Genomic DNA, 257,029 nt, shown 5'->3' with positions numbered 1-257,029 from the left:
ATTGACGAGGATGCACTTCAAGGCTCCTGGCTTACTCTCAGCATCTACCTGAATGCTCAGACTATCTCTGCCTTGCCTTAACATTTTGCATTTGTGGAAAGAAAATGTAATTGCTGATGCCTTTTTCTAAATGTAAACAGTTGTAAATTGAAGAATGTGACCCAGAAAGTTAAATCATGGATAAGAATTCAGTGAGAGGAAGAATGAAAGTTTACAAATGAATAATTTAGAGTAGTCATTTATTGTCATTTGTATTTTTTACAAAAACCCCAGTGACAAGTGTTTAGGTTGCCATGCCACAGTGCCTATATTAATGACAGAAGACACAAGAAAAAGGTTTAAAAATTAAGACAAGCTTCACCTTAGCTTAATTCCCAACTCCTAGGTTTGGAAAAATGCAGTACTGCTGCAAGACTGCCATGTCAGGTCGCTGGAATACCTGGGCTCCAGCCAATGCCAAAGCTGCCTCAAGGACTAATCTTCTCACCGATCCTGGGAAAGAAGATGTCACAAAAGCTTTCCAAAAAAATCACAGGCTGAAATCACCTCAATGCCGAAGGGACCGCTGATTTCCGCCATGTAGCAGCCAATACTAGGTCTGAATGCTCAACCCTCCACCAGCTGCCTCACCACTGCCCGCCATGTCCTACTCTGAGCTCACCACCACCTCACTGTCATCTGTTTGTGAATTTTGTTTTGTTTGTTGTCTAAGTGTTACTAATCTTGTCATGAAACTCACTTTCCATAAAAATGGCACTTTTTAGGGTGGAGGCATGAGAGGACCCTTAATGATTTTCATTCGTTTTATTTTATTGTTTTGAATTATGAACTGGAAATGAGTGGTAGACTTTGGGTCAGCTTGGGTTAAAATGAAAATAACAGACCAAACAAGCTTTGCTTGTGAGAGCAGGCCTGGAGGCTAATTGCAGGCTGAACTTTGGTTATAAGATTCTAATAGATGCCACACCCCTAGGGAAGAGCATTGTCTTTAACAGATAAAAGAAGTTGGCTACTAATGAGGGAATTGATTCCGGCAAGTCTGAGAGAGACCCTGGCAGTTTGTTAAATATTGATTGAGGTCTTGGGAGGAGCTGTTCAGTCTATCATGGAAGAAATACAGTTAAACTTTTTTTGAAGTATATTTTCTGAGAGATAGTTCTGGGCTGTTGCTGAAACAACATGAAGATTTGAAAGATCCCTGCCCCAACTGATACAGCAGGATCCGGAAGTCCAAAGAGTAGAAAGCTGAGTTAAAGTTATTGCTGCCTTTGCTTGAATGAACTGAAAAGTTGACCCTGATCAATGTTTCAGGAAAAACAGCCAGGGATTCCACATTTTTGCCTGTGAACCGATGCGTTATGAAGGACTTTAAAATAATTCACCAAGGAAATGGATGATGGTAAGATTAATGAGGGGTATTTTGATATTCAATGGCATGTTGATGTTCAGAAGGTTGAGGTGTTGGGTGGTCCTGAACAACATTATAAGGTAAATAAGCCCCCAGGCCTGATGGGATCTATTCCAGGATAATGAAGAGGCAAGGGAGGAAATTACTGGGACTTTGACAGAGATCTTTGTATCCTCTTTATCCACAAGTGAGGTCCTAGAAGACTGGAAAACAGACAATGTTGTTCCTTTGTTTAAAAAGGGCAATGGGGGTAATCCAGGAAATTATAGGCAGGTGATCCTTACTTCATCAGTAGGGAAATTATTGGAGAAGATCGTTAGGGACAGAATTTACACTTCAATTGGAAATGAATGGACTTATTATGAGAGTCAGCATGGATTTTGTGGGGGAGGTCTTGCCTCGTGAATTTGATTGAGTTTTTTGAGGAAGTGATCAAGATGATTGATGATGTTAGGGCAGTGGATGTTGTCTACACAATTTCACTAAGGTATTTGACAAAGTACCTCATGGTAGGCTGCACAAGAACATTAAGTCACATGGGATCCATTGTGAGATGGTAAGTTGGATACAAAATAGGCTTGGTCATAGAATACAGCGGGTAGTTGAGGAGGTGTGTTTTTCTGACCAGTGGTATTCCCCAAACATCTGAGATGGGACCACTGTTGTTTGTAATATATATAAATGATTTTGATGAAAATGTAGGTAATCTGAATGGTAAGTTTGCAGATGACACAAAATTTGGTGGAGTTATGGGGAAGGTTGTCAAAGGATAGAGGAGAAGGTGGATCATTTGGAATGTTGGGTGGAGAAATGGCAGACGGAGCTTAATACAGACAAATGTGAAGAGATGCATTTTGGGGGATCAAATGCAAACAGAAAGTATGCAGTAAATCGCAGAACCCTTAGGAACATTGATGTACAGAGGTATCCTGGGATGCAAGTCCATAGTTCCCTGAAAGTGGCAACACAAGTGGATAAGGTGGTAAAGAAGATCTATGGCATGCTTGCCTTCATTAGTTGGGCAACTGAGTATAAAATTTGTTGAGCATGTTGCAGCTGAATAAGACTTTAGTTGGGCCACATTTGGAGTATTGTGTGCAGCTCTGGTCACTACAACCATAGGAAGGATATGGAGGCTTTGGAGAGGGTGTAACAGGGGTTAATAGGATGTTGCCTGGATTGGTGTATATTCGCTATGAGAAGAGGTTGGATTGGTTTTACAAGAGTGTCGGAGGTTGAGGGGGCAACCTAATAGAAGTATATAAAATTATGAGAGGCATGGATAGGGTGGACATTTGGAGTCTTTTCCCTCAAACATTATGTGGTGTAGGTTCAAGGTGAGAGGAGGAAAGTTTAAAGGAGATGTGTGAAGGTTGTAGATGCCTAGAACAAGGCAGTCAGGAAAGGTGGTTGTTGCTGATATGTTAACAACATTAAAGAAGTGTTTACGGGAAGGGAATAGAGGGACATGAACCATAGCACATAGAAAAGTACAGCACAAAATATGCCCTTTGGCCCACAATGTCGTGCCGAGGTTTAATCCTAATGTAAAATATAATAACACACGCACCCCTCAACTCACTGCTATCCATGTGCATGTCCAGCAGTCGCTTTAATGTCCCTAATGACTCTGCTTCCAGCACCACAGCTCCATGCATTCACAACTCTCTGCGTAAAGAACCTATCTCTGACATCTCTTTTATACCTCCCTCCTAATATCTTCAAACTATGACTCTCGTACCAGTCAATCCTGCCCTGGGGAAACATCTCTGGCTACTGATTCTATCTAAACCACTCATTATTTTGTACACCTCGATCAGTTCTCCTCTCTTCCTCCTTCTCTCCAGAGAGAAAAGTCCAAGCTTATTCAACCTTTCTTCAAAAGGCAAGCCCTCCAGTCCAGGCAGCATCCTGGTAAACCTTCTTTGCACCCTCTCCAAAGCCTCTGTATCTTTCCTATAGTAGGGCGACCAGAACGGTACACAATATTGCAGGGACTTGTAGAGCTGTAGCAAAACCTCGTGGCTCTTAAACTCGATCCCACTCTTAATGAAAGCCAAAACACCATATGCTTTCTTAACAATCCTATCCACTTGGGTGGCAACTTTGAGGGATCTATGTACTTGCAAATTCAGATCCCTCTGTTCTTCCACACTGCCAAGAATCCTGACTTTAATCCTATATTCAGCATTCGAGTTCGACCTTTCAAAATGATCACGTCGCATTTATCCAGGTTGAACTCCATCTGCCATTTCTCAGCCCAGCTTTGCATCCTGTCTATGTTGCACTGCAGCTTGCAATAGCCCTCGATACTATCGATGATACCTCCAACCTTTGTATCATCTGCAAATATGCTAACCCATCCCTCAACCTCCTCATCCAAGTCATTTATAAAAACTACAAAGAGCAGAGGCCAAAGAACAGAGCCCAGTGGGACCCCACTCGACACTGACCTCCAGGCATATGCAAGCAGATGGGATTAGTTTAGAGTGGCATCATGGATGACATGGTTATGGTAGGCCGAAAGACCTGTTCCCATGCTGTACTGTTTTATGTTCTAATCTGGCCAATTTTGTTTTCTTTTTTCTTTTAAATCCCTTAACATGTTTTTTTTTGTCTTTTTTGAGAATGGAGGCTGAAAATGAACATTTCAAATTTAAAGCACAGATGTTAGTCAGTTTACCATGCTATTTAATTTTCTCTCTGCTAATGTTATTTTGTATTTCATAAATTGTTATGTTGCTCACTCAAGGTACAAAACCAGGTTTTGGAAATTAACTGTTTACAACGGCTGGGATTTGCTTAATCAAAAGTCTGGTTAGGAACCATTGAAGTGACTGTTTAGGTAGAGGTAGAAAGGCTGGTTTGGTTCAGCTGTCTGTCTCCATCTTCTAACGGGAGGTACGGTCAGTCAGGTCCTGGTTGACTGAACGTTGCCTGGTGCCTGGTTGGGTGCTAATTGTAATGCCAGCTCACAAAAGCCCAGGAACTTGGCATTGCTGAGTGTTTTCACGATTGCTGAGCAGATGATAACACGAGCAGGTACAAAGAGGCGTGCTGCCTCATAGCTAATGAGGCAAACAACAGGGAATAACATGGGAAAACTCACTTGGGCTCACAAAAAGCAACCCTCTGAGAAATCTCTGGTAAAATTCAGCCATGTTTATGCCCGAAACGTCGATTCTCCTGTTCCTTGGATGCTGCCTGACCTGCTGCGCTTTTCCAGCAACACATTTTCAGCTCTGCTCTCCAGCATCTGCAGTCCTCACTTTCTCCTCAGTGTGATGAATGAAAAGTTAGAAGCATAATAGGTTTATGAGCAAGAAATGGGTGGGGCAAAAGAAGGTCTGTGATCGGAACGAAGAAAGAAGAGAAAGATTGAATGACAGCAAAGTTCATCTTGTGGGGCAAAAAGGAATGCTGATGAGGAAAGAAAACCAAAAGGTGTCTGAAGCAGATATGTGGTACTCTGAAGATGAAAATAAGAGGAAAACTGTAACCAGCAAAGAAAAAGAATTAAAATAGGGGACAAGTTTATGGTCTGAAATTGATGAACTCAGTGAGTCTGGCAGGCTGTCATGTGCCATTCCTAACATCATTAATATGTTACCTTTGGGATGAAAGAGGAATAGTTCAGCAACCTGTCTGTTGATTCAACTCTTTGAATGTGAGTAAATTCACCCTGAATTCCACAGTGCAAATGAACACATTATCCAGTTTATGGTTTCTAGGGGAGGTTCTATTCTGCTTACCAATGTAATGTTTGCTGCAAAAAATCAAAAGTAACTTGGCTTCAAAGAAAATTCATTGGCTATGGAATACGTTGCAATGTCCTGAGAACAGAATGAATGCAATATAGTTGGAAGTCTTTGGGTCTTAGTAATATTTATATGTTTGTCCACAGGATGTGCATGAATTAATTGCCTTTTTCTTTTGTAAATGTACCCCACCTTTAAGAAGATCACATTTGAGGGCTTCATGTGCTGTGTATATACAATATTGTGACTCTGCCTGACAGTTACTCTGCAGTGAGTCTGCAGCTGGACATACGCACAAGTCAGTTACTTGATGTAGTTACAGCCACAGAATTACTAAATATATGATTGAGTGATTATTAGAAAAATCATCATTAACAAGACTTTGGCTAGTTTCTCGCAAAGGTGTTATTGAGCCTTTTCCTTGCAAGTCTGTAACCTTTGATGTGTTTGTGCATTCACGTTGGTTTGCTAAGGAATTTGAGAACTTTGACTAAACACCAATGAAGGAACAGCAGTATATGTCTGGATTAGAACTATGTATGACTCAGTGGTGAGTTTTGGGGATAAAAGGTTTCCATAATATTATTCGTATTGTCTTTCTTGTTAGTAGAGATCACTGGACAGGTAGTGGTTCTTGAAGTAAATTCACTTTGATCCAATGCACATTGTAGTTATAATGTAAATGACAGCTAGAGTGCACTGATAGTAGAATCCAGTGGTAAGGGCATTGAGCAAGTGGATTGTTCTTAAACAATATCATGTTTCTTGAGTTTTGTTGCAGATGCAGCCATCTGGGTAAGTGGTGAATATGTTATCACATATTTAACTTGAGCCTTATACATGGCTTCAATAAATGATGAGGCCAGCAACTCATTCCTAGACAAAGAGATGGTGATGGTGGTGCTATTGAAAGTTGGAGAGAAAGTGAGGACTGCAGATACTGGAGAGTCAGAGTTGAAAAGTGTGGCGCTGGAAAAGCACGGCAGGTCAGGCAGCATCTGAGGAGCAAGAGACTCGTCGTTTTGGACATAAGCCCTTCATTCCTGATAAAGGGTGGATGCCTGAAAGGTCGACTCTCCTCCTCAGATGCTGACTGACCTGCTATGCTTTTCCAGCCCCATACTTTTCGACTATTGAAAGTTGGGCTTGATTTTCACTATAATGGAGTGTCTATGTCATGCCAGTAGAAGTTGGGAATCCAAAGTTCCAGTCCAGAACCTGGCATTTCTCACATCCACAGGAGCAGAAATGCAGCTGAGCCATAGTTCACACAAGCACATGGTTCCTAGAGGCAGCTGGCCATTCAAATGATTAAATGCCACCATTGAATTTGATTCTGTTCCTGGAACTAACAGCATGGATGTAAGACAAGGTAAGATTAGATCTGTTCTGAGTGCGTTTCTTTTGGGTAGACAGGGTAACCCTTTGGAAAGCTGAGGTACTGCAGTGGATGTCTTGGCAGCTTGGGGTCAGGGATGCTTTGAGTGTTGCTTCACTTGCCCTTTGGTACCATTAAGTACAGAGAAGATTCTGCACTGGAGCTGTGTTTAGAACAGTCCGACTTGTCAAAATCTAGCCGGAACTGTCAAGAAATTTCAGCAAGTATTTATTTGTCAAGAACTGACAACTTGTCAATGAATGTCAAGAATACCAATGTGTCACGATGTGTCAAATTTATTAATGGGTGCTTTTCTCAGTAGAATAAAGAACTTTTAAGTAACAGAACTATTTTTTTCTCATAATTGTGGATACTTAATGTGTTGGCATGGTGACTTAAGGGGGAAAGACTGATTGATGAAGGAAAGCACTAAGTTGGTCGAGAGAAATGAGAGGCCAGGGGAAATGGGTATAACCCATGAGGTTGCATGTGTTAACATGAGGCGGGGCATGGGATGTGAGGGGTGAGAGCTGAAAGAATGTTTTGTATTTGCACCCTTGGGTGGGGTAATGTACCCCTTTGTTTTGAGTTCAGGGACATTTTTGGTGAGCATAAAGCATCCATTGGAATTGGGAAATGTATGTTTGTCCATGAAAAAAATGCAAAAACTCATTGAGACTAGCAATGTTTTCAAAGAATGATCCAAGAAAAATGTGTGGACTTAAATGAACAAATACTAGGTATTTTGAGGTGCCTATCCACATAAACCCACGACAGGCTTTATAGGAATGAAAGTCAGGGCCTTGGGCTTTCAGATGGAGATGATTATTACTTGATACTTGTGTAGCGTGCTTTTTTTCAGTCGAAGTATGTATGTGATCCCAGTCCAGCGGTAAGCTGGCGTGTTATTTATCATAGTCATAATGTTATGGTAATGAGATTTTGCCAATTGAATTGGATATTATAATATTTATGGGAAATTCTCTTTAGATGGATACATGCCAGTAGATAGATGCACACCCGTTTTAATTTGTTAAAAATGATACACTCAAGAAATGTTTTATTTACAGATCTTAACTGCCCTGTTGGTGATTATCAATTTTTTTCTGCATGAAGTCATACTTATTCAAGTATTTGTTTCAAGGAAATAAGTTTGTTTTGGAATTTTCCTTTAATCAATATTACAGGGAAATTATTCAGAGGAAATAATTCCTTACTCATGTTAGCACTGACTACTTGTTGGGTGTTAGTTATTACAAATAGTGTTCAGGATAAAAGCTAATTAGGTACGTCTGAAGTATGTTTCGGCATGTCAGGAATGGATGATTATCACTTCCCTATCTGAATTAATATGTTGACATTTTCGATTATAAGCCATAGAAATTAATGCTTCGAAGTTATCATTTTGGTTTGTGGTTTCTCTTTCTGCTCATGCACTGATACCTCTGATGTTCCTCCAGAATCTATCCATACCTTCCTATTTCTCACTTAAAAGGCTTCCGCCACAGGGAATCAAGAAGCCCATCTTATTCCTATCTAGGGGGTTATGCCATGGTCAGGCACCAGGTTCTGTCAGAATCTGGGGATCTATGTCCTTGCAGTCCAGGGTTTGGGTTGCGGTCAGATGCTTCCAGTTGGGGATTACAGATAGGTCAGTTTGAGTGTTGTTGAGACATCAATCTGGAGTGTGGGTCAAGATAAGTTCAGAGCTGTCTGAACAAATGAGTCTGTGGTGTGGGCTTTTGTCAGTCCTGTGGGTTTGGTCAATAATAAGGGGCCAGTCCATGGAGTCTTGGAGAAATAGGCAGCTCAGGTGTAGGGATAGGCATTATTATGCCAGATCCCTGAGGTAATAGTACAGTGATAGGGGGCAATTGAAGATAATAGAGAGAGACCAATTAGTAAGCAGAAAAAGACTGGGAGCTCCACATGGAAGGTTTCAAACATGACATGGTAAGTCCTGCATCTTTGCGGGGAGGACAATGAGGACATGGGAATGAAAAAAGTCATGGGCACTGGGGTTAATTAATGGTTATAAAAAAGGCTTAACAGAAAGGCGGGGGGGGGGGGAAGGAGATAGAAAGGTAATGGTGGTCAGTGGGAACATCAATGCAAAAAAGAATATAAGAATGGGAGGGGCATTTGCATCACAGACAGAGCCTGCAAGTATGAAACTAAGTTGGAACCTTGCCATGTTGGATTTAAAATCAGTTGTGCAATAACGACACAAAATGGCTGGCACGGCCTGCAAAACTGAGCAGAGCTCCTAATTTATCTTTAGGGTTTGGATAAGCCGGCATTACCTCAGAGCTCCTTGTGGAGACACAACACCTCCTTGGGAAGACTCCATGCTGCACAATGGGAGGTTTGGGAGAAACATCCGTGCTGGACTGTAGAAGTGATGTGGATAAGGGGTGGATAAGGTCAGAAGTCACATTACACCAGGTTGTAGTCCAACAAGTTTATTTGAAATCACAAGCTTTCGAAGCACTGCTCCTTCATCAGATGGAGTGAACAGAAGCATACAGGTACAGACAGAGACACCAAAAGATCGTACAAATGGTGTGAGTAGAGTGTCGACAGGCTGAATAATAAGCCTCTGCAGGTGATCAAAAGTGTCAGACGGTGTGAGTAAAGCAGTAACCGCTGAATAGCAAGTGAAGGAATGACCTATAATCAATTAATTCTGACAGAGATAATTACAAGAAACTAAAAATAAGGTGGTGCTGGAAACAAACTAAATAGCTGGAATAACATGATTTGATAGCTTTGTTGATCATCTTGCATAGATACATCATTTTTCTGATATACTTCAATTACAATGGTGAGCCAGGTAAAGGAAACAGTCAAGGCGAAGTTCATAATGTTCAATGGCTCTTGAACTGGGTGATCAGCCATGATCATAATGCAGGCTTGAAGGGCTGAATGGTCTACTGCTGCTCCTATTTCTTATGTTTCTATGTACTTATTAAATTGTGTGCAGAGTCCAATCTATAAAGATTTCACTCTGAGGTGACAGTCTCTGAGCTGGTGGAGGGTGCAGGCGAAAGACAAGGAAGTTTACTGGTTTGGTTGAACATTAAGATCATCCCATCGCCACGTGACTAGTCGGGGTCTTCTCCAGCTTGGTCAAAGATTTTCTCTTCTCAAGGAGTGAGAGGACTAATGTCCACCTGTCCTGGACCTCTCAGTCAGTTATTGGTTCCTGAGAGTCGTATCCATTAGCCTTGGTGAGACGTGTGTAGAGTGGAGAGTATGAGCAGTGCAAAGGTGGTAGAATTTACCCTGTGGTATGCAGATGAACATTGACCTTCTTCCTACACTGCTGAACATCCAGCTCCACTTGGGACAAGCACTGACTGGGTGCAATTTGATTCCAGACTGGCTTGGTCTCATGGTGAAGTGGTCAGCTGGGGAGAGGAGGCTTAACCAGTGCCTTCAGGTTCCGGATTAGTGGTGCTGGAAGAGCACAGCAGTTCAGGAAGCATCCGAAGAGCAGTAAAATCGACGTTTCGGGCAAAAGCCCTTCATCAGGAATAAAGGCAGAGAGCCTGAAGCGTGGAGAGATAAGCTAGAGGAGGGTGGGGGTGGGGAGAAAGTAGCATAGACTACAATAGGTGAGTGGGGGAGGGGATGGAGGTGATAGGTCAGGGAGGAGGGTGGAGTGGATAGGTGGAAAAGAAGATTGGCAGGTAGGGCAAGTCATGGGGACAGTGCTGAGCTGGAAGTTTGGAACTAGGGTGAGGTGGGAGAAGGGGAAATGAGGAAACTGTTGAAGTCCACATTGATGCCCTGGGGTTGAAGTGTTCCGAGGCGGAAGATGAGGTGTTCTTCCTCCAAGCGTCTGGTGGTGAAGGAGCGGCGGTGAAGGAGGCCCAGGGCCTCCATGTTCTCGGCAGAGTGGGAGGGGGAGTTGAAACGTTGGGCCACAGGGCGGTGTGGTTGATTGGTGCGGGTGTCCGGAGATGTTCCCTAAAGCGCTCTGCTAGGAGGCGCCCAGTCTCCCCAATGTAGAGGAAACTGTATCGGGAGCAACGGATACAATAAATGATATTAGTGGATGTGCAGGTAAAACTTTCATGGATGTGGAAGGCTCCTTTAGGGCCTTGGATGGAGATAAGAGAGGAGGTGTGGGCGCAGGTTTTGCAATTCCTGCAGTGGCAGGAGGGAGCGGTCTTTGCGGAAGGCGGAAAGGGGCGGGGAGGGAAATATATCCCTGGTGGTGGGGTTTTTTTGGAGGTGGCAGAAATGTCGGCGGATGATTTGGTTTATGTGAAGATTGGTAGGGTGGAAGGTGAGCACCAGGGGTGTTCTGTCCTTGTTATGGTTGTAGGGGTGGGGTCTGAGGGCAGAGGTGCGGGATGTGGGTGAGATGCGTTGGAGGGCATCTTTAACCACGTGGGAAGGGAAATTGTGGCCTCTAAAGAAGGAGGCCATCTGGTGTGTTCTGTGGTGGAACTGGTCCTCCTGGGAGCAGATCCGGCGGAGGCGGAGGAATTGGGAATACGGGATGGCATTTTTGCAAGAGGTAGGGTGGGAAGAAGTGTAATCCAGGTAGCTGTGGGAGTGGGTGGGTGTGTAAAAAATGTCAGTGTCATCATTAATGGAGATGGAGAGGTCCAGGAAGGGGAGGGAGGTGTCAGAGATGGTCCAAGTAAATTTAAGGTCAGGGTGGAATGTGTTGGTGAAGTTGATGAATTGCTCAACCTCCTCGCGGGAGCACGAGGTGGCGCCAATGCAGTCATCAATATAGCGGAGGAAGAGGTGGGGAGTGGTGCCGGTGTAATTATGGAAAATCGACTGTTGCCCATGAAGCACAGAGCGAGCTCTGCTTTGAAAATTGGAGCATTAATTAGATTTCACCTTCCTTCTTGGTCGGCGTGGCACACATGTAAGTATTCTGCCAACATGCAAATATTTTAGGATTTCTCGAACTCCTCAGCACGACTTGTATATACAAACTGATCTGCTTGTGTGGTCCTTGCTGATGTCACAATGGATGATACTGTCACATTGTTTTGCCAAGAAAGGTTTGGCAAACAACACAAAGCTTTGGCAGAAGTACTTAAATATATCTGTTACGATTCTCTTGCCTATCATCTCCGAGCATGAGGACAGGCCCACACAGGCAGAACCATGGATTACATTTGTCACTTAACAGCATTCATTTCATTTTTTTTACACGAATGCCTAATTCATTCAAAGAGTGCAATTTTAGGGATTATTTGTAAATTGAGGGACTTAAAGCAACTAATTGATATAGTTTTAATTTTTAATGTATTGACTGATCATGCAAAGGTGCTCATTATAGTTATTGTGAAATTGTAAAGTGAACAGAATAAGGTTATTCGGTCCATCATGCCTCCGCCTGGATTATCCAATTACTCCTCTGTTCCATCTTATATTTACTGTAACATAAGACTTTTATGATTTTGAACATCTTTAGTAAATCTCCCCTTACGGTACGGTGGCACAGTGGTTAGCACTGCTGCCTCACACCACCGGAGACCCGGGTTCAAATCCCGCCTCAGGCAACTGTCTGTGTGGAGTTTGCACATTCTCGCTGTGTCTGTGTGGGTTTCCTCCGGGTGCTCCAGTTTCATCCCACAGTCCAAAAATGTGCAGGTTAGGTGAATTGGCCATGCTAAATTGCCCGTAGTGTTAGGTGAAAGGGTAAATGTACAGGAATGGGTCTGGGTGGGTTGCTCTTCGGAAGGTCAGTGTGGACTTGTTGGGCTGAAGGGCCTGTTTCCATACTGTAAGTAATCTAATCTAATCTTCTCTTCTGCCCTCTGGGTTCTCCAGCATCTTCAATCACTCAAATCCTGCAACCTTGGACTCATCAAAATGTTTTTTTCTTAGGTTAGATTCTTAGCAAATTGCTTCACTTATGTTTCAAATGTTGCATTTATCAAGAAAGTGAATCTTGTAATGTAGACAGCAATTCTAGATGAATCCTATCCAGAGATTTAAAACCGACGTCCAGGCTTGGTACTGTGGAAAGATCTAAGGTAATGGAACATTATGATGTTTGCCTTAAGTGTTTCTTTTACCTGGCTCATGATTATAACTAAAGTATATCAGAAAACTGGGATAGTTATGCAAGGTCATCAACAAAATTTACTGGGAATTTGCCAAAATTGGAAAATCTCAGTTATGGGGAAAGTGTGATCTCGGGCTTGTTTCTTTATCATGCAAATGCAGCAGGAGATTTTGAACTCAATAGTTTTACTGAAACCTGTTTCCCATCCTCCAATTTCACTCAAGAAATGCAGCATGTCACAGATGAACAAGTTCTGAGTGACTTACAGTTCAATGTGAGAGGAAAGCATCATGCCTTGGTGCAGCCTATGAGTTATCAGAATGTGTTTGTGTCCTATCCATTGTAGCTGATAGTTTAAAGGTCACCTGCGATCATTGCTGTTTCACAGAGGTTACTGGATTAATTTGTCATAGTCAATGCTATGGTCAGGATTGCTTGTGGCGAGGACTTCTAATCAGCATTGTTGGAGAATGCACGAAATGCGCATGCACAGTAATGTACTGGCAGATGGGAGTAATTTCAGATCTATGAGTTCCTGATGAACGTAATTATCCTTTGAAGGGTCATATAGGACACGTAAATGGACTCCATCCCATAGACAATCCAAACTAAACTTACTCTGGATATGTTGGCAACCATTTTTTATTAACGAGGTAAAAACAATGACTGCAGATGCTGGAAACCAGATTCTGGATTAGTAGTGCTGGAAGAGCACAGCAGTTCAGGCAGCATCCAAGTAGCTTCGAAAGCTTCATCAGGAGGGCTTTTGCCCTAAATGTCGATTTCGAAGCTACTTGGATGTTGCCTGAACTGCTGTGCTCTTCCAGCACCACTAATCCAGAACCATTTTTTATTGTTATTGTGTAGTTGAGATTCGATAGAAGATGTAAAGTTTTCCAGGTTGTGTCAAAGAAAACTTGAGAACAGTTATACGAGGTGCCTACCAACCTTTGCCCATTTTGCATTGCAAAATATTTGTCTCCCATTTCCCACCCAACCCTTTTATTTAGCTATTTATATATCCAATTTTCTGTCTGGATCCCAGATCTACCACCTAGCCAGGCACAATATTGTTATTCACTGCACTGCCCTCCCCTCCCATCAAAGTGGCAACTGTGGAAGACATGCACTCCTACAGTACCCCATGTGCTCATGTGCAATATCAGCTTTCTTCCTTGTATTGAGAATGATTGTTCACTCTGCTCCCAGCATAGTTACTCCAATCCTTGCACTTGACTTCCCCACTTTCCCTAACACAAAACAGTCCCTTTACAACACCCCTCACTGTTTACTGCCCAAGCTCCCAGGCTGACTGTGGCCAACATCTGGACTGAGGGAGACAGACCCAATAAAGATGGATCAATCCTTGACTGATTTCTGTGCTGCTTCCCAACTGACTTAGTAGTGATCCCTGGACTGGTTGGATTTAACCTGCAGGACTGACTGTATCCCAATCCCAGCACTGGATGGACATGAATTCTGGTTAACTCTGATTACACCAAGCACCCGGGTGACTGTGGCCAACCCTGGATTAAGATTGGACCATGATCTTGATTAATTTCTGCAGCAGACTTTGACTGACCATAGTCGCCATTTGGTGGATTAAAGACTACTTGCATTAGACTTTGAAACAAGGCCTTTTACTTGAGGTATGTGTAGTGTATTTGCTACGTATTTGCTGTAAGTGTCACTATTCATGGACCACATGGTGTTGGGGAACGATGACCAAGGTAAAGGTCTAGAGAAGACGCTAATGAGCTGCTGCTAAAGGTAGCCACTCTTTCAACTTGCAAATTGAAACTGTCTAAGTTTCTCACAGTTGCCCAGGAGTAACAATCAGAACGTAACTGAGAGGCGAGATACTAATGCATGCAAATACAGTCCTCTCCATTTACTAGGAATATTATCAGTCAACTACTGAAATGTTAAGGGAAAAATTGGAATTTCCTTTTCATTGAGTATCTCATTCTTTCACACGCGCTGTATTTTCCCAACTTTCTTGCCACGTTGTTCAGATGTTGGGAAAATTCAACCCGATGGACCAAACAGCCTTCTCTCAGGTTGTAAATTTCTGTGCTTCTATGAAGAACAAATGATAGCTTCCTATTTTAATATGATTCTTTGTGGTCATACTTTGAAATTCAAAATTGAGAAACTTTGGTGCTAGGAAATTGAACCCGGGACCCAGGTTCAATTCCAGCCTCAGGTGACTGTGTGGAGTTTGTAAGTTCTCCCACTGTCTGCATGGGTTTCCTCAAGGTTCTCCAGATTCGCAACCACCAACTGCTTCCCCCCGCACCCCCCCTCCACCCCACCACCCCCCAAACCCCATTCCAAAGATGTGCAGGTTAGGTGGTTTGGACATGCTAAAAATTGCTCATAGTGTCCAGGGATATATAGGCTAGGTGGATTCACTATAGTAAATGCAGAGTTATGGGGTTAGGGTGGGCGTCTGGGTCTGGGAGGGATACTCTTAGGAGGGCCAGTGTGAACTCAACGGGCCAAATGGGCTCTTTCCATACTGTAGAGATTCTATGAATAATTAGATTTCAGATGACAGGGCTTTATTTTAAATTTTGGCCCCGTTTTGAAAGGGAGTGTAACAATTGTGAACTAGAACCTCACCTGATCCAGAAAAGATGGGCTAGTGTATTTTCATTCAGCAAGGTATTCCATGCTAAAACCATGTATTTCCATATGCCCCCAAGTGTGAGGCTTCTTTGGGGCATTGGTTAGGGTCGGTTTTGTGCTGCACCCTTAAGGAATGGCCCGAGAATACTCAAGCTCATTTCACACAAGACCCTTACAAAAGCCGATCAATGTTTTCCATCCCATTTGGTTCGATCGGAGTTTGAGGTAGGCAGAAGAATGTTGTAATAAGTCATTGCATTACACAGATATTCATCAGTTTTAATTAAAAGCCTTTGATTTTCACAATGGGTTAGAATTAACATGACTATATAATCCACCACATGCAAGTAAAGTCTTGTTAAATTGTTCTAATAATCCTGTTTGTTACGCATCTATATTATTATGATTATATTCTGATTGAATGTTCTTGTTTGAAGTGACTAAAATAATCCATTTCTGACATGTGGTTTCTGAGTATTCTCCTCAAGCAGGCTCAACAATTTACTATCATGTGTATAATCAGTATATAAAATGCCCACAGATCCTAAGTCACAGAGCCAAAAAAACTCTGAAAACTAAGCATTTCTTTGAAGAATCTTCAGATGTCATCATTGTTACTACCCAACCAATATAATGTGTCACCACAAGAGGGTGTTCTGTATTCAACAATTTGCTGTTGTTACCTATTTTGAACCATTTCTGGCATCAGACAGAAGTGACTATAACGATGTTTCATTACTAAACTTTATTGAAATGATAGGAAGATTCAGACCCATCAGCACTAAAGGCTTCAATAGTTGGGTTTTAATTTTAAAAAAACTTGCATTAATAAAAGAAAGCGGGTTGCTCTGGGGGATAGATTGCCTAAAGTTACAGGTAATATCCCAAACTTTGCTGTACTTCTTCTGGAGCAACAGAGAACGCTGTGGCAGTTCCTGTTTTTGCCAGAAACTTGGAGATCTATGTCCAATACCAGCAAATCTTATGGTACTGCTCCAGTCATAATATTGCAGAAAACTGACAGCCTGGTCACATCTATGTGGGGGTTAGACTTGGCAGGGAGGAGATCAAATTCGACTGTCAAATGCTGAAACAACTTTAAATTGTATCGGTTCCAAACACAACAGATGTGTTTCCTCTTCAGCCTGTCAAAAGCTTCACACACTTGAATTATTGGGCATTTGTCATTTTACTGCTGCGAAAATTAATGGTAAGTTTAATTTGAGGAATATGTGTCTAACTTTAAAGTTGAGTACTCCAGTAAATGAAGTCTGGAAAAGGTTTATGCGTAATCTCTTCTCATGTGACCTTCATAAATGTTAGTTTAATGGATTCAAGCCTGTGCCTAAGGTAAGCGATTTGAATTTAAATGGTGGTCTGGATTTTGCAATGACAATGAAACTGTCATTGTTAACTATCCCTAATCTGCTAAAAATGGCACAAAGCCTGGAGTTCCCTTATGATTGTGGAAGAGTTTCCATGTCAGGGTTCCTATGCTTCTGCAGATGGTACACTGTTGAGCCACCCACAAACCATCTTCCCCACAACTCCCACCACTAGCAATCCCGATTTCCTAGATTTAATTACTAGAAGTAATTGAATTCATGAGAATTTCTACTCGTGTGTTGTCAGCCCCGTTGCAAAACAAAACTTGGAAAAAATGACACCTTATTGAGGAATGTGCTTTTCTTAAAGCCATACCAACTTTATAATTACCACTAACCACCCTCTTTGGCACAGGGAAGATAATGTTATATTTGCAGAATGTTAATTTCCTCACCTTGATAAAAATATCTACAGTGAATTCACAATGAGTCAAAATCAGATAATCTTAAACTCTGCGGGTTATGTCAAAGCTGTCAGCCATTCCTGTTGGTGGAAAAGGAAATCCAATGAAAGGATGGCTGTGGTAAATTGAAGTTAAGACTGGAAAATCCGGGTTAGCCGAATCCTCACCAGTTCACGTGAGCACGCCAAACCAATCGAAGCAGGATTAGGCTACACTACAACGTGAAATCATGAGCGAGTCATCATTTGACATTGAAGACTTTCAGTGAAATTATACTGGGGGACGGTGGTGACACTGAAGAGTCTCATGAAAGCTCACTCACTTAGCCAGCTGTCTTCCTAGCTGAAGTTGCAAAGACTGTACAGATTCTCTCGGATTTTGCATGACAACATGAAATCATGGAAAAGGTGTTTAACTGCATTGATGACCGGGTGGGCTGTATCATACTCTTCTGAAGACAGCACACTATCTGTAAGATACAGAGATTTTCCAAGGCTAACTCTCAACACTTTACTGTACAAGATCAAAGTATTGTAGGCTGTGAATAAATTGAAAAATAAATACATATTTCACATACTTACTGCATCACTTTTTCGCTTGTTTTGTTTGACAGATTGCAATTACAGGTAAAGCCAAGTGCATAGAGGTCTCCTCAACTAACTCAAAGCTCCACGTAATACAAATTTGTGTGTGTGGGGTCCCTTATTATGATTATAGCATCGGTTTTAAAATTCTGCTCATTTTTATTTTAGTTTCTATCCACATCAAATCATAATGAATTTGACTACCTGAAAATGTATACAGGTCGTTCTGCTATAACGCGAGTTGTGTTCCTCTGTGACCCTGCGCTATAGAAACCCGCACTGTAGAAGATCACGAATAGAAAATCGCTATATCTGTTCAGTAGAAAGTTCACATTACTCCAAACAACACAATTCGACAATCGCGTTATAGCCAATGACCAGTATTTGAAAACGAATGCCTTTCAGTGCTTTAAACTTCCTGGTTTGCTGGGTAAAGATGATTGGTTTGTACTTGTTACCATCACTGCTGCTGCACACGATGTCCTATCCATTAACTAACTCCAGTGGTAAATCTCCACTGGGAAGAGGAAATGCATGCCACAGAGATTTCAGGATTTTTGTGGGTATCTTTCTTCGAGGTCAGCGATGATGACTTTCTAGAATCATCCACAAAATCCAGGCCACTATCACAGTTGGTTAACTTATATCCAACACATTTTAGACTATAGTTCCTTCCTTTGTGCCTATTCATATGAGCATAGTGAAGGTGATATCTTTACACTGTACAAATCCAACATTCCTTATGTATTCACTGCTTCTTCATAAATTGTTAAACTTCGGAGAATCATAGAATCCCAATAGTTTGGAAGCAGGCCATTCAGTCCATCAAGTCCACAATGACACTTCAAAGAACATTCCACCCAGACCTATCCAAGCCTATCCCAGTAACCCTGCATTACTAGTGGCTAATCCACCTAGCCTGCACATTACTAGACACTACAGATAATTTAGTATGGTCACTTCACCTAATCTGCACATCTTTGGATTGTGGGAGGAACCAGAGCACCCAGAGGAAACCCATGCAGACACGTGGAGACTGTGCAAACTCCACACAGATAATAGCTTGAGTCTGGAATCGAACTTAGGTCCCTGGCACTGTGAGGCAGCAGTGCTAACCACTGAGCCAATTTGTCCAACTTGTCCCTATCTCTATATTTGTTTCTTGACGTGTAAACCCAAAAAAATTCCCAAGACTGTAATCATCAATCCAGATTTTCTGGCTAATTTCTAATCAAGAGATTTACCAACAGCAGAACCTTTGGGAAACTGTTAATCAAACATGAAAGCAGGGCACCTACTCTATCCATCATCATTAACCACATTCTCAAGTAGATTTGAATTTCCCATTATTTGGCTTTAAAAGTGTGTTTTCGTTTACTGTGTTACAAAATTATGACATGTTCATCTGAACCCTATCTCTGCCACCTTAGTAGAAATGTTAATTTGTTTGAAATGTTAAATGTCTCATCTCAAATAGCTTACAAAGGAATTCATATGTTATTATCCCACAGCTTAATTTCAAGGTCTTCATGTAGCACCTCTTCTCTGTGGTCTACCTCCTATTTAGTGTGACCTGTGCCAACAAGTTGGAAAGGTTTAGAGGGATATGGGCCAAATGCAGGCAAATGGGACTAGTTCAGTTTAGAATACCTGGTTGGGATGGACAAGTTGGGCTGAAGGGTCTGTTTTCATGCTGCATTACTCTGTGACTCGAAGATCTGAGGCATGTAACTATAGAAAACACTGCAGATTACAGAAAAATGAAACAGCCCCAATGATAATGCTCAGCGACTGGCAGGGAATTTCTCTTTCAGTTAAAATATTATTTGAGGAAAACCTTGCATGTATGAAAAATGATTAAATAGTGGAGATACTGGCAGCATTGAGAATGTTGCAACACTGAATGATAAACACACGTGCTAATGAAGCAGCCTCTGAAAGTAGAGGGGAGCTTACACTGTGAGGAAGTGTAGAATTTATCAAATGTCTTGTTACTACTGCCCCGGCAGTTCTCCATGTTAATTGTAATTCAGCAGTAAGAAGGTTTACATGAGAAACAGGAGAAACAGTAATGGAAGAGCAAACAAGTGCTGGAATGCATCTGCTTCTAATTGCAAGCTCAAAACTTACCAAATAGCATTCCATTTTCCAAGTGAATCTGGGACTTCCCATAATCAAATGTCTATTGCTTGTAAATTTACCATATAATGGAATTTGGAACCAAGCTAAATCTAAACTCCTAATGCACTGCTCGAGGGTAGCTGCTCTCATGTTTTTGATCTATTTTCTTGAAAGGTTTTAAAAACAACTTGCCTTTAATTATTTTAAGCATTGTGCATTCTTGCAAGCTTAAAAATTATGGTTGATGAAAAGTCATCAATCTGTTAAATGGAAGATGTTTTTAGAGATTAAACAGTGAACAATTTGAGTTTGTGGTCAGAGAACACCACACATTGGGAGGATTTTCTACCTTTTGAGATCTATTTCTTTACTGAAGAAAGGCAAACGCTAACTTAAAATCAGGAGACATTGATGTGAGAGATACGACAATCACCCACTGAAATATACGTTCAGTTCACTTGTCACGTTTTCCAGAAGGACCTGGAATGAGGCAAGCCCAAAGAAGGGTCACTGGACATGAAATGTTAACTCTGCTTTCTCTCCACAGATGCTATCAGACCTGATGAGTTTTTCCACCAATTTCTATTTTTGTTATTGCAATGGGATGCTAGCCAACTTATCGTCCTGCACACTCTGTAAACTTCTGTTCATTCAAAACTCGTCTTATACCTTGCACCAACTTGCATTTGTTCATCAACCATTGCCCTATATTGGCACTGAATTTTGCACTTTGATTTTTAAATTTTCATATTTGCATTCAAATATCTCCTAGGCATCATCTCTCCCTAGTTCAGTGATATTTCCCAAATTCAGCACCCTCTAGGTGATATATGCTCTTTCTTTTATTCATTCTTGAATTTAATCTCAGCAGCACTAGTGGCTGTACTGTAGTTACCTTACTCATCAGCACTGGATTTCTCTCTAAACCTCCCAAGCTATTAACATTTCATTTTCCTCCTTCAAAGAAAATTCCTCAAAGCCTATTGCTTTGACCAAAATTTGATCTACAGTAGTATTGCTCTATGTATTTCAATGTCAAGATGCATTTCATTTCTGCTCCTATGATAAGACATTATACAAATTCAACACATATCTCCGCAAATACATAAATTCAATAAATCTATTAAAGATAAAATAACAAAGGTGAACACACCTCTCTATGAAGTAATATTTATATGTGTAGAGCTATAATATTTTCCATGCCTAACAAAGCTCAATGGCAATTTAAACTGTCAGGAAACATTACTTCTTAAACAAAATCTTAATGCAATAACTGTAGAGTTGAGCTTGAACGAGTTCCAGTAAATAAATAGAGTAGGTAAAGAAACATTATGCAAATGAAAAAGTGTACTCATTGCATCATTCATCTAGTATTGTCAAATATTGATCTATATTGAATGAATGTGAAACATTATTTACTGAATCAGATACACCAACAGCAGAGTTAGAATATGGGGAAAATATTATTTATTTCAAGAAGTTTGGTATAACTAATTCTTATTTTATACTTCTGTTACTGGTATATAACAAATGTGGTTTCATAACTGTTCACATGTAAGTATATGTATTTACAACAATGCAAAGAGGGAATAAAGAAATCACAATTTTTTTTAAGGAAACCACGTCATCAGGGATTTCTGGATTGCATGCCAGAAATTTCTGATTATAAACGGAATTAATATGAGACTGAGTTGCTGGGAATACAGCCAGCTGGGTAGTATCAAAGATGACAAGAGATTAACAGAAGCTTTTGTGATTATATTTTTACATAGTTTTGTTCAATTGGGGTGTTTGTGTTTTTTTTTGTGGAACTCTTTGCTTTCGTAAAAAGAAAATTTCTCATCTACACCCAATTTAGATGCCACAAGCCAGGACCAAAGTATTTTGTTTGATCGATGACAGACAATTATTGTCTCTGTCACTAACTTCAATGCTACTCTTGTTGTCAGCCACTTAATGAGAGGGGTTTCCACAGGCAGGACCAGTCTGACCTCTCAATGATGGGCTTCTCTGTTCCTGTGGAGAGCTGTATCAGGCGGTCTAGTAGGAACAGGAAGACTCAGCTATTATACGCAGGCACTCTGGAATGTCAACGCAGATGGAAATTAAAACCTGAGCTTGATCTTTAAGTTATCTTTACCACTCTAAATTAATTATATTATTCAGAAACAGAACGGAGGGCTTGTTGCCATCTTTTATATTACTCAACCGTTTCCTTTCTCATAGCATCATCATCTAATAGACTTTAATAAAGAGGAATTTTAACTTGCATGCCAGATATTCCTTACATCATTGGACTTGTAAGCACCAAAGGAAAATCAGGCATTTGTTGCACTGAATGACTTAAGACAGTATTTATTGGTTAAACATTAAACTTTGCTAGAAGTCATACCAACAGTTTTCTTAAGCATAGAATATTCAATGATGAAATGAAGAACCTCCAAGACTTCAGATGCTTTGTAGCAATGGCCCATGATGTTAGTGTGTGAGTTCCTGTTGATGACTGGGGCAGTAGAAGTTTTCATATATGAAAAAGTGTGCCAAGTAGTAGTGGCTTTCTATATCTGCCTCCCAAGAATAGATGAAGAAAAGTATCTTTCAGTTCCAAAGGCTACAGTTCTTAATTTTAATGTCCAAATCATTCAAAATATTTTCTAGCTGGTAGCTTTCTTCTCCCATTCCTGAACAAAAACAAATTAGTAACAGTTAGAAATTGTAGTGATTGAATCATTTGAAACCTTGAGATCTTCAGTGTGTTTTAATTACTTGGATTCATACCTTTGCTTTTTGTAACACAGTCCCCTTTCCAGACTGCACAATAGATAATGGTCTATTCTTTAAGGCTGCCGCAGAGTTCACAGGTGAGCTCTCAGGACTGTTACTAAGATTAGAAGGCTTATTCTAAAGAAAACAACAAGATTTATGATTACATTTTATGAAGAGACCTGCATTTTATGACTTTGTTACATTTTGCTCTCACTCACTGAAAACAAAATTACATTTCTCGGGTAGTTGAAACTGGTAAAGTTCACTGCATTCACTGCTTCTTCTGTGTGTGAAATATTTGTATTCTTACATTCCTTTCCTCTTGGATTTTACAATTGAGAAACACAATCTGCTAAAGATCCACAAAAGCTGAGCGTCAGTTTCTTGAAAAAGGTTCTCACCTACTACAATGCTTCCTCAATCCCAGTTCCCAATCCCACTCTCTCCTCAATTCAAATTTGGCATATTGATCACCATCCCATCCTCAAATCGAATTGCTTTCCTGCCCTGTTTCCCCTCAATTTAGCGTTGCACTTTCTTTCTCTAACCCATGACCTGCAGCCACTCCCCTCACCTTTCCCAGTTCCTAAAGATAGAAGGCATTAGATGACACTGCAATCTCTGGGTTGAATTACTGATCTTGCAAGAACCCGCATAGTGCAGCAACATTCAGTCCTTTGAAGCAGCGCCAGGGCTTGGATCCTGGAGAGACGCTGAGCATTGTTTGAAAATGCTGACTGCCTTGGTGAAGCTGCAAGTACAGAAACAGCAGCTGCTCTTAAATATCACCGGCCTGAAATTTTGTTTCAAACTGCAGTACAATGGTTGACAAATAACCTCCTAAAATGGTGAAAGTATAGATAACTGTACAAGAATAGAAGTTGCATGCCACAGTGTAGCAACAACTTATTATAATTAATTAGCTCTAATGGAAAAGAAACTGTCAATACCAATAGGTTGTTATTAACAGGTTGATTACATTTGTGCTTAAATTGTCGAAATGACTGGCATCCACAGTTGTTCCCAGTGTCACTGGCCCCAACTCAGCTTTCTTCAGGTTCTCCTTCACTGTTACCAGTTTGAGCTCCAGGTCGACCCTGTTATTTTCCTTTGATTTCCATTCTTCCTCAATCTGTCGCAGCCTTTCCTCCTGACTGCAAAGTACTTGCTTATCTGGAGAATTTACCAAAACAAAATTATTAGTCTGCTTAAGTTGCGTAAAGCTTGCAGTTAAACAGTGCATTTTGTGGCCTTGAGCTACCTAAGTTTTTTACAGCCAGTGAATTACTTCTGAACTAGTCATCCCTGTCACACATAAAATGTAGCAGTCGACGTGAACTCAGCAACTTAGGCAGTAACATCCAGATAATGTGATGCTTGGAGAAAGTTAGTTGAGGGATGGTACAGGACAATGGTAGAACTACCGTGTTCTTGAAAAGCAGTTCAACTTCTCATTGCACAGTGGCATGGTATCAATATAATATTTTCAGTTAGAACCTTGAAAAACATCATTCATTACCAATGGATAAGACTATATTATAGTGCAATGTAGTACAATACATCATCTTTATTATTGAGAAGCGTGCAATACTTGGCATACAAACACCTATAGGACAGGACAAAACAAAGTTATTAAGATGAAGATAGGAGATAAGATTTTGAAGAATTTATCTTACACAATGAATTGTTATGATACAGAATGACTCATGTGAAAGGGTGGAGGGAGAATTCAATGGTTACTTGTTAAAAGGGAGTTTGATATATAATTGAAAAGGAGACAGTTTGCTGGGCTTTGGGTAAAGAGTTGGGGAGCTGCAATGGGGAGCCCTATCAAAGGGTTGGACACAGACAAGATGGACCCAATGATCTTGAGAACAATTCTCAGATGTGGTCAATCAAGTAAGTTGCAGAAAAAAAGGTAAACTTTGGCCACAGGAGCGTTTTCCTGATGGTGGAAAAATATACATAATAAAGTTTATTGACAACAGTGTCTTTTCTTTCTGTCTCGCAATATATAAAATATATACATTACCACAGGTAATTTGGAAAAAAATAAATAAATGGCACTATTTGGCCATAGAATTAAAACAATGTACTTTCAGGCCAAAAAAAAAGGAAAGCAGACTCATGGTCCTCTTGTAGCACAGTGATAGTTTCTCTACTCCTGGACTTAGAAGCCCAGGTTCAAGTCCCACCTGCTCCAAACAAAAAGCAAACCGGTAAATGAAAGGTCTCTTGTGTCCCAGTGGTAGCATCCACACCCCTGGACTGGGAGGTCTGGTTCAAGTCTCACTTGCTCCAGGGCTGTGCAGGTGATTGGAAAAGTAGGTTAAAAAAAAAGGTAAACCGCAAAACAGAAATTCCCAATCCCAAAGTCATGGCAAACAATCTGAAACTGTTGAAAAGAGGAAAATTGAAGAGGTAATTTGGAATTGAAGGAAAAAAGCAACAAAAATCATAGAACTGAACCAGAATCGAACACCACTGTGATGGAATGTTTGAATCTGGGCGGAAGGAGAGATGGAACAAAAAAAGACAAAATAATGGCAGGATCTACCCTTTTCTATTCAAAAGCATATTCTGCTCAGCAGTCAGTCAGGGTCAAAGGAGAGACTGAACTGTGTCCCTGTAAGATAATCCCCAATTTCAATTATTTTCCTTTAGTTATTACAGTTATTAGCCATTTAGTGGCATATAATGGGGTTAATAGCTATTATGCTCATTATTACTGCCACATGTGTCTAAAATGAAAGCTTCTGAAGTCCTAAAGCAATCCACCTAAAGCAAGCTGGTGCAAAAAAAAATCGACGTTTAATAGTTTATAATGGCATAGTTTCCAGCTCTTTTCTATCAATGACTTGCAGACCCCAGTCAGAGTATTCATGCATTTAACAGTGTCAGAATTAAAGTGAGCAGATTAATTGTTTAATTGAAGTTGCATACAAAGGAAAGTCACATGAACTTACCTGATTGTTTCAGAACCATCACTTTGCTTTTGGAAGAACTGTCCCATGGACTCATCAAGCAACAGTCTAACATAACCCTACTCAGAGGGTCATACCTTACAGCCAAAGTAGACATCACCATCACATCCCCATTCATGGGTATGTCCTGTTCTAGTGGCAGGACAGATCCAGAAGAGGGGGCAGTACATTGGTATACAGTTGGGAGGGAGAATACCTGAAAGTCCCCAATATTAATTCTGGACCTCTAAAAGTTTCATGGCATAAGGTCAAACACAGGCAAGGAAACGTCCTGCTGATTACCACCTCCTGTGATGAAGACCATGTGCCAAGGGTGACAATGACACAGAATGTACTCTTGTTGGGGCATTTCAATGTCCATCACCAAGAGTAGCTCAGTAACACTCATACTGATAAGTCTAAAGGACAGAACTGGTAGTCTGGGTCTTCAGCAGGTGATGAGGAAACCAACAACAGGGAAAATGAAACGGTCACTTCATTCTCATGCCACAGATGCATTTGTCCATGACAAAATCGGTAGGAGTGACCACTTTTGGGAGGTCAAGTCCTATTTTCACATGGAGGATATTCTCCATAGTGTTGTGTGACACTACCATCATTCTAAATGGAATAGATTTCAATCAGACCTAGCAGATCAAAACTCAGCATCTATGAGATGCTGTGGGCCATCGGCAGCAGTAGTCGATCACAATCTGCAAGCTCCTGAACTGGCATTACCCCACCCTACCATTACCATCAAGCTGGGTTCAAACTTGATTCAATTAAGAGTGCAGTAGGGCATGCCAGGAGCAGTGCTGGTCTGCCTGAAAATGAGGTGTCAGTCTGGTATAACACAAGGCTACCTGAATGCCTAACATTAAGTGCAGCAGGGCTAAGCTCTGAAGTCCTGCCGTGAAGCATGGTGAGCAATTAAACAAATAACAGGAGGAAGAGGTTCCACAAATATTCCCATCCTCAATGATGGAGAAGACGGGCACATCAGTGCAAAAGACTAGACTGAAGTTCCTTCATCCATTTTCAACCAGAAGTGCTGAGTGGATGATCCACTCAGCCTCCTCCCACCATTACAGATGTCAGTCTTCAGCAATTCAGTTCACTCCATGTAATATCAAAAAACAGCTGCAGGCATTGGATACTTCAAGGTTATAACATTCCAGCAACAGGACTGAAGACTTGTGCTCCAGAACTTGCTGCTCCCCGAGCCAAGCTCTTCTGAGTACAGTTACAACACTGGCCTGTACTTGCCAACGTGGGAAGCCAAAAATTATGGATAGATACCAGTCTTCAAAAAGAGCAACACAAATCCAACCCAGCCAATCAACCTCCTCTCATTCATCAGCAAGGGATGGTCGACTGTGTTATCAATTGGTACTTGCTCAGCAATAACCTGCTCACTGACACACTGTTTGGGTTTAGCCAGGACTTCTCAGTTCCTAATCTTATTATAGCTTTGTCTAAAACAGGCAAAAGAACTAACTTCCAGATGTGAAGTGAGAATGACCATCCTTGACACCAAGGCTGCATTTGGCCAAGTGTGCTATCAAGGAGCAAAAGCAAAAATTGAGTCAATGGGAATCTGGGGGAATACTCTCCACCAGTTAGAGACATACCTGACACAAAGGAAAATATTTTGGATTGTCAGAGGTCATGTCATTCCTTGGAAATCCCTGCAAGAGTTCCTCAGGGTGGCGTCCTAGGCCCAAACACCATTGGCTACTTTATCAATGATCTTCCCGTCATCTTAAGATGGAGATACTTGCTAATGATTGCACAATGCTCAACACCGTTCACAATTGCACCGATACTGAAGAAGCCCAGTGTCCATATACAGCAAAACCTGGACAAAAATCAAGGCTTGAGCTGCTAAGTGGCAAATAAAATTCACGCCACAATGGTACCAGGCAATTATCAACTCCAATCAGCGAAAATCCAACCACCATCACTCGATAGTCAAAAGGATTACCATGACAGGATCACCTACTAATGACATTCGGTAGGTTACTACTGACCATAAACTGAAATGGACCATAGAAGCATTGTGGCTACAAAAACAAGACAAGGGGCTATGAATCCTGCAGGAAGTAACTCACCACCTGTCTCCTCAAAGGCTGCACAATCATTCCCAAGGTACAAAGTCAGAGTCTAATGGAATATTCTCCACTTGCCTGGCAAACTACAGCTCCAAAAACATTCAAGTTGTGCCACATCAATTCAGGATAAAGCAGCCTGCTCGATTGGCACTACATTCACCATCTTCAAAATTCAGTATAGAGGAATAAGAAAATGGTCAAAGAAAGAGTAGGGCCGATCAGGGATAGCATAGGGAACTTGTGTATGGAGCCTGAGGAGGTAGGGGAAGCCCTAAATGAGTATTTTGCTTCTGTCTTCACGAAAGAAATGAACTTGAATGAAACCTTTGAAGAGCAGGTGTACATGCTGGAATGGATAGAGAGAGAGGAAACTGATGTGCTGAAAATTTTGTCAAACATTAAGATTGACAAGTCGCCAGGCCCGGACCAGATTTGTCCTCGGCTGCTTTGGGAAACGAGAAATGCAATTGCTTTGCCACTTGCGAAGATCTTTGCATCCTCGCTCTCCACTGGAGTCGTACCTGAGAACTGGAGAGAGGCAAATGTAATTCCTCTCTTCACGAAAGGAAATAGGGAAATCCCCGGCAATTACAGATCAGTAAGTCTCACATCTGTCATCTGCAAGGTGTTAGAAAGGATTCTGAGGGATAGGATTTATGACCATCTGGAAGAGAATGGCTTGATTAAATGCAGTCAACATGGCTTTGTGAGGGGCAGGTCATGCCTTACAAACCTTATCGAGTTCTTTGAGGATGTGACTAGAAAAGTTGATGAGGGTCGAGCTGTGGATGTGGTGTATATGGACTTCAGCAAGGCATTTGATAAGGTTCCCCATGGTAGGCTCATTCAGAAGGTAAGGAAGAATGGGATACAGGGGAACTTAGCTGTCTAGATACAGAATTAGCTGAAAATGTGTTGCTGGAAAAGCGCAGCAGGTCAGGCAGCATCCAAGGAGCAGGAGAATCGACGTTTCGGGCATGAGCCCTTCCCGTAATTTTTATTAATGAGTTGGATGAGGGGATTGAAGGATGGGTCAGCAAGTTTGCAGACGACACAAAGGTTGGCGGTGTCATTGACAATATAGAGGACTGTTGTAGGCTGCAGTGGGACATTGACAGGATGCAGAGATGGGCTGAGAGGTGGCAGATGGAGCTCAACCTGGATAAATGCGAGGTGATGCATTTTGGAAGGTCGAATTTGAAAGCTGAGTACAGGATTAAGGATAGGATTCTTGGCAGTGTGGAGGAACAGAGGGATCTTGGTGTGCAGGTATATAGATCCCTTAAAATGGCCACCCAAGTGTATAGGGTTGTTAAGAAAGCATATGGTGTTTTGGCTTTCATTAACAGGGGGATTGAGTTTAAAAGTCGTGAGATCTTGTTGCAGCTCTATAAAACTTTGGTTTGACCACACTTGGAATACTGCGTCCAGTTCTGGTCGCCCTATTATAGGAAAGATGTGGATGCTTTGGAGAGGGTTCAGAGGAGGTTTACCAGGATGTTGCCTGGATTGGAGGGCTTATCTTATGAAGACAGGTTGACGGAGCTTGGACTTTTTTCATTGGAGAAAAGGAGGAGGAGAGGGGACCTCACTGAGGTACACAGGATAATGAGAGGCATAGATAGAGTCGATAGCCAAAGACTATTTCCCAGGGCAGAAATGGCTAACATGAGGGGTCATAGTTTTAAGCTGGTTGGAGGAAAGTATAGAGGGGATGTCAGAGGAGGGTTCTTTACACAGAGAGTTGTGAGAGCATGAAATGCGTTGCCAGCAGCAATTGTGGAAGTAAGGTCATTGGGGACATTTAAGAGACTACTGGACATGCATATGGTCACAGAAATTTGAGGGTGTATACATGAGGATCAATGGTCAGCACAACATTGTGGGCTGAAGGGCCTGTTCTGTGCTGTACTGTTCTATGTTCTATGTTCACTACTGACGTACAATGGCAACAGTGTGTACCATCTACAAGTTTCACTGAAACATCTCACCAAGGCTCCTTCAACAGAAACTTCCTAACCTGTGACTGTTACCACTTAAGGGTGCCCCTCCAAACCTCACACCTTCTTGACTTGGAACTTTATCCTTAAGTTGCATAAAAATCCTGGTACTCCCTCCCTGACAGTGCAAGCCCTTAGCATAGTGGTCCAAGAAGGTAGTTCATCATCTTCCCCAAGGCAATCAGGGATGGGCAATACATGCTGTGCAAAAGTGAGGATTGCAGATGCTGGAAACCAGAGTCTAGATTAGAGTGGTGCTGGAAAAGCACAGCAGGTCAGTCTGCAACCGAGGAGCAGAAAAATCAACGTTTCGGGCAAAAGCCCTTCATCAGGAATAACTGCTGACCCAGCCAGCAAGGTCCACATCCAATGAACAAGCAGATCAAAAACAGTCATCTATAGGCTTTAGCCTTTAAGGAAGAGACTAAAATAGTTTAACATCAGAATTAGCATTGATCTTGTGGGCACAGTAAATGGATAATCTCTTGATAAACATACTGCTTCAGATAAGGTTCATTGTAATTGAAGTTGCCTGCTGTTAAAAAGCAAAATGTGTGTCTTTACAGCAGCTGGAATTAATTTATAGATTTGCGCACTCTTTCTGATTCAGAAAATCATAACTCATGTGCCATGGTCCTTAATCTCATCCTTTGCTAATATTTACTTTAAACAAATGTGTCTCCATAAATTCTACATTAAAAAAAAGTTCCTGAAACTCCTCTGTAAAGAAAATAGCCTGAAGCTCAGGGTAATTGCTGTTTTCTTTTGCAGTCTAGCTTCAGAAAACTACCACAGCCAGAACTCTATAAATATCATCCCTTCTTTTCAAGCATTGGACTCCTTTTATATTTGTTGGCATGCATAATAAACTGCAGCTCAGAAGCAAAAAGTCATTTGTCTCCATGTGACTCTCAGCTCTCCTAGTTTAATTTAGAGCAATGTACCGCTGTACAGCCAACTCACTCTGATATCCAAGTTGGCCACTTGGTTGGGAATAATATGTATTAATTGATTATGTTTCTGTATCATGATAGTTTTACTCCTTTGGAAGAACATACTGTTTCGGGGAATGTTTAGTGATTCATCAGGATGATAGCTGGGATGAAGGAACATGACTTACAATTGGGTGTACCTGAGTTACAATCGCCAGTGTTGAAGGGGCTACAGTGGTTTGATTGAGATGCCTGGCATAATGCAAAGTGAACTGACACTATAGCCAAGGGAACGCAGGACAAGTAGATTTGGCATTAGTCATTGAAAGGGCATGATATTCTACTCCTTTCGGGTGGTGATGAAGGGAAACTATCTGGGCAGGTTGATCCTAGAAGAACACTAGCACCTTCCTGCTCCCTCAGCAATGAAGTTCTGGGTGAGATGTTCCATGGATGACCTTTGCAACTTGCCACCTGTTAAGGCCCTTAAAGTGGTCAATTCATGGTCACCTCAGGGCCTCAACGTGCCACTGGCTCATGGACCTGTTATCTTGGCTGCTGTAAAAAGTGACTGCATTCCCAACAGGAAAACATATGCAACCAGCCGTGTTAGGGCATGAACTCCATTCACTGCAATGTGGGTGCAATGTGGGGGAAGGGGATATGGTCATCGACAGACCCCATTTCTACCCTTGTCTCTGAAGTCCATAATGCCAGTGGCCTCCAACTCCAATTCCTCCCCACAAAACTGACACCGACACACCAGTGCAGCTCCTCATGGTTACACAGTGTGGGCCTTCAGTGGCAGGCCCTGGGTTTCTGGCTTCTGATTGGCCAACAGTCTCAGGAAGATTTGACTTAAGTGGCGGGGTTCAAATTGGACATGACGTTTGTCAGACAGCACTCAATGACCTAAACGGTACTTAATTGGGTGGCCTTTTTTGATGTGGGGAGGGAGAGCAGAGGTTAATCACCCCTTAAGTTACCCGCTCCACATTTACTACACAGAGCACCAAATCCTGGCCAAAGGTTCTGAGAATATGGAATGTAATGGCCCAGAAGTTCAAACATGGAGAACTAATTCAGACATTTCAAACAGATCAAAACATGATGCCAGCATGTTTGTGTGCTGGAGCTCTCTGCCTAACTGCCTTACTTTCCTCTTTTAAGGTATTCCTTCAAATTTACATATTTTGATCATTTCTCTTCGTATCTCCTCTTGTGGCTTAGTACTATATTGGGTTTTATAATGCCCTTGTAAAGTGTCTTGGCATATTTTGTTACACCAATGGTGCTGCCGTGTGGGAGGCATGGTATTGACAAAGCCATGGCAAAAAAGCAGTCTTTGGGATTAAAATATTGAAAGGTATCATGGTGAACAAATCATACAACACAGTCCTGTTCCCATGCTGCTAAGAACCGTAGGGTCAATGATGGAAAGACAATATTACTTTAAGCTTAAAGACTTCATAGTAGTTTCTTGGCAATGAAAGGCTGTATGTTTTGGAACTACTGGCAATTAAGGTTTTTTATATCACCCCAAAGGATAGATTAGATTGCCTCAACTAAACCTCCTTGTGATATGTTTCTATATCTAAAGTATTCAATAAAAATGTTTTTTAAAAGGTAATTTTGAGAATAGAGACATGTCTTAACTATGTTGTCCAAGTTGGGCAATGGACTTTTCCATCTCACTGCATTGATAATCTCATCCCTGCTACTATAGAAAAACATCAAATGGAATCCTCGTTGATTCCTATGACCTCACAGGGGAACTGGCAGCAAAGTCGGCACTTGGCTGTATTTGTGCAGCTCTTATTTGCTGGCAACTGTGATACCCAGAATGATTTAAGGACATAAACAAAAATAAAGAGAAGGTTTGATCTCAAATATTAAAAGCACCCCTTATTTCCTTGAGAAATTGAAGACTTAAGGCCTATACAGAAGACACCCAATTTATTGATGGGCAATTGAAATAAATAAGCAAGTGTCAAGCACAAAGGAAATCCATTCAGTAAATCTACTACTACCATTATTCCTCCAAGAATAGAATCATTATGGTACAGAAGGAGGCCATTCAGTGCAATGAATGCTTACCAGCCCTCAGTTGAACAGTCAAGCAGTCCCATTCTCAGCTCTATTTCACAAGCTCTGCATTTACATTTTGATAAAGTGGACATTTAATTTCCTTTTAAAAGCATAGTTGTTCTGTTTCCATCGTTAAAAAAAATGGCCAATTTGGCCATTATTTCAGCATATTAATTTGTCCAATTTAGCTAACTAGTCCATTATGAATTTGACCGTAGTCTTATACTGTGATGAACCGAAATAATTCACATGGATATTATGTTATCTTGATAAATTTGCATAGACATACACTGTGCATGCACTTATTTCCACATTCCTTTTGTCCATATCGTCACATCTACCTTTACAAGCTGCCATTGCATCCTTCACCTCCCTCTTCTGTTTCTTTAGCTGCATCAGCTCATTTCGAAGCTGCTCCTTTTCTTTCTCCAGTTTCTCTTTCTCTTCAATGAATTTTTTTAGATCGGCCTCAGTTCGATTCTTCCCAAATTTGGTTTCAATTGATACTGGGATAGATTTAAGAGCAAAATCTTAGCATTAAGCTTACTGCAGATTATCAGAAAGAACTCATCAATGCAAGTCGAGCCAGCTGTCGGAACTGTTCGAGCTGGAGATCAGAAAGTTCCAGAGCAAGACGTGGCATTATTACATTCTGACATGAATGAAGTGCAAAAATAAGGTTGGGAATCTTCTATTGGAACAGTTTTTAATGGCATCACAGGTAATTGTCACAGACCACTGTCGACAGATTAATGTGAGAATCCCAGTAAGAAATGCTTGCAGCTAGATTGCAATGAAGCACACATGACAAATAAACACATTTTAAGACTGTTCAGATACCTTTGAAGAGAGCTACCTGTTGCAACTCACATTAACCCCATTGCAAGTGTAAATCTCCTCTATCAATCCCCTTGCCATTTTGGGTAATGAACAGGCACAGTTTGCAATATTCCTGGCACCTTTAGGTGCCCAGCATCAAGTCAGCAAGACTTCAAGGGATCAATGGAGACCCCCATCTAAAAACTAAGTTTGAAGCTTTTTTACTTTAATTTCCATGGAACTGGGAGCAGTAGTGCTCATCCAGGCTGCACATTTATATTCTGGGTTGCTGCTTATCCGAACCTGGCACCGCTCTCCTCCGAATGTCTTGGAGTCAAACCCTGCTGGCACTCTGTGACCTGGGGAGGCGTCTTGGTGGAACTGAATGCTAGCCTTTGCTTGCCAATACTGTCATAAAGAGGTTGGTCATTTTGCTACCGTAGGGATATGCAGGAAACACTCTACTGTGATCCTGCCTCATTAGTGGGTGATTGAATTTTCAGGTAACAGTGCATAAGCAGATTGGATAAGAGAAAAAAATAGCAGCTGGGTTATATTGAACCTACTCTACCATTCAGTTAATCCATGGCTTATCTTATACCTCAACAGCACTTTGCCAGCTGCTCTCCACATGCCTGGATTCCCTTAAAAAGTCTATTGGTCTATCAACTTCCATTTTGAGTATACTCAATGCCTGATTATGTATAGCTCTTTGGGATACAGAGTTTCAAAATTAACAAATTTAAATCCTAAGTGAAGAAATAGCTTTTTAGCTCAGTCCTACATAAATTCTGGTGCGATCAGTTCCGATCTGGACTGCTGTGGAGTGATGGAAGTATATGGAAATGGTTTTCTACATTGTGGATGTTAAGAACAAACAGATTCAAATGGGAATTTCTTTAAGACATCGGTTTCGCTGTAAGAGTGAGATCCATGGTTCACCTGTTGCACTCAGCTTCTGCTTTTCAATGCACTCCGTCACTGTCTTCACTTGTGGATTACTTGCTGGTGTGCCATTCTTATTCTGATCAGCCCAAGGCATCACCACTTTCTGACTATTTGAAGGCTTGCTGCCAGCCTTTGAGGACTTTTCTTCAAACTCTGCTTTCACTTGGGATATCTGAGTGCCAGAAAACAAGTAAAGTTCAGCTTATTATCACCTAAGTTGTTGGAGGGGATTCTGAGAGACAGGACCTGCATGCATTTGGAGAGGCAAGGACTGATTAGGGATAGTGAGCATGGTTTTGTGCGTGGGAAATCCTGGCTCACAAACTTGATTGAGTGCTTTTTGAGGACGTGACCAAGCAGACAAATGAGGGCAGAGCAGTAGTCATGGTCCACATGGACTTTTGCAAGGCCTTCAACAAGTTCCACACAGTAGACTGCTAAATAAGGTTAGATCACATTGGATCCAGGCAGAGCTAGCCAATTGAATATAAAATTGACTTGATGGTAGGAGACAGAGAATGGTGGTAGAGAGTTGTTGGTTAGACTGGAAGCCTGTGACCAGCAGTATTCTACAAGGATCGGTGCTGGGTCTACTGTTGTACTTCATTTAAATAAACAAATTGGATGAGAATATAGGAGGCATAGTTAGTAAGGCTGTGGATGACACCAAAATTGGTGGTAGAGCAGGCAGCGAAGAAGGTTATCTAAGATGACAATAGGATTCTGATCAGCTGGGTTAATGGGTCAAGGAGTGGCAGATGGAGTTGAATTTAGATAAATGAAAGATGTTGCATTTTGGTAAAACACACCAGGACAGAACTGGGACAGTTAAGGTAGGGAGTGTTGTCAAACAGAGAGACCTGGGGGTTCAGGTATATAGTTCCTTGAAAGTGGTGCCACAGGTAGACAAAGTGATGAAGAAGGCATTTGGCATGCTTGCCTTCATTGGTCAGAGCACTGAGTATAGGAGTTAGGACATCATGTTGTAGCTGTACAGAACACTGGTGAGGCCACTTTTGGAGTTTTGCATATAGTTTTGGTCATCCTGCTATCGGAAGAATGTTATTAAACTGGAAAGGTTGTAGAAGAGATTCACAAGGATATTACCAGGACAGGAGGATTCAAATTATAAGGAGAGACTGGGACATTTGACCTGAAGCGTCAGAGGTTGAGGGGTACCTCATAGAGGTTTATAAGATCATGGCAGGCATATATAAGAGGAATAGGCAGGGTATTCTTTTGGGTAGGGGAGTCCAAAACTAGAGGGCATAGATTTAAGGTGAGAGGGGAAAGATGAAAAAGGGACCTGAAAGGCAACTTTTACAAACAGAGGGTGGTGCATATATGGAGTGAACTGCCTGAGGAAGTGGCAGAGGTGGGTACAATTACAACATTTAAAAATCATTTGGACAGGTACATGAATAGGAAAGGTTTAGAGGGATATGGGCCAAATGCAGGCAAATGGGACTAGTTCAGTTTGGGAAACCTGGTTGGCATTAACCAGTAGGACTGAAGGATCTGTTTCTATGCTGTATGACGCTATGATGTATCCCACATATGGAATCCTCTACAAAATGCTGAATATGCAAAATACTTGCTATTAACTAAAATAAACAATGTACTTAGAATTACAGAATCCATACAGTGCAGAAGGTGACCATTCAGCCCACACTGACCCTCCGAAGAGCATCCCACCCAGACCCAACCCGCTACTCTATCCCTGTAACCTTGCATTTCCCATCACTAATCTACCTAGCCAGCACACTATGGGCAATATAACATGGCTAGTCTACTTCACCTGCACATCTTTCGATCGTTGAGGAAACCCACCCAAAACATGCAAACACCACCACAGACCTGAAGGTGGAATTGAACCTGAGTTCCTGGCGCTGTGAGGCAGCAGTGCTAACCACCGTGCTGTCCAACTTTTACACCTTGTAGAAGAGATTGCTGTGTAACATTTCTCTGGAAATTCTGTGTTCTTCAAGTTGAGGGAAATTGATGTTGGGAATAAAATAATTGCAGACACCCAATGTGGGAATGCATGATGTCGACCTCTAGTATAATACAATTCATTCTGCTTGCCACAATCCCACAGTCTGAACAAGAGCCTGGCTAGTATTTCTGCTGTACCACCCTCATCATCCTGTGGCATTGCTGAGTAAAACTGCCAAATAATTGCCAATTAGAGGCAGTTCTGTGATGTGGACTCAAGTTTACTGGCAATTAAAAAGAAACTAAGTTCACTGCAGACCATTACAGCCCCAGGCTAATACGATACTCTGGTCATGAGGTGGAAATAATGGACTTAGTCTCCTAGGTTGTGAAATTTAATATTTTTATCAATCTCTTGTGATGCTCCTCATGATGAAGCAATTTTTATTTTGTAAAAAACTGAATCGATATGCAAAGTGATTGGCTGTAAGGATTTGCTGCAGCATAAGTTAAATAGAATGACACTGTCGTTACAAGATTTATATTGTGAGGACAAATTATGTAAACTAGGCTTGTACTACCTTCAGTACAGAAGATCTTATAGTGCGGTGCATAATATCTCTGCACTAAATTGAAGTTTTGAGTTCCCGTAGCCCCTCTCTAGGACAGTAACCTTTTGCTCCTGATGGAGGCAGGAGGCATTTAATAAGCAGAGTGATGGCTTTCTGCATTATGAATGGTAGTACTGAGTTGTGAAAGATGACTAAAGGTTACAAGACAGCTGGACTTGTTGTGTCCTCTTAACATCAGTGGTGTGAATGATTTAGCAGCTGCCAAGAATGTGTTTCAGTGGTTTAAAAGGGGTTCCCCACCCCCTTCCCCAGTAGTGGCCCAGGCAGCGGAACGTCTGCTTAAGAATGATAATCATCTGCTCCATGGGTTTCGTGTAACACCATGGATGACAATGCCTACCTTCTATTGTTTTTCAATTGGTCAGGTAGCGGAGACAGATTATCAGCTCTTTTCAGACAGAGTATCCCATTTCTCTGAGTAGGCACATTCCGATTTTTGGTGATGACCAAAGATGGCCAGAAAGGTTTTGAATGATACATGATCCCATACAGCAATTTACTGGACACTGCATGTTAAAGAGTTTACCTTGATACCAGACTCCAAAGGCCTTGCAGTGATCCCAGAATCAGAATCACTGGCTGTGTCTTTGTCATTCATTTGTATAAGATTTGAAGGTTCTCTTCCATTCTCAGAGTTTGATGCATTTGGTTGTACATTAGAAGCCAATTTGTTGTTACTAGAGTGAAGGAATGATTTTACTGGAGTTAGGTCCAAGTAAACCCTTGTTTGATCTTCCCCATAGCACTGTTCCTCATTAGTTTTATCATCCTGTATAAAAACAGAACACATGGTCAAATTTACCAAAAAGGAATAATTAACAATAGGTATTTCAAACACAGCCTTTGGGCAGTGATTATCTGGCTCCTGTTTTTCAATTCTATCCCAACCCAATTTTCAAGTGCATTCAGATATGATTCGAATCTAGTCCTAAATTCTGTTGAGAATGTGAATCCAGAGTAATGAGCCTGGATTTGCAGAGAGGAGTGAGGCTGCTTGCTGCTGACCTCCAAGAAAGATTTGCACAAGCAGTGAATGATCTCTGTGACATGGATTTCACCACTTTTGACATTAATTTCATAGGGCCCGTTAAAGAGGACGTCTAGCAGCCAGCAACAATGATGTAACTAAGCATGCTAATCAGCCAAAGACATTGCAGAATTCTCACATCTGGCAAACCAGGAAGTAACAAGAACAGAAAGAGCTGGAGAAACTCAGCAAGTCTGGCAGCATCTGTGGAAAGAGAAACAGTGCTGTTATTAACAAAAACTTCCCTCACTCCCTTCAAACACGGAGTCATTGGACTTGAAATATTAATTCTGTTTCTTGTTCCACAAATGCACTTTCTATTTTATGTCAGATCCCCAGCATGTACAGGGCTTTGATGTTAAACCAGGAAGTAAAATACAGTGACTATCCTTCGACTTTTAAGCCATTCGGATTGTATCAAAGCACTGAAACATAATAAACAATCATTTACAAAAATGAATTAATTTAATAATGGTAAAACATATAGGATTTTAATTGTGAAGTGATTTCTACAAATATAAAATTAGTTTCTCCAGTGTCAGAGAGGTTTTCAGGAGTAATTATGACCCAGTATGACATAAAAAATCCAGTTCCACCTCATTCAAGAAAGATATAAGTTACATTCAATGCTTTAGGGTCAGAGACACGAGCAGGTATCTTGTGAAAAACAAATTGAATGTTTTCTTTCCAGTTAACTGAACAAAAACACAGGACTAGAAAGACCTTGATTCATTGCAAGCGTTTAAAGACCACTGGACATCTCAAAGCACTTTACAGCCAATGGGATGTTTTTAAAGTTCTGTCATTGTTGCAATTGCAATTCAATCCCCCGAGATTGAAATGTTTAATTTTTTAGTTAATTCAAGTGACTTCTAAAGCTCTCTATCTGGGAATTTTAAACAGGTCCTTTAGAGGAACAGACACATTTTTATGCATTTAATCATGCACATGTATGAAATAACTCCACAAGTCACCCTTTGTTACATATGTAGAGTACATGGTAAATCTCCCTCAGAGCCAGCTCTCAGGGTGAGCAGAACCTCTGACACTCCTGTTTATATCTGACAGCAAGGGCTCCCTGTTTTGACCAGAATAATAGCCCCAATCAGAGACTCATATTCTATGAGGTCCACCTGGCTGAACTCATCACAATCACCACTGTTCAAAGACTAGTAACCTCTGCCAGTTTCATCAGGGCAATCCCAAAATTGAGTCCATTATTCTGCTGGCCCTTACAAGTATAACTGTTTGAGTTTGGAAACCACTTAATGGGGGGGGGGGGGGGGGGGAGGGGGGAGAGAGGAGGTGAAGAAATGAATTGTAGTTGTGGGCTATCTGGTCCAGTCAACTATATTGAACCATCAGGCCACTCAGTGTTTTCACATTAATAAACCTACTCATAATGCAAAGATCAAACGAATGGATGTTATCCTTTTCTAGAATAAATTATTCTGCATGTAACATTTCTCTGCATGATCACCATATAGTATCGCAAAAAGATTGCACCGTTCAATATAAACCTTATTTTAAACAATGCTGTGTGGGTTTTAGTTTATCTGCCTTTTGTTCCAGCATAATTCTTCCAATTGTCCCAGAATTGACAGAAAAGACTGTGGGATTTTAAGAGCAAATTGCACAGAGTCCAACTTGAATTTTCAGGATATTTTTCAGTAGCCTTACGAACATCTTGTTGGAACTCCACACAGTTGGTCACATCCTTGGGGTAAATGAATCACCATGGGGAGTTCTTGCTAATTGTGTTCCTTTCCAGTACTTCAAGGAGGCTCTGAAAGTTACATTCAATGCTTTAGGCTCAGAGACACTAGAAGGTATCTTGTGAAAAACAAATTGAATGTTTTGTTTCCAGTTTACTGAACAAAAACACAGGACTGGAAAGACCTTGATTCATCGCAAGTGTTTAAAGACCATTGGACATCTCAAAGCACTTTACAGCCAATGGGATGTTTTTAACGTTCAGTCATTGTTGCAATTGCAATTCATGCAACCACCTAAAACCAACAATGTGATGATAGTCAGATAATCTGTGTTTTGTGATTGAGGGGTTATATATTGGTCAGGACACTGGGGATAATGACTGTTGCTCTTTTCCCTAATAAGGTACCATGGGGATCCTGGTTTCTCTACCTCCATTGCAACTACTCTAATGATGCTACCATCTACAGTCAGTGGTGATTCCAACAGGTCTTCCTTTCTCCTCAAGCAAACATTCTACCCTCCAGCATGGCTGACTTGGCCCTCAGCCATGTCCAACCCATTTGGCATAGTTCTTCTCCCATTTCTTCCCCTCTTTCCCATCAATAGGGCTCCCCTTATGTTCACTTTCCACCCAACCAGCCTCCGTATTCAAAGGATCAACCTCCATTATTTCAGCCACCTCTAACAGGATGTCAATACCAAGCATATCTTCCTCTTCCCTTCCTTGCCAGCATTCTGCAGGGGCCATTCCTTCCGCCACACACTGGCCCAGTCTTACATCACTCCCAACACTTCATCCCACGCAACTGCAGAAGGTGAAAAAGTCACCCCTTTACCTCCTCCCTGTTCATTGTCCAAGGTCCCAACCACACCTTCCAGATGAAGCAAAGTCTTTCAATCTAGTCTACTGCATCTACTCCTCACCATACAGTCTCCTTTACATTTGCAGCACCAAATGCAGACTGTGTGACTGCTTTGCCGGTCTTTGACAAAGTTAAACACAGGAGGCTGCCAAATAAAAGCCCACGCTGTTGAGGACAAGCTACTCATGGATAGAGGATTGGCTGACTAACAGAAGGCAGGGATTGGGATAAAGGGGTCTTATTCAGGACGGCACCTGGTGACTAGTAAAGTTCCGCAGGGGGTCAGTGTTAGGACCACAACTATTCAAGTTATACATTAATGAACTGGATAAAAGAACTGAGGGCATTGTATCATCTACAAACTTAGCAACAAAGATAGGTGGAGGAACAGGTAGTGTTGAGGAAGTGGGGAGGCTGCAGAAGGACTTGGACAAGCTAAAAGAGTTGCAAAAAAGTGGCAGATGGAACACAATGTGGCAAAGTATGAGGTTATGAACTTTAGAGTGAAGAACAAAGATACAGACTATTTTCTAACCAGGAAAAGCTTAGGAAATCTGAAGCACAAAGTGACTTGGGGAAGTCCTACTTCAGGTTATAGTTAAGGCTAACTTGCAGGCATAGCTGGCAGTTAGGGACACAAATGCAATGCTTGCAAACATTTCAAGAGGGCTCGAACGCAAGAGCAGAGATGTACTCCTGAGACTGAATAAGGCTTTGGTCAGACCACTGTTTGGAATATTGTGAGCAGTTTTGGGCCCTGTTTCTAGGGAAGGATGTGGTGGCATTGGAGTGGCTCCAGAAGAGATTTACAAGAATGATCCCAAGCATGAAGGGCTTGACATATGAGGAGGAGTTGAGATCTCTGGGTCGATACTCAATGGTGTTTAGAAAGATGCGGAGGAATTCATTGAAACTTACAGAATGCCTACAGGCCTGTATAGAGTGGATGTGGAGAGGAAGTTTCCACTAGTCGAAGAAACTGGGATCTGAAGGCAGAGCCTCAGAGTGAAGGGATGGTCCTTTAGAACTGAGATGAGGAGGAATTTCTTCAGAAGGCAGTGAATCTGTGGAATTCATTGCCACAAAGGTCTTTGGAGGCCAAGACATTGAATGTATTTGAGATGTGGATAGATAGGTCACTGATTGGTGAGGAGATCAAGGTTACAGGAAGAAGGCAGAAAAATGGTGTTGAGAACCATATCTGCCATGATTGAATACTGGAACTATGGGACAAATAGCCTAGTTCTGCTCCTACATTTTATGGTCTTATGTCCACAAAAATGATCTGGATCTTCTGGTCGCATGCCATTTAAATGCACAATCTCAATTCCATGCTGATATTTCTGACCCTGGTCTGCTGCAGCATTCCAGAAAAGCCCAATGCAACCCTGAAGAAATGCCATGCATCTGATTTTCTGTTTTGACAGTTTACACACTTCAGGACTCAACACTGAGTTCAACAACTTCAGAACATGAACTCTGAAGTCCACTTTGATTTCTCCCCTTCTTCCCCAATCCAGCATCTGTTTTACAAGGTCTTGCACACAGTAGAGCGGGTCTATTTATTGCTATTGCCCACTAACACTTTTTGTTGACACCTATTTTTCATCTTTACCTCTTCTCTGGAACCATTTGCACTGCCTTTGCCTCTTAAACCCATGAAACAGGACATATCATTGGAATGTGGAGATGATACACAAGTTGCCAATGGAGTAAAGAGGGAAAGTGAAGGAACAAAGCCTCCCATTTCTCTGTGTGATATTGCACAGACTATGTCTTACTGACTCACTCACTGAACCTGTCCAATCCCCTTCCCAGCCTTTCTGAGTCCTCCTTGCATCTTACTGTCCCACATCACTTTGTGTTATCAGCAAACAGAACACAGGATCCCATCATGTGTTTGAGATTATACTGAAGATATGGAATGTGTTTTATAAATGTCCATCCCTCAGTTACTTTGTGGGGTCAGGCACATCTTCAATATCTGCTCCACTTGCTCCACTCCCTTTCTCCAGCATAAAGTCCACTACCTCCAGTCACTTTCGGATCCACCGAAGAGTCAAATTCAATTTGAAATGTTCATTCTGTTTCTCTCTCCACAGATGCTTCCAGACCTGCTGTGCTTCTCCAGCATTTCCTGCTCTTATTTCACACATGGGCCATGCAGGGTAAAGACAGCAGATTCTACAGTATTGAGCTGTCATATCAGATAGGCCTGGCTGAACAAATAGTTCCAAAAATAGCATCTTAGCGTAAGACTATATCAGCCTTGCATTTTGCCCTCAAACTCTAGAATAAGACTCGAAACTGGAATATTGTGACTCAGAGGCAAAACAGTTACCCATTGAGTTGTGTCTGACCCATCATCTAGTTAGAAAATACCTTTGTATTGAACAAATACAGAAATTTCTGGGGAAACTCAGCAGCTTTGGCAGAATCTGTGAAGAGAAAATTGCTATCAAATCTTTGAGTCCAATGATCCTCCAGCAGATCTGATAGCAGCTCAGAAAATATGGCATATAGGCTGATGATGGGAAGGAGAAACAGGAGTAAGATGGGGTGGAGCTCATAGAGAGTGAGAGAGAAGGAAAATACAACAGAGAGCGAACAAAGCAATTTTTGATAGTAAGCCAGGGAAGAAGAGAAGCTAGATAGGTGAAAATGGGTTGGCTTTACTGAAAGGAGTTGAGATGGAGGGATGCAAAGACATGGAAGGGGGGTGGTGATGCTCTAAAATAGTTAAACTTGATATTGAATCCTGAAGGCTGTAGAAGACAAGCTGTTGTTCTGCTGTCTAGTTCTGGACTCCCCCACCCCAGAGAAAAGGTTGTGTCTTTACCCTATCCATGCCCCTTATGATTTTACAAAAGGTCACCCCTCAGCCTCCAACACTCCAGGGAAAACAGCCCCCATCTATTCAGCCTCTCCCTGTAGCTCAAACCCTCCAACCCTGCCAACATCTTTGTAAATCTTTTCCGAACCCTTTCAAGTTTCACAACATCCTTTCGATAAGAGGGCTGTTAAGATGCATTATGCCCTTTGCTTTTGATGGACATATATCAAAATTTATGTTTATACCTCTGCTGTGGAAACTTTGATTAAAAATGTACTCTTCTGCATTTTTCTCTCAAATTGTAAAAATAACAAAAAAAATGTTCCTACCACAGATTCAGGTACATCCACATCATCATAGAGGTCATCAGTCTGGTTCTGCACCACAGGTAAATCATCGATGTATGTGTTTGGCTCTGAGTATCTACGCTGCAGTAAGCTAAAAGGCAAGAAAAATGCTAATTAAGCAAATAATCTATTCACTAAAATACATATAGATAGTAGTTCATTTCCAACTTTATGTATGAATATAGTTGGGGCTGGTTTACTCAGTCAACTAAATGATTATTGTGTGCTTCAGGATGTGCCAAACATGTAGGTTTGATTTCTGTTTTGGCTGAGAGGAACTTGCAAACTGCCTCACCACAAAATGCAAAGAGTAAAAGCTCAGAATGGAGCATCAACAGACAATTAGCCAAGGGTCTGCCTTTGGACATAGCACACATGAAACAGCATAAGCATATACTCAGAAAGACAGACTTACCATGAAGTCTGAATGGCTTTAAAACATTGCTCCTTTATGCTTAGGAATGGGTTTCAAACAATTGTTATAGTTTTTTCTTTTAAGGAGGTATAATTCCTGATTAAGTTGACCGCCACTCAGTAGAATGAGGGTTTTTAATTCCATCAATACTTGTATTTATTCTAAGTTTAAATACTTGTGCATTTTCATTTCTCTTCCTCTGTCTAAAATAGCAATAAAGTATTGCTTTTGAAGCTTTCTCAGGCACAAGTTCCTCATTGAAAATCCCATAATTTTAGATAATCTTCAGAAAAAACCAAATGCCAAACTCACAGCCTTAAAGCTGAAAATAACTGGACACCCAATTCTGCAGGAGATACTTTACTTTTACTTCACCCTATAAACCATGCATGTGTTACTGAAAAATGTGTTTCTAAATAGAAAATGTGACTCACTATAAAGAATGTTTGGCTGCATGCACTATACAAGACACTCGGTCAGCATCAACATAGTCATAAGTGAACTCTTCAGGGTCTGTCTTAGATCCTGATTCAGCCAGCAGAAGACCAAGCCAGTAACCCATTTCTTCTGAAGACTTAGCCTGCAAAAGACAAGTAGAATATTTTTATGAAATATGCCAACATAAATGTGTACAAAAAAGGCATAAGACCAATAAGAGTGAAAGAAATAGCAACAAAACTTATATTGAAGTAATGCCTTCATTGTAGATTACGCACTAAGGAATTTCACGGAATCCAAATAAAGCATAAATAAATGGTCCTGTTGGCAGAGTTAAGGGAAATGCTTAAAATGATGGCTGAGACATTGGCTCTTATCATGTCACTCGAAAGATATAAGTGGGGACTGCAGATGCTGGAGTTCGAGAGTTGAAAAATGTCATGCTGGGAAAACACAGCAGGCCAGGCAGCATCCGAGGAGCAGGAGAATCGACGTTTTGGGCATAAGCCCTTCTTCAGGATTCCTGAAGAAGGGCTTATGCCCGAAACGTCAATTCTCCTGCTCCTCGGATGCTGCCTGGCCTGCTGTGTTTTTCCAGCATGACATTTTTCAACTCTGGAACTCCAGCATCTGCAGTCCTCACTTTCTCCTAGTTGATCTTAACCTACTGCGAATCCTCTTGCAAAGATGCCTACCTTGAAGAAGCTCTCCTCCTCCCTCTACAAGGATCTCAGTGAGTCCCTCTCTCACTGCACCCCCCCAGGTCATCTCCTCTGTCCTGAAGCTCTTCAGCCACGTCCTGAAACAAACTCGCAACTACAGCCACTCGAAAGGTATGCCGATTTCCTCAGGGGATTAAGGATCATGGACCCATGTGTTTATAGCTCGTCTAAACTTTCCTCATTGAATTGTGCGGTGGGAAATTCACCTAATCTGTCCAATATGTTTTTATTGCTATTTTAGACAGAGGAAGAGAAATGGAAATGCACAAGTATTTAAACTTAGATTAAATATAAGCATTTATCACTTGTATAATGTGAGAGATATTACCTCATGATTCTTGATAGTGTTGTGGAGAGGGCAAGGTTTGTTGGTGTTTTTACCTATTATAGATCAGGTATTTTAATGGACAGTCGTATAATGGTTATGTTCAATATAGCTGGGCAAAAGTTGACAAGACCAAATTACTGCACATCTAAACTATGATCTTGTAAAATTGGTGAACATATTGCATAACAATATTATAGGTTCAGTCAAAAATGTCAGTGTGATAGAGTTTAGGTAACGTGCAAAAGAAGAAAACAATTTGTTCATAACGGCAAGTGGTTTGTGTCTGGAAAGCACTTCCTGGAAATGTGGTGGAGATAGGCAGCATTGAGACACTCAAGAGGACAGGAGATGGCTACTTGAATAGAAGCAATGGATAATGGCATGAAGAAAAGGCTTGTGATTGGCACAAAGTCATAATGTTAATTCGGCAAGCCTAGGTAGACATGATGGGCAGAATGGTATCTCACTGTACCATAACAATATTGTCATTCTGCAACATAGGCACAGCTATAAATCAAAATTTTAAATTAAACAAACCTTCACATACTGCACTTATTATGATTAAGACAGAGAACATCAATGCCTGTGCAGTGTTCATATTACCTCTAAAGAAGCTACCTCCTCGCCATCGTGCAAAATGCGGAAGGAATATAAATGTTCTGGACTAGAGTCAGGAATAACCTCACAGCCTTCTAGACTTAGAGGATTTTGAACAGCTTTGTTTTTGCTCTTGTCCTGATAGAAGTGGATAAGTCCATTTTTAACTTGACACCAACGGGTACGCCACTGGCTGTTCATAAACACATTCAAATACCCTGTCAAAAGAAGAATGTAAGTCTGCTTAAATCATTCACACCGCACGGAATTATATCCACATGCAACAGCTTTCCAGAAGAACTAATTTGCAGAGTTGATATTGAGACTGGTCGTTTAATGCTAAAGGCATGAACTATCATCTGCGCTTTCCGGTGGGCACTCTTGCTGAAGCAGCAACACTGTGCTCATGTGATCATTCAGCATGAACATTTCCACTTGGATTCTAACTGTGGGTATTTAAGGTGGTGCTCACAATTTCTTTTTCTTTTTTGATGCATTGTCTTTAGCAGTTCAGGATTTTAGCATCCTGCACTTCTCACATCAGGAGCCTTGACTATGAAATATCAAGAGGCCTGTAAGTATCCATTGAGCCAGAATTTTCTCCTTTGCTTGCCTGCCAGAAACATTTCCCATTTCAAGCAACAAGTCTTTTTCTCTATCTCACGTTGCACTGAAACTGTGGAGTAGACTTTGAAGATAAGCAATTAGTGCTGAGGAAGAGGGCTGGGTCAAATATCTGTTTGAAATAGGTTTAGGTTTGAAAGTTCTGTGGATAGGCACAGAGGAGGTTAATCAATGACATGTAATTACATCTGTATCTGTGTATCCCTATTACCTTCAGTTCCTACCCTGGCCAGGTAGCCATCCATGCTGGGACCATGAAAACATCACATGTGATTGCAACCTATGAGGTGAACTAATTAAGATTACCAAATTAGATATACTTGGATGTTATTGATTTAAGTCAGTTGCAGTTGACAATGACGTTGAAAGTCCATAGAGTCTGGAAAGAGTTGAATCACAGAATCTCTATGGTGCAGATAAAGGGCATTTGACCCATTGAGTCTGCACTGACCCCACCCCTGTCAAAAAGCATCCCATTCCCCCGCCAAAACTCACCCTCACCTAACCATATCCTCATAGCCCTACATTTCTCATGACTAATCCACCTAGCTGACATAACTTGAACACTATGGGCCAATCAAACAAACCTACACATCTTTGGAATGTCGGAGGAAACTGGACACCCAGATGAAACCTACACAGACCTAGGGAGAATGTGCAAACTCTACAAAGTAGCCAAGTCTGGAATCATACATTGATCCATTGCACAGTGAGGCAATAGTAGAATCACTGAGCCACTGTGCCATCTCAAGTCCTTTCCTTATTCTATGTTTTCTTATATTCTTACTCTTATATGATGCCCCAAGATGACAATTCATACGTAAAATGTAAAACATTGACTTGGAAGCAATTTTGGTCCAGTCACCTTGACTATCCTGTCTCTAAAGTTATCAAATGAACAGTCAATAATGAAAAGAAAAGAAAATGCTGGAAATGCCCAGGTCAGGCTGTAGCTAAAAAGTAAGCTGACATTTAAGATTTTGATAAAGTGCTCTCTCTGAAGCATTCATCTAACTTTCTTCTTCAGGTGTCAGTTGCTGATGTCCTGATTTTGCTTCAACCATAATCGTAGGCAGTTATTCAGCTCATAATACAGCCAATAAACTGATCAACTCCAGAACCTAAGTATTAAAAACCACAAAGTCTGTTATCTGCTTGTCACTGATGTCCTGCAAATCCAATCTATAACAACACAGCACATTTATAATCAATAATACAATAACAGTTTGAAGTCATACCTGATTTTCTCCTTATATTTAATGACACAAAGTGCCACATGGTGGCAGTAACTTTACATTTTACAGAACATCTACTTGACATGTCAACCACAATTAACTCACCTGATGCTTCAACATTCTTCTTATTGTTAATGGGAATCTCCACAGATATAGGCTTCTTTTTCCCAAGATTCATAAAACTACTCAGCTTCAGACCTGCAGTTTTAAGGTCGCCAATACTGGATTTCTTTTTCACTGGACAGAAAATTAAAGGTCAAAGATAATTTAATCATATAAATGTTCCAAATTCTTGTTATCATTTCCTTTTCAACTGCATTTCCCAAATTTCCATGCACATTGGAACCAGAGAAATAGATGTTAATTAATGCTCTATTCCAGGAAAAACCCAAATGTGCATAAATTTAAAACCATGACAATACAAAAGCAAAATTTTGCAGATTGTGGAGGACTGAAGTATAAACAGAAAATTCTAGAAACACTGAACAGCAACATTCCCTCTAATGTTTATCATCCATACACAAAGTTAATTTAATAACATACGATGATAATGTTTGGATGTGTACCACCATTAGAAACAAAAGTATCTCAAATATATTTTCAAATGTGCCATACATATCAAAAAGAAAGAAAGAATAAACCGGCAGCCACTGACATTGCAACACGTCAGTTCAAGAATCACTGAGTTACATTTTAAATATGGCATGGTGGCATTTGAACTCCGATGTTTTAATGTCAGTAATAACTACAGCACTACCATACATGATACTTTTAGTTTTATATTGCACTTCTCTAATTTTAGGGAGCTGGACGAGAAAGTTGAAGGATGAGGCTAATGCGCAAGTGACATGGGTCTAAATCTCACTGTGGCAGTTGGTGAAGTTGAATTCAATAAAAGACAGAAAATTCTGGAAACACTCAGCAGCACTGTTGCCGCTAATTTTTCAATTCAAGAAAAATCTGCAAAATATAACTAGTTTCAGTCACACTGATAACTGGAATCAATTGCTGTAAAAATGGATCTGGATCACAAATGTCTCTTAGGTAAGGGAAATCTACTGTCACTATCTGGTTTGGCCTATATGTGACTTCAGACCTACAGCAATGAGGTTGACTCTTTAACTGCTCTATAAAGTTGCCACTCAGTTCAAGGATAATTAGGGATGGGCAGCCAGTGCTGGTCTTGCCAGTGATGCCCATATCCCATTAACGAATAAAGAAAAAGAAATGTAGTTATTTGATGAAAGAAAAACTAAATTGGAGCTGAACAAGGATAATTTCCAATCTGATGAACACAAAAATAAGTTACAAAGGAGGCTGCCCGACCGAATTGATAGAAAATGTGGAAAAGGTAACTTGTATTTCTTTTCCAGCTTTTACTTAAAATTGCTGAGAATAGTGAGGAAACTGGCTCAATAATTTCTTCATCTAAACAAACATAATTAGTCACAGGCAAAATGTCTCTTGGAAATAAGCTCTCATGAACTGGAGGTTAAGGGTCAGCAAGGTAAAAGGGTTAGATTTTTGTAACTGAGCTGATCAGTTTGAATTGGGAACTTTCTCAAGTTGCCAAATCCACCTTGCTGGAAAGGCCATCCAATGACACAGTTTTCATTCGGGAATGGGAATGTTGGGCGAATTCAGAATGCTAACCCTGGAACTGAACGTAAGTGGCTACAGTAGCAGCAGAATACTGAGGCAGGCTGATCAGAAAGCCAGCCTCAATCCTCAGGACTCCATCCAGTTGATTGTATTGATTGCTGTTAGGGGAATCTGACATTCCCTCATACCTCACCCATTCACCATGCCAACTCATACCATCTGTCAAACCCCGATGCTTCTAGTCCCCATATCAGCTCATATCAATTTAAGGCCCTTCCATATACCCAATATACACTATAAGCAGAGCCAATGAACCACACAGTAGCAATGGCATGCTAACAACTGCTCAGAAAAAAAAACTAGTCTCCAATTTTCAGTTGAGGTAAAATAAGTTGCTGTTCCTCCACCTTTCGAGAAGTCTTAATGAGATAAATTATTAGAACATCAATAATAAAGGTTTCAAATATTTCACACATTTCAATTTTGTGGAAGTACACGTTGAGATATTGATAACAGAGATCACAGACAGAATTCTTTATTCTAACCATTTAAAGATGTCAATCAGCAATGTCAATAGTTCTCTACAATTGTCAAGACAGAAACACCTGCTAACATCATCCTTTGCTCCATCAGTTCTAACTACAGAGCTCTTATGTCTGTCCTCATTATATGTTCCTGGCTGCTTCATATGGTTAAAGAACAGATGTTATTCTCAAAACATGATTATTGAAAAGATGCATCTTTTCTGAGTATTTTTATACAGGATATCTAAATGATTTATTGGTTCTTTACATACCGCATCCTGGTTAAATGGGCATAGAGGACAATGAGTAGGGAGTGATTTGGTATGAATAGTATGAGGGGCAATGAGTTGGTGGTGGGGGGGGGGGGGGGTAATGACTGGCACTAAGTTGGAGATGGAGGCAGATTGGGGGCCATTTTAGTGGCATGGGGTCTTAAATAAGACATTTTAAGTCTACCCTTAAAAAGATTTGAAATCCTGATTATGGTTCACAAATCCTCTGAGGGGCTGTGAGCGAAGAGTAAACAGAAAGCTTGCCTGGCTCCTTGTAGGTTGCGGAGGTCTAGGAGACGCCTGTACCAGACATCGAGTCAGCAAAATCAGACACTCACGTTGCAAGCTTTCTACCCACTGTTTTACCTTGGGTCAGCAAAAATAAGGGGTTGTGGGAATGGGGAACCAGAATTGGGTGCCACCTTCCATTCTTGAATGGCACCACATGACTCCATCAAAATCTGGGCTGTTGTTTCACCTGACTAGGAAATCTGACTAGGGCACCATTTCAGGATTTTGAGCCAATTATTTCATAATCTATGACTGAGGCAAGAAGAAATGCCTTCACTCAAAAGATTGTGAATATTTGGAAACTTTGGTTGTGGATGCTCCATTATTGAATATCTTGAAGGCTGAAGTGAATGGATTTTTGGTTTCTGAAGGAAACAAGGGATATGGGGAGTGGATGTAAAGTGGAAGTGTAAGATCGGCCAGGATCATACCGCATGTTGGAGGAGATTCAATGAGGCTGTACGGTTTACTGCTGCTCCTGCATCTTGTGTTCTTATACGTAACTCTTTGGTCTTTTTAAACCAAGATTGGAAACAAAAAGTCTTAGTAGAATCTAAAATGAGCATTAGTGAGCAAGTTATCGGGTGAATGGTTGAGAGAGTGCTGCTTTATACAGCTGTTGATGACTTATTCCATTGTTTTGTAGAAAGGGCTTATATTGGCCAGAGTGGATTTGTCCTGCTTTCTCTGGACAACATTCGCAGAGGTCATTTTCCACAAAGTTGGATAGATGTCAGTATTGTAAGTGTAATAGAACAGCATATAATTATGTTCTAAAAAGATTAAACTCTAAATAATTTAGAGTTTAAGCAAAAATGTAGAGTAATGTTTATAGAAAGATTAATTAACAATACCACGCAATGATTCCACTTGAGTCTGCTTTACTTCAGAATTTATAAACAATGTTGAAATACAGATAACGATTAAAAGGAACAATTGGAATCAGTGGCCATAAGAGTTTCTTTCATGCTTTTCTTTGTTCTATAATTTCCTGTAACTCTGAAGTAAGGCAATTGTTTGAAAATAGCACAATATTAGTGTTTAAACCAGACTATGTACTCACATTGGGTGGGAGAAAAAATTAACATGTAAGAGAAATGACACAAGGTAACACTATCTCAGTAAAAACTGTGAACCACCTACCACCTTCAGCATTACAGGTAAAAAATCAAAAGTCTTGTTTTCTAAAGAGCCCTTAATTCTTGCATTTGGGTAAAAAAGAAGACAAGTAATTTTATCTTTTTGAGCCTCCCTTGCAGCCTTACATATCTCCATGTATCTAAGGAGTTCAGAGGATATTTTCTCTTACTCCATAACAATCAATAATCAGGAAAAGTCAAATGAAATGGGCAAACTGCTTCCATTGGCAGGACAGTCAGATGCTGAAGGTTACAAATCAAGATAATTGGAATGAATGATGATAAAGAAACAGTATATTTACATTGTTTTTTAAAACATTATCTGGACTGGGAGTGCTGTGGAAGCTGATTCAATAGTAATTTTCAATAGTGACCTGGATATATATGTGAAGAGGAATACTTTTTAGGGCCAAAGGGAAATTGCAAGGCAGTATGGCTAAATGGATGGCTCTGTCAAAGGACTGGGATAAGTGCTGAATTCTGTGCTGCATTATCCTATGATTCCATAAACTCTTCTATCCATGCTCACCTCATTAATTCAATTTTCCAATACATTAGCTCAAACATGCCTAAGGATTGGAGAATGATACATTACACAGAAAGTCACGGAATTAAGAATCGATTGGATTTCTGGATCAAGCTGAACCTGGGTTATCACTAGCAAAGGTGATGGCAATGTCCGGATAATTAACAAGAGTTCCTGAACTGGCACTCGTTTTGGGACCTGAGATTCACCGCATCATAAAGGAGATACAGCCTGACTAATATCAATTCGACATGGAGGTCTTTGGCATATATAGTTTTATTATGCACACTATACTCAGATCACGTCTTGGATAGGGCAATATTTAGACAGTCTATGAATCTATGAATCAAACCATCCAATGCAACTCTAAACACCCTGGAAGATTGATATCCTGGCTACTGGTTTTGATGGATTATTGAGTCTGGGGTGAAGAAGTAGGTTAGCTCCATATTTGAGGTAGGATCAATGATTCTTTGAATAGCTTCCCATTGTAGGCTTACATTTGCTTCTGTGAACACAATGCTTCAGTGAATTTGAAGGCAGTATAGAGATTGAATTGGATAGAAACTTCATGATCACAGTGCATTGCACAAAATTTAAGTTGTGTTTTATTAAGGAACTATTTTATGCCAGGCAACAAAGACATATTTGTTGTCTTGACATTTTGAGTAGAACAGCAAAGCTTGAAAATATTATACAATGATATTTGTATTAATTCCAATCATTTATTTGTTTAACGTTAAATAAATATGTCTGTTGGCATGACCCTCCATCCGATATTCAATCTACCTTGGAACAATAAAAGGTCATGTGCTGACAGGGAATAAATTCCAGTAGGAGAGAATATAGTGATGGGATCTTTGTAAGTTTCCCGATTCTCATTTAATTTACCATATTTGCTGAACCATATTTAGGCTGGGGAGAATGCAGATGATGGCCTGCAGGGGATATGAGGTTTGTTGGAGTTGGTGTTGAGCCCAGGTGGAATATTTATTATAAAAATCCCCAATAGATCAATAAGTGAACAATGGAGTAATTTTACTTGATAAATCAGACAGGGAAATAGATTTTTTTTTGCTTTATGGATTGAATAATAAGAGGGACTTGCTGCACTGAATTATATTTTTTTTGGAGGAAATGTGTTTAAGAAGAAACATAATCCAGTGAAAAATCACCCAATGGCACTTACAGTCTAGATAGAAGGAGACTATTTAACTTGGACTGTAAGTACAGACAATGGTCTAAAGCATAAATTTAATAAGGCATAAGCGCAACAAAAGGTCACAATGTAGTTTTATATATGTGATAGAGGATCCAACCCATGCCACTAATGGAAGGATTCAATAGATTTAAGGAAAAGAAAATGGATAAATCTTAGGCACAGAATGGGAATAAAGTTTAAGGAAAAGTAAAAGTAAAAGAGATCAAATACCCAGGAACACACTGGCCCTGATCCTGCAGAATTCTGGATAGATCAGTGAAAACAACTCACTGAGTTGGAGCACGTAAGGCTATACAGGTATTGTGCTGGTCTTTGTATTTCATTTTTGGTGAAAGGAATATTAGGTTACACAATCTGCAACAAACTTAGGAGGATAAAGTTCACAGCACAGCAGAATGCACATGGCCTGCAGAAAGGACAGGGTTATTGGGCCAAATACTCCCGCCTTGTTCTGGCAGATGTTCATCACATTACCCTCCATGAAAAGCTGAGTTGCAAAAGGACAAGAACAATCCCATCTTTTTTATCATGTCTTATTCATTTGTATTAATAGATTTAACCAAAAGCCAACAGTTAATTAACTGACCACAGGGGTTACAGCTGTATTCTATGCCAGGGTATAAAGCAGAAAGAAAAACAAAACATCAAGAACAGTGCCCATCCACATTTTCTTTCATTAAGAAATACAGCTCGAGATATGTCTATCCAAGGTTTTCTCTTGTGCTCAATCCAGTTTTGCAACCAAACAGTAAAGACAAAACATACAACTGATTATATCTACTGACAGATAATTAGCATACCATCCTTAGCCTCCATGATATCATGTACAGATCCACCATCGGTACTGTTTCCACTCTCTGATGCACCTGAATAACGTTCTGATGAATCCAGCTAAAATAGAAAACAAGACCATAGGTCAGTACTACCTAGAACAGCCAGATGCCCACAAAGCTATCTTCTTTGGCAGGGGGGGTATCAAGTTAATATATCCAAAGTAGATGCCGATTTTGGAGAGAGTAATAGAATGCAGCTTCCAAGAGATGCTGGATCTAATTGACACTTCAGTAGTGCCCACTGTATTGATCAATTGCAGCTCAGATCCAAGGCCTAGCACTAGGGTTGTGACTGGTGACAGTCTCTGGAATGCTATCTTTTGTGTGCCTCCTTGCATGCCTGATCCTGTAGTTGTTAGGACAGATACTAGGCTGCTTCTACATTTCAATGACAATATAGCCTATTGATGTGTCTGCTATTAGAAGCCACCCTAATGTTTCTGATGCTGTGGTGTAGCCACATACAACTGGCATCGCCAGCCTTCAGCTATCACGCTGATGCAATACAAAGGGAGGTTTATAAACAACACAGTGCCAAAGCTACAATGGTAAGGAGAAGCACCTTCTATAATCAAGTATGTTCATGGTAAGAACATTTTGGGAGATGAAATCTACTATTCAGAAGTTAGTCAGTTCTTTGCATTATATTTGAGAGACTGAGTTTCTTCTACAGCACCCTAATGAACCATTGCCTTCCTAAACATAATTCTTCTGAAACCTTAATGGATGTAGTGCAGACTGTGGTGGAGAAGTGTTTCTCAGTTAGGATAAGGTTACACAAAGGAGAAAAAAGAACCGTGTCCCACTCACTGTCTTTTTCTATTGTCCCTGTTCTGCTGGCAGTAGACGAATACACAATAAGCAGATTCGAAGTTTAACCTACGGTAAAGACTTAAGCATCAGATTCTGAATTTAATGGAAAGCAAAAGATTTTATATAAGTAACTGAGAGAGCTCACAGAAGAACTTGCTTTTAGTTAAATAGCTGAGAAAGGGTGTATCTAACTGCTTCACTCAAAACAGATGTTTTAGAAAAAAGACTGCAGACTTTCCAAATCTGTAAACTCAACCACTTGCTAATCTGACAAATTGTTCAGGTAACAATACTTTTGATCACAGTTCACCTAATGTTAGTTTTTTTTTCCTTATTTTCTTTATGGAGCCTGGAGGAGCACAATGAAAAGGTTGGGCCTCCTCACTAGGCCCTCCACAAATGGCCTCCTTATCATCTCTGGGAGATAATCTCCTGTCACCCAAATACTTCATTCTCAACCACAAGTGTCACTGTGCATCTGCCCAATTGCTCCTTCCAGTTAAAATCCCATCTAAAGTCTCTGACGTGAATGGAAATGATTTTCATTAGATTTTATTCAGCTGTTTTCAGTGGAAGAGAACATTTTACATAAGTTGAGAAAACTGATAAGAATCAAATACATGCCGATCCACAACGAGTTGTTGGTGAGTAGGCTGTTTTGGAGCCATAACCTCCTGTACTCTATCCGTTAGCCAATGGGTGGAAGATGATGAAGGCTGTGTCCAGATATGGTTTAATAAATATGCAGATAAGCATCTTGGTATGTTATGTAACTCTAACCTCTGTAGTCATGTGATAGTGACTCTGCTGGAAGGTTGGAACAAGAGTAGCTCAGAGCAGGGAATTCTGCTCTGCCACATTATCGTGTATATATTGTTAAGAAACACCATTAAAGAAGCCTTTAGGTCTGACCTGAGCTTATATAGGAAATAGAAGAACTCAACTAAAACAAGCACATTGCTTTAACAAAACAGTGGCTTTTGTCTCCCCAGTTTTCTTCTCAGAATTGAGTGCCAACCAAAAGATTAATTGTTCTCACTCAAACACTGCATTACAGCACAAGTATGTTAGGATATATATATATATATATATATATATATATAGCCAGATCTCATATAGATTAGCTAACATCACAGTACAATTACATTGCATGTTGAGGAAGGTCAATTTGTCATGGTCATTCTGTGCGACTGTTTCAGCTTGGAATCCACTTTGCTGTCAGTTCACAGGGGAAACAATACTTTATTACAGTACAAAGATTTGGAGAATGGCATTTTCTCTTTTGAGGCTTGGCTCACAACAAAAACAGGGAATAAAATAAGAACAATGCACAGTGACTGAGAATCTTAACTGTATCTAGTACTCAGAAAGTAGTGACTCACCCGTTGACCATGAATACGGAAATGATCAATGGCTACATGATTTCCATCAGTAAAGCCATCACCTTGGATGTTGCTGATCTCATGAATCACCTGCAGTGGAAAATATATGAAAAACAAAAGGACTGTTCAAATTTTAAAATAAAAGCTCAGAGAAATCTCGCTAAAATATTCACAAATCTGTACACAATCAAGGCCTGTCTGTCACCATTACTAGGTCAAGTAATGTTTACTTGTGATAATAAATCTATAATTTTTTGCCTTGATGCAAGTTATTTCTCCTCTTATAGATCAACTTAACTAATTTTGCACACTCAGAACAGCAATTGATTCAGACAGACATTTAATGATATACTGAAGGAAAATTACATGCAGTAGGTTGTTCCAGGGCAATTTCTTTCCTCTGCAATTTTGTAATCATTTTAAGATTAGGCATTTGTGAAACTGAAGCTCAATACCAAATGTGAGGCTACAGCCATCATTTATTATGCCAGAGCAGCTAGAAAATTTACACCCTGTGAGATCAACAAAAGGTACCTGTCATAGAATATTTTTCAAGTATTATTGCCGGTGTATTAGACGTTACCTACTCCACTAGACTGTCAAGGTATTCAAAGCAAAATTGCACATACCATACAAATACAGTATACACTCACTCTCATTGTATTGGCAGGAAAAGAGGTTCATATCTATAACATTATCTATAATAATAGTCAATCTATGGAAGACGCTGAGGTGGATCATCCACTGGGCATTTCTGGCTGAAATATTTGCGAATGCTTCAGTCTTACCTTTTGCACTGATATCTTGGACTCCTCCTTGATTGAGGATCAGGATGTTTGTGGAAGCACTTGCTCCCGTGAGTTGTTACTGGTTGACCACCATTCATGACTGGATGTGGTAGGACTGCAGAACTTAGATATGATTCATTGGTTGGGGAATTGCTTTGCTCTGTCTATCACTTGCAGCTTAAGCTGTTTGGCTACAAATAGTCCTGATGTGTAGCTTCACCAGATTGCCCTCATTTTTAGGTGTGCCTCCTGGCATGCTCTCATGCACTCTTCATTGAACCATGGTTGATCATCGGGTTTGGTGGTCCTACTAGAGTGGGGGATATGCCAGGCCTGAGGCTCCAGATTTTGTTTGAGTACAATTCTGTTGCTGCTATTCTCATGGATGTCCAGTCTTAAGTTGCTAGATCAAAGTCTGTGGTGGAGGCTGGTACAATTGCAACATTTAAGAGGCATTTGGATGAGTATATGAATAGGAAGTGTTTGGAGGGACATGGGCCGGGTGCTGGCAGGTGGGACTAGATTGGGTTGGGATATCTGGTCGGCATAGACGGGTTGGATCGAAGGGTCTGTTTCCATGCTGTACATCTCTATGACTTTATTTAACACAGTGATATTATCAGACAATGTAACGGAGGGTATTCTCAATGTGAAGGTGGGACTTCATCTCCACAAGGACTGTGCAGTAGTCACTTTTTTTGACACTGTCATGGACAGGTGCATCTGTTGCAGGTAGATTTGTGATGATGAGGTCAAATGTTTCCCTCTTGTTGATTCCCTCATCACTTGTTACACAGCAAGTATAACAGCAATGTCCTTTATTGACCAGCTTGGTCAGCAATGATCCTGCTGAGCCACTCTTGGCGATAGACATTGAACGGCACTCAGAATGCATTTGTCACCTTGCCACCCTCTGTACTTTCTCTGTGGAGTTCATCAGCCAGGGGAGCAATAGTGTTGGTATGTGGTAATGATATGTGTCATAAGACTTCATGACATCTGGAGGCAATTTTCAGGGCTCCCAGGGAACTCCCTCCTAACTATATACCACTTCTACTGGGTCTGTCATTGGGTCAAAAAATATCCAGGGATGCCAGGCAGAAATGGGTACCGCTGATGCTGGAGATTAGAGTCAATATTAGAAAAGCACAGCAGGTCAGGCAGCATCCGAGGAGCAAGAAAATTGACGTATTGGGCAAAAGTCCTTCATCAGGAATGAGGGGATGCTGATGATGTTGTCTGGAACATTGTGTGTAAGGTATGATTCTGTGAGTATGACTATGCCAAGCTATTGCTTGACTAGTCTGAGAGACAGCCTTCCCAATTTTGGCACCAATCCCCAGATGTTGGAAAGGAGGTTTTCTACAGTTGACAGGGCAGAGTTTGCTAAAGTTGTTTCTGGTGCTCAGGTTGTTGCCATCTAGTTTGTTTCCTTTTTTGAAATATCTTAATCGATTGATACAACTGGGCCATTTCCTTTAAATTCTCCTTAAACTATCAATCTAAAGCAATGTTGGGAAGATTACTAATGTAAAACAAATTGGCTAATTTTAACTTGGATTCCAATTGATGAATGCCACAAAGAATGGACACCAAGTAACTGCCAAGTGGTGAGGACAGCATTTCAATAATAATCCAATGGAGAATCATTAACATAGAAGCAATAATATAGTTCTGCTTGTGACAATGTGCTTCCCCTTCTGCTGTAATCTAACAAGATAAAAAGAATCATCCACTCTCCCCACTCATTGAACATATTAATCATGTAGAGCTGGTGGAACACTAGGAGATATGAGATTCAACAAGCAAACCAGCGACAAGTCTAATTGTTATGGGGATAGGGCCTAGACACAAGAATCTTTTGCCATTGTTTTCTAAACCGGTCTCTCACAACTCAAAGAACCACATCATCAGGAATAACTTTGGCTCAAACATTGATCATGCATCACCCTAGTGAAATATTACTGTGTAATCTCTAACCAGGTCTGACTGTCATTGTATTTACCTGAAAATATAGTCCTATAAAACGTGTACCAGAGCATAAACTCTGTATAGTACATTATCCTAAGAGCACTTAAGCATCTTATAAGTGATTTTTAAAAGAAATCCTAAATTTGGCATTTCTTGCAGCAATTAGCAGGTGTTATTCTCATTATTTTGCAACTATGATGGCCCAACCTTCTAAGGATCCCATTGTATTATGTGCAAAATACCACTAATTCGTTATCATAGCAACAGTTCACAGAAGGCCAACAATGGTTTTCTGGCATCTGTGATAACAAGGAAGGAAAAATTCCAAGTGAGTCACAAAAGTAGCTTTTTAAAGTCATGGTTTTTACAAAGGAAATGGGTTTGTCTAAGTTTTAGCAGTTTTTCTTTTTCTAATAGATAGCTGTAAGTAATGGTTTTTGTTTGTTTTCTTCGTTCAAAGCATTGCATTCCTTTGATCTGTTATTTCAATGAACTGCAACTGACAAAGAAGACACTGAACTTAGACAAGGCTTCAGTGTGCCCAAGTTCCTGAAACGCTGGGAGTCATAATCTATAATAATGAATCCTTGGTACATGGTCCTGCAGCCACCCACACTGGTTTGCGGGGTCACCAAGTCACCCGTAATATCTCAAATTTTTCTTGGTGATTTTTGTATGTTGAAAGTTAAAGTAGATCAAGCCTTTTTAAGAAAATCTAATTAGAATAAAGTGACTGCATTAGAGAATAAATGCTGCACATTAAGGTTGCTGAAGAAATGAAAACCAAATTACTAGATTATGAGCAGCATCACAAGTTACATTGTTGGTGACACATGGTTCAAACTCCTATCAATGCTTCTGTAAGATCATTCCTGATGAAGTATAGGATGTCTACCACCCACTGCTCAGAACTATACTTCAGCAGACTGGCTCCCATTTGCAATACACTCAGTTGTTTCTTTCCTGGTTCACAAAAATATACAACTCTACAATGGCTTAGAATTTCCTGCATGTTTCCGTCCATTCCAGGAATAACATTAACAAAATCAAGTGAAACATGCAGAATGTTGAACATACGTGAGTTACAAGCTTTTGTATACCAAATCTCTTCAATATTTTCTGATTTTCTATTGATCCATCAGCCAAAATAAGGCCCTACACCCCATTTTACACAGCTTTTCATGCGAAATTCCTGCACTAGTCATTGCTTTGTAGCTGCTTTCAAATTATGATTAGATTTTCAGCACAGCAGGAAATAAAATGGCCCTTTTTGGTGTAATGATTTCTTGACCTTTCAATTATCCTCACTGATCCTACTCTCTATCGTCTTTGAATGTACATTGTCCCAGTGAAATTGTAACAGCTATTGTACAGTACCTTTAACCACTGCTCTGCCTGATCCTTGCTTTGAAGACCCAATACTATGACATCTGAATTTACTGGTGTGATCTTCAGTGTATGTTCCTTCTTTTTCACTTGCTTCTCTTTATAGATAACCGTGCTGCCAATCAGACTCACGTCCAGTTGAGGATTCTGGTCCTTTGAGCTCTTGTAGCACTGCCAGGAGGAGAGAAATACCCCACAATCAATATTGATCATTACAAAAGCTTTAAATTTTCACTTGCTATAATTTAGTATAGGGGAAGAGGGTCAGACTTAACAGAGCATAAAGAGTGATCCAAACTGAAATGTATAGGATAGTAAATGGAATCTGAAATGAAGATCATATTGAAATCATACTGCATTTGTATAGAAATAGCCAGTGTTGGAATTACTGGTGTTATCTGATTATGGTAACAATCGTAGAATCATAGAAAGAAACATAGAATCCCTACAGTGTGGAAACAGGCCGTTTGGCCCAACAAGTGCACACTGACCCTCCTAAGAGTAATCTACCCAGACCCATTCCCCTATATTTACCCCTGACTAATGTACCTAACCTACACATCCCTGAACACTCTGGGCAATTTAGTATGGCTAATTTACCTAATCTGCACTTCTTTGGACTTGTGGGAAGAAACCGGAGCACCCAGAGGAAACCCACGCAGACACGGGGAGAATGTGCAAACTCCACACAGACAGTCACCTGAGATTGGAATCGACCTGGGTCCCTGGTGCTGTGAGGCAGCAGTGCTAACCACTGAGCTACCGTACTGCCACATACTACCTTCTATTTGACAATAAGTGTTTGGTACATGGAACATTTGGAAGTAAGAACACAACATAGGCTGGAATTTATTGTTGGTGATTTTAATGTCAGAAAAGCTGCTTTACCAGCATGTAGGTTATTTCTCAAACAGATCGTTAACCTAATTAACAAGGTCCTTACAGGAAGTGCTGGCTGGGAACAACAGGGAGTCACCACTTTGATCTCATCTGACAGGAGCCTTCCACTGGTTGTCAACCCAAGATTCAGGGTCAGGAACTCTTTCCCTGCTCACCAGAGAAAGAGGCTTGAACCAATAGTTCTCCATCCCAGAGGCAGCAATAGTATCACTGAGCAATAATCACTTAAAACAAACAAATCAATGTTTGCATTCAAATAGTGGACAGAAAATGCCACAAAAATTAATACCAACAACAGTTACTTCTGGCTGTTGGTCATAAAGGTTATTAATTCATTAGACCCCCATGTCTTTAGTATCCCAACTTTGTTAATATGGTATCTATTCTGAATGTTTGGACATTTTATCTTCCACTCTCTGGTCTGGAAAACATGAACTTGTGTTTTATAAAATGTTCTTACTCCAAGATAATTTATTTATCTCCCCAACGCGAAAAATGCTGCCATTCTAATAAATGACTGACGTACAAATATTAAATATGAGAAAGACTTGTGCCATTATTCGGGATTTCATTGATTTTTGCGGTCTTCCTTGAGGTTGATTTTAAAAAATATTTTGAAGAGTCAACAACAAAACTTTGCCACTTTCATCCAGGCAGCTAATTTACCAGAAGCTTGCAGTCTTTTATGACACAAAGTTGTTTGGCCCATTGGCCCAGCCACTTCTTTCGCCAGAGGAAAGCACAAATTCTAGCATCTTTCATCAATTCAATGGAGGCCTCTGGAGATGGCCACTGATGAGTCATGGATTTCCCCTTGGTGTTCTCATCCTCATCATAGGATTCATAAGAGCTACTGACAGCATCAACTTCATCTGTAGTGAACAAAGCATTGAAGTTTTAACAGTCATTATCACATAATCATATCTTAGTGCAATACTGTACTTTTTTTCAAACTGTGCAAGAGTAGACTACCTGAATTGTATGCTCATTCAAACAAACTTATCAAATAATTCCCTTTCTACTTCCCACGAAAAGCATTACCAAAAAACAGCACTCTGCAAAAATAATGCACGCCAGTTTAAGATTCTATTTAGTACTACTTTCAGCCTATAAGCGAAACCTATTTCACAATCTTTCCTTGTTCTTTAATTTTCTGAGGGGATCAGCCACAGTTCAGTCGGCAGAACTCTCACCTCCAAGTTAAAAAACCCCAAGTTCAGGAGTTGAGCAGAAAAATCATCGCTGAGGAATTCTGCAGTGTTTGGAGGTACTGTCTTTTGGATGAGACTTAAAAGATCCCAGATTCTATTGCAAAGAACAGCAGGGCATTTTTTTCCCCAATTCTTGATCAAATGTATTGTTCAACCAAATCTGAGAAAAAAATTCACCTGATTATTCTCTCTTGCTGTTTACGGGTATTTTTCTGGGTGCAAACAATGCTGTATTTCTTATGTTATAACACTTCAGTAGTTTCCTATAGGACAGTACTTCAAAGGATATCATTAACTATAAAGTGCTTTGAGACATCTGGTATTCATGAAAAATGTGATCTAAATGCAAGGCTTCTTTCCTTTGAACTCATCAAGAGCAAAGTAATTCTGCTGAACCAGTCCTAACAGCCTATCCTTCCTATTTCTTAATCATAGAGGATTTAAAAGCTATTCATTTCTTATAAGCTAAAAATAATATGAATATTGCTGAAAAGAAGCATTTGTTGAAAACTTTCATCTCAACTCATCAGGATGATTTGCAAGATTACCAATGTAAAGGGGCACAACATTTGCTTTGTTATTTCCTCTACATTGTTATTTCCTAAGAGAAAGTGAGGACTGCAGATGCTGGAGATCAGAGTCGAGAGTGTGATGCTGGAAAAGCACAGCAAGTCAGGCAGCATCCGAAGAGCAGGAGAATCGACGTTTCAGGCATAAGTCCTTCATCAAGAACCCTGATGAGTGGAAGATGCAGAGTTCAACAAAATGTGTATCTTTCCAACAATGCTCAAGTCCTGCACTAAACTAGCAAAGCAACCTAGTAAAACCAATGTTCTTGACAGGAAAGATGGAATTACTGATTTGAAATGGTATTCAGTCGTATACAAATAGGATAGCTGAGCACAAAAGGGGAGAACATATATCACTATATGCTTAGTTACACCCATCTAGGATCTCTTCCATTGACTTTGCCAAGATTAAGAAGAGGTCTTTTGTCTGATATTGGAATGGTCTTAGACACTTAGCTCTAAGCAGTTAGTTGGTTTTGCTGGAGGGGGTGGCCAGTTGCACCCAGGAGCTAATTTAAAGCAAAAACAAATTACTCTTTTGGGGGTCCAGTCCACAATCATGACCAGGAAACTCGACGTTGCACCCTTTTCTGCTACTATATACCTGGTCTGAGCAATTCTATTTCTTGTCTAACACTGTGCTGGGGGCAATGCAAACCCCTGCATTAGAAATTCTGACTCTTTATGCCATAGACACGGTAAGAGGTGAGGGCATTATCAGTTTTTTGCAAAGGCAGCTGCAATCCTGCCATTATGTACCCCACATCCAAGCCTAACTTACACATCTTTTAATCCACTTCTACCCAAGGGCTGGGAGTGCGGTGAAAGGACCAAAACATTCTTTCAAATTCTGCTGAAAATTTCTGAATTTCAGAGGAGAAGGAAGCACTATCTCCATTGTTCTTAAAAATGCAACAAGCTTATCCAAAAACATTCATCAATGTAGTGTAAACAAAATCTATTAAATAAACTTTTTGGATGTATTGAGGCATTTCTATGGCAGGTGGAACTTTAATCCAAACATTCTGACTCAGAAGTAGGGACAATACCATTGCATTATAAGGCCCCCTCAATTTTATAAGCCCTCCTCAATTTATTTTCAAACTACAACATTTTCTGAAAGCTAATTGTTACATGTAAGCAAACATTTCTCCGTGAAATAGTCTTATTTAGTGCCTGGTGTGAAGTTTATAATACCATGGCATACCATTATTGACGGTGTCATATGGTTCAGCCTCCTCATAGTGGCCTTCAATAGCATCTGGTCTGGACAAAGGAAATGGCTCTCTGTCTGGTATCTGCAGATGAAACAAAACAAATCCTAAATATTGGAGTCTTGTGATCTTAGATATCCCATTCTTCTTTATGTGCATATTGTCAGTTAGCTCAGTTGACTGGGTGGCTGTAATGAAGAGTAATGCCAACAGTGTGGGTTCAATTCCCACATAGGCTGAGGTTGCCATGAAGGACTCTCCTTCTCAACCTTGACCCTTACCTGAGGTGTGGTGACCCTCAGGTTAAAACACCAATGATTGTCTCTTGCTCATGAGAGAGTGGGACTATGGTGACTTTGTCTTGTATATTGTACAGTCTATGCTGTCTAATTCTAGCTCCATAAATGCACAGCAGAAAAAGAGAAAAAAATCCTGAAAAATTGAAAATGCTAACTACCTACGACAGGACAGCCAATGGAAAAGACAATTTACAATGTGCTTAGGTAAAAGAGGCTGCTTTACTACCACTTGGCTGTGCTGTACGAACTATTTATGTTGTGTGATGAAATCTAATTCCTTCAGGGTACATTCAGTTCCAAAATGTCACTAATGTTCAATTTCAACCAAGAATAAGGGAGGGATCAATTGCAAGGTTTTCAATAGATGGTTCAAGACAGTTATGGGTTCGTTGAAGAGTAATTCAAAGGATACAGGAGGTGAGGCTGTCATATGAAAGCAAACCCAGAAAGTGCTGGAGAAACTCAGCATGTCTGGTATAGAGAGAAACAGAGTTAACATTTCCAGTTCTGTAAAACTCTTCTTCAGAACTAAAAGGGCTGGAAAATGTGTTTTTGATACTTTTGACAGAGGCAAAGAAGGGGCAAAGGGAACAGCTGGTGTACTGGCCAGTGCAAAGACAAGGGAGTTGTTAATTGTGGTGAAAGAGAAATAGAGATGTGAAATGGATGCAAATTAAAGTGGTAAAGGGAAAATAAATAAGTTACCTCAAATGTGAGCAAAGTAAACAAGATAAGGCTGTGGGGTGGGGGTGTGGGGGTGCAGTGGACAGAATGCAAGGGAAATGGAGGACATATGATCAGGCTTTCTAGTACAGAGTAACTCAATATAGATTCCTCAAGAAAATGAGATGTTGTTCCCTGAGATTGCGTTGTGCTTTGTTGAAGCATTGCAGTAGGCCCAGGGCAGAAATGGTAGCATAAGAATAAGAGAGTCTATTGAAATGGCAAGCAACCTGAAGGTCAGGGTGATTCCCCTGGACATAGCAGAGGCGATCCACAATGTGGTTCCTCAGTCTGCCTTTGGTCTCACTGATGTAACAGAGACCACATTGTGAGCAGCTCACGGAACAACATACCATTCCCCGCCTCAGCACCTGACAGCCTTTATGTTATTTTCAGTGAGATTGCCAGTTAGTTGAAGAGGCAGACAGAGATAGAGAATCCATGCTAAGAGGTACTATTGTTGACTGTGCTGCTAAATGACATTGGTTTTGTGTGGCAAGGGCTCAGGAAAGTCCAACAACAATTGAAAGCTCTGGGAAGGTCTGGGAGCTTTGGGAGTTCAGAAGCATCTATACACCACTGCAGCTGAGAGTGGGGCGGTGGAGGGGGCGCTGAAATGCTAACAATCTTTGCTGGATGCAACTGAATGAATGAGAACTTCGAATAATTCAGGACTATTGCTGGCTTGGTGAAGTCATGGAAAACTGCAGTTATGCCTGTGAGGGAGCATAGTTTCTGGAGTAAACACAGGGAAGATAGGTGATCGACCAGAACAGGAGTCGCCAATGATGGAGTAGCTCTTTAAGGAGTTTCAAGGCCAGATCAGCAAAGGTGAATAATTGTGACCCTTTGTGAAGTATTAAGTGATTTAATGACTCACCTTGGCATTAACATCTGGGGAGAATTGCTGAGAAATCTGTGGGATTGGTTTTGATCGTGCTTGCTATTTGATGTGCTCTGTGGGGTGTTTAATCGCGGTCTATTACCCATATTTACCACATGTTAATTCTGTGTGTTAGAAATAATTGCTTATGTTGCAAATTGTAACACTGTTCTAAAGTTGTATTGTAACATCCATTGTTCTTTACTCAAAACTGTGGAATGTTGTGGTATTATTCTCTTAGCAAGGCATTGGATCTTACACTTTATCATAGCTTAAAAATAAAGGTTGCTGGGTCCAAGCCAGATCGTAAAGTAAATATGACTGTCTGATCTAGGATTGTAGCAGTTGGAAAACTTCAATATTTTCTAAAATTACATCAGAATTTTCTCTCCAACAGAACTGTCAAGATGTTACCTCAAACTGCGTGCTCTGTAAGGGGAACAATACATTTTGAGTAGTCACAAATCAATCTGAACACAACAGACTGTGCAAAAGATTAGGGTAATACAGTGAAACATCACCTCCCCAAAATCACTTTTTCCAGTACAATAACCACCAGCTTTGCTATCCTTTAATGCTAATCAGCAACATGCTTAATGTACACATGTGCAGCCTGAAGGCCTGTTTTTTCAAATTGATTATTTCAATAGCTGCTTGTAAATTTGGCACAGATTCCATGTACCTTAGTTAAATTGAAACTCTCATTTTAATTTGTGCGGGTGAATATACCACTGGCCATTGGGACGAGCAGCTGTTACAGTCAACAGTGGAAATATTTCCTTCCTCTTAGCTATGCCAAGAAAGGCAGAACATTGACACTTTAAAAGGAACAGATGGTTAAAATGAGGACAAGGGGAAATGACCAGAACTGCCAGGATAGTATACCTTGCAATGGTTTGAGTTCATCATTAATATTGCAAATATCCTATAGTTTTGACAAATTTTCTACTTAGTACTGTCTTATTGCCTCTTAGTATGGTCAAACTATTGTCAGCGTTCCATTAATTTTTATAGCGATTGTTTTTAATTAATATACAGGTAGACAAGAAGCAGCAGACTGACAGACATCAGACCTGACATGCAGTATGAATCACCAACCTTGTTGTCAATTATTAAAAAATGCAGCTAAATTCACACCAATAACAATGCCGCATTATCTTGTTAAATCTCTGTAGCTATTGGAAACCTAAAGATTCAAGCTTCTCGGGGGTCACAGATTTCTAATGGAAAACATTCTTGGTGGTGTTTCAAGTGCAGAAAACTCTACTGCATGGTTACTTATAACCATTTTCCAAACTTACTAATAGTTAATGCCTTCACGAGTATTCAAACCTTACTTTCAGTAATAAATCCTCAATTGAATACAGCAAGTTGCCTGCTGACATTTGGATTCATAGACACTTCGAGCACATGAGGCCATTTGGTCAATTGAGTCAATGTCAGTAAACAAAATTTTGATTGCACTACAGGTAGTGCCATTTTTCAGCTTTTGGCTACAGCCTGGAGACTATGGAAATTCACGTGAGTGTTTAAATATTACTTCAATGTTACCAGAGACCCTGACTCAACAACCCTTTGGGGCACTGAGTTCCAAACTTCCAGCAACCTCTGAGTGAAAAAGGTTCTCAACTCACTTCTTAGCCTTCTACCTCTTAACCTTAAATCTGTAGCCCCTGGTTATTGTGTCTTTTTTTCCACCCTATCAATGCCCCTCATAATCTTACAGACCTCTATCAACCTTCACTGCTCCTAGGAAAACAATCCAATGTATCATGGCTCAGTCTTCCAGCCCAGGCAGCATCCTGGTAAATCTCCTCTGCACCCTCTCTACTACAATCACATCCTACTATAATGCAGTGACTAGAACTGCATACAATACTTAAGTTATGGTCTAACCAGCATTGCATACAGCTCTAGCAGAACCTCTCTACTCACCTATTCTATGCCTTGGCTATAAGAACTCTTGTGGTCTCGTGGTAGTGTCCCTGCCTCTGAGCCATGTTCAAGACCCGCCTGCTTCAGAGTGTGGAATAACGTCTCTGAACAGGTTGGTTCAAAAATATCAAATAAAGGCGAGTATTCCATATGCCTTCTGAACCAACTTATCTACCTATCCTGCCATCCTCAGGAAGAACTCCAAGAACTCCTCTGATCATCACTCAGTGTCGTCCGTTGCTTTATTAGTCATCTCCAAGTGACATTTTTCCAGGTGCAATTCTATTTGCCACTGCCCTGCCCACCTAAGCAGTCCACCAAAAAAGTTGATACAGCTAAAAATAAGCCAAGCAATCTCAGTGGTTTCTTTTCTTCTTCTTAGCCATCACGAGCTGTTTGCTGGCTGCCAAGCTTTTCACTGGCAACTGCTTCAAATTGCTGATTGTTGGTTTTCTCCACCGTGGTTCCCTGCACATTTATTATGACTTTCCATGTCTGTTGATTTTTTATGAATATGGAACTGCAGCCTGTCCATGAAGTCTACGTTGTGCATTTTGTAAATAAATAAGTCTGATGGCACCTTTTGTTCACCGACGACATCTGCAGGGGGAGCAAAGGACTGCCTGATGTCAATCTGTTCTGTCATCCTTTTTCACAGAGGACAATGAATTGTCCTTGGCATTAGACAACAGAACCTGCTGCTGAAACAACACATGCACTGAAGAGGAGCTGACAAAACAGCGGAAATTATCACTGCTTTTAGCTGAAATGTTCTACATTATTTTGTTTTGTCACCATACAATGCCCCCCCCCCCCCCCATATGGAAACTTAATCCAGATGCTGACCCTGGGATGGTAAGTGTAGTCTGAAGCTGATGAGGGCCATGGATTCTTCATTGGGCACGGAAGAGCATTCCAGCTTCCCACAAGGACTTCACACAGAACGCAAAATTAAAAAATACTTCATTTGGTGTCTCCTGGCCACTTTGCTGTTTTCTGTCACTGGCAGTTCGAGTGACGGGCAAACCTCCCAAGAAGTACAGGGTAATATGAGAGGAGGTTCATCAGTGGTCACCACTACCCTGGCTTTGATGGGGGACAGTGTATCATGACGTTTGACATGGCTAAGATTTGGGGCTTGGGAGATAAGAAAGGAGATGAAGTTTTAAAGAAAAACGAGGTCAGGAAATGGGAAAGTGCAGGCCCATATGGAGGTAACAGGGAGTTCAATGAGGAAAGATGTGTGAAGATTTGGGATGGTGTGGTGTGGGGTGGGGTGGGGCATTGGAAATAGAAAATGGCTGTCACCACAACTGGAGTGGGTGGAGTAAGTGGTTTCTTCTGCTGAGGGAGCAAAATCTACTTGTGAGAGATATGAGACCCTCAGGGGACAACTGCAATTATCAGGCACAGAACACAATACAGGTGAAAGGCTGTCTGTAATCAGAGAGAATTGTACCTGAACCTCATTAAGTCATAGAGATGTACAGCATGGAAACACACTCTTTGGTCCAACACATCCATGCTGACCACATATCCCAAATAAATGTAGTCCCATTTGCCAGCATTTGGACCAGATCCCTCTAAACCCATCCGATTCATATATCAGATGCCTTTTAAATGTTGTAATTGTACCAGCCTCCACCATGTCCACTGGAAGCTCATTCCATACAGGGATCTTTGCGTGAAAAAGCTGCCCCTTAGGTCCATTTTAAATCTTTTCTCTCAAACCTATGCGCTCTAGTTCTGGACTCCCCATCCCCAGGGACAAAACTGTCTACTTACTCCATCCATGCCCCTCATGATTTTATAAACCTTCATATGGTCACCCCTCAGCCTCCTATGCTCTAGGGAAAACAGCCCCAACCTATTCAGCCTCTCCTTAAAGCTCAGACCGTAAAATCTGGCAACATCCTTATAAATCTTTTCTGAACCCCTTCACGTTTCATGACATCCTTTCTATAGCAGGGAGACCAGAATTGCATGCAATATTCTGAAAGTGGCCTCATCAGTTTCCTGTGCAGCTGCAACATGATCTCCCAACTCCTATACTCAATGCACTGACTAATAAAGACAAGCAGACCAAACACCTCCTTCACTATCCTGTCTACCTGTGACTCCACATGCAAGGAACTATGAACCTCTTCTCCAAGATCTCTTCGTTCAGCAATACTCCCCAGGACCTTGCCATTAAGTGTATAAGTCCTGCCCTGATTGGTCTTTCCAAAATGCAGCACCTCACATTTACCTAAATTAAATTCCATCAGGCTCACTGGTCTATAGTTCCCTGGCTTTTCCTTACCACCTTCCTTCAATAATGGCACCATGTTAGCCAACCTCCAGTCTTCTGGCACCTCACCTGTGGCTATCAATGATACAAATATCTCAGTAAGGAGCACAGCAATCACTTCCCTAGCTTCCCACAGAGTTCTAGGGCACACCTGATCAGGTCCCAAGAATTTATCCATCTTTATCCATTTTAAGATGTTCAGTATTCTCCTCTGTGATATGGACATTTTTCATGATGTCGCTATTTATTCTCTATCTTCCATATCCTTCTCCACAGTAAACACTGATGCAAAGTACTTGTTTATTATCTCCCCTATCTCCTGTGATTCCACAAATAGGCAGCCTTGCTGACCTTTAAGTGCCCTATTCTCTCCCTAGTTACCCTTTTGTCCGTAATGTATTTGTAGAATAATTTTGGATTCTCCTTAACTCTATTTGTCAAAGTTATCTCATTACCCCTTTTTGCTCTCCTGATTTCCCTCTTAAGTATACTCCTATTGCCTTTATACTTTTCAAGGGATTCACTCAATCTCTGCTGTCTATACCTGACATATTCTTATTCTTGATCAAAACCTTAATTTCTCTAGTCATCCAATATTCCCTACACCTACCAGGCAAAAGTGAGGACTGCAAATGTTGGAGATTTGAGTTGAGAGTGTGGTGCTGGAAAAGCACAGCAAGTCAGGCAGCATGCGAGAACGACCTAACAGGAACATACTGTCTCTGGACTCTCATGCTGAGACTGACTACATTAAATATAAAGCCTGGCCATAAACAATCCTGTCCACATCATTGATCTTTCCTAATTAACCAAAGGGCTGATTCCTATGACATTTTGCTTAAGGATCATCTTTATCAAGTTTCATATAGGGCTTCCCTCTGGACCAGATACAATTGACTGAATGACTTACATCTGCAACTCCATCTTATGGTCTAGATCTTATGATCACTCATCAGGCCTAGCAAATTTTCTTGCACTATGATTCCAATCATGTCACATTAACTACATATCGGCCTTGATGGTGCCCTTATCTGATGCTAGCCCAAGTCTAGCACTCGCCACACTGGAAGAACTCACCACTGCCAAGATATCCCAGAATAAACTGTCATCCCTGGCATTGGCACCACTTTTGAAAAAAATGCTGAGCACCTGGACAAGTGAGAGCAATCTGGAGCTATCTGCTCCTTAGATCATCCTGAGGGGGAGGGAGATAGAGTGCCTTGCAGCATTCTCCAGATAGAGTGCTACATAATCCCCACAAGTAGATCAAGCAAAGAGGTGATGTGCTGCATACCGAAGAGCTGGGAGGGCAACAGTAGTCTTCCAAGGAGAGGAAACAAGAGGATCATATTGAACAAGAGGATCATCGCCCTCATTGTGATCCAGTATTGGGTGCAACAAACCAGATCGGACTTAATTGATACCCCTTTCCAATAAATGTGAGCTAGGGGAAGTCATAACCTGTTTACTGTAAACTTGTTGTTGCTTGAAAAACAAGCGGTTCTTGTTTGGTTCCAGAAGCAAATGCAGTTTTTTCTGTTTGTTCTATCTTCATTGTTCCTGTTGTTTAAGAAAAGTGAACTTTAACAACTGTTTGAAGATATTCCAACTCCCACACTCAGCAGTGACAAGATGTCATGCTACACTAGGTATTACAGAAACAGGAGTGGTGATAAGGACCGATAGTCTCTGTAGCTTCATTCTTGTAGCTGCAGTTGCAATGACTGCCAGCCTGAGAGGTGATGATTTATCATGTGAAAATATTTGTGAATGTGATATTCTGTTTCTAATGAAGTGTCACCCCCATCACCTTTGTGTCCTTAGAAGCATTTGTTTTACAATTCCTTCCCACTACAGTGTATTATGAAGGATTATTCTTGGCTGGCAGCATTTGACCCTGGTGCCAGCTGAGGTTTACGCATGGCGCTAGCAGCAAGAATTTTGGAAGGTCCTGGCAGCAGCAAGCACTTTCATTCCTGGTCAATATGAGACAGAGGGTGAGAGTGGCATCATAGAGGTGTGGTGGACATCCACTAAGGTGAGCAGTGGAGAATTGTGTGCGATAACTCACTAGAGCTGACAAAGGAAAACCATCATTAAAGTCCCTGAAATCATCACTAAACTGGATTTTGCGAAAGGTCAGCCCTACATTGAAAATTATGATCATATGATTAAAAGCTCATTCTTTTAATTTATTGGTCTTCATTAAAAATGACAACATTTCAAAGCAGATTGTGAACATAACATTTTTGGCATTTGATCTCGGACTTCCCTTGGAACTTGGAGCATTTGAATATGTTTCGCATTAACTAATCTCTTTGCAAACGATAATCTGCAAAATTTAAAGGAATGGGAATAAACAACATATCATCAAAAACCTTAATTTATCACCCACTGAGAGCAGGAACAGCTATAACATATCAACTGGGTGCAAGTAAGTTGACACAAAAGTAGTTTCTTCAAATATAAGCCTCATTTGTGATCACATGGATGCAATTAACTGCCTTAATAAGTGTCTGGTTTGTGGTTTCTGAAGTCATATCCTAATATAGCTTGTTATCCAAAAACATGTGCTTTGAAGCTTGTATGCACACGTCCTCAAAAGCTAACATTTTTGTAGCTACTTTTCTAGAAACGACCATTTTTTATTTGTGCCTGAGCAACAAGGATGCTAGTCTTGTGATACAAATAATGGGCCAGTCTGACACACATAGGACTGCTCCAGACCAGTCTCCTGGATGTTAAATGCCTTTATAATTGTTTGTGAAGAAATTGCTTATTCCACCATCTTAAAACACGAATGCAACTTCTTAATTGCAGGCCCTCGTCTATTAGCTGCTTTTTTCTCTGATCAAATAGAAGTCTATCACATTACATTGAAAAACCGGCAGGAAAGGTTGGCAAAGACATAGAACGCAGTGAGGGTGAAAATGGAATCATTGGAATCGAATCAGCACTATTGGCAGACTCATGTCAGAATCAGTTTATACATTCTAACTTGGCTGTTTGGGTCAAGAGGCAACCCATAGCTTTCAGTCTGAGGTCACATACAAGTCGTTGTTACAACCAGGTGAGAAGGGGTGATCAGGTATCTCTCTCTTTCTCTCTCAGTCGGTCACTGCAAATTTTAAAATTTTCTTTGAGCAGATGGCTATCACAGTTCAATTAAAATTAGTTGACCAGATCAAGAATGAGGGAAAGCCAATTCTAACGTGAGAGTGTAGAGTTTTATTACTTCCTCAGTCTGAGAAAAATAAGAAAAACATGCCATCAAACAAATACACACAAACAGAGGTAGCTTATGAAGAAGGTGGGGAAGGGGTGTTTGTATAGACAGTAAAGTCAAAGCAAATGTAGTTAAAGTTGTTAGACATCTTGAGTTGCAAGATTAAATCCTGGGTCCCAACTGTTCTGCTTGTTCAAGAATGGCAAAGCTGCAGGAAGCTTGGTTTTTCAGTAAATGGTGGTTTTCTACGTGGCTTATTCACCAGTGCTGTTGCTTACACTGAGAGTCTTCTCCCCTTCTATAGCCCTCACCCATCTCCAGTACTCTTCCTCCACTGGGACCCCGCTCTCTAGCCTCTTACCCTCTCTTGATCTTTTCATTCAGAACTGTTAGTGTAACATCAGCCACCTTAACTTCTCCACACCCCTCACCCACTTTAACATGTCTGTCTCTGAATTTGCTGCATTCATTCACACAGGTCTCACCTTGATTTTGCTATCAAACCTGCTGACAAGGGTGGCATTGTTGTCATTTGGCATACTGACCTCTACCTTACAGGTGCTGAGCACCACCACTTCAATCTCCTCAGAAATCATGAACCCCCATCACTGAACATCAAACCTTTCTTTCCAGGACTATCACTGACTTCACCTCCTCTGGAGATGCTCCCTCCACAGCTTCCCTTGTCATAACCCCAAATTCCAAACAGGCTACTTCCACCTTCTTCTCAAATCCTCAAAAGCTACAGCTCCAGCATTTTAACATGCTCCTGCCCATTAAGTTTATTCCATAGTAATCACAGAATCTCTAGACTGGCCAGAGATTGTGTCCTCCGGTCCTAGAATCTCTCAGGATTCAAAACAATCTCTCTGCATCACAGCTCCTAAGAATCCTATAAGTTTCAATATGGTCTTATCTCATTCTTCTAAATTTTAATGAGTACAAGTCCAATCTACTCAAACCCTCCTCATAAGAAAATCTCTCCTTACCGAGAATCAACCAAGTTAACATTCTCTGAACTGCTGCTAATGCCAGTAGATAAGGGATCAAAACTGTTCATGGTATTTTAACTTTGTTTTGAGTGGTGCCTTGTACAGTTTTAGAAGAAATTTCTATTTTTCTTCTCCATTCCCTTCGATATAAAGGCCATCATTCCATTTGCTTTCCCTATTACCTACTGAGCATGAATATTAATATTTTGTGATTTGTGTACAGACTTCCAAATTTATCTCTCTCAATTTAAATAATATTCAGCACTTCTGCCAAAGTGCATAAACTCACATTTTCCTACATTATGTTTTATCTGCCAAATATTTGCCCAATCATTAATTTGTTTATATCTCTCTATAGACTCTGTGTCATCCTCAGCATTTATCTTCCTGCACATTTTTGTGTCATCTGCAAACTTGGCTATAGGAAGTTCACTTTTCTCATCCAAATCAATAATATACATTCTTAATAACTGTGGCCCAGCACTGATCCCTGCGCACTCTTTTAGTTATAGATTGCCATCCTGAAAATACCATTGGCTCTTATCTTATTTAGTAGCCTTATAATGTGGTACTGTATCAAATGCCTTTTGGGAATCAAAATACATTATATCTACCAGTTTCCCTTTATCTATCCTGCTTGTTACCTCCTCAAAGAATTCTAATAAATTTGTCAGGCACGATTACCCCCTCAGAAAGCCATGCTGACTCTGGTTGATCACATTGTAGGTTTCTAAATGTTACAGCATTTCTCAATGACAGATGATAGGATGACTGGCCTACAATTACCTGTTTAGTATTTCCCTTCCTTTTTGAACACTGACAAATTTCCAATCCTCTGGGGTGCTTCCAGAACCTCAGGATTTGTAGTTGTTTACAACCAGTGCATCTACTACTTCTGCCTAAACTTCCTTTGATATCATAGGATGCAATCCATCAGGTTCAGGGAAATTACAAGCTTTTACTCTCTAATACCCACAGCTATCTCAACTACACCTCCTCACATCCTGATTCCTCTGAGGACTCTATTCCATTCTCCCACTCTCTCCATCTCTGTTGTATCTGTTCTAATGAACTTAACTTCTGCAGGGTGTTGTCTTTCCTTCTTCCTTTTTCCTTATCCAATACATTGCTTTTATTTCCAATACAGTGTAGGCTGGGTAAGGAGAGCAGCTATTCTCCCCTGAAGGACGTTAGTGAACCAAATGGGTTTTAAATGACATTTGGTCCATCATTACTTGTCTAACATTCCAGAATGTAGAAGTTCCAGCATGTGGGAGGGTACGGGGAGTGTATTAGATTAGTCAAGCCTTGAGTTAACAAAGAAATGGATGAGGGTTTCAGCACCATATGACCTGAGATGGGGGGGCAGGGTTTAAGCACTGATAGGGATGTGGCAACTGATATTAGTAGCGATGGTGGGAATGTGTTGGTGGAGCTTACCTATGGGTAAGATATGAGACTAAATGTCATGAACAGTTTGACTCAGCCTCAGACAAGTTTTCAGGCAGAGGGATGAGTTAGTAACTAGGGAATTGGGACAAAAATAATGGCTTCCATCTTCAAAATATTTGACTGAGGAAACTTTCTGCTCATCCAATGCTGCATAAGCGATCTGATAACCCAGCCAGATTGAAGGTGTTGAAAGAGACAGTAGAAAGGCCATACAGTTATATAATACAGAAGAGGCCCTTTGACCCATCAAATCTGCACTGACAAATTACCCCAACTGCACCGATCCCACTTTCCCGTACTAGGCTCATCTGCTTGACAGTGATGACACGTCAAGTGCTCATCACATAACATTAGGTATCATTAAGGTACATGCAGAAATTCACTTGTGTTTTCAAAGAATGTCACGGAGCAGCAGCATGTAGCTGAGAAATAGGAAGAGGTCAAGTACAGATCTTTGGGGGTGGCAGAGGTGATGTTGTAGAAGGAAGAAGAGAAGCCATTACACCTGAGACTTTACACATGGCATGGTTTAATCAAGGGAGGTCATGCCTGACAAAGCTGTTAGAATTCTTTGAGGAGGTAATGAGCAGGTTAGACCAAGGAGACCCAATGGTTGTTATTTACCTAGACTTCCAGAAGGCCTTTGACAAGATGCCGTTCAGGAGGCTGCTGAGTAAGATAAGGGCCCATGGTGTTAGCATCCATGTGCTAGCATGGATAGAAGCTTGGCTGTTTGGCAGGAGGCAGACATTGGGGATAAAATGGTCCTTCTCAGGATGGCAGCCTGTGACCAGTGGTGTTCCGCAAGGGTCAGTATTGGGACCACAACCTTTCACTTTATACATTAAAGATCTAGATGAAGCAACTGAGGGCAATCTGGCTAAGTTTGCAGATGATACAGAGATAGGTACAGAAACACATAGCTTTGAGGAGGTGGGGAGGTTGCAGAAGGATTTAGATAGGCTAGGAGAGTGGGCAAAGAAAAGGCAGATAGAGTACAACATGGGAAAATGTGAGATTGTGCACTTTGGTAAGAAGAAGAGGCATGGACTATTTTCTAAATAGGGAGAAAATTCAGAAATCTGAAGTTCAAAGGGACTTGGGAGTTCTAGTCTAGGATTCTGTTAAATTAATCTTGCAGGTTGAGCCAACTGTAAGGAAAGCAAATATAATGTTGACATTTACTTCAACAGGACTAGAATATAAAAGCAGGCATGTACTTCTGAGGCTTTATAAGCCCCTGGTCAGACCACATTTAGAGTATTGAGAGCAATTATGGGTCCCATACCTCAGGAAGGATGTACTGGCCCTGGAATGGATTCAGAGGAGGTTTATGAGAATGGACCCAGGAATGAAAGGCTCAACATATGAGAAACGTTTAAGAATTCTGGGTCTATACTCAATGGAGTTTAGAAGGATGAAGGGGGAAATAATTAAAATTTACAGAATACTGAATTCCCTAGACAGAGTAGACATTGGGAAGATGTTTCCATTGGTAGGAGAGACTAGGACCTGAGGGCACATATTTGGAGCACAGAAGGCTGTGGAGGCCAGCTCATTGAGTATATTTAAGACAGAGATAGATAAGTTCAAGGGGATCAAGAGTTACAGGGAGAAACTGGGAGAATAGGGTTGAGAAACTTATCAGCCATGATTGAATAGCGGAGCAGATTTGATTGTCTGAATGGCCTAATTTCTGCTCCTATGTCTTATGGATTTTTGATTACTCTGTTGGTTAAACAAATTGCTATTGAACACAATGAGATAAATTGCTAGCAATGCTATTCCCAGTCCAGTCTTACACATTGGGAGTGGACGTCAGTGATAGAAGAGAACATAGTCTTGGCTCCTTATTTTTCAGTAATGGTCACGATATTCTTGTCTTACTAAATGAGTAATTTATGTACAAAAATGTTAAATATTTTGAGTTCTAACAAATCCAGCTTACACACATTAGAATTCTGCTGAGATTTCAGGAAATGTAACATTCTTTACAAATCCTGGCAAATTCTTTAGAAATCTTGAATCAGGGAGCCCAGGTGTTGGGTTCGATGGAGTCAGGTTGGTTGCGGAGTGGTGAGGCTGTTAGATCTGGCAGCTTACGTAGAAATACTGAGCAAAAAGAACATGTTTTTTGTCAGCATTTAACAAAAGCTTATCTAGCTATGCAGAAGATATAGGAATTTGTTTAATGACTTACATCGCTGTAACAGGAAGATCCCCGAAAGAGACATATATCTAAATATTCTGCCCAGTATGCCATTTATTCCTGGCAAGTATGGGAATCATAGTCTCTTATCTGTCCACTTTTCAAGTCTATATCTATAATTACTATTAACTTTCTCACTTGCATTCTAAAGTTTCTTTATTTTTGCTTTGTCTCTTCTGTCTTTTTGTTGTTGGCAAACATACAAAGAACCTAATTATCAATGCAATTTAGCTCCATAATTAGATTAGATTAATTCCTTACAGTGTAGAAACAGGCTCATCAGCCCAACAAATCCACACCACCCTCCGAAGAGTAACCCACCCAGACCCATTTCCCTTTGACTAATGAACCTAACACTATGGGCAATTTAGCATGGCCAATTCACCCGACCTGCACATCTTTGGATTGTGGGAGGAAACCAGACCACCCAGTGGAAACCCACGCAGACATGGGGAGAATGTGCAAACTCCACACAGTCAGTCGCCCAAGGCTGGAATCGAGACCTGGGTCCTTGGCGCTGTGAGGCAGCAGTGCTAACCACTGAGCATTTTGTGGAAAGTTGTATCCTCACAGAGTATCCATGCAGTTTTACTACAACCAAGATTTGTTACCATGCCAAAAATCTAAGAATTAAGTGAATTAAAAATAGCTACAATCTTCAATGGCCTCCTTAAGTGCAGAAATGTACCACAAGGCAATTTTTTTGGTTGGAACCTAGGTTGGCAGGCATGCATATTGATGTCACACTAAAAATCTGTGGACAATTATTGACCATAGACGTAAGTGTGAAAAATAAAACAAATTTCTAATAATATATTGAAAAATCTCATTTTAATTATCTACCTCATGTAACAATGAATTGGTTAGCTTGTTGGTCAGACGACAATAATGAGCTGTAGAATAAGCCAACAGTGCGGGCTCATTTCCTTTGCAAACTGTAGGAGTTCATGGAGGTCAGCTCTTTACTTTACCCACACGTGTGGAGTGATTACCCTCAAACTATACCTGACCAATTGTCTCTCTTGCAGGGAGACAGAGAGAGATGTCTATGGGCCGCTACGGATTATGGCTTATGAAACAAAAAGAAGTTTACTCCTTGGTTCATAAATGGCAAGAGGCTCTGATGAGTAATCCCAACGAACTTCCTTTCCTAATATTATTTTTGAAATTAATGGGCTCAAGGCAATTAGCTGCACTGTCCAGGGAGACAGATAGAAACTGAGAGACAGAGACAGAGTGAAAGCACACCAGAGTGCAATGCCAAAGGGTTACCAGCTCAGGGAGAGAACACTGCAGTGTGAGCAGGATAAAATGACACAGGTGCAGCGAGTAAGCAATATTGAAAAATCAAAGAACAATTAACACAGGATAAGAAGCCCAGAGTGACAGGGGTAAGAGAAAGGGAAAGGTAGAAGCAAGAGGGAAATTAGGGTCAAGTTGAGAGGGGTGGACTTCTACTATCACTATAAGGACCTGGTCCAGAAATTTTGATCAGCATCAGAATCTGGTGGGGTTGGGGTTCTTGAATCATGGAGCCCAGGTATTGGGTTCAGTGGAGTCAGGTTGGGTGTGGAGTGGTGAGGCTATTAGATTTGGGGTGGCAGGGATTAGGGATATCCAGTTGAGGGGAAAGGTTAATGCTGAGTTAGTGTGCTTAACTTAATAAGTACCCTGGAATTGGAGCTGATGTTAATCCTTTAACATTTCCTGCATAATTGGTAAGCTTAAGTGCACCAAAAACCTCAAAGATCTCTCACTCTAGGGGACATTTTCAGAAGGCTTCGAACTCAGGGCAATTGCCCCAGGAGATTTAAATTTCTCTGTCAATTTCTGGGAGGTCAGCTGCATCAGGGTTTCCTCATAGTCCCATCTCACAACTCAAAGCTATTACAATTCCAATGCACTCCAAATTTCTCACCACTGGAATTTTAGTTGTCAGACTATCAGTGTAGAAGGGATACCTGTACACAGGATGACTTGTGACTGGGTCTGTAATAACTGTTAGTTGATTGACTGAACACTTCAAAATCATCACTGGCCTGAAAACAGGACATTGCCTGCAAGTACCTGCCAGGCTCCAGCCTCAAAGCAGAGCCCATTCACTTTCAGGAAGGTTCTGGAAGTGCCGTCATCATTTGGCCCATTCATGGCTTTAGTTAATGACCTGCCACTGCTGGAGTGGTAGTTGCTGCTCTGTTAACCTGGCTTCTAGTAAAATCATTCAGAGGTGGGAAGGTATCGGATAGCAGTGAACTTTATTCCCAGTCCCACCTCCTGACTCAGACCTGCAGGACTGGGAAAATTTATTCCCATTTGTCATTCCATGTATGGAAGACAAAGCTGCAAATATTGTTCAAATTCTGGGGAATGACATTTTTAGATGTTGATTAGCCACATATGCAGCCTTTAGCTAATGCCAAGATTCAGTTGGTCTTCCCCTCCACAGTTGTCCTCACCCTGGGTGGGTAGTGGAAATGGCCCAGAACAGGAACGTTGAACAGACTGGCGGCATAGTGATGGGTGGCAATGTTGGTGCATATTTTATACCCATCAGAAACCTCCCAAGTACAGATAAGTTTGAAATTATCATTAACCAAATGGAAGATAAATTCTATGTAACCACACAAGACAACATTTATATATTAATATCACATTTACACTGAAATAGCTTCAATTTTCTTGACTAAGATTTCAATGGAAATAGATTTCCTTGTAACCGATTGTATTTTTCAAACACTCACAGATTTAACTCATTCCTTGGGTGAGGAAGAACATCTAGAATAAATACTTAGTTTCAAACGAGGAGAGCAGAGCTACCTATACCTGTGCAGTCTACAGATAAACAAACTAACCATACGAATGGAGGCTGCATAGTTTTAAAATGCTTATCCCTCTTTTCAAATTCTTCTATAGATTTTCTGGACTCCGACTCCATAATCTCTGCCAGCCCCACAACCTTCCAAGATAGTTCCACTCCTCAATCCTGGCCTCCTTTGCACATTCAATTCCTTTGCTGTATAACTGGTGGTCAATCCTTCATGTACCAAGGCTCCATGCAGTGTAACCATCCTAAACCTTTTGCTTCTCCATATCTTCTTCCTCCTTAAAAATACTCCTAAAAACTTACAAGAAATAAGTAAGTTCATTGACACTAATATTTTCTTATGTGGTTTGGTGTTGACTGTTATTTGATACTTCTCCTGTGATATGTTTTGAGATGTATCACTGAGTTAAAGGTCCTAGGCAAACTAAATTGGTCTTGCTGTTGTTGTTACCCTTATAGGAATTTATTTTAAAGTAATTAAAATTCTTGGGACTTTGATTCTTTTCCTTCCACTTTCCCTTTATTTCATCATAAGAATTAAATGCAATTTAAATGGTTCATCTGAGTCTTCCCAACTCTCTGGTCATGTATTATGACTAATGAATTGCTTTCGACCACTTACTTCTAGTTTTACTGTGCTTGTATCCTGAAATTATTTTAATTCACAGTTCAGAATATTCTACTGCCTTTTCCAATCTCGTGTTTTGCTGCTGACCCATTAATGTCAACAAGTACAAGATTGGGCTGTGGATTAGAAAATAAACTCTCAGTCACAAACTCTGGGTCTCATCTGAAGCACTGACTGTGCAGCCCACGAGAATCCACTAACTTAGTTCTTATTTTATAACATTTAATAAGACATTAGTGTTTAAACAAAAATGACTTGCAACAATTGTTCGCAAATATGTACAAATTAATTTTGGAAAGGCTAGTAGCACTAAAATGGTCAAGCTGATCATTAAACCTTTCTATCTCTATTGCACTTTTCTTTTGTCAATGTATATATTTTCTGAAAGTTATTGAACCCTTAAATACACGTTAGGAACATATTTGAAGAAACTATCATAATGTGTAGAGAAGTGTAACAAATAATGTCATACAAAGGAGGCTTGCTACTCAACCGAAACTATGGTGAGTCACATAGAATTGCATCATATTTTTTCCTTACTGGCTGTGACATTTTAGTTTTTAAGATGTGTTGTGTTTCCATTGCAAAAATAGCACATCTGTGCAAATGTAATGTTTTCTAAAATTGTTAAAACTAACGCCAGGTTTCTCACTGATTCCTCTCTTGATAGCTCACTGGGTGCAAAAAAGAAGAGAATCCATCCATATCCAGTTCTCCAGCTGCCAGCAGCTTACATTTTTATTCCTTGAATTTCCAGAGAAATGGCATTGTAATTTCGACATTCTTTATTACTAGCCTTTTCCCTTTCCAACTCTCATTTTTCTTTTCTCCTTTTCTTTACTCCTCCTTGTTAAGACCTGTTCAAGCACTATACAGGAAAGAATACTTTTATACAGTAAATCACAATTTCAGCATGTGCCAAAGTATTTCCAGTCTCTGCATGATCAACAACATTGTAGTGTAGGAAAGGCAATCACTAATTTGAACGCAACAGTTAAATAAATAACCAGATTAACCACTTTAGGTACTAGTTGAGGGTTCAATGCATTTAAGGACACCAGGAGAATATGCCTGCTCTTTTACAAATAGAGCCATGGTTTTTTTGTCTTCGTCTGATATGGCAGGTGATGGCGAAAGTGAGGACTGCAGATGCTGGAGATTAGAGTCAAGATTAGAGTGGTGCTGGAAAAGCACAGCAGGTCAGGTAGCATCCAAGGAGCAGGAAAATCGATGTTTCTGGCAGGAGCCCTTCATCAGGAAATGCCTCAGGTAATGGCAGGTGATGCCTCAGTGGAGCAACTCATCTGAACATTGGCACTTCTGCTAGGGCAGCACCCTTTTAGTACTGCAGTGAGGTGCCAGCCTAGACTGTGTGCTCAAATCTATGAAGTGGGATTTGGACCTGTTGCCTTCATATAAAAGAGTGAGCATGCCTCCATTCAGCTGATTAACAATGTTTTGTGGCTAAATTTAATTAAGGAAAATATGCCAAATTATCTGGTAAACTCAAAGGCAAATCCCCTCAATTTGTGAACATTAAAATCCCACAAACAGGACCCAAACTAAATTACTGTTGTGAAATAGGCAAAGAGTGGAGGAAGATAATCAACTTTTGTACGCCATAGATCATCCTGCTGAACCTTCAAATCCTCCTTGACAAAGACAGTATTATGTCCCACACCTCTATGTAACAAAGGTTAACATTTGCAGAACATTCATTGTTTTCAAGTTCAGGAATAATATTCAGTACAAATATTACATACCAGTCAGTTGAATCAAGGTAAATCACAAACTAAGCATTCCAAAAGACTGAACTTAAGAACGACATTGCCTGCAGAAGGTAAGTGAATTAGACACACAAAGATTTTCTCTGATGAAGGATAAATATGTAAAAGGGGCACATTTCTGAGATTTGTATGCAAGATGCTGTGAATCTTATAAAATTGGGTGGGTCAGGGTGCATTTATGGCCAGTATCTTTCACTTAAATTAACAAAACAAGTCCCTTTACAAACTTAGAGGTCTACTCCACTTGATTTTCTAATATTGTCGGTGTACCGAAGTTCAGATTCTTGTATGCATCAAACCACAGCGACCATCTAAGGTGGCTAATCTGGTCATTTATTTAACTGTTGTGCTCAAATTGGTGATTGCCTTTCCTACACTACAATGTTGACGATGATGGAAAAGTACCTCATGACTGGAAATACTTTGGGACATTCTGAATTTGTGATTGACTCTAAATAAATGCAAATTTTATTTCCTCCACAGTGCTTGAAAAGGTTAGCAAGGAAAACTCAAGAAAAGGACACAAAGAAAATTGTGAGTTGGAAAGGAAAATGGCCAGGAGTAAAGAATCTTTAAATTTCGATATGAATTCTGTGAAAATTCAAGGAATAAAAAGTTAAGCTGCTGGCAATTTGGGAATTGGAGATGGATGAACCACAATCTTTAACAGAACTCTTGCATGTGGAAAATCCCTTTCTATATAGCCAAAAGAAATCAAATATAAATATAGAAAACCTTGGGAATATGCCACACAGCTGAACGGAAACAATACTTGACAAACATTCTGCAATGGATAGAAATAAGAACATAAGCACCACAAAAAGCAGGACAATCCAACCTGCCCCATCAGGATACTCTTGGTCATCAACAGAGTGATGAAAAGCATTGTCATCAGTGCAATCCACAGCACTTACTCACTAATAACTGGCTCTGGTTGGTTTTGCTCAGTTGGCTTGATGGTTGGTTTGCGAAGATTGCCAACAGCATGGGTTCAATGCCCACCATTGTCGAGGTTCCCATGAAGGACTCTCTTTCTCAATCTCTCCCCTCGCCTGAGATATGGTGGCCCTCAGGTTAAATCGCTACCAGTTGTCTCTCTCTAGTGAGAGAGAATGCTCTGGTTTGGTAAGACTACGGTGATACAACAACTATGACCTACTCACTGACACACAGTTTGGGTTCTGCCAGAGCCATTCAGCCCCTGACCTCATTACTGCCTTGGTCTAAACATAGACAACATAGATGAATTTACATGCAAGGTGAAGATTACTACACTTGATATTAGGGCATCATTTGACCAAATGTGACATTACGGAGCCTTAGCAAAAATGGAGTCAACAGGAATCAGGGGAAAATTCTTTGCTGGTTGGAGTCATAATGAACACAAAGGAAAATAATTCTAATCATTAATCGTTGATTATCCCAATCCTAAAATATCACTACAAGCATTCCTCAGGGTACGTCCTAGCCTAATATCTCCAGCTGTTTCATCAATGACTTTCTTTCCATTATAAGGTTAGAGGTGGCAATGTTCACTGATAATTGAGCAACGTTCACCATTTGTCACTTGTATGTTACTGAAGCAGCCTGTGTCCACATGCATCCAGGTTCAGGCTGATAGTGAGTAACATTCAATGAACAATTATATCAAGAGAAAATCTAACCATTGCCCTTAGTCTGAACTACCATTGTTGTTTCCCTGGTATTAACATCATGGGGGTTTATGATTGACCAGAAACTGAACTGGGCTAGCCTCTTGAATACTGTGGCCACAGACAGGTTAGAAGTTGGGAATTCTGCAGTGAGTAACACACCTCCTAACTCCCCAAAGCTCATCAGGAGTGTGATGAAGTATTCCCCACTTGCCTGGAACTGTAGTTCCAAGAACAATCAAGAGGGTCAACTCCATCCAGAGAATTACAAACAAGTAATCCTAACATCTGTGGTGGGGAAATCATTGGAACCTATAATCAGGGACAGAATAACTGAATATCTTGAATATGTTCAGTTAATCAGGGAGAGCCAGAATGGATTCATGGAAGATAGGTCATGCCTGACAGACTTTATTGAATTTTTTTGAAGAGGTGACTATGGTTGTGGAGTGTGTGTCGGTGTTTACATGGAATTCCAGAAAACATTTGATAAAGTCCCACATATGAGACTGTTAACTAATGTAGAAGCTCACAGAATTACCATCAAGGCCAGGGAAATTGGTTCAGTGGCAGGACCGAGAAAGTAAGTATAATGGGTCGGTCGAATGGCAGGATGTGACCCGTGGTGTCCTACAAGGATCTGTGTTAGGGCCTCAATTATTCACATTATTTATTAACAACTTGGATAATTGCATGGAAAGTCATATATAAAAAATTTGCTGTAGACATAAAGTTAGGCAGCATTATAGATTGTGTAGTTGATGGCATTAAGTTATGAAGGAATACTGATAGGCTAATTGAATGGGCAAAACTGTAACAGATGGAGTTCAATGTTACCTATTTTGGAGTGAGAAAGGATAGATCAGGATTCTTTCCAGATTGTATGAAGTTAAATACAGTGTATGTCCAAACAGACTTGAGGGCTCAGGTACATGAGTCTTTAAAATATCACAGGCAGGTGCAGAAAATAATCAAGAAAGCTAATGAATGCTGGCCTGTATATCCAAAGGACTAGAGTTCAAGCATGTAGACGTTAAGCACCAGTTATACAAAACCTTGTTTCGACCTCATTTGGAGTTCAGAGAGGGGCTCTGATCACCAGACTTTAGGAAGGGAGTACAACACAGGTTTACAGGACTGACACTTGGACTTCACAGATTAAGTTATGAGGTGAGATTGCACAAGTTAGGCCTGTTTTCTCTTAAAGATAGAAGGTTAAGGTACAATCTACTCAAAGTCTTTGATATTAACAGGAATAGACAGGGTAGATAAAGATAGATTATTTTCAGTGGTTGTGGATTCTAAAACTGGGGTCATAGTCTGAGAATTAGGCTGGACCATTCAGGAGAGATGTTGGAAGCATTTTTACACACAAAGGATGGTTGATGTTTGAAACTATCTTTTACAAACTGCTGTAGATGTAGGATCAGTAGTTAACTTTATTAGTTAATTTCATCTGAGATAGATGAATGTTTGTCAAGCAAAGATATTAAGGCATATGGGCCAAAGGCAGGTATATGACATTAGGTCACAGATCAACCATGATGTTATTGAACGGTACAGCAGGGACTCAATGGCCTACTCCTGTTCTCATGTTTCTACAAAACAGTCCATTTGACTGGCATCCCATTTCCCCCTTTCAACATTCACTCCCAATACCAATAGACAGTGCTCTCAGTGTGTACTATTTATAAGATGCACTGCATGGAGACTCATTCAACATGACCTTCCTAGTTTGTGAGCTCTATTACCTAGAAGCACAAGGGAGCAGATACATGGGAACATGGTTACCTGTTGGTTCCCCTCCAAGCATTTCACCATCCTGACTTGGAAATATATCACCAGTCCTTTGGGGTGGTTGGGTCAAAGAGCTGAGCTTCCTGCCTAACAGCATTGTGGGTATACAATATCAAATATACTGCAGCTCACCACCATTTTCTCAAGAGCTGTTAGGGAAAGGAAATAAATGCTGACCCAGCCAGAGATACCCACATGCCATGAATGAATATTTTTTTAAAAAAAAGGTCTCAGTGAGTGAATGACCTAACAACACGGTACAGAAGTGACCTTGATAGCTTATGGGGTGATGACATAACAAAGGCTACTGTGGCATGTTGTTGAATGGTATATTTGGCAATGCCACCATTGTCAGATTGAAAACAAATCACACCATATGGTGCTAATAGAAACTTCATAAACCAATAGCTTTGCAAAACTGTTTTGTTCATTATTTCAGCTGATTTATTTTAGCAGTCAGCATGAGGATTATTTAACAAATCAATTCAAAGCATTTTTCTCTGGTGTAGGTGCACACTTTGGGCTGAATTCTATAATTCTTTAGCTCAGGGTCAGTTCAATTGAGTTTCATGTAGTCTCTCTTTGCAAGGACTAGTGGGTTCTCTCAACATATCTTACCAAACTCGCATCACTGGGACATTCCCTGTCCTGACGGTGCCTCTCTTGCTCAATCTGGCCTCATTCCAGCACACACCATACCCAGAACAACTTGCCACTGCCATGATATTTCAGAATTCACCACCATCCCTGGCACTGGCATCATCTTTAAAAGGCCGTTATACACTCAGTTAATCCCTGTCAATCCTTGCTATGCAATTCCTGACATTTGCGTCTGGCATAGCAGAGAACAAAGAGAGGAGGTCACAACAACAAGCCAGACTGAGCTGAGGTAGCCACCTGGGTTACAGCAGTGCCAGATACCTGGAGGAATAGCCAGCACTGTAGGATGAAGATCAATAACTTTCTCTGCTCTAACAAGGTAAGGTGCCACCACAGTCTCTCCAATACATCGCACTCACTCTACCTCCGCCACTACATCCACCTCCCAAGAAGGCTCCCGTTCTACCACCCTCACTATTGTCTGCAACATCTTCCCTTACTCACTGCTGCCCACCCCACCCTGACACCACTGGCCTTGAAAATTCTCCATGCTCCCTACTCACTCAGTCTGGACACCACCCTAACTTCACCAAAAACAATAGCCACTTCACCCATCTTCATCTCCCTTAATTCCTGCCTCTCATTCCAGGAGGAAAACAGCTCACAATAGGGCAGAAAGAGTCAAGGTGGGTGATGGGCTGCCCAACATTCAGCTCCTCTCCTTTTATGAGGTCAGGATCCTGACTCTGAACACCCTGGAGTAGCTGACTGACTGTGTACAAGCCCTTGAACAGGTATCAGAGGCTGCCCTTGACTTATTGGGCCAAGAGCCTCAGACTGAAAGCTATTGCCCTTAATGTGACTGAGGACTGTTGACAACCATAATATGCTTCTTGGCTTTGTGCCCACAATAAATGGCAGTACTCAGAGACTAACTGAGGCAAGGCCAGGCTCAGAGTAAATGAGTGCTAAGAGAGTGAACAAACAGATTGGAGTTTCAGTCTGGTCCAGTCCATGAGGAGGGTGTCGGTCCCTGAGCACACAGTGTCTTTGCTGCAGCAATATACTGAGAGTTACCAGTGCAGCCCAAGGTACAGCAAAGAAGTGTAGACATATCCTGTAAGTGGCTTAGAGGTTATCATGGGGGCTCTTACAGTTTGGACCATATTGAGTGCTAATGCCTACAAACGGGGGCACAGAGGGGCTCATGTGGCTGTTAAGTACTGAGTGTGCCCTGAGAAGTTGGTGCAAAGTGCATGTCCTTTAGAGCAAGCGGTGAGTTGAACTTGAAAGATACCTGCTCTGACTCCCATGGCAAAAATTCTCAGCATCTAATTTGCTTGCAGCAGACAGTAAGATGGAAAGTTGTGTATTAATGAGCCAAGATGTGAAGTGAATGATATTGTTAACAAGCAACAATCTCCTTTCATTGGCAACTTGCTGCTGCCTATTGAGAATCTCACCCTGACATCCAGGACTTACATGAAAGTTGCAGTGATGTGTCAAGGCAGGTTTCTTTCTCAGGTCTCCCAATGTCAAGGCAGGTCTTGCTGGATCTTTCAGACAATCCCTGCCACATTTCTCATCATATTCTACATCTTTCAGGTCTCATTCTGAAATTATTTCTCTTGGCTTTGTGCCCACAATAGATATGATGCAGAGCTTGGCTGAGGAGTGGCAGATGGAGTTCAACCCTGCCAAGTGTGAGGTTGACCATTTTGGAAGAACAAATAAGAATGCGGAATACAGGGTTAATGGTAGGGTTCTTAGTCAGGTGGAGGAACAGAGGGATCTTGGGGTCTATGTACACAGATCTTTGAAGGTTGCCACTCAGGTGGATAGAGTTTGTAAGAAGGCCTATGGAGTATTATCGTTCATTAGCAGATGGATTGAATTCAAGACTCGTGAAGTGATGTTGCAGCTGTACAGGACTTTGGTTAGGCCACAGTTGGAGTACTGTGTGCAGTTCTGGTCGCCTCACTTTAGGAAAGATGTGGAAGCTTTGGAGAGGGTGCAGAGAAGATTTACCAGGATGTTGCCTGGAATGGAGAGTAGGTCGTACGAGGATAGGTTGAGAGTTCTCGGCCTTTTCTCGTTGGAACGGTGAAGGATGAGGGGTGACTTGATAGAGGTTTATAAGATGATCAGAGGAATAGATAGAGTAGACAGTCAGAAACTTTTTCCCCGGGTACAACAGAGTGTTACAAGGGGACATAAATTTAAGGTGAAGGGTGGAAGGTATAGGGGAGATGTCAGGGGTGGGTTCTTTACCCAGAGAGTGGTGGGGGCATGGAATGCGCTGCCCGTGGGAGTGGTAGAGTCAGAATCATTGGCGACCTTTAAGCGGCATTTGGATAGGTACATGGATGGGTGCTTAATCTAGGTTAGAAGTTCGGCACAACATCGTGGGCCGAAGGGCCTGTTTTGTGCTGTACTGTTCTATGTTCTATGTTCTATGTTCTATGCAAGAGAATTTGCAATATTTCTTTGTACTTCAGAGGCTTTGAGCTACTCATATTGCATACCAGGAAACCATCTTACATATATTATACTTTGTTAACCAAATAATTTAAAATGTAACCTTATTACACATTATACAATTATAAATGATAATACCTGCTGTCTACGAAGAGATGCTACTGCCCTGCCAAGAACCATTGTTTTCAAATGGACCTTGGAAGCATATTTTAAAACTTTTTAAATATCTTGTTTCCATATTATGGGATGCACCTGATAGGTTTTTAATTTAGTTCTTTCTTGAACTGGTTGAAAGTTGCTATGTTGTTAATAGTGACTTCAACAGTCCACTTCTGAATCTTCCCACTGTAATGATGTAGAACAAAATGGTTTATAGTTTATGTTACTGTGAAAATGTTTGACACGGCTGACATTAATCCATTTCTGAAGTAATTGCCCACATTCTGGAATAACTTTGTGTAACCAAGTGGCACTAAATTGCTCAGCCAGACATGTGATTTCAGATTATTTTTGTGTGCAAGATCTCACATCACTGTAGAGGAAGTGCTGGCTTCCCGACAAAAGCTGATATTTACGTTGGCTGTGAGAACACAAGAGACAGGAGCAGAAATAGACCATATGCTCTATTGAATCTTGCCTGCCATTCAAAGGCCAATCTTGGGTTTGAGATCCATTTTCCTGTGTGCTCCCCATAATGCCTGATTCCCTGAGAGGTCAATAGTGGCCCACCTTAGCCTTAAATACAGTCAATGATGGAGTATTTACAACTGTCTGGGGTAAAGAACTCCAGAACATTCACAACCCTTTAAAAACCGAAGGAACTGCGGACGCTGTAAGTCAGAAACAAAAGCAGAAGTTGCTGGAAAAGCTCAGCAGGTCTGGCAGCATCTGTGAAGGGAAATCAAAGTTAACGTTTTGGGTTCAGTGGCCCTTCCTTTGAACTCAACCCTTTGTTGAATGACTGAATTCACCTCAGCTCAGTCTTAAAAAATCATCCCCCATACTGTGCGTCCATATTCTCGATTTCCCAACCAATGTAAACAAACTTCTAATGTTAACCCTGTCAAACACCTTAACAATCATGTATCCCCAAGTAAGATCACCTCGCATTCTTCTAAAAATTGGCTGAGTTTGTTCAACTTCTCATTATAGAGTAATGTTTGCAATACAGAGACAAATCTAGCATACACTGACTGTATTGTGTCCAATACAATTATCTCTTTCCTGAAATATGCCAAAAGGACAAAGGGACCAAATTTCCATTTGGGCAGGGAGGCACAGAGGTGCATGAATGTTCAGTTTAGTTTTTTGGAAAAAAAAACGAAGTATTTGCCCATTTTTTTCACCGTCCCTTTTTCAGGATGAAAATGCCTAGTTTGAAAAATGCAAACCCATTCCCACTGAGGTTGGATTCCCATTCTGAATGTGGGACTAAAACTGGATTTCCTCTCATACCCCCTTTCCATCTGGTGGTGAGGGATTTTGGAAAAACTATCAAAAGCACACCAGTTTGCAAAGAAAACAGAAAGACTTCTGAGAAGTCTGGAACATTACGAAAGTGGGCGGCACGGTGGCACAGTGGTTAGCACTGCTGCCTCACAGCGCCAGAGACCCGGGTTCAATTCCCGCCTCAGGCGACTAACTGTGTGGAGTTTGCACGTTCTCCCTGTGTCTGCGTGGGTTTCCTCCGGGTGCTCCGGTTTCCTCCCACAGTCCAAAGATGTGCAGGTCAGGTGAATTGGCCATGCTAAATTGCCCGTAGTGTTAGGTAAGGGGTAAATGTAGGGGTATGGGTGGGTTGCGCTTCGGCGGGGCGGTGTGGACTTGTTGGGCTGAAGGGCCTGTTTCCACACTGTAAGTAATCTAATCTAATCTAATCTGTTAGTGTTAAGTGTTTTCACATCCTCAAATGTGACTATTCGGTGTGGCATTGTAATGTAGATGCTCTTTTATTGCAGTGCTTTGTTACAGGGATTTCACCTGCACATGTTCACTCTGATATTCCCCAAACTCTATGTTTTCTGAAAGAAGAGTTACCATAACACAATGAAAAATGTGACAAAATATCCCATCAGTTTGTCTTGTCATCTTTCTACTGTAATGTTAAATGGCTCCAGCTGATTTAAAAAAAAAGGTTTTGACGCATGAAAAGTATCTACACTGGAAGATAAACTAATCACTTATTTCATTTTGGCTGCAACAATTGAAAATAATCACATTTGAATAAAATCTAACCACCTACTTTCTTACACTGATTGATGGACACTCTACTTTGGAACTAAAATGAAAATCTTCTGTTCTTTCCCACTCAGACAGCAGTCTTGTGTTGGACATTATTAATGCTTGGCTGAGTTTCTAATGCTCTTGTGAGTTTCAGCACTGTAGGTGTTCCATTAATCTGAGACTGTATGTCACTTTCAATAAACTGTGTGGGAGATTTTGTCTTCGATGTGGTTTTTGACTAGTTGATAAAACTACAATAATTACAGGAATTATTTCCTCATGGCAGAGTGTATTTTTAGGTGAAAGCAGATACTGCAGATGTTGGAGATTAGAGTCAAGATTAGAGTGGTGCTGGAAAAGCACAGCAGGTCAGGCAGCATCCAAGGAGCAGGAAAATCGGGCAAAAGCCCTTCATCAGGAATCAGAATGTATTTTTATCTCAGTTTCAATGCTGTAGATACTTTTGTTAAATATTGAGTGGCTTATTTTTCTCCCCAGAGAACATGAAATCTTTTCTATTGACATTGTACGGAACCCAAGGATGGCATATTGTATGGCTATTGAAGATACATGCAACCTAAGATGTCAGAGTAGAAGTAGACCATTCAGCCCATCAGGTGTATTCTACCATTCAATTAGATAATGGCTGATCTGATATCCACAGCTCCACTTCCCTGTCTTTTCCCTGTAATCCCAGATTCCCTTACTGACCAAAAATCGGTCTCTCTCAAACTTCCACAGATCTATTACTCTCTATGCAAAAAAGGTCCTCCTCATCTCTGTCTTAAATGGGCACCCACTTACTCTGTGATTATGCCCTTTAGTCCTAGGGTCTCCCACATTAGGAAACAACCTGTCCCCATCTACCCTGTCAAGTCACCGAAAAGGACAAAATAATGCCATAATGTGGTGATGCAAGAGATATGAGGAATAAGTGTAGGGGATTTTTGTAAGCTGCAACACCATGCAGGACAATCAAGGGAAGACATTAAAATCCACCCTTTGAATTGTTTCTCTAAATACTTATCACATTATTTATGGCATACTTTTTAATCTATTTACAAATAAACCCAAACATATAAATAGAAAGCAGGAAACAACAGCAGTGCTTCATCCGAAGGCTCCCTGAAGACGTTACCTAGTATGGTGACGGAACATCTGAAAATGAACCTTCCAGCTCAGTGAGCTATCCACAAATAAACTGTAACCAGCTCTTCCCTCATATCTATTTAATTGGCTTTGGTTGTTTATGATTCTTGATTGTGATTGGAATATTCTGAGATCAAACTTGCCAAATGATTCAAATGTATTATAATCAGTGGTGTTTATTAGGTATTGTTCTCTGGAGTTACTAATTATCCCAGTCCCATCACACAACATTAGATCAAAAACAATTTTATCTCCAGTTGGTTCCATAACATACTTGCCTTGAAAATCATTACAAAAACATTTTATAAACTGTTCTTTTAAACTGTCCTTATAATTTTGTTTAGTCCAGTCCATATGAAGATTAAACTTTTCCCCAATATTATTCCATTGTCTTTGCTAACACTCCAATAATTATTTGTTTAATGTTCTGTCTGCATGATTACGACAGTTAAAGAGCTGAAAAATTACTTACACCAACATTTTCTGACTCTTGCAAATCTTAATTTTCATCCAACTTCTAGAAATGCAATTCACAAGAATCTACCAAATTCTATGACATAGATTTCCCCTTTGTAAATATTAATTTTGTGTTAAACAGCCAATGACATTGAATTATTGTCACAGCTAATTTGGTAGGAGCAAGCACATTTTTTTCACTCTTTATAAATGTATAAAAAGTGAGTCAAACAAAGATCAGGACATGCAAAGAGATTAAGGCAGATCAGAAATGCTCTAAGCAAACTTTAAAACAAATACTAATTTTACAGATTAAATAATTCTATACAAATTTTAACATGAAATGGAGAAATCTGGCGTTCTTTGAAGACTGACATAGATTTTCAGGGCAAGAGAGGTTGTTCAGAATTAATTATGACTCAGTATGCATCAAAGCACAATTATAGCTCATTTAACAAGGTACATCTTTTATCAAGTGCTTTTATAATGAAATGAATAGCATAAAAGTGTAAGTTTAAGACAAAGCAGCAATTTAAAATTAGTTTCCATCTGCAGAGACTTCAACAATACAGCTTGTCAAAAAATGAGAATTACTGGCAGCCACTTTTCAATTTTCAGATTTAACTGCTTTCATGTGAATGCCATAAGACATTGTTACTTCCACAGAATAATGACAGTGAACACTGATGGTTCCAGCATTATTACAAATCAGGCCTTTGAAAGCACATTATGAGTAAACTTTAAAGCCTCGCACCTGTGTGAATAAAATATTTGTAGTACTTAGTTCAATTAATTTGTGTGAGAATTTAAGTAATTTGAAACATACTTGCTGATGGAAAGAGAAAGAGTCAAGTCAAAAGAATCAAGTGCTAACTGCGGTTTTAATGTGTCAAGAAGAAAGCAGTCATAAAACTCAACTGTAGATTCTGCTGCCACAGATTAGATACGTCAAATTCCAATTCAGATACAGACTTCCATGGCAGTGAAACTCAGTCCTGAAAGCTGTTAATGTTACTGTAAGTGGCACACCGCCCAGCAAAACATCCAGCCACAAAACAGATCCCTTTCACATGCTTGCTCAGAGTCTGAAATGTTGGATTACCGCAGAAATATCATGATAAAGAGTTTATGTTCTGCTTCATGCACCTATATTTCATTTTATCCATGTACACTGACTCAGAACGTTGAAAAGAATTAGATCTTTAAACTTACTTCTTTTACATCAGATTACAAAACCATTTGTCACCATGTGAACATGTAATATTAACGCAAATTGACTAGATTATTTTGTTGGCATAACACAAGAAGTTTCATTCATAAGCAGTGATGGGGAAGTCTTGTTTTCACTTGCAGATTGTTATATATGGGGGCTTGGTAATAAGAGAGGAGAGCAAACCAGACAGCACTGTAATCCTGCTTTTCATCGAGAACACACTCAGAGGGCTCGTGTGGTACAGCAGTAAAGAAAATTCTTCTCATCCAACCTCTGCACCATGTCTCCATGATGGAACTCTAACCTCTGTCAGAAAATTGTGGATGCAAGTTCTAAACCAGAGTCAGATAACAAAATCTAGACTGACACTCCAATGCAGTACTGAGGGGTGACACACTGTTGCAGGCACTGAGGCTCTATCTGCTCTGAACTGGATGTAGACTCTCATGGCCTAACTTTGAAGAACAGCAAGAGAGTTAATCCAGCCCCTGGACAATAAGTATTGCTCAATTAATATCAAAGAATTATAGAATCTCTACAGTAAGGAAGCAGGCCATCTAGCCCATCAAGTCCACACCCACCCTCTGAAGACCCAGCCCATCCCTGTAACCATGCATCTTCAATGATTAATCCACCCAGCCTATACATCCTTGGACACTATGGACAATTTAGTGTAGCCACTGCACCCAACCTGCACATCTTTGACCTGGGGGAGGAAACTGGAGCAAAGCCACACAGACACAGGGAGAATGTGCAAACTCTACACAGACAATCACCCAAGGATGAAATCGAACTCTGGTCCCTGGCACTGTGAGACAGCAGTGCTAACCACTGAGCCACTGTGCTTTCGCCTCAAGAAAGAAAAAATATCTGAACAGTGTTGCATTGCTTCAAGTCATCCTAGATGGCTCGAAATGCACATCCAGACTCCACAGAAATTCAAATGTACTGAATTCCATGGAATTGTCCAGGAAGTTCTGATAGGTAATTCCCCTTCAGCCTGGCTCCTCCCAAAAGGTCTCTGATTCTGAGTTACTGTCAGAGATTTCAGATAGTTCCAATGAACCTACCTAGATAGTTATCCAAGAAATGTTACATAGAAGGATAACTCAAGAACTGACCACCCAATCACTCACACCAGCATCTCTACAACCTACTCAACCCTGATCTACCAACCAACTGTACAACCACAATGGTTACCTTTCCAAAAACCCCCTGCTAGGCCCCACAACCCACTTACCACGTGATAGCAACCTGATTTGTTTTCATCACCAGGCTCCTTACCTCTCGACTTGATTTAATTCAGCCCTGACCTGACAGTCTCTCCCAACCTGACCCACCTCACCGGCTTTCCTACAACCTCACCCAGTTGCCACCTTAGCGACTTACCTCACCAAACCTTCCCGACTCAGCCTACCCACCTTACATGCAGCCAGTCACCTCATCCACTCTAACCATTCTTCTGCTTACTGAAATTCACACTGGACATCAAAGGCCGTGTTTACCGTGACACCACCACCAGGTGGAGCAATGGAGCATAACGTGACTATATAACTTAGAGGCGCCAATGTTGGATTGGGGTGGACAAAGTTAAATATCACACAACACCAGTGGTTGGCCACATGATGAAGGAGCAGCGGTCCAAAAGCTAGTGTCTTCCAAATCAACATGTTGGACTATAACCTGATGTCGTGTGATTTTTAACTATGATTATATAAGGAATTGTCTTTCTTCAGTGCAACCTCTTTCACCCCTGTCCTTACTCTGGACTGAAGTGGTCTGAGAAGCTGGGAGGGAGAGCAGGGCAGAAACAACACAGAATTGCTTGTAACCTTTAAAACCTAATTACCGTGAAATAAAGAAAGGACAGTCTGTATGCTCTGGTGCTGATCTTGCTATGCACGGAACATGGTGACAACAGCAGTGCAAGCAGAGGATAAATGTTGAAGTTGCTTGTAGTAAGCTGAAGTGACCAGCCCTATCTATGCAGGATTTGGAGGCTATTTTAGCATTGTTGCAATTACTCAGGCATTTACACTTTTAAATTACAATTATATTTATATCTCATGATACTGTATGATAAATAGCAATTTACCAAACAGTATTAGGAGATTAAAAAAAACTGTAATAAAACTTAATGTGAAGAAAGGAGATGTTGAATATAACCACGATAATGAATGAATGATGGAATGAATAATCAGAAACAGCAGAAACAATAATCTACTTTTGATTAGTTGAAATTGTCCCCTTTATTACCTTTGAGTAAGTAATTTTTAAAAAAGTCCAATGTTTAGATGTCCCAAACATTGCTATCAAACTAGCAATTAAAGGGTTAAGCCACATGAGGCGCTGTAAGATAGTGCTTTGCTATTTAATGTGCATGAATACCAGGGAATTCAGTCTCTGGCTCCTGATGATAACTGCTGTTGTTCATTTTCCCACAGTCCTCGCCAGTGTTTTGCTTTACAGCTGAAACTCCTCCAGTTCCTGATATGGCCTGTACTGTGTGATATGTGACCTGCACTATTCTGCCTTGTGTGTTCCCAGCATTTTTAACCAAATATCCATTGCGAGTATACTTTTGTTTATTTGCTTTTTTCATATTTTGTTTACATGCTTTGAGGCTTAATATTTAAAACATGGTGAACAGACTACAAGTAATTCAGGAACGGGCAGATCTTTGTACTAAACATATAGGCTCACTTACAACTGTATCTCTAAAAATACTACTCACAAAGTAATACAAATAGCACAGAAATAGCACAGAAATGACAAGAATTTCTATTTTTATCTTTGAGTTTGTTTCCTTTGCAAAGAAATTCGGATATAAAATGAGCCAGATCTGATTAAGTTCATTATGGTCCTCAGCACCCACTGCCTACAGGTGTTTACATTTTTAAAAATCTATTCTTCGAATCAATCTGTTCAGAGATGGTGTTACACATCTCTGGTGCATTCACTTATATAGAGTAAGTAGTCCTATCCATCTACCAGGAGCCAATTAATAAAGCACCACTTATAATACAGCAAGTGCACCAAATATTTTGGGCAATTCAATAATTACTTAATCTATATTCTGATTTCAACCCATGTCAGGTTTGTTAACTAATTTCAATCAGCTGCTTACACCTGAAGAATTTGATTAATAATGAGGTTGTGGATCCAACTGCCAATAATCAGGACAGGTGAGATTTCCTGTTTGTTAAAAAAAATGTTGATTGTATACCTTTGTGATTATACTGTCCACTGCAGATCATTGTGTTGGTGCTGTCAATGCAGCGAAGTCTATACAAACACTGGTTTGTCCTTAACTCTGAGGAACATTACCTTTCCAGTTAATTGCTTTCTCATTCTGCATGCCTCAATGCCCAGCAATGAGGGCAACATAGGACCTGGAGTCACTGATAATGTGCATCCTAGCCAGAGCAACATTTCACATCAGGCAAGCGTCACATGTTCAGTTCCTACTTCACCTGGACCAAAATGGGTATCAAAGGTCCATCTGGATTTGCTGGAGCACGCATCTCACAAAGTACCCCACCACTTAGAGTTCTTTAGTTACTAACATTTAGCATTGACAAAGCTGATGGCACAGGAAGGGCAATCAGGAATTTGGTGATCAGTGGGACAAACAGTGTATGTACTGTTGGATTAGATGAAATTAGATGAAAGAATTGAAAATAGCTGGAGGAAGCCCTATGGTAGGATTTCCATTAAAATGTATGAAATCAAGTACAGAAAGTGAACTGATAATAGGAGTAAAGTAATATTCTGAGATGGAAGAAAGATAGAAAGGAAAAGAAATGGAAAAGAAGACAACATTTTTAAAATCTCCTAAATTCACTTACTTAAAAGATTGAGACTCCATACATTCAATTGTTTATGTTCTGGGTTAGAGAGTTGACTGGAAGTCATTAATCATATTCTTAAAATGGTACTTATACTATGAATCATTTTCATCATGATGGTCCATATTAATAGTTCATTAATAGCAAATGCACAACTGCCATGAGAATCACAGGGAAGTGAAATGTGAGATGCTGCTTAATAATGGAGTGACACAAATTGAACAGCCACACTTGGAGATTTGACGATCATGGAGCATCTCTTCTTTAGTATAAGCTGCTGGCCAATTTTTCATATTAACGATGGCAAACATTGTTCAGACACCATTCTATTTTCAGCAAAATCTGGTCTATCGTATTTGAGCGATGTACCACCTATTGGTTTACTGTAGAATTCATGTGCCAGGAGCATTGAGATGTCTCATTATAACCAATTTGTATAAAAGTCCCAGGCTTTAGTTAGGAGCTGCCCCTGAGTTGGTTCGTCCCTGCACTAGGTGCACCCAGAAAATCATGGCTCTAATCAGCAGATAAGACCCTGCATTATTAATGGGTTAATCCACTCCATACAGATTAGTTGCTTCTTTACCGTCTTACGGTGTAGTTAATTGCGAGGACTGTTTTTGCTTTTTTTCCCCAAATTTGCACAACCCAGCATGTTATTGTTCTACAAACAATAACATGCTGGATGCTGTTCAAGCAGTTTAATTCCCTCTTGAATAGCCTGGTGCTCTGCATTAGGGCTAGAGGACAGCAGTAAGCAGCAAGGAAGACAGGGAAGAGCAGGAATACCTTCGAGAAGAGCGAGGGAGAAGTATTGTATAGGCAGTGGTGTCCATTGGCGGTCTCTTCTCAGAACATAATAACAACTAAATATAAAACACAAATAGCTGCAGAGTCCAGTGAACTGATGGCTATTTTGGTTCGTGATTCTATCAGGAGAATGTACACGTAGCTTTACCTGAAAGGTAAAGTATGCACATTTTAGTTGGTGAATTACCAGTTGACCACACCTTAAATAATTAAGATGGCTGAACCTAATCTCATTAAATTTACTCAAATAGGTTGAGAATGATTCACTCTCATTGATCCCCTTACTTGGCAGATTTTCCTTTGCGATTCTACCAGTTCCCCAGTGTAGCTGCAGAGTGAGGAAGAGCATTCACCAGAGCAAGCCACCTGATGTCCTCCTGGTGTGAACTCGGTTGTCTAATCCTTTGCTGCAGATTTCTTTTCCCACCCAATTAATTAACGCTTTATCAATATGAATGGAGTTCTTGTACTTTGGTGGGCTTCATTTCCTTTAGGATACAGTTCCAAGACAATTTTTTTTTGTGAAGAAGTTTAGTTGAGGGGAGTTAAACAAAAGCACTGCACATTTAAGCACTGAGCAACGTTCAAGCAATGATTTCATGAAAGGACGATCACACAGTTGTATGCTCAAAGCTATCAGATAACAAGGGAGTATTATCATGACAAACATTTTGTTGAAAGTCAGTTGACATTCTTTTTTTTAAATTCATTCAGTTACTGTCAGCCTTTGAACCGTTGATGCTAACCAGTCATTGGATTGGAAAGAGTTACTGAGCTGAACAAGTAGGAAATACATTCCAGTAGTGAAAATACAGTCATCAATCTAGACACAGCATTAAATACAGACATTGATTCAGTTTATAATTCTAATCTACTTCAAAACTCTTCCAAACCAAGACTGTAAAGAATTTGAGTGTAAATGGATTACTCTGAACAAGTGGATGTTCAATTCTGGTCATTACATGATGTAATTATCCAAACCAATCCTGAAAATAAGACTGTTGTACACTGTCTCAAGTTTGCAATGTGGTGGATATTCAGTGCACACAATTCAGTACTTTGGTTTGTTTATTTTCACAGAACTTGTAAATCAAAGTATGTGCATGATATTATCTTGAATCTCATCTGAAGTGAACCAAGGTGAATTGCCGCACCTATTCCTAATTGGTGCAATATGTAAGGGATTACTACTTACCAGAACAATTTAACTTATTTCCTTTGAGCAAATTAAGAATTTAACTTGAAGAAAAAAATCCGTCAGGAAGTGAGAGCTGCACCTCAAGGAGGCATTCCTGTTCTGGTTATCAAAATGCTGTCGAAGTAAACGTGTCAATTTTGGCATGAAGCAACATATTTAAGTTGTTCCATCCACTCCATAAAAGACTAAATAAATGATCTATGTTCACAAGTATCATTTGCGTCACACAAGTACAAAGCATGGTCATTTCCAACAACAAGGAATGTATTCACCTCTCCTTGATATTCAACATCAACAGATCTCCCACAATTAACATCCTGGGAGTTCTCATTGAGCAGCAACTGAATGTGACCAGCTACATAGATACTTTGGCTATGAAAGCAAGTCAGGGGTGAGGGGTTCTGTAGCAGGTAAGGTGCAAGTCAGAAGTATGGAATATTCTCCACTTTCCTGGATGGGTACACCTCTTACATATTCAAGAAACTCCACACCTTCTGGGATAAAAGAGTCACTTTAAGTGGTACCTCATCCACTGCTATCAACATTCATTCCCTTTATCACCAATGCAGCGTGCCAGCAGTGTGTTGGATCTACAAGAGGCATTGCTGCAACTTACTGCTGCCAGCACCCTCCAAACCCACAGCCTCTGTCACCCAGAAGGACAAGGGCAGCAGATACAATGCCCTCATCTGCAAGCTCCCCTTCAAATCACTCACCATCCTAACCTGGAATACTATTGCCTTTTCTTCACTGTTGTTGGCTCAAAATCCTGGAACTCTCTTCCTAACAGAACTGTGGGTGCACCTACCCTGTCATGAACTGCAACAGTTCAGGAAGGCAACCCATCACCATCTTTTCCACTGCAACTAGGAATGGCCAAAAAAAAGTTGGCCTGGCCATAGCGCCCATGTCCCAGAAACAAATGAAAGGAAAAAGAAGTTGCAATGGGGTTCTTGCTATCACAGAAAAGACGTAGCTGAGAGTTTATTTCTGTCTCAGCTCTCCTGCAAAGCTAAAGCACTATCACGATATCTGTCAAATCAATCTCCGTCATTGTCTGTCTTTAGTTTGTTTTAAAATGGTTACCAACATATTATTGAAATAATTGTTCCCTGATGTAGCCCTTGATATCATATTCAAATCCTTTATTCTTCCATGATTGGCAGCTCACCAACAGCTGGAGAAGGGCTATGGCTGGAGCAGCTGTAAGAGCAAGTTGCTGTGGAAAATGAGTTTGCAGCTTCGGAAAACAAAACAAAATGAGCCATTGTAACATGAGGTAAGCACGTATTAGCTGCAATATCAGATAAATGTTGAAACCTTTATTCTTAGGCATATCATTCTGTTACTTTGGTGACACGGTAGTTGACCATGTTGCAAGGAAGTTCCTGAGGAAGTGCTGCAGAACACCCATCCTTTGCTTCAGAACGCTCTGAAAAAGTTGCATTTTGACTAGGTATAGGTAACAGATTTGGCAATACCAGACAGTTAACTATCAGCTTGTCACCTCGGCTAGTTTCAGAAGGGCAGGGAAAATTGCAAGAGCATCAACTTTAGACTTACCATTTTTGTAGGTGGGAGTTCAGGCAAGCTCTTCTGAGGTGCAGGGGTGATCTTTCTGAAATCTATTCCATTGGGAATATCGCCGTGATCTGTGCCTGAGAAAACAAGCAAAGTTTGGAAAATTCATTGCATGAATTCTTGGGATTTCTCGAGAAATGACTCTAGAGAATCCTTGTGGTTTGAAACAGCTGGCAGAGGTGGCAAACTGCAGCATGAATCCATGTTAGTTCTGAGTGGCCTCTCTTTTAAAAGCAATCAGGTAGTCAACAATTTCTTAGTACGTGGTACATTGAAGTGAACTTTGACAGGATAAAAGAGAGCAATTAGGAAATGCAAAGATGGACTAGCTTTTTTTTTTAAGTGAGCAATTCCAGAAATGGAATGAAACAAGTCAGAAAACTGAAAGGATTAAAACATTGCTTCAAAGATTGAGGTGGCTCACAAACTACTGCATTCACTGACCTAAGTCTAGAAAGGCTGAATGTGATTGAGTTGAACACAGTGTGCAAAGTAATCATGCTGTGGTCTGGAATAGTGCCAAACAAGTGACTAGAATACAGAAATATAATGGCAGGATAATAAAGAAAGGCCTTTAATGCCTTTAATATACTTTAAAAGTCTTGTGGCTTCCTGTTTGTAATTCCCATTTCTTAATCTCGATGTTAATTCCCCCATAATGGCTGAACAGAAAATTGAAGCCAGGACTAAACCCACCCCAGAAATGGGAACTGCACTTGCAGCATAACAACCTGTTGCTGTTTGTACAGCAGCAGGTATGGAAGGTCAGCAGTCTATTGTGGCAGCCCAATTTAAGCTTCTCTCGTTGCTTGCTGGATCCCATTGAGCTCAAGAAAGAGGAAGATGTGGTGTTGGGAACTCTTCGATAGGAATCATTCTGGGTCAGGAGAAGCAAGAGTGAGTTCCCTCACCTTCGACCTTACTATCAGCTAATGACCTGACAGGGGACCACTAGTCTCCCTTCCATTAATCATGGCTTCTTTCTGTTACCCCGGCAACACTCACTAATTCCTCTGACCAACCTGGCTTCCAGCCCACAGATCTGTAACCTACCCAAGAGCATAGTTAACCCACCTGGCATCTCAGTGGATTCCTACCAGTAGCTTTTCCACCCAGCAGACTGCCAGCTGCTGAGTGCCAAATGGAAACAACTATAATGCAGCTCTGCATGAAACATGCCAGGATCATTATGTCCTGGGATCAGCCCTTGGCAAGTAAGCATGTGTAAAAATTTATTCACTGCTCCAAAACTGAGGCCCAGGGTATTCCATATCCTGAGGTAAGTGTTGGAATATTGTGCAGTTCAACAGCTAAGAGGTGGTTATGGCCACCATACAGTCCTGTCATGGCTTCATATTCCAAGAATGGGATGGGAAATTGATGATGTTTGACTTTGCAGTAGGAGAGGTGTCACCTTGTAACTTGAAACATTCCATAAAGTTAATGGCGCTATATAAGTACAATCTATTGTTATCAAGGGACCTGAACATTCCACGTGGGGGTACTTGTACACCACCTATTTGAAAATAAAAGCAAAATTTAAAACTTTAGCATCTGAGGACAGTATGGATCAGAGTGGATAGACTTACCTTGGCTGATGTACTGATATCTTTATGTTTCATCCACATTTTTAAGCCTGGTCTGCAGTGGAAACAAGACTGATGTGGGTGACCACCACCTCCTGTGCACTTCTGTCTGTGTACAGGTTACTTTGTTTACCTTATGACCTACTCTGACAAAGAGGGCAACCTTTCAGTACAGCATGATTTCTTTGGTATTAACACCTCTGCATATTGGCAAATTGCTAACCCATGGGTGCTTTTGCTCCATTCTAACAATGATTTATAGCCTTGTCAAAGTTTTAAGCAGCAAAATACACAAAATCCCAATGCCAAGAACTCACCACATGAATAACCCTAAATCAGATCCTACATGATTCTGCAGGATGAGGGCTGCACAACTGTGGCCTGGCCACAGACTGCTGAACTTGATTATCATTTGATCCACAAAGCACAGATATAACGGAGCTCAGCAGTCTGAGTGACCTCAGACGTCATTCCATAGTCCACCACTCTGTGGCATCACATGCTGTTCCTTCAACAACTTCAACTAATTGCTAAACCTAAGTGATGAAAAAAGTGATGATCAAATTCCTCAACCTTCTAAATGCAACCACCTCTCATCTGAGCTGATTTGACACCACGTCCACAAACAAACAGTCAGCCACTCTACCAGGAATTCATCAAAGATTCTCATTCAGCACCTTCCAGACCTATAACCACTTCCACCTAGAAGGGCAAGGGCAGCAGATACATGGGAAAACCACTATCTACAAGTTCCTCTCCAATCTGCTCACCATCCTGTCTTGGGACTATATTCTTTGCAGTCGTTGGGTCAAAACCCTAGAATTCCCTCCCTCGGGGCATTCTGGGTCTACCTGCAGCACATGGACTGCAGTGGTTCAAGAAGGCAGCTCAACATTACCTTCTCAAGGACAACTAGAGACAGGCAATAAATGCTGGCCCAGCCTGCGATGCCAAGTCCTATTAGTGAATAAAAATAACTGCTAGGAGGTGTGGATTATATCAGTAAAATATTCATATAATTAGAATAATGTGCATTGGCAACAGAGACAAAGCCGACATAAGGAAATGTTTGACTATGGAGGAGATGGTTACGATTCATACTGCTGGAAGGACAGTAGAGGAAGATTTAATTGTGACTTTTAGAATTAAATTGGATAATAAGCATCTGAAGGGAAGACAATTAGCTGGTTGATGTGTAAAGGGTGTGGGTTTAGGATGTTTTGCTCTGACAGGGAGCCAGGGTCGAACAGATTGGCCTGAATGGCTTCTACACTATAACCAAACAAAGTATCTGTTTATATTCTTATCTGAGGAGACCTTTTGTAGGGAGGCACCTATCTGAAACCTCTAACATCATAATTAGTGTTTTCACACATTTTGATATTAATTTACTAGGTGCTTAATTTACTGCTTCAGTTCCAGTAAAGGAGCAAAAAGTTATGGACACTGGATATCCAAAACAAAAACAGACAATTCAGTCAGTATCAACAGAGAAAACAAGCAGAAAAGCTTGCATCCAGAATATAAACATATCTTTACGCAGACTTAACTGCTTTAGTTCCAATGAAAATGAATAATTTAGGAATCATTTACTTCCAACGTTGACTCATATATGTTATAAAGTGGGGTTACCGACTTTCCTCAAATTACCTTGAGTGTAATCACAGTTTCAACAGACTCCCTCAATAGTGTACACTAACTGTTTTGCTGCTGCCAAATGTCACAAAGTTGAAACAAAGACAAAAATTGCTGGAAAAGCTCAGTAGGTCTGGCAACATCTGTGAAGAGATATCAGAGTTAATGTTTCAAGTCTGGCGACCCTGGCTAAAGCTCACAAAGTTGAAGGGCATTTTCAGGAACTGAAAGGAATTTTCTCAAAATATCGCCCTGAGCTGCATGAATCAAAATGGATTAGATTCCCTATGGAAGTCACTGAATTTAACTAATTCATATACATATTGAGATGAGATTAAGAACTAACATTTCTATATCACCTCAGAACACCTGAAAGTTCCTCGCAGCCAATTAATTCCTTCTTAAGTGGACTCATTTCCAGTGTGGGAACCACAGTAGCACCATCAAATGCAGCATGATCTGACATACTGCAGGGAGTCATTAGCCAAATAATCGTTGTTTTAACTATATCAGAATAACTATGTCTAAACCAAAAGTATTGAGCTCCCACAACACAACACTCCTTCAATACCGAATAGGAGCGTCGGCCTGGTTATGCTCTGATTGAGAGGCAAGATTTGCCATCACTGACTCAGAGCGGACAAATGATGTCATGTTTAATCAAAGAATTTTGTGTATAAATAAACTGCACACTATTTCAAACGCAGTATTGATTGTTTTGAGCTGATATAGTGTGAATCAAAGCGAAGGATGCTGCTGATGCTGAAAAACAAAGTACTCTGCTGGTGTGAGCATTTACATCCTACTCCCAGGTCAGAGACAGCATAATCAGCTGTGAACCTCCCTTTACTCAATCCCAACAATTTAACTTTGTTCTCAGCTCAAAGGAGTACCCGTTATCTGCTGCGTTGGCAAGCCATTTCCACTTCTCACACCAGTCACCCTTGTGCTCTTTCTGAAAGCAATTGCTAATTGAGTGCCAGTTCTGTGTTGTGTGCCAACACCCACTAGGAACTAACTTGACAAAACCCAAACTCATTACACGTAGGACTTTTGTGACCAGCAGAAAATACAGAGCTTCATTCAGTCTACTCAGATCAGCCTTGAGGCCAAGTCTCGAAGGTAGCAGGACAAAGTATTAACCCATAATGTCACCCATTTGACTAATGAACTGCTCAAGAATTTGTTTTCCTTTCACTGAAGGCAGTCATTTACATTTTAAAGACTGTTAACCTTTGCCACCAGTTGGCGATGTCAGACCGCTTGCTATTACATGTAGAGAAATTACAACTGTCAACGTTACAGTCATTTTTTGCAATCAGCAGATGCCAAAAAACCCAGGTTTTGTTTTGAAACCAACAATTAAATGGAAAGAAATTCTGAAGAAAGGACACTAACCAAGGAGTTAGGCTGCATTTTTCCCGTCCTATAGCAGCACCCTCCTTGATGGGCATTAGATGAACCATGCAGGGGTCCCAACACAATGACACAGCCAGCACAGCATGACTGCAACCCCTCCCCAATTACTGGGCTACCTGCCTGGCCTCAGCATCTCCTAACTAAACCTATCTTACATCAAGGGTGCCTCGTCCTTCAGACATCCTCTCCCTGATGATGCAGCCTCATTTCTTGTGATGGGTTGGTGGAGGCTCTGGAATTTCCAGTTCTTGTAACTCCTGCCACAACCAAGGTTACCTCTCACTATTGGCCCCATGCCAAACTTCAAGGTGTATTGGAAAATGTAGCCTGTCAACACTATTTGCCTCTCAGCAATTTCTACCTGTCCTGCAGTGTATTATAGTATCACCAGATTGTTACAGCCAATAATAAATCATTTGGTCGGTCGCGTCAGTGGCTGGCTCTATACAAGACAGATTCAACTGGCCCCATGACTCTGCTTTTCCCTCCTAGCCTTGCAAATCTTCTCTCTTCAGGTAATTGTCCAATACTCTTAAAACCACAACTGAATCTGCCTCCTTGCTCACAGACAGCACTTTCCAGATCCCAACCACTCGTTACCTCAGAAGGCTCTTCTTCCTCTCATTGCTTTTGCCATTCAACATTTTCTCTACTTATTGCAGATTTTCAGCACCTGCATTATTTTCCTTAGAGAAAGGAGTTTAGATTGCTCAATGTGACTTTGATGAATGCAAGGAAGAGACTCCGAGATAGAGTTTGTACAAGTCCTAGATCTTCAACTCTTTTTCAGATATGTGAAGCATTTTGTGGATGTTTTTGTATAAGAATAGTGTTCAATTAGCACCGAGCAATGGAGACCAGAAGATCCAAGGGTTGATGCTTAGTCTGTGTTGAATTAATTGATTTAAGCAGATGCATTTATTGCCTTTCAATCATTGTGTATGACATAAAGTATGGTTTCTGCTCCTCATTGTTATCTGATGAAGAGTAAAACTAGAAATAAAACTGACAATGCTACATTGGTTTGTCGAAACAGCTTGTTGCCATTCATCACTAAATAAGAGTTTCTTCAGCAAAGTACCAGTAAGTGGCTACTGCTTGGAAATTATCTCTAAGCAAGAGTCTGCACTTTCTGAAGAGAACCTAAATGAACTATTGGTATTATATTTATTCATTCAAAGAATGTGGGTGGAGCTGGCCAGACCAGCATTTGCTGCCCAGTGATAATCGCCTTTGAGAAAGAGATGAGGAGCCACCTTCTTGAATGCTACAATCCATGTTATGTTGGAACACCCAGAGTGCTGTTGGACAGCTCCAGAATCTTGACCCAGGGACAATGAAGGAACGGTGATGTGCTTCCAATTCAGAGGTTCTGAGTCAAGTGGTTGTGTTCTGTCACTCAGGGGTAGAGGTCACCAGTTTAAAATGGTCTGCCATAGGATCTATGATGAATTGCTGCAGTGAATCTTACAGATAGGCTACATGGTAATGAATGGGGAGGTGGTGGCATTGACGTACTATCACAGGGCTACCAATCTTGACTACTCTAGAGAGCCAGCTTCGAATCCCAACAAAGCAGATGGTGAAATTTTAATTAAAATACAAAACTATCAGGAATTAATTCTAATGGTGGCCCTGTATATAGTGATTATCATAAAAATAATCCTTTGGTTCACGAAAATCCTTTAGGGAAGGTAATCTGCCATCCCTACCTGATTTGGACTACATTTGAATCCAGACCTACAGCAAGGGGACTGCTTCCTAACTGATGTCTGACATAGCTTAGTAAGTCACTCAACAATTGCTAAAAAGTCTCAGAAAAGCAATGAAACCGCATGGACCACCTGGCTTTAACCTAGGCACTAAAAACAACAATGGCCATCTCAGCCCTATCAAACCTGCAAAGCCTCCTTCCTAACACCTGGGAGCTAGTGCCAAAATTGAGAGAGCTACTCACAGGCTAGTCAAGCACCAGCCTGACATGACTATCTTCCCAGAATCATACCTCAGAAACTATTTCCCAGACAACACCACTGCCATCCCTGGATATACTCTGTCCCACCACCATGGCAGTCCAGGCAGAGGGAGTAGCATAGTGGTATACAATTGGGAAAGAGTGCCTCAGGAGTCCTCAACATTGACCACACACAGTCTCATTACATCAGGTCAAACATGGGCAAGGAAGCTTCATGCTGATTACCACATAACATCCTCCCTCGGCTGATGAATCGCACTTGGAGGAAGCACAAGGGTGCAGAATGTATTCTGGGTGGGGCTTTCAATGTCCAGCGCCAAATGTGACACAACAGTTTCATTACAGATTGAGCTGATCAGATCCTAAAAGACAGAACTGCTAGACTGGGTCAAAAGGGAAATGTATTCTTGATCCTATCCTCACCAATCTGCTTCCTGCAGATGTATCTGTCCATGACGGTATCAGTAAGAGTGACCACTGCACAGTCTTTGTAGGGACAATGTCCTGTCTTCACAATGATACTCTCCATTGTGTTGTGTGGCACTATCACCATGCTAAATGGGATAGACTTCAAACAGATCTAGCAACTCAAGACCTGGCATCCATGAGGAGCTATCAACAGCAGCAGAATTGTACTCCAACACAGTCTGCAACCTTGTGGCCTGGAATGTCCCCCATTCAACCACTACCATCAAGCCAGGGGATCAACACTGGTTCAATGCAGAATGCAAGAGGAAAAGCAGAAACAGCACCAGGAGTAGTGCAGAATGAGGTGGCAACCTGGTGAAGCTACAAAACAGGACTATATGCATGCCAAACAGCATAACCAGCAAGTGATAGAAGGAGCAAAGAGAACCCACAACCATTCGATCAGAGCTAGGCTCTGCATTCCTGTCCCATTCAGTCATGAGTACTGGTAGAGAATTAAACAACTCACTGGAGGAGCAGACTCCACAAATATCCCTATCCACATTAATGGGTGAGCCCAGCATGTCAATGCAAAAAATAAGGCTGAAGCATTTGTAACAATCTTCAGCCAGAACTGCCAAGTGGATAAACCATCTTGACCTTCTCCAGAGCTCCCCAGCATAACAGGTACCAGTCTTCAATCAATTTGATCCACTCCACGTGAAATCAAGAAACAGTTGAAGACATTGGATACTGCAAAGGCTGCAAGCCCTGACAATATTCAGCAATACTACTGAAGACTTGTGTTCCAGAACTTGCTACATACCTAACCAAGCTGCTCCTGGAAAATTGATCAGGTATGCCCAGTACACAAAAAGCAAGACAAACCTAACCCCGCCAATTACTACCCCATCAGTCCACTCTGTCAGTGCTATTAAGCAGCATTGCTTGGTAGGAACCTGCTCACTGACACTCGTTTAGGGTTCCAGCAGGACCACAGTGACCCTGACCTCACGACAGCTTTGGTCCAAACATGGAGAAAAGAGCTGAACTCAAGTCATGCAGCGAGATTGACTACTCTCGATGTTAAGGCAGCATTTGACTATCTGTGGCATAAAGAAGCCCAAGCAAAACAGGAATCAATGCAGATCTTGGGGGAAACTCTCTACTGGATGGTGTCATACCAAGCACAGAGGAAGATGGTTGTGTTATTAAAAAGTCAGTCATCTCAGCTCCAGGACACCTCTGCAACAGTTCTTCAGAGTAGATATTTTCCTTAATCAACCTGTTCAAAGATACTATTACACACCTCTGGAGCATGTGGTGCTTGAACCCAGGTCTCCTGGTTACAGTGCAGCACGGTGGCACAGTGGTTAGCACTGCTGCCTCACAGCGCCAGAGATCCGGGTTCAATTCCCGCTTCAGGCGACTGCCTGTGTAGAGTTTGCACATTCTCCCCGTGTCTGCGTGGGTTTCCTCCGGGTGCTCCAGTTTCCTCCCACAGTCCAAAAATGTGCAGGTTAGGTGAATTGACCATGCTAAGTTGCCTGTAGTGTTAGGTGAAGGGGTAAATGTAGGGGAATGTGTCTGGGTGGGTTACTCTTTGGAGGGTCGACGTGGACTTGTTTGGCCGAAGGGCCTGTTTCCACACTGAAAGTAATCTAATCAAATCAAAGATGTAGGGATAGGTACTATGACTGCACCACAAGAGACCTTGTTCCACAGGGTAGTGTCCTAAACCCAACTATTTTCAGCTATTTTATTAATGGCCTTTCCTTCATCATAAAGATCAGAAGTAGAAATGGTCACTGCTGATAGCAAAATGTTCAACACCATTTGCAACTCCTTAGAGACTGAAATAACCTATGTTCAAAGGCAACAAGACTTTAGACCATAGCCAGCCTTGAACTGACAAGTGGCAAGTCATATATGTGTCATTCAAATGCCAGGTAATGACTACCTCCAACAAGAGAAGGTCTAACCGTCACCTCTTGACATTTGATTCCACTATTATCACAGATAATATCAACATCATTGCACTATCATTAACCAGAAACTGACCTTGGATAATCGTATATAAACTGTGATTACAAGAGCAGGTCAGAGGCCTGGAGTACTGCTGCCTTAACTCACCTCCTGATTCCAAAGCCTGTTCACCACCTATAATACCCAGGTCAGGAGGGTGATAGAATACTGCCCACTTGTCTAGAAAGGTGCAGCTCCCACAACACACAAGAAGCTTCACATCATCCAGGACAAAGCAGTTCACATGATTGGTACCATGTCCACAAACATCTACTCCCTCCACCAGATAGTAACATGCCAGCTACAAGATTCAAAGAAAAAAATCACCAAGGCTCCTTAAACAGCACCTTCCAAACCCACAATCACTACCATCTCGTACGATTGGGCCAGCTGACACATGGGAACATCACCTGTAAGTTCCCCTCCAAGTCACTCATCTTTCTGACTCGTAAATATATTACCACTTCTTCAGTGTTACTGGCTCAAAGTCATGGAACTCCATCCTTAACAGCACTTTGGGTATTTCTACACCAAACAGACTGCAGCTTTTCAAGAAATCAATTCACAAACACCATTGCAAGGGCAAATAAGGATTACCAATCAGTCCTGGCCCAGCCAAAGCTAACATCCCTTGAATAGATTTTAAAATGATTTTTAATTATTTTGGATTTGCACTCATTCAAGAGAATGAAGCATTATACAGCACCTTCCTGACTTGTGCCTTCTAGATAGTTAACAGGCTTTGGGGAGTTGGGTGGTGAGCAAACTGTTTTTGTAGCCACAGTATTTATAGGATTAGTTCAATAAAGCACCTGGACCTTGATAACATGGAGTGCTAATAATGCTATTGGGAAGGGGAGGCTGTTTTATACTATCACTTGTTGGAGATGGTCAATACCTGGCATATAAGATTGTAGGATGCAGAAGTGCACATAACTAATACATGAAAATGAGGAACAGTGACAGAAGGAGAAAGTGAGGACTGCAGATGCTGGAGATCAGAGTCGAGAGTGTAATACTGGAAAAGCACAGCAGGTCAGGCAGCACCCAAGGAGCAGGAGAATCAATGTTTCAGGCAGAAGCCTGAAATTCCTGATGAAGGGCTTATGCCCGAAATGTTGATTCTCCTGCTCCTTGGATGTTGCCTGACCTTCTGTGCTTTTCCAGCACTATACTCTCAACAGTGAAAGAAGAGCTGGTATAACATAGGATTAGTGAATGAAAATTAGTGTAGTCAAAGAGAACAGGCCATTCCATTTCTCTTTTTGGCAAATGCAATAGTGTTGTGATAAACTCGCTCAAATTCTGCATAGATTTTAATTTAAACGTTGGAATTCACATCAAATTACGTCCCACGTTGTTAGTACAAGCATCTAATATGGGGCTTTATTCCGATCATCCAAGCCAAATGTTGGAGACTACAGTTGCAATTAGTGGTCACAGTGAGCTGCCAAAATGAACAGGAATAAAAAAAAATCAATTATGTTGCAATTGTTTGGACCTCTATAATATGGGTTCTGCTGGAATGATAACTGCTCATACCAAATAACTAACCAGTCTCTCATTTTTGCATGGTGAGCCAAACACATCCATTGTAGTTATCTTAATAATTAATCAGAATAACTTAAAATGATCACACATGGTATAATTGTTCAGTTTTTAGTGGAAGCAATGCACTGTTTCCTTCAAGAGCAAAGCATTTGGTGATGGGCAATTCATCCTATACCTATTTTCATTAAGACATTGTCACACACGGAAACAGGTGTACATCGAACAGAAGAACAATGCCAAAAAATATGATACTTTTCACTGATATTCTGTCCATCAGCTGGAATTTGAACTTTCAAGTCTCAGCTTCATACTAACTGCAAGTAAAGTGAAATATTACAACTGTGCCAACATATTTCTGAGTCCCAGACCTGTAATGACTATGAAGAAACAAACATATGGTTAAGGAGCAGGAGTAGGCCAGATCACTGACCCCCATCTCTATTTTCCTGTCTACTCCCAAATTGCTTTAGCTCCTTTGTCAATCAATAATCTATCTAACTCAGCCTCAAATGCTACACAGAAAAATCTCTGTTCTGTAGTGGTGGGATTTGAAAAGCAAACTAGAAATGATTTTATGGTCCTGTGTTTTCAATACTTGTTTAACCTGCATCTACCGACTCCAATTTATGTTGGGTGCCACATGAGGTGTTTTTGAAGAGGTTTGTCTCTTTATAAGAAACTGAGTTGAAGTTATATCCTGGAAGCTATATCCTGTCAGCAGCTGCAGGGTTGACAGCTCTCTACCTCATTTCTCTTCACTTGGAGGAGTTACAGATAACTTGACTAGTGATGTTTACCATTGAAGACTACAACCGCAACAATTGTATGAAATGAAACGGGATGGTTCTGCAGCTGGAGCGATGTCATTGTCAGGAATTTCCTAAGGATTTCAAGTCATCCTGGCATAAGTAATATACACAATTAAACCAGAATGACAGAGTTTCATAAAAGTGGTTGCTGGCATGGCTTTAATGACACTGCGAAAGGAAGAGGCTGCAGCCACATAATGCGAACATTTCTTAGTCAGCGCCAAAACATCTGCTTGCTGAATGAAGATGAAAGTCTTTGCAAAAGCTGGGCTTTGTCTGCCAATGAAAGCAGGATTATATACTGACCACACATATACTTCCTGGGGCCCAACTCAAAAAGAAAGGTCAGTAAATTTTAGCATGGGTTTGATGGACACTGTACAAAGAGGCATAAATGCAGTGACTTTCAAAACTGCATTTGTGATAAGGGTTTGGATTTTCACATAGCTGGAGCAACTTTGGGGCTACTTAAAAATGGTGAGTGAGACCTAGTTTTGGAATTCCCATCACAATTTTCCTAGGTCCCCAAATGTTCACTGTTGCAAGATAAGGGTGATGCACACTCTCATTCCTGTCCCATTCCATTATAGGGGTTGACTGGGCATCTCCTAGACCCACAAATTTTGTTGAATTTGGGCAAACTTTTGGATGAGGTGATTCATAGCTCTTCAGTGGAGTTGTGAAGAATAGCCTGAGCATGGAGGGGGAAACTTTTGTAAATTAAGGTCTTACTGATCACCCCATTCCTCCTCCATTCCAACTCAGTTAAGGTTCATGACCTCTACAATTCCTATGGCACCATACAGCCCCATGTCAATAAATGCTTCCCACTTACCCACATCATACCCTCCAACCTAATACATGCCAATCTTCCAATTTCCATTAAGCTCATACAGACTACATGCAGAAACAATGGTAAAATGGCATGTGTGGAACTGCTAAAAAAAAATCCTATCCACAAATCTTTTCTCAAAAACAATCTGCAGTTCTTACATCCCTATAAAATGTAGATTTTAGATAGCCCATTTAAGTATCAGTAGCAGAGGATTCAAATCAACCACTTCACATCTCTTATGCATTTGAGCATCAAGACATCAGCAAAAACAATCAACTTAATTGATCAAAAAAAGAACAACTTTTATAATCACGATGTCAATCAGGAATGCCAACACTTCTCTCCCAGAAGGGAAATCACATCTCAAGGCCCTTTTCTTCTGGAATGGGTGTGCTGAGCTGGCAAGCTTCTTGACTCCCACTGCACTCCTCCACCAGGGAAGTTCAGCCTCATGAGATGAACATGATAGAACCATAATGCTGACCAAGTTCTCGGCACCTTTAACCTTTTTCATTTCCTTGCACCTGGCCCTTCACTGCACTGTGTTTACATGGCTGTAAACTGGAATTAAAATTTTGGATCCTGCTGTGGTCAGAAAAGGACACAGCTGAAGTGCAATGGAACATCATAATTAACAACAATCTAACCTCACTATCCATGGCACATGGTCCATGTGTTTCTCATGGGGCTAGGGTAAACAACAGACATTAATGGAAGAGAATAATTTAATTTCGTTATGGAAATATCCTGCAGATAATATTGTGATTTGGAAACTAAGTATCCAGGGTGGGTTAAGATGGAAAAGTCAGGTGAAAGTTCCTTTAATTAAGTCTTTTCCACCACTTCTGGACCACTTTTATTCCTTTCTTATGTTCGCATGTAGTCTTAGAGTCATAGAGACATACAGCACGGAAACAGACCCTACGGTCCAACCTGTCAATGCCGACCAGATAGCTTAACCTAATCATGTCCCATTTGTCAGCAATTCGGCCATATCCCTCTAAACCCTTCCTGTTCATATACCCATCCAGATGCCTTTTTGTGGACAGACTAATAAGACTCAGTGATATGGCTGTGGCAAGGTATGTGACAGAACTGCATAGAAGTATCTCATAAAGGTTTTTAAAATTGAGAGAGATGTAGGCAAGGAGAATGGCAGGATCTTTTTCCTATGGTGGGGAATTTCAAGACTGGGGGCATATTTTTAAGGTGAGAGGAGAAAAATTTAAAAAGGGTACGTGGGGCAACATTTTTACACAGAGTGGTTCATGTGTGGAATGAACTTCCAGAAGAAGCGGTGGGGGCACAGTTACAATGTTTAAAAGACATTTGGCTAAGTACATGATTAAGAAAGGTTTGGAGGGATATGGGCCAAGTTCAGGCAGGTGGGACTAGTTTAGTTTGGGATTATGGTCAACATGGATTGGTTGGACCAAAGGGTCTGTTTCTATGCTGTATGACTCTCTGACTCTAAATCCGCCAAGGCCCATCTCAACAATGAGATCCTCTCACTCCATTTTTATGCTTTTCACACACAGCTTGGTGAGAATCTCATCAGGCAATGGTGGATTGCCAACTGAAAAAGATTAACGCTTGTTAAGCGCCTTGCTGATGGTTCAATTCGGCACATTAGTATCCAATTTCTCATCTTATCCAATTCACCAAACAAACTAGCTATCAGGCAAACTTGACATAGAAATCAGCATGCATACCTGCTGGATTCAGCTCACTGCTTGCTCTGAACAAACTCCATGCTGGACACTGGACCCCAATGTCTCAGGGCATGCTGTACAGGCACCAGTCACACATGCCCCACATAGATATCCGACGTGCCAGTTTCTAAGAACACTCACGACGCATCTCTGATCTAGTTCCAAAATGGTTCTGCGGTTCAATGCTGCACCTCAGGCTATATTGGCAACTATCACTGTCATGCTGCAGCAAGGATACTGTGTGCCCAGGGACACTCACCCAGCTCATGGACTTCATCAGGCTACTTCTCTGAACACTTCATTTGCTGTCCTAACTTGTCTTGCCTTTTTGTGCTTTGCCCCCTCAGCCAGAGATCCCAGGCTCACAATCTGCTGTCTTGCTTTGCTTTTTAGTGCAGACTCAAAGCCAGGAAGCCTGCCATTGCAGTCAGCAGTCCTCAGTTGAATCAAGTGAAGGGGGAATAGCCTTCACTCAGAGATTCTTGGTTCAATAAGTTAAGGACCACCAATCCAGGCCAGTCAGAGACAGAATCCTCAGCTGATAAAAGATGAAGAATCAAATGATGGGCAGCACACCACCTAGTGTGGGTCTTTCTTGCCTACAGAGGGCTGTTTTCTTTGTGGAATGAAAGTGGCTGACACATTATTACTATTGGTGCTGGTGGGGACATGTCCAAGTAGGTAAGTAGGCAGTGCAGAGGTTCATGGTACCAGGGAATGGGGTGAGTGAGAACGAGTGGGGAAACTGTTGCAGGCAATAGTGAGTGTTAAAGCGCGAGCCTTGGTGGGCAGTGGGTACAGTAGCAGTACAGTAGAGTGTGAGGTATCACAAAGAAGATAGTAGAAGTTACCCTGGCAGAGCTGAAAAAGACATTGACCTTCATCTTGCACTGCTGGGTGTTCATCCAAAGGTCTGAGATTATTCTACCCTGGGTAGCAAGCTCAGAGCAGGCTGGCGTGGTCTGGTGTCATGGTCTCCACTGCTATTTCTGAGGGAGGAGGAAGTCCTGTGTTGACACCAGCCCAATCAGCTCCCACTTCCAGGTCCCTGCCTGCGAGGTGGAGTGCTGATTTCCTGGTATGCCTTATCTGAGGGAGACATCAAGGCAGCTTCGGACTGACAGCACATCTCTTAAAGATGGAAAGGAGGCACAGGATGCCAGTAACTTCGGGCATATCCCCTTGGCAATGAGTTGTTTTATTCTGGTGATGGCACATGGTAACTCAGAGCAGAAATCAGATAAGGGAGACCTATCGGGGCATGGTAGCTAATTAATGAAGTGAGTTTGGTAAGACATTGAGAAAACACTCTAGGTCTCAAAGCAAGCATCACTCCACACAACTCAAGGTGACTTACACTTAGCCAAAAAAAAGTAAGATTTAGCCCCTTATCTTGCTTTCAAGTTTCCTCATCTTTCAATGGATCTTTAATGAAATCCTGCATTTAGCTTGATGCAATGGCCTTTAGATCTTTTCTCATTACGTGGCATTCTTTGGCTATGATGGCAATCAGTACATCTGACCTCTGACCTCAATCAGTAAAGGGTATTAGTTTTAAAATCTGTCTTGAAGAAAATAAATTGCAACAGTGCAGCATTCCCTCAGCACTGCTGCCCTTTGTGTTGCCTACCCACAACAATGCCCTCTCACAACACAGAACTGCAGTATCATCTGACTGGCTCAACTCTTGAAGTGGGGCTTGCAGCCACAACTTTATAATTTAATACAAATTGACCAAATTGACATAAACTTCTATTATATATTCAAATTTGACTAAAAAAGACATGACTGCAATCCCTGAAACAACAAAATTAGGAGGATCGACATGACAAAAAGGAAAGATATACATTCCTTAAAGCTACGATGTGCCTGAAAATCTAGTGTGGACAGCTGCCTATCCAAGCAGACGCAGATTAAGTTTTGCCTGACATGTACAGGAAATCATTTTTATGTTTAATTATTTCCAAACCAAATTCCTAAAACATCCACACAAGTACATCTGCTTGTCTGGCTGGAGGACCTGTACAGAAATATCAGATTTATCCTCATCTGGAATATGTAGGAGCAGATTAGCAAGAGGCGAAGTTTTCTTCTACTGTTACAGTTTCACCAGCTAAAAGCATGCTGTCATTGTCCAATTAGGACCTCTGTATTAGGTCTGGTTATCAGAAGCATTTAGATCTTCCAGTTTTGAGGAAGGGTTACTCAACCAGAAACATTAACTCTGATTTCTCCCCACAGATGTTGCCAGACTTGCTGAGCTTTTCCAGCAATTTCTGTTTTAGTTTCTCATTTACAGCATCTGCAGTTCTTTCGGTTTTTATTCCTTTATGTTCATGTGTTTTCAAACTTAACTTCTAGATAATAACAGCTTCCAGCAGCTGATTCAACAACAATGAACTCCTGCTTTTAGCATGATGCAATAGCCTTTAGGTCTTTTCTCGTTACGTGGCATTCTTTGGCTATGATGGCAACCAGCAGATCTGACCTCTGACCTCAATCAGTGTTAATGACATAATCTCAAAACATTTTAAGAATGAAAACCTTTGAATAGAATATAAACAACAGACTGCGAATGTTAAAGTGTCTCTTCAGAGAAAATACCTCCCACTGATCCATTTACCTTTCTCTGCTACTTTCTTCTCAGTTGCAATGGTTTCTTCAAGCAGAACTTTGTTCATATAGATATATTCTTCCTCTCCAGCTACAAATTTAAACATAAAGTAACATATTCTAGTTTTAGCATCCAACTGGAAATTTGTGCTTTAAGATATAAATGCTACTTATAAATCATAGCTACTTAAACACAGCAGAAACACAAGGAACATTTGAAAGAAAAATGACCATTCAACTATCCAACCAATTATACACAAGTTATTTGATTATGGACTACACCTAATGTTCCCAGAGGCATTTTGAATTGCACGTAAAAGTTAGAGAGACACTAGTCGAACTCTAATACCTTGTACATGTGAAGAACAATCTTCCAAAGATTTCATAAACAGAGCAATTATCAGTTGTGGTCTATTTCAACATCAAGACAGGTCCTAACTGATCCTTTACAACATATGTTTTAGCAATTTCTGAATAACATCTCTGCATCAGTCATGAACATGACACAGGGATTGTAGATTGCCACTAATTATTATATTTATCTAGCAGCCTAGCCCTGATCTGGCCTGTGATGCATCAGCTGAATTTTTAATTGTAACACTCTTTTGCTCAGAGAATGGGTGGAAGAGGCACACTTTGGCACATTGGGCAAAGTACAAGATGCCAATTTCCTTACCCCTCTAGCTAAAAAAAATCGGTGATGGGGGAAACTTGTCCAAGAGGAACACTGTGGGGGGGATCCTCTGCCTTTAGGCTGTCAGTAGGCTGAGAGTGGAACTATAGACCTTCTCGGCTGGGTAGCTGTGCCTCAAGAGAGCTGTTGGTCAATTGCAGGAAGGAGAATGCAGTGTGGATGAGGGTATAGGCATGTGCTGGTCATCCTTCTGGCATCTAAGCCCAAATACACCATCAAGAAGGATAAGGAGATATAGTGGGTCTTGGATTTGAGAGGCTATTGCAGAGAACAATCTTGGTGGACATGCCTCTGCAGAACCTCGGGGTGCTGTTAAGGAGGGAGCCCTTCCCATCTATCACCAGCCTGCACAAGGACTTCTTCTGCAGCAGTGGCAGCATAAAGTCCCTCAATTGGTGCACTGGCTGGGCATCCCATGCCAACCGTGCCACTGTTATACTTGCACTCAGGGCAGAGGCAGGCAGGTATGTCTCATGGAGGGATGCTTATTAGATTTACTAAGTTGTGCCTGCATCCAAACCAATACCCAGGGCAAGTGTTCAAATTCAGCTTTTACCTAGGCTGATGTGCAGAAAGATTCCAAAGCACCGTGCCCTGGGTCTTCCATCAGCCAATAACACAATGGGTCATTCATATTGGTGTTGTTTGCAAGATTCTTTCATGCAAATACAGCTCCCACTCTTGTCTGCACAACATGCAACTTCCAATTAAAATAAGTCAATCAAAATTAGTGGAAAATTCGCCTCTGTATGAAATCATGAATTGGACAATGGTTGTTGTTGGAGATCAATTATTCCCAAGACTATAATATCTTCACCTTCCTAACTGCACCTCTACACCAAAAGCAGTTCAAGAAGGCAGCTCACCAAAGACTTCTTGCTGCAAGTAGAAATGGGCACTAAATACTAGCCCATCTAGCAATACCCACTTCCCAAATAAAAAATAAAATTGAGATCCACATTCCTGAGGATGTCTCTTTGGCCCAACCATCTTCAGCTGCCTCAGCAATGGCCTTTCCTACATCATAAAATCAGAAGCAGGACATTCACTGGTTGCACAATGTGCAGCACCATTTACCAATTCTCAGATACTGAAGTAACCTGTATCCATCTGCAACAAGACTTAGACTACATTCCACCTTTTGCTAATAAATAGCAGCTAACATTCTCATTAGACAAGTGCCAGGTGATGACTATGTTCAACAAGACAGAATCTAGACTTCGCCCCTGGGTGTTCAACGGCATTATCATCACCGAATCCTCAAAACATCAATATTCTGGGAGTTACCATTGACCAGAAACTGAACTGCCCCTCATATCCTCCCTACAAACCTCATGTTTCTTCATCATGTCCATTATTTCCACGGTACTTTATCGCGTCTATGGTAAGTCACCAAGTGAGAAGAACACAGAACCCATACTGAGATGAAACCCATACTGAGATTAAGTGTCAATTAATAGATTTATTATTAAAAAAACACTCTGATAAATAAAATCCATTTACTACATTTTACCTCCCTTGACTACTAAATTTCTTATCAAAACAAACATTTATAATCATCGCACCACTCAAAGGCTTTATAAGCACTTAGAATTGTCAATAACAAAATAAACAAACAGGCATTGGACTGTGATGATAGGTTGCAAAATAATTTGTGCAGCACAAATCTATTGTGATAGTCCTCATGCTCATGTCAACAGAATAAAATACCTAGATCTCTTTTTACACTGCAGGAATATTTTTCAAAAATTTAAAGACCAGGTGATTTGACACGCTTTTTTTTCGCAGCAGAGAGCGACGGGAGCTGGGAGGAAGTTCAGGCGGAGCACAAAGCCGGTCGGGAAGGTAAGTGATTGCTATAAGAGTGGGTGTGTTCTAAACCCCAGGTCCTACAAGGTAGGGTCTCCCTCCCTCCCTCCTCCTCTAACCTAAATTAAGAGTCCACAGACTTGCCACAAAGAGGGTCTAAGGAAGTTTGGATCGAAGAGTGAGGCTTCAGCTCAGGAGTCTTTGACAAGGAGGTTGAGTGAAGTGATTACGCCACAGTTGAAGAGGGTGAAGACATGACTGCCCAGCTGGTTCAGTGCGCTATGTGCTTGATGTGGGAGGTCAACGACTCTGGTGTGTCTGGCTCGTATATGTGTGCGCAGCGCTGATGAAAGAACTCGAGGACCTTAGGCTCATCCGAGAGAACGAGATCTTTCTGGACAAGATCTTCAGCGAGTTTATTACACCAATCATGTCAGAAGAGAGCAGAAGAGGGCAGACGATGAGGAAGGCAGAGAGGAGACAAGTGCAAGAGACCCCAGGAGAAGTACCTGTCAGGAACAAGTTGAAGCTTTTGGAAACAGTAGAGACTGATGACACTGCCAGTTCGCAAGGCGGCCAGGTCTGTCAATCAAATGTTGGCGCAGAGGAAGAGCGGAAGAGTCGGCCATCGCACAGAGCCGTGGTAATAGGGGACTCCATTGTGAGAGGAACTGACCGGGGTTTTTGTGACAGCAGACGGGATTTAAGGATGGTGTGTTGCCTTCCTGGTGCCAGGGTGAAAGACATCGCGGACAGAGTGCAGGAAATCCTCAAGGACGAGGGTGAAGAGCCAGAGGTGGTGGTACATGTCAGCACAAATGATGTCGGGAAGAAAAGGAGGAACATACTACAGCGGGACATTGGAGAACTAGGAAGAAGGCTGAAAAGCAGGATGTCCGAGGTGGTTATCTCCGGTTTGCTTCCAGTTCCTCGGACAGGTGTGGCCAGAAACAGGGAGATAATGGACTTGAACGTGTGGTTGGGGAACTGGTGCAGGAAGCAAGGATTTAAGTTCTTGGATCACTGGGGTATATTTTGTGGCAAGCATAAATTCTACAAGAGAGACGGTTTGCACCTTAATAGGTTAGGGACCAGGATTCTGGCAGGCAGGCTTTTTACTGTAACACCGCTACATTTAAACTAAGTAGCGGGGGGGGAGGGGACAAACTGAATGTTTAAAAAGGAAATTGAAGGGAAAGTTAGAACAAGAGAAGTCAAGAAAGACAACTGTATCAATGGGGCAGAAAACTTGGAAAGGGATCATGCTGCAAGGTTGAGTGAAATAGGGGTTGATGGGAAGGGTCAGGGCAGTAACAAATTAAAAATACTATACATGAATGCACGAAGCATTAGACATAAGATGGATGAGCTTGAGGCTCTTTTGGAAATTGGCAGATACGATATTGTGGGGATAACTGAGACGTGGCTTCAAGTGGACAGGGCCTGGGAAATGAATATTCAAGGCTACACGTGCTATCGTAAGGACAGACTGACGGGCAGAGGGGGTGGGGTGGCCTTGTTGGTAAGGGAGGATATTCAGTCCCTTGCGCGGGGGGATCTCGAGTCAGGGGATGTAGAGTCAGTGTGGATAGAGCTGCGAAATACTAAGGGTAAAAAGACCCTCTTGGGAGTCATCTACAGGCCCCCAAACAGTAGTCTGGATGTCGGATGTAAGTTGAATCAGGAGCTGAAATTGGCATGTCGCAAAGATGTTACTACAGTTGTTATGGGGGATTTTAACATGCAGGTAGACTGGGAGAATCAGGATGGTATTGGACCTCAAGAAAGAGACTTTGTGGAGTGCCTCAGAGATGCATTCTTAGAGCAGCTGGTGCTGGAGCCGACCAGGGAGAAGGCAATTCTGGATCTGGTATTGTGTAACGAACCAGAATTGGTCAGAGACCTCGAAGTGAAGGAGTCATTGGGAAGTAGTGACCATAATACATTAAGCTTCAATCTGCAATTGGAGAGGGAGAGGGTACAGTCGGAAGTGACAGTACTTCTGTTGAATAAAGGGAATGATGGAGCTATGAGGGAGGAGCTGGCCAAAGTTCAATGGTGCAATACCTTAGCAGGGATGACCGTGGAGGAACAATGGCGGATATTTCTTTGTATAATGCAGAAGTTGCAGGATCAGTTCATTCCTAAAAGGAAGAAAGATCCCAGGAGGAGGCATGGGTGGCCCTGGCTGACGAGGGAAGTTAAGAAACATATAAAGTTAAAAGAGAAGAAGTTTAACATAGCAAAGATAAGTGGGAAAACGGAGGACTGGGAAGCTTTTAAAGAACAACAGAGGATTACTAAGAAGGAAATACGCAGAGGAAAAATAAGGTACGAAGGTAAACTGGCCAATAATATAAAGGAGGATAGTAAAAGCTTTTTTAGGTATTTGAAAGGCAAAAAAAATGGTTAGGACTAAAATTGGGCCCTTGAAGACAGAAATAGGGGAATATATTACGGGGAACAAAGAAATGGCAGAAGAATTAACTGGGTACTTCAGATCTGTGTTCACTGGGGAAGACACAAGCAATCTCCCTGAGGTAACAATGGCTGAAGGACCTGAACTTAAGAGAATTTATATTTGCCAGGATTTGGTGTTGGAGAGACTGTTAGGTCTGAAGGTTGATAAGTCTCCAGGACCTGATGGTCTACATCCCAGAGTACTGAAGGAGGTGGCTCGGGAAATCGTGGATGCGTTGGTGATTATTTTCCAGAGTTCGATAGATTCGGGATCAGTTCCTACGGATTGGAGGGTGGCTAATGTTATACCACTTTTTAAGAAAGGTGGGAGAGAGAAAGCAGGAAATTATAGACCAGTTAGTCTGACCTCAGTGGTGGGAAAGATGCTGGAGTCTATTATAAAGGATGAAATTACGGCACATCTGGATAGTAGTAACAGGATAGGACAGAGTCAGCATGGATTTATGAAAGGGAAATCATGCTTGACTAATCTTCTTGAATTTTTTGAGGATGTAACTCTGAAGATGGACGAGGGAGATCCAGTAGATGCAGTGTACCTGGACTTTCAGAAAGCTTTGATAAAGTCCCACATAGGAGGTTAGTGAGTAAAATTAGGGCGCATGGTATTGGGGGCAAAGTACTAGATTGGATTGAAAATTGGTTGGCTGATAGGAAACAAAGGGTAGTGATAAACGGCTCCATTTCGGAATGGCAGGCAGTGACCAGTGGGGTACCACAGGGATCCGTGCTGGGACCGCAGCTTTTTACAATATATGTTAATGATATAGAAGATGGTATCAGCAATAACATTAGCAAATTTGCTGATGATACAAAGCTGGGTGGCAGGATGAAATGTGATGAGGATGTTAGGAGATTACAGGGTGACCTGGAGAAGTTAGGTGAGTGGGCAGATGCTTGGCAGATGCAGTTTAATGTGGATAAATGTATGGTTATCCACTTTGGTGGCAAGAACAGGAAGGCAGATTACTACCTTAATGGAATCCATTTAGGTAAAGGGGCAGTACAGAGAGATCTGGGTGTTCTTGTACACCAGTCAATGAAGGTAAGCATGCAGGTACAGCAGGTAGTGAAGAAGGCTAATAGCATGCTGGCCTTCATAACAAGAGGAATTGAGTATAGAAGCAAAGAGGTGCTTCTTCGGCTGTACAGGGCCCTGGTGAGACCACACCTGGAATACTGTGTGCAGTTCTGATCTCCAAATTTGAGGACAGTCTGGCTATTGAGGGAGTGCAGCATAGGTTCACAAGGTCAATTCCTGGAATGGCGGGATTACTTTACACTGAAAGACTGAAGCGACTGGGCTTGTATACCCTTGAGTTTAGAAGACTGAGAGGGGATCTGATTGAGACATATAAGATTATTAAAGGATTGGACACTGGCAGCAGGAAACATGTTTCCGCTGATGGGTGAGTGCCGAACCAGAGGACACAGTTTAAAAATACGCGGTAGACCATTTAGGACAGAGATGAGGAGAAACTTCTTCACCCAGAGAGTGGTGGCTGTGTGGAATGCTCTGCCCCAGAGGGCAGTGGAGGCCCAGTCTCTGGATTCATTTAAGAAAGAGTTGGATAGAGCTCTCAAAGATAGTGGAATCAAGGGTTATGGAGATAAGGCAGGAAGAGGATACTGATTAGGAATGATCAGCCATGATCATATTGAATGGCGGTACAGGCTTGAAGGGCTGAATGGCCTACTCCTGCACCTATTGTCTATTGTCTATTAGCTTGACAGCTTGACAGTTCAGGTCAATTTTGGAGTTCCATGGAGTTCAACCACTTTGTATGCATAGTCATGTTTTTTTCTAACTATCCTAAGGGGTACTTGATGGCTCCCAAATGCACTTCACCTCTTACAAAACTAGTGCTTCCAAATAAACCTGTTGGACTATAACCTGGTGTTGTGTGATTTTTCATTTTGTAAACCCCAGCCCAACACGGGCACCTCCAAATCATGGTCTCCAAAGATCTCCAGCCACCTTGGACAGTCTCCTGAAAGATCTAAAGCCGCATATTGTGTTTTGGATGCCACTTTTATGACTACTGGATCCATTTGAAGGTAATGGCATTTTAATATGTGTCGCTGTCTCTGAGATCATCTCTTGAGTAATATAGAGTGCACATTTGATCCTGGTGCCCCAGCCCTCCATCCCCAGACTGAAAATGGTTGGGTGCTGGATACAGGGATGGGACTTCCTGAAACCAGAACCATTTCGCCCTCATGTGACTCCTAGACCCACAGTAATATGGTTGACTCTTAACTACCCTCTGGGCAATTAAGAATGGGCAATAAATGCCCTTATCCCAAAAATGAATTGAAAAGAAATCACACGATTGTTTGAGGCTTATTTTCCATATTAGCAACATCCCACTTGTATTCTGTATCCATCTAAAACCACATAAAGTAGTAGGTTATTTAAAAATAATTTTCTAGAAATATGGCACACTACTTTCCCAGAGTAACTTACCTTTCTTTTTCAAAAGTTGACTGGCTGTTGTGTATAGCAGCATTTTCGATTCTTTTTCCTTACAACTCATCGTAAAAGAGTCACTTAAAATACAAGTGAGGGAGTGGTATATGATGTTCATCAACCTCAAAAAGCCATTTCTTAAGGGGTAGCACAAGAAATGATTTCATGGCTCATGATTGTTAAAAGAAAATCATGAAATGAAAGCGTGATTGCACTGACAGCGAGGACTTTGACACTTGCTGCACAAAACAAAAAGTGCTGACCTTTTTTGCTGAAGGATAAGCTCAGAACTGCAATGTCCTCCATTTGATTCACGGCTGTAAACTCACTTTCCACCGGTGGCCTTTCCATGTGGAATTCAGTGTCAGCTGAATACTCACACAAGGTGCTAACTGGAGCCTGCTTTCAAACGTCTGCCTACATTTGTGCACTTTCTAACAGGAAACATTCAATTTTTGTTAGCGAAGAATATTAAAGGTTACAGAATCGAGTTGGGCAAGTGGATAGGAAACAGATTCACTGTCATCTAACTAGATACGGTTTAATGGGCTTGAATGAATTTAACTTTTTTTTAATGTTTCTGGGATGCAAGCGCTGCTGGCACAGCCAGTATTAATTACCGTTATTAATTGCCCTTTCGAAGGTGGTGGTGAACCACCTTCTTGATTTGCTGCAAAATGCTGACAGAGAGAAAGTTCCAGGATTGGACACAATGACATTGAAGGAACAGTAATATAGTTCCAAGTCAGGATGGTGCGTGACTCAGAAGAGAGCTTGGAGGTATCAATGTACCCATGTCTGCTGCCTTTGTCTTGTGTGCTAGAGGTTGTACGCTTGAAGGGAAATGTTGATGGTAACTTGTTGAATTGTGGCAATATTTCATGGAGATGGTACACATTGTTACCGTTGTATCAGTAGTGGAGGGACGGCACGGCCAAGTTGGTGGATGGGCTGTTGATCAAGCGGCTACTTTGCTCCAGATTTGTTAAGCTTCTTTAGTGTTGTTAGAACAACAAGGCAAGCTGAGAGAATTCTACTACACTCCTGACGTTGATGATGGACAAGATTTCGGGAAAACAGTGGGTGAGCTGTTTGCTGCCGAATTCCCAGCCCCTGACCTACTGTAAAGCTACAATACTGATATAGCTGGGACAGTTAACCTTCTGGTCAATGGTAACCCCAAGATACTCCTATATTCTCTTATGTTCAGGAAAAGGAATAATGGTTGATTTTCTCTTCTCACCCTCGTAGTGCTCACTCCAATTGGAACACCTTGCTCTGCCATTCTGATTACTAGCAACTAAACACAGCACACCCTGCAAGTTTCTGATCTGAACTTTCTGGTCTGTGTCACTTTATGCAGTTGACAGCTGTGGATTAAAATTTTCTAAAATTCAGTAACTTCCTGTAAGAAAACTTACTCAAAGCAGGGTTAAATTGACGACTGACCTGAAGAACTGATGATGTTGTGAAGTAGATCGGATAAGACACATTTTTTTGCTAAGGCACTGAGGCTGAGATTTTCATTATCCAGTAACTTCAAAAATGTCTCAAGTTCTGCAAGCAGCTGGTCCAGTGCTGGAAGAAAGAAGTTAGAAGTAAAGTCAATGTAATATTAACTCATGTTCAGGAAAGAAGCTTCAATTCAGAAATAGGAGATCTACAACATTCATATTGAAGGTTCCATCACAAATTGTGCTGCATTTAAGCACTGATCATTCAAATGAATCTTACGCATTCTATGGAAGAACGTTACTCAATACACAGCTGCATTACAGCATGTTATTCTTAATGTTCCACTGAATGTGTGGGAACTTTGCGTAAGCTCTGTTAAGACATGTTTTGTTATTCCACTGTGTTAGTGTTAGCTTTGAATGCTGGGTAGTATTCTCATCTCTAAGTCAGGAGATTGATGGGTCAATAAAAACTGAAAGAACTGCAGAGACTGTAAATCAGAAACAAAAATAGAAGATGCTGGAAAAGCTCATCAGATCTGGCAGCATCTGTAAAAAGAAATCAGAGTTTTGGGTCCGGTGAGGACCCTGTTCTGAGGAAGGGTCACTGGACCCGAAAAGTTACCTCTGATTTCTTTCCACAGATGTTTCCAGACCTGCTGAGCTTTTCTGGCAGCTTCTGTGATTGATGGGTAAAGTCTGGTACCTTGTCTTCAGCACAATTAGATCAAACCATGTCATTCAGATGAGAGTGCTTTGCATTTGTATTGTATATTAAAGAGCAGGGATTTCCCCTGCTATCCCACCACATTGTTGATTAATACTTCATCACTGATTACAGAGGAATTATCAATTAATTGTCTCATCTGTGATTAGGAAATCTTGCTGCACGTACAATGGGAATTACATTTGTCTTCATAATAAAAATAACCGTGTAGTACTATGAATTGGAATGAAACATGCAGTGACACTGGGGTGAAATACTGGTAATCACCGGAATTCCTAGTAGTCTTTGTTTTGACCTGGCTATAGTCTGACACCTCCTCCTTTTTGAAATGAGGAGTGAAATGGTGTAAGTATATATTGGAAGGCTTGTTTCAACACTTACTTTGAATACTAACTAAGCATTTGTTTTGAGTCAACATCCAAATGTTCCTCTATACTTATGGTGATTTTGCAATAGATATTCAGTTTTGACTGTGGAATATTAGGGGGAGCTATGAATTTACTCAGTGAGCAATAAGTAATGTACATAAAATAGCAAATTGACCTCTCCAGATGTGTTTGCTGGCTATGGTTAGAATTAATTGGAAAAGTAACTGTTATTTGAATAAACTGTTTTTTCTGAATATCTAATTCCCACTATATGTGATCAATATTCCTTTTCACTCTCACATTTCTCAATCCTTCCAGTGAGTCATCTGAATCTCCGTGCAATGACCTCCCCAACTAACAGCCCTCCGTGAGTATCTGACGCATGCATGGAAATCAGTGATGAGTAATAGACGGATTAATTTGAGCTATATTTTATCATGGGAAGGAATATTTATTATCTAAGGCTCCTTACTAAACAATTTAACATCAATTAGATGTCAGTATTTTCATTACAGTATAACTAAGCCAATTTCAGTGTATAAAGAGCTCTATCCAATGTACACTCCAGATGAAGTCACTATCACCCTAAGGGAGTCATTTCATGTTTTTATGTTGGCATTAAATATGTTATTACACACACTGTAGGCAAAAAAATGCAGCTTCTTTTGCTGGCCTAAAAGTCTTGGCATTTTCTAAATGCATTACTATTACTACAAGAAACTTACAGTCAACTACTTTGCATACAAAATCTGGATTAGATTATTGTTTTGAAAATACATTTATAGCCATCTGCAAATGTCTTGCTGTGATGACTTCAATAACAATATGCCAATTATATATTTCCTTTATTCCAAAGTAAATTAATGGAATAAAAGTCAACCAATACCTTCAATACTTTTAAAAAAATTAATAATGAGTTTTGAAAAGATAAAGCAGCATTGGTGCCTGATTTGTCGATGTGTGAACCTTCCCTTCAAAGTACAGATGGGAAAAATTGTGACTTTGGCATTGCGATGTTCCAGAAAGCACATCATACAGCAATTCCTGGATTAAAATGGCAGTTCTTGGATCATTCAATTACATGGACACAGATGGTCCCTTTTATTTACGAAGCCAAATAAAATTTTGATGACAAAATAAAGTTTATCTCATTTCCTGAAGAAGGGCTCATGCCCGAACCGTTGATTCTCCTGCTCCTTGGATGCTGCCTGACCTGCTGCGCTTTTCCAGCAACACATTTTCAGCTCTGATCTCCAGCATCTGCAGTCCTCACTTTCTCCTTTATCTCATTTCAGTCATGTTGAAATAGCATAATTATGAAGATATATTGGACCATATTTATTTGATGTCAAACACCCTAATCAGAACAGATTCTGAGGAGTTTTCTTTATGTGAGAGTTTTTGAATAGATTTGCAGAGCACAGAAGTTTGTTGGCTGAAGACTATGACATTGACTGTGGTGCCTGTGAAGCACAATGAAGGTGAATCAGCTGAACAGGGGCAGATGTTCAAAGAGAGGTGGGCATAGGGGATGTGTGGAGGGATTATATAAGTGGATATAATTGAAGTGGAGCAATATCCTGGAAGGACCTCAAGTTCAGTTAATGGAAAGTAAGTGCTAGCAAGTCAGTTCTCACAGGTGATGAATACGTCTGTGTATTGAAAACAAGCCAATCGTTCAAGGATGGTTATTAAAAAAAAGTTGATTAATTATTTGAAGGTTATGCTATATATGAAAAATGTCAACTGTTGGAGCTGCATGACTGCAACCGTGTTCTGTCTGCAGGAGTCATGGGATGACAGATCACACACTTCTCGTATTGGATGATAATTGGTTGCAATTTAAGATTTTGTCTAACTTAAAGGTGCATGCACATGAAAAGCCAGTCTGATCTAGTCATTGATGGTTTAAACATTGTCATACCTGTGCACTATTCTCCCTGTAATCACTTCTTCACAACAGAGCAGAGAAGAATTTGGCACCATGCAACTGAGGCACCAAAGGAGCTTAAACATAAACATAACATAATTTGGTCCCAGATCGAAAGTAAGAAGAGTACAACTATCATAAGCCAGAATGAAGATAATAGACAAATTGATGCACAGGTGAACCGAGTCTTCATCCTTTATTTCATGCTTCATCAATAATTCAATAATGTTAGCTACACATGGGCCTATGGGCATTGTTACAGATCTCTCTCACTTTCTTCCCCAGACGATACTGATCCTTTCTAGTTAGGTAACATCGGTTACTCCAGAGAAAGACCCCAATCTACATTCCTGGCCTTGGATGTTACTGGCTAAAGAAAGACCCAAGCAAGGAAGAAAACAAACCCTTAAGAAGGGGAGATACTAAATGAATATTTTGCATCAGTATTTACTGTGGAAAAGGATATGGAAGATATAGACAGTAACGAAATAGATGGTGACATCTTGCAAAATGTCCAGATTACAGAGGAGGAAGTGCTGGGTGTCTTGAAATGCACAAAAGTGGATAAATCCCCAGGACCTGATCAGGTGTACCCGAGAACTCTGTGGGAAGCTAGAGAAGTGATTGCTGGGCCTCTTGCTGAGATATTTGTATCTTCAATAGTCACAGGTGAGGAGCCGGAAGACTGGAGGTTGGAAAACGTGGTGCCACCATTTAAGAAGGGCAGTAAAGACAAGCCAGGGAACTATAGACCGGTGAGCCTGACCTCGGTGGTGGGCAAGATGTTGGACGGAATCCTGAGGGACAGGATGTACATGTATTTGGAAAGGCAAGGACTGATTCGGGATAGTCAACATGGCTTTGTGCATGGGAAATCGTGTCTCACAAACTTGATTGAGTCTTTTGAAGAAGTAACAAAGAAGATTGATGAGGGCAGATCAGTAGATGTGATCCATATGGACTTCACTAAGGCGTTCGACAAGGTTCCCCATGGGAGACTGATTAGCAAGGTTAGATCTCATGGAATACAGGGAAAACTAGCCATTTGGATACAGAACTGGCTCAAAGGTAGAAGACAGAGGGTGGTGTTGGAGGGTTGTTTTGCAGACTGGAGGCCTGTGACCAGTGGAGTGCCACAAGGATCAGTGCTGGGTCTACTACTTTTTGTCATTTACATAAATGATTTGGATGCGAGCATAAGAGGTAAAGTTAGTAAGTTTGCAGATAACACCAAAATTGGAGGTGTAGTGGACAGCAAAGAGGGTTACTTCAGATTATAACAGGATCTGGAGCAGATGGGCCAATGGGTTGAGAAGTGGCAGATGGAGTTTAATTCAGATAAATGCGAGGTGCTGCATTTTAGGAAAGCAAATCTTAGCAGGACTTATACACTTAATGGTAAGGTCCTAGGGAGTGTTGCTGAACAAAGAGACCTGGGAGTGCAGGTTCATAGCTCCTTGAAAGTGGAATTGCAGGTAGACAGGAGAGTGAAGAAGGCATTTGGTATGCTTTCCTTTATTGGTCAGAGTATTGAGTACAGGGGTTGGGAGGTCATGTTACAGCTGTACAGGACATTAGTTAGGCCACTGTTGGAATATTGCATGCAATTCTGGTCTCCTTCCTATCGGAAAGATGTTGTGAAACTTGAAGGGGTTCAGAAAAGATTTACAAGGATGTTGCCAGGGTTGGAGGATCTGAGCTACAGGGAGAGGCTGAACAGGCTGGGGCTGTTTCCCTGGAGCGTGGAGGCTAAGGGGTTACCTTATAGAGGTTTACAAAATTATGAGGGGCATGGATAGGATAAATAGACAAAGTCTTTTCATTGGGGTCGGGGAGTCCAGAACTAGAGGTTTAGGGTGAGAGGGGAAAGATATAAAAGAGACATAAGGGGCAACTTTTTCATGCAGAGGGTGGCACGTGTATGGAATGAGCTGCCAGAGGATGTAGTGGAGATTGGTACAATTGCAACATTTAAGAGGCATTTAGATGGGTATATGAACAGGAAGGGTTTGGAGGGATATGGGCCGGGTGCTGGCAGGTGGGACTAGATTGGGTTGGGATATCTGATCGGCATGGACGGGTTGGACCGAAGGGTCTGTTTCCATGCTGTACATCTCTATGACTCTATGACTAAGTGGGAGACTTCCATCAAAAAGTACATTTAATCTTTTATCTTCCCTTTCAAATGAAAATTATTCATAGTAACCAACAAAGTGATTCGAGTGTTACTTTTAAAATGTTTTCTTCATGATGAAAATATGAAACAAAAGTTTATTAAAAGTTTGAAAATAACTTGTGGAATTGGCTAGAATGTTGTCTTAAATGACACATTGCATAAGAACATGTAGCTTTACTGAAATGTTTGAACTTAGCAAATTTAGGTTAAACCACTTCACACAAGTAATATTTATTCAGCAGGATATATCTGCAACATTAGCAATTGTAGAATCAACAGTTCCAAATAAATGCAAACTCTCCTTTAAATGTTCTTTTACAGCACCAAATGCCTTCTTAATGATCCAAAAAGATATAGTTGCAAGCAGTAACACTAGAGGCAGGTGATTACAGAATGCCAGAATTCAGGGATACACTGAAATTCCCAGTGCTTTCTTATTGTTTAATGCCCTGCAAAAAAAAGGGAGTGAAACCAGTAATTACAAAAACTAGGACTGGACTTTCCTCATGCAGGAAGCTGGGACTAATTCCAGGTGCTGGAGAACTATTGGGAGTTTCCAGTTAAGTGGAGAGGGGGAGGGAGAGTTGGGACTCTTAACTGGCATGGAGGTAGGTTTCCCTGAGGGCAATAATTAGGCTTTTGAAGTTGGACAGCTAATGAGACACATCTCAGTTGGAAAGGACTGACAACCATCAATAGATGATAAGTTCTCTCTTTAATCTTCTGCAGCTACCACTGCACAATCTTCACAGTCAAGATCGTGGCCTCACAAGGTATCTCTACCTCCACCTCCGAGAAAGAAGCCACAGATCTCTTAGAGAATGCCTGGCAAAGCTGCCTCCAGTATCCTCCACCAGCTGAGGCCCTGGCCCCTTGGTGGATATTTTAGCTGGATTAGAATCAGGAGCACTCACTGGTGAGCACATCATTGTCACATTTCTGCAACTGTTTGAGGAAGGATCAGGTCATGAGCAGTTGGAGGACTGCTGGGCAGGTGGTGACCTCATGGCCACAAACAATTTCATTCAAATACATGAACAAATGTGCCAATAAGCAGCTCGCTGGAGGAGAAACTGCAAAAAGACTTCTCCCCAAAAGTCTGCCCTTAGGACACTCCAGAGGAGGCCTGGCCTTCTACATCCACCCTGTTGGAGATCAATTTGAGGAAAGTGCACCCTAAGGCCAAAAGGCCCCATTGTAGGGCAGGCTCCATCAAACCATCCCTGAAGCCTGGGATAACATCCAGACATAACGAGAGGGAAAGGAAGAAGAAGACCTTCTGAGGGCACATTTATGGTATGAGTGACATTTTAATGTAAATATTCTCACCCTCACTTTTAGAACATAGAACATAGAACAATACAGTGCAGAATGGGCCCATCAGCTCGACCCCCTACACTGTCCCATCATCATCCATGTGCTTATCCAAGGATTGTTTAATTCTCCCTAATGTGACTGAGTTGACTACATTAGCAGGTAGGGCATTCCATACCCTTACCACTCTCTGCGTAAGGAACCTGCCTCTGACATCTGTCTTAAATTTATCACCCCTCAATTTGTAGTTATGCCCCCTCGTACAAGCTGATGTCATTGTCCCAGGAAAAAGACTTTGACTGTCTATCCTATCTAATCCTCTGATAATCTTGAATGTCGCTATCAAATCCCCTCTTAGCGTTCTTCTTTCCAATGAGAACAGACCCAAGTCTCTCAGCCTTTCCTCATAAGACCTTCCTTCCAGACCAGGCAACATCCTGGTAAATCTCCTCTGCACCTTTTCCAATGCTTCCACATCCTTCCTGAAATATGGGGACCAGAACTGTACACAATATTTCAAGTGTGGCCGCACTAGCGTTTTGTATAGTTGCAGCATGATATTGCGGCTCCAGAACTCAATCCCTCTATGAATGAAACCTAACACACCGTATACCTTCTTAACAGCATTATCCACCTGGGTGGCAACTTTCAGGGATCTATGTACATGGGCTCCAAGATCCCTCTGCACTTCCACACTACCAAGAATCTTTCCATTGACTCAGTAATCTGCCTTCCTGTTATTCTTCCCAAAGTGCATCACCTCACATTTAGCTGCATTGAACTCCATTTGCCATCTCTGAGCCCAATTCTGCAGTTTATCCAAATCCCCATGCAACCTGTAACAGTCTTCCAAACGGTCCACTACTCCATTGACTTTAGTGTCATCTGCAAATTTACTAATCCATCCACCTACGCCTGCGTCTAAGTCATTTATAAAAATGACAAACAGAAGTGGTCCCAAAACAGATCCTTGTGGCACACCACTAGTAACCAGACTCCAGGCTGAATATTTTCCATCAGCCACCACTCGCTGCCTTCTCTCAGAAAGCCACTTTCTAATCCAAACTGCTAAATCACTCAATTCCATGCCTCTGCATTTTCTCCAACAGCTTACCATGTGGAACCTTATCAAAGGCTTTACTGAAGTCCATGTATACCATGTCAACTGCCCTACCCTCATCTACATGCTTGGTCACCTTCTCAAAAAACTCAATGAGGTTTGTGAGACACGACCTGCCCTTGATAAAACTATGTTGACTATCTGAAATCAAATTGTTGCTTGCTAGATGATTACAAATCTTACGTCTTATAATCCTTTCCAAAATCTTTCCTACGACAGACGTAAGGCTCACTGGTCTACAGTTACCTGGGTCATCTCTACTGCCCTTCTTGAACAAGGGCACAACATTTGCAATCCTCCAGTCTTCTGATACTCAACCTGTAGACAATGATGACTCAAATATCAAAGCCAAAGGCTCTGCTATCTCTTCCCTTTTCATCATCAGCTGTGTGGATGACTGTCATTCTGACTGCAACTACTGAAGTGAAGGTCCAAAGCCCAGGTTTCTTCATCACTACACAATGTTCAATGGCCTAAGATGTGAAGTGAACAACTCCTGCACAACATACCAGCTGTAGGGCTCTACAAGGGTGAATGCTTCCAGGCCACATTACATTGTGGTTGAGAGGGCTTAGGGCCAGGATATGGAATCTACTCAGTCAGTGATGTAGTGACCACTGGTGTCACTCACCTGCACTGCATGGGCGTCTTTTTAATGCTTTTGCCCTTTGAAGGGTCTCACACTGCACTAAAATGAAGCTCCTATTCCTTGCCTTCAACATTATTATCCCCTCGAGACTGATTACTAAACTTAGTGATCTCGGACTAAGTCCCCCCTCTCTGCAACTGGATCCTCAGTTTCCTGACCCACAGGCCACAATCAGTGAAGATTGGGGACAATATTTCACCCTCACTAACACTCAACACTGGAGGCCCCCAGGGGTGTGTACTCAGCCCCCTACTGTACTCACTGTATACCCATGACTGTGTCGCCAAATACCAGACTAATGCCATTTACAAGTTCGCTGATGACACCACCATAGTCAGTTGAATCTCAGATGGTGATGAAATAGGTTACAGTCAGGAGGTGGAAGATCTAGAAAAATGGTGCACTGAGAACAACATAGCTCTCAATGCCAGCATAACCGAGGAACTCATTATTGACTTCTGGCCGGATGTTACTCTTGACCCCTACACACTAACAGCACAGAGATGGAACAAGTGGCGAGTGTCAAGCTCCTGGGAATGGCCGAGAGTGTAGTGCTGGAAAAGCATAGCAGGCCAGGCAGCATCCCAGGAGCAGGAGAATCAACGTTTTGGGCATAAGCCCTTCATCAGGAAGCCTTTGTAACCAGTGCGTCCACATGAAGAGTCCAAGAAAGCTTGGACTCTTCATGTGGACACACTGGTTACAAAGGCCCAACAACGTCTTTTCTTCTTAAGGGCTTATGCCCAAAACATAGATTCTCCTACTCCTCGGATTCTCCTACTCCCTTGACTTGACAGAGGACTACTCCACTTACACTTTGGCCATTTGGCTGGTGCATACACATTGTGTTTGCCACATAAGCTGCTGGCACTTGGTGTAGGAATGAGATTGACAGAGCCTGGTGTCAGACAGCAACACTGCTCCAACCCAAGAGCCAGAGGCCTGACTCTGTGCTCAAAGTGTCCTGGCTGCATTCCAATAAAAGATGCTGGTGGGCTGTAAAATACAACACTGAAATCCAGAAATGTATTGTAAATAGATCGGAGCTGTGGCATGAGGGTGCAGAAAGGCTGGTATGTGTCTGATGCCATTATCCATGGGTTGCATCCATGGAACGTGTCCTGGGATGTTGCCAACCAAGATGAAAGTCTGGAGGAGCATGCAGTGAGTTGGAGACACCACGCACCCGCTCTGACTTTCACGTTAAGAACTGCTGTCGTTCAGTTTTACCTCAGCATTTGGGAGAATGGAAAACCAAATATGAATGAGATGCGATCAGATAATAATGAGATGGTAATGCAAACAAAAAATGAAAATAGGCCTTTCTGTGCTCACTAGTGAGATTCGCATTTTGCTGTTCAACACTTGCTTGGAGAACTAGACATTTTTTCCTCTCTTGTTGAGAATTTCTGGCAATCTCATAGTCCTTTCTCAATTTTCCTATCACTGCACACATCATTCAGGGTTCGGGACCATCCCATCATTTTCCTGGTTACCATAAGGTGGAAGTTTAACACTTCAATTTTTAAAATTTGGGAAGATACCTGACGGAAAAAAACGTTACTATCAATAAGCCTACACTAAATCCATGCTGAGTCAACTCAGCAAAAATGCCAGGGAGTGTTAGATTTTCTATTTCTGATAAAAACTGCTTTTGAAGGCTGATTGATTCCAAATTCCATTACTCTGTCAACATTCTGTTATGGTTTGTTACATTTGGCAGCAATGAAAACTATTGTTGAGCAACAGTGACAGTGCCGCGAATCTCGTCACACTTTCAAACTAAATTGGCTGCAGACGTGCACCTTGTGGTGAGGACCACATTGCAGCCAGGTTCTATTGTTGGTTAGTGGTCTGTATCTTTTTCTCAAGGCGGTTTAGTGTTTCTGTGTTCCCACCCTTGGCAGTCAGAACGGAGGGCATCTGTGTCCAATTCATTAGCAGTCTAACATGTGCAGTGCACACCTCTCAGTTCCTGGGAGCGTTTGTGGTTGGTGCAGAGATGTTCCTGGCACCAGATATTCCAATTTCCGTATTCAAATTGTGGATCAAAATGCTTTTCCTTGGGGCATTCCCAAGATTAAGCTTCTAAAGGGTGTAACAGTAACAGAGCACAGAAATTTTTGTTTTCTTTGCAGCACAAAATTACAGGTCAGATAGAGGTCAAGCAACGTTTACTGTAAGCCTTCATCAACGCAAGAAGTTGGACTGTGCTGTAAATCTGAGTGAAGAACTACAGTGTATCATTTTGGCTATTGGCAAACCCACTTCAGCAACTGCACAGGAATTTGCAACTGGGACTGAAAGACTTGATGCCAGGGAGCCCTATACGTACACACTAATCACTGAACAAAGGTCAATTCTTTTCAAACTGGAGACAGCATTCTTATGAAGTTGCTTTCATTACCATACTCCCTGACCTCTCACTGTCTTGGAATTGCTTCTCAGTGGCATTTTATGCTGTGACAGTTACAAATAAGTGACATTGTTGCAAGTTTTTAAACAACAAATTCAAGTTATTGTTCTGTGTAAACCTATGCATAATGTTTTAAATTCAGAGATCATAGCTTGGACTAAAATACTTGGACAATGATTTCAGCCAGTCAAAGCAATCCTGAGGGCTTAGCATCAGTAGACGTGTGTGAGCCCCCCTACCTAGGTCATAATTTTGGCTGTAATTATAGGTTATGCCTATTCATTGTTCTGGTGCAGAGATTTTGGAAGGTCCTGAATCCGGATGATTTTCTGACCATTAAAATGAAGAGATAGAGAATCTTGCCTTGTACCTCCCCAGAATCCCTGATAAGCATCCCAATGAGGCAATGCTCCATTCCAACAATAAACTGGTACACCATCTCCTCAGAAAAACTATTCTACAAGGTGGCTAAAATGAGAGGAATGGGGTTGAATTTTACAGGAGGTTAGACTACTCCCCCTACTGTGACTGAAGTCACAAAAGGCTTGTTCCACAGGGTTAACATGCTGCCACAATCTAAACAGAGAATTGGGACTTTTGCCCCTTAGTGGCATGAAATCCTGTCCTTGAGATCTGCCAACTAATTTTTTTTTATTTTCAAATTGCTATGTACCTTGGAATATTTCTTTAACAGTGCGGTTATTTTGCAACCATTTCCACATTACAGCAAACATATCAAATCCATTTATCTCTCTTTGTGCCTCATTTGTAAAGGAAAAGATCACATAGATGGAATTATATAGGATGGTAAGCACAATAACAAGTCTTTCAGCCCAACCATTTGATGTTCCTCCCAATCATTGTCCCAACTTTCTATAGCCAAATTAAAACATATCTGAAATTAGAGGGTATTTCATCAGTTGTAGTAGTTGACAAATAGAATTGGAAAGTATCACCACTGAAATGGATAAAATAACATGCTATAAGTTTCCAGCTAAACTGTGTTACAGGTGCAAGTGCATTTGCCAACTCTTATTATACGGCAATTACACCGAGATAAGGATAATTTAGTGTTTAAAGAGAGGAAATTAATGCTTCTGCGTATGGTAAAAAGGTTAACAGCATCTCCTGTACTAATTATTTCACGATATTGATGAACTTCATTTCAAGTCTAAAATGCAAATTAGCAATAACTGCCAAGGAAAAAGGGGCTTTTTACTCTCTGCCAAACAACCTCGGCAGAAAAGTCACTGAACAATGAGTTGACTATGAAGCTTGATGCCCAAGATTACAGTGATTGCAAGGCATTCACTGGAAACAGCTGTAATAAAATTACAATCCTGAATATGCACCTTTATACCCCTGAAATTTAAATGATTTTAAAGAACACTGGCAAGCAGTGCTGAGCAACTTCTTAAAAAAAATTATTTACCATTTTTCCTGAAAAATAACACTTGTTTCTTTGAAACAATTCAATATTTTTTATCATTTTGACTGCAATTAAGGAAATGTTCAGATTTCTTGGGTGTGCAAGGCTACCCTATGAATGGGAGCAGTGTTGTTCGAACTATTGAGACAGCCTACTCAGATCTGGCAATGAGCACAGTTAAGCCCGCTTTCTCTTGCTACTAAGGCACATCTTTTGTTCACTTGCCCTTTCAAGACCCTGAAAATTCCAACATATTCTACAAACAGAAGAGAAAAAATGGTTTACATCGCTGAAGTTAATTTCTCTAACATGCAATTTTATCCAACCCCTAAGTGACTACATTATAACTACTGAGTTTTACAATAACTGTTGTGTTCAGATATACATTATGCAGAAAATTAAGTTTATTACTTTATTTACCCTTATTATTTATTCACTTTACTTATTTATTTTCTAATAAATAATATATATGTATGGATCATTCCTCAGTGGATGTTCATACACCAAGACTGCTTTTGCAAACAGGATTTCACAGTTTACGGATAAATAAAACAAATTGCTTGTTAGTAGTAAGATACGTTTCTGGCTTTTGGTTTACTCAGGTTTACTTTAAGCAAATATGATCATGAGAAAAGGGGGCAGGCATCAGCAATTCGGCCCTTGAACCTGTTCTCTTATTCAGCGATGGCTGATTTATTAAGTCCTTAATCCCATTTTTCTGCTGCCCCACCCTCTCTCAGTCCCACCACCATAGCTATTGACCTTTAAGTTCACAAGAACGTCATGCACAACTGCATACCTGATAGTTATCAAAGGTACTGTTAGTGTAGTCATACCTTGGAGGTGGTTAGGACTTGAAGCAACAATGGTAACAGTGCACGGTGTGCTGCTACCTTGTGCCCTGAAAGGGGATCAGACATTGCAAGTGCTCACTGTCAATCGCATTGAGGTGAAGCAGAGGTGGGGAGAGGCTACAGCAATGCTGCAGTCCCCTTACACATAAACGTGTGTCTGCTCAGAAACAAACCCTGAGACAGAGGAGGCAGGCAGGCAGAGCGAGGAAAAAGGAAACTTCAGAAAATTCAGAGTCCCAGAGGACAGGCATTGAATCAGTGATCTAAATAATTAATTATCTGAATGAAATACTGCCCGCCCATCTTGTTCAGATAATCAAGGTGATATCTTCTTTAGAACTAGTGAATTCACGGTCCAGGAGCGATTGATAATTTTAAACAAAAGCCTTATGATCTTCGCCCTCAATCTTCAATCTAAAATAAATGGCATGAATATAATTTCTCAGATACAGGTTCTAAGTAAGATGAAACTTGACTGTGACCAGTTGAGGAGACCATAATGCAGTATGACTCTTCCACAGAAGAGTTTTGAATCACTTCTGAAAAAGTTATTTTGGCCTCGAATTGTTAACTCTGTTTTCCTCTCTCTGCAAATGCTACCAAACCTGATGAGTTTCTCCAGCATTTTCTGTTTTCATTTCAGATCTCCAGCATCTGCAGTATTTTGCTTTTATAACAAAAGACTGAAGTGTTTGCCCAAATTACCGTTCATGGTACTGCGGGATATTTGCCACCTATATCAATATGTGGTACTGGGTAAGGGTCATTTGAGTTAGCTCATTGCCTCAATCCTCCATGTCTTTGCTCTGTTTTGGATCTATCTATCGATTAGAGCCACAGGAGAATCTACAGAAATAGAGTCAGAATGATAGAGTTGTACAGCACAGAAACAGACCTTTCAGTCCAACTTGTCCATACTGATCAGATATCCTAATTAAATCTAATTGTATTTGCCAACATTTGGCCCATATCTCACAAAATCCTTCTTTTTCATGCACCCATCCAGATGTCTTTTAAATGCTGTAATTGTACCAGCCTTCACCACCTCCTCTGGCAGCTCATTCAGTACAGGCATCACCCTGTGAAAAAGTTATCCCTTAGGTCCCTTATAAATCTTTCCCCTCTCTCCTTAATTCTATGCCCTCTAGTTTTGGATTCCCCTACTCTGGGAGAAAGACTTTGGCTATTTTCTCTAATCATGCCCCTCATGATTTTATAAACATCTACAAGGTCACCCCTCAGCCTCTGACACTCCAGGGAAAATAGCTCCAGCCTATTCAGCCTCTCCCTGTAGCTCAAACCTTCCACCCTCGCAACATCCTTGTAACTCTTTTCTGAACCCTTTCAAGTTTAATAACATCTTTCTTATTTCAGGGAGATCAGAATTGAAAGCAATATTCTGAAAGTGGTCTCACCAATTTCCTGTACAGCCACAACATGACATACCAGCTCCTAAACTCAATGTTCTGACCAATAAAGGCAAGCGCACCAAATGCATTCTTCACTACCCTGTCTAGCTGCGATTCCACTTTCAATGAACTATGAACCTGCATCCCAAGGTCTCTTTGTTTGGTAATACTCTCCAGAGCCCCACCCTTAAGTGGATAAGTCCTGCCCTGATTTGCCTTACAAAAATACAGCACATTACATTTATCTAAATTAAACTCCAGTCACCACTCCTTGGTTCTTCTGAGCAAGGTCCCATTGTACTGTGAGATAACCTTCTTCACCGTCCACTTGCACTATAGAAGACGTACTGTTCTTGGTTACCAAGTAGGATTATTGCATGATAGCAACTAGTACAACTAGATTTGTCAGGCATTGTTACCCAGACCTTTGAGAGCTGGCATACATACATTTGTTCCCTCTACCCACAGATTGTGCGTGACAATATGGAATGGAAGGGGTTAAACCAATGCAACATGAACATTCACCCCTTCAGAGGAATTAACTAGCGTTTTTTTGGAAGGCCAGGGAGGTAGGTCCTCAGGGAGGTGGCAAGCAGAGGCCCTTCCATAGCCACTTAAGGGCCTTAATTGCTGATTTTAAAAAAGTCACTCACGGACCATTTTCACCCAACAACCTGTACAGGTGACAAGGAGGGGTGGTTTCTCTCCAGGACAAACATATTTACTCTTTGCGCATATGTGTGTGCGCAGACATAAGCCTTCTGCCATCCACTCTGATTTTGAATACCTCAATCCAATTTCTTCAGTCTTCTTTTCTTCAAGGAAAGCAGTCCTGATTTCCCCAACCTATATCTAAGTTTTACATTGTCATCCTAGAACCATTCCCATGAATATATTCCACAATCTCAAATGCCTTCACATTGCGCCTAAAGTGAGCCATCCAGAACTGACTATGCTACTCCAGCCCAACATGTGTTCTATGTAAGTTCAACATAATCTCCTTGCTGCTGTACACTATTCCTCTGTTAATAATGCCGAGGACACCGTATGGTCTATTAACCACACTCTCAACTTGTAGCAGTCAACTCATCCTGACTCCTTAAAGCCTGTTCACAATCTAAAAGCCACAAATCAGGAGTATTAGGAAATACCCTTCACTTACCTAAATAACTGCAGCTCCAATAGCTTTGAAAGAGCTCAATAGTATCAGCAGAAATCAGGCTGCTTCATCAGCAACCCATCCAACACATTAAAAGTTCACTTTCTCTACCACTGTCACACCATAGCTGTAATGCATATTCTATACAAGATGTACCACAGCAACTCACCTCTGTTCTTTTGTCAGCATCTTCCAAAGCTGGACCACCACCACGGGTAAACCAGAACTATTGGTTTGGGGTTATGGGTTCAAATCCCACGATGGCATACACTAAATTTGAGCTCCACAAAAATTTCAAATTAAAGTCAGTGGCAACAATGTAACTGCTGTCAAAAAAAAGATACAGTTCACCAATGTCCTTTAGGTAAATAAATCTATCAACTTTACCTGCTGTTGCCTACATTTGTCCCCAGATCTGTGACAAGGTAATAGATACTGACACAGCCTGAGAACAACCTGTCACCTATGCAGCCTATGAGGACTAGATCAGAAGATGTTTGGGAATATCAGTACCGACAATATCCTATAAAGCAAATATTGCCCTGACTTGGGAGTAAATCTGTAAGTGGGTCAAAATTATGTATGTATTTCCCCACCAGCGCTATGGGTATAGGTAGTATACACCACATGGACTGCAGAAGCTCAGGAAGGCAGCTTACTAAAAAAAAATCATGTCATATTAGGCACTTTACCTTCAATAAGAATTTATTGCATTGTAATGACATCAGGTAAAAAAAATGGGCCTGGAACTTAAATTTTCAAAGGTCAGGCTCTCAGGATTAAACATAATTTTGTTAGAATTGTGTATGATCTGAGTTTTAAGGCTGTTATGATGGGCACAAGCTCCATCCTGTATCACAACATTTAAACAGGTTTGCATTATATCTTGTTCATTTGAAAGTAGGATGGGCAAATATATTGTTTTGATTTATTACTGTCACATGTACAAAGTTATAGGGAAAGGTATTGTCAGCTCACACCTTACACAAACACATCAGGGCAATAAAACAGGATGCAGAAAATAGTTTGAACTTTAGAATAGAAGGAAGTTAGTAACATATTACATTACATTCGATTGATTGACTAACTGCATTAGGTTCTTGAAATGTGGTACGCATGAAAATGAACAAATTGAGGAAAAGAGTCAAAGCCATACTGAATCTGTTAGCTACCCATCATTAAAGAGCATGTAAGGAAAACAAGGCAAAGTACTCAATCCTGGAAATCTGAAATAAAAACAGAAAGCACTGGAGAAACTCGGCAGGTTTTGGCAGCATCTGCGGAGATAGAAACAAAGTTAACATTTGGCATTTAACTTGACTCTTCTTTGTTCTTCTTCTGAAGAATTATATCGAATGCCAATCATTAACTCTGTTTCTCTGTCCACCAGATGCCGTCAGACCTGCTGAGTTTCTCTAGCATTTTCTCATTTGATTTATGAAAGAGAAACAGTTGTTAACTGAAATTAGGCTCCCTTACTTGAAAGGCTTCATTTTCAATAACTGTGCGTGGTTGTTTTATTTAGCTTCAAAGTTTACATTGTTGCCTTCGCAAGAGACCATGTGTGCTTTATGTGAAGACATTAAGGTTGATTATTTCAGACTTATTACAACCCTCCAGAACTACTGTTCCCAAAGGGGAATAGTATTACTGTGCAATAACGTGAAGTTGAAACTCTCAAGGAGTTTCATTCACAATATGACTGAAATGTCATTGGCTCATTGTCTAGAGTGTCAGGAGCCAACAGCTCTCAACCACTGTGGGACTGCCACTTCTTAGCCAAAGGAGGTACAAAGAACTGTTCACACTATTGCCATTAAATCTAGAGAAATAATGTTGAAAAAGTAAAGTCACTGGTTCTATTGGAAGGAGAGAGCCATATTGGAAATGAAAATCAAACCTTTTGATGTATTTCTCTGCTAAAATACCCCCAGACTGTACCTAAAGTGCTTCTCATGTGTTCCAACTACATTATTCAGAATATTGTAAACATTCTGATTTTACATATGACAGATGCATCATAGAAGGCTTGATAAATGGGATAATAACCAGATGTGACTTTAAGCCAATACCCTGTCTGTCTGCTAGGTTTGATGCAATTGATCTTATGGTGCTATTTTGAACAATAACAGGGGAGTCCTGACCAAAGCAAATCCTACAATTAGCATAACACAAACAGATTATCTGGTCATAGAGATGTACAGCATCAAAACAGACCCTTCGGTCCAACCCGTCCATGTGAACAGATATCCCAACCCAATCTAGTCCCACCTGCCAGCACCGGACCCATATCCCTCCAAACCCTTCCTATTCATTTACCCATCCAAATGCTTTTTAAATGCTGTAATAGGACCAATCTCCACCACTTCCTCTGGCAGCTCATTCCATACATGTACCACCGTCTGTGTGAAAACGTTGCCCTTTAGGTCTCTTTTATATCTTTCCCCTCTCACCCTAATCCTATGGACTCTCGTTCTGGACTCCCCCACTCCAGGGAAGAGACCTTGCCCAATAATCCTATCCATGCCCCTCATGATTTTATAAATCTCTATAATGTCACCCCTCAACCTCCGACATTCCAGGAGAAAAAGCCCAACCTATAGCTCAAATCCTCCAACCCTGGCAACATCCTTGTAAATCTTTTCTGGACCCTTTCAAATTTCACAACATCCTTCCTATAGGAAGGAGACCAGAATTGCATGCAATATTCCAACAGTGGCCTGACCAATGTACTGTACAGCTGCAACGTGTCCTCCCAACTCGTGTCCTCAATACTCTGACTAGTAAAACATACCAAATGTCTTCTTCACTATCCTATCTCCCTGCAATTCGACTTTCAAGGAGCTATGAACCTGCAATCCAAGGTCTCTTTGTTCAGCAACATTCCCTAGGATCTTACCATTAAGTGCTAAGATTTGCTTTCCAAAATGCAGCACCTTGCATTTATCTAAATTAAACTCCATCTGCCACTTCTCAGCCCATTGGCCCATCTGATCAAGATCCTGTTGTATTCTCAGATAACCTTCTTTACTGTCCACCACACCTCCAATTTTGGTGTCATCTGCAAACTTTCTAACTATATCTCTTATGCTCACATCCAAATCATTTATATAAATGATGAAAGGTCATGGACCCAGCACCGATCCTTGTGGCACTCCACTGGTCACAGGCCTCCAGTCTGAAAAACACCCGTCCACCACCACCCTCTGTCTTCTACCTTTGAGCCAGTTCTGTATCCAAATGGCTAGTTCTCCCTGCAGTCCATGAGATCTAACCTTGCTAACTAGTCTTCCATGGGGAACCTTGTTGAACGCCTTACTGAAGTCCAAATAGATCAAATCTACCACTCAGCCCTCATCAATCCTCTTTGTTACTTCTTCAAAAAACTCAAATCAAGTTTGTGAGACATTATTTCCCACGCACAAAGCCACGTTGACTACTCCTAATCAGTCCTTGCCTTTCCAAATACATGTACATCCTGTCCCTCAGGATTCCCACCAACAACATGCCCACCACCGACGTCAGGCTCACCGGTTTATAGTTCCCTGGCTTGTCCTTACCACACTTCTTAAACAGTGGCACCACGTTAGCCAACCTCCAGTCTTCCAGCACCTCACCTGTGATTATCAATGATGCAAATATCTCAGCAAGAGGCCTAGCAATCACTTCCCTAGCTTCCCACAGAGTTCTAGGGTACACCTCATCAGGTCCTGGGGATTTATCCACTTTTATGTGTTTCAAGGCATCCAGCACTTCTTCCTCTGTAATATGGATATTTTTCAAGATGTCATTATCTATTTTCCAACATTCTATATCTTCCATGTCCTTCTCCACAGTAAATGCTAATGCAAGATACCCGTTTAGTATCACTCCTATCTCCTGCAGCTTCACACAAAGGCCACCTTGCTGATTTTTGAGGGGTCCTATTCTCTCCCTAGTTATCCTCTTGTCGTTAATGTATTTGTAAAAACCCCCTGGATTCTCCTTAACTCAATTTGCCAAAGCTATCTCATGTCCCTTTTTTGCCGTCCTGATTTCTCTCTTCAGTATACTCCTACTGCCTTTATACTCTTCTAAGGATTCACTTGCTCTATCTTGTCTATACCTGACATATGCTTCCTTCCTTTTCTTAACCAAACCCTCAATTTCTTTAGTCATCCAGCATTCCCTACACCTACTAGCCTTTCCTTTCACCCTGACAGGAATATACTGTCGCTGGACTCTCGTTATCTCATTTCTGAAGGCTTCCCATTTTCCAGCCATCCCTTTACCTGCAAACATCTGCCCCCAATCAACTTTTGAAAGTTCTTCTGGTCATTATCACCTTGTGGAAGTGTATGGTGTGTATGTTCAATGCCACATTACCTATATCACAACAGCGTTTGAACTTCAAAAAATACTTCACTGGACATTAAGTACTTTGACACATCTGGTGATTGTGAAAAGAGCTATATAAGTATAAGTCTTCCTATTATTTCACATCTTGAATCTCATAATGTGAACAGATAACCACCTAACATTTTGGGTATTAAGCATCATATTTGTGAAATCATTTGTTTTTGTCATTTCAGAAAATGTTATCTATTAAATATATGCTTGTCACTTTATTTCTAGGTACCAGATACAAGTGTTCAATTTCAAGATTATTCTCCTGTACACAGTTGTATATCACCCATCAACCCTGTACTTATTAAATTGTATTAGTTCCCGGGCTTAAACAATAACTTAATTTGAAAATTGCCATCCTTATTTTCAAATCCGTGCATCACCCTGCCCAATCTCTTTAACCGCCTGCAGACCTACATATCTGGGATATTTGCATTTGCTCCTCTAATTCTAGCCTCATTAGCATTCCTGATTTTAACTGCTTCATCATTGGTGGCAATGCTTTCACTTGCCTGGGGCCTAAACTTGTTCCCTAAATACAGTATCTTGACATCTCTTCCTTCTTTCCTCTTTTAAGATGATCCTTAAAATACACCAATTTTTCCAGCTCTTTGTCATCATTCAACCTACGAACTTAGGTGGCTTTGTATCAAATTAACAACAGAACAACACATTTCATGCAGTCACTGGACTCTGTTAACTCTGTTTTGTCTACACAGATGCTATCAGACCTACTGAGTTTTGCTAGCAATTTTGTTTTCAAATCTCCAGAATTCTTTGTTTTATACTTTATAATTGCTTAGACTCCTGTGAAGCACCATGGGATGTTTTAGTATGTTAAAGGCACTGTGATTTCATTACAAGTTGTCACACGAATTTCCTTTTCATAAGGTGGTCAAAAAGTATTTCGTATAATCTATGGCCTAATAACATGATGGTTTTCACCTATTTGGAAAGAGCAGGAGAGGATACTGGGCCATTCACAGTGCCTTTGGTATTTTAAACAACATGGTAAAAGAATCCTTGTAAATCCTGTGGCCCTCCAACCTTTGGATCAAAAACAGAGAAAAGAGCTGAATTTCAGAGGGGAGTTGAGAGCAATTGCCCTTGACATCAAGATCACAGTTGACTGAGTGAGACATCAGGGAGTCCTCACAACACTAGTCAGTGGGAAACAGAGGGCAAACTCTTTACAGGTCGAAGCTGTTGAGATAGATTATTTTACAAAACAATCTGAGGAGACTCAAAGACAAGTTAATGATTGCTTATTTTGCCAACATTTTGGGAGGGTACCTTCCCAAAGAAACTCTGAAGTAGACCGCTGCATTCCTCAAGAAATCTCAGGTATTTATACACTCATGTTGATTTGAGGTGCTAACTGTTAATCCATGCATTACCCAATATATTCCCCCTAGAGAATCATATTTAGGACAAAGGGAGATGGCAGTGCTTCTCAATAAACTTGCTTCCAGGATACCTCTGCAGGAGTTCCTCAGGATACTCTCCAGGTACACCCATCTTCAGATTCTTTACCAATGGCTTTTCCTTCATCATAAAGTCAAGAATGGGGATGCTTGCTAACGTTCCAGGATTTTAACCCAGTGACATTGAAGGAACAGCAATATATTGTAGTGTAGTTATTCTTGGGATGTGGGTAAACAGAAGAAAGAGTTGAGGGCATTAAGAATGATAGCCCACCAGTTGAAAGTCAAACATTATTGAAAGAAACTTCAAAAGAAAGTTGATGACAATGTGATGGTGTATATTCTAAAAATCAGATTTTTCAGGAATAAAATCTACAAATATTTGACACATAATGGGTGACAGAAGATCAGAACTCTCTTTAGTGTGTTGTAGTGTTTGCTAGATCGGTTGTAAATTTTAAATGTGAGACTGATAGACATTTGCTATTCAAAGTATCAAGGGCTATAAGGAAAGGTGGTTGTATGGAAATCAGTCACAGATTAACAGTGACCTCACTGACTCGTGTTAGAAACTCAAAGGGTTAAATGGCCTCATTCTGGTCCAATACCATCATGACCTGAAGAAAGAAACAATTGCTTTATTCATTGTGTGATAGGTCATAGGTAGTCATCAATAATTGTGAATGTGTTGCCAGTAAGTCTTTTGTGCAGAAGTTGAATCTTCCCTGATGACTAAGTGGGCCAAGCCAGCAGCTAATACAATCTGCTGGGAAAATCCAGGATTATTGGTGTGGGTTGGGATTTGTTGAGTTGGTGTTAGTCAGAACTTCAGGGAAAACAAAGTTGAAAATTTGAACAAAAAAGAAATGAAAAGAAATCTGGCTAGGAAGAGGAGCTCTCTTCATTAGTTGGTCAATCTTATTAGGCTGTGCCATGTCCATGCCAACTAAAGATTGGATCAGCTATACCAACATTCAATTAACTCACTAACACTCCTGTCTGGACTTTTTTTTACTTATATTTAAACAAGTTCTGTACATGTCATACTGGCTGACTCATCACCTTCACGTAATGTGCAGTGATAGGAAAACAATGGAGAAGCAGAACAGCATTAACTCACTCCCAACAATACTTTGTACCTTCCTTTAGAAAATCCAATTAATCCACATTTTCTTCAGTGTTGTTTAGATGTATCCTCTCACTCTTCTCCTGGCTAATTACATTGGATCTCAGCCAATTGTGCTGTGCATGGAAGGACATCTCACTTGTTTTCTTATATATCTCATTTCATTCATTTTGATTGCACTGCTCAATCCAAATCAGAAAGCTAAAATAGCTTCTATTCAAATTATCTATTTAGATTGGAAAAGAGAGCTGTTCTTCCTCATCATATCCAACTGAAGAAATAAGAATAACATGGGAAATTGTGTAGTACCCATTTTCTGTCTTCTAAAATTAGTGTGAGATTTCCCTCACCTTCTGCACACCCACCATCACCCTCTTGATTGGAAAACCAATGGAAGCCTTGCATTGCTACTGGGATAGAGGGGTTGTCACAATTTAAATGTATTCAGACACTTACTTGACAAGTGTCAGACCTCCAATGGGATCAAGGACCCTAGAATGCAGCTCTGGAAAACTGCCAGCCTAGTAGAGGCCAGAGACTCTCCATTGCCATCATAACCACTGGGTGCAGGCTGGTAATACTCTGAGGCCTAATCAGGGGATGGAGACTGCAGCCTTCCAGGTGAGACAGAACGAATAGGGGTCTTGGTGAGGGCATTGCCAGCTAATGAAGTGGGTAGATTGAAAGAGTAATAGATAGCTTTCAATGGACCATCTTTTCCCAATGCCTAGAAACACCCCTAGAAGGCAAAGCAAAACGTAGCAGAGTTTGCTGGCCCTTCAGCAGCCAACAGAAGCCCATGTGAGTCGTATTAATCCTTTGAACTGCTACTAAATTCCATAGTGCTGTAGAGGTAACCCACTTACTGCAACTCATAAATGTTTGGAGAAGGGGTACTGTATTCAAATTCGTAAAGCATACATACTTCGGATTGTTAATTGTAAGATGCATGGTAATCACGGAATGATGTTTTTGTCAGTAAAAGTTAATGAATGCTGCCTGATCATTTTCCACAATGAACAGCTGTTCTTTCCACAATAAAATTAATTTGATTAATCTAGAATCTGGAATGCATGCACTGGCTTGCAGTTTGCATTCATAATAACTTCAACTACTCAACAATTCTATACTTTCTTCTCAATAAAAGCATAGTCGACAAATAAAAATACATTTTTCTACATTTAAAGAAGCATTCTTCCTCCACCACCTCTTCACACTCCGGCAATATCAGATCTTGGATGAATGTATTCTAGTTTAGAGCCATGTAGACAACATGCTGCCTAAGTTATTTGAGTTACAATGAAGCTGTACACAAAAAAATGTACTCAATGTTTACATCAGTCATTCTTCTACCTGGAGGCTTCTGATTAAATGCATGTTGCATTCCTTTGCATTATTTGTACATGTTGGCCATTGAAGGTTTGTTCATTTTGCCTTGTAGTTGGAATGTTTTCATGTTTTGACTGGACTGTGAGGTGATTCCATCTCTTTAAGTGAGTTGCAAGTTTTCTCATGTGCATGTTGCCAAAAATATGAGGGTTTGTTAGTAATATCATTATCACCAGTCAGCCCTCGAAGCCTTTACCCAGACTGTACTAAAGTACAATTCACCATTCAATTCATAATCTGGCTTCATAAACTTCTGAGAGATCACATGCCTCTGAGAAGGCTAACAGCCAAGTTTCAATTTGTCTTTCGTTCATTGGTTCAGACAATTAGATTATATTATACTTTAAGGGCATTGAGAGCAACTCTCAGGTTTTACATAGCATGTTTTTGCAGCGAAACTGTACTTCAGCTAATTCGTAATAAGGCCTGCAGGATTACATGCTAACAACTTTCATACAATTTTAGAAAAAATTCTTAGCATGCCTGTCCAAGAGAGTGCAAATCAAAGTGCCTGTGGATGGAGTGTGGTAGAGAAAGGAATTTTAGATTACAGTCCGTAGCAAAAAAAACTATAGGAATACAGATCAGGAATGAATTCCTAGCCTGAAGAGGATTCAGTGGAATGAGAGCTAATCATTATGATTTCCACAATTGTAGCTGGAGGGCCATAAAGAAAACTGGGTCTGAGTTGAACCCAAAAGGGTAAGGAGAGCAATTATGTTGCATAACTACACATGCGTATGACTGTTGATCGGTTAAATGCTATAAATAGATTTCAGCATTTCAGAGTGCACCAGAGAATCTGTTTTAATGAAATACATCCTATTCTCTTTGTCACTGTAACTTACCTGCCTCCCCTTGGCATTGTAAGCATGTTTAAATGGGAAATTTACCTGTTGCAGCAATGGAGTGAATGCTAAGTAAATTTACCAATTCCATTTATTTTTTATATTCATTTATGGGAAGTGGGTGAGATGACTTGTTCAACTGCTGCAGTTTATTTGGTGTAGGTGCACACACATTACAGTTAGGGAGGAATTTCCAGGATTTTGATCCAAAAACACAGAAAGAAAATCAACATATTTCCAAGTCAAGATGGCGTACTTACACATCTTTAGTGCTGTTGCCGGAATGTTGTCAGGACCTATTGCCTTTACAGTATCCAGTGCTTCAACCATTTCGTACTACTACATAGAGTGAACGGAACTGGCTGAAGACTAGTACCTATGATGCTAGGGATGTCCAAAGGAGGTTAATCGACCAGGTTGGATTTGTTGCTTGGCAGTGATTAGCATACGATAAAATAAGACATTTATGTGTGCTAATGATGTTTATTCCCAAGTGTAATTTTCAGAGAGTAAACAACAAGTATGGCTCCTTCAGCGAAATCACAAAATTTACTTTAGTTAGTTCGTATATTATCGCCAATATAGAATACAGAGTAAACCTCCAGTTGAGTTCTTGGTCATTACCACATCACCCAACCTTGAAAATGGCTCAAAGCAAACTGACCACCATCACTCACGTTGTGAATTTACTTTCAAGTTGGTTTAACAATGGAAAACATTTCTGGTCAACATTGTATGAATGAAGACTTTCACTTAACAGTCAAAGGTGACTTTTTTATCCCTCCATTTTTTTATAGACAAGTGTTTTATTATTATTATGCTTAGAAAAGTTCTCACCATCCATAATCATGACTGAAAGGAATAAGTTAGATTCTTTGAAGGCTTGCATTAAATATTTAGGCATCAGCTAAAGTTTTTCAACAATTTACATATGCCTCGACATTATAGAGAGAGTCTTCATCAAAGCTTTCACTTCAGGGATGCTGCTTGCTAGAACTGTACATTGAAGTAATTAAACAAATAAACAAATTTCCATTTTGGCAGAGTATAGGGATGACGGTTGTTTAATGCTACAACACATGCTTGCCAATGCTTGTCTGAGTGCACAATGGCCTCACGAAGATGGTTTGGATGCTGTGGGGTATCTGGTAAGAATGGGTGTGGTGAGAAATCTCACTGGGCTTCATGGCAACAATCCCTCCAAAAAAACTTGACACAACTTGCACTAAACCAAAGAAGCTAAGATTCAGGGCATTTTCTGTAATCCCTATAATACAATAAGAAGGGGTACATCAGTAGACGCCAAATAAAAGAAATTTAAAAACTGAAGTACTTTGCAACTTCAGCGTTGAGTTAGTGACTGCGGGGGTATTTAATGGAGGCCGTGGTGAGGGGAATGGTGTGGTGTTATCCACCCTCTGATGAGTTGATGGGAACCCATCTTGCCTCTTTTAACAAAGATATGCTGCATCGATAGCCCCTCAGACACTTGGCAGCATTGTGGCAGAGTTTCCCCAAAATCAAGGAGTACAGGGGTCAGTGGTCCCTCCCAGCCCATCAGCTCTGTTGAACAGTATTGGCACAACACCTAACCAAAGCCTAGGATTATGGATGAATCCGGGCCACAAGTTAGTGATGGCTGGAGGGAGGTCATGGGGTAGAGTGGGGGATTGCAAGCAAGAGAAGAGAATGGCTTTCAACTGGTCCTTTCCTCCTAGTGCCAAGGCCTTGTGCCTTTGAATGTGTGATCCTCCCATCATCCTGTTACTTGTGGGCAAAACTAATCATTTTACTTCATAATCCTGTCTTATTTAAGTCATAATCTTTTGACCAAAACCCCTTCTTAGTAGGAAGGAAGCAATCAGATTTCTTTCAAATTGCTGCAGTTTTCCACAAAATGCACCTAAACCTCATTAAGATTTGCAATTCCGTGCCTTGATAGCACTTCAGCCTTTGTGCTTGCAGCAGTTAGTGTATTTGCATCACAGTCCCTTCAAGCCCAGAAGGTACTTGGCACAAGACCAGAAAATAGGATAGAGAGAAGAACTTTGACCCACTGATTTCATCACTTCAGAATGTCAACTGTGCTGTTTTTCCATTACAACATCAAGCTGTTTTCTTGAATGATTCCACTGTCCTTTCTCAAACGGCCTTGCTAGTATCCTGCTTCATGTTTTGATCACACTCTGCATGATTTGCATGCAGCCTATAATTTCTGACCTAGGTTAATCAATGATTAATTAATCTATGGAGCTGGCAGGCTACTGTTAGGTTAAAAGGTGTTGTAAATAATGTTGTTTACTAATCAAGCATGTCGCCACTGGAACTGGCTCTCAAGTTATTATTTGAAGCCACTTTTTAATTTCAGCAAAATGCATGTTCAACAAAGATACAAACATAGTTGGACAACTGATTATCTTTGTTTAAGTTATCCAATTTTCCAACATATAGAAGTATAATCCATTATTGTCCTTGTACACTGGTTCTCTGGGCACACTGGTTGCCCTTTAGCAGCAGTTAAAAAGGCAAAAAATGTGGCAATAGTTTTTATTTCCTACATTAGTGTTTTACTAAACTGAGAGGAAGTTTCCACTCTGGGGGGTGTACAATTTTTAAAAAGACAATGTCTGCTATTCAAGACAAAAATGAGGCGGAATTTCTTCTCTCAGACTGCCATTGGTCTTCAGAATTCCTTTCATAGAGTCATAGAGTCCTACAGCACGGAGGCAGGCATTTTGACCCAAACTGGTCCATGCCGACCAAAATATCCATCCATGCTAACCCCATTTCCATGCACTTGACCCATATCCTTCTAAACTGTTCCTACCCATGCATTTGTCCAAATGCCTTTTCAATGTTGTTAATGTACCTGCCTCAATGACTTCCGTTGGCAGTTCATTCAATATGTATATTACTCTGTGTAAAACGGTTGCCCCTCAGGTTCCCTTTTATTCTTTCCTCTAACCTTAAACTAATGCCCTCCAGTCCTTGATTCCCCAACCCTGAGAAGGGGAGGCTGGGTCTTTGAATATTATCAAGGTGGGAATTAGGCAGAGTTTTGACTAACAGTGGAATTAGTGGGGGAAATGGAGTGAAAGCCAGTCAGATAAGACAAATCCTGAACCAGTAAACCTCAGGGACTTGACAACAGCTCTCCTCCACCTCCCCTCCACCCATCCACCTCTTCTGGGGAGCCAATACCTTCCCAGGCATAAATGCACACATGCACACACATGCACAAAACCCCCACTTTTATGGGATTCATCCATCTGATCTGGGTCCTGACATCTCCTGTCCCGGGACCCTCCCCACACCCACCCATGGAGTTGAAAGCCTCACCAAAATTTGCCACCAAACCATCACGGACCCCGCCTCCCCACCACCACCACCACCACAGGCCCTTCCATGCCCTCTGCTGTTATCTGGCCCCCGAGATGTGTTAGATCAGGGTCTGGGGTTGTAATGGGTCTTGGGATTATGAGGGAGGTAAGTTGGGGTCAACTTTTAGAAATTAAACTATGTATTTAACAGTCTAAAGTTTGCTTCTGAGTAACTACTTATTGTCACTTGAATCATCTGAAGTGCCTGATTTTTATGGAGACTTTCAGAGAACTACAGGAAATTCAATTTCCCGGGCAATTCCTATGGATTGCGCTAAGGTGGGCACCTCACTGGATCCCCATGAGCAACTCCCCTCTACACTAGAGTGATGCCTGTCTGGCCAGTAGGAAATCTGCCCCACACAGTGTTAATTTAGTAAATATATGAGAAACCAAGAGCTCTGGCCGCTGAGTAACATGTAGGAGCATGTCCTGTAATGAAATTAAACATTACAAAGGGTTCTTTATTTCCTGTCTGCTCTGACTGAATATGTTGTGATGAATAAACAGAGAGAAGCCATAATACAGTCCATTCTCAAACAAGAACAGCCCTTTCTGTATTCTCTACATATTATTTGCATTCTGTATTGAACATATATAACAAGCTGTATATATATGTGTGTGTAAATTTAGCTACCTAATAGTGCATTTATACATTCATATGTGTATAGTCACATTATAAACATCATCAATTACTCTGCATTGTCCAGTTCATAGATGTAACACCAATCCAGCATGGACATGCCTCAGGATACCATTTTAAGTGGATGTGTCATTATTCTGTAACTATGTCCTTTATTTCAAGCTACCCCATGAGTACAAACGTCTTGTCAAGATCTACCATGTTAAGCTCCCTCAGAATCTTGTATATTTCAATAAGATCACCCCTCATTGTTCTAAATGCTGATGAATAAATGTCTGACCTGTTCAGTAGCTCTCAACAAGTCAACCCTTTCATCCCAGAATTAGCTTAGTGAATCTCTTTCAAACTGCCTCTAATGCCAATTTCTCTTTAAAACAGGGGAGACAATAGCCTAGTGATATTATTGCCAGACTATTAAATGAGATGGTGTTCTGAGGACATGGGTTTGAATTTGACCCTGGCAGATGATGGAATTAAGAATTCAATAACACATCTGGAATTAAGAATCTAATAATGACCATGTAATTGTTGTCAGTTATTGGAAAAATCCATCTGGTTCATTTCTGCCCTTTAGAGAAGAAAGCTGTCATCCTTACCTGCTCCAGTCCTCATGTGACTCCAGACCCACAGCAATGTGGCTAGCACTGCTGTCTCACAGCGCCAGAGACCTGGGTTCAATTCCCGCCTCAGGCAACTGTCTGTGTGGAGTTTGCACATTCTCCTCTGCATGGGTTTCCTCTGGGTGCTCCAGTTTCCTCCCGCAGTCCAAAAATGTGCAGGTCAGGTGAATTGGCCATGCTAAATTGCCCGTAGTGTTAGGTGAGGGGGCAAATGTAGGGGAATGGGTCTGGGTAGGTTGCTCTTCAGAGGGTTGGTGTGGAGTTGTTGGGCTGAAGGGCCTGTTTCCATACTGTAAGTAATCTAATGTGGTTGATTATTGACAATGAGGGATTGGCAATAAATACTAATTTAGCATTTTGTTGTCCATATCCCATGAATGAACAATAATAGTTTAACATTTCAAGTCTAATATGACTCTTCTTTGAATGTGAAAAGTGCTGGTTTTTATGATATAGATTGAGGGAGAAGAGGAGCAAATGCTCTGATGCACCCTAAAAACATTTTCCATGTTACCTTTGCCCATCTGATTTGTCCCATCAGTAGGCCAATTTAAATTATCCATGACAATTGCTGTGCCCTTTTTACAGGCTCATTAGTTCCTGATATATATTTTGTCCTCTTTGGAAGGGCCAACAGACAAGTCCCACCTGTGACTCGTTTCCCTTGTTGTTCCTTACTTCCACACAAACTGATTCTGCATCATGGTCTTTTGCACCTGTATCATGACTCACCACCACACTGATACTTCCTTTATTGGCAGCACTACTCTCTCCTCCTTTTTCTTTAGAAGCATTATTCTGGAACATCAAATCCCCTTGAATATTGAGTTCCTAGTCCTTGCCTCCTGCAACCCCATCTCCTTAATAGTTATCAAGTCATATAATTTATTTCTATTTGTGCTGTCAACTCATCTGTCTTGTTACAAACAGGTGAATTCGAGTTTTAAATATGGATTTTACATTTTTGCTTATTCTGGGTTCTAATTCCTGATGCAATCTTCTGCTCAATTCTCTGCTCCTTGTTTTCACACTTTCATTATTATTCACCTCTTCACTATGTTGCATGACATCATTATTACTTTCATTGAGGTTATATATCCAATAGGTTGATATTGCATCAATTAATCCCTTATGAAAACAAACTTCTCACTTAAGTGCCCAATAATTTAAGCAAAGATTTTCACTAAGTGCTTATTCCCTTATGACAACAAATATTTCCATTCAATTAGAAATTGGTGTGCTCGTTCAATAATGTACCCTGTTGTAAGAATCTATCATCTCTGGAAAAAAAAGAACAAGAAATGACATCGCCATAGGAAATGATGGCTCCACAGGAAATTATATCATCAACCCTAGGAAACTCAAACATATAAATAGAAAGCAGGCTACACCACCAGTGCTTCATTCGGATGCTCACTGAAGACATTACCTAGTATGGTGACGAAACATCTGAAAATGAACCTTCCAGCTCAGCGAGCAAATCTACATCCAGAACCTCAACCTGAGGCTACAAATCTTCTCAAAACTCGCCATGATAATGGTTTTGAGCTAACAGTCACTTTGAAATAATTAGTACTGTTGCTTGTTAAGTCCATATTTTTGGAGAGTCTCTTGACAATTTTGCCAGTCCAAATGATTTTCTGCATTTTTACAATTCCAATGGGTGCCTTAAGGTTAAAGGGTGTTTTTCATCAATCAAATGTGTCTCTGATCCAGAACCAAAGGCACGCCATAACTTTTCAAAATAGGAGAAACAGAGATCATTCTTCCAGCTCTCACCAGTCATCCCATCTTGTTCCCAAGATGCACTTAGACTAACCCATGTGACCTAATGATTTCCACTAAGCCCCCATGACCCCTCATATTCCTAGACCAACAGTGCTTATATCCTCCCATTACATTTTTGCCTTTCACTCACCATGCCAATTTAACATGTATCCATAAGTATCTATGCACTAAGTTTTATTTCTTCAATTTCTATATTGCAAATTGCACTCTGTTGAGAAAACTATTCATTAAAAATTCACATTTGACATTTCTAGCTACCCCTTGGCAGGTACTTACTAACACTTGTGGACACTTTTTCATAGATTGATACTTATTAACATGTTAGACAGTTTTGTAGGATTTATACATCTTTTACATACAGTCTCCTCCACAGTTAACACAGTCCCAAGAGCACCTTCCCCAAAGATCCCTGACCCCGCCCTTCAAGATGTTTTTGGACCAGATCCACACTGTCCATCGAAATGAAGTGCATTGAGAATAGACTTCCTCTTACCTGGCCTAATCTCTACACTCTGGCTTCCAGGCACCAGGGACTCTTGTCATTCAATGAAATCATGACTGATCTGAAAATCTTCTAATTCCTGATTTTCCTGTAATCTTTGATTCCCTTACTGATTAAAAATCTGTTTAGATTCACTGTCCTCTGAGGGAAGAATTTCCTCTTCATCCCTGCCTTAAATTGGTGACCTCTTACTCTGAGATAGTGCACTCTGATCCCAGACTCTCCCATAATTAGAACCTTTAAGAATCCTGTTATGTTTCAATATGGTTTATTCTCATTCTTCTAAACTCCAGAAAGTACAGACCCAATCTACTCAACCTCTGCTCATAAGAAAATACATAAATTTCTGGCATCAACCTATTAAGCATTCTCTTGTTGACTACCTCCAGTGCCAGTATATCTTTCCTTCAGTCAGAAGACAAAAACAAATCACTGTATTCTAGCTGTGGTTGACTTAATGTGAAGTTAGTTAGCAGACAATGTCATGGAATGATGCAACAAGCTTGCGGGGCTAAATGGCCGACTCCAATTTCTATTTATTTACAATTATCTGAAATCGCCATGCTCCTCCAATTCAGGTTTGTGGTGATTCACCAAATTTCTTCATTTTGCCATTGACAAACATGCCTTGAAGCCTCAGACTTTTGAATCCCTTTTGTAAAACTCTCAACCTCTCAAACTCTTTCTCCTCCTTGAAATCAACCTGTTTGACCAAGCTTTTGTTCAACTATATGAATATTATATTTAAAACCTCAGAGCCAAATTCAGTGCTGTGAAATCCATTAGCATAATTTTCTATGGGAAGTCCACTATATAAAAGCAGTGTGCTCTATCTGATTGTTGCATCCATTGCCAGCTTTGGACCATAATATATGTATTTAACCACATTAGGCTACTTCAGCTGAATGATCTGCTTGCCCATTACATGGCCACCAGAATGTCACATGAAGTGGGCCTTTTAAGGGCTTGTACAGATCCTACCCCAAGCCCCAATAAGCCTTGCCCAATTTTGAAATGATAGCCACATGTTTTCCAGGTGCAAGATGAATTTAAGTCTCCTTCTTACTACCAGTTTATACTCTCAATAAACTTAAACTGATGCCTTTTCTCATGGTGTACAGGCAAATTACATCCTAATGTGTGTAAACTGCACATGCCAACAGTTTTGTATAGTAATGGGGCTAAAGGTATGAGAGTAGATTCATAAAATAAAATACAGCACCTGAATTTACCATAGCCCATTCTTTGATTACAGCAAAAACAGATGTTAAGATGTTAAAAATCGTTAAGAAAAGTCAAAAGGTCCTGTGAGTGTCTTGCTTTGACGTTAGCAATAGTTTCCTGTGCTTCTTGCTCTATGCCATATGAATTATGTATAAACTATGTTGCTTCAGCTCTCCTTCCCATTAGCAATTTAATCTTTTTTTTTGCCATTACAATCAGGCAATTGTATGTGAGTTTGCTTTTAAAAAAAATGATACACCCAGTGAATTCTGGACTTCAGCTGTGCCTTTGGAAAGGTGCCAAGTAGAGGCCATGCATTTCCTTTCAGAAATAGAAATAAATAATTTCTAGAAAAAAACCTAGGAATCAGCAAGTGAGCTGTTCCACTGCAGTTAAAGTCCTGCCAAATGAAACAAGAGAGCCAATGGTGAAAACCTGAAGCTGAGGTGACCTGTCTGCCATCTTGGTCAGGTATTCATCTAAGGCCCAAGAAAATAGAGACAACAAAATGGAGCTTTCCTGAGTGCTTACGATTCTACAGTATTACAAATCCTCCTCCTGGACAAGAATAACTCCCTCTCCAATGTTTTCCCTGAAATACTTACTGTTTTGTCTATATAACAGGGTTATGTTAAGATGTCATATTGTCTCCACTGTGCATCACACAACGATTTTCAGAGTTTCTGGTGTCACCATGTAATGATTTCAACAAATTCTACACAGTTTTTCTTGTCCTAGTGCATAAAATGTAGGACAATTTTAAAAGGAGAGATTTTGGTGTTGAACTCATAATACTGAAACCATATGAACCGCTAATTTGTACATGTTGCTGAAACGTTCCTGTCAAGCTATTGCTTTTACACTATCCTTATTCCATGTTTATTTTTCACTTAAAATACACTTAGTCAAGCTTGATCTTATTACAGGTGAGAGGAGCTGGGTATTGTCTAATGCAATAGTTCTGAAAGGATTAATGACAGAAACTGCATTACACCCCACCTAACCTGATGATATCATATAGACCTCAGCAGGAAAAGACAAATCAGCTTGTCAGTCAACAGTGTGGTGCTGGAAAAGCACAGCAGGTTCAGGCAGCATCAGAGGAGCAGGAAAATCGATGTTTTGGGCAAAAGCTCTTCATTATTGTTTTTCCAGCACCACATTCTCGACTCCAATCTTCAGCATCTGCAGTCCTCACTTTCGCCTTAGGATCTTGTCAGACCTGTCTCCTCATTCCCCTCATAGTCTTTGTAATAACATTTAACACAAGGGGAGGCAGTGGCATTGTGGTGATGTTACTGAACTAGTAATTCAGAATCATAGACTCAGGTTCTAACAAGGTGGGTTTGAATCCCACCAAGGCAATGCTCAATATGAATTACAGAAGGAAAAATCTGAAATTTTAAAGCTAGTTTTATTTAGCAGTTTTTAAATATTGTAAAACCCCATCTGGTTCATGAATGCCCTTCAGGGAAGGAAAACTATTGTCCTGACCTGTTCTGGTCTATATGTGACTCCAGACCCACAGCAATACGGTTGACTCTTAACTATTAGAGGTGGGTAAAATATTCTTGCCAGTAATGTCCATATCCTATGGATGAAGAAAAAAAAAACTGGAGGAGCCAGTTCCTGGTTATAATCATGCAATAAACTAAAAAGAGGCTCATTAATATTTACAGATGTTTTTATGTACACTTGTATCACAAATAAGTCCTTAGAGCCAGTGAAGGAAAGAGGATGGTAGCTTAACTTTGCCAATCACATGCAGATAGTGGTTCATAGTGCAATACATCAAACATTGGTCAGTGTCGATCATATCAGTGATGATCATATCAGTTACTGAAGTAATTGGACTTGAACTAAGCAGGTATATTGGCCCAAGCAGATCTATTGGCCTAAGCAGCACTATTGGCCATGTGCACTCATGTTATGTTTGCTCTGCTTTCATTTCCTTACCATTTCTAATCACAGGAGCAATTATTTTAGGGTATCTTGGTACTCATTCTCTTTGGCATGGAACTGTGGCAACTCCGTCTGCATAACTTTGGTACAATATTTGCTGTTCTATCTCAGGAAGGTGTGTTCCCACCCTTGCACTCCACCAATGTTGTCTATCAGCCAGCTAGTCCGGACTACGATCGCCAATGTTGAGAAAGTGCAAACTTCAGCATACCCTCTGGGCAAGAGCTGCTTGTGGAAATCCTCCATGTCTACCTACAGTTTCTCCTGTGTAATTCAATAGACTTTCAATAGACATATAGCAGCTACTAAGATAGCACTATGTAGAAGCAAGAGGCCAAACAGAGTCATACAGAAGACAGGCATTAACAAGGGTGATTATTTATATGCAGTATGAAATGATTTATTATTTGGGTTTGATTATTGAGCAATGGTCTTTATTTCTGCATTGTGCATAGGCTGTTAAGACAACAAAGTAAGGACTGTTGGTCAATGGAGAATTTGGAAGTGGTTAATGACATTATACTTGGATGAGTTTCTCAATGGACAGCCACAGATAAAGTACTGCCGAGAATGCCTCCTTTTTTCCACTTCTATATGATCATGCTCTTCCCTATCCTCCACCTCTGCTTTCTAACTGCTTTGGGTACATCTAGTGGTAAGAGCTGTTCTCTCATCATATCAAGCTTGTGACCATCATGAACTTTGACACCTCTTATGCTGAGTATTCCAGGGCTCCTCCAGTGTGATTCAGACACCAGTAGTACTGTTTCAGCATGCCATTGGCCCACTGTATAACACTGCATGGGTAAGCATGACTTTTGGGAGCTGGGCATGAAGTAATCTGCCATTTGTCAATGGATAGATCTTGATGCCCATAGCTGTCCTTTACAGTTGTGGCTGATATGTAGCTGGTATAATGGACTGCCAAAGAACGTAGGTCATTAGCCTTCATAGTTCACTGATATCAGCTGGACTTAAAGGTTCATCACCGCAATCACTTTTACAGCCACTGGCATTGCCACCCTTGCCCTACTTTGAATAATTATGGCTGCAGCAGGTGCAGATTTCTTCACTAATCCCCGAGGTCGCAACAGTGTTGCTCACTAAGATTCAGATAGGAAAATAACTCACTAAACATACTGGGCAGATATGATCTTCTGCTGGGAGCTCTTCTGCCTCCATGACCAACTTTCCCGCTCCTTCCAGGCGTTTATCCTGCTTTGTGTACTTTCTGTTCCTTTTTCCATTCATGCTGTACTTCTGAGGGTATTCCCACTTGTGCACCCATGACTGAGAGCAAGTGGGTGTGTGTAGAAGGTTGATAACATATTCAATGATACAGTGACTGGCACGATTTATCGTAAAAATATGTGCATGCATCAGAGATGGCATTGGTCTCCAAATACCACTCAAAGTACCCACACAATTGATGCGACCAATTTTATTTCACATCAAGTATTTCACAGTGGGAGGTCTTTTGGAAGCTGAAACATTTCAGAATGTGAGCAAACAGGCTGCTTTAAACATTATGACGGTGGGCATTATGACAAGTTTTGGGGCAGTTTTTAAAAATTAATTTATGGGATGTGGAATTTCTAGCTAGACCAGATTTTGGCTTAGCACTAATTGTGCTTCAGAATGTTGTACTGAGCCACATTTTCTTAAACAGCTGCAGTGGTTTGAGTGGTGCAAAGTTTTTTTAAAAATCTGAGTGGTCTAGATTCACTCCCTACGCCACCAGGTTGAGGATTTCTGAATTTTGACCCATTTACAATGAAGGAACAGTAATACATTTTCCACATCAGGATGGATTGTAACTTGAACTTGTAACTGGAAATTATGGCAACTAATGTACTTGTCCTATAGGTCACAGATGTCATGGATTGGCAGCTACTGTCAAATAAGCCGTGATAAGTTACTGTGTCTCAGGCATTAGTGGAGACAGTGATGTTTAGGATAATGGACTTGGTATCAAATGCTGATGTAAAATTATATATAATCTATTGTTTTCAACCTAAAAGCAAATTCACTGTTCCTACACTCAAAAAGAACATGGGGCAAAGGATCCATGCTGGAATGTTATTATCCATCCTTGTCCTTTGAGCATAACTTCTTGCTTGGGATAAAGTAGTGCAGTACTTTGAGAGGTGCTATTCAGAGAAATAATATACATTTAATTGATCTTGGGTTGTATATTGGCTATCAAAGCAGGTAAGCTCCTGACTCACTGGGCCTGTCTTGGTAGAAGGTGCCACTAAATTTTCCATTGTTGCTTCAGAGAGCCAAGTATGGAATAGAGTTGTATCTGCTAAAATTGGCCTGTAGGGTATGCAAATGCCAAGGGAATTGTTTAGAAGGCTTGCCTTGAGTTCTTTCAGAATTTGTCTCAATTGTTAGGCTGTCTAGCCCTCATTCACATCCGTACTGCTCCTCAGACTCAACATGCCAGCTCAAAGCCAAATCAACATTTCACCCACAGCCCCTTATATCTTCCAAATCATCTTAAAGGTAACATACTCAATATCTACTGTGAGTACATCTTAGAAGCCAAATGAAAATGAAAAACACTCTCACAATCTAACACAGTCTCACTCTGATAGACCTAACAGCGAAAAAACTCCTAACCATAAAGTATGTCCAAAGCCTTTGAATCAATTCCATGTAGCTAATCTCCTATAAAAACAAAAAAGAAATTCAGACTCCACATCAAAGATAGATAATCCTTTAATATCTCCTTTAAACTGTCAAACAATGAATTTACAGATTTCTCAGCTAACCTGACTCAGATAATTGTAGCTTTTGAAACTCAGCCAAACACTCAAAGACATGGAGGTAATCCTATAAGAAATGTTAACAAAAAACTTCAATGAAACTGCATAACCAGATAGTACTTTTGTTACGTTTATGCCTGTCAACCAAGGCACTAAGCAGTTGGTTTTAAAAATCCTACTGACAGCTGCATGATTTGTTTGTGAAATTTAAAGACCAGGGTAAGTTTAAAATAATTAAATCACAATCACTATACTGATGTTATCAGCTCTTCAAGAACAAGTGATGCACACTGTGGATTAAGGCCCAAGCAGCAGCCAAAACTTGCAGATCAAACAGCCCTGCTTAGTTTGCGTTTCTATCCTGGGTCTCTCCAATTCCACTACCAACAGAAACCGGATTTGTCGGAACAGGAGCCAGGACTTCCACATCTGGGCCCCACCCTACGTTCATAAAGGCCCACAGAGTCAGGAAAGTCTTTGCAAAAATCAAGTCACTTATACTAATTAACAGTAACAACTGGCTGCCCAGGCTAAATTTCAAGAGGTGTGAAGGTCAGAAGCTAATCAAGTAAACTGTCATTTGAAAAACAACTTTATCCTGCTGGATATTTTTGCAAAGTAGGCACAATTCTCTGAAATTACTGCAAATCATTCATGTCTCGGCAAATCTAACCATAGTAGGAGATTGCAACAATCAGGAAGTTTAGGGAAAGCTACAATGTCAAATTGGCAGCCTACACGAAAATTCCAGTAAACATAAATTTCAGTATCACGGAACCAGATGAAATTGTTACAAAACATCCTTATGCAATGAATTACTACATTGGAATCTCTATCTCCCAAATGTGTTTTTTTTTAAATCTTCCAACACATCACTTAGGGTATCACTGCAAAAATATAGTGAAAGAAATAAACTGCCTAAATGCTACAAGAACCATTGTGGGCAGCACGGCGGCACAGTGGTTAGCACTGCTGCCTCACAGCGCCAGAGACCCGGGTTCAATTCCTGACTCAGGCGACTGACTGTGTGGAGTTTGCATATTCTCCCCGTGTCTGCGTGGGTTTCCTCTGGGTGCTCCGGTTTCCTCCCACAGTCCAAAGATGTGTACGTCAGGTGAATTGGCCATGCTAAATTGCCCGTAGTGTTAGGTAAAGGGGTAAATGTACAGGAATGGGTGGGTTATGCTTCGGCGGGTCGGTGTGGACTTGTTGGGCCGAAGGGCCTGTTTCCACACTGTAAGTAATCTAATCTAAAAACATAGGCTTGAAGAATAGAGGACTAGGAATTGCCTTGGGAGCAAACAAATAATCAGAATATGTGTCCTTGTGATGTAGAGTTGCTGATGTTGGACTGGAGTAGTCAAGGTTAGAAGTCACACAACACCAGGTCATAGTCCAACAGGTTTATTTGAAATCATAAGCTTTCAGAGCACTGCTCTTTCGTCAGGAGCACCACTCCGAATGCTTGTGAGTTCAAATAAACCCATTGGACCATAACCTTGTGTAGTGTGACTTGTGACCCGAGTCTATCCCTGTGACATTGTATATTGAAAAGAACTCCTAAAGAGTCTGAATCTAGAAGGTTCAGAGTTTAAAAATGGTCTGAAGAAACTCTGTTTCCTGTTCATAGGTAGGTTTTTTCCACGGTGCCATTTCAGAACATGAGGAAAGCCTTCCCTTTCCCACTAACATGGGACGCGTCTGAAAGTCTAGCCATCAGCACTTCAATCTGTCCTACATGCGACTGCACTGTCACACTACATGATTCTTAATGCCCTCTGAAACAGTCCAACAAGCCTGTTGGTTGTCAGGGCAACTAGACCTGGGTAGTGAATACAGCCAGCATTCTAATATAGAGATAATGAGACTCTAACATACAAACAGTGAGGACAAATAAAGAGATTTGGAAATGCTTCCAGTTCATTAAGTCTGGGAACATTCTGCCATCGAGACTATGAATGCAGGACAGGCTGTTGTACTGTGAATGATATCTTGGCACAGATCACACAAACAGACCTTTCATAGAGTCAGGATAAATCAATACAAAATATTTTAGAACAGTGTAAGTTGTTGCCATCAAAATTTTCATCTGCATGCTACCCTTTAGCAACATCACCTAAATAAGATGCAGGTTTCATATGTACACGTTCTATCCTGCTAAAATCCTTCACTCTCTGTGTTGTCAGATTGCTCGTTGAACATAGTTGTCTGACTTTTCCCTGCCAGGACTGGAAATAAAGGAGTCAGCAGGTCTGGCAGCATCTGTGAAGAGAAATCAGAGTTAATGTTTCAGGTCCGATGACCCTTCCTTCTGAGGAAAGGCCACTGGACCCAAAACGTTAACTCTGATTTGTCTTCACATATGCTGCCAGACCTGCTGAGCTTCTCCAGCAACTTCTGTTTTTGCTCCAACATCTGCAACAGATTTACAACATCTGCAGATCCTTCGGTTTTTATTTAATGAAGGAATCAGGACTGTTCATAGATTGCAAGCCCAACCTTTAGGATTTTCGTAGGGTGCCTCCAACTGGAGTTGGGTTCCCTATCCAATTAAGGGTGTCATTGCTCCGGCATCCCCTTTACAATTATTCCCTTTGTTTTATATTGTTTATCCATATTCTTCCCACCAAAATAAGTCACTCCCACAATTCTCCACATTGAAGTTTTGCTACCTTTTACCCCAACCCAACAATACCTTTTGAAATTCTGTGGTAGCATCTTCATAGTTTTTGATGTTCCCAAGGTTTGTATCATCTACGAGTTTTGAGGTCATAAACAATGCACCAAAGTTGAGGTCATTAATATGTATATCAGGAGAGTCAAGAGCCCAAGGGAACTCCATCAGAAATATTCCTCCAGCCTGATCTAATATTTTGTTACCTGTCACTCAGCCAATTCTGTATCTAAGCCGCTACTGTCCCTTTTATTCGACGAGATATAACTTTGCTCACAGATATATAGTGTAAAATGTTTTGGAAGTCCATGGACAGCAAATGAAAATACTGCCTTCATCAAACTTCTCTGTTACCTCTTCAAAAAAGTCCAGCAGGTTAGTCAAGCATAATTTTCTTTATGCGATCCATACTAGCTTTTCTTAATTCACCTGCATTTGGCAATTTATTTCATAGAGTCATAAAGCCCCAAACTGTTGTACCTTGAAGTTTCCCTCACCAAAGTTAAAATGTCTGGCTTGCAGTTGGTGGCCTTATTCTTGTATATTTCTTGAATAACAATAAAACACTTGTTATTCTCAATTTGCAACTTGTTGCCAGTCAATATCACATTCTTTCAAATAAGCCAAAATAGTGTCTCAAATTCTGGTTAGTCACAGTCAGTCATTGAAGTAGGAAAACAAATAAAAACATATACAGGTCTGAATCTTTTCCAAATTCTGGAAATCCACTGACACAACACTTATGACACCTTTCAATGTGATTCATCATATATGCAATCGCCTGACACACTACTGAGAATTGTGGTGAGAATAAATGGGTGGAATCTTCCCAACCTCTAAATGATGTGGCAGTCAGTGAGTCAATTGAGAAAATAGGGTGAGATCGACAGAAAAGAGATTCTTGAATTTAAGAAGAATAAATCTGATTCTCCAACCAAAATAAAAATGAATAAAAAGGCAAGAATGTGCTAGTAAGTGTTAAGAGGTCTGTTTGTCTTGTTTACATGCATGAACATGCCATTATTACCTAACCTCACTTGCAAACTATTCCCCACTCTCTCACATGCTGGATAGAAACTAGATGGTGTCAGTAATGTCAGAGGAGGTACCTGTCAAGTCAAGCATGTTGCTCCATCCTCCATCTCACTCGCACTCATCAACAGTATTAGTTATAAGGAGAGGTTGGACAAACTGGGATTGTTTTCACTAGAACATCAGAGACTGGAGGAGGTGTTGGGTGGGGAGAGAGGGGCGACCTGATGGAATTCTATAAAATTTTGAGATGTATGGATTGGGAGGATAGTCAGAGTATTTTTGCCAGGGTAGAAGCATCAAATATGTTTAAGGTGAGAAGGGGTTGTCTCAGTAACCATGTTATTTAATGAGTCCAGATTAGAGTGGTGCTGGAAAAGCACAGCAGGTCAGGCGGCATCCGAGGTGCAGGAAAATTGACATTTCGGGCAAAAGCCCTTCATCAGGAATAGAATTTTTACCTATGTTATTTTACCTATGTTATTTCATGAAGCTAGCTAGCCTCAAAAACAAGGCAGCTTGATGAAGTTGAACATTATTGGCCTGGATTTTGTGTTAGCAGTTCTGGTCGCCACACAATCAAAGGACTTGATTGCAGTGGAGAGAGTTCAGAGAAGATTCACCAGGACATTACCTGGGATGGAAAGTCTCAGTTATGACGAGAGACTGGATAGGGTGGATTTGTCTTTCTTGGAGTAGAGAAGGCAGAGGGGAAATCTGATCGAGATACACAAAGTTATAAAAGGCACAGACAGATTAGATTATGAGAATCTCTTCCCCATGGCAGATGTGTCTGAGACCAGAAGGTATAAGTTTAAGGTGAGGAGTAAGTGGTTTAGACGAGATCTGAGGAAGCATTTTTCACCCAGAGGGTGGTTGATATTTGGAATGTGTTGCATGAGAATGTGGTACAGGCGAGTACTCCCGCAACATTTAAGAAGCACCTGGGTGAATACTTGAAATGCCAGGGCACAGTAGGCCATGGACCAAGTGCAGGAAAATGGGATTGGAGTAGTTTAAAATTTGTTAGTCAGCATTGATGCAGTGGGTTGGAGGGTTATTCCAAATGACTCTATGACTCTAATTGCCCATTAAACATCCTCACTGGGACTAAATACCGATTTTGTATTTGTGAAATATTAAATTTCTCCATTATGCTGAAAACAGTTCCATTTTTTAAAAATTATCAACCGTTGTTTTTGATATTTTATTCTCTGTTGTGATCCAAACACAGCCACTAAATTTTCTGACAGTGAAACAAAAGTGAAAGATAATAAGTAATTCCAACCTCGTGTTCTGCTGTTTGTGAGAATAATTCAATGCAATAGGTGACTTACCCAGTGAACTGACATCACTATTGCTGGCTGCATTAAGACCACTTTCACTCAGATTTAAATTGATGCTGGGAAAGGAAACATCTTTGCCACTGAGATTGCTCAGTACCTTCTGGATTGGCCTGGAGTTTCCAAGAACAGTAGATAGCCTCCATGACAATGAAGTGCCGAGAAATGATGGGATGCTATAAAGAGTTGTGCAGTTTCTTTCATTTTCTTAGAATGTTGGTCTTTATTTATTAATAATGGAATATTGAAGATTGGAAAGTGACTGTTTGACTGACAGGAAATGATCAAATTGAGTAATACTCACTTTCCAATTGCTGTAGGAAGTCTTCAGAATGGATAAATTGATTGACCAATAATGGGAAAGTGCTGAGGAGCTTTTGGTTAAACAACTAAAACTCTAGGTCTGACTTCATAGACAGGTCTGTGGCATGTGAAGGAGAGGTACAGTGGCTCAGTGGTTAGCACTGCTGCCTCACAGCGCCAGGGATCCAGGTTTGATTCCAGCCTCAGTTGACTCTGTGTGGAGTTTGAACATTCTCTCTGTGTCTGGGTGGGTTTCCTTTGGGTGCTCCAGTTTCCTCTCACAGTCCAAAGATGCATAGGCTAGGTGTATTAGCCATGGGAAATGCAAGATTACAGGGAATAGGGGGATGAGTTGGGGTGGGTCTGGGTGAGATGCTCTGTGGACGGGTGATGTGGACTCGATGGGCCGAATGGCCTACTTTCACACAGTTGAGATCCTATGAATAGAAAAGCAAATCAATAGTCTATTCCTGATTTGCATGACCATGGATCGTTCTGTGCTGGAGGGGCTTGAATTGTTTTGTGACACAAGGGACAGCAGGTAATTGATATCAGGGTTTGTTGAGCATCTGTACAAGATGTTGCAGTAATTCTGATTGATAGCCCCATTGGATATCATATAGTCTGCATGATATTGGAGAAATTCCTCATTGTCTCTCTACCAACATCTATCACCCCTGTATAATTAGTTGCTATCATGCAATAAACTACATCCTGTTTAAGATGACACTTCTTGTTAGACAACAAGATGATGCTTTTTTTCTCACACTAGAGCCAACAAACTGTGTAAATTTCTATTCTGAAAGAAGAAGGTGACAACAAATCTGACTTATTGTGAGAAATTATAAAGATATCATACACAACACGATGAGCAGTGGTATGGCTTTTCTCATACAATATGAGCTATTGTTAGTTTCTATGGCTTGACTTATTTTGTCTATTTCAATCTGATTCGAACTAATTAAAATATTTTGCCCTGGCATCGGCTGTCTTCCTGCATCATGGGTATTGGTAGATTCCTACCTTATCTCAGCACAATGCACACCAGAAAACACCCAGACGTTGAAACTGAGAATAAGTTGAAAGACAGAGGCCCATACACCTCTATCCATGAAATCCAACTCATTGTCAAAGGCCTGTGCATTCCCAGCTCACGAATGAACTCACACTGAAGTAACACTGACACTATGCAAATGTGGACAAACCAAAACATCTGGGACAATTTGCTCCCTTGCCAGCAGCTAACAATGTTCCGGACCAGTGCAAATGCATAATCACTGCTTTCTCATCAACAGCAGAATTTCAGGCCCTCAGTTCCAACTAATGAATCCCATAAAGCAGATTGTTTTTATTGTATGGTGTCATAAGTTGAAATCTCCACTCAAAAATTGTAGAATGTTTACCAATTTCCATGCACGATGTGGAAATGCCAGAGTTGGACTGGGGTGGACAAGGTCAAAAATCAAACGACTCCAGGTTATAGTCCAAGAGGTTTATTTGAAATCACAAGCTAGTTCCGAAAGCTTGCAGTTTCAAATAAACCTGTTGGACTATAATCTAGTGCTGTGTGATTTTTGACTATGTAAGACTAAGCATACAGGCTACATATGACCATGTAGACGAGATATGGTCTGGTTCAAAGAATGAAATACACTGAGAAATAAATAAGTTTACTCTAATAGAACAACTCTACATTGTGTGAATAAGGTATGTTCTCATGCACCAAGACAATGAGACATTTGGCAGGAGTCTTCCATTATAACTGAAAAATGTATTGCTGGAAAAGCACAGCATGTCAGGCAGCATCCAAGGAGCAGGAGAATCGATGTTTCGGGCATAAACCCTTCTTCAGGACACATTTTTCAGCTCTGATCTCCAGCATCTGCAGTCCTCACTTCCATCATAAACCGATTCTTTTTCTGAAAATCCCAAATTGTCTATGAAAAATAAATAATCAACTTTACAACCTGCAACTAATATCTGCACCAAAGCAGCTAAACCTTTAGAGGAACTGTTATTTCCCCTGTCGACAATAAACACAAATATTATTTTCTGATAGTTCATGTGTGTAATAAACTTCCACAGGAAGTGGTGGCTGCAGGTTCAGTTACAACTTTTAAAAGACATTTGGATAAGAACATGAATAAGAAATGTTTGGAGGGATATGCACCAAGCACAGGCTAGTGGGACTAGTTTAGTTTGGGATTATATTCAGCATGAACTGGCCTGTTTCCACACTGTGTGACTCTATGACTCTAGTGTGCTCTGATTCCTTGAGGGCCCTATATTTACACTGGGGCACATGAACAAGGCATGAAGTGTGAGCAGTTTTGTGTATTACTCATTCCCTCAGTTTTACCAATTAGTTGCAAAAAAAATATTTTTCCACCAAGAAATATTGTGTCAATAGCTGCAGACCTTTTATTGAATTAAATTAAACAGTAGGTTATGTTTCCTTTAAAGGTTCACCCTTCACGACTGATTTTCATAAGGACAGGGTGGGGTGGGGGGTTCTTATTCCTAATTGGTGTTGAATAGGTGTTGGTGAGCTGTCTCCTTGTATTGCTGTAGACTTTGAGGTATACAATGCTGTTACAAAGCACAATGCTGTTACTGAGGGAAACCCAGTAAGAGTGAAGGAACAGTGATATATTTCCAAGTCAGCGTGATATATGGATTGGAGAAATACTTACGAATGGTACTGATCTTGCATATACTGCCCTTGTCCCTCTACGTAGTAGAGGTCATGGATCTGGAATGTGCCGAAACGGCATGGATGAATTGTTGCAGTGCATCTTTTAGATGGTACACACTGCTGCCACTGTCCATTGGTGATGAAGGAAGTCAATGTTGAAGGTGATAGGGGTACAAATGAAGTGAGTTGCTTTGTTCTGGATATGTACCCCTCCAGGCATATGAGGAGTATTCCACCACCACCTGACTTGTGCCTTGTGGATGGCCATCAGGAATTGGGAAGGTAGGAGGTGAGTGACTCGCCAGAGTTCCCAGTCTCTACTATGCTGTTATAGCCACAGCACTTGTTTCATTGGTCAGTTTCAGTTTCTGGCTAATGATAACACCTTTCAGGCCAATGCCACTGATTGTTAAGAGAAGAGAGTTCGATTTTCTCTTGTTAGAGATGGCCGTTGCCTATGTGGAATGCATGTTACTTGTCACTTATCAGTGTAAGCTTGGATGTCGAGGTCTTGTTTCATATGGATACAGACTACTTCAGTACCTGACACATCATGACTTGTGCAGAATATTGTACAATCTTCAGTGAACATCCTCCCCTCTGTCCTTATAACGGAAGAAAGATTATTGCTGAAGCAACTGAAGATGGTTGCAGTGATATCCTGAAACTGAGATGACTGAATTCCAACAACTATAATCATCTTCTCATTTGCCACAGAATCATAGAATCCCTGCAGTGTGGAAGCAGGCCATTCAGCCAATCGATTCCACACCGCCCTTACAAATAGCATTCCACCCAGACCGCTCCCCACCACCAACACCCTATCCCTGCAACCCTTCATTTCCTGCAGCTAAACTTCCTAACCTATGTTTCCTGGCAATTATGGGCAATTTAGCATGACTGTTCCGTCCAACCTACACATATTTGTACTGTGAGAAGAAACAGGAACAAACCCTTGCAGACATGGGGAGAATGTGCAAACTCCACACAGTCAGTTGCTTGAGGGTAGATTTGAACCTAGGTCCCTAGCGCTGTGAGGCAGCAGTGTTAAGTACTGAGCTACCATACTGCCCTGGATATAACTCTAATCTGACTAGAGCTCCTTGGTAGCTCTTGGCCAAATGCTGCCTTGATATCAAGGGCAGTTGTTCTCACTTTACCTCTGGAGCACAGCTCTTTTGTCCGTGTTTGAACAAAGGCAAAGATGACATCAGCTGAGTGGCTCTTGCAGAAGCCAAACTGAATCTCAGTGAGCAGGTTATTGCTGAGCAAGTGCCGCTTGATAATACTATTGCAAACCTTTTCATCTCTTTGCTCATAAATGCTAAAGCTGAAATAGTAAAAGGGAAATAGAACCAATGAATTATTATCTGCTTCATTCTTAACATTTTAGTTGGCTTGAAGAGACAGAATACTAGGATCAAAAGTTGGACCAGAAGCATCTAATTCACTTAGTTGGCATTAGCTGTGTTTTGAGGAAATGCCAACTGCAGATCTGAAGCTAGTTGGCAACTAAAACGATTTCCAAACATTCTTGTATTTAATATGGCTTATCTTTCTCCATTTTAAAAAAAAAATCTGCACTTAGATTTCAGCATCCTTTTGCAATGGTACTGAGAAGCAAAACCTACTTTTTGATCTGTTTTCACAAATGTTGTGCATTTCAATTTTGGTTTGATTTCCAATCCACGATACAAGAAAACCTTGCAGCAGCACACAACACTGAAACAGAGAAAACCCGATGGTATAGAAAGATGGCAAGTTGACAGGCACTATGGTCCATTTATTTTATAGTTAAACCATAAATAGTCAATAAATACCCAAAGGAGTTAGTGATCAATACCTCCTATACAGTCACCTACAACATAGCTTTAACATGATATTTGGGGAAGGATAAGACTTAATTTCATTATGTATTTCTAGGTTGCAACAAAATACTTTGTCCAAATCCATACTTTGACAATGTAACTTGACATTGCATAGAATCTTTGGATTTATAACCTGCCTCTTCCTTACCACATGGGCACAATTTAACTTCAGAGCAACATTTAGTTTATTTTCCAGCATATCTCACACAGTCAGATAGTTCTGTGGCTAACAATGAAAGGACAGCCAGCAACCTCACTGGGAGAGGTGGGCACTGTTTAAAAATGTGAGGGTGCCTAAAATAGAAGTATTGTGGAAAAGCATATGAAGGCTTATTAATTAAAAGATCCAGACCTTTTGGGCTATCTATGTTGAGGGGCGTGCCCATTTCAGCTTTCAGCTCCGAGACAGTAACATGTCTAGCAGTTGCCAATATTTCTCTGGCGTCCCACTGTGAGGGCGTCTCCAATGTCCTGTGGACTCCTCACAAAGCATGGGGGTCCAAGTACCTGCCGTAATATTGCTTTGCTGCACACAATTAAAGTCCAACTGTTCTTTTAAATACCTTGGTAACCATTAAAGGAGAGGGCTCAGCTCTAGAAAATGTGCCTTGAGGCAGGCACAGGCAGGGAACCGCTCAATATGCTGCACACTGACTTCACACCCTGCAGCCTCAAACTCCATGGGACTGAGAATATTCGCCCATTATAATTTCCAAAAAAGTTTCATAGTATGTCTAATGTGACTAGGGGTAGTCAACTTCCCAATGGATAAGCTGCTTCTGTTTATGCCAGCTTTTCATCCTGCCGCTAAGTCCTACGCTTCAGATTTTACCAGTCGGCAGTGAAGCTGTAGCAGTTTGAAATCAAAAACATTTCACAGTGTCAGAATTGAACATCTGTTTTCAAATCTGCATTGAGGGAAGGTGCGAGTTTGCTCTATTCCATGTATTAAGAATGAGGGAATGTTTGATTCCCTCTTTTGTGCTGTATAAACTAATATAAAAGGATTAACACTGCAACTGCAATAGGATCCAGGTCAGGCAACATCCTGATTTTCCTGCTCCTCAGATGCTGCCCTGACCTGCTGTGCTTTTCCAGCACCACTCTAATCTAGACTCGGATCTCCAGCATCTGCCGTCCTTACTTTCACCCTGCAATAAGAACCACTCAATCTGACAATGTCATAAGGTCTTGGACAGGAAAAGTAGAACAATTTGGGATCTCAAAGGGGGAATTCCTGTTATCCTGTGTCTCCCAATACTCTCAATAACAATGTCTATCTTAATACGAACTTGTACCTGATTGCCATCACACAATAAACTACGGGACTGGTGTAAGACATGAACCTCTTCTTGCTAGAGCACCTCATGGTTTTCCTATACCACTTTAAGCTAAGTAGGATGTGTGGACACAGTTAGGAAATGAGAATGGGGACATCCATCCATCCAACCAACCACATGTTAGCCAGGGATAGTATCACATGTTCATGCGACATTTTGCACCAGATACTGTTCAGTTACCTACATTATTTAAACAATTAGTTGGCAATTTTCAACATTGGTGGGACTGAGAACTAGTGGTTAGCCACCCTTATATATCCCCGCTGTCAATGTAAGGGGAAATGGGGCCAGATGTATCATTCCCAGCACTGACTTCATTTCAAATCCTAAATCTAGAAGACAAAAGTCATTCGGTTAAAAAAATGGAGAATAGAAAGAAATAGAGATACACAAAAACCAAAGAAGCAGAAGTTTAGCTCAACAACTAAAGCAGTTAAAATAAGTGAATGCATAAATGCAACTCAAGAGAAAAAGGAGTGTGATGGGGACTATGATTGCTGGAAAATAATAAACATCTATGCATGGTTTTGTGCGAGAAAAATTGTGTCTCACTCACTTGATTGGGTTCTTTGAGGAAGTTACCAAAAAGGCTGATGATGGCAGAGCAGTAGACATTGTTTATTTGGATTTTAGTAAAGCCTTTGACAAGATTCCACTTGGCAGACTAATTAGTAAAGTTAGGTCACATGGGATTCTGGGTGAGCTTGCCAGTTGGGTACATAACTGGCTTATCGGCAAGAGATGGAGAGTGATGGTGGAGGGTTGCTTTTCAGACTGGAGGCCTGTCACCAGCGGTGTTCCACAGGGAACAGTTCTGGTCCTCTTTTGTTTGTTATTTATATCAATGATTTGGATGAGAATATAGAAGGCATGGTTAGTAAATTTGGGGACGACACCAAAACTGGTGGTATAATAGACAGTGAAGAAGTGTTTCTGAGATTACAAATGGATCCTGATCAAATGGGCCAATGGGCTGAAAAATGGAGTTCAATTGGATAAATGTGAGGTATTGCATTTTGGTACAACAAACAAGGGATAAGCTTATACAATTAATAGTAGGGCCTTGGGTAGTGTTGTAGAACAGAGGCACCTAGGAGGGCAGGTACATAATTCTTTGAAGTTTGCTTCACATATAGACAGGGTGGTTAAAATGGCATTTGACATGCTTGCCTTCATTGCTCAGTCCTTTGAGTACAGGAGTTGGGTAGTCATCTTGATGTTGTACAGGACATTGGTGAGGCCTGTTCTATAATACTGTGTCCAGTTCTGAATGCCCTGTTGTAGGAAGGATGTTCTGAAGCTGGAAAGGGTTCAGAAGAGATTTACCAAAATGTTGCCAAGTATGGAAAGTTTGAGTTATCCAGCCAAAGAAAGGCTGGATAGGCTGGGACTCTTTTTACTGGGGCGTTGCAGATAGAGAGGCGACTTGATAGAAGTTTATCAAATAATGAGAGGTATAGATAGAGTTGGTGGTAATTGTCTTTTACCAAGGATGGGGAATTTCAAGACTAGGGGCATATTTTTAAGGTGAAAGGAAAGAGATTTAAAAAAGACATGAGAGGCAAGTTTTTTAAACAGAGCATGGATTGTGTGTGGAATGAACCTCCTGAGTAAGTGGTAGATGTGGGTACAATTACAGCATTTAAAAGACATTTGGATAGGTACATGAATAGGAAAGATTTGGAGGGATATGGGTCCGGAACAGGCAGGTGGGACTAGTTTAGTTTTGGATTATTTTCGGCATGGACTCGTTGGACCAAAGGGCTTGTTTCCATCCTGTATAATTCTTTGTAGCCTGTGTTGGTTTGCCAATGACAATCCTCCCTTTTCTTTCTATCATGTTACATAGTACATTCTTTGTTGTTTTGTAGTTCCTCATTGTTACTGTTTTAAATTACCTGGTCCTTGATTTTAATTCCTTTCACTTTGTGTCCTTCAACCATTTTGTTTCCCCATTTTTCCCAGCTTCCTGCTGCTGACAGTTTGATGATTGCAAACAACAAGTTTGCCACAGCCAACTTTTACCATGTCTGAACACGTTACCAACCTGGATCCTGTTCCATTGCTTTCAAGGCATAAGAGACATTCCTGTAGGAGATGGATGGTTGCTGACATTTAATTCAGTTTGGGCTTTTCCCAAACGTTCCTGACATCCTATCCAAGTGAACCTTTAGAATTTTAAGGCAATGCAATATTCACACCTAACACTTTCTTAATTATATCCCCATTTAGTTTAAAGTCACAGCTAATACCATTGAATTGTTTGTTTGTGCTTTTGGATTAGGTAACTGCGTTTGTGAGAACATTATGTATTTTTGTGATTCAATTTACTTCGTAAAATGCAATGTTCTAACCGGTACAATGACAGATTCATAGAGGTAGCAAACATTTAAAACGCTTCAATTTTAACTCCTTACTCTGAACAAAAAAACAAAAGAACAACCAGCAAATCAAAGTCAATACCAGTGACTGCGGACTGCAATGCCAACACATCTATAGTATGACGACTGTGGCACTGTGCAGTGAATAGTTACAGCTTTATTTGAAGTGACTGCCAAATGTTCACACAGCAGCTCCTTACCGAAGCTTCCTGGGATATACTGATTGTGTTAATAGGCCTCCTGTTCAAGAAATCACAGTGCAACAGTAACGCAAACCAGAGACAGACTACAAATCATCATAGTGCAACGGCACCGAAATCAAATACCCCGTTTTTTTTTATGACAACAGTTAAGCTGGTTTTGCTGCAACCTGACTGAAGTGTATAAAGTTGCAGCCATGCAAACATTGGGATGTTGTATGTCCCACCCTCTGACCAAAGTATGATCTCCCACCACAAATTTTACCTATATGAGCTTCTCATGATAAATGCTGAATGTTAGTTCTTGCCAGAGTAGCCTGTATTTATTAATTCTGTTCAGAAGATATCATGGAATTGGAGAGGTAAAAGGGTCTTGAGCATTATTATGGACTAAAATATAGCATTATGTACGATCTAGAGTATAGAAACAGGCCATTTGGCCCATTTCCTACAGAAGTGGTTATGGTCCACATATCTTGAATCACTTCATCCACATTTCATCTCCTTTGGGAGTGAAGTTCAATGCATGTATCAATGAGCCTCAGACATTGGTGTAATTGAACTGTGACCTCAGTAGTCATGTGCGAGTACTCTGCCAGAAACTAGCACAGCATAGTGCATACTGCTCTGTAGCCTTACCATCATATACAGTCTAGTGATAAAGGTTCTTTAAAAGTAATTCAGCAGCCTAGCCTGAGCTTATATGAAGACCTGAAGGATCCATAGTAGGACAAGGTAGAAAGGTGCAGAGATCAGCCTAATGCTGAAGAATCATGAGGCAGCATTGAACAGCCACAAAGCAAGGCTTTGGAACAACGAGGAAAAAAAGCCTAAAGGAAACTTTCTAAATATGGTGACTTGAAGATTTACCTGAAGTGAGGTAAGGCATTTGAAAACTTATCAAAGTTAGGAAAAGCAAGGCGTGCTCTTAAGTGATTGTGTGCCTATGCCAACCAAGAAAACTCTGTCCTTTTAAAAGACTTTGATGCTATCAAAGCATCAATACAAGCACTCAAAGGGACAACGTGAAAGATACACCTCCACAGGCACGGAACAGCCTCAGGTCTCCAGTTGAAATAGCAATCGCTCCAAGCCCATATATGTATTGGCTTCATCGCCAAGGAGAGCCTCATCGGGGAAGGTACGGATGAATCCTCAGGAGATTTTCAATCAGTGCTAGTAGCTTGTGATGCTTATTGTATTCCAACGATTTTGTTATTTAATGTACCTGGTCCTGCCAAGAATCCCAGCTGCAAGTGGTGTTGGTGATCTCCATTAAGGTAGCCATCTCATGAGCTGACGCGGCATTGGGTTATGAGCCCATTTGAACTCTTGACTGCATGCTCCCAAACTTATTGCAATGTGACTAAGCTGTGTAGCAACAGGCAATCCAGCATATGACACGGGCCAGGGATAGAGTACAATCGCAAGGTACCCACAGCTCAGCTGAGTTGGCCAAGCCCAAGGATATCCATCTCACCCAACAAAACACCTACCACTAACGAGGTGATGACAGTGTGGCACAAGAATGCAATACAACTGACAAGATTACCAAGTGGCAATGGCCTTATGGCCTTCAGAACAACAGTTTTGATCAATTGTAAGTTTTTTGATTCAATATGATCTCTAAAAACTAAATCAAACAGATCGCCAACAAAACAAAGCAGACTCCAACACCAGATTCTCTTGGTCAAGTTAATATTGTTACCTCTATAGCAAATGATGATGATCTGGACCAGGATTGTTGGTCTGGAAACTTGAAAATCAAATATTTTCCAGTAATTTTTTTTCCTTGAATGAGGAACAACTATTACTGTGCTGCCTGATAATCTAGTATGGCTTTACACTGTATGCCTTAAACCATCAGAAGTCAAGATCTAGAGTTTGGGAAGCTGCACAATTTCAGCTGAAGGTATAGTGGTAAAAGATATTAAAAAGCTTATTCAAAGCTTAAGAAATCAGAATAAATCTTTATTGAAATGATAAGCGTGTGTCCAATTAGGCCACTGACAGTGATTAGCAGACATTCTAAGTCAAGATAATGACTACATTCCATTCTGAAAGGACTCCCTACACCAAGGTCCTGATCTATTCCATTATTTCAGTTTCTCCAGGAGCATGTTTTCTCACCAAAAGATTAGTCACCATTTCCTGGGAATTTCTACAGCTTTTACTTTCTACTCAATTTCAGTACCAAGAAGGTTGGGTGAACTATTTGTGAAGGACATGCTCAGCTTTCCCAATAGTTAGATCAGCTTTCAGATCATCTTCTTGGCATGTTTGAAGACTATGAGCTTCTTTTTCTTCAAAGATTCCTAAACAAAGATACACTGAGGGCTGAGCCTCATAATGCAGTACAACCATGCACAGTTTTATCATTTTTCAGTCCTTGATGCAAAACATTAAGATCCCTCTGATTCTCTTCCAGACCAGTGTTGACAGAATTCTTCACCTGCTCCTACAGTAATGCCAGTTTTTGTGACCAGTGTTAATGAAGTATTATAGGTGTCTATTGAAGATGACAACTGGCTGACTGCTCTTGAGATTTTTCAATATGGCAGAGGACAGAAAACTGTGCACATGCAGAGATTTCCTCAGCATTACTGAAGCAGGAGCATGATATTCTACTTTTGTATAAGAACTAAGGAAATTCTGTATGTATGTCAAGTGTTTCAGACATGTTGTCAGTGGGAGTAGCAGTGAATGCTGAAGCTTTTCTTATCTTATCTTTTCACCCAGAATGTTTTGCAGTACCTACAAATGCAGTCTCAACAATCCTGACTGCAAATCTCCCAGGGCAATCCCTAATTGAGGAGATTTGAGTTGATCATCGGATAAATCTTTGGGTGAGCCCTTTAAAGAAGTGAAATCAGGTTCTGAATTGTTCCTGATAATTCACTCCTCTCTTCCAAACCTTGAATACATGGTGCAAGAAATTGAAGATGTCATTGTACTGATACGTCAAAGCAGTATGCCACAAACTGGTGCAGAGTAATTTCTATACCAAGAGGGTTAGATGAACTATTTGTGAAGGACATGCTCAGCTTTCAGAAAGTAATCATTTGAAGGCTAAAGGAGGACTAGAGTATAAGGATGCAGAGACTAGAGTGTAAAGATGCAAAGACTGGAGTATAAGAACGCAGAGATTAGACCCCACTTGGGGTACTGGGAGCAGATCTGACCATCACATCTTAGGAAGGATATATTGATCTTGGAGGGAGTACAAGATAGGGTTACAAGAATGATGGTTAGACTTCAGGGATTATGTTTTGAGGAGAATTTATACAAATTAGTTTTCTCTAGGGTATAGAAGATTATGGGGTGATCTGATCAAAGTCTTTAAGACATTTACAGGAAAAGATAATGATAAACTACTTCCTCTGGTGGGAGATTTTAGAACCATGGACATAGTCTAAGAATTAGAGTCAGGCCATTCAGTAGAGATGCTAGGAAGCACTTTTACACACAAAGGGTGGAAGAGGTTTGGAACTCTCTTTCACAGATGGCAGTTGATGCTACATCAGTTGTCAATTTTAAATCTGAGATGGATACGTTTTTGTTAAGTCAAGGTATTAAGGGATATTGGCCAAAGAAAGATATAAAGAAATTGGCCCCACATCAGCCATGATCTCACTGAATGACAAAAAAGGCTCAGGGAGCTGAATGGCCTTCTTCTCTTTCTATGTTCTTATGCTTCTATATATGATGATACTCCTCAGCTCTTCATTGATGGTGCAACTGTACCCTTCAGCAGTCTCTCATCATCAGATCTTCTCTTCACCAAACGGTATTATGGAAGAAATTAAATTAATTGGTGTTCAGTCGACTGAAAGTGGTACACTCTTGGTGAGCATCCACCTGTCTTCATCCTGACATAGGAGAAGGAGGATGCAAGTACAGAACTTGAGAAGATGGATTGTGAAGTTCTTGAGCAGATTGGTATAAAAAGTCAGGAGGTATTGGAGGTTTTGGCAGTTTTAAAAATGGACCAATCCACAGGTCTGAGTGAGATGTATTCCAGACTGCTGTGGAAGATGGGGCAAGAAATTACAAGGGCCCTGAGCCAAATAGTCTCTGACCACAGAGAACCAAAGGACAGCTAATATGATTTCACTTTATAAGCAGGGTTTTCCAGATAGACCAGTGAGTCTAACATCAGTGGTAGGGAAAGAATTGCAGGATATAGTGGAGGGAAAAATTTAAAGAGGCAAGGTTTGATCATGGATAGTCAGCATGGCTTTATCAGAGGGCGGTCAAACCTAACAAATCTAGTGGAACCTTTTGAGGAGGTGGCTAAGTGTTTGGATGAGAGTAGGACAGTTGATACAGTTTCTATCAATTCAGCAAGGCCCTTGACAAGGTTCCACATGTGAAACTGGTAAAATAGGCAAAATAATCATGGGATTCAGGGTAGCTTGGCAAGTTGGTTTGAATGCTGGCTTAGTGACAAGAGACAGAGAGTGAGGCTTGAAGACTACTTGTGTAACAAGAACCTAATGCAGAGTGGCATACCACAGGGATCAGTGCTGAGTCCCTTATTGTTTGTGATATTCATAAATAATGTAGATAAGAATGTGAAAAGATGATAAGGAAGTTTGCAATTGACAGTAAGGAGAAAGGTTTTAGGTTACAGGAAGATATAAACAGATTTGACAGATGAGCAGATCAGTGACAAACAGAATTTAATCATGATAAATGTGAGGTGATGCACTTTCGAAGAAGGAACAAGATAAGGGAGTATTCAATGAATCGCAAGATGCTCACAGGATCAGAGGAAGATTGGAGTACTTGTCCACAGATCCCTGAAGGTGGCAAGATCATTTCGAAAGTATTCCATAGATTATAAGAGCAGGGAGTTTTTTTTGGAGCTATACTTTAGTTAGGCCACAGCTAAAGTACTGTGTGCAGTTCTGGTCACCACATTGCAGGAAGGATGTGATTGCACTGGAGGGGGCTCAGAGGAAATTGATCAGGATTTTGCCTGTGATGGAACATTTCAACTATGAAGAATGGCTGATTACACTTGGGTTGTTTTCTTGGGAGCAAAGAAGGTGGAGAGGGGACCTGATAGAGTGTATAAGATTATGAGGGCATGGACAGGGTAAATAGAAAGCAGATGTTCCTCTTAATTGAAGGGTCAATAACAAGTAGGCGTAATCTTAAAGCAAAATGCAGAAGGTTTGGAGGAGATATCAGGAAAAAATGTTTTTATCCAGACAGTGGTGGGGGTCTGGAATGCACTGCTTGGAAGAATAGTTGAGGCAGGAAACTTCACAACCTTTAAAACGTATTTGGATGAGCACTTGAAGTGTCCTAGCATTCAAGGCTATGGACCCAGTCCAGGAAAATGGGATTAATGTAGGCATTGTGCAGTATTTTTGGCAGATCAAACTTGATGGGCTGAAGAGCAACTTCTGTACTGCATGATTTTATGCATTCATTAATGTTCACCATGGATTGCATTTAACAAGCTAAAACTGGGCAATGTAACAATATCCTGGTGGGAGTCCTCCCTTTCTGTTAATTATGTCATAGGTTTCTAGTCACAGATGTATCCCAATGGGAAACACCCTGTAAAACATCAGATACATTGACAAGATTGATGTGGGTTTCTCTCAGTAGTTACGTTTAGCAGAAGGAGAAGGTGACTGGCCAAACAAGAAAGAAAGAGAGCAGTGAATTATTTTCAGGTATGAATCACCTATGCATAACAACATTTTTCATGGTTCAATTAAAGGTTACACAACTCAAGCAGGAGACACAACAGCTACTAGGGCCACAATATTGATTCAAGGCCAAGGATTGAGCTGATGGACAGGATTTTCAGACAAGAAACATTGATTTCATGGATATACTGCAGATTTCATTGGCACGACATCTCTGATGTGTTTTCAGTGCGTTTGCCACCGGATGGTCAGCCAGATGGAATGGCTGTCTACCCACTGGATGGAAAAATAGCCAAGAAATGGGTGGCAGGTAATTTTGACATTGGGGGCATGTGGTGTTGGGAAATAGGAGCCTGTGAGGAGGAGCTGGATAGGAGAGATTTCAGAGACTTTGGGCATAGGGAAATCCAGGAATTCAGTTTGAGCATGATGAAGAATGGAGGAAGGAGAAGCCAGAAATCACACAGAGAGATGATGGAGACCACAGAGATGGACAGTAGGATTAGGAGGCTGGATTGTGGGAAATAAGGAGTTGAAGATGGGTAGTTCAGGGGATGGTGATTAGATGGTCACAGGGTCTGTGAAGAGATTTGCTTGTTCAGGCCCTGTTGAAACAAACCTGGACCTTATGATGTAAACAGTGACAGAAATGCAATTACCTCCTGGCATCTGCCCTTTATGCCTCCTTTTACCTGTGCAGATTCTGTAGCCTCAGAAAACCAAACCAAAAGGGGTAAAACATAAAATCCTGTTTAAATAGAAACCTTAAAAGATTGTACTAAACAATCTGTGATCCTTTACCTGTGATCCAATTAGTCAATGAACTCACTTCCTTTAAAGTTGGTAGGTGCTGGATGTTAAAAATTTTGCAAAAATCCCAATCCAGCATTCTAGAAGCAAAATATGCTCCCTATATGCCCCTAATTAAGAACGTGTAACAGGTTTTCGGGAAAAAAATCAAGTCAAGTGTTTGTGATTACCCTTCTGTGATGTTTTTCAAAGATTAAGATTAGATTACTTACTGTGTGGAAACAGGCCCTTCGGCCCAACAAGTCCACACCGACCCTCCGAAGAGCAACCCACCCAGACCCACTCCCCTACATTTACCCCTTCACCTAACACTAAGGGCAATTTAGCATGGCAATTCACATAACCTGCACAGTTTTGGACTGTGGGAGGAAACCGGAGCACCCGGAGGAAACCCACACAGACACAGGGAGAATGTGCAAACTCCACACAGACAGAAGCGGAAATTGAACCTGGGTCTCTGGTACTATGAGGCAGCAGTGCTGACCACTGTGCCACCATGCTGCCCAAAGGTACTATCTAAAGGCCATTTGTTCTTTAACCTGCTCACATTGAGAGTTATGATTCTCAGGCTCAATTTACAGAGCAAGTCTTAACATAGTATAGAAATCTATAAATATCCTATCAAAATTATAGTTTACTTAATCTCAATTCTATTATATTAGTTATTTCAATACAAAACAAAGTTGCCAAGGACAATGTTGAATTATCAATAAAGATTCTGAGCATGTGACTGTGCTTAAATATCTCCCACTAAGGGAATCCAGTTCAGAAAGAATAGACGAATACTGTTATCAAATACTTTTCTGAACCAAATCACCTCAAGTTACTGAAGATAACACAAATAAGCCATTTCCTTTTGTTTAAAAATAAAATTACTTAAATTTTAAGTTACTCTTTGTAATAGGTGTGGTTTCCATACTATTCAGGGGTGTTATGGTTACTGCTTTCTGTACTAGACACAAATTTACTGTGTGGATGCTATGAAACTTGGGAGTACAAAATGCAATATTTTGACCAGCTACCATACCTCAAAATAGATCTATTTAATTGTGTAAAGTTTGCGAGCTTTCTTGGGTCATGTGCATTGCAAATTATCCGCACCTCCACATTTTCTGCACATCAAATACTTATTTTTCCGCTGGCAGTAAACTTTCCCCACCTGCTCTCTGCAGAAACCTGGCTCCATTGTTTGACGAGTGGAAAATACTTTTGAAGTTTGATTTAAATGTGTGAACTATTTTAAGTTACTGAATGACTTGAATCTTCTCATCAGCTGCTCCTGGGCTATGCTGGTCAGACTTCTGAATAAAAATGTACTTCTTTCTGTTACATTTCAGGAGCAATAGAGAGAATCACTTTCAATGTCAAACAAACGCACAAAAAGTGACGCTGAAACTAACGATTGACAAAACGCCACATTTCCTGTTGCCAACACGGATCGGGAGATAAAATAATTACAAGATTGCATGGAGTAAAGTCATCCTGTAATTGCTGACAAGGGATGCATTGTATTCTACAACAACATGTCAGGTCTGTGAGGGGTCATCACACAATCCCACCATCTCAAATCCCAGGAAGGAGTAAAGCTTTGAGTTTTCTGATGTACATTCCTTCCAAGTGCCGCTTGACTGCTGGGAGTACGGTAACAAAGAAATAACGCCTACAGTATACACCTCAGGTCAGTGCTTTCCATGTACATTTACAATAAAGCGAGTGTAAACACTAACAGGAGGGCCATTGTTCCAAATTCTGAAAGACAGCATTAGCTACCCAAAGAAAGACAATATCAACATTGCAGAAAACAATTATTAATCTACATCAGAAGTGAAATACTAGTAGGTCAACAAACGCAGAAAACTGATGGATAAAAGGGAGAACTTTGAAAGATTAGGGACTGCCCTATCTAATTCAGAACACATGTAACATAGGGCCGAATCTTACATTACTTTGGTGAAGTGTGAGTTTTGTTGAGTCTTTTTTTATATACAGTAGAAGGTTTTTCACTGTGAAGCTCAGCGAGATTTCTCAATTCATCTCACCCAACTCACCTCACTAACCACCACCTCACCCTCTGGTGTCCCTCACATCCCAGTCCAGCTCTCTCTCATCACCAAGCATTTAGGGAAGAATTTGCCACCCAGCGGATATCCACTGAAAGCCCAGCGTCCCTAGCACTTGTACCATGTTTAAGGACTGCTGTGCACCTGGATGAGCACTGGCATTCTGAAGCTGCCCTGCTCAGTGATGAACACAGGACATAGATGCTGGAGAACGGCAAACCTTTCAGACCCAGCTGCCTGCTTGCTGCCCATGTGGTGTGTGTTTGCAGTCTGAGGTTGATGTAACACAGTGCATACAGCCCCTTTGACTGAGGACTGCTGTCCAGCAAGGCAATCTGCCTGGTTGTATGACTGCACTACAAACAAGACAAGGTATGCATGCTTTGAGCATACTATGAACAAATACTAAGACAACAAATGAGCCGCCCCAAGATGCAGCCTGCTCCAATTCATGAGTTGGTGCCTGGCCCCGGACACAAAACATTCTTGCAGCAGCTTTTCAAGGCTAAGTGATGGCTTGTCTTGCAATGCAATGCAGGTGTCTGCTTCCTAAGTGGCGAACAAGTGGATTAGAGAAGGGCCGTGATGGTGATGACAAGTTGGTAAATGTTGGGTGACAATGCCCGTGGATAAGGGATGCATGCAACTGGTGCCCAGAAACCGTGCCCTGAGACGCTGTTTGGTACTGACCAAATTGAAGGCTCCTTACCGCCAGCGGCGAGCTGAAGTCATGAGGCACCCACCTGATTCCCACTTCAATGTTTCCAAACATCTCAGCTATTCACCACATTTGATAATGGTAGGCCATTGAATTTAATTCCCGAAATGTCAATTTTCCTTCTCCTTGGACGCTGCCTGACCTGCTGTGCTTTTCCAGCACCGCTCTAATCTTAACATTGAATTTAATGGTGTGAATTGCAGCATTAGTAAGATATAATCCCCCTTAATTAGCAACACACCACTGTCTGGTGAGAAAATCATTTTGTTGCTTAGCAAATGAATAAAGGAGACTGCAAGATGCTCCCGAGGTCAGGGTAGACCTCTCCCATGTGGGCTATGCTGAGATCTTTGGCAGCATCACTCAAACCCCTATAAGATTCCCCTCGACAAGGCAGAAAATTTAGTCGCTTGCATATTATCCGACAGGAAAAGGATGCTGATTTGCTGATCTATGTGTGCTGAGCATCTTGCTTTATCAAGACCATCACTAGTGGAACAAAATTGGCTGCCATTGTTTTTTGTGGGGGGTGCAGGATGATGACTGTGTGTGGAGAAAAGAAAACTTGAATCAACCCATTCTCAACAGACCCAGAAGTTTCCTGCTGCAGCATCTTTAGCTTCTGAACCTGCACCAAGAAATGCACTTACATTTCCACTGTTGTATCGAGGCATCTGCACCTCCAGAGTGAGAGCAGAGTGAAAGATACTCCTGCCAATACTCATATTCAACACGTCCTGATCTGCCTGCTTCTCACAGCTACAGAGAGAAATATTTCCAGATCATGGGTAAGGGAGAGAAAAACTCCCTAAGAAACTGCTGAAAGGTCGTGGGAAAAGAGCTCTGAACCAGCAAGGGACCAAGAATATTACACCAGTTGGCATTTACTGGATTGACCGTTGCAGAGTTCTTTTGAACTAAGTTTCTAAGGGAATTTCTTACACAGAAAGAAGAAATCACACAGGAGACATGGAGCAGTCAGTGTAAAAATTGACAAATGCTATCAGGTGGGTGAAAGTTAACACTCATTTAATCTGAGGGATTCCCTTCCCATCCCATTAGTTATGGATGTATGAACACTGATCAAAAATACTCAGTAGGAGAATTAAGACACACTGAACTGCATCTCTATTTGAAGTGGTGCATATTTCAATGGGGTCTTTTCCCTTGGGTTGTGGAGTTCAAAACTACGGGCATATTTTTAAGATGAGTGGTGAAAGGTTTAAATAGGATATGAGGAGCAAGTTTTTTTACACAGAGTGGTTTGTTTGTGGAATAGACTGCCAGAGGAAGTGATGGCTGTCGGTACATTTACAAATTTTAAAAGATATTTTGGCATGTTTGTGAACAGGAAATATTTGGAGGGATATAGACCAGCCAGAGGGAGGTGGGATTCATTTATCTTGGGAACATGGTTGGCATGGAATGGGCAGAACAAAAGGTCAGTTTCCATTCTGTATGACTCGATGACTCTATAACTTGCCAATTATAATTTATGGAAGGGCAGTCAGCTGGATTGTGGAAATAAGGAACTTGTATATTAAAACAATTTAGCCAGGACTACTCTCCCTGAGTTACAGATTTTGTTTCGTTATTTCACAGACTGTGGGCTTCAGTGCCCAGGCCAGAATCACTGCCCATCCCTAATTGCCCTGGAGAATGTGGAGCTAAGCTGCCTTCTTGAACTCCTGCACTTCTTGGTATGTAGGTACACCACAGTGCTGTTAGGAAATGAATTCCAGGACTTTGGCAAAACAGCAAAAAAGGAATGGTGACAGATTTCCATGACAACATGATCTGTGGTTACAGAGAAACTTGTAGATGGTGGTGTTGTATGTATTTGCTGCCTTTGTTCTTTTAAGTGCACAAATTGCAGGTTTGGAAAATGCTGTTGGAGAAGCCTAGCTGTGCTGATGTAGTGCGTCTTCGAGAAGGAATACACTGCTGCAATAGCAATTGAAAGCAGTGAGCATCGAAGGTGGTTAATGGGTTGCCAATCAAGCAGGCTACTTTGTCCTGGATGGTGTTAAGCCTCTTGGGTGTTGGTGCAGCTGTAATTGTCCAGTCAAGTGGGGTATATTCCATCCTGACTTGTGACTTGTAGATGGTGGACACGTTGCACTTACTGAAATGGAATCACTGTCCATCACAAATAATGTCTACATGTCAAAGTGCAGAATGACAAGGATGAGTCCAATGGAAACTGCCACTTCCTCAGACTCAATGGGACGCACTGATTGCTTGGAAGCTCTTATGCTGAATGAGAGGAACCATATGGGCTTGTTGGAAAACATAAGGGCCCCCACTTCAAGTTGGGGTTGGGGTTGGGGTTGGGTGTTGGGGGGTGGTGGATTAAGCTCTGGCTTCCATCAAGATAGGAACTTACTTTTTCTCAAAACTTATTTGTTTCATTAACTTGCATCAGAGCATCCTAAACTTACTCAAGATTTCTGTCCAATCCATTGCAAAATGTTAGACACTACTTCTGCTCTCTAATAATGAGATCATTTTTTCTGTTCTTTTTTCAAACAGCCCTGTATCAAGGCCTGAACACCAGGATATTTGCTGATTAGCACCAGTGAGCAACAGTACTTGTTAATCTGAAAGCTTGTTGAATCTTCAATTAACCATGACTGGGTGGCCAACCAGGCACTGCAAGGCTTACCAATCAATGCTGCAAAAGGCTATGGTTTGGGGATGACAAAAGGTTTCCGGGAAAGAAATATTCAGTGATGGACAGACTCTCACCTCACTCACCCCAGTACATCTCCAGCCCAATGGCCCCACTCTTACCCGGATTTTCAATTCCCCCTTTCTCAAGCCATTCTCTTCCTCAAAGTCTCAGTCTCTGTCCTGCATTCACCATCACACCCTGGGTCTCAGGCCAATATGAACCAATCACTTTGCCCTGCCTGCTGCTCCTCCAATCAAAAACTGGTTCTCCCCTCTAGTTAGCCTATCAGCAGCAACTCTGAGAAAGAAGCGAACCTTACAATGGCATTACTCAGACACCCCCTCACCATCATGGCCTTAGGCTGCCTATTGGAAAAGACTGATTTAGAACTTTAGATAAATTTAATGTCTTACAAATTGTAGATGCCATTTATTGGATATTATGTATGGCGCAGGGTGGCATGGTCGCTCAGTGGTTAGCATTGCTACCTCAAAGTGCCAGAGACCTGAGTTCAATTCCACCCTCAGGCAACTGGTTGTGTGGAGTTGCACATGTTCTCCCGTGTCCTCTCTTGGTATCCAGTTCCCTCCCAAAGTGCAGAACAGGTGGATTGGTTATGCTAAATTGATCAGTGTCTGGGTATCCACAGGCTAGGTGGATGAGCCATGGAAAATGCATGGTTGTAGGGATAGTGTAAGAGGGTGGGACTGGTGGACTGCTCTTTGGAGGGTCAGTGTGGACTTGATGAGCCAAATGGCCTGCTGTAGGCAATCTAAGATATACCTCTAATTTCCACACCTATTGACCATTTTATTCAATATCTTCCTATGCACACTGTGTATCGCCAGATTTAGAGTTAAAAAATTCACTAATTCAACTTATGTTTGCACAACAACATGCTTGGAACTTTTTCAGAGAAAGTTTTCATCATATCTTTGTTTTCAGAAAATCCAATCATTGTGTGAACATGGATACAATTTAATCACAACCTCAGATTACTTTCAGCCTCAGATTACTTTCAGCAATGTGTTCAGCTTTTGGTTTTATTCCTAATTGTATGAAAATGTTGATGTTGCGATCAGAGGAATGCACAACACATTCACAAGGCGTTCTGCTGTTTTGTCAGTGTTGTTTATCATTTGAAGTAAATGGGTACATTTCACATTGGAACAGCAGAAAAAGAGGAACCTCCAAGAATTGGATTAAATATTTATTTGTGTCAGATGGCAGGGCAGGATAGAACATAGTGACCCAGTAGATACAGCTGAAAAATAATTGTACAGCCTGGTGGCTCAGTGGTTAGGACTGCTGCCTCACAGCACCAGGGACCTGAGCTTGATTCCACCCCACACCACTCCCTCAGCCCCAACTCATCCTTCCAAACTCGATCGAGTACAGAAACAGAGTCTTCAACCAATCCTCCTATGACAAGCCCTTCATCTTTGGGATCATTCTTGTAAATCTCCCCTGACCCCCTCCAAAGTTTCAGCAGTACATCTCAAAATTATTGCTAAAATTGCATTTGGCTTCGTATCTACCAACTGAACCTGCACATTAACCTTAAGAGAATCCTAATCCAAGACTCCCAAGTCCCTTTGTGCTTCAGATTTCTTCTATTTGGAAAATAGTCTACATCTCTATTCTTCCTACCAAAGTGCATAAACTCACATTTTTCCACATCATATTCTACCATTTGCCCACATGCCTAGCCTATCCAGGTCTTTCTGCAGTCTCCCTGCTTCCTCAACACTACCTGTCTCTCCACCTATCTTTGTGTCATCTGCAAACTTAGCAACAATGCCCTCAGCTCCCTAGTCCAGATTGCAAATGTATAACATAAATAGTTGAGGTGACCCCTGCAGAACCTCACTAATCACTGGCAGCCATCCTGAAAAAGACCCCTTTTTCCCTAACAACTCTCTACCTTCTGCCAGTCAGCCAATTTTCTATCCATGCCACTACCTTACACCTAACACCATAAGGATTTATATTATTTAGCAGCCTCCTGTGCAACACCTTGTCAAAGGTCTTCTGGAAATCCAAACAGGTCACATCCACCGGCTCGCCTTTGTCTAACTTACTTGTTACCTCTTCATATAATTCTAAAGATTTGCCCTCTCCTTGATGAACCTGGGCCGGGTCCTCCTATTTTACCATGCACTTCCAACTATTCAGCAATCTCATCCTTAATAGACTGTAAAATCTTACCAACGTCCAAGGTCAGGCTAAATGGCCTGTAGTTTTCCCATCTTCTGCTTCCCTCCCTTCTTAAACAGTGTGTTACATTAGCCATTTCCAGTCCTCCGAGACCTCCCTGACTCAAGTGATTCCTCAAAGATCACTAGTAATGTGGCTACAATCTCCTTACTATCTCCTTCAGAGTACTGGGATTTAGCCCATCTAATCCAGGTGATTTATTCACCTTCAGACCCACACATCCCTCACTTAGACTCTTGTCCCTCCTGCCATCTGGCAGAAGATACCTGTTCATTCGATCTCTCACGGCCATACTGTGCACCAGTTTCTTCCTCAGGCCATCAGGCTCCTTAACACTGTACGATCAGACTCTATTCCATCTGCAACTCTTTGCATGACTTTGAATTGTTGCTGGAACAATGTCTTGTTAATTATCATTCTTTTATTACACTGTAATTTGTACACTGCTGTGCCTATTGTCTTGATGTGTCAGGAATTACTCTGTTGTTTTGTGTGTTTTGCACTTCTTATGCACTTTATGCTGCACTGCGTATGATTGTGTAGTTTGTGCTGTCCATGTAGCACCTTGGTCCTGGAGGAATGCTGTCTCAATTTTACTGTATTAATTGGATATGGTAGAAATGACAAATAAAGCTACTCTTGACTCTTGACTCATCAATTTCTCCAGTAACTTCCCTTTAGTGATAGCCTTACCTCTGACCTCTACCTCCTGACTCTCTTGAAGTTCTAGTATGTTGCTGGTTTCCTCCACCGTAATGCTAGGTGACTGATCCTGATCATTTTGCCCAATATGCACTTAAAACTGTCCAACTCTGATACGTGCTGGTGCTAGTATGTGATCCCCATGTCATAAAACCACTTAGAAATAGGTACTAACTCTTATAGTAAGTCATTATAACTACACTACCCATTCATTCCACAATATTTCCACAAGACATTGCCAACTGTTTATACTCTGTCAGTCTTGCTTTCATTAGAGTTTCCCTGCTCATAATTCCATCATTTCAGTCTCAGTATTTCAAGAAGTCTCCCCCATAACACACTCACATTCCATCCCATCTGAGAATACTGACTTTCATCCACAGAGCACCTGCCTCATCCATCTCGATTCCTATTAACACTAACTCTAGTCACGTCTCTTTCCATCCTTGGTTTGGGGAGTGACTATATGAGTCCTTTGGGAATTTGTATAAGATTTTGTTTTCTAACTTTTTAGAAAACAACATCTTGTATTTATATAGTTTCTTTAATGCACAAAACATGGCAACCTAGGAAAGATGTGTCATATATTTCATGTTCTTTACTAGTCCTCGCCTAGCCTTTCAACTTCAAGCTCACCGAGCTAACAGTATTTGCTTCCTGTTGCAGATGGACCATTACTTCCATGATGAATGGAGTAGCCTTGTGTTAGGCTCTGGTCATAGTGATCACATACTAGCACCACCACATACCAGAGCTGGGTAGTTTTAAGTGCATATCGGGCAAAATGATCAGGATCAGTCACCTCGCCATCTAACTGGTAATCTTGATCCGAAAGGCGATGACCTGTGTCTAGGTAAGCTATCTCTGGATACAGGATGCATACGGAGTCATTGAGTTACTACCCAGTTCTTAGAATCGAAAATGACTTCATGTAATCAAAATCATAATGTTTAAATGTTTCCCTGTAAAAGATGTGTGGTATGTCTAAACTGAAACAAAAACTTTTTTTTTGTCAATGCATTGATAAGTAACTTTCTGAAGGTCAGTTCATCCATATTTAACCTTTCCAAACAAGTTATTACAAAACTGAATCTCGTTATTCCATGCCATTCCTTTCTTACTGTTTATTACTTAATCATGCCACAATAAGTTATGGGATTTAAGAATCTACAACCTTTCGGTTTCAATTGCTAATATATTGCCAGATTTCCCTCAATAGCAGCTCTTGGTTCTTCTGCCTGTCACTCCAGCTGACCTTTTCAAATGCCTTCTGACACAGTTCAAAAATGCTATCATTAATCTTTTCCACAAACAAAATAAATCTGTAAACAGGACGTGCTTCATTGACAATTGAATCTATACAGAGTCATTGAGTTCAGGGCCACACGTTGGCTTAATGGTGAGCACTGCAGCCCCATAGTGCTATGGAGCCAAGTTTGATTCCACCCTCGGGCGACTGTCTGGGTGGAGTTTGCACATTCTCCTTGTGTCTGCGGGGGTTTCCTCCCATAGTCTAAAGATGTACAGGTTAGGTGATTTGGCTGTGCTGAATTGCTCAATAGTATGCAGGGATATGCAGGATAGGTGAATTAGCCATCGGAAATGCAGGGTTACAGGGATGGGGTGGGGGTGGGTCTGGTTGGGATGCTGTTTGGAGAGTCGATGTGAACTCAATGGGCTGAATGGCCTGCTTCCACACTGAAAAGATTTTATAAATCTATGGATGTGCAAGTAGGTTGAAATGGTCACCAAATAGTACAGGACAAAAGCATTACCTTGGTGTTGAGACAAGGTGTTTATGTTGAAAATAGTTTGTTTATTTAATATAAGTTTTCACAGCATCAATAAAACTATTCTCAAACATTATTTGTGGTGACATAGGCTCCGAATAGTCTGTATGTCAATTACATAGAGAAATTAAAACCGCACAAACCCAGGCTCAGCTACCTCAGCTCTGCACTAAATTAAACAGAAAACAAAAGTGCCAAAATATTGGTGAATTGTGCCACATTCCTGACAATGAAAGCTCATGGCTTCTGTTTGGACTACAATGAAACAATGGGACAGGGCATCTTCACCTTATACTGACAATAAGAATTCACAATATAAATTAATTCAGTTTCAATCTGATAAATCTGGAAGAAAATGGAGTTTGTCAAAAACCTCACTTAACATTCTCCTGGATTCAAATCATGCCTTGACTCCAAATATATGCTTTCAGTGCCAAGCAAAACCACTTCACACCAATGCTACAGTGGTATCATAAGTGTATCCTTACACAGCCTTCAATTAAATGTATTATTTAAACATAATTATCATATAAAAATCCTCACTGGCAGAACAACTGACTGAAGAGTACTGTAATTTAGTATACTTTCCTTTAGGAAACTAATTCCGTAAGTAAATTTATCTAAACATTTGGATAGTCAGCAAGAGGTTTGGATCTAAATATTGAAATTCATCCGTTACCAGTTTACCTCAAGAATTCCTCTTGACATTTGCCAATATTTCTAGAGTTTTTTTAAATGCATGTTTTCAGCTCTCCTAAACACCAAGGAGGAGAAACCATTTCCTAAATCTTCAATTAGCTCTGTAATATACCGAGCAAACTAATTGCTTTTTTGAAGCAGAAAAGAACTATGCAACCAATCTAACACAATAAATGCTCCTGCCTCAACATATACTAGGGTATAGAATTGGTGTAGTTATGGTCTAATAAACTAACCAGTTGCTAAATGACCTGAGCATTCTGTGAGTGCCACACAGTGTTTGCTCTGCAATAATTTTGTTAATCTCAGCCAGGGTGGCAGCATGATTGGCATTGTACATTAGCCAGGTGGGGGTCTCACACCCGGTCATTACACAGTGATCCATTCTGTATATCTGTGATTGGCTGAGAGCAAACTGATGTTGTTCTGGTAGCCCTTACAATCCACCCTGCCACCAGCAGTAAATCATGCTGCTCCTCCAGACTTCAGTTTCACTCCTGTATTGACTTCATTCTAAACCCTAAGAGACACAATCATTTATATAAAGGGGGCAGCTATTTATGTCATTTAACAGTGCTCACTCAGTATCTAACCATGAAAAAGAGTAACTTTCAGACCTTTGCCTTTTGATCAGTTTAGATGAGTGAGGGGGGCAGAGACACTGCATGGTCATTGTGTTTTGAGTTACAATTTTCAAACAGTAACTACTTGGTTCAGAAATGTTTTTTTACAGGTAATCAGTAGCAATGAGCTGTAACATCTTTGCAAATTGAATTATATCCAAGGACATTTAATATATCCCTTTAACATATGCAAGGATTACATTTACAGGCACATCAGTGGGCTGCCATTAAGTATTTGGTTACAAAGACTAGTACACATATCATGTCCCAAATGGCTCAAGATGGAGGCTGAGACTTTTGTCCTCTTGCATCATATGCTATGATGCAGTGACATTATCATTGGTATGTCTCTTAAAGGTATACTGATTGTCACTGTGAGACAGAACACAGCACCTGCAGGACAGACTGAACAATGGGATTCTTACTTCTTTGCCAAGTCCGTTGAAATTTTTCAAAGCAAAGTAGAAGCACAGCTGGATCTTGCCTTAAATTAAATACTCTCTCGTTCTCCTTGGTAAATGAATTTTTGATGTTGACTGAAATAGCTCAGACAAGTGACAGTGTCAAAAAACCCCAAGGACTTGAACCAGTAAGGGCCTAACAACTTTAAGGAAGAATATTAATTTGAGGAGGGAAACAAAACTTCAGAATTTCCAGGTATCAGAGCAATTCTCCTGTAATTTTATAAAGGCACACTAATTTTATTGCTGTGAACTATTGGTATACATTTTCAATATAACATTATAACCATTACATCTTTGGAAAATGAATGGATTACCAGCTTCACAAGATAAAGGGATGCCTTTTAGCATGAAACACACTGAAATCACTCCTTGTTAATCCACAACATCATATATTACCAATCTCCATCTGACAAGATTATATACTCATATTGTGTGCGTCTGTTATACACCAGTGGTTACACTTTAAAAGTACCTCACAGATTATAAAGGATAGAACATCTGCTCGTGGTAAATAAAATAGTATAAATGTAAGAATTTAATTTTCATCTAACTCCCTAATGAATATTCTGGCTCTGTATTGGATACCTTGCACAGTCCAAGATTCTGTTAGCTTGCTTGGTGTGTTTAAATATTGATGGGCATAACTTCATTAAGTCAAGCCACCACAGTCTTACCAGACCATACGGCTGCTCTTTCATGAAAGAGAGATGACTGGTGGACTTTTAAACTAAGAGCCACCATACCTCAGGTGACAGGAAAGGTTCAGAAGGAAGGTCCTTTGTAATAAACACCAGCTAGTGGGGGGGTTGAACCCATGCTGTAGGTATCACACTGCTTTGCAAGCCAACTGTGCTAAATCAACCCCTCATAACTTCATGTCCTCCTGCAGAAGCCAGAATCTTACTCATAGGGAGGAAACACAAAGTCAGAATGGAGGAGACACAGCCATATTGCAGAAGAAAGATTCTGATTGAGGACTGAGGCCAATTTGTCAAACGGTATCAGTAAATTCTTTGTGGAGCTCTCTGAAATGAGTCAGTAGGTGAAGATCAGCCTGTTAGAATCACAAAGACCAACAGGTGCCATGCTCAATTTCTGATCTAAGATGAATTTCAATTGGCACAGGATTGGAGGGGGGGAGGTGGATTCAGTTGGTGTTTGCACTCCTAGCAATTATGCAAACAGCCCCTGCGAGAAAATGCGTACATCTTGATACTGGATGAACAAAATCAGTTTCAGCTGTTGGATCACTTGCCAATACTCATGTCTGGACAATAAATGAAGAATTGTTTCCTGGGAATCATGCACAAACAAGTGTTTTCAGGAGAGCGAAAAATAAACTGATAAATGATATAGAATCAGAGTTGAAGAATTAGAGAAGGGGAAACAAAGAACTGCAGAATAATTTACAAATCCCATAAATGAATGATAGCTTTAGACAGGAATATAAGATATGAACATAAATGTTTTATATTGTTTAAACAGCTCACAGCTAACCACCGTCCTCTTTCTTGAAGGTAAAACAAATGTTCTTAAAGAAATGTTTGATGAAAAATAAAATCTAATTGGTCATGAAAGAGAAACTGAGAAATTCCCCAGTGGCTAATGTTAACAGATGCTGTTTCTGGTTCAGATTCAATCACTGCAACTTAATAGTCAGATTTAGGCAATGGAACAGCCCAATCCAGTCCAGTTGATTCTTCTCCAATCTCACTGTCAAGAGTTCTGCATAACAAGATTTTACATTTCACATAGCGTAAAATAGTTGCTGCCACAAAATGGATTGTTCTGCACAGATCAGTTGGTGCCTCCTACTTTTCAATATAAAGTCCTATTTGCATCCGTCAAACATGACACCAAGAGAATTTCTAAAATGTACTTGTATGAAGGATTTGAATTCTCAGGGACAGAGCTTTGGAAACACTAATCTCTTACTTCAGGCTCATAAAGCTCAGTTGTAGAGTTAATGAAAAAAACTTGTCTCTTTTGTGAGCTTCATTATGTACTCCTGTGCCAGTATAAGAGCACTATTCACAAGGCAACACATTACAAATGACTCACAGTCTTAGCATCTACATCAGTCTAAATTTAACAATAGCTCCACAACTAAAATACAGTTAGAAGACAGCATATCTCCACGTCTCTCCCATTTCCTGCCTGGGATAAGATTTGATTTGTGTCCTCATTAAGTAATGACAATTTTTGTGCATTATGATTAAAAATTAATGATAGCCAAGGTATCGCATTGCACCAGCTACCTCCAAGGTGATGTCTTACGATATAGAGCACAAAATGATTTTCAAATTTCATGAAATGCAAATAGTCAAGACATTTTTTCAACAAGACGAAATTCTGCCAAATCTGTCCCAGGTTGTTGCTGGTGTTTAAAAGGTGGAAATTGCCCTTTATACAAATTATTTCATTACCAACCTCTCCTGTGTCAAGCTACTCCTCTAGAGTGTTTTTCATGTAGGGAATAATGTCTCAAAGCAAATTATACAGGTAGAAAACACTTGGATGCTGAACATGAGAGACAGGGAAAGCAGGTGTTAAAAGGTAGGAATGGGGAGTGGGGTTATAGGCATATATGAAAAAGCAGAATTCTGAAGAAAATAAAGATCTTGCATTTCTCTAGCACCTTTCACGGGCTCAGAATATCCCAAAATACTTCACAGCTAATGAAACACTCTTTGGAGCTATATTCATCACTAGAATATAATGAAAAGCAGCAACTAACTTCCATACAGAAAGCTCCTAAATTAGGCAAAGAGATAAATGACTAATTAACCTTTTTAATGCTATTGGTTAATGGATAAATCTGGGTTGGGATACCAGAAACACCATGCTTTTCTTTAAATGTGTCACGGGATCTTTTAGAATCTTTGAAAACAAGCAGAGAAGTATCGCCAGACACTTATTCCTTTGGATAGACAGAATTTAAATAGTAAGAGATAGTAATGTGAATCCCACTGTACCAACTGTGTTAATGAAGACAGATTGAGTAAACCAGCTTTAGTTTTGGCTAGGGAAGAATGAAGAGCAATAAATATTTTTTGTCAGTGATATCTCATTCACGGGATTTTCATCATTGTGACATTTATAGAAACAAAACAAAACTTTACCACATGCAGTTCCATGAAATGATATCTGATAAACTTCTCTTGGTTGGACTAATAACTAAGGTCCACCATACCTGCAGAAAATCCAATCATTAAAGTAAAATCACCATTAATTACACATCCTCACAAATCTCTGAAGATTCCAGGATGGTCCATCACCACAGGGATTGCTTGCTCCACTTCAAATTCATGAATCGGAGGGAAAAAATGAAAGAATTCTTAAATTTTGCATTTCCCCGAGCATTACACCGACCAATACAGCAGGAATGAATTTGTTTGATAGGTTGTTATAAATCTGCAGGTATACGTAAATGACAGGTTTCACAACTTCAATAACATGTAAATTCTCTGATGTAATATAGGCATTACCATCTCTATTTGAAGTCTTAATTCAGTTTAGTCCATCCTTTCTCAGTTTCAAAAGATTACTTTTACTTCTGATTATAGATAGTCACTTGAAATACAGAACAAGGGTATTGCTAGGAAAAAAAATGACGTGGAAGCTTTTCTTTCTTTTTGTCATCAGGACACAATTGCAAGGTATTAATCTCAAAGCTAATAATAATTTATACTGTGTGAAGAGTTCATCGATTGCTAAATGGAGTCTGGCTGGCGGAGGGAAGAGGGAATGGCTGACCTCAAGTGTCTATTGTGTTGAAAAGGTTTCATGCATGTATGTATTCTTTCTGTTTGCAAATGAAAGGGCCCTGCTTGTGAGTACATGTAGATTCTAACATAACTGAGTCACACTGGAAGTCTGACTGATAATTAGAGAAATTCATACCACAGTCAGATTATTTAACAAGCATCATCCAATCATAGAATCACACCTGACGTTGGATTCGATACTCCAAGGTTTACAAGTATGAGCCAACTGGATGTGGTCAATACTCTGCCTGTAGTAAACAAGTCGAAGGGACATGGTGATCTGCCAGTCACTGGGATATATGGCTTACATCCTGGTACCAGGGGCAACACTTAACTTCATATACTACATTACTCACTTGTGTGATAGTTAGAGTACTTTTTTGGCTTGATGGCAACATCCCGTTAGTGGAGAATACTATTCATGCTGGTACTGAATAGTTGAAGCATGAAACAGTTTTTCTCGCTGGATGTCAAATTTTTAAGACACTTCATTCTCCCAGGGTATTCAGAGATAAACCGGGCATCTTGCAGGGCTGACACTGGCATATCCACTGGACTTGCCACTAAACATCTCTGCACAACCCTCCTTGAAAACATGTTAGAAAAGCCTTTGTTGGATTTTTCTGTCAGAGTAGTGATGGGCCTCATGGTGTGTATGACCATGCACATGCTTCACTGGATTCATATATGTGCAGGCTGCCCAATACACACAAAAGTAATGTCCATTTGCACCCTGTCTTGTCTATGACCAGTTTCCCCCAGCATGAATTGGTCAAATGGTTGAACGAGTTGCTACAATCAGTTGTGGGATGGGTTTCCACATACAGAGTGAAGGATTCCTTTACCTTTGCGAAGACCACACAGGACTTGAATATTGTTAGCAATGCCATGTCTGTGTGTTCGTTCAACATTGTGAGGTATTCACTAAAATCGTCGTTATTTGTGGCCATGTCACTATATCATGGTAATCTAACAACAAAGCCATTGTCAAAATCTGTACAGTATTAACTGAATTAATGAACATAGCAATTAATGCAGTTGCATTCAGCTTTAACAGCACAATGTAAGCCTAAAAGATAATTTTGCCATGGGAACCCCACTAGGCCCAGTTCTTGCTAACATTTTTGTTAGTTTCCATGGGAAACTCATCCACAATGGAATAAACCTTAACTTTCTATATCTTGCTTATTTCCAAGAGGTAAATGATATGTTTGTTATATTTGAATCTGCAGCTGCATGCAAGGATTTCCTTAGTCACCTTAATACATATCATTCCATGTGCAAATTCACCTTTGAAATGGAGCAGTTAATCAAGTTCACTTTACGCCATGTGTTAGGTGAAGTAAGTAGCTATTCATTTGGACTTCTTGCAATCCAGTTTACCGTGCTGGCTGCTCATAATGCAGTCTCCTCCACACTGGAGAGACAAAATACACATTGGGTGATCATCTTGCAGAGCACTACTCAGCCCTCAAGTATGACCTCAACTTTCTAGTTGCCTGCCATTTCAATACACTGACTTGCTTTCATATTAACATTCAATCCCTGGCCTACTGCCATGTTCCAGTGAAGTCCAACATACACTAGAGGAACAGCATCTTAGTTTCCACTTTCACTTTTGAGCTTCTGGATTCACCTATGACACCAACACCTCCGACCATGAACTCTGTCCTCATTTGTTGTTTCTCCTACATTTCACCAAGCATCTAGTTTGCTTTCATCACAGTTGATCTATATTCTGCCATGCATACTATCCCAACACAAAGACGGACAGCCAAAGCAATCAGCCTCCCCATCCCTGTATTGCAACACAGTAAAATTAAAAATTCAATGACCTTCAAACTTGACCGCAATGGTTCCTAATCAGACTTCGTGAATAACTGAAACTAGACACCAAAATTATACCTTAAATAAAAGATTTCACAATTTATCATAAATACAGTAACTTTAACAGAGCAAAGGTAAACACCAAGGTATTCCAATTAATTTCTATGATTTAAATCCAATCTTCTTTGTTTCTGGCCCCCACTCACACACAGCTAGACAGACACAGTTATGGGATAAATTAAAGAATAATAAAGGAGACGTAACTGGACAGTTCATTTAAGCAGTTTCTATGATGCACAATAAGACAGGCACATGGAATTATATCTTGCATGATTTCTGAGCACACTGGTAGGCTCTAAGGAATATTCATTTAATTCTTATAGCTGTGATTCTATCCCCCAAACTTTCAGTAAGTTATTAGGGAAAAGATAACCATGGAGCAAACATACATTCATCATGTAGTTTTGGCAGCCACATTCCTTCTGACAAAAAAACACTTGGATCAATAACTTTGATTACTCTTTCTGTTTTTCCAACATTCTCTTGGTTAGATTGGTTAGCACCAGCTTTCCTATAATGGTCCCTGTTAACATCTCAACATCTGTTAACACCTAAGCATAATGAATATCTGGAAATGAAGCATCGACAATGTTCTTTTAACAGGAATCAACCTGCAATTAACTTGTAGGCCGAGCCTTGTAAGCAAATATAAATGTGTTGGTTCTTTTCTTTAAAACAAAACAAGCTGCTGCTTACAACTTACAAATCACCTTTTGATTCCAACCAAAAATGATAAAACAAAAAGAAAAACAATGAGGATTCAAACTATACCTGCTCCTAATTTCTGTCATGGACCTATCTGTCTTTACTATTACCACTTCCTTTGGCTATTATTTTGAGGCACCAGTAATCTCTAATTTCCCTTGACTTCTATCTTCCCTTCTGTGCCACTTGCACCTCCAAACCTTTTTGTAGAGTATAAAACTCATCAACTTCCTAATTCTCTCTCAATTCCACAGAAGAGTCCTGTTAGATTTGAAACATTAATTCTGTTTCTCTCTCCAAAGATGCTACCAGATCTGCTGAGCTTCTTCAGCACTTCTTGTTTTTATTTCAGTTCCCCTGCACTTTTGGTATTTCATTTTTGTTTTAGTTGTAAGGTTTTATTTTTCCATTTCACTTTAGATAGGACTTATTATAATGCTTCCAGGGAAACTTAACCCCATAGATTTTATTACAGCTCTGGATTAAAATAAAACATAGAAAGCTGGACTTTCAGTGCAAGAAAAAAAAACACTCCACATTTACTCATGGATTTCAAAGATATCCTAAAGCACTTCACACTCAATGAATTACATTACTGCAGTGACTTATACTTAAATAAAGCCAGTAGATACCTTCTATGCAGCTAACAAGCTCAAACAACATTGGAACAAATAATAAATTCATCTGGATTTGTATTTTCTGGTCCTTTTGTCGCACAATGGAATGTTGGCCAATAGAGAGGGAGAACTCCCAAACATCAAAGTCAAACCCTGTCAATGCAAGCAATAGATAGATTTCAGGGTCAGGCCAACAGAAACAATGCAAATGTGGATGACAGGGTATTTGGTTTAGGAGGTTACCACAACAGCTACACATTATCAAGCCATTTAATATCGAGTTTTATTACTTGAATGGAACAGAATAGTGGGTGGAATATGTAACATGTCGCAGTTATGATCACACCACTTTTGCACCCTCTCCCAAGTCAACATTCACCACCTTTGACAATCAACAGATGTTGAGTACTGATTTTTTGTATTTTGACCATTTGAATGCTTGATATCCTACACATCTCCAAGGGAGTGACAAAAGACAAATGGACCTTCTGCACCTCACCAATAACTACCTCTCACTTTAAAGATTGGATTTCCAATGCCTGAGAGTCTGATCCTCATGATGTAAGTGCCACAAGACATGTGGCAAATAGGGTATTAATTCACTTCATAATTATAGCCAGAAAAGATTAATTTTCTGTCAGTACGCATGTAATAAATGTTTTGTTCTGGTTAATGATGTATATCCCCTGGTCTGCTTGGCTTGTGGTTGCTGATTTCCACATTCCAGAGTATGTGCGAAGTCTGAATAAACCCAAGCTAACAGAAAACACATTTGTTAGATTTACACCTCCTTCTACATAATGCTCATTTCTAGGTACCATCATGGCTGAAGAGAATTTGTACTTGACCGCCAAAATCCCGAAATCTTTGCATCCTCTTTAGTCACAGGAGAGGTCCCACAGGACTGGAGAACAGCTAACATTGTTCCTTTGTTTATGAAAGGCAACATGTATAACCTAGAAAATTACAGGCCAGTGAGCCTTACATCAGTGGTGGAGAAATTATTGGGAGGATTCTTAGAGAATAATTTACTCACATTTTAAAAAATATGGACTTATTCGTGATACTCAGCATGGCCTTGTGCATAGAAGATTGTGTCTCACAAACTGGGTTGAGTTTTTTGAGGAAGTGACAAAGATGATTAATGAGAGCAAGATGGTAGATGTTGTCTCTATGGGCTTAAGCAAAGCCTTTGACAAGGTCCCTCATGGCAGGTTGATACATGGGATCCTCAGTGAGCTGGTAAGATGGATACAGAAATAAAAACAGAAACTGCTGGAAAAACTCAGCAGGTCTGGCAGTGTCTGTTGCCAAAAAACAAAGTTAATATTTCAAGTCCAGTAATTCTTATTCAGATGGATACAGAACTGGCTTGGTCACAGAAGACACAGAGTAGTGGTGGAAGTGTGCTTTTCTGATTGGGGATCTGTGAGCAGTAGTGTTCCGCAAGGATCAGTGCTGGGACCTTTATTATTTGTAATATATATATAAATGATTCAGAGGAGAACGTACGCAGCCTGATTAACAAGTTTGCAACAGATCAATTAGGGGAGCTGTGGATAGTGAGGAGGATTGCCAGAGGATACAGATAGACTAGAGACTTGGACGGAGAAGAGGCAGATGGAGTTTAACCTGGTGATGCACTCTGGGAGATCTAATGCAGGAAGGAAGTATACAGTAAACAGTAGAACCCTTAATAGCATCAAAATACTGAGGGATCTTGGCATACAGGTCCACAGTTCCCTGACAGTGGCAACATAAGTGGATAAGGTAGTCAAGAAGGCATATGGCATGTTCACCTTCATCGGTCAGGATTTAGAGTATGGAAGTTGGCCAGTCATGTTGCAGCTGCATAGAATTTTAGTTAGGCCACATTTGGAATGTTGTGTACAGTCCTGGTCACCGCATTATCAGAAGGATGTGGAGGCTTTGGAGAAGGTACAGAAATGGTTTATTAGCTATAAGAGATTGGAAAAACTTGGTTTCTTTTCACTTGACCATCAAAGGATGAGGGGCAACCTGATAAAAGTTTACAAAATGATGAGAGCATGGATAGAATAGATAGTCAGAGTCTTTTTATCCATGGTAGAAATGTCATTTCCTTGGGGACATATGTTGAAGGTAAAAGGTGGTAAGTTTAAAGGAGATGGAAGAGGCAGATTTCTTTTACAGAGGGTGGTAACTGCCGGTAATGCATGGCCAGAACAAGTGGTGGAGGCAGATACAACAGCAACGTTTAAGAGACATCTTGATAGATACATGAATAGCTAGGGAATAGAGGGATATGGACAATGTAGAGGCAAAAGTGTTTTAGTTTAGAATCATATCAGTGTAGCCTTGGTTAACTGCAAGGCCTGTTCTTGTGAAGTACTGTTGTTTGTTGTTCAAACAGAACTAATTGTGAACCCCAGGCACAAAGCTGCTCATCAATGAAAGCAGTTTGCTTTGGCGAGATGAAATTTCTCGATCAGGATAATTTGATCAGTAAACTGAGGGAGAAGGAATTAATATTGTAGCCAATGCCTATAGTGCTGCAATGTGATGCAGAACAAATGCAAGGTAAACAGATCCAAATCAATAAACACCAGGAATTATTTTCCAGAGAAAAAACAAAAACACAGCTTTACCTGTGCTGTGATGAATCTGGCTCACTCTCCAAATTGAGTGTCTGTAGAATATAAAAAATTGAAAAACTCTTTATTGGAGCTCAGTTATGATCTATTATGGGCTATTATAGCATATGTGAGCTTCTCCAGTTTAACTTTGGAAATTCTGGTTAATAGCAGCAATATCACAGTTTTGGTTTCTTCATCCTCCTGCAAGCTCCCTTCTAACCTACAAACTATCCCGATATTGTCCTTTCTTTCAGGTTGCTGGGTAAAAATCTCAGAAATCTCTACTTAACACATTGTGGGTCGACCTACACATGACTAATTGCAGCAGTTCTAAAAGGTAGCTCACCAACATTTCAAGGGTAATTAGGGATGGACTACAACTACTGCACTCTTTGAATGTGAGCATTCAATGAAAGAATAAGAAAAATGTTTGGTTACTAAGGTATTAAAGAATGCTGTGTACTTCTACTTAAATTAATTTTTAACTTGAAAGCCTGCAGAATGAGAGGGTGTAGTTAAGGTCTGGATCTGTGCTAAATTCCTTTATAGCATGGCTTGTGTGCCAGGAGGAGCAATGTGTTTTCCCTCAGGCCACAATATTTGCATGATTGGCTGATTGTGAAACGACCAACCCGTGACAGTCATATCTCTGCTCTGCTTCCTAGGGTGACCATTCTGCCTGACAGAGTGTCACTCTTTGTGACGGGAAACTTGCTCTTTGTTTCGAGAATCAGTTTTTATGACTTTAGATATCATTTAGCATTCAGGCAAACTTTCAAAAAATATTAGTTGATCAAAAACTAAATGGTTCATGAGAAAAATATGTTATTGCACATTCTACTTTGCCACGATACAGTTTGCTACATCAAACATGAAAGAAGGTATAAAATAACAAACTCTGCAGAGAAATTTGCTCAGCACCAGAGAAGACTCAGCATTGACCTCAACGATTGACCAAAGGAATCAACTGACCTCAGTATATCAGAACAATTAGAAGTTATGGTACATGCCCCTCAGAAACAGAGTCATTGTTAAATGATATCACTTTTCTGTACCACTCTCTGAAAAGATGTATAATCTATAAACAATGTTACAGGAGAGTTGCTGGAATATCAAAGGACAAATTGCAAATCTTGTATTTCCTGTGAGAAACTATTGTGGAAGTGTTTAATGGTCAGAAAATGAAGTCCTACCTTTCAATGTAATCTTATTGATACTATGGGATTGGTGGTTTTACACATTAAATGTTTTGTAGGTTGTCATTTCTCAGTTAATGATACGGTACAGAAGGAGGTCATTGAGCTCATTGCTGGTTCATTGATAGAATTATCCAATTAGTCCCACTCCCACTGCTCTTTCTCCACAATGCTGTAAGAAAAAAACATCAACCTCCTTGTATTTACATAATTCTCTTTTGAATGTTCCTATTGAACCTGTTTCCAGCATCTTTTCAGGTCACGGATCACAAAAACCAAGTGTAAAAAAAGTTTCCTTAAGTTGACCCTGTTTATTTTCCTAAATGACGTAAATCCATGTCTTATGGTTACTATGCCTCATCCCATTGGAAATTGTGATTTTTTTTATTTTCTTACCCTCTCAAAATTCTGATGATTCTGAATATTTTTACTAAATCCTAAAACAATGAGGAGCAGAGAAAAATAATTACGTGGTAACCCATGTTGGCGGATGGATAGCTTGAATGGTCAGCTTGGATGTATAGAATGAAACAGATGTGGTCAGTAAATGAAGCAACAACAGAAATATGATGCCGTTGTTTTAGGGGCTTTCTTTTAATGCAAATGGGAGAATCGGGAAAAGGTCATTTTCCAACATGGGATTCCTTGAATAAACCAGAACATGACAGCTACAAACTTGTTATATGGTGAGCTGTGTTGCTTTTTTTAATTTAAAAAAAAACTCATTCAGATGTCAGCATCAACTAGATCACCATTTGGTGCCCATCCCTAACTATCATTGCAAAGGTGGTGGTGAGCCATCGTGTTGAACCACTGCAGTGCATTTAGTGTAGGGCATCCATTGTGATGTTAGTGAGTTCCGGGATTTTGACCCAGTGGCACTGAAAGAATGGTGAATATTTCCAAGTCAGGATCGTGTATAGCTTGAGGAGAACTTGCAGGTGGTGGTGTGCAAATGTATTGGCCATCCTTGCTATTCTAGATGGGTGCCATTCAAGTAGATTCCGTGAGTTGTTCTAGCACCGCTTACAGTGGTGAATGGGGCACTTTCTCCTGGATGGTGTTGAATACATTGAGTGCTATTGGAAACACACTCATGCAGCAAATGGAAATTTGTCACTGCAGACTTGATGGGCTGAAGGCCCTCATCTATACTGCATGACTCTATGATTCTATCATCTTGCTTTATTTCCACGCAAGCAAAATTGTTAAGTTTATAATTACATTCAAGCCTCTCTCTGAACAACAATGTTTTGGAGTTTCACACTTTTTAAAAACACATTGTTTCTTTAAACATCTAAGATTAATCAGCAACATTTAAATAATCATGGATTAGATTAATAAGAAGGTGTACACAACTGTACATTTGGACCAAAAGCACAACTCAAGATGTGCAGATTGAACACAAAACATAGCAATATTAAAATCATTTTTGAGCCCAAGTTCCTCTCTACTAGATTACTTACAGTGTGGAAACAGGCCCTTCAGCCCAATGAGTCTACACCGACCCACCACCCATCCCCATACATTTACCGCTTCACCTAACACTATGGGCAATTTAGAATAGCCAATTTACCTAACCTGCACATTTTTGGACTGTGGGAGGAAACCCATGCAGAGAATGTGCAAACTCCACACAGACAGTTGCCTGAGGCGGGAATTGAACCCGGGTCTCTGGCACTGTGAGACAGCAGTGCTAACCACTGTGCCACCTTGTCGTCCACTACTAGCGCTAATGGAAATGTGTGAGCTTCAGTCATCTCTATTTTTCCACTGCAGTTTATAAAAATAACAAATTGAGTCCAATTCAATACTTGCTCAATATTTAAATAACAACACATCAGTTCCTAAAATCCACTTATAGAGTCATACAGCACGGAAACAAGACTTTTCCATGCAACTCAGCCACACTGACTAGACACCCAATCTGACCTAATGCCATTTGCCAGCATTTGGCCCAAATCCATCTAAACCTTTGCCCATCCATGTGCCCATCCAAATGCCTTTTAAATGTTGTAATTGTACCAGCCTCCACCACTTCTTCTGGCAGCTCATTCTATACACTCACCGCCCTCTGCAAGAAAAGGTTGTCCCTTAGATCCTTTTTAAATCTTTCCCCTCTCACGTTAAACCTATGTCCTCTAGTTTTGGTCTTCCACACACTAGGATTAATACTTTGGCTATTCACTCTATCCCAACTGCTCATGATTTTATAAACTTCCAAAAGGTCACCCCTCAGCCTCCGATGCTCCAGCGAAAAATGCCCCCTTCTATTCAGCCTCTCCCTAAAGCTCAAACCCTCCAGTCCTGGCAACATTCTTGTAAATCTTTTCCTTACCCTCTCAAGTTTACAGCTTTGTCATGTCAATAGCTCAGTGGTTATGAGTCACCTTAGACACTGACCAAGAGAATGTTTGCCAAAGTTCAGCAATATTTCATTGTACAATTCAATGCTGTAAGTCCAAATGCTGCTGATATCGGAACATTGAAGCTTCTGTGGCAAAAGACCTGTATAAATGAAAGCTTCAAAGCTCATGGCAGAAGCCAATACTTGTCAGAACTTCGGAGAAACTAACTCCTAAACTGCAGGCAAGCAATAGCTCACTTCAGTTGCTTTTGGAAGTATATTAGATACAGGTTCAGGGAAATGGCAGATATCACAGTTTCAGCCTGTCAAATACACAGGTGTGTATGCCCTACTGACATTTACAGAAACTTGTGTTTCCGTCTTCTCCTTTATTAAGGAAAGGAACTAAATGACGCCCGTGCAGTGGAGTCCTCTAATCCATCAATCAAGGAAGAGAAAGTGATAGGGAATTGCTGATTTGACACAGACTAGAAGGGTTTTGAAAATATATCAGGAACTGAAACTCAAATGAGAGACTTCCTGCTGGCCCTCTTGCTGGCTAGAACCTTAGTGGCTGAGGTGACCCCGACAGATACTAACAGAGCTGTGCCCATGGTGGAATTAACTGTAGGTCAGGTTGGAGTGTAATGTACAACTCTTGGAAAACTGCAACCTGCGCTTTTTGGATACATCCAGGTCAAAGTACCTCAACCAGTGTGCAGTTTGATGTGGGAAGTTACATCATTTGGAAGAAGAAGTGGAGGAAGATCATCAGAATTCCCAGCAAAATGAATTTGTTCTTCTTCCAAATGATTAAAACATCTCACAGGCAAATCCAATCTTCCAAAATTTGAGATTGAAGCTAAAAAGAAAATTGGTCCAAAAGGCAAATCATACAAAACCTTCTCAACAGCTGATTGGGTTAAAAATGCTTATTTGAAAACCTTGCAATAAAAATCTCCAAAAAAAAACCAACAATAATTCACTAAACAGAAAAGAAGCAAAGGGAATAGTTTCTCCAGCACAAGAAATTCGAAATAGTGCAGATGACCAAATTATATTGTATCTGAAACATTGAACAATAATACAACAAAATGAAGTGCCTATCAGAAATAGGCAGGTTGGTTCATGAACTCAGACATCTGAGCATCCAAACTAAAACTATATCTAAAAGGGCCTGAGACACAGGTAAACTGATAATGTATAGGTTGGCAAATGATCAAGTAGCTCACAACTACAAATGAAGCAAAACCAAAATGTAACAGAGAAAGTTAAAAATCACACAACAGGTTGGACTATAACCTGGTGTTATGTGATTTTTAACTTTGTCGATCCCAGTCCGACACCGGCTCCTCCACATCAAGTCAGAGAACGAGCAGATTTTAGAAACTGATGTTAAGAAAGAGAAATCAGCAGAGGCATTGATATGGGGATAGGGAAGAAGAAAGGCACACAGACTGAGGGAAAGAAAGATAATGAGGGATGGAGTGTGATTGGAGTCTGTATGAGTCACTAAGCTGCAACTGTAATTCCAGTTTACAAATATTTACATGGAGCTCTCAATTGAATGGCGGAGATGATTTTAATATATTGCTTTTCCATCAACAATGCTTTGTGATTAGTTATAGCGGTATAATTCAAGGAGGACAAGTTAGGCAAATATTAGTTTTATCACCGTGTAGAATTAGATATCTCTTAGAAATCCTCCAACAGACTGATAGCATTCACCAAATCAAATAATCAAGGCTAGAGTCACAGATGGCACTGGGACTAGAACTCTTAGCAAGAGTCAAATGTTCAGCTCCTTGTGTGACCTGTTCACTGACAATGGTCATGCTTTAAGTACAAACATCTGGAAGATTTTCTTTTATAATGCAATCTATGACCTGATTCAACAGCCAGCAAGTCAGAGTGAATGAAAACAATCTGGCACAGAATAACACATGTGCATCAAATCAAATCTATTCATCAGGATTAAATCCCGGTTATGAAGAATCCATTAACACATAAATGATAATACACCAATTCCATAATAACTAAATACCACAATGCCAAATATTTAATATTAAAAAAACAGAATATGCTGGTCACACACTAATCAAGCTGTATTTGTATAGATCAGAACATTTTAAGGATTTGGGCTTATTCCATTCTGATGTGATTCATCAACATGTTGCATTTCTTCACAGACAATGCCCAAGATGTTGGGTGCTTTTAATTTGAACGTACCGACCTCAAGCATTGCGTATTCTCTTCAGAGCTGAATTCTTTGATATTTTCTATTGTAAAGGTTGGGTATTGTGTTTCTATTTACAGTTATTATTTCTGTTGTACCAACTTAAGTGCTCAATGGGCATTGTGATCAATTCAAGGGGTCATAATTAAATGGTTACTGATTTTACTAAATGGATAGTGTTTAATCATGAAGCTGAGATGTTAATGTTGGGAAAATGTAAATACTAATTTAAAAAAGCATGTCAGAAATTATTTTATCAAGAATAGCTACATCCAGAAGAAGCTCGGCCACAGTCACATTGGCATTTAACAACACAGCATGATTTTTCCTTTCAAATATGTTTTGAATTCTGCACTGTGTGAAACTGGTGATTAGGCACATTAAACATTTCTGAAAGTACCACTTGTATCTATAACATTACATGCTGAACAAAGTCATGGTTAGTAATGGTGGAGTTCTGATGGTTGGTGCAGGTAGAAGAGTTACAACATTTAAAACATATTTGGACAGGTGCATTAATATGAAAGTTTTAGAGGGATATGGGCCAAATACAGGCAAATGGGACTAGCTTGGGAAAATTGGTCAGCATGTATGAGTTGGACTTAAGGGTCTGTTTTGTGCTGTATGATTCTATAGATTCCATGAATCTATTTAATACTACTTTTACACCTAGGTGCTGGACAGGCATGCAGCATTTCTGTTATCAAATAAAATGGTAGCAGAATTTGTTGATCAACCAAATACTAGAATAAGGACATAAATAATGGTGTCAATCCTCAAAGTCTGCTTCTGGCCACTCTGCACTTGGAATCCAAATACGATATCAACCAGTATCAAAGTGTCTGAAGTCATGGAGTTGCTGCAACTAAAATGTGTGCATTTTTCTTTTGTGATCAAGGAGACTAGGCTTGATTGGAGCCTGTGCAGATTTAGGTGGGATTAACATTATTGAACTTTATCCTGTCTGCTCTTTTGTATTGTGTGAATGTAGACAAAGCAAAAGAATGACACTCAGCATACAGCACATCATTACTCATTTGGTGGGCATTCTGCGTGAACATTTCCTTTGATCCTTTCCTACATTAACTCACCTTCATTATCAAAGCAAATACCTTAACAAGTGGTGATTTTCCTCAATTACTTACATGCTGTGATTCTTCATATTGTTTCAGCTTCCTGCTGTTGCATTTTTACCTATGCTGTGACTTTGTTAACCTGATAATGTTATGGTAAAGGGTACACTTTCAGAAATGATTAATCCACTTCATCACCAGTTTCACACTGTTCAGATTACAAAGCATATTTGAAAAGGAAAAACATTGCTGAGTTGTTGAGTGCCTATTAAAACCACCACCCACCATTCTGTACCATCTGTGCGTTATCATTCCCACAAGTAACTTATCACCAGGGGTCTGCCTCAAGGAGCAATTCCACTAGAGCTGCTTAACTCTTGTGTGTTCCCAGACATTTGTTACATTGTGAATTTAATGCCTGCACAATGCTATGAGGTGGGTTTAAAATTTAGTTGCCATTTCCTTATCTTTTCTACATTACATCACAAAATGAAGCACTTATGTATGAAGAGGAGATCTGGCCAAAGCTTTAAAAATGTTTAAAGGAGTAGGTGGGTTTGATAAGATTCACAATGGATGATTGTAGAGTACAGGATATGTCATCAAGATTAAAAAAAAATCAGGCTAGATGGACAACATTAACTTGCAGTGTTGCTGAACCCAGATGTATGTTTAACCATGATGTAGAGGTGCCGGTGTTGGACTGGGGTGGACAAGTTCAGAAGTCACTTCACCAGACAAAGGAGCAGCCCTCCAAAAGCTTGTGATTTCAAACAAGTTATAGTCCTGTTGGACTATAACCTGGTGTCATGTGACTTCTGCCCTATGTTTAACAAACTAGGGATTATATTGGATTGTATTCCTCCTCTTTTTTTTTAGGGGGTAACGAAGAAAGGAAAATGGGATGAAAAGTTCAGATACATTTTCAAAGGAAGGCACACTGCCTTGGTAAGGGACAACTGGAAATTGGGAAATGGGTTTAGCAAGGAAACAGGCCACCTGTTAATTTGCAGTCCCAGCTGTATTTTGAAACTTCATTTTTCAGCTGACCCACCCTCTCTTATGTTAGACTGAAAGATTACTCAACCATGCTACTTAAAAAGATGAGAGGCTAGTTGCTGGATTATTTCTTTGGATACTGGTGAAATTGGATGCATTTTTAGAGGTTTCTATATGGAAGGTAGAATCTCCCCTGCCCCTAAACGATGTGGTGAGAAATTTGGAAGAATTGCATGGGATGTTGAGCAAGGCTCTTCTGGATGTCGAGACTGACATGATGCACTTTCCAACTAAGTCCTCACTAGTGAGCAGTGACAGCCATATTAATGAATATTATCACTCATAGTTATTTAATCTCATCTCTTTAATAAGCATTTTCTCTCTATTGCCTGTTGTACAGAACTTAAATACAAAGAATTTGCGATATGAAAGTCAGTGCAGGTGACTCCAACTTGCCTCTTGATCCTCCAGACCCTCCATTTTGGACACTAGGCACTGATGTCTTTGGGCATGTTCCATGGGGACCGGTTGCAGATATGCCACATCCATGACCTTGGCATCCAACTAGTACCAGCATCCACCACATGCTCATGGCAAACCTCTGATCCACCTACAGTATGATTCTGCAATGTAATGCTGCACTTTGCAACACACTGGCATCTCTCATCCAAATGCTGCTGCAAGGAAGGACATTTTGTGCACAGGGACAGGTAGTAGGCTTGCAGATTGGACTAGGTTATCCATCAGGGATGCACCCTTGCTATTTTCACACTAACTCACTTTGAGCCTACCCAAATCCTCACAGCACCCTGCTTCACCCTGTCTGTTTTGCACTGTCATTGTGCTATGCCAAACACACAGTTGCACCATGTGCCAGCAACAGGGGGAAAGAGTTTGGTGGGTTAGTGGTTTGGATTGGTGAAGGTAAATATGGAAAGATGGTATATGTAACAGTTAGAGTGGTCAAGCATGAGCCTTGGTGACAGATATGCACAGGATCAAAAATACTGTGAGTATTAGGTAGCAGAGAGAAGATGGTGGCACCTAACCTGATGGAGCAGAGAAGGCTTTCTTGGGGCACCACAAGGCATTCTTCCATGTGGCTAAGAGAACACTGACCTGGATAGTGATTTTGGACCAGACCATCATGGCTTCCTCTGCGCCATTTTATCCACCAGAACCCCCCGACCACTATTGCAAAGTGGGATGCCAATGTCCCTTATCTGCCGTTTCTGGGAAAATGTTACAAAATATGCAGGGCAGCTACGAACTGAGCTTAGGGTGCACAGCTGGTATTGTTTTAAAAATTATACTGACTTCACAAATCCCAAAATATCCCAGCAGGTGGCAAGTTCCTCCAGCTATGACTGGGAGGATGAGGTTAGCATTAGATAGGAGGTGTGCTGTAGGGGCATGGTCGGTAGCTAATGAGGCAGGTTTGAGACAACAGGCAAGAAATATTTGGGGCCTCACAGAGAGAATGTATTGTTTTTTATTTCAAAAATATACTTTATTCATAAAATATTTTGATGATCTCTACAATTGGTCATGCCTAACATACGTAAACATTCCATTTCTCTGCATACAGAGATCGAGTAATCATTTGTACATACAGGTCTGTATGTTTACTATCCATATGTTTAGCTGAGGCGTCAGTGGAGCCCACTTACTGCGTGGGACCCCTGTTCTGTGGCAGGCAGACGTTACACGGTGATCTTTCCCCACCGTGCCATGGCGGCAGCTGCCCCAAGTTTCAGCGCATCCCTCAACACGTAGTCCTGGACCTTGAAATGTGTTAGTCCGCAACACTCAGTTGGGGTCAGCTCCTTCAGCTAGAAAATCAACAGGTTTCGGACAGACCAAAGAGTGTCTTTCACCAAGTTGATGATCCTCCAGGCACAGTTGATGTTCGTCTCGGTGTGCATCCCGGGGAACAGACCGTAGAGCACGGAGCTGCTTGGGACGAACCTCAACAAACACCACTACATTCGTCTCCAGACTTCCTTTGTGTAGGCACATTCCAGAAGGAGGTGTGTGACAGTCTCGTCCCTTCTGCAGCCGCTTCGAGGGCAGTGTGTGATGCGGCAGAGAGTCTGGGCATGCATAAAGGATCTCACAGGCAGAGCCCTTCTCACCACCAGCCAAGCCATGTCTTCGTGCTTGTTGGAAAGTTCTGGTGATGAGGAATGTAAACTTTTTTTTATTTCAAAAATATACTTTATTCATAAAATTATTTGGATCTCTATACAATTGGTCATGCCATTCTTGTGCACTCATTACATTGCTTTACATGCAGACATCGAAATTTATTTTTCAAATATACAAATCTACATATTTACTATCCAGCTCTTCTGCTGAGGCGTCAGCAGAGCCCAAATGACTGCGTAGGCCCCCAGTTCTTCTTAGGCAGGCAGTCGTACACAGTGTTGTTCCCCACCGCGCCTCGGCAGCAGCTGCCCCAAGCTTCAGCGCGTCCCTCAACACGTAGTCCTGGACCTTGGAATATGCCAGTCTGCAACACTCAGTCGGGGTCAACTCCTTCAGCTGGAAGATCAACAGGTTTTGGACCGCCCAAAGAGCATCTTTCATCGAGCTGATGATCCTCCAGGCACAGTTGATGTTCATCTCGGTGTGCATCCCGGGGTACAGACCATAGAACACGGAGTCCCGCGTCACAGTGCTGCTCGGGACGAATCCCGACAAACACCACTACATTCCTCTCCAGACTTCTTCTGCATAGGCACATTCCAGAAGGAGTGTAAACACAACAAAAATATCAGCTAATAAGACTCAGCTGATTGTGTCTTGCATGTTCATCAAATCTTGAACTTATTGCAACATTGTTTCAGTTCACTGCAATTTGTAGTCATAAGCACCTCACATTTAGAGGGCATAAGCTGCCTTAAAGTAGCATCAGTTACCTATGATATTGTACCCTCTGATGATGTGTGTAGCCAATGAACAGCCCGGGCAGTACTGACTGGAAGTAATCATGTAAAACAGCAGGCAATGCACATTTAACCTGCTATCTGCAACCCAATTGTTAGGAATGCTCTCCAATCCTGTTTTCAGATGTCATCTAACTTAATCCCCTCATAACATCCAAATAGAATTTTGTTCTAAATTGTGTCCTCTTCCTCCTTTTTTCTGCCAATTCTTGTATTGTCTTCCCCTTGTCTCTGGAAAACAACGGTATATTGCCTGGGCTGCTCTTGTCCTCTGGTTCATTGCTTAACTGGCCATTCTTCACATGGAAGTCCTGAGAGTAATTTTCATCCAACAGTTAGGCTATGCAGCCTCTGTTTCTGTCCTCACCAGATGCATGTATTTAAGTGTTTTCAGCAGGGGGTTCTGAACAGCATCATTTTAGCCAAATTTTCCCTTCCTACCACAAAGACTGAAGCCAATTGAAAAGTCCCTATTTCTAGCCCAGCTGGGCTCACCTACTTTAGCAACAAATAGAAATCGATTCTGTGATTTTCATGTTCATCTACCTCCTGAATAAACTTAGTTTGCTCTTGGGAAAATCTTTCAATTAAAACTTTAGGAAACTAGTAAGCAAATGTTTGCAAGTACATGCAAGCACTTCATCAGGATAGTGAGGATGTAATAAAAATGGAAGAACATTTCATTCCAAGAAATGTGCTGATGATAGCCTAGTTCCTAAGAGACTGATTATGTCAACCATGTTTATGCTTAAAGTTTGAGACAATCTTTAGGACAAAGTGGCAAATTTGTAACTAAAAATTCTCAGCGTAAAGCACTGCTAGGTCAACAAAAGAGTCAAATGCAGAATAAAGTATCCTCTATCCTTGCTCAACAATGTGGCTTAGTGTCAGTTTGAGAAGAGTGTCCTTCATTGTAGCGATGTGAATTTTCCATTTTGCAGATCAAGCTTTGAGCAAATTTTAACAGAGGTTTTAGAGTCACAAAGCGACCACATAATTTCAGTATTACCTCACACTGTTAAGTCTCAAAATACTTAAAAACAACAAGGTGCATCCATTAAACACTGAGTCTGTTGTTTTCCCATGATTTGTTAATTTAGCACTAATTTACATCTGTACTCTATGAAGTTACGAGAAAAGAAAACTGAGAAAGAATATGTCCTTGCAATAAAATTTCATGTAAAGGTTTACTGAATTTTCAATACGACAGCAAATCTGAAGCCACCAAAACATCATCAGCCCATATTATACATGAGCACAGCAATTCCAACCAAAAACAAACCACAATCCATTGAGACTGCCTTCTGTATCCTGGAAGTTCCATAATGCAAACATTCTGGAGTTGCTGACTAATTATAGCAATCGATTAGTCTACAACAACCTCAGACAAGACACAAGGAAACCTATAAGGGAAGAGCATTGGAAACCACCACAACTATTTTTAGTAGCTTGTACGGGTATGTAAAGTACTTGAAGGAAGCAAGGCTGGGTTTTTGAGCTGTACTGTTGGTTTAGCCTACATTTAAGACAAGAGACCATCTTGATAAAGGGGTTTAGAATTCAACTCAAAAGAACAGCTTCCCAGAGGGTCAATAGGGGTATGATTGCCACTCAAACAACCTGCTAGTGCTTGTGGTTAGCACTTGTCCTTCACCCCTTTCTTAAGGTGACCAGGTTTTTGAGAGTAAGTGCAGTGAAGCTGTAGATTTCAGTTGCTACTTCAAGAGATGCTCAACATGACATGTTCACTTGCCACTGTAACTGTGAATAGGATCACTGAAACTCATTGGGAAACATTCCAGAACACTTTGCCAACATTTCAGCAAGAGTCTGACATTTCCACAAAGGGGATCTCTTCTAAAAGAATAAGCGTCTCACTCCACCTTACAGGAGGCATGTAGAGACAGGGGTACTTTGGTCATCAGCATTTTACCAAGGCAAATTGAGTGAAATTGTATGAAAATGAAACCCTCAAAGCTTTATCAGCAGAAAACCCATTTTCATTCTTTTTTTTCAAAATCAATTGTTAAAGTCACCTTTACTTTGATGCAGATTAAGTGTGCCCACTGTCTGAAGTTATTATTTCTGAAGCCAAAATAGTTTAGAGGCTTAGCTAAGCACTTACCCTTAGTTAAGAATCATCAAATTGAGAGGGCCATTTCCAACAGATGCCATTGAAAAGGATATGTTACATGTCCTGTCGTTAGCTATGGCTGTGCAATATCGTAATTAGTATTTGACTGCACAAGAGATGTTTCCTGACATTAAGTATTAAATGTTATGGCTGTTCCAAGTATATGTTAATGAAAATAAAAGTAAAATTTGTTGGTGTTTTATTACAGTACAGTAATTGCATCAGGATGTCATGTAATTTTGATCCAAAATTCAAAAGGGTTCCATCCTCCAGCTACATTCTGGAGCCAGTTTGGAAACCGAAGATTGCATGGAAAAATGGTTCACAGTTTAAGAGCATTTCTTCATACATCTTAATGAATCACAGCAGCAAAGTAAACTAAGTTCAAGTTAGCCTGCCAAGCAGGATTTACCACAACATCACAGCATGACCCGAGCTTTAACTTATACTTGCCAACAGCTGGACTAATGCTGACAACAGCAGACCAGCAGTGGAGGCACTTTGAAGAAAATGCTTGGAGTTGAAGCTTTCAGAAAATGTAAATTCTTGGCATATTACAATACAGAGCTTGCCTGTTTGTGGTCAGTTTTTAGCTAAAATATAACTGATGACCACTTATTAATTAGGTACTCTGCCTTTTCTTATTAATGTACATCTCTAGAAAGGCCTGCAACAGACAGCGTTTTGGGAATTTGAGCCTTAGAAAATTTCCTGCAGTGAAACGTCTAACTTTCCAGCACCTGTGTGCTCAGTATTTGAATGAGAAAGATCAAGGTCAGATGAATCAGAAATAGGATAATGTTAAAAAGCAGAGATTTTTGAAGGGAAAGAATGAGAAGGCATTTTAATGATCAAAGTCACATAGAACAAAAGTCCTATTGTCTATGGGTTCCCTAAAACGCTGTATGAAATTGTTTTATTTTCAAAAAGGATTTTCAACGCTGCCTAAAAATACAAACTTCTAAAGCCAACGTTTCCATCTACTATTCAGCAAAAGGATATAACCTATCAGACAATGTTACATATGCTCTTAACTTTGTGTAGGAACATAGCTGACTTCATCACTGTTTACAGTTTCTGCAGTTGGGGCACAATTATGCAATTCTTCAAATGTCAAGATTTCTCTAATTGCTCAGTTCAATCTGACAAGATGCACTGGAGCTTCACAAATATAGCAGCTAAGGATTGCAAAATATTAAGTTTTGCAAAGTCATCTTAAACTCTAAAAAGATTTTAATGAGTAAATAATGAGTAGGGTCAAGGTGTGTCCTAGTGATTAAATGTTAACTATTTAGTCATCCGAATATATGTATGCACAGGCTATGGTCCCAGTAAGCAGCAGTTGCAAAATTGAGATTTGTCATTGAAGCTTTACAAATGTATTATCATCATCGAGATTCCAAGATGAGCGACAACTTTGAAACATATTCTGCCATTATTATTATTTATGGCAGATACAAGGTCAGTGTTTATGAAGACAATGCTGCTGTTTCCTACGAATATCATGTTTGATGGCTATAGAAAATGAGATATTCATAGCAGTGAGATTGGATATTCTTTTGCTCCACATCATTAAGAAATAACAAATGGAACATTTATTTGTGTCTACATCCATATTTATTCCATTTGTTAATTTGTAGGGAAATAAGATGTAGTGGGGTAACAGCTCTCTTTACAGTGTAACAGCGGCAATACCGGGAAGCTATTTGACCCTGAAAGTTAAGGAATTAAAGCCACCTAATGGTCTATTTACAACCCCAAGAGCAGAAGCCAGGACTACAGAACCCTGGGCTAGCTTCTTCCCGTACAAATGTCATAGCTATAAGCTTACAGATATATATCAATCACAGTTTGACCCAAATTTGCAGCAATAAATCTTATGTAAAACATGCATGCAACGTTTATAAAGCCAAGGATATTGATTTCACTGTAGTTGTGCATCCAGCAATGAACTAGCTTGGTATGCAGGTGAAACACTGAAACAAGCAAATATAGATCAGTTCCCGAACGTTTGCAGTAGCAATATTTCGACTCTGACATTACAGATATGTGTGACTAGGAATACAAGGTGTTCATCCAAACACGGTATAAAAACATAATGTGCTGGGAATACACAGTAGGTCAGCATCAACTGTAGCTTTATAAACAGATTACCAATGGCATACAGCTGGAAAATGTTAGAAATATGACAGATCTTAAGCAAGTACAGATGTAAAGAAAGTGGGAGCAGAGGAAAGAACAAATGGGAAGGTTTGTGAAAGGATGGATGATGGGAATGATTAAATATCAAATGTGTTAAAAAGGGGTGGTCATGGGACAAGTAAATAAGTAACATATGAGTCGAGAGTGGTGCTTCTCAAACTTTTACCCACTGCGACCCCATATTGAAGATATTGCTACCACTTGGTTAGAACTGCGTGAGTGAAGTAGGGGGTCGTGAGAATTGGTGCCTGTTAGAGTGGGAGCACAGCTGTTATAAATTGGTCAGAGCTCCCTGGCATTCTGGACCCTGAGATTTTAACTCCAGATTTAGAGAAAATGTAAATGGCAACAACAGAATCATTAGCACTGAGTGCAATGCAGGAAAGCGGAAGAAAAGCTTGATCTTAAATTGTTGAACTTAGGTTTCGAGGATTAAGTGCTGAATCAAAAGGTCAGGTTCTAATGCTCACGCTGATGGTGAGTACTTCATTCAAAGAGTTAAAAATGACATGACACCAGGTTATAGACCAACAGGGATTTGAAATACAAGCTCATTAACCTGTTGAACTATAACCTGGTGTTGTGTAAGTTTTAACTTTGCCCACCCCAGTCCAACACTGGCACCTCCACATTCAAAGAGTGGAAGAGGGCAATGACAGAAAGACCAGAGGCCAGGAATGGTGGAGAAATAAGATGTCAAATGACCATATGTTCAGAGTCACACTTATTAACTGAATGGTGCTGTTCCATTATCCAATAGGTATTTGGTCTACACACACTGTAGAGGAGATGATATTATGAGCAGTGATTACAATATAATAAATACAAGTACAGTGTTTCACTCAGGAGGGTTTGGCACTCTCTCTCTTTCAGTGAGGAGGGAGTTAGTTAAAGGTATGGTAACTGCTGCATTTGCAGGACAAGATACAATGGAAAGACAAGGATGCCATGACACGAAGACTTCCTTTGAAAGGGGAAAGGAAGGGAAATGTACTTTCTGGTAGCATTATTTGGAGGTGGTACAAGCGGCAGCAGAAGATCTACTGATTGTGGAGGCTGGTAGGGTGGAAGGTAAAAAGGGTAATTATATTGTGGCTCTGGGAGACAGGGCAAGAAGTGTGAGAAATGAGACGGACACAATTGAGGGCCCGGTCAACCATCAGGGAGGGAAATCCTTGGTCGAAGAAAAAGACATCAGGGAAGTACTACGGAAGAAATAAATTAGAAATCAAAATAAATAGTCTTATTTCTTTGGTCCCTTTCATAATTTCAGGTTATGACACACTTTGAAGTGTTGTCAGTACTGTGGTGTAGAAAATTCAGCAACCAGTTCCCAGAAACTCCCACCAGCACCTGTATAATAATGAAGAGAAAAAGTGCTCAGTGATGTTGACTGAGTGATCATTATTGGCCAGGGCATTGGGATAATTCCCTTGCTCTTCTTCAAAATAGTAATATGGATCTTTTACATCTACTTCACAGGTCAGCCAAAGCCTCAATGGAATGGATTGGAAAGCTTGGACAATTAAGCACCGTGTCAGCATGACACTGAGTGACAGTCTCATTTTTGTATTCAAACTTCTGGACTGGGTATTGAACCCAGAACATCTGACTGAAAGATTCAACTGCTTTCAACTGAACCATTTTGAGAATAAACTTTAAAGGGCATTTTGGACTGGCTTTAAATCCCAGGTTTAGATGAATGTCTTCATCCATTATTATTTGCAATTATATATATACACACACATATATATATATATATATATAATATATAAAACATAATAAGCTAAATTAAAATAGATTTTACAGCATTGATTTTCACAATTGATAATTTAATTGAGAGATTGAAATGAATTGTGTTCTGCTGCCAATTTTTTAATCATTATAAATGTGGTGAAGACTGTAATTTCACAACTGGGAAGATTACAGCTAATATTTTCCTTGCACTGTTAGTACATAAACAGAAATGTTCAGCTATTTACCTGGCATCTGGCCATCTTCCTACTCAGATCCTGTAACTTGCTCTGGAGCTTTTGGATGTATGTAAGTTACAATAAATCTGCAATCCTACATCAACCATTGTTTCAAAGATGAAAACTGAAATACAACAACGTTATGAAGAAGCTTCAGATATAACTCGTCAGGAATGAATGCTTGGGAAAAGTGTTTGATCGTGTGAGGCTATGACATTTTAGGTCTGCAACTGCAGGTATGGATGATGCAAAATGAAAGATTGACAGAGATGAAAGAGCAGGAAGGTGGGTCTCATTGAGTATGAGGTCCTTTAATGAGGTTGCTAACTTGGGCTAATCAGGGAGCCCTGACTGTAAGATATAAAACAGGAGAATCTAAAGGTCTTCTCAGTCTAGGGACTGGCTTGGGGTTAGCTGGTCAGAGCTGACATACTGTGTACATGTAAAAAAAAGGGTGACTTTGGTCACAGGATGCTGGCCTCTATGCAGTTATTTCAGTCATCTTGGAGTAGGTTGCAAAGACTAGCATAGGCAAGAACATTGAGTGTTGTGTAGATCTGTACAAAGTTTTCAAAGTATTAGGAAATACAGAGATATGGGACACCAGCGATAAATGGGTGAAGAAAAGGTAACTTCGTGTAAGACTGGTTTGTGACAGCAGAGAGCTACATCAGTTGGAAGTTACATAGGATGTAATTTGTAAAACTATGGAAACAGTAGGAAATAAATTCCAGATATGACAAAGGTATAGGTAAGGGCTTCAGAAGACTTTATTTTGTAGTCAGTAGTGAAGCAAAGGCACACACCATTGCTTTCAGAGGAAACCTCATCGTGAGATCTAACTATTCCTGAGGCAAGAACTTTACCCCCTCCCATTGTGCAGTTGATTTCAATATCTTTTCTAGAATATCCAGACTGGAATAACAGTGACATCATCAACTTATTCAAGGATCCAATCACATTAAAGAATTCTCACAGACAGTCAACCAGAAAATGTAAAGCATTAAATCAAATCTCATTGGGGAAAAAAAATGACAGAGTAAAATGAAGTTTAGGACATATGAAAAGGGTGAAGAAAGTCTGCAAAGTGTGAGAAAACAAGGAGTTTGTAAATCAGAATAATGTTAAAAATATAGGAATTAATTGTACGGGTAACATTTAACTACAATCCCACATACAGGTTTATAGTTGTTTCTCTTATCACTGCTAAAAAGGCAGGTACACCTGACTGGAAATGGTGCACTTATTGTCAAATTTAGAATGGCAATGTTGGAGTGAATAGAGAGGTTATTGCCACATTAACTGATTTCACTGCTTTGTGTGGAGGTGGATCCACAGTGCAGCCTCTAACAGACAGTAAGTTACAGCGCAAATTCAGGATTTTCATCTGAATATTGGCCAGAGCTAAATCCTGAATTGTGGTCAGTTTCAGCAGAATAATAACAATGAGGTCAGACAGTTCAATGTAAAAAAAATTCACAAATTCTGACCAATTGGTTGATATCTTCTCAATGTTTCATTTGGCTAAGAGCACAAGAATGCAGTGTGGCAAGTTGAAAATAGGTAACATTGATTGCTTATTAAAAGGTTTGACAGAGTTTATAGTCAACAATGCTTAGAGGGAAGTATGAGACTTTATGCATCTAGTTCTTAACAGAACTAAAATACAAGTTGGAATTCCAATATTATTTTATCAGTAGAGCTTATTTTGCCTTGGTAACAATTGTAGGTAATCAATTGAATGAAATATCTCATAATATGCATATATTGCAGTAATTGTAACAAGGTCAGCCAGATGGACCTCATAGAATATGAATTCCCTAATTGGGGCTGTTAATCTGGTCCAATCAGGGAGCCCTGGTTGCCCGATATAAACAGTAGTGTAAAATAAGCACTACTGCAGTTAGGCGGTAGTGTGGGGGTTAAAAAAAAAAGCAATGTTAAGGGCACTGCTTGTCACTGGCCACTCGGGAGTTTTCCTTTTTAAAAAGAAAAAAGAAAAAAAAAGAACAAAAAAAAAGAAAAAGAAGTAAACAGTAGTATATATTGGCTCTGTGGATTTATTTCACTAGTAACACACATTCACAGAGCATCATATAGTCCAGTAATACTCACTGGACCAAACACGGAAAAAAAAAAGAAAAAAAAGATAAACAGTAGTGTCCCATAAACAGGTCCAGGCAGCGGGCCGTGGAGGAGGTCATTAGGGCCGACTGCCTACCCCTCTTCCGTGGTTACATTAGAGCCCGGATATCTCTGGAAAAGGAGCATGCAGTGTCCACCGACACCCTGGAGTCGTTCAGGGAGAGGTGGGCGCCGCAGGGAGTGGAGTGCGTCATTTCTCCCTCCAACTCTATTTTGATTTAGTCCCTACCCTCCCCTCCACTGTTTTGCTCACACAGCATTGCCCCTTTATGTGAAGGGCAGTGCTTGTCACTAGCCACTCAGGTGTTTTTCCTATCTTCCTGGTTGTGGAAATTGAATAAAGATTCGTGCACTTTGTGTCCTTCACTGTGTTTTACACCTGTGCACACACACCATGGGTGCTGGGGATAAAATAAGCACTACCGCACTTAGGCGGTAGTGTGGGGGTGTAAAGAAAAAAAAAGATAAACAGGACATTTGATTTAATCCCTATCCTCCTCTTTGATCACACAATATTGACCTTTGATGTGGAGGGCAGTGCTTGTCACTAGCCACTCGGGTGTTTTCCTATCGCCTGGTGGTGGAAATTGAATAAAGATTCGTGTACCTTGTGTCTCTCACTGTGTCTCACACCTACGCACACACACCATGGGCGCTGGGGGAAAAAAAATAAGCACTACTGCAGTTAGGCGGTAGTGTGGGGGTTAAAACAAAACAGCAATGTTAAGGGCACTGCTTGTCACTGGCCTCTTGGGTGTTTTCCTATCTTCCTGGTGGTGGAAATTGAATAAAGATTCGTGCACTTTGTGTCTCTCACTGTGTCTCACACCTGCACACACACACACCATGGGTGCTGGGGGAAAAATAAGCACTACCACAGCTAGGCGGTAGTGTGTGGGTTTAAAAAAAAGGAATTAAAAAAAAGAACTGGAGTGTCAGACATCCTGTTCACTCTGAGAGCTGGCTCTCAGGAAGTCGGAATAATGTCAATGCTCTTCATAAAAAAAAGATAAACAGTAGTGTCCCACAAACAGGTCCAGGCAGTGGGCCGTTGAGGGGGTCATTAGGACCGACTGCCTGCCCCTCTTCCGCAGTTACGTTAGAGCCTGGGTGTCTCTGGAAAAGGAGCATGTGGTGTCCACCAACACCCTGGAGTTGATCAGGGAGAGGTGAGCAACGCAGGGAGTGGAGTGCATTATTTCCCCCTCCAACTCTATTTTGATTTAGTCCCTGCCCTCCCCTTCACTGTTTGATCACACAGCATTACCCTTTGATGTGAAGGGCACTGCTTGTCACTTGCCACTTGGGTGTTTCCTTTCTTCCTGGTGGTGGAAACTGAATAAAGATTCGTGCACTTTGTGTCTCTCACTGTGTCTCACACCTGCACACACACATGGGAGCTGGGGAAAAAAATAATTACTACCGCAGTTAGGCAGTAGTGTGGGGGTAAAGATAAAGGAAAAAAAGAACAGGAGTGTCAAAAAAAAACGGTAGTGTCAGAGGTTCTGTTCACTCTGAAAGCTGGCTCTGAAGAAGCCAGATCAGTGTCAAGTACTATGGACGTGTAGATAAAGGGTGACTTGGTGACGGGATACCAGCCTCTGTGGAGTTATTTCATACATAATGTCTTGATGATAGTAATTATGAGAAGTGAATGAAATAGCAGTTGCTTGGATAATTCATAATCTATTAATCTGTTATCTGAGGGCAACTTGGATTCAAAGATTTAACAATTTATTAGCTTGATTCTGCAGCTATAGTTGCACACTTGTCAGCATTCAGTGCCATTGCCCTGTGAGACTGACAACAGGTGTCCACATATGCAGAGTTAAACATGGATATCCAGAAGCTGCTGTCAGCAATTGTCTTACCTCCAAAGGGGATATTATTGCTAGATGATTAATCCAGAGACCCACAAAATGTTCTGGGGATTCAGGTTTGAATCCTGCATGGCAGATGGTGGAACTTGAATTCAATAAAACTCTGGAATTAAGAATCTAATGATGACCATGAAACTATTGTTATTTGTCAGAAAAGCTCGTCTGGTTTACTCATGTCCTTGAGGAAAGGAAACTAGCATCCTTACCTGATCTGGTTAACATGTGATCCACACCCATAGCAATGTGTGCTGAATCTTAACTGCCCTCTGGGTATTAAGGATGGGCAATAAATGTTGGTGCAGCTAACTATACCAATATTTAATGAATGAATTCAAAAAAATACATGTCCCAAAAGATTGAAAACTTAAGAATAATTGAACCATTAATCATTGACCTGTTCATGCTAAAATATTGCTTTGAAAACATGCAAATGGTTAGCGTGTGCAACTAGGGTTTTAATTGCACCCGAATTCATAACTACTGATGAACAACCTCACTCCTTTTGAAAATTAGTTTTATATTTGCCATATTCAAATTTTTCCATTATAATAAAAATCCAATTTTTAAACATATAATTTCCTTTTAAAATTTATGATGTCTCAAATTCTGATGTGTATGTCCCAATCCTTACAGTGGTGCTTGTACAATGCATTATGAGTGAAATGTTTTGCTTCTTTCCTTGCTGTCTATGAAAACTACTTAAAGTCATTGGCTACTCACTCTTTTTGACTCCATTTATGTTGTTGAATGCATGGAGATCCCCTACAGTTGATGTCTGGTAATTAGGAAAGGAGAAATCCTGCCATAGTTCTTGTTAGATCTTGGTAGACTACTTCCTTTAAAGTCAGTGGCAATCACTGTCTCTTCTTCATTCCCCTCAAAATCCAGGAATTATCCCATTTTCCTTCCTTTTTTTGGTGGCTGCTTGCTATTCATTTTATGTTCTTAATATTCTAAATTAGTTTAAATATAACTAGAATGAACTTATTTTTCTGAAAATAGTAATAGCTCCCATCCTATTTATTAATACTCTGTATGCCATGCCATTGTGCAGATTTAACACAAATCAATCATCGAGCACATTCTATACCTATGTTAGACGAACACTTAATCAGTTGTACCTTGTGTGGAAAGTTTGTTCCTTAAAACGTCACTGAAATTCTAATTCAATTTCATCACTGTGAACAAAGTCTTTATAATCTATTTACAATCACTTGACCTTTGCAAGATATATTCTTTTTAATGAAAGCCATGAGGAATAGGTTCCAATGAATGACGGCCATTTCATTTTTTCTTTACAATGTTATTCTTTTTGAAATGCTGCCTGACCTTAGAAATTACTTTCAACTAGTGGGTAGGAAGGATAAACTGGAGAGTTAATAATTTTTCCAAAGTCTAATTCCTTTAGATGAAAATTGACGTTGCCATTTCTTTTGATAAGTAACTCAATCTTTTTTTTCTCATACATGGTATCAGTGTAATTAAGGTTTAATGTTTCTATCTTTTACTTCCTAGTTTTAACAATGTGTGTTAAAATGGGTGATATGGTGGCTCAAGGATTAGTATTGCTGCCTCACAGTGCCAGGTACCCAGGTCAGATTCCACTTTTGAATGATTCTCTGTGTGGAGTTTTCACTTCTCCCCATGTCTGCATGGGTTTCCTCAGAGTCCTCTGGTTTCCTCCCACAGTCCAAAGATGGACTGATGATGTGGATTGGCCATGCTAAATTGCCCATAGTATCCAGGGATATGCAGGGTAGGTGGATTAGCCATGGTAAATGCAGGGTGGGGACAGGTGACTAGGTGGATGCTCTTCGGAGGTTCAGTATGGGCTGAATGGCTTGCTTCCACACTGTATGGATTCTGTGATTCTATGTTTTGGACAAAGTTCAATTGGAAGTAAGATTGGTTGAATTGCTTGCCCTGTTCAGAGACAATTCAGATCTCCCGTGGAGGGCGGCTCTGAATTAGTGGAAATCCCTGTTGACAAACCCATGAAAAGCCAATTGGTATTTGTCAGTGTGGTAAAAATTTAGCACATTACTTTATTGCTGGGAGCAATATCAGGTTGGCTTGTTTGGATGAATGGTCTGAATCCTTTAGGGCCTTGGATAGAGGTGAGGGAGGAGGTGTGGGCGCAGGTTTTACAGTTCCTGCGGTAGCAGGGGAAAGTGCCAGGATTGGAGGGTGGGTTGTTTGGGGGCATGGACCTGACCAGGTAGTCGCGGAGGGAACGGTCTTTGCGGAAGGCGGAAAGGGGTGGGGAGGGAAATATATCCCTGGTGGTGGGGTCTGTTTGGAGGTGGCGGAAATGTCGGCGGATGATTTGGTTTATGCGAAGGTTGGTAGGGTGGAAGGTGAGCACCAGGGGCGTTCTGTCTTTGTTACGGTTGGAGGGGTGGGGTCTGAGGGCAGAGGTGCGGGATGTGGACGAGATGCGTTGGAGGGCATCTTTAACCACGTGGGAAGGGAAATTGCGGTCCACATCCCGCACCTCCGCCCTTAGACCCCACCCCTCCAACTGTAACAAGGACAGAACGCCCCTGGTGCTCACCTTCCACCCTACCAACTTTCGCATAAACCAAATCATCCGCCGACATTTCCGCCACCTCCAAACGGACCCCACCACCAGGGATATATTTCCCTCCCCACCCCTTTCTGCCTTCCGCAAAGACCGTTCCCTCCGTGACTACCTGGACAGGTCCACACCCCCCTACGACCCACCCTCCCATTCTGGCACCTTCCTCTGCCACCGCAGGAACTGCAAAACCTGCGCCCACACCTCCTCCCTCACCTCTATCCAAGGCCCTAAAGGAGCCTTCCACATCCATCAAAGTTTTACCTGCACATCCACTAATATCATTTATTGTATCCGTTGCTCCCGATGCGGTCTCCTCTACATTGGGGAGACTGGGCGCCTCCTAGCAGAGCGCTTTAGGGAACATCTCCGGGACACCCGCACCAATCAACCACACCGCCCCGTGGCCCAACATTTCAACTCCCCCTCCCACTCTGCCGAGGACATGGAGGTCCTGGGCCTCCTTCACCGCCGCTCCCTCACCACCAGACGCCTGGAGGAAGAATGCCTCATCTTCCACCTCGGAACACTTCAACCCCAGGGCATCAATGTGGACTTCAACAGTTTCCTCATTTCCCCTTCCCCCATCTCACCCTAGTTCCAAACTTCCAGCTCAGCACTGTCCCCATGACTTGTCCGGACTTGTCCTACCTGCCTATCTCCTTTTCCACCTATTCACTCCACCCTTTCCTCCCTGACCTATTACCTTCATCCCTTCCCCCACTCACCTATTGTACCCTATGCTACTTTCTCCCCACCCCCACCCTCCTCTAGCTTATCTCTCCACGCTTCAGGCTCACTGCCTTTATTCCTGATGAAGGGCTTTTCCCTGAAATGTCAATTTCGCTGCTCCTTTGATGCTGCCTGAACTGCTGTGCTCTTCCAGCACCACTAATCCAGAATCCATCAACAATAACAGCTGAGTGTCTTGATGAAGCTGAGAGATCAATATCAACTGAAACTTACTTTTAACGTAGGCAAGGAAAAACATAATGGAACAAAGGGATGCCTTTAAATAGGAAATAGCTCAGATCCATTTGAGATACACTGCATTTGCATGAATACATTAGTATACTATGACCCCGATATCATCATATATAAATGAGGGCATTAGAATGACGACCATTTTACACGCCACATGGAACACATTGTAACAAGAGGGAAAGATGCACAAACAAGACGGTAGTCCCTTGTTGATGACAGAGACAGATGGACAATGAAGCAGATAAAAGGTTCATATGGCAGACTGAATAGAGGAAATGAAAGGAGAAATAAGAAAAATAAAGAATGAGAAGACACTGGCAGTTAATATAAAGGGGAATTCTAAAGTTTTCTCTCAGCATATAAATAGTAAAAAAAAGCGGGTTGATTGGAGGCTGAAAGAGGATTTGAGAGCTGAAAATTCTGTATCTTTCAGAAGTTCTTTGTAGTCAAGATGAGACTCTCCCTTACATATGTTTCAATAAAATTTCTGCTTGCTTGAACTGCACAGACTCTAGAATGGTCATTTATTTCACAAAGGGAGGATGCAAAGGCAGTAGAAATAGTGCAGTAAAGATGTACAAGACGGTTCCAGGGATCAAGAACTTCAGCAATGTCGACATATTGGAGAAACTGGGGCTGTTCTTCCTCCAGTAGAGAAGACCAAAAAGATATTTGATATAAGTGTTCAAAATCATCAGGAGTCTGGGTAGATAGGGAAAAGTGTTCCCTTTAACAGAAGGTTTAAGAACCAGAGGGCACTGATTTAAGTAGATGAGCAAATGAAGTAATTGTGACATAAGATTAAAAAAGGGTTTCCACAGCAAATGTTCAGGATCTGGAATACATAGCCTGAGATTGTTGTGGCAATAAGTTCAATTAACAACTTCAAAAACTGATGGAATAATAATAATTTGCTGGTTTACATGTCAAAGCTGGAAGAGTGGGACCAAACGAGTTGCTCTTACAGACAGCCAGCATAGACATAGTGGGTCAAACATCCCCTTTCCATGCTGTGACTAATCTTATGATTCTAGACCACAGTACAGCAGATTAATTCACTGAGCTACCTGGGACAAATGATCATACTAGAAATCTATTAATATGTTCAGGCAGTACTTTATTTGATTAGAAACGTGTGGAACTGAAAAGCCTATTAATTTCACCGTGTATGAAGTGATCCTGTTTAAACTTGCAAGTTAATATTGATATCATAACAAATAAGTGAGATATCACATGTTATTCTAAGCATAACTACGAACAGTGATTTACAGGGATCAGACAACAAATTACATCTCCTTATCAGAACAAATGCTGGAGCTTAATCATTGCTATTTAGACTTATGCTTTTCCTGAAATAAAAATAAACAACATAAAACATTGCATCTTGTTACATTAAATCACACTGTATATGGCCAGTTGGAATTCCTCTTGAAAGTAAAGGGAGAGGTGCTGACATAATTCTGAGTAAGTTGATGGGTCCAGAAACTTATACTGTCTTGGCCGCAAACAATGAAACCCTTTTAGTGAGTTATGCATTAAACATTTTTGATTATTATGTATCATGAAATCAAAATAATGTACTTTAATCTATTTAGTAAGTACGATATTGGTGTGAGGTTGAATTCAAGATGTGATTCAAACAGTTTTGTTATACTCAGTTCATCAAAATACTGGCATAATTTAAAAGAGTTCTAGTGCATTTCTTTGGAGACTGCTTTTCCCCAAAGGGAATAGAGCTGGCATCTGGGAAGTTGGATTATGGTGGCTCCTGAAGGTGGCCCATTATCACCCTCATCTTGTTAGGTTATCTAATGAGTACAGACCATGTCAAAAGTTAAGAATGTTAAAGAAAAGATTGAAGGAACAGGAAATTAAAGGATATGAAATTGGGTGTGAATATGGGATTTGAACAGCTGTTCACATGGAGAGACAAAGCTGACATGAAATGGTGGGGCTGAACAGTTTGTTCCAATGTTGTAATTTCTCTGTAATTTTATATACATAACTTATTCTTATGAAACAAAGGATAATTAGTGGTAGCTTTATGCTGAGCTATTAGTGTTATCCTTATAGACACTGAGTATTTACTTACATAGCAGCAATTGGCCATCCAGCCCAATAAAATGTTTATGCTCCACCAAAGCCTCCTCTAACTCTTTCTCACGTCAGCTGCATTTCAGTTGGTAGCATTCTTGCCTTTGAGTCAGAAGTTCACATGTTCACGTGTAACTTCAATAATGTGAGCAACAAAATCTAGCCTGATGGCCTCAGTGCAGTACTGAGAGCGTACTGCGTACTGAGAGCGTACTGCACTGTCTGCAGTGCTGCTTTTAAGGTGAGCTGTTAAACTGAGGCCCTGCCTTTAGGTGGATGCAAAAATTGCCCCAGCACATTTTCAAAGGAAAAATAAGGGAGTGATGTTTCATGTCCTAGACAATATTTATCACTAGATCACCATGATGAGAACAGATTATCTGATAAGTAGTATGTTTCTGTTTGTGGGTGCTTGATGGGTGCAAATGGGCTTTGTGCTTCTTACATTAAACAGTGACTAATTTATTGGCTGTAAAGCACTTTGCAACATCTGGAGATCATGAAAGATACAAGATAGTCTGACGCCATCAACAGATATTTCTATTGTTTTCTCACTCACAGGTTTAGCTAGCTTTCCCAAATACACAGTTATCTCTGTCTCAAATACTTCTCATGTTCGTTAAGTTCACATTCTATCCATGCTCTGAGTGAAGTCTCTCCTGGATGCCCTACAGGTCTATTATAGCCTTGGACTCTAACTGAAACTGGATCAATTGCCTTCTCAGACAGAGGCCAATTAATTCAATTCTAACAACCTGAAAGGCCTTTTAAAAACCTGATTGATAGCAATATCTAAAATGAAGACTCTAGCGAGGTTTCTGAGACAGATAGGAGGATGATTCACTGTAATCCCTTTGCAAACAGCAAATGTTACAGATGGTAATATTTTATATTTCTGCCTGTAATTGACTGTTTAATGAACAAACATTGAACAGATTGGGTCTTATATTCATTGGAGTCTAGAAAAATGAGGGATAAATTCACTGAAGCACTTAAGACTTTGAAGGAACTTGACAGGGTAGATGCTGAAAGGCTTGTTTTCACTGGAGTTTGGAAGCATGTGGAATAATTTCAGGTTTTGAATGGTCTTGATAAGTTGGTCATGGAAAGAAGCTTCCTCTATGCACAAGTCCTGAACTAGGAGGTACCTTCTGTGAAATTAAGGGTTGTCCTTTTAGGTCGAAGATGAGAAGAAAACTATTTTCTCAGATAGCTGTGCAACTTTGGACCACTACCTCAGAATGCAGTGGGGGTAAGATCATTGAATTGCTAGGGCAGAAATAGATAGATTCTTGCTAGGCAAGAAACTAGAGGTTATCAGGAATAAGTGATAATTGATAATCAGGGATAAGTGGAATTCTGAACACAAACTGACCAATCTTAATGAACGGCACAGCAGGCTTGAAAGACGAAATGGTCTCTTCCTGTTCCTTTTTGAATGTATCCAATCACAGATTGTTCTTGAGGCTAAGCCTCAGAAGAATGGCAGCCCCACAGGAAGAGTTGGGCGCAGGCCCTTCTGCAGGGGAGGTTTGGGAATTAGACCCTGAAGCAGATACATTTTGCATTGTCTCTTCAACATGTGTGATATTTTAAATATTAAAACATGGCCACAGCTGGATGGCCAGCTATGTGGAGGGAAAACCGTCAGCTATGGGCACCTGATTCTGGTTGGGTGGAGTTTTTGGCAGAGGCCTAGCTGGCCCACTGGCATCCTCCTCTGCCTACACTTGGGCACTGAATTATGTAGGTTGGCTCCTCACTTTTTTCTCCAATGAAAAGCCATTTTCTCAATGAAAAGCTGATTTCACTCAGCCTCCAGCAAAACTACCAGAGGTGGAAAAGCTTCAATCATGACATCACTTCAGCACTTCCCGCCATTCTCACTGCAAGCCCACCTCTGTGAGACCAGGATGAGTCTGCCCACCACTTCAGGTGGCTGGCTTTAGTCAAACCTAAGAGATGCTTTTGGTCAACATATAACAAGGACGAGGAGTTAAGATGGTATGTTAAAGGGTTTGGTTCATCCAAACCTACTTTCTGGGAAAATGTGCAATTTTCAGTAGAGTTTGGGCAGCATCTAATGATGCTGGAGAACTATCACTACCAGCTGACTGTTTTACCCCATCATGATCAACACAGTACTGTCAGTCAAATTTAACTGGTGCATGCTCCATGGAAACACTTCCGCCAACCAGACTCCACTTGTCAACCGATCAACACTCTCCTCTTATACAGCATAAACATTGTTTACCCTTTTCATTGGCATTCTTGCAAATTGTCCTGACGTGTGCAAGTTGAACAGTTCTGTTTCTTTTGGATTTAGTTAAATTCTATACTACCAAATACTTATTTATTTCATCGTAAAACATTCAAAAGCATTCATCATAATTTTAAACATTTGGGGAATGCATTGTACTGATGTCATTGCAACAGTAATCCAGAGATCTAAAAGGTAAAAACAATGACTGCAGATGCTGAAAATCAAATACTGGATTAGTGGTGCTGGAAGAGCACAGCAGTTCAGGCAGCATCCAACGAGCAGCGAACTCAACGTTTCGGGCAAAAGCCCTTCATCCTGATGAAGGGCTTTTGCCCGAAACGTTGAGTTCGCTGCTCGTTGGATGCTGCCTGAACTGCTGTGCTCTTCCAGCACCACTAATCCAGTAATCCAGAGATCTAGGTTAGTGCTCTGGGGACCTGGGTTCAAAGCCAATATGCCAACTGGTAAAATTTGAATTTAGATAGCAAATCTGCAGCTGAAACCTAGTTTTGGTAATGGAGACCATGAATCCACACAGAATTGTAAAAACGCATCTAAATCAGTAATGTTCTTCCAGAAAGGAAATCGGCCATTCCTGACCTGGTCTGGCCTACGTGTACAGCAATATAGTTTACTCTTAACTGACCTCTGAAATGGCTGAGCAAACCATCCAATTCAAGGATAAATATGAGTGGACATGAAATGCTGGCCTTACCAGTTACAGTCATACCTCAAGAATGAAAATAGTAGTTTTTATTTATTACTCTAATCAGTACTTTGCTCATTTGTACCACATTGGCTTTAAGCAGTTATATTATAAATACTAATTTTTCTGCTGACAAAGCCAAAAATGTTTGTAGTTTGGAGTTTTCACAACAGTATCAGCAGTGCTGTGTTGACAAGAGCAGATAACTAGATCTGATTGAGCTATAGCTGTCACAGCACATAACAGCTGGCATAAATATGAGCACAAATTGATAAATCACATGGTTAACATGTTTTCAGTTAAGCTCCCAACTATTTACTTTAGTCAGAAGGAGTGGGATGGTTCATCCTCCAGAAATTCTCCAAGGATGGTGTCAGTGCTGCTCCTTACTTGACCTGACAGCTGACATATTTAAATGGCAAAGGAATTGACTCCTTCATTTTTCCCTTCTCCTCAGATGACCTTGCCAGAGATTGGAAACATTTAGTCCCAGAAACAGCCCTGTGCACAATTGATAATAAAGATTTGAAGTTTCCTACTTTGCACACCACTAACTTCGAAATCAACTAGAAAATTATATTTGGTAAAATATCATATCTCTCCCACTTGTCACTTACACTGGGATGAAACATATTAAACAGGGTTTTCTGAATGAATTCAATTTTTCAGATAAACAGGAACAGAAATTACACAACACCCAGTCATTCATCTACTTTAGCCATTGGGGAAGATTTGCATTGCAGTTCTCTCTGCTCATTGCAAATATTTTGTCTGTCTGATGAACCCTAACAACACTAAGCATTCACCAATAAAAGGAAAGTGTGCTTCAAGATAATCTTTCTTCGATGGTTGCAAACAAATGCTCATAGTCTATTTACCTGGAAAAGGATGCCATTGCTCAGCCTGATTGATCTCTGATAACCCACTGCACTACCTTCATTCTCACACATTATCAATGTGACTCACAGTGTGAACAGTGCACATCTTTGTTTCCAAACCACTCCTGAATCTTTGTTTGCTTGTGAAACAGAATTGATTGGAGTTGCAATAAGACTCTCAGCTCCACTATGGGGATTGAAAGTAATGTTGCTGTAGGATTTCTGAGTGGATGACTGGGATCATGTTAACTGGCACAGCTCTGTTGTTCTATCAACAGTCCAGTCAGAGACATAGTTGAGGTAGCACAACCCAGTGAACAGCTGGGATTCATAGAAAACAGGAGCAGGAGTAGGCCTTTGGCCCTTCCAACCTGCTTCAACATTCAATATAATCATGTCTGATCATCCAACTTAATGTCCTGTTCCTACTTTCTTCCATATCCTTTAATCCTTTCAGTCCTAAGAACTATATATCTCCTACTTGAAAACATTCAATGTTTTGACCTCAACCACATTTGGTGGTAGAGAATACCACAAGCTCACCACTCACTGGGTGAAGAAATTTCTCACCTTACTCCTAAAGGGTCTACCCTATATCAGTAGACTGTGTTACTAAATTCATTACTACCCCATCATAGGGAATGTCCTTCTTTCAGTTACCTTGGTCAGTTCTGTTAGAAATGTGTAGGTTTGCAATGAGATGCTCCCCACACACACCACAAACCCTCATTCTTCTAAAGTCCAGTGAATATAGTCCTCACTGATCCCTTCTTGCTTCATTCATAAGTCCTACCATTCCAACAATCAGATTGGTAAGCATTCATTGCACTCCCTCCATAGCTAGAATATCCTTCTTCAGATAAGGAGACCAAAACTGTGCACAATACTTCAGGTGTGATCTTGCCAAGGCCTTGTACAATTGCAGCAAGACATCCCAGCTCCTGTACTCGGATCCTCTCACTATGAAGGCCCACATACCATTTACCTTCTTTGCCACCTGCTGCACCTACGTTATTACTTTCAGTTACTGGTGAACAAGGATACCCAGCTCTTATCACACCTTCCCCTTTCCGAATCTACCACCATTCAGATAATAATCTGTCTTCCTGTTCCTGTTACCTCACATTTATCCATAGGATTCCTTATCTGCCATCCAGTTGCCCACTCACTCAAATCAGACTGAAGCATCATTGTACCCTGTCATGCCTCACCCTCCTACCCACCTATGCATTGTTTGCAAACTCTGGAGATATTACATTCAACTCCCTCATCCAAATTATGAATATATATTGTGAATATCTGGCATCCAACCATGGATCCCTGTGACACCCCACTAGTCAGTGACTACCACTTGGAAAAAGACCTGTACAATCTTACTCCTTGTTTAACATCAGCCAATTTCTATCTACGTCACAACACTACCCTAATCCCATGCACTCTAATTTTACATACTAATCTCTTTCATGGGACCTTATGCAAAGTCCTCTGAAATTTCAAGTAAACCACATCCGCATGTGCCATCTTATCAACTCTACGACTTACATCCTCAAAACATTCCAGTAGATTGGTCAAGCATGATGATTACCCTTTCATAAATCCTGGCTAACTTTATAATTGTCTCTAGCATTTTCCCCACTCACTGTGTCAGATTTGTGGGCGGCATGGTGGCACAGTGGTTAGCTCTACTGCCTCACAGCGCCTGAGACCTGGGTTCAATTCCTGACTCAGGCGACTGACTGTGTGGAGTTTGCGCGTTCTCCCCGTGTCTGCGTGGGTTTCCTCCAGGTGCTCCAGTTTCCTCCCACAGTCAAAAGATGCGCAGGTCAGGTGAATTGGCCATGCTAAATTGCCTGTAGTGTTAGGTTAGGGGTATGGGTGGGTTGCGCTTCGGCGGGTTGGTGTGGACTTGTTGGGCCGAAGGGCCTGTTTCCACACTAATGTAATCTAATTAACTGGCCTATAATTTCCTGTTTTCTCTCTACCCCTTACTTAATTCGTGGAGTTCCAGTCGCAACCCATAAGTCTGTAGGAATTGGTCCAGAGTTTGTAGAATCTTGGAAGATGACCAACAATGCATCCACTATTTTTAAAGCCACTTCCTTCAGTATTCTGGGATGTAGATTATTGGGCTTGGGGATTTATCAGCGTTTACTCTCACTGATTTCCCCAACACCATTTCCCTATTCATATTGATTTCCTTCAATTCCTCCCTCTCACTACATTCCCGACTCCCCAACATCAACGGGAGATCATTTGTGACCTCCTTTGTGAATGCAGAACCCAGGTACGCCAGCACTTTGTTACCCATTGTAACTTCCCGTTGCTGACTGTAAGGGACCTCCATTTGTCTGCATCAATCTTTTTCCTCACATACCTATAAAAGCTTTTGCAATCAATTGGTATGTTTCCGCAAGCTTACTCCTATTATATTTCCCTCTCTGAATCAATCTCCTTTGTTGAAATCTAAGCTGCTCCCGATCCTCAGGTCTGCTGGTGTTTTTCTGACCAATCTGTGCCTTGTATCGAATACTATCCCGAATTCCCCTCATTAGTCCTGATCGGGGCACTTCTCCCGTTTGCAGCAGCCAGGAACAAACACAATTGTTGCGATTCCTCCATGCATGACATAAATATTTGTCATTGCCTCTTCACCGTCATTCACGAAAGCAACACTCCCCAATTTATCAGGGGGCAGCTCGCAAATCACTCCTTTCGTAGTTTCCTCGATTTAGACTTGGGTCCCTAGGAGCATCAATTCACGAACGTTCACGTCCACATCAGTGTTTGACAATCCCAAAGTGAAAGGAACACAGTCCTTGCAAGTTGTACCGGTCCGTGGTCTAGCCTCGAACGTCACTGACATGCATGACAATTCCCGCTCGGAGTTGAGCAAAATGCTCGAAATTCCGTTGACCGTCAACGGAAAGGAGTTAAAAAGCAAGCTGACCCCCGGGCCAGCGGCTTCCCCGAGCTCCTATGACGGACCCGGGGAAGTTTGGGTCCAATCTGCAAAGTGACAGGGCATCCGCGCTAGGCAGCAAAGAGCGGAGAGTCCAGGGGAAGTGAAGAGCCAATGTAGCCCTGACCTTTCCTCAGACACTGGAGGGTAACCCTCAGCCCTGAGTGGGCTCTGCTCTGTCAGGTACAGTTTGGGGGCTGCCCTCCTCGGGTCAGTGACGAAAGGGAAGGCGGGGAGAACAGATCCAACGAGTACAGGAGTTAACAGAGAGGGGAGAGAACACACTGTAAAACAGCCTGGGGTCCAAACAAAGTCGATCAGATCGCACCCTCCACTCACTTACCTTTGCTCCTATCCATGTGTAAAGACTAGATAGAGTCGGGGGGCCCTTGAAGTGCCTTTTTGCGTGAGCAGCGATCCCAGATAATAAAACGCATCAGACTGAGTGGTGGGCTCCTGTCCCGTGCTGTCCCAGTGCACGGCACTTGTACCAAATGCCTTCCTTCATTCAGTGGAGACGCTGCGCGGAGCCTGAACAGCCCCGCCCGCTGACGCTGGTTCCTTCAGCTTCACTGACCGTACTCCCAGCCCCAGCCTCCGGCCGCCTCCGTAGATAGCACTCTCCCAGACTTTTAGGGGCACATCCTCTCTCCCCTGCCCGCACTTTCAGCAATTTCCGCCGCAGCTTATTCGCTGTTAATGCCTCAGGATCTCATAAAAACAACAAAGCAATGGCAACGCCTGCATTGCTAGCAGAGGGATTGAATAGAGTTTCCAATATTGTGATCGTGCTGTCAGTGCGGTTTTCCCCATCTCTTTAAAGCACCATTTATAGGGGGGCCGGTCGACATTTCTCACATTACAGAAACAAATGAGCGGATGTTTTTTTTAAAAAAAATACTTTAATGTTGACAATTGTGCAATTATTATTGCAGTAAGTCAATACTTTGTTTTTAGTCACCAGCTCAATCAAGCTACTGGGCAAGTGAAATTCTGGTTTAATTACAGATCATTGAGGGAGTTTTTCTCAGTTTTTTGGAGTTTGGGGGAGGGTGATACCATTATTCACTCCTGGGATATTGGCATAATTGGCTGGCCCATCATTTATTGTTCATCTTCAGTTGTCTTTGAGGAGGCGGTGGTAAGGTGATTTCTTGGATTACTGCAGTCCATTGGACATAAGTTATTTCCCAAACCTGTCCTCTTTTCCCCATAACGATAACTTCAGAAAACTTGAATAAGTTCTAAAGAAAGGTCATTGCCCTGAAGCAATAACTCTTGTTTCTCACTCCATGATGTCCCCTGACCTACTGAGAGTTTCCATAATTTTCTGTTTTAACTTCAGATTTCTATCTGTGTCCTTTTTATTCTGTCCACTCTGTTAAGGCACTCCTCAGTTCTGCACTGATGCAATAGTGTAATCAAGCTGTAATTAACATTAGGGGTGGCACGGTGGCTCAGTGGTTAGCACTACAGCCTCACAGCAGCAGGGACCCAGGTTTGATTCCAGCCTTGGGTGACTGTCTGTGTGGAGTTTGCACATTCTCCCCATGTCTGCATGGGTTTCCTCTGGCTACTCTTGTTTCGTCCCACAGTCCAAAGGGGTGCAGATTAGGTAAATTACCCATAGTTTTAGGTGCATTAGTCAGAGGGAAGTAGGTCTCTGTGGGTTACTCTTCAGAGGGTCAGTGACGACTTTTGGGCTGAAGGGCCTGTTTCCACACTGTAGGGAATGTAATCTTAACTGGAGTATTCCAATATGTCAATGTGAAATACACTATTTTTCAGTTGATTCCATGCTCAGAACTGAGAAGAAGAGTACTGTGTTAGAAAATGTAATTGCAAATCTGAATTTCTAATAACCCTCAATTGCTCAGCTATTGATGTTCTGCCACAAACACTCACCAAGTTTGATCCCACAAGTGCTAGATTTGTTAACATTGGCTGGAGCAGGACAACTGAGTCTGACGTAAAAAGCAGTTGGAAAAAGAATGAGTGACAGCTGACCTCTACCCTGTCAAATCTCCTACAAACATATCTAAGCAGCCCTCTTGTGGTGCAGTGGTGGTGTTGCTGGGGTTGGGAGGCCTGGGTTCAATTCCCACCTGCTCCAAATGTGTGTAACAATATTTCTGACCAGTAAGCTGAGCTGAAAGGTTTGTTTTCAGATGTTTCATTACCATAACTAGGTAACATCGTTGGTGAGGACGCTGATGGTGTATCTCACCTCTCTAATTATAGGTCTTGGTTTCTTAAGGTGGGTGATGTCATTTCCAGCTCTTCTTTTTCAGGCAACATAGATGGGATCGAAGTCAATGTAAGTTTATTGATGGATTTGTGGTTAGAATGCCATGCCCCTAAGAAGTCTCGTGCATGTTTTTGTTTCTTCTGTCCTATGATGTGTGTTGTCCCAGTCAAAGTGGTGTCCTTCTTTGTCTGTATGTGTGGAAATTAGTGATAATTTCTGAACGGGTTGTTTAGGAAAACAGGTGCTGACTGTTCTGATATAGTTCCATTCCTGTGTGATCCCACATTATAAGAAAATTGTTTAATAGCAGCACCATTTAAACCAAACATATGTGAGGAGCGCTCTTGTGACACAGTGGTAGAGTCCCAAGGACCAGAAGGCCTGGGTTCAAGTCCCACCTGCTCCAGAGATGTGTCATAACAAGTCTGAACACATTGATTAGAAAAATAGATTAATAAACAAACTACTAACATCTCAAGAGAGGATTAGGCTTGGCTGCAGTGTCCTTCCAAAGTAATATAATCTGCTTTGTCCAATTATGAGAATTATACATGTATTGTCCCTTTAGGAATGGAATTGGAAAGTATTAACACTCTCTTGTGTGTTTATGGGATCTGGCCATCTCTGAGAAGACCAGTATTTATTGTGCTGCCTGAATCTGTGGTGCAGGTGCACCCAGTGTGCTGTCAGGATATAGTTGTTAGAACATAGAAAAGTACAGCACAGTACAGGCCTTCAGCCCTCGATGTTGTGCTGACCTATAGAGCCAATTTGAAGCCCATCTAACCTAGACTATTCCATTCTCATTCATATGCCTATTCAATGACCATTTAAATGCCCTTAAAGTTGGCGAGTCTACTATTGCTGCAGGCAGTGAATTCCATGCCCCTACTACTCTCTGAGTAAAGAGACTACCTCTGACATCTGTCCTATACCAGTTTAAAGCTATGTCCCCTCGTGTTAGCCATCATCATCCAAGGAAAAAGGCTCTCACTGTCCAACCTATCTAACCCTCTGATTCTCTTATATGTCTCAATTAAGTCACCTCTCAACCTTCTTCTCTCTAATGAAAACAGCCTCAAGGCCCTCAGCCTTTCTTTGTAAGACCTTCCCTCCATACCAGGCAACATCCTAGTAAACCTCCTCTGAACCCTTTCCAAAGCTTTCACATCCTGCCTATAAAGCGGTGACCAGAACTGTACACAATACTCCAAATGTGGCCGCACCAGAGATTTGTACAGCTGCAGCATGATCTCATGGTTTTGAAACTCAATCCCTCTACCAATAAAAGCTAACACATGGTATCCTTCTTAATAATCCTATCAAACTGGGTGGCAATTTTCAAGGATATATGTACCTCGACGCCGAGATCTCTCTGCTCATTTAGATTGGTATTCCTGATGAAGGGCTTTTGCCTGAAACGTCAATTTTCCTGTTCCTCGGATGCTGCCTGAACTGCTGTAATTTTCCAGCAGCACTCTAATCCAGAATCTGGTTTCCAGCATCTGCAGTCATTGTTTTTACCAAGAAACTTACCATTAGCCCTGTAATCTGCATTCCTGTTACTTCTTCCAAAGTGAATCACCTCACACTTTTCCACATTAAACTCCATTTGCCACCTCTCAGCCCTGCTCTGCAGCTTAAATAGGTCCCTCGGTAACTTACAACATCCTTCATCATTATCCACAACTCTACCAACCTTAGTGTCATCCACAAATTTATGAACCCACCCTTCTATGCCTTCATCCAGGTCATTTATAGTTCACAGGTCTATAATTTCCAGGGTTGTCTCTATACCCCTTCTTGTTCTTGTTTGGATATTGTCACAGGGGGGATGTCTGCACAAAATATCCTTTTCAAGCAGTTATTTAACATTCATGTGTAAGACAATGGTTTCCGGAAAATAATCTGGTTGGAAATCACAGTTGCATTTACCTGATTTGAAGCTGCATGCATTTTCCATCAGGAGATATTAGATAATATTTAGAGGCTAGAATCATGGCTAATCTTCCCTTATCCAGTTAAAGGGCTGCAGCTAATTGCTAAACCAAAACTGTTCATCCAAAAATGATAGTACAGTGCTTTACTAAGGGAGTACCAACAATGATAGAGTTGCTATTTTCCCAGTGAGGCAATGAATGAAAGCCCTGTCTGTTTGTTCAGGTGGATGTAAAAGCTCATGTGGCACTATATTGATAAACAGCAAGGGAATTATCCCAGTGTCCTAATGAATATCTATCCCTCAATGAAAAAATAGATTATCTGGCCATTATCACACTGTTGTTCATAGGAGTTTTCTGTGTACATTTTGACTATGTTGCAAAAAAAACTTAATTGGATAGATAGCATGGTTGTTAAAAAGTGCTGTATAAATGTAAGTCTTACAGTTGTTTCTTTTCAAGATCAGCTGACTCATAGCATTTAATTTCAATAATATTTCTTCTGTATCGTTTAGAGCCAGATTTGATTATCCCTTTACTTACTAGGTTATTTACAAGTTGATTATCAACAAAAACAATAATAATTTGCATTTATATAGAGCTTTTAATATAGCAAAATATGTCAAACAGCATTTGACAATCAGCTAAATAAGGAGCTGCTGGACAGTGATCAAAAACTTGGTCAAAAAGGAAGGTTTTAAGGAGGAGTGATCTAAATAAGAGAAGGTTAGGGTCAAAATTCCAGAACTTAGGGCTGGGGTGGATGAAGGGACAGTTGTCAGAGGTGAAGCATTTAAAATTGGGAAGTGCTAGGGGCCAGATTGAGAAAAATGCAGAGATCTCAGAGATTTCGAAGGCTGCAGAAAATCACAGAGATTGGAAATGATGAAGCTGCAATGAGATATAAAAACAAGTATGGGAATTTTAAAATCGGTTATTCTCCAAAATAGGAATCAATGTACATCAATCAGCACTTGGTGAGAGAATGGGAGTTTCTGCCTGTTACAGTGTAGGCAGCAGAATTTTGGATGCGCTCAACTTTAATATAGATTAGGAAGCAAAGGGTAGAGTAGAGAGCATTAGAACAGTCTGGTCTGGAGGCAACTTATGTACGGATCATGGTTTTAGCAATGAACGAACTGAGGCAGGATGGGTGTAGGGCAATGTTACAAAGGTCAAAGTAGATAATCGTGATGTTTGGGTGCCTGTGTGGTCACAAGCTCATTTTGGGATTCAAATAAGTTGCACACAATCTGTTTCAGCCTCAGGCAGTGTCCAGGAATGGAATGACTGGATCAGGAATGGAGTTTGTGGTAGAGGTAGAAGACAGTGGTTTGGATCATTCCTATATTTAATTAGAGAAAACATCGCCTCATCTAGTTTTGGATGTTAGACACAAAGTGGGACAAATCTGAGACAATGGCAGGGTGGACAGAAGTGGTGATGAGAAATTGGGTTCTGTTAGCATGCAAGTGGTACCTGAAATTCTGCTTTTGGATGATTTCAATGAGATGAAAATTAGGAGGGAGCCAAGGAGGAATCCTCACTGAAATTTATTTTTAAAAAGTGAACTTGGCTAACCCACGTGAGTTTTGACATGAGGTATTTAATATTTATATTTAAATAGCTACTTAAATATTTGAATTTTACCCAGACCCAAATATTTAATGACTTAAGTGGTCTGATTTAATATTATAATGAAGCAAGTAATAACATTACAAATGGAATGTAAGGCCCTACTTTAGTCATGTTGTTATTATATGGTTTGCACTCTCAGCAGATAGTTTTGTTCTGCTCAGTGGAATGATTCCCTCTTATTGAAAACACTCTCAGCCACTGTGAACCAGAATGTGTCTGTGTGTAAGGCAACCTGGGAAAACAATAGAAGTGTTTACTTCCATTAGATTACATGTGGATTTCCAATGTACACCCACGTCATTACATAGATAATAGGGAATATGAAGAGAATTTCTTAATTGATTTAACTCCCAAACTTTTTCAGGTATATTAAATAATTTCTCGTCCTAAGTAGGAACACCCAATTGTTCATGGTGATTCACTAACACAACCTTGAATCAGTTCATGAAATCATTAAACAAGCAATCCAATCAGCTTTTGATGTTTTTCTTCATCAATCTTTCTACTAATAAATAGACAAACATTTTTTGTTAAAATGTTATCTCCCTGATGCATACAGAATTATAGTTTATTTATGTCCCATACTCAACATTAAGCTTGTTTTCATGTCAATTTGAGTTAATATATAGGACAAGTGTCTCATTCTAAAAGATTTAAATCCACATGAAATACAATTGTGCCTTTTAGAACACAATCTATTACACCTGAGAATGTTTCTTGAACATACATAGCTAGCTCTGTGACACCTACACAGAGTGCTACCTGTGGTGTTTAATCGGATAGTTAGAGGACTTAGTGTCTCAATGATACAGCATTAGGGCAATTTTGTTTCTCAGACACTTAAGTCTGTTAAGAAGTGTTGGTGTGACTGGTTTATCTCGGATAGGGACAGAAACATTTAACATTTCCCAATCCATAGTTGCATAATACATTTTGGTAATAGTATCTTTCTTCAAAGAACTATGATTTAATGTAGCAGCCTAGTATGAATTACAGCTAAAAGTACCAAAAACTCATAATATTGTAAATACCATTAGTGCTTTAAACCTTCCACAGAAAGGTTTTAGCTAAAGTACCATTCATATTGAAGGGCTTTTTTTGACGAGGTTCTGGAAGAGGTGAAGTGGCTAATATTACAGAATCTATCTCATTGCTAGACAGTGCAAGTATTTACTAGAACCCATGACCAGAAAAAACAAACATTATTAAGACTAAACAAAAACAGAAGCTGCTTGTAAAGTCCAGCAGGTCTGGCAGCATCGGTGAAGAGAAACCTGAGTTAACGTTTTGGGTTCGGTGACCCTTCCTCTGAGTTCTGCGGAAAAGTCACCAGATCCGAAACGTTAAATCTGATTTCTCTTCACAGGTGCTGCCAGACCTACTGAACTTTTCCAGAAACCTTTGTTTTTGTTTCTGTTTTACAGCATCTTCAGTTCTTTTGTTTTTTATTTATTAGTTAAGTCTAAATTTCTAACTTTTCTGTGATGAGTATTAAGCTAGAGGGAAAGCACAATGAATAGTCTGCAAGCTTGGTCCACCAACTCAATTTGCTGTCAGTAGAGTATAACTTCATTAGCATCTGCCCTTTATAACTGGCTGTGCTGAGGGAAATGGAACTTCACAAAGAAAGGATAAGAATGTTGGGAGTGTCAACAAAACTGATGTAGCAATTAGCATGCTTTTAGTGTATGTGAAATAGAATTGATACATTGTTTGGTTTGCAAGATCTAATTTTATTTTATAAAATAAATAAAATATACACAACGTATTGAACAAAAACTACTCAGACTGTGCATCAAGACATTTTAGTTTGGCATCTACCTGGGATAGACATGTTTAGTCAACCTTTTTATTATTACAATACTTTTCTGGAGCAAATGGCACTTGAACCCAAGCCTTCTGGCTCAGAGATATGGACACTACCACTGTACCACAAGAGCCCCAACAATCTGTGGTATTGATACAATAAAAGTCCTGCCATTCTGACTGGTGCTCGTGATTAGGAGCTGGCATTCTTGCACTGATAAATTGTAGCTACTCATGCTGGGGAGAAGCATTAGGGAGAATGTATACAACACTACTGTACAACTATTGGCTTCTTGGGTACTGTTGCATGCGTTCAAAGATGAGCCAGGAGTACATATATCGAAAACAAAGAAAATCACCTAATTCCCACAAGTTTATTTTCAATTTTCATTAACCTGCCATTTTGTACATTCATGACCGTACAGGGAATGCTGATATCTAAATTCCTTTGACCTGTGAATTAACTCTCCCTCTGGATCCTGCCACTCCCACTCCACAGTGATACCGTCAACTCTGCTTATAGGTGACAAGATAATGAGGACAGTGAACAAGATTTCTGAGCAAACCTGGGGATCTGCAAATATCCCATTGTCTCTCAGTGAAATATTCAACTTCCTACAGTGGGGTGCTCCCTCTGGTGGCTAAACCATGAGCAAACCTGCATCACAAGGGGAAGTCCGCATCCTCACAAAGACGCCCACACAACAGGTAGGTGGCACAACATCAGACAGGTACCAACACTAACATGAAGAGAACAAATATTGGAAACACTCAGCAGGCCAGGCAGCATCTGTGGAGAGAAACAGAAACCTGAAAGGCCACTGGCTTGAAATGTTAACTTTGCTTCTCTGAATATTTGATAAGGTTCCCCATGGTAGGCTCATTCAGAAGGTCAGGAGGAATGGGATATAGGGAAACTTAGCTGTCTGGATACAGAATTGGCTGGTCGTGGAAGGAAAGTATTCTGCCTGGAAGTCAGTGGTGAGCCGTGTTCCACAGGGCTCTGTTCTTGGGCCTCTACTCTTTGTAATTTTTATTAATGACTTGGATGAGGAGATTGAAGGATGGGTTAGCAAGTTTACAGATGGCACAAAGGTTGGAAGTGTCATTGGCAGTAAAGAGGACTGTTGTAGGCTGCAGCGTGACATTGACAGGATGCAGAAATGGGCTGAGAGGTGGCAGATGGAGTTCAACTTGGATAAATGCGAAGTGATGCATTGTGGAAGGTCGAACTTGAAAGTTGAGTACAGGATTAAAGACAGGATTCTTGGCAGTGTGAAGAGAAATCAAAATTACAAATGGAATATTGGTCTTTATATCCGGGGGTTAGTAATGCATTAGTGAGGAATTGATGAATCAGTTATAGAGGACTTTGGTCAGACTCCATCTGGAGCATGACATTCCATTTTGTGTGCTGTACCTCAGAAGAGACTCGTTGGCTTTGGATATAGTGCAGATTTACTGGAATAATATCAGGTTGTAAAGAATTAAACATAGAAAATAGGAGAAGTATTAGGTCATTCGGCCCTTTTGAGCCTACTCTGTCATTATGACCAGGGCTGATCATCCAACTCAACAACCTGTTCCCATTTCTTCCTATATCCTTGACCCCAACTGCTGTATTCAACTCCCTCTTGAAATCATAAAATATTTTGCCATTGACTGCTTTCTGTGGTTACAAATCTCACAGGCTCACCACTCTCTGGGTGAAGAAATTTCTCCTCATCTCAGTCCTAAATAGTCTACCCTGTACCCTTAAACTGTGATTAGATTACTTACAGTGTGGAAACAGACCTTTCGGCTCAACAAGTCCACACCGACCCACCGAAGCACAACCCACCCATTCCCCTACATTTACCCCTTTACCTAACACTACGGGCAATTTAAGCATGGCCAATTCACCTAACCTGCATATCTTTGGACTGTGGGAGGAAACTGGAGCACCTGGAGAAAACCCACACAGACACAGGGAGAATGTGCAAACTCCACACAGTCAGTCACCTGAGTCAGGAATAGAAGCCGGGTCTCTGGCACTGTGAGGCAGCAGTGCTAACCACTGTGCCACCGTGCCGCCCACAACCAGAGGAAACCCACACAGACACAGGGAGAACGTGCAAACTCCACACAGACAGTCACCCGAGGCTGGAATTGAACCTGGGTTTCTGGCGCTGTGAGGCAGCAGTGCCAACTACTGAGCCACTGTACCGATCCCAAGTCCTGGACTCATTAGGAATATCCTTCTTGCATTAACCTGTCTAGTCCTGTTAGAATTTTACAGTTTTCGATGAGACATCCAGCAAATCTGATCCAAACCAATTCAAACTCTCCTTAAAATTTCAGTGCCACCATCCAGGAATCAGTCTGGTAAACCATCTCTGCACTCCCTCTATGGCATGTAAGTTCTTCCTCAGATAAGGAAACCAAAACTGCACACAATAGTCCAGGTGTAATTTCACCAACACCCTGTACATTTGCAGCAAGACATTCCTGCTCCTATACTCAAATCCTTTCATTATGAAAGCCAATATACCATTTGCCCACTTTCTTACATGCTGCACCAGCATGCTTACCTTCAGCAACTGGTGTATGAGGACACTCCGGTCTCATTGCATATACCTCTCTCTCAAATTGTAGCCATTCAGTTAATAATCTGCCTTCTTGGTTTTGTTACCAAGCTGGATGACCTCACATTCATCCACGTTATGCTATGTGAAAACACCTTTAAGACCCATGGGGAATCACAAATTAGCCTCCCGATGGAACTCATTGCGAATGCATTTCCTTGGTAACAGGCAATGTACTGCCCAAGTGGAACTCATCCACGGAGCCCTTTATAAAGCAGACCCCCTTCTGATTATAAAGGAAGATAAAGCAGACTCCCTATTATCCATATGGACTTTGCATGTAAATGTCTGACCATAACGGCCTTTGATTGTAAATATTTAATTGACTACATAATTACTGATGGTGGCTTGTAGTTAAAGGAAAAAAAACGTGAAAAAAACAAGTCATGGTGATTTTGATGGGAAAGTTGCTCAGTTGTGTGTGTGATAGCAATTCTGGGTATAAAAGAAAGAAGGAAAAAAAACAGATCCTCACTCCTCTTTCCCAGGATGGGCTTTTCATGTAAATTCCTAATTGGCTACATGGGTGTGGGGATTGGTTTAGCTCAGTTGGCTAGACAGTTGGTTTGTGCAAGCCATAAGATACCAACAGCCTAGGTTCAATTCCCATCACTAGCTGAGGTTGCCATAAAAGACACACCTTCCCAGCCTCTCCCCTTGCCTGAGGTAAGGTGGCCCTCAGGTTAAATCACCACCAGTCATCTCCCTCTAATGAGAAAACAGCCCTATGGTCTGGTAAGACTATGGTAACTTGATTTCTGGTTTCCGTGCTAACAGGAAATATGTTGTGAAACTTGAATGGGTTCAGAAAAGATTGACAAGAGTATTGCCAGTGTTGGAGAGCTTGAGTTATTAGATTACTTACAGTGTGGAAACAGGCCCTTCGACCCATTCCCCTACATTTATCCCTTCACCTAATACTACGGGCAATTTAGCATGGCCAATTCACCTAACCTGCACATCTTTGTGACTGTGGGAGGAAACCGGAGCACCCGGAAGAAACCCATGCAGTCACGGGAAGAATGTACAAACTCCACAGTCAGTCGCCTGAGGCAGGAATTTAACCCGGGTCTCTGGTGCTGTGAGGCAGCAGTGCTAACCACTGTGCCACCGTGCCGCCCAATATAGGGATAGGCTGGGGCTTATCCAGCTGAATTCCAGTAAATTTATCAAACTTAATTTCCCTTTCATAAATCCATACTCACCACTCTTTTCCAAAGTCTTTGCTACTAAATTTTTTTATAATGGACATCAGCATTTTCTCCAATACTGATGTCAGGCCAACTGGTCACTAATTCCTGGTTTCACTTTACATTCCTTCTTAAATAACGGGGTCACATTAACAACCCTTCAATCAGTAGAAACTGCTCCAGAGTCTATAGAATCCTGGAAGATGACCACCATTGCATCTAATATTTCTACAGTCACTTCTTTAAGTACTCTGAGACGTGGATTATCAGACCTTGGGGATTTATCCACTTTCAATCCCATCAATTTCTCAAACACCATTTCCCTATTCATATTGATTTCCTTCATTTCCTCCTTCTCACTGCACTCTGTGCTCCACAACATTTTTGCTTTGTAATTTGTCTTCCTTTGTGAAGACACCAAAGTTGGTCAGCCATTTCTTAGTTCTTCACTATAAATGCCCCTGTTTCTGAATATAAGGGACCAACCTTTGTCCTTTGTAATCTTTTCTTCTTCATACGCTGACAGAAATGTTTACAGTCAGTTATTTATATTCCCTGTAATGTTACAATCACATTCTATTTTCCCTTTCTTAATCAATCCCTTTGTTCTACTTTTCTGAATTTTAAATTGCTTCCAATCCTCAGGCCTGTTGATTATTTTTCTGGTCATTTGGTATGCCTCTTCCTTAGATCCAATACAATTTCCCTTGTGAGCATGGTTGGCCATTTCCCCTGGTTTTACTTCTGTGCCAGACAAGAACAGACAGTTCTTGCAGTTCACCCATGGACTTTCTGAATGTTTGTCATTGCCTTTCCACTGTCATACCTTTAACAAATGATCCTCAATCTATCACAGCCAGCTTGTGCCTCATACCATGGTAGTTTCTTCTGTTTTACAATCAGGACCCTAGTCTCAGAATCATCTCAGCACCACTCTTCATTGTGTTGGGGAATTTTATAATAGTATATTTTCTCATCCTCAAGGGACCTCATACAACCTGAATTGCCAATTATTCCTTTCTCATTAAGCAATATCCACTCTGTTCAGGAATTCCTCTTCTATGGCATTGTTACTAATCTGATTTTCCCAATCCATTTGCTGATTAAAATCACCCCTAATTACACATTTCTTTATTGCATGCATCTCTAATTTACTGTTTAACGCTGTTTCCAACTTCACCCCTACAGTTTTGAGTCAATAGACAAGCCCGACTCTGAGTTTTTTTTCATAGGATCCCTAACAGTGTGGAAAAACAGGCCATTTAGTCCAACAAGTCCACACTAACTCTCCAAAGGGCATCCCACCCAGACTGACCCTATCTCTGCATTTCCCATGGCTAATCCAACTAACCTACACATCCCTGGACATTATGGGCAATTCAGCATGACCAATCCACCTGACCTGCACATCTTTGGACTGTGGGGGGAAACCCATGCAGACACAGGGATAATGTGCAAACTCCACAGATACCGTCACCCAAGATTGGAATTGCATCCCTGGTGCTGTGAGGCAGCAGTGCTAACCACTGAGCCACGGTGCTAACAACTGAGCCACCTCTGGTTGTTTCTCAGCTCTACCCACACAGATTCCACATCATCAGAGCTAATATCCTTCCTTACTATTGTGTTAATTTTCTCTTTAACCAGCAATGCAACTTCACCGCCATTTCCTTTTCATCTGATCTTCTGAAATACTGAATAGTCTTAGATGTTCAGTTCCATTCCTGGTGACCCTGCAGCCATGCCTGTATGTTTGATGATATCATACCTGTTCTCATTTGTTTAATTCATCCACTTTATTGTGAATGTTCTGTGCAAAAGCCTTCAAGCATATCTTTTTAACAATACTTGTCCTGTTCCCATTATTTTTCAGCATGACCCTGTTCAATTCTAGCCCTTGATTCTTCTGCCTATCACTTTTCTTGTTCCCTGTTTGCCTTTTTGTTCTTGGCCTTGATTCCCTTTACTCTGATTCCTAGTACAGATTCTCATTCCTCTGCCATTGTAAAGGTAGGTTGCATAAACCTGGCTTGTTTTTGCCTAGAGATCGGAAGCTTGAAGCGCAACCTAATTAGGGTGTTCAAAATGATGAAAGGATTTGATAGGGAAGTACCATATGAATAATTCCTTCAAGTCTGGGAACCAAGAAAAAAAAGGATCGTCTTTAAGTTAGACCTTGACAAGTTAGTGAAAACAAGAAGCATTTTTTATAAACAAATGCAGTGGAAATCTGCAACCCTCCTCCCAAATAGCAAAGCTAATTGAAATTTTCATGATTCAATTGATAGATTTCATCAGGCAACAGTGTTAGGGATTTTGGAGAAAAGACAAGTAAATGGAACATTTTAGCTGTAGGACAACAGAATGGCAGAACACATTCAATGGAATGAATGGTCTAATACTATTTCTTATTGATTTCCTATTTAGTAATAGACATGTAATGTGTAGCCTTCTTAATCCATACTTGTCAAATACAGTCAAACATAACAGAAAAATAAACAATATACTATCTCTGTACCAAAGAATGCATGATCACATTTTCATGAATTGCTCTGATTATTATTGAAGTACAATATACTTTCCATTTTGATTCTGTGGTCTGTTGCTTGTATATTCATTTTGATTAGCTGCATGCAGGTGGTCCACATTGACTGGTATTTCACTTATGCCCTGATAAAGAAAGATGAAACTACGGTGGTTGGAATGAATGGGTGTAAATTATAGTAATTGTAACTTTGTAAATAAATATATAAAGATGTGTGCAAAGATTGCCATCTGTCCGGATGATGCCACTTTCTGCAGGAGGGTCTCAGAAATATCCACCTTTTTGTTTAACTGAAGATTCCCCACAATTGTTGATAGAGCCCTTAGCCATGTCTGACCCATTTCCCACACTTGTGCCCTCACCCCTTGTCTTCCCTCCCACACCAATGATGGTGTGTCTCTGATCCTCACTTTCCACCCCACCAGCCTTCACATTCAAAGGATTATAAGCCACCGATTCCATCAAACCAGTGGGAATGCCGCCACCTGACACATTCACCTCCTCTCCCTTGTTAGTATTCCACAGGGCCCTCTGGACACACCTGTCCACTCCTCCTCCATTCCCAACCACTCTCAACACCCACACACTACCTTCTCAGCAATCGCAGAAGATACAACGCTTGCCCATTTACCTCCTCCCTCCTCATTATTCAAGACTCTAGATATACCTTCCAGATGAAGTAGCTATTTACCCACACTTCACTCAATCTAATCAACTGAATTCACTGCTCACAGTGTGGTCTCCTCAATACTGAGGAGATAAAATGCAGATTGGGCGATTACTTTGCAGAACACCTATGCTCTGTGTATAAAAAAATGATCTCAAGCTTCCAGATGCCTGCCACTTCAACATACCACCATGTTGCCATGCCAACATTTCTGTATCAGGTCTGCTGCAGTGCTCCAGCAAAGTTCAAGTCAAACTCGAAGAGCAGCATCTCATCTTTTACTTGGGGGCATTACAGCTTTCAGGCCTCAACAGTAATTTTAATAATCTTACAACAGGACTACCTACTCCCATATCTTGATTTGGGGACGCTGGTGTTAAACTGGGGTGTACAAAGTTAAAAATCACACAACACCAGATTATAGTGCAACAGGTTTATTTGGAAGCACTACCTTTCAGAGTGCTGCTCGTTCATTAGGAGGTTGTGGAGAATAAGATTGTAAGACACAGAATTTATAGCAAAAGTTTAGTGTGATGTAACTGAAATTACATTTTGAAAAAGATCGAGATTGTTTGTTAAGTCTCTCATCTTTTAGAAAGATATATAAATCGCAAAACTTTTTTTTTTAAAAGTTACATTCTCAAGTGAACTTTAACAATTGGTTTCATGTTGGCCCAGAGAATGTGTTGAAGGTATGACCTTCCCTGTGAGCTGTCTGTGCCACAATGGTCAATAGACAATAGACAATAGGTACAGGAGTAGGCCATTCTGCCCTTCGAGCCTGCACCACCATTCAATATGATCATGGCTGATCATCCTTAATCAGTATCCTGTTCCTGCCTTATCTCTTTAACCCTTGATTCCACTATCCTTGAGAGCTCTATCCAACTCT

The 257,029-nt window shown here is 40.8% G+C and overlaps 1 protein-coding gene across 4 annotated transcripts; it reads right to left on the bottom strand.

The window, feature by feature from the left end:
* Nucleotides 1-21,171: 21,171 nt before the first annotated feature.
* afap1l2 (actin filament associated protein 1-like 2) lies at nucleotides 21,172-242,092 on the bottom strand. 4 transcript variants are annotated; one of them, XM_072557366.1, is made up of 19 exons: nucleotides 241,823-242,092; nucleotides 128,416-128,544; nucleotides 119,526-119,606; nucleotides 102,930-103,024; nucleotides 64,688-64,778; nucleotides 62,367-62,572; nucleotides 60,792-60,971; nucleotides 56,656-56,745; nucleotides 54,428-54,518; nucleotides 48,157-48,288; nucleotides 46,199-46,410; nucleotides 44,542-44,687; nucleotides 43,675-43,783; nucleotides 37,433-37,675; nucleotides 34,334-34,511; nucleotides 32,914-33,078; nucleotides 23,458-23,651; nucleotides 22,491-22,613; nucleotides 21,172-22,393 (listed from the first exon to the last, which is right to left on the bottom strand). In XM_072557366.1, exons 1-19 carry the CDS (start codon nucleotides 241,836-241,838, stop codon nucleotides 22,367-22,369), a joined length of 2,508 nt encoding a protein of 835 aa, XP_072413467.1. In that variant the 5' UTR covers nucleotides 241,839-242,092; the 3' UTR covers nucleotides 21,172-22,366. The 4 variants fall into 4 exon arrangements, with proteins under 4 accessions (XP_072413467.1, XP_072413465.1, XP_072413468.1 ...); XM_072557364.1 differs by lacking the exon at nucleotides 241,823-242,092 and adding an exon at nucleotides 240,895-241,583; XM_072557367.1 differs by lacking the exon at nucleotides 119,526-119,606.
* Between the last annotated feature and the right edge of the window lie 14,937 nt (nucleotides 242,093-257,029).

Source organism: Chiloscyllium punctatum, chromosome 38 (genome assembly GCF_047496795.1).
Source record: "Chiloscyllium punctatum isolate Juve2018m chromosome 38, sChiPun1.3, whole genome shotgun sequence".
Lineage (NCBI taxonomy): Eukaryota > Metazoa > Chordata > Chondrichthyes > Orectolobiformes > Hemiscylliidae > Chiloscyllium > Chiloscyllium punctatum.
Note: the sequence above shows the minus strand (reverse complement) of the source record. Positions and strands in the feature narration are given on the sequence as shown.

Bases quoted from the DNA above. Each gene is read 5' to 3' on its own strand.
- afap1l2 (XM_072557364.1), bottom strand. From the start codon at position 241,069: ATGAGGGGAATTCGGGATAGTATTCGATACAAGGCACAGATTGGTCAG. The intron at 128,545-240,894 runs GTATGTGAGGAA...TCTTTCTTCCAG, and splicing joins GATTGCAAAAGCTTTTATAG to CACTGGACCAGCTGCTTGCA. The intron at 23,652-32,913 runs GTAGATGTGACG...TAAATTCTCCAG, and splicing joins TGCAATGGCAGCTTGTAAAG to ATAAGCAAGTACTTTGCAGT.